At 50.9% G+C, this 280,623-nt stretch overlaps 8 protein-coding genes across 43 annotated transcripts in view; 4 read left to right on the top strand and 4 right to left on the bottom strand.

Moving 5' to 3' along the window:
• NSUN4 (NOP2/Sun RNA methyltransferase 4) overlaps positions 1-61,875 on the top strand; it is a 67,863-nt gene extending 5,988 nt beyond the window's left edge. For 3 of the 10 annotated variants that reach the window (XM_003308076.6, XM_016962300.3, XM_054666635.2), the window contains exons 3-6: positions 1,071-1,225; positions 9,700-9,860; positions 17,535-17,659; positions 18,401-19,024. In XM_003308076.6, the coding sequence (XP_003308124.1) occupies positions 1,071-1,225; positions 9,700-9,860; positions 17,535-17,659; positions 18,401-18,677 (718 nt within the window). In that variant the 3' untranslated portion in view covers positions 18,678-19,024. Of the gene's footprint in view, positions 1-1,070; positions 1,226-2,282; positions 2,584-9,699; positions 9,861-17,534; positions 17,660-18,400; positions 19,025-24,629; positions 26,060-40,653; positions 40,704-48,426; positions 48,469-50,495; positions 50,546-58,968; positions 59,083-61,855 lie in introns of those variants that run through there. The other 7 variants (XM_009456756.4, XM_063781158.1, XR_010146711.1 and 4 more) reach the window with 6 other exon arrangements.
• On the top strand, positions 51,179-70,661 carry FAAH (fatty acid amide hydrolase). The gene is made up of 15 exons (XM_001161208.4): positions 51,179-51,448; positions 58,969-59,082; positions 61,856-61,990; positions 62,214-62,347; positions 62,430-62,636; positions 62,880-62,920; positions 63,086-63,210; positions 65,273-65,398; positions 65,915-66,012; positions 67,213-67,312; positions 67,630-67,670; positions 68,428-68,467; positions 68,959-69,067; positions 69,891-70,036; positions 70,263-70,661. The coding sequence occupies exons 1-15, from the start codon at positions 51,254-51,256 to the stop codon at positions 70,389-70,391; spliced, it is 1,740 nt and encodes a 579-aa protein (XP_001161208.1). The 5' UTR covers positions 51,179-51,253; the 3' UTR covers positions 70,392-70,661.
• Positions 70,662-88,987: 18,326 nt separating this feature from the next.
• Positions 88,988-102,484, top strand: LOC738231 (fatty-acid amide hydrolase 1-like). The gene is made up of 11 exons (XM_009456777.5): positions 88,988-89,075; positions 89,310-89,459; positions 89,800-89,933; positions 90,569-90,774; positions 92,050-92,091; positions 92,756-92,880; positions 92,968-93,092; positions 97,511-97,550; positions 97,940-98,048; positions 99,729-99,874; positions 101,981-102,484. Exons 7-11 carry the CDS (start codon positions 93,016-93,018, stop codon positions 102,107-102,109), a joined length of 501 nt encoding a protein of 166 aa, XP_009455052.1. The 5' UTR covers positions 88,988-89,075; positions 89,310-89,459; positions 89,800-89,933; positions 90,569-90,774; positions 92,050-92,091; positions 92,756-92,880; positions 92,968-93,015; the 3' UTR covers positions 102,110-102,484.
• Positions 102,485-146,536: 44,052 nt separating this feature from the next.
• On the top strand, positions 146,537-172,933 carry DMBX1 (diencephalon/mesencephalon homeobox 1). 2 transcript variants are annotated; one of them, XM_524575.8, is made up of 5 exons: positions 146,537-146,636; positions 163,715-163,880; positions 167,186-167,364; positions 167,645-167,993; positions 168,753-172,933. In XM_524575.8, the coding sequence occupies exons 2-5, from the start codon at positions 163,727-163,729 to the stop codon at positions 169,202-169,204; spliced, it is 1,134 nt and encodes a 377-aa protein (XP_524575.3). In that variant the 5' UTR covers positions 146,537-146,636; positions 163,715-163,726; the 3' UTR covers positions 169,205-172,933. The 2 variants fall into 2 exon arrangements, with proteins under 2 accessions (XP_524575.3, XP_016817792.1); XM_016962303.4 differs by lacking the exon at positions 146,537-146,636 and adding an exon at positions 147,146-147,541.
• A 16,807-nt stretch (positions 172,934-189,740) lies between these two features.
• On the bottom strand, positions 189,741-201,159 carry TMEM275 (transmembrane protein 275). Its single transcript, NM_001357066.1, has 4 exons — positions 200,907-201,159; positions 200,386-200,630; positions 190,650-190,752; positions 189,741-190,361 (listed from the first exon to the last, which is right to left on the bottom strand). The coding sequence occupies exon 4, from the start codon at positions 190,272-190,274 to the stop codon at positions 189,741-189,743; it is 534 nt and encodes a 177-aa protein (NP_001343995.1). The 5' UTR covers positions 190,275-190,361; positions 190,650-190,752; positions 200,386-200,630; positions 200,907-201,159.
• A 2,196-nt stretch (positions 201,160-203,355) lies between these two features.
• Positions 203,356-208,212, bottom strand: KNCN (kinocilin). The gene is made up of 4 exons (XM_009456787.4): positions 207,629-208,212; positions 206,520-206,588; positions 205,781-205,855; positions 203,356-204,400 (listed from the first exon to the last, which is right to left on the bottom strand). Exons 1-4 carry the CDS (start codon positions 207,777-207,779, stop codon positions 204,321-204,323), a joined length of 375 nt encoding a protein of 124 aa, XP_009455062.1. The 5' UTR covers positions 207,780-208,212; the 3' UTR covers positions 203,356-204,320.
• A 5,733-nt stretch (positions 208,213-213,945) lies between these two features.
• On the bottom strand, positions 213,946-260,820 carry MKNK1 (MAPK interacting serine/threonine kinase 1). Of its 24 annotated transcripts, XM_063781052.1 has the most exons (17): positions 260,717-260,800; positions 250,596-250,763; positions 242,734-243,077; positions 242,374-242,474; positions 241,996-242,222; positions 240,994-241,339; positions 239,763-239,864; positions 237,022-237,119; positions 233,071-233,150; positions 231,443-231,516; positions 228,562-228,666; positions 224,945-225,000; positions 221,553-221,648; positions 219,172-219,366; positions 218,013-218,177; positions 216,769-216,812; positions 213,946-215,335 (listed from the first exon to the last, which is right to left on the bottom strand). In XM_063781052.1, the coding sequence occupies exons 7-17, from the start codon at positions 239,860-239,862 to the stop codon at positions 215,110-215,112; spliced, it is 1,239 nt and encodes a 412-aa protein (XP_063637122.1). In that variant the 5' UTR covers positions 239,863-239,864; positions 240,994-241,339; positions 241,996-242,222; positions 242,374-242,474; positions 242,734-243,077; positions 250,596-250,763; positions 260,717-260,800; the 3' UTR covers positions 213,946-215,109. The 24 variants fall into 24 exon arrangements, with proteins under 24 accessions (XP_063637122.1, XP_063637176.1, XP_009455151.1 ...); XM_063781106.1 differs by lacking the exons at positions 216,769-216,812; positions 241,996-242,222; positions 242,734-243,077 and having other exon boundaries at positions 240,994-241,226; XM_009456876.4 differs by lacking the exons at positions 240,994-241,339; positions 241,996-242,222; positions 242,734-243,077.
• Positions 260,821-264,241: 3,421 nt separating this feature from the next.
• On the bottom strand, positions 264,242-273,426 carry MOB3C (MOB kinase activator 3C). 3 transcript variants are annotated; one of them, XM_001162608.5, is made up of 4 exons: positions 273,235-273,426; positions 269,429-269,896; positions 266,525-266,727; positions 264,242-266,207 (listed from the first exon to the last, which is right to left on the bottom strand). In XM_001162608.5, exons 2-4 carry the CDS (start codon positions 269,844-269,846, stop codon positions 266,178-266,180), a joined length of 651 nt encoding a protein of 216 aa, XP_001162608.1. In that variant the 5' UTR covers positions 269,847-269,896; positions 273,235-273,426; the 3' UTR covers positions 264,242-266,177. The 3 variants fall into 3 exon arrangements, with proteins under 3 accessions (XP_001162608.1, XP_016817907.1, XP_016817891.1); XM_016962418.4 differs by lacking the exon at positions 273,235-273,426 and adding an exon at positions 271,496-273,016; XM_016962402.4 differs by lacking the exon at positions 273,235-273,426 and having other exon boundaries at positions 269,429-270,040.
• Between the last annotated feature and the right edge of the window lie 7,197 nt (positions 273,427-280,623).

Genomic DNA, 280,623 nt, shown 5'->3' with positions numbered 1-280,623 from the left:
AAAAAATATTGGCTGGGTGTGATGGCTCACGCCTTTAATCCTAGCACTTTGTGAGGCTGAGGCGGGCGGATTGCCTGAGCTCAGGAGTTTGAGACCAGCCTGGGCAACATGATGAAACCCTGTCTCTACTAAAATACAAAAAAATTAGCTGGGTGTGGTGGCGTGCGCCTGTAGTCCCAGCTACTTGGGAGGCTGAGGCAGGAGAATTGCTTGAACCCAGGAGGTGGAGGTTGCAGTGAGCTGAGATCGTGCCACCGTACTCCAGTCTGGGCGACAGAGCGAGACTCTGTCTCAAAAAAAAAAAAAAAAAAAAAAAAAAAAATTATCTACCAAATGCTAGGCATTTAAGTGCCTTGATGAACAAGCCCTCATAGAGCTTCCAGTTTAGTGAGGAAGACAGCTATTTAAAAACAATAATTGGCCAGGCACAGTGGTTCACACCTGTAATCCCAGCACTTTGGGAGGCCGAGGCGGGCAGATCATCTGAGGTTAGGAGTTCAAGACCAGCTTGGCCAAAATGGCGAAACCCCATCTCTACTAAAAAATACAAAAAATTAGCTGGGCATGGTGGCACAAGCCTGTAATCCCAGCTACTTGGGAGGCTGAGGCAGGAGAATCACTTGAATCTGGGAGGCAGAGGTTGCAGTGAGCCAAGATTGCGCCACCGAACTCCAGCCTGGGCAACACAGCGAGACTGCGTCTCAAAAAAAAAAAAAAAAAAAAATTAGCCAGGCATGGTGGCGGGCACCTGTAATCCCAGATATTCAGGAGGCTGAGACGGGAGAATCACTTGAACTTGGGAGGTGGAGGTTGCAGCGAGACGAGATTGTGCCACTGCGCTTCAGCCTGGGCAACAAAAGTGAAACTCCGTCAGTCAATCAATCAGTAAATAAATAATCATTCTGGCTCCTGTATAGATGAGTGAATAAGTGAATAAGTAAGTGTGGGTCTGAAAAATGAGTTTTTGGTGATTGGAGCTCAAGCCCCAGAGGGCATGGACTTGGTGGCCTAGACTCCCAGTGGGTGTCCTGACCTGGAATTTAACAATAAAGTGGTCTCCTCTTTTCCAGACCTGGCAGCCTGGGTGTCATGGAGTACTACCTGATGGATGCTGCCTCCTTGCTGCCTGTTCTGGCCCTCGGCCTGCAGCCTGGGGACATCGTGCTTGACCTATGTGCAGCTCCTGGGGGAAAGACACTAGCGTTGCTTCAGACTGGCTGTTGCCGTAAGTCAGGGTGCTGGTGTGTTGGGCAGAGAGAGCTCCCCACCTCACCTAGTCCCAGGTACATTTAATATGGTAGGTTCGGCCAGGCGCAGTGGCTCCCGCCTGTAATCCCAGCACTTTGGGAAGCCGAGGGAGGCGGATCACCTGATGTCAGGAGTTCCAGACCAGCCTGGTCAACATGGTGAAACACCATCTCTACTAAAAATACATAAATTAGCTGGGTGTGGTGGTGCACTCCTGTAATACCAGCTACTCAGGAGGCTGAGGCAGGAGAATTGCTTGAACCCGGGAAGTGGAGGTTACAATGAGCTGAGATCCTGCCACTGCACTCCAGCCTTGGCGACAGAGTGAAACCCTGTCTCACACACACACAAAAAAAGAATATGGTAGGTTCTCTAGTCCCAAAGTCAGAGTGGAGGGTAGTACTTACTTTCTAAGCTTGTGTATTTTTTCATTAGTTCCTCTCTTTCTCTGTCAATTGGTCAAGAAAGATTGCTGAGCAAGTTCTCTGAAGTCAGATTGAAGTAGGGCTCTGATCAGTTGATCACATGATACACACTCCTCTTCATCTGTTTACTTTTCCTCTAAGATTAAGCCCATTTCTTTAGCCTACCAACTAAAATGATAAGATCTGCCTGCAGCCACCATTTATATGCTTTATATGTCACTCTTCTAGGCTTTATGTGCTTTAACCTTACTCTGCTACTCTCTGTTGCCTTTGCTCTTGTTAAATTTTCTCCCTGGAATTCCCTCACCCTTGGCTGTCCAAATCCTTTTGACTTTCTTTTTTTTTTTTTTTCTTTTTTTTTCTCTTTTTTTCGAGATGGAGTCTCACTCTGTCGCCCAGGTTGGAGTGCAGTGGCACGACCTCGGCTCACTGCAAGCTCCGCCTCCTGGGTTCACGCCATTCTCCTGCCTCAGCCTCCCTACTAGCTAGGACTACAGGCGCCCACCACCACGCCCAGCTAATTTGTTTTTGTACTTTTAGTAGAGACAGGGTTTCACCCTGTTAGCCAGGATAGTCTCAATCTCCTGACCTTGTGATCTGCCCGCCTAGGCCTCCCAAATTGCTGGGATTACAGGCATGAGCCACCGCGCCCGGCCCCTTGTGTTAAGTACTCACTTCAGCCATCCACTGGCCGATATCCTGCCTGCCCAGTCATCCTTTTGACTTTCAAGCCTCAGCTCAAGTGTGCCACCTCCTGGACGTCTGTCCTTATGACCTCTGCTGGCCGGTTCAGAAATGATGCCTGTCTCCTATGCTCCCACAGCATGGGTATCGCCCTTGCAACATTAGCCTTGCCTTAGGGCTTTACTAGTTATATATCTTCTCCCTCTTAAAGATGATGGATTCTGGCACGGTGGCTCACGCCTATAATTCCAGCACTTTGGAAGGCTGAGGCGGGTGGATCACCTGAGGTCAGGAGTTCAAGACAAGCCTGGCTAACATGGTAAAACCCCGTTTCTATTAAAAATACAAAAAATTAGCCGGGCCTGGTGGTGGGCTAATCCCAACTACTCGGGAGGCTGAGGCAGGAAAATCGCTTGAACCTGGGAGATGGAGGTTGCAGTGAGCCGAGATCACGCCATTGCACTTCCGCTTGGGCAACAAGAGCAAAACTCTGTCTCAAAAAAAAAAAAAAAAAAAAAGTGGATTCCTTGGGGATAGGCCCACATCTTATTTGTCTCAGTAAAGGAGCCCAGCGAAGGCCTTGTGCACTGTTTTTTTTTTTTTTTTTTGAGAAGAAGTTTCGCTTTTCTACCCAAGCTGGAGTGCAGTGGCACGATCTTAGCTCAATACAACCTTCGCCTTCTGGTTCCAAGCGATTCTCTTGCCTCAGCCTCCTGAGTAGCTGGGATTACAGGCACCCACCACCACACCTGGATAATTTTTGTATTTTTAGTAGAGATGGGGTTTCACCATGTTGGCCAGGCTGGTCTTGAATTCCTGACCTTGCAATCCACCCACCTCGGCCTCCCAAAGTGCTGAGATTACAGGCGTGAACCACCGCGCCCAGTCTTGTGCACTGTTTTTTTTGGTTTTTTTTTTTTTTTTTTTTTTTTTTTTTTTTTGAGACGGAGTCTTGTTCTGTCACCCAGGCTGGAGTGCAGTGGCGTGATCTCGGCTCACTGCAAGCTCCGCCTCCCGGGTTCATGCCATTCTCCTGCCTCAGCCTCCCAAATAGCTGGGACCACGGGCGCCCGCCACCATGCCCGGCTAATTTTTTTGTATTTTTAGTAGAGATGGGGTTTCACCGTGTTAGCCAGGATGGTCTTGATCTCCTGACCTCGTGATCCGCCCATCTCGGCCTCCCAAAGTGCTGGGATTACAGGCGTGAGCCACCGCGCCTGGCGCCTTGTGCACTGTTAAGTACTCACTTTAGCCATCCACTGGCCGATATCCTGCCTTAAAATAGATAGTTTTTTTCCTTTGGCCCCTGACAAAGGGCCGTAATTTACACACCTAACCTGGAGCTGAGCCAGGCTTCTCTTGCCGTGTGCCCAAGCCCTTCTGTTGGACCTAGACCCTTCTTTTCCAGGTCTTGTCAGCCAGCTTGCACAGTTTGAGTCAGCATCCAGCCTTATGATAGGCATTGGTTGATTCAGAGAGATATCACATTTGGTCATAGCCTTCTGGAAGTCCAGAGGGAGAGAAGAAAAGGTGGGGTCATGGGCTTAATGAATCCAATGCAAGAGAGCCCAGCCTGTGTGCTGGACAATTCTTCTCTGACTGAATGCTGTGGGAATCCATTAGAAGGGAGATGAGTAAGGGTAGGGTTACTTGGAGGAGGAGGAACTTGAACTAGGAGGAGGAAGAAGGGCAAAGAAGAAGTAATTGAGAGTTGTTCTTCTAAGGCATGCTTAACTATCAGCACCTCACCTTCATCCCAGCTCCTCATCAAGCGACAACTCTTGATCCGAGGAAAACGGGATCACAGAATTTGTATAAGAAGGGAAATTAGTGTTTACTTAGTCTAGCCCTCATATTTTATGGAGGGAGAAATTGAGTTCTGTGGAGATTAAACAAATAATACAAGAATTGGAGGTAGAGCCAGAACTGGAACCCATCTTTCTTTTTCTCAGTTCATATCCTTCTGCAAATTCCTCTAGAGCAGAGAATACAATTTTTACTTCTTTGAGCGCCCTCAAAAATGGAGACATTGGCCGGGGGGCGGTGACTCATGCCTGTAATCCCAGCACAAGCTAGGAGGCCGAGGCAGGTGGAATACTTGAGTCCAGGAGTTCGAGACTAGCCTGGGCAACATAGACCTCATCTTCATTAAAATAAAAAAAAAGGAGACATTTATTTATGGGATTACTAAGCTGGTTCATAGTAGTGACCACTATTAGATAAGGTGGACACTTGCATCTCGCATTCTTTACCATTCCCACCCTACCTTGTTGTTCTTTGACTCAGAGGCCAGGTATCAAGTGTCATTTATCATCAAGCTTGCAATATTTTTCTCATAGTAGCACTAAGAGCAAAGTGAGATATTTCTTGAACTCATGTCTACCAATAAAGAGAAAATGAAAGGTAGATGGTAAATCAGAATTAGGTTTGGTTGCATTTGATAGAAAACCTAACTAATTGGCTTAAAGAGGAAACATTAATTTATCTCTTTTTTTTTTTTTTGTTTTGTTTTGTTTTATACTTCTTTGATTTTTTTTTTCTTTTTTCTTTTTTATTGATCATTCTTGGGTGTTTCTCGCAGAGGGGGATTTGGCAGGGTCACAGGACAATAGTGGAGGGAAGGTCAGCAGATAAACAAGTGAACAAAGTTCTCTGGTTTTCCTAGGCAGAGGATCCTGCGGCCTTCCGCAGTGTTTGTGTCCCTGGGTACTTGAGATTAAGGAGTGGTGATGACTCTTAACGAACATGCTGCCTTCAAGCATCTGTTTAACAAAGCACATCTTGCACCGCCCTTAATCCATTCAACCCTGAGTGGATACAGCACATGTTTCAGAGAGCACAGGGTTGGGGGTAAGGTCACAGATCAACAGGATCCCAAGGCAGAAGAATTTTTCTTAGTACAGAACAAAATGAAAAGTCTCCCATGTCTACCTCTTTCTACACAGACACAGCAACCATCCGATTTCTCAATCTTTTCCCCACCTTTCCCCCCTTTCTATTCCACAAAACCGCCATTGTCTTCACGGCCCGTTCTCAATGAGCTGTTGAGTACACCTCCCAGATGGGGTGGTGGCTGGGCAGAGGAGCTCCTCACTTCCCAGTAGGGGCGGCCGGGCAGAAGCGCCCCTCACCTCCCGGACGGGGCGGCTGGCCGGGCGGGGGGCTGACCCCCCCCACCTCCCTCCCGGACGGGGCGGCTGGCCGGGCGGGGGGCTGACCCCCCACCTCCCTCCCGGACAGGGCGGCTGGCCGGGCAGAGGGGCTCCTCACTTCCCAGTAGGGGCGGCCGGGCAGAGGTGCCCCTCACTTCCCCGACGGGGCGGCTGGCCCGGCGGGGGGCTGACCCCCCCACCTCCCTCCCGGAGGGGGCGGCTGGCCGGGCAGAGGGGCTCCTCACTTCCCGGTAGGGGCGGCCGGGCAGAGGCGCCCCTCACCTCCCGGACAGGGCGGCTGGCCGGGCGGGGGGCTGACCCCCCCACCTCCCTCCCGGACGGGGCGGCTGGCCTGGCGGGGGGCTGACCCCCCACCTCCCTCCCGGACGGGGCGGCTGGCCGGGCGGGGGGCTGACCCCCCCACCTCCCTCCCGGACGGGGCGGCTGGCCGGGCGGGGGGCTGACCCCCCCACCTCCCTCCCGGACGGGGCGGCTGGCCGGGTGGGGGGCTGACCCCCCCACCTCCCTCCCGGACGGGGCGGCTGGCCGGGCGGGGGGCTGACCCCCCCACCTCCCTCCCGGACGGGGCGGCTGGCCGGGCAGGGGGCTGACCCCCCCACCCCCCTCCCGGACGGGGCGGCTGGCCAGGCAGAGGGGCTCCTCACTTCCCAGAAGGGGCGGCCGGGCAGAGGCGCCCCTCACCTCCCGGATGGGGCGGCTGGCCAGGCGGGGGGCTAACCCCCCCACCTCCCTCCCGGACGGGGCGGCTGGCCGGGCCGGGGGCTGACCCCCCCCACCTCCCTCCCAGACAGAGCGGCTGGCCGGGCAGAGGGGCTCCTCACTTCCCAGTAGGGGCGGCCGGGCAGAGGCGCCCCCCCCACCTCCTGGACAGGGCGGCTGGCCGGGCAGGGGGCTGATCCCCCCACCTCCCTCCCGGACGGGGCGGCTGGCCAGGCGGGGGGCTGATCCCCCCACCTCCCTCCCGGATGGGGCGGCTGGCCGGGCGGGGGGCTGACCCCCCCACCTCCCTCCCGGACGAGGCGGCTGGCCGGGCAGAGGGGCTCCTCACTTCCCGGTAGGGGTGGCTGGGCAGAGGTGCCCCTCACCTCCCGGACGGGGTGGCTGGCCGGGCGGGGGGCTGACCCCCCCACCTCCCTCCCAGACGAGGAGGGAGGACGCTCCTCACTTCTCAGACGGGGTGGCTGCCGGGCGGAGGGGCTCCTCACTTCTCAGACGGGGCGGTTGCCAGGCAGAGGGTCTCCTCACTTCTCAGACAGGGCGGCCGGGCAGAGACACTCCTCACATCCCGGACAGGGCGGCAGGGCAGAGGTGCTCCCCACATCTCAGACGATGGGCGGCCGGGCAGAGACGCTCCTCACTTCCCAGATGTGATGGCGGCTGGGAAGAGGCGCTCCTCACTTCCTAGATGGGATGGCGGCCGGGCAGAGACGCTCCTCACTTCCTAGATGGGATGGCGGCCGGGCAGAGACGCTCCTCACTTTCCAGACTGGGCAGCCAGGCAGAGGGGCTCCTCACATCCCAGACGATGGGCAGTCAGGCGGAGACGCTCCTCACTTCCCAGACGGGGTGGCTGCCAGGCAGAGGCTGCAATCTCGGCACTTAGGGAGGCCAAGGCAGGCGGCTGGGAGGTGGTTGTAGCGAGCCGAGATCACGCCACTGCACTCCAGCCTGGGCGCCATTGAGCACTGAGTTAACGAGACTCCGTCTGCAATCCCGGCACCTCGGGAGGCCGAGGCTGGCGGATCACTCGCGGTTAGGAGCTGGAGACCAGCCCAGCCGACACATCGAAACCCAGTCTCCACCAAAAAAATACGAAAACCAGTCAGGCGTGGCGGCGCACGCCTGCAATCGCAGGCACTCGGCAGGCTGAGGCAGGAGAATCGGGCAGGGAGGTTGCAGTGAGCTGAGATGGCAGCAGTACCGTCCAGCTTCGGCTCGGCATCAGAGGGAGACCGTGGAAAGAGGGGAGAGGGGAGAGGGGAGAGGGGAGAGGGGGGAGGGGAGAGGGGAGAGGGGAGAGGGGCTAATTTATCTCTTACATAAGAGAAGCTGAGATATAGGCACTCCAGGTATGGAGGCTCCACAATCATCAGGGACTTAAGCTCCCTTTTTCCTTTTGCAACGTATTTTGTTGCTAGTGTCAGCCTTAGCCTCCCTCCCTTTAAGAGGGAGAAGATATGTAACTAGTAAAGCTCTAAGGCAAGGCCTCATGGTCCAGAATGACTGCTGGAAGTCCAGCCATCACATCCATATTTGAGTCAAGAGGAAAGGATTGGGCAAAAGAGACTCATTTCATCTCCCAATTATGTCAGCCTTTTAAAAATATCTTCCCAGAATTCCTATCCAATACTTATGCCTACAACTATGACCAAAAGTTAGTCATATAGTCATACTTAGTTGTAAAAGAAAGTCTTAGCCGGGTGTGGTGGCTCACACCTGTAATCCCAGCACTTTGGGAGGCCGAGGCAGGCAGATCACCTGAGGTCGGGAGTTCAAGACCAGCCTGACCAACATGGAGAAACCCCGTCTCTACTAAAAATACAAAATTTGCCGGCGTGGTGGCGCATGCCTGTAATCCCAGCTACTCGGGAGGCTGAGGCAGGAGAATCGCTTGAACCCGGAAGGCGGAAGTTATGGTAAGCCGAGATCGCGCCATTGCACTCTAGCCTGGGCAACAAGAGCGAAACTAAAGAAAGGTTGAGAAATGTAGTCTTTTGGGGCAATTTTCCCCTTCCAAAAAATTGGGGTTCTATTAATAAGGAGGAAGAGGAGAATGATTTTGGGTAAATAAACTGTAGTATCTACCAAAGATGAAGAGAGCCATAGGTTTCCAGAATAGTGGGAGAGCATATTTTTTTAGAAATAAATATTCTTGGCTGGGCATGGTGGCCCACACCCATCATCCCAGCACTTTGGGAGGCTGAGGTGGGAGAATTGCTTGAGGCCAGGAATTCAAGACCTACCTGGGCAACACAGTGAGACCCAGTCTCTCTTTTTTTTTTTTTTGAGATGGAGCCTTGCTCTGTCGCCCAGGCTGGAATGCAGTGGCGCCATCTCGGCTCACTGCAAGCTCTGCCTCCCGGGTTCACGCCTTTCCCCTGCCTCAGCCTCCCGAGTAGCTGGGACTACAGGCACCCACCCCCATGCCCGGCTAATTTTTTGTATTTTTAGTAGAGACGGGGTTTCACCATGTTAGCCAGGATGGTCTCGATCTCCTGACCTTGTGATCCGCCTGCCTTGTCCTCCCAAAGTGCTGGGATTACAGGTGTGAGCCACCGTGCCTGGCCTTCCGGTCTCTTTTTAAAAAATTATTTAAATATATTTTTATTTTTGTAGAAATGAGGTATCGCTATGTTGCCCAGGCTGGTCTTGAAGTCCTGGGCTGAAGCAATCCACCTACTTTGGCCTCCTCCCAAAGTGCTGGGATGAGAGGTGTGAGCCACTATGCCCAGACTCAGAGACCCTGTCTTTAAAAAAAAAAAAAAAAGAATGTGGCTGGGTGCAGTGGCTCACACCTGTAATCCTAGCACTTTGGGAGGCCAAGGCAGGCGGGATCACCTGAGGTCAGGAGTTCAAGACCAGCCTGGCCAACATGGTGAAACCCTGTCTCTACTAAAAATGCAAAAATTAGCCGGGTGTAGTGGTGCACACCCATAGTCGCAGCTACTCCGGAGGCTAAGGCATGATAATCACTTGAACCCAGGAGGTGGAGGTTGCAGTGAGCTGAGAGTGTGCCACTGAACTCCAGCCTGGGCGACAGAATGAGACTCTGTCTTAAAAAAAAACAAAAGGAAAGAGAGGGAGAGAAAGAAAAGGAAAGGGAGGAAAGGGGAGAGGGAAAGGAGAGAAGAAAGGGGAAAGGAATGGGGAAAGGAAAAGGGGAAAGGGGAAAGGGGAGAGAGGACAGGAAAGGAGAAAGGAAAGGAGTCTTACTTGGTCTGCTTTATTCATTGACTTAAATAACTTTGATACTTTCTGGCCCATTTAGGTGTTTGCCATTGTAACCCCACTCAGAATGACTGATGCTGTGCCATGCACATAATAAACGTTCCTGATGCTGGGGTTTGCATTGGCTAGGACTGCCTGAGAATTGGTCTGACTCCATCAGTGCCATTGCTGGTGGAATGTTTCATTGGGCCATGGCCTCTGAAGTATCTTTATTTCCATAGGCAATCTTGCTGCCAATGATCTCTCCCCGTCCCGAATAGCCAGACTACAGAAGATCCTTCACAGCTATGTGCCTGAAGAGATCAGGGATGGAAATCAAGTTCGAGTTACCTCATGGGATGGCAGGAAATGGGGAGAACTGGAGGGGGACACCTATGACCGGGTGAGTGATTCTTGATTTAGGACATGCATCCAGCTTAATGTGGCCTCCCCATCCTGGTTCTAGGGCCTGAGGGGTTAGGATCCAGCCCCTATGTTTGAGCATGTAGAGCTGTTTCTGGACTGGCCAGTTCTACATCGGTGATTTGACCAAAAGAAAAATCAGCTTAGATGACTGGTTATTATCTCTATTAAAGATAGTTGGCAGCAAAAAAGAATTTGAACCTATTTGAGTAGGGGAAAAATTTACTAGGCTTACTTTATTTCTCAAGTCACTTGGTTGCTCAGAAAGCCTCATGAAGGTAAGTAAGAATAAGCTCATTTATTTATTTTTGAATGTTAGTACAGCACATGGTACAAAATTCAGAAGGCACAAAAGAGTATCCAATGAAAAGTGAGTTTTTCTCATCTGGCCTGTAGCCCCCTACTTCCCCACCCTATAGATAACGATTGTTTCTTTTTTTTTTTGAGACGGAGTTTCGCTTTTGTTGCCCAGGCTGGAGTGCAATGGCGCGATCTCTGCTCACTGCAGCCTCCGCCTCCTGGGTTCAAGCAATTCTCTGCCTCAGCCTCCCGAGTAGCTGGGATTACAAGCGCCCACCACCACGCCCGGCTAGTTTTTGTATTTTTTTTAGTAGAGACGGGGCTTCACCATCTTGGCCAGGCTGGTCTTGACCTCCTGACCTCGTGATCCACCCGCCTCGGCCTCCCAAAGTGCTAGGATTACAGGCGTGAGCCACTGCGCCCAGCCGGTAGTATATTATATTATACTCACTATCCTGAACTTTGTATTTTTTTATTTAATAATGTGTCCTGGGGTTAAATCCTTTTTTAATTTTGTTGACATTGTGGAAGTATAGTTGTTGAATAACAGTTTACATCCATTTAAGATTTTGATAGCGATTGCTAAATTTCTCTGTGGAGGTTAAACCAGTTTCACTCCTACTGGTAATGAATGAGTACTGATTTCCCACATGCTGCCAATATTGGTGCTATCAAACTTAATTTTTTTGCCAAATGGATAGTATCTAATTTACAATCTCTTATTAATCATGTTGAAAATCTCCATATTAATTTTTTTAAAGTTTTTTTTTTTGAGTGGCATGTTTTCACTTTGTCACCCAGGCTGGAGTACAGTGGTGTGAACACAGCTCACTGCAGCCTCAACCTCCTGGGCTCAAGGGGTCCTCCTGCCTCAGTTTCCCGAGTAGCTGGGACTAGAGTGTGCCACCATGCCCAGCAAATGATTTTTTGTAGAGACGGGGTCTCACTATGTTGCCCAGGCTGGCCTCGAACTCCTGGGCTTGAGCAGTCCTCCCACCTTGTCCTCCCAAGGTGCTGGGATTATAGGTGTGAGCCACTGTGCTGGGCCAGTCTCTTCATGTTTTTAAGTTTTTTGTTTTATTTTAAATGGCATACTCTAAAAATATTTGTTTAGAACACATATTTCTAAAAATATATAAAATATATAGCTGTTGTCTCTGTGTTGTCACCTGATTTACCTAATCTGTCTAGTTCTCACCATTCTGCCTCAACCACTCTAAGAAACTGAAAGAAAGACCAAGGCTTATGGAATCTTAGATAGGCTTGAGACTTGCTTTCTGCCTGTGTAGGAATCCCCTACTCATTTTTTTCTTTTTTTTTTTGAGACAGTTTTGCTCTTGTTGCCCAGGCTGGAGTGCAGTGGCGCAATCTTGGCTCACTGCAGCCTCCGCCTCCCGGGTTCAAGCCTGGGTTCAAAGTTCGATTCTCTTGCCTCAGCCTCCCAGGCAGCTGGGATTACAGGTGTGTGCCACCACGCCTGACTAATTTTGTATTTTTTTAGTAGAGACGGGGTTTCACCATGTTGGTCAGACTGGTCTCGAACACCTGACCTCAAGTGATCCATTCGCCTCAGCCTCCCAAAGTGCTGGGATTATAGGCGTGAGCCACTGCACCCGGCCTATTCATTTTTCTTGATATGAGAGCAGTGGAACATGATGGAGAGAGCATGACCTCTCCTGTCAGCCTAACCAGTTTCTACATTACAGGTGTGCTACTTACTAACCTTAGGCAAACTGTTGATCTTGCTGAACTTCAACCTCTTCGTTTGTGAAACAGGGTAATCCTACCACTTAGGATTATTGTGAGGATTCAGTGAGAGTATCCAGGGAAAGCACTTAGTATAGTACCTGGCGGTGAAGATTAGGCAAGCAGGACCCATTATCATTATTCAGCCTATGCTTAAACACATCCGTTGATGAGTGCACACTGAGATTCTATTGTTGAACACTTATAATGTTAGGAAGTTCTGCCTCTTACTGCAATCTGTAGATAGCATGGTATATGGGTTAGGGCAAGGATTCTGAAGTCAGACTGCTTGGATTAGTCCTGGTTCCATTACTTATCAGCCAGAGAAGTTTTGGTGAGTTACTTAACTTTCAGTTAAGCTTCAGCTTCTTCATCTGTAAAATGAGGATAATAGTATAGTGCCTATCCCGTAGGTGAAAATTAAATAAGAATGCATTTGGCACAATGTCTGGAATATAGAAAACATTCAGTAGTATTATAATCATCACAATCCTTACCATTATTATTATTATTTCCATTCATTGATCCTAGCTACTTATTTTAGAACAATATAGAATGAGTGACCTGCTATTTCACTTGACAGCTTTAATGTTTGAAGATGTCTTTGTTAACTTGTTTGTTGAAAAACTAGTTGTGGCCGGGCACGGTGGCTAACGACTGTAATCCCAGCACTTTGGGAGGCCAAGGTGGGTGGATCACCTGAGGTCAGGAGTTTGAGACCAGCCTGGCCAACGTGGTGAAACCCCGTCTCTACTAAAAATACAAAATTAGCCGGGTGTGGTGGCAGGCACCTGTAATCCCAGCTACTTGGGAGGCTGAGGCAGGAGAATTGCTTGAACCCGGGAGGCAGAGGTTGCAGTGAGCTGAGATCGCGCCATTGCATTCCAGCCTGGGGAACAAGAGTGAGACTTTGTCTCAAAAAAAAAAAAAACTAGTTGTGTACAATATACTCTGTGGTAGGCAAGTGTTAAGCACTTTTATTTATTTATTTGAGACAAGGTCTTGCTCTGTTGCCCAGGCTGGAATGCAGTGGCGCAATCATGGCTCACTGCAGTCTTGACTTTCTGGGCTTAAGTGATCCTCCTACCTCAGCCTCCCAAGTAGTAGAGACTACAGGCATGTGCACCATGCCTGGCTAATTTTTTAACTTTTTGTAGAGATGAGGTCTCACTATGTTGTCCAAGCTGGTCTCAAATTCCTGAGCTCAAGTGATCCTCCTGCCTCAGCCCCCCAAAGCATTGGGATTACAGGTGTGAGCCACCGTGCCCAGCCGTGTTAAGCACTTTAGATGCAAAGAAGAATACTACTTCAAGGCTGGGCGCGGTGGCTCACGCCTGTATTCCCAGCACTTTGGGAGGCCAAGGCGGGCGGATCACGAGGTCAGGAGATCGAGACCATCCTGGCTAACACGGTGAAACCCCGTCTCTACTAAAAATACAAAAAATTAGCCGGGCGAGATGGCGGGCGCCTGGAATCCCAGCTACTCAGGAGGCTGAGGCAGGAGAATGGCGTAAACCCTGCGGGGCGGAGCCTGCAGTGAGCCGAGATCGCGCCACTGCACTCCAGCCTTGGAGACAGCGAGATTCCGTCTCAAAAAAAAAGAAGAAGAAGAAGAAGAAGAATACTACTTCAGGGTTCTACATACTCTTGGTAACTCCATCCTTCTCCCGCTCCACTTGTCCATCAGCTGGAGAAGGGACAGGATCTCAGAGCTCTGCATGTTCATGGAAGACACTAACCCCCCCATGTCACAACTTTCTTTTTTATGTGAGCTCAAGTTTATTTCAAATAATACAATATTTATTTGAACATGTTTCTATCTTCCCTTATAATACAATATTATACAAATTGATATTAATACAAATAATATTTGTTAGACACTTGCCCAGGGCTGAGATTCAGTGGGAGCACTATCCTGGCACGACTGGTTATTTATGACTGACATCCATGCCAGTGCCTGATGTGAAGATGCATGTGCCATATCTGATGTTGAGTGGTTTGACTACCCTCCCTAAATGTTTCCTAAGTGTAGTGCAACAGTACAACTTCCTTTTCTTTCTTCTGTGACTGAGTGAAATCAACATATTTTTTTATTTTTGAGACAGGGTTTCACTCCCATCGCCCAGGCTGGAGTGCAATGGCACAATCTCGGCTCACTGCAACCTCTGCTTCCTGGGCTCAAGCAATTCTCCCGCCTCATCCTCCCAAGTAGCTGGGAGTACAGGCACGTGCCAGCATGTCCAGCTAATTTTTTTGGTATTTTTTGTGGAGACGGGGTTTTGTCATGTTGCCCAGGCTGGTCTCGAAATCCTGGGCTAAAGCGATCCGCCCGCCTTGGCCTCTCAACATGAACATTTTCCACAGTTGACACTACTGAAACAATATTAGAAATATATTAGAACCAAGATATTCAGATATATTGCCATCGATTTATAGTCCCCTTGAAATTACATAGCTCTGCTGTTTCTCTGCATTAGGGGCTCAGGAGTCCAGCGGTCCTAAGTATACCTTGCAGCCATCTTCCTAAGAGTTCTGGCCATGACTGAGGACACTGAGAAGGAGTAAGGAAAGAGTCTGTAGACATTTCCTCCTTTTTGGGTTGGGGAAACTCCTACAGCTTTTTTTTTAAAGCATTGCAGTTATACCTTTGCTCATCCCTTTATATTTAGGTCATTTCCTTTTAGGTGTATCTCTTATATGCTGCATAGACAGGTTTTGCTTTGTGAGCCAATCTATAAATTTTATTCTTTTCATTGCTGACTTAAGCAATTGATGCCATTGATGATTTTGGTCTCAGCTCTGTCAAATTATTATCATTTTATTTATTTATTTTTTGAGACAGTCTCGCTCTGTTGTCCAAGTTGGAGTACAGTGGTGCCATCTTGGCTCACTGCAACCTCCACCTTCCGGGTTCAAGCAATTCTTGTGCCTCAGCCTCCCAAATAGCTGGGATTACAGGCGCCCGCCACCATGCCTGGCTAATTTTTGTATTTATTTATTTATTTATTTATTTTGAGACGGAGTCTCGCTCTGTCACCCAGGCTGGAGTGCGGTGGCGCGATCTTGGTTCACTGCAACCTCTGCCTCCTGGGTTCAAGCGATTCTCCTGCCTCAGCCTCCTGAGTAGCTGGGATTACAGGTGCCCGCCACTGTGCCCGGCTAATTTTTGTATTTTTAGTAGAGACAGGGTTTCGCCATGTTGGCCAGGCTGGTCTCGAACTCCTTACCTCAGGTGATCCGCCCGCCTCGGCCTCCCAAAGTGCTGGGATTATAGGCGTGAGCTACTGCTCCTGGCCTAATTTTTTTTTTTTTTTTTTTTTTGAGATGGAGTCTCACTCTGTTGCCAGGCTGGAGTGCAATGGTACGATCTCGGCTCACTGCAACCTGTGCCTCCTGGATTTAAGCGATTCTCCTGCCTCAGCCTCCCGAGTAGCTGGGACTACAGGTGCGTGCCACCACACCCAGCTAATTTTTGTCTTTTTAGTAGAGATGGGGTTTCACCATCTTGGCCAGGATGGTCTCGATCTCTTGACCTTGTGATCTGCCTGCCTCGGCCTCCCAAAGTGCTGGAATTACAGGTATGAGCCGCTGCGCCTGACCCCTGTCAAATTATTTTACTGTGTTTATTTACCATGTTTCTTTCACTGTGGGGTCTCTGTCCTTGCTGTTTTGTTTTTCTTTTAACTTCTTTTGTTATTTAGGAAGGTTTATATTAATATTTTAATTCTACATTGGATAATTCCTATATCAAAACTATTGTTGACAATCAGTTACAGATGGAACTTCATCTACTCTTTCTCCCCTTCTCACTCCTGCTCTTTCTCCCTTTCTCACTCCAGCAGTTGACTAGTCTCATTGAAAAAACAAATTGGGGCCGGCCAGGCATGATGGCTCATGCCTGTAATCCCAGCACTTTAGGAGGCTGAGGCGGGTAAATCACCTGAGGTCAAGATTTTGAGACCAACCTGGCCAATATGGCGAAACCCCGTCTGTACTAAAAAAATACAAAAATTAGCTGAGCGTGGTATTGTGCGCCTGTAGTCCCAGCTACTTAGGAGGCTGAGGTGGGAGAATCGCTTGAACCCAGGAGGTGGAGGTTGCAGTGAGCCGAGATCGTGCCATTGTGCTCCAGCCTGGGTGACAGAGCAAGACTCCATCCCAAAAACAAACAAACAAATAAACTGGGAATTTAGTTTTACTGGTTGCTGTTTCTGCTGACTTGCTCAAGGAGTCGTGTTTCCTTTTAAGTTTTGTGGTTATTTTTGTGTCCTGTAGTAAGCTTTTTTTTTTTTTTTCAAGGCGAAGTCTCACTTTGTTGCCAAAGGCTGGAGTGCAGTGGCGCGGTCTTGGCTTACTGCTACCTCCACCTCCCAGGTTCAAGCAATTCTCCCACCTCAGCCTCCTGAGTAGTAGCTGGGACTACAAGAGCGCTGCCACCACGCCCGGCTAATTTTTTTTTTTTTTTGAGATGGCGTCTTGCTCTGGCGCCCAGGCTGGAGTGCAATGGCGCGATCTTGGCTCACTGCAACCTCTGCCTCCCAAGTTCAAGCAATTCTCCTGCCTTAGCCTCCCGAGTAGCTGGGATTACAGGTGTGTGCCACCATGCCTGGCTAGTTTTTAAATTTTTTGTAGCTGGGACTACAGGTGCATGCCACCACGCCCGGCTAATTAAAAAATTTTTTTTGTGCAGGTGGGGTCTCACTATGTTGTCCAGACTGTAATAACTTTCCTATTGGAGTATAATACAGAAGTGACCAAATCATAAGTGTACTGTTTAAAGAATTATCTTATAGTTAGTCTGGGCAACATAGCAAAATGCTGTCCCTACAAAAATACAAAAATTAGGCCGGGCATGGTGGCTCATGCCTGTAATCCTAGCATTTCAGGAGGCCAAGGCGGGCGGATCATGAGGTCAGGAGATCCAGACCATCCTGGCTAGCACGGTGAAACCCCGGCTCTACTAAAAATACAAAAAATTAGCTGGGCATGGTGGCAGGCGCCTGTAGTCCCAGCTACTCGGGAGGCTGAGGCAGGAGAATGGCGTAAACCCAGGAGGCGGAGCTTGCAGTGAGCCGAGATTGCGCCACTGCACTCCAGCCTGGGCGACAGAGCAAGACTCCATCTCAAAAAAAAAAAAAAAAAAAAAAAAAAAAAATATATATATATATATATATATTTATATATAAAAATTAGTCTGGAGTGGTGGTTTGCATCTATGGCCCCAGCTACTCGGGAGGCTGAGGTGGGAGGATTGCTTGATCCCAGGGAGTTTGAGGCTGCAATGACCTATGATCACATCACTGTACTCCAGTCTGGGCAACAGAGCAAGATTTGTCTCTAAAAATTAAAAAAAAAAAATTATAGTTACTTGTGTGTTAGTTTTGGGTTTTTGACCAGCCATGAATATTCCCAAATATACTATTTTCCACTCATTATTTCACAATTGTCTACCAAGTTAAAATGAAGAACTTTGTCAGGTACTCTGCAAAGGAGGGATGGGCAGAGGGAATGTTTCACAAACTTAGGCCAGGGGCCTAAAACATCTCTGGCCTAAGGAAGAGAAGCCTATAAGGATCTTTAATACTTTACCCTTTAACACTCTGGGTAGGTGCTGGTGGATGTGCCCTGTACCACAGACCGCCACTCCCTTCATGAGGAGGAGAACAACATCTTTAAGCGGTCAAGGAAGAAGGAGCGACAGATATTGCCTGTGCTGCAAGTGCAGCTTCTTGCGTGAGTGACAGATTTTTAAACTCAGGACTTTGTGCCAGAGTGCTCTGGGAGACTGGGGGACTGGAAGCTCTTACCAAGACCATAACCCACACAAGAATCTTATGGCTGGAGATCTGCCTAGAGGAGACAGAAATGGTATCATCTCTGGAACATAAAAACCCTATTTGAATTAGCTGGGTGTGGAGATGCACACCTGTAGTCCCAGCTACTCAGGGGGCTGAGGGAGGAGAATCACTTGAACCTAGGAGGTGGAGGCTGCAGTGAGCTGAGATCGTGCTACTGCACTCCAGCCTGGGTAACAGAGCAAGACTCTGTCTCAAAAAACAAAAACAAAAACAAAAAAGCAACCCTATCTAGTAGGATATATATACTAGAGTGGGCTGCACAGATTGACTCATGCTATTTCATCCTCAGTACCAGTGAGTAGCACATGTTTGAAAAATAGCTGCTAGAGTAAGGACTCATTCTATAGCCAGCATAGCAATTTGGTCCATAAACAAGAGCTCAGGGGGTCATTGTAAGGAGACTTCCTAGTGAAGAGCTCATGGAGTAAGGTTGGGTTGCTATCTGCCTTGAGAATGACTTTTCAGACAGTGTCATTGTGGAAGGGACTTGAGAGGCAGTCTAACCAGCTACCCATCCTGTAGTAGCCTTCCCTTATCCATGTTTCCAGCTCCTTATGTTGCTCTTCTACTGCTGGGAAGCTCACTAGTCACTGCTTCTGTCTCTTTCTGGTTTCAGGGCTGGACTCCTTGCCACCAAACCAGGAGGCCATGTTGTCTATTCTACCTGCTCACTCTCACACTTACAGAACGAGTATGTGGTGCAAGGTGCCATTGAGCTCCTGGCCAATCAATACAGCATCCAGGTACAGGTGGAAGATCTGACTCACTTCCGAAGGGTTTTCATGGACACATTTTGTTTCTTCTCATCCTGTCAGGTTGGGGAGCTGGTAATACCAAACCTCATGGCCAATTTTGGCCCCATGTACTTCTGCAAAATGCGTAGGCTGACATAGTATCACCCAATCCCTGAAGCAAGAATACAAAGGGTATACTCTGTTGGATGCACCAGAAACTGGAAACTGGGACCAGTGGCAGAGATGCACTCTGGGTCCTGTCTCCATCCTGTTCGTGTCTTTCTGCAGTTTTTGGCAATAAGAAGTAGAAGATTTGCTGTCCTGCTGTCCAATTGTGGAGCATCAGCAGGTTTCTAACTCACTCATTACCCCCTACCCCATCTCCAGGCCGGTACTAAAGTTTGCTGCCCGCTTAGGGGCTTAGAAGGAGAAGCCAGTGAGCAGGCTCACACTAAGTTGTAAACATAGGAGAAGCATTTGGCCAATAAAGTTGTTGAAACTCTATAGACCTGGGGCTGCAGTTGGGGACTTCATGTCAGTGCAAATGCCATTAGTTCCATTTGTACCAGCCAGTTACTGAGCCCCTGTCACCCTTGAAGTGAGTTCCACCTGACCAGTCTTGAGCAGCCAACAGGCTCAATTAAGCCCGCCTGGTTTTTCCATATGGCTCATGATCTAATTTAAGGAACAAGTAACTAAAAATGTTAAGCCAGTGCAAAATAATCTGCTTATCTACTCACATTGGAAAAGCCTTCTGAGCTGAATAATTCTGGCCCTTCCTGCTGTCAACAATACTGCTGCCCAAATGTGGCTTAGGAGGCTGCTTCTGCCACAAAACCGTCATACTCTTGTGCGTGCCTTGTTCTTTGTTCATTCATCTAGCAGGTATTCCCAGACCTCGTGTATGACAGGTAGCTAGGGAGCTCTTGGAGATGTAGCAGTTGGGATTGTGGGAGATTACTGGGCTTCCTCATCCTTTAGAATGGTAACTCTCCTTTTGCTTTCTAAACACCTAGGAATTTCCTGATGTTTTGTTTTGTTGGATTCCAGACTTTTTGTTGTTTCTAGTCTGCAGCTGAGCTCTGGTGCCTGTTCTTTGGCCCACCCCCTAATCCCTAACTCTTCCCTCAGCATCACAGGGCTTCACTGCACACACTGTGTTCAGGGCAAGATTTCATCATTTACTGACTGCATACTCGATATGTTGTTTTTGTAACTTTAGCCAAAAGAAAGTAACCTTTAGTGGCAGGGATATAAAAAATTGCTCAGGGTCACTTGCAGATATTTTATTTTTAAACTTTTCTTTTTTTTCCTGGAAAACATCCTGTGCAGAAAAGGGTATATAATTTTAGAATACCCGAAGGCTTCTTGGCTCTTCCACTTTCCTTATTCCTCCTCTTCCTGCCACTCTTTTTGTCCCTTCTGTCTTTCCTGCTCATCCTTATTTGGGTATTAGAGGTGTCAGTTGAGGAGGGACTTTAGCTGAGGTTAAGCCTTCTTTTGGGATTTGCATTGTAATTGAGGGCCCTGGAAGATCTCTGAGACTCAAAATCAGGTGAAGCTAGGAAGATGGAGCTTTAAGGAGCATGGCTAGTGCTCTGAGTAGGACCGTAACCAGCCTCCATGCGTGGCATATGGTCCCTGCATGCTGTTCACTCTGTATAGTACTTAGTATTTGCTGAGGCTAAGAGGCCTCAGGTGCCTGGGCTTCTGCCCTTGGACTCCTGGATATCCAGCCTAGTGCTAATTGAATGCTAAGCAGTGGTAATTCAAAATGAGAGGGTCCCCTGCCTCTAGAGTCATCATCTAATTGGGGACAGGCAGACCTAGATAAGAAAAGCAGAGAACTACTTTGGAAAACAGTTTATCTGCTGTAATTGAACATTCAGCTACCCTATAACCCAGTTAATCCAATACTGGGGATAAATCCTAGAGAAACTCATACATGTACACCAGGAGACGTGTACAAGAATATTCATAGCAACCCTATTCACAAAAGCAAAAGCCTAGAAATAACCCAGATGCCCATGAGCAAGAGAGTGGACAAGTAAACTGGAATATTCACGTAATAGAACATTATACAATTGTCAAATGAACTATAATGATACCTAACCATATGGATGAATCTGAGCAATAAAATAATTAAGTGAAAAAAGTTTAATCCCAGAAGAGTAAATGTAGCATGATGCCCTTTCTAAATGAAAGGTTTTTTCTTTTCTATGGAGTTATTCTTTACATACAATATAGTTCATAAATTTTAAATATATTGTTTAATAAATTTTGATAATTGTATATAATAGTATAGTCACCATCACCATCAAGATGTAGAAAATAGAAAATAGGCTAGGCACAGTGGCTCACGCCTGTAATCTCAACACTTTGGGAGGCCAAGGTGGGAAGATCACTTGATCCCAGGAATTCTAGATCAGCTTGGACAATATAGTGAGACCTGGTCTTTACCAAAAAAAAAAAAAAAAAAAAAAAAAATTAGCTGGGTGCGCTGGCATGTGCCTGTGGTCCCAGCTACTCAGGAGGCTGAGGCAGGAGGATCACTTGAGCACAGGAGTTTGAGGCTGCAGTGAGCAGCCTGGGCAAGAGAGTGAGACTCCGTTTTGTGCCACTGCACTCCAGCCAGGGTGACAGAGTGAGACTCTGTCTCAAAAAAAAAAAAAAAAAAAAGGCATTGGGATTTATAATGTGCTGTTTAAAGTCTGAAGCTCGGCCAGGTGCGGTGGCTCACGCCTGTAACCTCAAAACTTTGGAAGGCTGAGGCAGGTGGATCACCTGAGGTCAGGAGGAGTTCAAGACCAGCCTGGCCAACGTGGTGAAACCCCATCTCTATAAAAGTACAAAAGGGCATGATGGCAGGTGCCTGTAATCTCAGCTACTCAGTAGGCTGGAGCGGGAGAATTGCTTGAACCTGGGAGGTGGAGGTTTCAGTGAGCCAAGATAGCGCCATTGCACTCCAGCGTGGGTGACAGCAAGAGACTTCATTTCGATAAATAAGTAAATAAATAAATAAAGTCTGAAGCTCCACTGGTCACTCCTTTTATTGATTATTTGCAGCTGGTCTAACCAGTTACATATGTCTGGCTTGATTACATGGCCAGAGCAACATAAAAGCCCTGCTGGGAACTTCTGATTTGAGCTCTTCCAAAACCAGGATGGATGCCTCACATAGATCATGATGATTCAATCCAAAGGCACTTTGCAGTGCAGTCCACATGTGCATAAGGACCATGGGGAGCTTGTATTTGGGAATTCTGAGATTCCTGATGTTTACCTACCTAGTCTTTCTCTTGCTGCCCTGTATCCTTTGCCTTTAAATAAAAAGCTTAAGTGATTATGCTCTGTGAAGCCTGGATAATCCTTTCAAATATTTGGTCTTGGAAAATTTTTGCATATATACATGGAATCATACAATATGTAGTCTTTGGTGTTTGACTTCTTTGACTTAGTGTAATGTTTTTGAGATTCAGTTTGTTGTGAGTATTAATGTTTTGTTCCTTTTTATTGCTGAATTGTATTCCATGGTGCAGACATACCACCATGTTGTTTATCTGTTCACCAGTTGATGGACATTTGAGTTGCTTCCAGTTTGGGACTATTATTAATAATGCTGCCAATACCTTTTGGGCATATAATTTTGTGAGTACGTGTTTTCTTTTCTTTTTTTATTTTTTGAGATGGAGTCTCACTCTTTTGCCCAGGCTGGAGTGCAATGGTGCAATCTCAGCTCACTGCAACCCCCGCCTCCCAGGTTCAAGCGATTCTTCTGCCGCAGCTTCCTGAGTAGCTGGGATTACAGGCACCCACCACCATGCCTGGCTAATTTCTTTGTATTTTTAGTAGAAACGGGGTTTCGCCATGTTGGCCAGGCTGGTCTCGAACTCCTGACCTCAGATGATCCACCTACCTCGGCCTCCCAAAGTGCTAGGATTACAGGTGTGAACCACTGTGCCCAGCCCATGTTTTCTTCTGAGTAAATACTTAGGGGTAGAATTGCTAGGTCATATGGTAAATGTATGTTTAACTTTATAAGGTACCACCATACTGTTTTCCAGAGTGGATCTACCATTTTGCACGGCCATCAGCAATGTATGAGAGGTCCATTTGCTCCACATCTTTACTAACACTTAGGATTATCAACCTTAAACTTTATTGTAGTGGGCCGGGCAAGGTGGCTTATGTCTGTAATCCCAGTACTTTGGGAGGCCAAGGCGGGCGGATCACTTAAGGTCAGGAGTTCAAGACCAGCCTGGCTAACATGGGAAAACCCCGTCTGTACTAAAAATGCAAAAATTAGCCGGGTGTGGTGGCACATACCTGTGATTCCAGCTACTTGGGAGACTAAGGCATGAGAATCACTTGCACCCAGGAGGTAGAGGTTGCAGTGAGCTGGGATTGCACCACTGTACTCCAGCCTGGGCAACAGAGGGAGACTCTGTCTCAAAAATAAATAATAAATAAAAACTTCATTCTAGTGGATGTATCTTGATACCTCGTTGTGGTCCTAATTTGCATTTCTCTAATGAGTAGTGATGCTATAAAATTAAATACAATTAAGAATTTAAAAACATGTAAAAAGAACATGTATGCAGTAAAACCATGTAAGAAGGAAAGAATGGTTCTCACTATGGAATTCAGTATAATGGTTCTTACAGATAGGGGGATAGGATGGGGCTGGAGGGAACATAAAGTTAGATTATTGTTAAGGCTCTAGCTTTTATGTTTGGTGCTTATTGAATTATTAAAAGCAGCTAAGTTAATAAAAAGTTATACATAAAAATTTGTTATTCATGACAAAAGTGATAAAAGTATGTTATAAACAAAGATTATGATTAATTCAATTTTGTACACCTGAGGTCTCCCTAAAAAAAGAGAAGGGGGTTGGCTGGGCATGGTGGCATGGTGGCTCATGCCTGTAATCCCAGTACTTTGGGAGGCCAAGGCAGGTGGATCACCTGAGGTCAGGAGTTCGAGACCAGGCTGGCCAACATGGTGAAACCCCATCTCTACTAAAAATACAAAAAAAAAAAAAAAAAAAAAAAAAAAAGCAGGTAGAGAACCAAGCCCACAGAGAATAATAATGCAAAATATGGCTTAATGTAGGAGGGATCATATTGAGAGACCTGGAAGCTTAGCAGTATTGCCTCAGTCTTGTTCATGAGCTCCTCTTTCCTTGTGACTTGCAACAGTTCAACCACAGCAGAGGGTCAGGTATTGGGGCAGTTATGGGTCAATATACATTGATAGCTTGGATCTATGGTTTTCACCTTTTAGGAGTCACAAATCTGTTTGAGAGACTGGTAAAAGCTTTGGCCGTTCTCAGAAAAATAAAGACAAAAAACACCATAGCATTTTACATATAATTTCAGGGGCTTTGGTACTTCCTAAGGCCTATCTCCCCCAAGTTAAGAACCTTTGGATTAGAAGATCTCAGATTTGAGGGTCTTTAGTGGAAGGCAAGGGGGTCAAGCAGAGACCCCAGTAACAACTCAAATCACCAGTCTCACCCCTGCCAATCTGCCCTTCTTCCCATCTGCATTCTTCATCTCCAAACTTAACACCACCCTTTACCCTGCTGCCCATGCCAGAAACTGCAGCTATCCTTGATGCAGTGACAGTAATCACTACTGTATATCGAACGTACCTGAGCCAGGCCCATGTGAAAAAAGCATTGTTTTACTTACATCATTGTTTCTTACTTTCACAGAAACCCTGGGATATGCTCTTTTTTGTTGTTGCCTATTTATTATAAAACTTTGAAAGAGTTATTTGTTAATTTGAACATTTTCATCCATTTTGTGGCTTTTCTTTGCACTATTTTTATGGTGTGTTTTTATTGCAGGGCAGGCAAGCCTCAAAACTGGGGCTTAGCCTGGGAGAAAGCCAGGAAAGAATTCAAGGGCAAGCTAGTGGTGTTAGACAGCAATCTTTTATTGAACAGTACTGCTCCTTGCAGAGTAAGGCTAACTCATAGGCAGCAAATCCAGAGTCAGCTGATATACTCTTTTTAGTCCCATTTTATAGAGAAGGAAACAAGCTTAGATTGCTTAAGTAACTCAAAAAGTTACAATCTGAAATTTCTTTTTTTTTTTTTTTCTTAAGACAGGGTCTGGCTCTCACCAGGGTGGAGTGCCGTGGTGTGATCTCGGCTCACTGCAACCTCCGCCTCCCAGGCTCAAGTGATCCTCCTGCCTCAGCCTACTGAGTAGCTGGGACTACAGGCACATGCCACCGCGCCTGGCTAATTTCTGTATTTTTAGTAGAGATGGGGTTTCGCCATGTTGCCCAGGCTGGTCTTGAACTCTTGAGCTCAAGTGATCAGCCTGCCTTGGCCTCCCAAAGTGCTAGGATTACAGGCATGAGCCACTGCGCCCAGCCACAATCTGAAATTCCTTTCTTGAAATGTCGCTTATATTTCTCTCCTTCCTAGCATTCCTACCTTCGGTAGGGCCTTATCATTTCTCACTGATCAAAGGCAGTAGCCTCAAAACTCATTTCTATTACTCTAATCAGCCCTAAATTCTTCCATTCTCCCCCATCCTCTCATGCCACCCCTTATCTGTTGTGTGATCGCCGATCACAATAATTCCTCCCATCCTGTCCCAGTACAATGTGACTTTGCTGCTTCTGTCATTAAGAGATGGAGTCTGTTTCCCCACCTCTTGAATCTGGGCTGATCTTATGATTTGTTTAGACCAGTAAAGTCTGGTGGAAGGGATGCTGTGCAACTTCTGCATGTAGGCCTCAAGAAGCCTCGCAACTTCCACGCTCATTTTGGAGCTCTTCTGCGGCTCTGTGAAGAAGCCTGGACCAACCTGCTGGAGACATGTGCTGGAAGCTGTCTTAGACCTCCCAAGCTCAGTTAAACAGTTAGGTGACCCAAACAGCATGAGTGACCCCAGCCAAGACCAACCTAAATCGCTGACCTCCAGAATCATGAACAAATAAAGTAGTGGTTGTTTTAAGCCAGTAAGTTTTGGAAATGGTTAAGTAAATTTAAATAAAATTTTAACATATGTCATTTGTGTTAGTAAGTAACACAAATCTGAGTGTCATTCATCTGCTTATAATTCTTTGTTCTTTAGGCTGGGCATGGTGGCTCATGCCTGTAATCCCGGCACTTTTGGAGGCCAAGGCAGGAGGGTCGCTTGAAGCCAGAAGTTTGAGACCAGCCTGAGCAACATAGTGAGAACCCATTTTTACAGAAAGATCCTTTGTTCTCTCTGCATTGCCAGCAGGATCAAGTCTAGACTTTTGCCCTGATCCCTGGTTGTTGATGCTGTTTTATCTGTGTCTGTCATGCCTTGCTGCTCCCCTTTTGCACAAATTCTTTGTCTATCCATGCATAGCATACCCCAGTGCTTCTGGGTCAGGACAAATTGTCTCCTCTGTCTAAATGCCTTTTCCCTTGTGCTTTCTTGCTAGCTCAAATGTCCACCCCTCTGGAAGCTTTCTCTAATCCTTCTAAAGCTGGATTGATCCTCTTCTGTGCTCCCCAACCTTCTCTATAATACAATGAATATAGCACTTTCCATGGCCACTTTTTCTTCTTTACCCATCTCCAAACTAGGAATTGTTAGGGACAGTAAGCTGGTATTTATTTTTGCATCCCTAACCCCCAAGTACCAACATGCTTAGTACCTATTTGGTAGTTAGTATATATTTGAGTACCTCCTATGTGCTAGGCTTAACTGTAGACGCTAGAGTGGTGAACAGAGCAGAAAAAAGTCCTTGTTCTCATGGGATGTACAATCTAGTGGGCAAGATAGACAAGTAATTACAAGTAAATTACAAGCAATTACAATTAGTTATAAGTAAATTATGAGTGAGCCAAGTACTGAGAGAAATGTAAAGTGCATATACCTGAGGGACCTAACCTCGCCTGGAGGAAGAGATGTTTAAACAGAGCTGAAGATAAAGAGGAGTTAAATTAGTGAGGCAGAGGAGGATGTTGGGAGTGCCCTAGCAGAGGGAACAGTTCGTGTGAATGTGAAGTCAGGAAAGAGGACATTCTAGATTCTGAAAGAGGTCCAGTATCTTGCAGTGTAAGGAGAAAGGAATGGTTGTGAAACACAAGGCTGCAGAAGCAGGCAGAAGCCAACCTACAACAGGGCTTTCTGGGCCACTTGAAGGAATAGGTATTCCATCCTGAGTAACTGGAAGCCATTGTCGGAGTTTTAAGGTGGAAAATGATCTGATCAGATTTCATGGGCCCCCCAGTGGGAATATGATTATCAGAATTTACTGAATGAGGAAGTTAAATAACTGTCTCTACAGAAATTGCTTCTGAAAGTCAGTCCTGTCCTTAAGTTTACTCAGCCTTATCTCTCTGAGTAAATGGGAACTCTTGAGCTCCAAGCTGTTCAGACCATATTTTGAGGTGACACTTTAGGAGGTGTACTGGCTGAAGAGGGTGACCAGGATGGAGAGGAAACCGAAAGTCTCATTCTGGGGAGAACTGGGGGAATTGGGAGTATTTTGCCAGGAGAAAGACAGACTTAGGGAAGAGAGATGTTGTCTCCAACTAGAACTGTTCTGAGGCAGGGGAAGCAGATGTGTTTTGAGTATCCCCAGGGGCAGAGCTGGGACCAGTAGAAGGAAGTTGTAGTGAGCCAGACTGTAGGTTAGCATACGAAACCTTTCAATGAGTGTTTTCTGAATTATCACTCACAACCATGAATCATTAGTGGTCATGAAGTCAATTTGTGGGTATGATAAGCCTTAGGACTTCTCACAAAGGAGTACTTAGTTACTCCTTCTCTTGGACATGTAGTAGGCTTGCCTTCCCCACTCCCTCTGCAGGTAGGCATAGCCACGTGACTTGCTTTAGCCAATGAAATGTACACAGAGGTGCTGTCATTTTTTTTTTTTTTTTTTCCAGATTCATTTCACTTTTGTTATGAACAAACACAATCTCAGATCAGTATAACTAACTTCAGAGTTGATATTAATAGAAATTATTCCAAAATTATTCTTAGGTCACAAATTACTAGTATGCCACATAAAAAGGGAAAAATCCCACCTCATCAAAGAAAAGGTGTCCTGTGTATGTTTCCATGGGAATGAGTTTAAGCATTCTCAAATTTTCTCCGGCTAGTTATCCACCACTTCTCCAATGGATTCATTCAGTCTCTTAGAGAACCATATAGACTAATGATAGCTTCCGGGACACACAGACAGATCAAGTTCATGGTGGACATTGTTATTATAAAAAATACTCAGGTCTTGAGAATTCCTTTGCTGAAGGATCCCAAAATGCTTTATAAAAAGCATTAGTCATGCCTCAAAACTGCCCTTTGAGGTAGCTCAGTATTACCCCCATTTTAACTGAAGAAAACTGAGGCATATTAGAGTTAAGTGACTTGCCCAGGGTCACATAGCAAGTCAGTGGCACTGTGGTAGGAGAGGCTCTGTCCTTAACCACCAGCATAACATTGCCACCTTGATTTTTTTTTTTTTTTTTGAGACAGAGTCTTGCTTTGTTGCCCAGGCTGGAGTGCAGTGGTCTGATCGTGGCTCACTGACTCCCAGGTTCAAGCAATTATCCTGCCTCAGCCTTTCGAGTAGCTGGGATTACAGGTGCCTGTCACCACGGCTGGCTAATTTTTCTTTTTTACTTTTTTTTTTTTTTGAGATGGAGTCTTGCTCTGTCGCCCAAGCTGGAGTGCAGTGGTGCGATCTTAGCTCACTGCAAGCTCCACCTCCTGGGTTCACGCCATTCTCCTGCCTCAGCCTCCCGAGTAGCTGGGACTACAGGTGCCCGCCTCCACGCCTGGCTAATTTTTTTGTATTTTTAGTAGAGACGGGGTTTTACCATGTTAGCCAGGATGGTCTTGATCTCCTGACCTCGTGATCCGCCCACCTCGGCCTCCCAAAGTTCTGTGATTATGGGCGTGAGCCACCGTGCTCAGCCTAATTTTTGTGTTTTTAGTAGAGATGGGGTTTCACCATGTTGGCCAGGCTTGTCTCAAACTCCTGACTTCGTGATCCGCCCGCCTCGGCCTCCCAACGTTCTGGGATTACAGGTGTGAGCCACCGCGCCTGACCAGGGAGCTTTCAATCATGATGAAAGTGAAGGGGGAACAGGCTTGTCACATGGCAAAAGCAGGAGCAAGCAAGTGGGGGTGGAGGTGGGCGGGGGGTGCCACACACTTTGAAATGACCAGATCTCATGTGAACTCAGAGAGCAAGGGTATGCTTATCATTGAGGAGATGGCCCAAACCATTCATGAGGGATCCGCCCCTATGATTCAAACACCTCCCACCAGGTCCCACCTCCAGTAGCGGGGTTTACATCTCAACATGAGATTTGGGTGGGGACAAATATCCAAACTCTATCAGAGTCCTTCTTTCCTTGTCTTGATAATCCCTTCTCTCTGTACTAATCTCTTTAGCAAACTGGTTGCTGGGCCATACCCTTGGTTTCCTCTCCCAAACATGCCTTTTTACTGTTTTTTTTTTTTTTGAGATGGAGTCTCGCTCTGTCACCCAGGCTGGAGTGCAGTGGCGCGATCTCGGCTCACTGTAAGTTCCGCCTCCCAGGTTCATGCCATTCTCCTGCCTCAGCCTCCCAAGTTGCTGGGACTACAGGTGCCCACCACCACGCCTGGCTGGTTTTTTTTTTGTATTTTTAGTAGAGACGGGGTTTCACTGTGTTAGCCAGGATGGTGTCGATCTCCTGACCTCGTGATCCACACGTCTTGGCCTCCCAAAATGCTGGGATTACAGGCATGAGCCACTGCACCTGGCCGCCTTTTTACTATTTACATGGCCAGGCTGAGTCTTCCAAATCTTTCCACTTTACTTCCCTTTTGATTATAAATTCCATCTTTAAGTCATTTTCCCCTTCTCACAGCTTAATATAGGTAGTTAAAAGTAGTCATGCAGCAACCTGAATGCTTTGCTGCTTAGATATTCCTAATTTCTCCCACCAGATGGCCTAACTCACTGCTCTTCAATTCTGCATTCCATAGAGCCCTGAGGCATGGACACAATCTATCAAGTTCTTTGACAGTTTTTTGTTTTGTTTTGTTTTGTTGTTGTTGTTTTGAGACAGAATCTCAATCTGTTGCCAGGCTGGAGTGCAATGACGTGATTTCAGTTCAATGCAACCTCTGCCTCCCAGGTTCAAGCAATTCTCCCACCTCAGCCTCCCAAGTAGCTGGGACTTCAGGCGCGTGCCACCACGCCCAGTTAATTTTTGTATTTTTAGTAGAGACAGGGTTTCGCCATGTTGGCCAGGTTGGTCTCGAACTCCTGACCTCAAGTGATCCGCCTGCCTCGGCCTCCCAAAGTGCTGGGATTACAGGTGTGAGCCACTGCATTCAGCCTCTTTGCCCATTTCTAACAAGGATGGCCTTTAGCTTCCATTACCTTGTTCTTCAGGTCCATCTGAGACCTCATTAGAATGGCCTTTACTGTCCATATTTCTGTCAGCATTCTGGTCACAACCACTTAAATAATCTCTGAGAAATTCCAGACTTTCCCTAATCTTTTTGTCTTCTGATCCTTCACCAGCACTGCCCTTAATGCTCCAGTCATGTCAATACAGACCATGCTCCTAGCCAACCTGCTCCTCCAAATTCTTCCAGCCTCTGCCCATTATCCAGTTTCAAAGCTGCTTCCACATTTTCAGGTGTTCATTTTTAGCAACAACCCCACTCCTCAACACCAATCTTGTGTCTTAGTCTGTTTTCTGTTGCTATGAGTGACTACCTGAAGCTGGTTAATTTATAAGGAAAAGAAATTTATTTCTTTCAGTTCTGGTGGCTGGGAAGTCCAAGGTTAAGGGGTCCCACCTAGTGAGGGCCTTCTTGCTGGTGGGGATTGTCTGCAGAGTCCCAAGGTGGTACAGGACATCAAATGGCAAGGGGGCTAGAGCATGAGCCAATCTGGCTTTTATAACACCCACTCTTGTGATAACTTGATAAAAGCTGGAGGCTGCCCTCAGATCAGGCCCAGGAGGCCATCACCAATAATCCATTACCATGATAACCCATGAATCCATTAACCAATTAATCCATGAATGAATTAATCCACTCATGAAGGCAGACTCCTTATGACCTAATCTCCTCTTCAAGGCCCCACCCCTTAATACTGTTACATTGGGGATAAAGTTTCAACATGAGTTTCAGAGGGAACAAACACGCAGGACACAGCAATGAGGAATCTGAAAAAGTGGAAGTGGAAGTAGAGAATAGAATGGTGGTTACCAGAGGTGTGGGGTAAGGCATTGGGGGATGGGGACGGATGGGGGTGGGGAGATGTTGGTCAAAGGATACAAAATTACCGTTAGAAATAATTTTAAGAGATCTAGCCAGGCGCAGTGGCTCACACCTGTAATCCCAGCACTTTGGGAGGCCGAGGCAGGTGGATTACCTGAGGTCAGGAGTTTGAGATCAGCTTGCGCAACACGGTGAAACCCCATCTCTACTAAAAATACAAAAATAGCTGGGCGTGGTGACACATGCCTGTAATCCCAGCTACTCGGGAGGCTGAGGCAGGAGAATCGCTTGAACCTGGGAGGCGGAGGATGTGGTGAGCTGAGATCGCGCCATTGCACTCCAATCTGGGCAACAAGAGTAAATCTCTGTCTCACCAAAAAAAAAAAAAAAAAAAAAAAAAAAAAAAATAGAGATCTATTGTGGCCAGGCACGGTGGCTCATGCCTGTAATCCCAGCATTTTGGGAGGCTGAGGCAGGCAGGTCATGAGGTCAGGAGTTCGAGATCAGCCTGGCCAACATGATGAAACCCCATCTCTACCAAAAACATAAAAAATTAGCTGGGCATGGTGGTGAGCTCCTGTAATCCCAGCTACTTAGGAGGCTGAGGCAGGAGAATTGCTTGAATCCAGGAGGCAGAGGTTGTAGTGAGCTGAGAGGGCGCCACTGCACTCCAGCCTGGACAACAGAGGGAGACTCCGTCTCAAAAAAAATTAAAAATAATAAAATAAAATAAAAGGGGATCTATTGTATAACATGGTGACTAGTTAATGACAATATTGTATTCTTGAAAATTACTAACAGAATAGATTTTAAGAGCCGGTGGGCTTGGGGCACTTAGTCCCAGCTACTTGGGAGGATGAGGTGGAAGGATTGCTTGAGCCCAGGAGGTCTAAGCTATAGTGAGCCATGATCATGCCACTATACTCCAGCCTGGGTGACAGCATGAGACCCCGTCTCTGGAAAAAAAAAAAAGAATAGATTTGAAGTGTTCCCACCATACACAAAAAATAAGTATATGAGTAATGCATATGTTATTAGCTCAATTTATTCGTATTTCAAAACAATATTTGCACACCATAAAGATATACAATTTTTATTTGTCAGTTAAAAATTAAATTTTTAAAAAGGGTAATAATAGTTTATTTGAACAATCAACATAATTGATAAACCCCTGACTAAACTGACCAAGAAAAGAGAAAACAAATTACCAATATCAAGAATGGGGCCAGGCGTGGTGGCTCATGCCCATAATCCCAACACTTTGGGTAGCAGAGGTGGGTGGATCACCTGAGGTTGGGAGTTTGAGACCAGCCTGACCAACATGGAGAAACTCATTCTCTACTAAAAATACAAAACTAGCCAGGCATGGTGGCGCATGCTTGTAATCCCAGCTACTCGGAAAGCTGAGGCAGGAGAATTGCTTGAACTCAGGAGGCGGAGGTTGCAATGAACCAAGATCACGCCATTGCACTCCAGCCTGGGCAATAAGAGCAAAACTCGTTCTCAAAAAAAAAAAAAACAAACAAAAAAGGGCCGAGTGCAATGGCTCACGTCTGTAATCCCAGCATTTGGGGAGGTGGAGGCGAGAGTCTTTTTTGAGCCTAGGAGTTCAAGACCAGCCTGGGCAACATAGTGAGTCCTTGTCTTCACAAAAAATAAAAACAAAATTAGCCAGGCGTGATGGTATGCACCTGTAGTCCCAGCTACTCTGAAGGCTGAGGTGGGAGGATGGCTTGAGCTCGGCAGGCAGAGGTTCTAGTGAGCTGAAATCATGCCACTGCACTCCAGCTTGGGCAACAGAATGAGACTCTGTCTCAAAAAAAAAAAAAAAAAAAAAAAAAAGGAAGAATGATATTCACAATAGGTCTGATTTATATTAAAAGAATAGTAGTAAATAGGCCAGTGCGTGGCTGGGCGCGGTGGCTCACGCCTGTAATCCCAGCACTTTGAGAGGCCAAAGCGGGTGGATCACCTGAGGTCGGGAGTTCAAGACCAACCTAACCAACATGGAGAAACCCTGTCTCTACTAAAAATACAAAATTAGCCGGGGGTGGTGGCACATGCCTGTAATCCCAGCTACTCGGGAGGCTGAGGCAGAATTACTTGAACCCAGGAGGTGGAGGTTGCAGTGAGCCGAGATCGCGCCATTGCACTCCAGCCTGGGCAACAAGAGCGAAACTAAAAAAAAAAAAAAAAAAAAGAGGCCAGGTGCGGTGGCTCATGCCTGTAATCCTAGCACTTCGGGAGGCCGAGTGGGTGGACCACCTGAGGTCAGGAGTTTGAGATCAGCCTGGTGAACATGGTGAAACTCCGTCTCTACTAAAAATACAAAAAAATAGACGGGTGTAGTGGTGGGGCACCTGTAATTCCAGCTACTCGGGAGGCTGAGGCAGGGGAATTGCTTGAACCTGGGAGTTGGAGGTTGCATAAGACAAGATCACACCACTGCACTCTAGTCTGGGTGACAGAGAAGGACCCTGCATCAAAAAAAAAAAGAATAGTAGTAAAGATGTATGATGAATAAGTTTTTGCCAGTGAATTTATAATTTAGATGAAATGGACAAATTACTTGAAAATTTTCACTGACTCAAGATGTAAGATAAAATTTAATAGCACCTCCTTAGATAATAGATTAGTCTGTCTCTCTAAAAAAAAATTAAAGGAACCACAACAAGCAAGTTAATAAATTAGATGGCCACCTTTAAATGAAAGGATAGAATAGAAAACACGTGCAACACACATAGTAAAGGTAAGTATTATATTATGAAGCATTTGCTTTAGAGAGCATGTGTGTGTGTGTGTGTGTGTATAGAAACACACTTACTAGGTTTTTTTTTTTTGAGATGGAGTCTTACTCTGTCACCCAGGCTGGAGTGCAGTGGCACGATCTTGGCTTGCTGCAACCTCCACCTCACAGATTCCAGCAATTCTTCTGCCTCAGCCTCCCGAGTAGCTGGGATTACAGGTGCGCACCACCATGCCTGGCTAATTTTTGTATTTTTAGTAGAGAAGGGGTTTCACCATGTTGGCTATGCTGATCTCAAACTCCTGATCTCAGGTGATCTACCCACCTCAGCCTCCCAAAGTGTTTGGGTTACAGGTGTGAGCCACTGCACCGGCCTTTTTTTTTTCAAGACAAAGTTTTGCTCTGTTGCCCAGGCTGGAGTGTAGTGGCGTGATCTCAGCTCACTGCAACTTCTGCCTCCCAGGTTCAAGCAATTCTCATGCCTCAGCCTCCAGAGTAGCTGGGATTACAGGTGTGTGCCACCACACCCGAGTAATTTTTGTATTTTTAGTAGAGACGGGGTTTCACCATGTTGGCCAGGCTGGTCTCAAACTCCTGACTTTAAGTGATCCACCCGCCTTGGCCTCCTGAAGTGTTGAGATTACAGGCGTGAGCCACCATGCCCAACCAGAGCTCTTTAAATAATAATAGACTTACCTTAGGATTTGATTTGCCTACAACCTACCAAGAATATATTCTCTGTGAAATATGACATAAATGTGGGATAATGACCCAAGAGTGCTTCTCAAGACGAGAGATGTGCTTTTCTGCATGTCTGATTTTCAAAAACTGGTTTGCCACCCACGAGATGTTTTCTCCTACACCAACTTGGATAGAAGAGCTTATGGCAGACAGCTGACTCAACACTCAGACTGATGTCAACAGATCAAAGTGAAAAATATGTAGCTCTCATGATCCAAATAAAAATGTTTTCGTAATAAAATTGCCATTGCTGTGGATCAGTTTTAGTCACACTTTTATTTTATCTAATGATATAGTCCTTGCTATATGTCAGGCACTGTTCTAAGCATTTCCTGAACATTAAGTCATTTAATTCCCACGGCAACCAATGGGGTAGTACAACATCCCCATTTTATAGATGAGGAAATTCAGGTACCGAGTAAAGAAACTAACCCCACAGTTTCAAACAAATTATAGGTGGGAGACAGCATGTATTTCATGTGTATCCAAAGAAGGCATGGGTGAAAACAGGTTGAGGAAAACAGATTTAAGGTGAGGTATGGCTGATGGGTTTCCAAGTTAATGATTGGGAACCTTTAATAACAATTCTACAGTCTAGTTGTAGGTGTCCATGTTACAGAGGTAGCAGGGCTTTTTAAAAATTTTTATTTTTTTAAATAGAGACAGGGTCTCCCTATGTTGCCCAGGCTGGTCTCGAACTCCTGGGCTCAGTAGATCCTCGGCCTCCCAAAGTGCTAGGATTACAGGTGTGAGCTACCATGCCTGGCCATAGCAGAGATTTTTTTTTTTTTTTTTTTTTTTTTTGAGATGGAGTTTCTCTCTGTTCAGGCTGGAGTTCAGTGGTGCAATCTTGGCTCACCACAACCTCTGCCTCCCTGGTTCAAGGGATCCTCCTGCCTCAGCCTCCTGAGTAGCTGGGACTACAGGTGTGTGTCACCACACCCCTTAATTTTTGCATTTTTAGTAGAGACGAGGTTTCATCATGCTGAACAGGCTGGTCTTGAACTCCAGACCTCAAGTGATCCTCCCGCCTTGGCCTCCCAAAATGTTGGGATTACAGGCCTGAGCCACTGTGCCTGGCCAAGGGATTTTGAGTCTTGAAGATCCAGGTGTGATTCACAGTTGGGCCCTCCACTGACTGTGTAGCACTGAGCAAGTGACTGGTTGTCTGTAAGGCCTCGGTTACTTATCTGGGCAATGAAGATCAGGAGATGTATCAGTTAGCTATTGCTTTGTAATGAACCAACCTTCAAAGTGGTGGTTTAAACAACCATTTATTATTCTCTGAGTCTATGGTTTGGCGGGTGGTTCCGCTGACCTTAGTTGGCTTGGCAAGACTCACTCATGTATCTGCAGTCAGGTGGCTCTGCTCATCTTGGCTGTCTCGCCTGTGTAAGGGCCTGACCAAGGGCAAATGGGCTGAGCAGGCTTTTCTCCACATGGTTTCTAGTCCTCCAGCAGGCTAGCTTGGGCTTTTTCTTATGGCAGTGGCAGGGTTCCAGGAGAGAGAGACAAAACAGTTCTCTTACAGCCTGGGCTAAGAAGTAGCACAAAATTCCTTCCACTACTTTCCATTAGTTAAAGCAAGTCACAAAGATTTACATGGGTAGGGAAATAGACTGTACTCCTGGGGAGAGGAGTTGCAAAATCACTTTGCAGAGAGCACAGATACAAGGGGTCCTGGATTATTGGGGTCATTTATGTAATCAACTTAGCAGAGGAGACAAACTCTCCCCAAACTCAGAGGAGGGTGTAGAGGTTGGTAGGGGGCCCAGATATCTGCATTCAAAGTCCTGACAGTGCTTTGTAAATTGTCAGCACCCTAGGCAGTGCTTCTGAGTGTGGAATCCTCCCTCCTATGTGGGGCTGTGAGTTCCTGTCTTAGTCCAGTCATGCAGCTATACCAAAATACTTGAGAAGGGCCAGGTGGGGCGGCTCACACCTATAATCCCAGCACTTTTGGAGGCCAAGGTGGGCAGATCACAAGGTCAAGAGATCTAGACCATCCTGGCCAACATGGTGAAACCCCGTCTCTACTAAAAATATGAAAATTAGCTGGGCGTGGTGGTGCACGCCCATAGTCCCAGCTACTTGGGTGGCTGAGGCAGGAGAATCGCTTGAACTTGGGAGGCAGAAGTTGCAGTGAGCTGAGATCGCACCACTGCACTCCAGCCTGGGCAACCAAGTGAGACTCTGTCTCAAAACCAACCAACAAACCAACCAAACAACAAACAAAAACAACTTGAGAATGGGTAATTTATAAAAGAGTGGAACATTTATTTCTTACAGTTCTAGAGGCTGGGAGGTCTAAGGTCAAGGCACTGGCAGATTTGGTGTCTGGGGAAGGCTTGCTCATTGCTTTATAGATGGTGTCTTATGGCTGAGTCCTCCCACGGCAGAAGAACAGAAGGGAAAAGGGGCTGTGAACAGCTACCCCATACCTCTTTTATAAGGTCTTTAATCCTATTTATGAGGCCAGGGACCTTTTGACTTAATCACCCCCCCCAAAAGCTCCACCTTCTAATACCATTACCTTGGTGATCAGGTTTCAGCATGAATTTTGAGGGACACATACACTCAAATCATAGCAGTTCCTTAGAGCTGGACTGCATCCTCCCCTTTAGTAGGCCCCTGGGAAAGGCTCACGGAAGAGAAAGGAAATGAAGAAGCAGAGCATTTACTGCTCCCATCCCTGGAACAAAGACAGACTTCACACCCTCTGGAATCTGAGAAGCTCCCTTCCCTTCTTCTCTCCCTTGGACAGCCCTGCCCCCACCTCAGAGGGTGCCAGGGAAGGTATTACCTGTCTTCCCACTCAACAGCTGAAGACACATAAGAATAACTTACCATCACCAGCTGACTGCGGATGCTGACAGGGAAACTTACCAGGGTCTGCTAGAGGGGCTGTGGGCAGGAGTAACTCTTGCATGAATGACCTGACAGCAGATTATGGCTCACAGAATGGTGTGGTGTTACCTTCTGGATAACACAAGTGGAGCCCTGGAAACCCACCCCCATTGGATCTTTGCATCCACCTGCTCTTCTAGTCCATGACCTTAGCTTCCAGCTTGCCTCTCCCAACCCTCCTCCATACTGCCTTCTCAAAATACTGGTTGGATTGCATACATCTCTGCTTAAAATAAAGTGAGCTAATATTTATTGAACACTTACAGTGGATGAGGTGCTGTTCCAAGCTCTGCTTGGATTAACTTGCTTAATGTTCACATCAATTCTGTGAGATAGTCACCAGTGTTATCCCCATTTTACAGATAAGGAAACTGAGGCACAAGAGGTTAAAGAGGCTTACTCCAGGTTACACAGTAAGTGGCAGAGTTAGGATTTGAACTCAGGCAGTCTGGTTCCTGAGCTTGGGATTCTCAGCCCATAAAACCCCTCTCTGTAGGCCTCTATTTTTCTAATAATAAGTAATAACAACAGCAATAATAATAATGATTAACATGCATGGATTTTTTACTATACATATGCTAGGCCCTGTTCTGGTTGTGTTACATGCATTAGCTCATTTGATTCATATAATAGTACCAGAGTATTTGCTGTGGGGGGGTACTATTATTACCATTATTTGACAGGTAAGGAAATGGGGACACAGAGAGTCACACAACAAGGATGGGTTACTAGCTAGTTCTACACTACAGCCAAGCTCTAAAACACTTGCTCTGAATCATGTGCCATCTTGCTTCCCCCAAAGACTCTCCCCAACACAGTCCAAGGGCCCAGAATCCAAGGCCCTCTGGGTTATGCAGCACGATCTCTGCATTTCCACCAAAGCCTGTCTTGGTCTATGCAATCTTTTTTCTTCCCATTCAGGCCAGATTTTTGGTCTACTATTCGTTTAAGTTTCCCTAGAGCACAGCATATAGTAGCAGGTGTCAGTGGATGTCTGTTGAATTGAATCACTGGATGTCAGAAGTGTTTCTGGATCCTCTCTCACAGGAACAAAGTGGCCACTCACTGTGACTTGAACATTAGAGTCAGTCCAGGACTTGCTGCACTGGCCTCCAAACCCACTCCTAACCCCTAGACCCTTTTTGTAAATTAGGTTATATTTAATATGCGCCCAGGGAGCTTTCTGTTTAGAGAAGCCATCATTTCAGCAAACACAAGTGAATGCTTTGCAACTGGAGTCCCTAAAGTAGCAAATCTTGGCCCTACTCACAACAGGTTACAAACTTGGTGATTAAGCCTCAGGAATGACCAGTGTTTCCCTAGGACTATATATTATTTTCCCTTTGAGAAGGAGAGAGGGTCTGGAAAAATGCTTCTCATTTTGCAAAAGGAAGAATTGAGTTACCCAAGGTCATCCAACAAATGAATGGAGAGTTGAGGGCTAGAATCCTATTCTTTTACTCAGGAAATGGGGTGAGGTGACCTCATAAGAACCACTTCAGATTGCTGTTTCTGTCATCAGCACCTGTCAGCTCCCTTTTTCTAGGGAAACTGAGGTCTAGGACTTGAAACTTGTAAAGGGTTATCAGTGCTGAGTAGGAACAGAGGCACTCAATCCTCACTGAAGACAGAAATGCGAGGATTTGGGACCTTGCTTAACATACTCAAGAGCCTGACTCAAGGCCCTCAGGCTGGGATTCTTCCATTACCAACCAAGTCTTTCCATAGGTGGGCCTTTCACTCCATTCATAATCATTTATGGAGGGCCTACTAAGTGCCAGGCAGTGTTGCTAACAATCTTGCAAAGTAGGCATCATAACCAGCCCCCTTAGAAAAGTAAAGGCACAGATTCAGAGACGTAAAAACAACCAGGATCTGGGACTGCACCTCCACCCGGGAGCCCCTCCCCATGTTTCAGGAGACAGTGTTTCCCGGCACAAAGCACTTACCTGTGCCCCATCATACTTTAAGTAAAAAAGTCGTTGGGACAAATAGGGCCACTATGCAATGAAAAAAGCTACACGTCAACCCAAAGATACACACATTCTAAACTTTTACGACCCATTCCCAGGGGCAGTAATGGTGGTGCTGACGGATAGGGAAGAGCTCTGGCTTCCGGCTTCCCAGTGGAATCCCCATCCACTCAGCCACCTGTGTGACCCACAAAAGTTACTTTTATTTTTTAAATACTTAATTTATAAACATCAGTTCTATGGGACACAAGTTATTTAATGCCATTTGTCTTCAGTTACTTCATCAGTAATATGAGCATAAAAATGCTTCTTTTTTTTTTTGAGACAGTCTCACTCTGTTGCCCAGGCTGGAGTGCAGTGGCATGATCTCGGCTCACTGCAACCTCCACCTCCCAGGTTTAAGTGATTCTCCTGCCTTAGCCTCCCAAGTAGCTGGGATTACAGGCACAAGCCAAAACGCCCAGCTAATTTTTGCATTTTTTGTAGAGACAGGGTTTCACCATGTTGGTCAGGCTGGTCTCGAACTCCTAACCTCAGGTGATCCACCTACCTCGGCCTCCAAAAGTAATGGAATTACAGGTTTGAGCCACTGCACTGGGCCAAAAATGCTTTTCTCATAAAGTTGTTGGGAGAACAACTGAGATAAAGCACGTAAAGTTCTGTGAGAGAGGCCAGGACAGCAGTAGGGAACCTGTGTGTGTGTGTCTGTATCCGTGTAATTCATCCCCCTCTGAAGCGGACCAGGTCCCCAGACTCCCCCTGGTCTGGCATTCCTTCTGCTTCTTGGATGTAAAATCCAGAAGTACCCAGGACTGGGACAGGGTGACCCTGGGGAGGCCAGTCTGCAGGAAGTGGCTGAGCCAAAGGACAAATAATGGGTGGATTGGGCCATGAAGAAGAGCCCAGGGTGAGAGACCCGGTGTCCCGGGTTTGGGAAAGAGGAGGGGCAGGGGGTGGACGCCCCAGAGACTCTTCCAGTGTTTGTCCTGGGCTGGCGCACCGGAAGCCCCATGCTGGGGAGAGGTGGGCACCCTGTAGTGCATGACCAGCCTCCTGGTTCTCCAGGAAAGATACTGCTACAGGGTTTGTGGAGGTTAAAGAGGTCTGTGAACCCAATCTGTCACTGCTCCTGATCTTGTTGGCTGGTGTTTTTTTTTGTTTTTTTTTTTTTTCGAGACGGAGTCTCGCTCTGTCGCCCAGGCTGGAGTGCAGTGGTGCAATCTCGGCTCACTGCAAGCTCTGTCTCCCGGGTTCATGCCATTCTCCTGCCTCAGCCTCCCGAGTAGCTGGGACTACAGGCGCCTGCCACCACGCCTGGCTAATTTTTTGTATTTTTAGTAGAGGCGGGGTTTCACTGTGTTAGCCAGGATGGTCTCGATCTCCTGACCTCATGATCCGCGTGCCTCTGCCTCCCAAAGTGCTGGGATTACAGGCGTGAGCCACCGTGCCCGGCCAGGCTGGTGTTATAAATAAAGTTTTGGTGCCACAAAAGAAATAGCACTCAAATATAAAATTTTCTTTTTTTTTCTTCTTAGCAAGGCAATTTACCTCTATAGAAGGGTGTGCCCTCACAGATGGAGCAATGGTGAGTGCATGGCTGGACAAGGGAGGGGAAGGGTTTCTTATTCCTGATGCATGTGGCCTCTGCTGCTGTGTGGTTCACCTATTGGCTAGGGTTAGACTGCACAGGCTAAACTAATTCCGATTGGCTAATTTAAAGAGAGTGATGGGGTGAGTGGTTTGGCGGGAAAAATGGTTATGGCAGAGCAGGAGATCGGAATGGGTCAGGGTGGAGAATGAGTCAGGGCAGAGCAGGTAATTGGAATGAGTCGGGGTGGAGTAGGTAATCAAAAAAGGTTGCTTTACAAGGAAGTTAAGTTTAAAAGTAGAAGGCAAAGAATTGAACATACTGACATAGTGATTCTTTGAAGAGAAATTTAGAACTCACATCTAGTAATCCGTCCTCTTGAATTTCCTTGCAGCTCTTTCTCTTCAAACTTCTTTAACATGTCTTGGCTTAGTTGTTCTGCTTGATTTTCCAAAAGAAGAAGCTTCTCTGGATAAGGTGGAGGATAGTTAAGGGAGGTTTTAGTAAGTGCTGTTTTTATGAGCCTCTGCACCAACCCACGGATGGATGTATGACACAGCACCCGATAAGAATAAGTACACCCATTACGGCTGTGAGGGAAGTTAGAATTGAGGCTATTATTCCTTTCTATTTACCAAACCACTTTTTAGCCATGCTGTAAAGGGATCATTTACCACTGAGTTGTTGGCTAACTATTGGACAGAGCAGTCAGACCTTGCAATGTCTTTGTTACAGATAGACAGACTAAACTTTTCTTAGCTTTAATTTGGTAGGGCTTGATCCAGGAACAATGGCCCATGATTCTGATGATAATGGCACTTGCTTGACTCAGGTGTGATGTGTCCATCCCTTTCCGCTGTATCAAAAGCAGTCTCGGTGGTTAGCAGCACAAAGTAGAGTCCTTCCCAGGCTGGCTTGAGTTTCCCTTCTTTCCACCCTTTGACGAGAACATGATCCCCAGGCCGATGCTGATGTCCTGGCAACTCCAAAGGTGGCCCCTGTGCTAAAAGACCTCTTGTTTTAAGGGAAGAGAAGGTGGAGGATAAACCAAGTGTATAATTCCTAAGAAATTGATCTTTTGGTTAAAATGTGGGGACATCAGCAGTGGACTTCATAGTCCTTGGTGCCTTCTTGCTGAGAAATTTTCTTTAGCACCTATTTTTATTAGTTTTTAGACCAAAGAAAGCCAAATACCATTTTATATTTAACAATGCTTCCTGTATCATTTTTATACCAGATAAACTAAATTTCACCTTTATATTAGTGTGTTATTAATGTTAAATTGAATTTTAATAAAATCTTGTAGACATATTTATCCAATTTTAATGTCTGACCATAAGGTAAGATTTTTATAGATTGTTTTCAATCTTTTATAATTTTTGTTAAAGAGCAGGTTAGTGCTTTAAGAAAAACCTGTTGTGTTTTATTTCAATGTCAAGTTCACAGAAAAACTGGATGATACCCATTTAACTTTAGCCAATGTTTACACACAGAATTTCCTTTATAATTGTTTTCAAAACTTGCTTAAACCTTTAAAACAATTTTTTAACCTTTTAATGTAGATAAAAATCCACATTCTTATGCTTCCTTATAACCTTTTACCAAGGTATAATTTACTTTCCTTACACACCTTGCACATAAACTGTTTCTTCAATAGTTTTACATTCAGGAGGCCTAATTACTTTTAAATTATACAACATTTCTTGCATAAATTCCCTTTTATAACTTTTTTCCATGACTTTTACAGACAATTCTTCGACATGCCTCAACTTTCTGACTTGTTGCAAACATCCCTTTATTTAAACAGCCAGTTACTTTATTTTAGGACACGAATTTACCATATAACATTCTTTTTACATAAATTCTACCCGCCCCCCCCCTACATTTTTTTTTTCAGTTGCAAGACTTAATAGAGTGAAAACAGAGCTCCCATACAAAGGGAGGGGACCCAAAGAGGGTAGACATTGCTGACTCGAATGCCTGGGTTTATATCCCAATCATTGTCCCTCCCGCTGTGCTCTCAGGCGATAGATTATTTGCTATTTCTTTACCTCCTGTTTTTGCCTAATTAGCATTTTAGTGAGCGCTCTTTACTACCTGATTGGTCGGGTGTGAGCTAAGTTGCAAACCCCGTGTTTAAAAGTGGATGTGATCACCTTCCCAGCTAGGCTTAGGGATTCTTAGTTGGCCTAGGAAATCCAGCTAGTTCTGTCTCTCAGTACCCCCCTCAACAGGAAAACCCAAGTGCTGTTGGGGAGGTTGGCCGACGACTGCTCTAACTGCTTCCTGCTGAATTGGGGCGAGTAGGGGTCGTGCAGATGAGATTTACTTGGGAGGGGTGCCTTTGATGTCATCAACATTGGAGCGTGGGCTAGCAGGCTGGTCCAGGGGTCCACAGTAGATCTTAGTCATGGGCTGCATCTGGGGCTCCATTTGAAGAACAATTTGTAGTTTTACAGCTTTGATTCTGGAAGAGACAAACTTAATGAGGAGGTTAAAGATACAGGGATTGAAATATATGGCCTGCAGTATAGGGGATTATTTCTTTGGCACACTTTACAGGCCCTGAATATCTGCTTGATAGTTTTAAAAAGGCCTGGTCCAGTAAATAATAATTTGGCCACCTGATGGGTGCTATCAATGCCTAAGTGAAAGGTTTGGTGAAGGGTTTTAAGTAGTTTTCATTGGTTAGCTGCAGGCAAAAGTATTTTTCCTTTGTTGGCTAGCCATCCTGAGGGGGGGAAACTATGTCCTTGTAAGGTTCCCTATTCTATTTCTCCTGTTGAGTACTGGGGCTTGGTTTCCCAGAGGGGATTACCCCATACTAGGGGTCCTTCTATAAGCATTTTTAATGGAGGGTCCTGCCTTGTGGCTCTTTTGGCTTCAATATTCGCTTGGCGGTTCCCTTCTATTTCCCTTTCCTTTCCTTTCTGATGACCCCAACAGTGTAAGACTGCCACCTCTTTAGGTTTCTGTACAGCCGATAATAATCTCCTGATGGCTTCCTGATGTTTGATAGATGTTCCCTCGGAAGTTAGGTATTCCCTTTCTCTCCATATTGCTGCATGGGCATGGAGGACTAGGTAAGCATACTTAGAGTTTGTATATATGTTTACCCTTTTTTCTTTTTCTAATTTTAGTGCCCGAGTAAGGGCTATTAGTTTTGCCAGCTGAGCGCTAGTTCCTGGAGTGAGGGGATTATTTTCAAGTATTCCATTATCACTGACCACTGCATACCCTACTTTTCGAAGTCCTTTTTCTACAAAGGAACTTCCATCAATATACAAGTTGAGGTCAGGATCAGTCAAGGGAACCTCTAGAAGGTTTCCTCGAGCGGCATAGGTTTGAGCAATCACCTGTTGACAGTTATGTTCTATCTTTTTTTCAATGTCTGGAAGAAATGTGGCTGGGTTAAGAGTTGCACAAGTGCACAGTTGCAGCACTGGCCCTTCAAGTAATAGACCCTGGTATTTAAGTAAATGGCTGTCTGACAGCCACAGGTCTCCTGTAGCAGTGAGTATGCTGTTCACATCATGAGATGTCCACACAGTAAGATCTCTTTCCTGTATTATTTTAACTGCTTCAGATACTAAGATTGCTACTGCCACCATTACCCATAAACAATGAGGCCAACCCTTTGCCACTACATCAGTTTCCTTACTCAGGTCTGCCACGGGTTGCAAGCTCATTCCTTGGACCTGTGTAAGGACTCCTAGAGTTATTCCTGTTTTTTTCTGTGACATATAAAGAAAAGTCTTGCCCCGTTGGCAAGCTTAATACTGGGGCTTGGGTTAGGGCCTTCTTTAGGGCCTGGAAAGCCACTTCTGCTTTAGGTGTCCATCTTACTAAATGGGTATTGGCTTTCTGAGTTTCCTTAATTAGCGTATATAATGGCCTGGCTATTTCGCCATACCTGGGAATCCATATTCGGCAGAAGCCTGTTATGCCAAGGAACCCTCTTAGTTGCTTTAGGGTTTTGGGATGAGGATAAGCCAGTATGGGCTGGATACATTCCTCACTGAGGGCCCTGGTGCCTTTGGATAATTTTAGCCCTAAGCATTTAACCTGTTGTGAGCAGAACTGAGCCTTTTGTTTGGAAACCTTGTAGCCACAGGTGGCGAGGAAATTTAAGAGCGCTTGGGTGGCTTGATGGCACAAGGTTTCTGAATGGGTGGCTAAAAGCAAATCATCCACATACTGAAGGACAAGAGTGTCAAGGTATGAGAACTGGCTCAAGTCTTGGGTTAACGCCTGGCCAAATAGATGGGGGCTATCCCGGAACCCTTGGGGTAAAACAGTCCAGGTGAGTTGAGACGTTGGGTTCGAAGGATCTTCAAAGGCAAACAAGAATTGAGAGTTAGGTTGTACAGAGATGCAGAAAAAGGCATCCTTAAGGTCCAGGACTGTAAACCACTCTGCTTCCTCTGGTATTTGGGAAAGCAGAGTATAAGGGTTAGGTACAGCTGAGTATAGAGGGACAATACCTCATTTATAATCCCGAGATCTTGCGCTAGCCTCCACTGCCCGTTGGGTTTCTGTACTCCTAAAATTGGAGTACTACAGGGGCTATTGCATGGTTTTACTAGGCCTTGGGCTTTTAGGTCCTTAACAATCTTTTGGAGTCCTTGTTGGGCCTCAGGTCTAAGGGGATACTGCCTTTGGTAGGGAAAGGAGGCGGAATCCTTTAATTTAACTTGAATGGGACGGGCATTCTTCGCTCATCCATATCGTCCTTCTGTTGCCCAGACTTCAGGATTAATTTCTTCCTTAAGCAGGGGACAACAAACGGGTGTTCCTTTTCCTATGTTCAGGTGTATAATGGCCCCTGCTTTTGCTAGAATATCTCTTCCTAACAAGGATGTGGGGCTTTCAGGCATAATTAGAAAAGCATGTGAAAAGAGTGAAGTTCCCCAGTCACAACTTAGTGGCTGGGAGAAGTATCTAGTGACTGGCTGTCCTAGGACCCCTTGGATAGTGATAGATCTGGAGGACAGTTGTCCGGGACAGGAGAGTATGACTGAGAAGGCCACGCCAGTGTCCAGGAGACAGTTAACCTCCTGGCCCTCAATGGTCAAGCATACCTGGGGCTCTGTGAGGGTGATGGCATGGGTTGGCACTTGCCCCGGGCACCCTCAGTCCTGCTGCTGGATCATCTGGTTAGTGGCTTCTGACTCAGAGGGCCTTCGTCCCCTGGGGCAGTGGGCCTTCCAGTGATTCCCTTGACATAAGGGGCATGGACGAAGGGGTGGCTTATTTCTACTTGGACAATCTTTTTTCTTTTTTTTTTTTTTTGAGATGGAGTCTTGCTCTGTCGCCCAGGCTGGATGGAGTGCAGTGGCACAATCTCAGCTCACTGCAAGCCCTGCCTCCCAGGTTCATGCCATTCTCCTGCCTCAGCCTCCCAAGTAGCTGGGACTACAGGTGCCTGCCACCATGCCTGGCTAATTTTTATATTTTTAGTAGAGATGGGGTTTCACTGTGTTAGCTAGGATGGTCTCGATCTCCTGACCTTGTGATCCATCTGCCTTGGCCTCCCAAAGTGCTGGGATTACAGGTGTGAGCCACCTCACCCAGCCTACTTTGACAATCTTTTTAAAAGTGTCCTTGTAGACTGCACTGGAAGCAAGCCCTATTAGGTATTCGATTTGCCCAGTTTTTCCCTTTTCCAGAGCCTCCAAAGTCCACTTGCCTGAGGGCCATGACTAAAGTGGTGGCCTCTTTTTTATCCTGTTTGTCCCATTCCGCCTGCTCCTCCTGATCTCTATTATAAAAAACCAAGGTTTCCAAGTTCAATAGGGTTTCTAAGTTTTGCTCCAGGCCTAAGGCGGACTTTTGAAGTTTTTTTCTAATGTCTGCAGCTGACTGAGTGATAAACTTATTCTTCAAGATTAGTTGGCCTTCAATAGAGTTAGGTGACAGAGAGGTATGCTTTCTCAATGCCTCCCTTAGTCTCTCCAGAAAGGCAGTAGGATTTTCTTCCTTTCCCTGTATTATAGTGGACATCATTGAATAATTCATAGGTTTCTTCCTAGTTTTCCTTAGTCCTTCTAGCACGCAAGTTAGCAAATGTCTGCTGCACCAATCTCCATGTTCTGATTCTGTGTCCCAGTGAGGGTCTACACTGGGAACTGCCTGCTGGCCTGTGGGGAATCGTTCTTTCCTCTGTTGTCATCTTGTCATTGACCTGACTGAGATACCAGAGATCACCAAACTCTCGGGCTGCAGTTATGGCAGCACTTCTCTCGTTTGGGTTTAGTGTCTGATTTAGCAATAACATTATATCTTTCCATGTCAGATCAAAGGATTGTCCTAACCCTTGGAAAACATCAATATAGTCATCAGGGTTATCTGAGAATTTACCTAGGCCTATTTTAATTTGCTTTAAGTCTGAGAGAGAAAAAGGTACATGCACTCTGGCTGGGCCGAATTCTCCTCCTCCCATTGCTTGGAGAGGGGCATAATTGGGGAATATTAGCACTCTTTGGTTCATTGTTTACCCCTTTGTCTATCTCCTTTTGGACGTTTGGGTTGAAGGGGGGGTCCTCATTAGTTGGGGAAGGAGTCGGGGGGACACCAGGGTAGGGAGGTAGACTCTGAGGGCTTCCTGTAGGACATAAATCACACTTTTTACATAATTGCGAGTTGTCTCTTAATGAAAGTTTGTACATATGGCACTTCATTCCATTTGCCTTCTTCTCTACAAAAGAGGTCTCACTGTAAGATGGTGTTATAATTTATATTTCCCTCAGGAGGCCAGGTTTCTCCCCCTTGAAGAGGATATCATGGCCAGGTGGTACTGCAGAAGAATATAAGTCATTTCTTTCTTAGCGTCTGAGGGTCAAATTGGTCCCAAATCTCCAGAATACATCTTAGGGGCGTTTTTGCCTTGTGGGGAACGTTTCCCATTGCTTTAGAGGTCCCTTCGTGGTCGCCAAATGTTACTGGGGGGTCCTTGCTCCCAGAGCTCCCAAGATGGTGGCGGGCCGCTTCCAAGATGGTGGCAAACCTGGTGTTCTCTGACCTGGGGTTCTTGGCCTCACGAATTCCAAGGAATGGAATCTTGGGCCATGCGGTGAGTTTTATAGCTCTATTAGAAGCCGTGGGTCATGGAAGAGAACCGTGGAACCCAGTGACTAGTGTTCAGCTTGATTAGGATGAACCTGGGCACTTAGCCGTGCAGGAACAATGGCAAACCTTTAGGCTGATTGGGAGCGGCAATGGGCGCCTCGCTGGATCAGGAGCACAGTAGACACCCTGCCGGATCCAGAGGGATGGAAGTCGGCGGCAGGTCTGCCATGGCAGCAAACAGTAGTGGATGTCGAGCGAAAGCTCAGCTCCAGCCATAGCAAACACGGACCAGAAGAGAGTGCAGTTGCAAGACTTCATAGAGTGAAAACAGAGCTCCCATACAAAGGGAGGGGACCCAAAGAGGGTAGCCATTTTTTCACTTTTTTTTTTTTAACTTTTGTTGAAAACATTTTAAGTTTGGAATTTCAACTATTCTTTGCTATTAATAAGACCTCATTCAGTCCATATTAACTTAGAATTGGTATAGATGGGTCCTTCCTGATTATGTAAGTGCTTTAAGGCTTGGCTGAGTGCAAACAGCTCTCACATTTGAACAGGCCAATTATTAGGCAATTTTCCTAACTCTGCTTCTATAAGAGTTTCCTTATCACTTACTGAATACCCATTGTGTCTTTTTCCCTCAATTACCCAGGAGGAACCATCTATCATCCTGTCCTGAAGGGAGTTCTTCCTAGGTCTGGTCGGACCTTTGTATGGTAATTAATTAAGATTTAGATCCCCTGTTAGGAAACCTGCTGGGTTAAGGGAATTTTCAGTGGTTAATGTAAATCATTTTTTTCTAACAGAACAGCCTCATACTTTAAGGTTCTTGAGTCAGTAAGCTACCTTTTTTTTTTTTTTTGACTTAGGATAGTTCTGATCTGATGAGGTGTGCTCACATGAGGTTTCCTCTAAAAGTTGTTTTTCTACTTTCTTCCGTTAGCAAAGCAGTTGCTGCTACAGATTGAATGCATTTGGGCCATCTGCCGATTACTGGGTTAAGGAGTTTTGATTAGGGAGGTTACAGGTTGTCAGTGGCCTCAGTGCTTTTGGGCTACATCCTTGTTTACACTGACAACAAGGTGGTATTGGAGTGTTAATAGGGTCATGGAGAAGACCTTCAATTATCAATTACAGGTTTTAAATTTTATCCTGGCTTTTAAAGGAATAGGGTACACTGTTTTCTCTTTACTACTTCTATCTCTCTTTCTCTCTCTCTCTCTTTGACTCTCTCTCTCTTTCCCTGTCTCTGACTCCCTCTCTCTCTCTCTTTTTCTTTTGAGACAGAGTCTAGCTCTATCACCCAGGCTGGAGTGCAGTGGCGCGATCTCGGCTCACTGCAAGCTCCGCCTCCCGGGTTCACACCATTCTCCTGCCTCAGCCTCCTGAGTAACTGGGACTACAGGCGCCCGCCACCACGCCTGGCTAATTTTTTTGTATTTTTAGTAGAGATGGGGTTTCACGGTGTTAGCCAGGATGGTCTTGATCTCCTGACCTTGTGATCCGCCGGCCTCGGCCTCCCAAAGTGCTGGGATTACAGGCATGAGCCACCACGCCTGGCTTCTTTCTGTCTCTTTCTCTCTCTGCCTCTCTTTCTCTCTCTTTGCCTCTCTCTTTCTCTCCAACTTCCTCTCCCAGTTTCTCTTTCCTCTCTGCTGGTCTTTCCCTGCCTCTGCCAGCTGCTTATGCTGCTGTTCTCCCCTCTCCTTCCCCTTCCCCTAGGGAAGGGACCGTCAGGAGTGCAGCTACTTTTTCTTCCCCAGAAGAAAGGAAAGGGGAATTCTGAATATTTTTCTTACTACCGGAGGTTTGTGTGAGGTTTTTGATCCCCTGAAATTTGTGGAAGGCTCAACGCCTCAAACCAGGGGGTATCTTGCCTTGCCTGACCTGGAAGGCTCAACCCCTCAAACCAGGGGGTGTTTTGCCTTGCTGCCCTGGAAGGCTCAACCCCTCAAACTAGGAGGTGTCTTGCCTTGCTGCCCTGGAAGGCTCAACCCCTCAAACCAGTGGGTGTCTTGCCTTGCTTTCCTGGAAGCCTCAACCCCTTAAACCAGGGGGTGTCTTGTCTTGCTGCCCTGGAAGGTTGACCTGTTTCCTCCCTTTCCCCCTCTGAAGGTCCTTTGCAGACTTCCCACTCGTGTTGTCCTCTCTGGCTGCTCCCCCGAGGGAGAATTAGGCCCCCCTCAGCATTGGCATTCCGGTAGAAATCCCACCGCAGGATCCTCCCTAAGCCATATGAGGTAGCTACGGAAACGTGGAGAGGACCCACTCACTCCGTCCAGCAGTAGGACTTGCCATCATCCACACGAACAACACCACAGGTAGGGTTGTTTGTGATCATTCACACACACACACACATTTAGCCCTCCAGAATTTGACCACCAAGGAAGTACCTTACCGGCTCCCTCGGCTTCTTCCTTTGTCTGTGCACAGAGTTGTCTCTGCAGTGTGTGAGGATGCTTTACCCTAGGTTGCCTGCTGGTTTCTTTTCGCATTGCTGAGAGCTCAGGTTATTTCTTGCACTGGGTGAGTCCTGATTTCTCACCCCTGAGGCCATCACAAGAGGGTGGGGCATACTTCCTCAGGAGAGAGAACCAGAGACTGCCCCTGAAGGGGAATGTAATCACGAGCAAGCCCCCAAATTGTTATAAATAAAGTTTCCCCCCAGTGACGCAAAAGAAATAGCATTCGAATATAAAATTTTCTTTTTTTTCTTCTCAGCAAGGCAATTTACTTCTATAGAAGGGTGCGCCCTCACAGACGGAGCAAAGGTGAGCGCACACCTGGACAAGGGAGGGGAAGGTGGTTCTTATGCCTGACCCACGTGATTCCTGATGCTGTGTCCTTCCCCTGTTGGCTAGGGTTAGACCTATAGGCTAAACTAATTCCGATTGGCTAATTTAAAGACAGTGAGGGGGTGAGTGGTTTGGCGGGAAAAATGGTTACCGCAGAGCAGGAAATCGGAATGAACCACGGTGAAGAATGAGTGAGGGAGGAGCAGGTAATCGAAAAATGTTGCTTTATGAGGAAGTTAAGTTTAAAAGTAGAAGGCAAAGAATTGAAGATACTGACATATTGATTCTTTTAAGATAAATTTAGAACTCATATCTAACAGCTGGCATGTCTGGCATGGGGCTCCGGCTGGGGCGCAGTCTTCAGCATTTGGGGCTCTGGGGTGCAGGGGGCAGAGGCCGGCCGGGGCTGTGGTGCCCAACCGGTGCTAAACTCAAGCTTGGGAGGTCGCCCACGCGAAACAGTCGCCCTTCCCCACCCGCCTGCTCGGCTTGGCGGGGAGCGGGATGTCGCTGGGGGCGATGCCAGGCGGGCCGCCTCTGATAGCCTCTAGGCTCTGGCGCGCTTCCCCGCGCCGGCGGGCGTGGGATCCCGGCTGATCCAGTCCGGGTTTTGCGGCGGAGCGGGCGGGCTGCGCGTGCGGCGGCTTCAAATGTCGCGGTAGGCAGCAGCAGGCTGAAGGGATCATGGTGCAGTACGAGCTGTGGGCCGCGCTGCCTGGGGCCTCCGGGGTCGCTCTGGCCTGCTGCTTCGTGGCGGCGGCCGTGGCCCTGCGCTGGTCCGGGCGCCGGACGGCGCGGGGCGCGGTGGTCCGGGCGCGACAGAGGCAGCAAGCGGGCCTGGAGAACATGGACAGGGCGGCGCAGCGCTTCCGGCTCCAGGTGACTGCCGGAGCGTAATGGGATGGGCGCGGCCTGAGGGTACTCGCAGCGGCACTTTCAGCCGCCGGACCCGCCGAGGGACAGGGGATGGGGCGGGCAGAGCAGATGTGTAACTCTCCAGAATCTCTCCTTGCCCTAAGATATTCCGCACTTTCTGAGCCAGGTAGAGCACGGGGGAAGAAAGGAAACGGTAGTGTCAAGGCAGGTGGTGGAAGGCCTTTCCCTCACTGGGTCAAAGAGGAGTTTTGCTTTGTGCCAAAGAATCTCAGGATTGCTGCCTATTGGAATGCGAAAACGCAAGCGTGACAACCAGTGGGATGCCAGGGGTTGAGGACTTTGGAATCGCAGAGTGTAATGGCCAAGGGGATCTGGAGAGCTTAGAGTTTTTGGGTTTTTTTGTTTTTTTTTTTTTTTGAGACGGAGTCTCGCTCTGACTCCCAGGCAAGAGTGCAGTGGTGCGATCTCGGCTCACTGCAACCTCCGCCTCCCGGGTGCAAGCGATTCTTGCTGCCTCAGCATCCCCAGTAGCTGGGATTACAGGGGCCCGCCACTACGCCTGGCTAATTTTTGCATTTTTAGTAGAGACTGGGTTTCACCATGTTGGCCAGGCTGATCTCAAACGCCTGACCTCAGTTGATACACCTGCCTCGGCCTCCCAAAGTGCTGGGCGTGAGCCACCGCGCCTGGCCGAGTTCAAGCTTCTTGATTTGTGCATTTGGATCCTAAGAGGGAGCCAGAAAGAAACCTGCCAAGTGCACAGGGAGATCTTGGCAAAGCCAGGCTAGAAGGGAAGTCTCTCTGGCTCCTGCTGTGGTGTCCAACCCCTGGCAAGCCCTTTCCATGAGCAGGTTTAGTTCCAGCCCTCCGTGGGTGGTCTGTCAACAAGCTTTTCTTCTCCCTGCGCTGCCTTTGGATCACCTCAGTATGTGGGTTTGGAGGCGTGGAAGGGCCTGGCTGAGGGTTTGGAAGACGTGGCTTGAAGAGGGGCTTTTCCTCTGGGTGTGTGAAACACTGACCCCAGTTAAAGCCTTCTTATGTGCTGAGAGAGGGAGGGCTTGCTGTATCTGTGGGACCTGACAGGTGGGAAGGCTTTCCAGGTTGGGAACCGCAGGATTCAAGAGGGTGTGCCTGGGTGGGAGACAGAAAGAGTCACAGAAAATTGTGTTCAGCAGATGTTCCGCAAGTGATTTTTGAGTTGGGGCAGAGCTGGAACTAGAACCTAGGTGCCCGCTGCACTCTTCAGCCACACTTTCATGGAGAGGAACAGGAGAGAGATATGAGGAAGGCACCTTGCATGCCAGCCCAGGGTGTAGCCTTGCATGTTGAAGGGGGCCAGCCCCTCCACACCTGTGGGTATTTCTCTCAGGTGGGACGAGAGACTGAGAAAAGAAATAAGACACAGAGACAAAGTATAGAGAAAGAACAGTGGGCCCAGGGGACCAGCGCTCAGTATAGGGAGGACCCGCGCCAGCACTGGTCTCTGAGTTCCGTCAGTATTTATTGATCACTATCTCTACCATCTCGGTGAGGGGGTTGTGGCAGGACTATAGGGTAATGGTGGGGAAAGGGTCAACAGGAAAACATGTGAGCAAAGGACTCTGTGTCATAAGTTTAAGGAAAGGTGCTGTGCCTTGATGTGTATGTAGGCCAGATTTATGTTTGACTTTATACAAGCATCTCAGTGCAGTAAACAGCAGTATTGTCACCAGCATGTCTCACCTCCAGCCATAAGGTGGTTTTCTCCTATCTCAGTAAATAGAACGTAGGATCGGGTTTTACACTGACACATTCCATTCCCAGGGATGAGCAGGAGACAGATGCCTTCCTCTTATCTCAACTGCAAAGAGGCCTTCCTCTTTCACTGATCCTCCTCAGCACAGACCCTTTATGGGTATCGGGCTGGGGTATGGTCAGGTCTTTCCCTTCCCACAAGGCCGTATCTCAGGCTGTCTCAGTGGGGAGAAACCTTGGAGAATACCCAGGCTTTCTTGGGCAGAGGTCCCTGCGGCCTTCCGCAGTGCATTGTGCCCCTGGGTACTCAAGACTGGAGAATGGCGATGACTTTTTACCAAGCATACTGCCTGCAAACACATTTTTAACAAAGCACATCCTGCACAGCCCTAATTAAACCTTGAGTCAACACAGCACATGTTTCTGCGAGCATAGGGTTGGGGCTAGGTTTACAGATTACCAGCATCTCAAGGCAGAAGAATTTCTCTTAGTACAGAACAAAATGGAATTTCTTATGTCTACTTCTTTTTACATAGACACAGTAACAGTCTGATCTCTCTTTTCCCCACACATGTGTTGCGGTTTTGGCTGGCTGTAATGTATGAATTTACTCCAAACCATCCCTGGGGCCAAGATATCTCATATTTATTTAGTAAGATAAAAAATATGTCTGGTTCCAGCCTCCACTCACCAAGCTGGCTGAAAAGTCCACCATCAGTCAGTTTTTAGGGTTTCTTCCTTCCAGAGTGGGAGGGCCCTGGTGGTCAACCCAAATTGGCCATCTCCCCTACACAAGCACAGGTTCTTCACTGTCTAGTTGCCCTCTCTGGCTGGGCGCTGGAGGTCCTCCTTAGAGATCCTCCTGTTTATCCCTGGCTCTGTGCAGCCAGCTGAGTTCTGCCAGCTCCAAGAGCAGCGTGGGCAGCACTAGCAGGGATCTGCTCACAGTTCTTGCCTGCAGAACTCCCCTCCTGGTTGCAAGGAATCCACCTGGCTGGCAGGGGTGTGGGATGGTAGCAGGATGGGTCTTCCTGCACTTCGGCTCCAAACAGCAGCATCTATATGGTTTTCCTCTGGAGCAACTGCTCTTCATTATTTTTACGAACAGATTATTCCAGGACAGAAGTTTTGGCTCTGAAAGCTTGGCTCTTTCAGGAGGAGAAGAGGGAAATTACCTTTCAGGTTTCCAGTGATTGTGGTTTTGAGTAATCAGCAAAGGGGTGGGGTCCTGATTGACAATAGCTTTGTAGGCTTTGGGGGGGAGTAGGATTTTTTTTTTGGTTTTTTTTATTTTTGTTTTTTGTTTTTGAGATGGGGTCTTGCTCTGTCGCCCAGGCTGGAGTGCAATGGTGCGATCTCGGCTTACTGCAAGCTCTGCCTCCCAGGTTCAAGCGATTCTCCTGCCTCAGCCTCCCGAGTAGCTGGGATTACAGGCGCCTGCCACCATGCCCGGCTAATTTTTGCATTTTTAGTAGAGACGGGGCTTCACCATGTTGGCCATGGCTGGCCTCGACCTCCTGACCTCAGGTGATCCGCCCGCCTCGGCCTCCCAAAGTGCTGGGATTATAGGCATGAGCCACCGCGCCTGTCCAATGCCTGGCTAATTTCTGTAGTTTTAGTACAAACGGTTTCATCATGTTGGCCAGGCTAGTCTTGAACTCTTTTTTTTTTTTTTTTTTTTTTGAGATGAAGTCTCACTTTGTTGCCCCAGCTGGAGTGCACTGGTGCAATCTCGGCTCACTGCAACCTCCACCTCCCGGGTTCAAGCAATTCTCCTGCCTCAGCCTCCCTAGTAGCTGGGGTTACAGGTGCCTGCCACCATGCCCGGCTAATTTTTGTATTTTTTAGTAGAGATGGGATTTCACCATGTTGGCCAGGCTGGTCTTGAACTCGTGACCTCAGGTGATCTCCCTGCCTTGGCTTCCCAAAGTGTTGGGATAACAGATGTGAGCCACCTCACCCGGCCAGGACGTGGGAGTTTTAGCTGAACCCAGCCCAGGCTTGGGAACAGCTCTTTCCCCCGCCTCTCCTCCCTTCTGCCTACAACTCCTAAGGCACCCTTCTGTTTGGCTCTGGAGTCCTTGAATGATGGGCAGGTAGGATCTGTGACTGTCTGGGCAACCTTTCTTCTGGGGCTCTTAGCCCAGCCCTGAATCACAAGGGGGCACCTGAGATAAGCAGGGCTCCAGCAGGCCCTGGGAGAACACAGCGATTTGTAGTAAAGCTCCTGTCTGATAGATTCTGGACAAAGCGATTTGGCAACCAAGATTCTTTTTTTTTTTTTTTTTTTGAGTCAGAGTCTTGCTCTGTTGCCCAGGCTGGAGTGTAGTGGCTCAATCTTGGCTCACTGCAACCTCCGCCTCCCGGGTTCAAGTGATTCTCCTGCCTCAGCCTCCTGGAGTAGCTAGGACTACAGGTGCCTGCCACCACATCCAGCTAATTTTTGCATTTTTGGTAGAGACAGGGTTTCGCCATGTTGGCCAGGCTGGTCTCGAACTCCTGACCTCAGGTGATCCGCCTGCCTCGGCCTCCCAAAGTGCTGGGATTACAGGTGTGAGCCACCACTCCCGGATTCTTAGCTGTGTCCAAGGAGGACACAGCTGGATGAAGGGGTACCTAAACACCTTCTGAATTTTCACAAAATAGTTCACCTCTCTCTAAACTCTTGAACAAATCTAGAGAAAAATGTGTTTCTGGTAATTCTGTTGACGCTTCACCCATTTTTTTCCCACCCTGCCCCCTGAATAAGTTTTGATATCTTTTCTAGACCGAAGAGAAGGACCACCATCAATAGAATAGTATAGCTGGGAGAGACATCACAGAACACCTATTTATGCCCTTATGCCTTTGTACATGCAGTTTTGTTTTACCCTGAATGGTTTTTCCTACATCTCTTACAACCCGCTTATCAATCCCACTGGCATTGTGGTTCAGAAGGAGAAAACAAAACAGATGGAGGAGGGGCAATGCCTCCTAAGTGATTGGTAGAGTATCCCTCTCTTGAAAAATTGTGCATGCAGGTGGCCACAGGTTTAGATGTTACCTGTATACTATACTTCCCTGCATTCTCCGCAAAATCAGGTTTCCGCATGTTCACTGATTGGTCTCCTGGAGGTGCAGACTTACTTTGGTGTCTAGGAGAAAATGTCTCAGCTGCCTGACACTAGTTGAAGATTTAAAAATAGCTGTTAGCAGCTGTGTCATTAACTGTCAACAGGCAAGAACATAGGAAAGAATGAAAATGTGTGCTGAGCGTGAAGGGGAGCACGTTGCTAGCTGCTAGCTGCCGTGCACAGGCACTCTGTGGGCACCTTGTAGCGAGGTCGGGGGAGTTGGTGACCGGACTGTCAGGTGGCAGTTATTCCAGGGTGGTGAATGCTCTGCTGATTTCGATGTCCTTCTCCATACTCTTAGGCATTTTTTAAAATACAATGAACCTGTATTTATATAATGAGAACAAAAATAAAGCAAAATTTGATTTTCATTGTGAGATGGGAAAGGCAAGATGCAGTACTGTGTGTATAGTATAATTCCTTTGTGCAAAAAAGAATATATATAGACAACTGTTGACATGGTGGGTTTTTCATAAATATTTTCTTTTCCTGTAAGAGTACACCAGAAACTGTTAATTATAGTTTTCCTTTATAGAGGAGGGACTGTGCAAGGGGAACCAGGGGTGGAGGGAATGCTCACTTTTCATTTTGTATACCTTTAAAGAATATATCAAGAGGATTATCTGGTGTGTTTGGGGAGAAGTCTTGAACCCATTTTTTTCTTCTTTGTAGCTCCTTGTGTTAGAAAAAAAATCCAAAGTAAGTACTATATCAGTTCAATGAATTCAGGGAAATGCTCCTGACACTGAGGACATCAGGGGGCAGAGGCTGTGGCATGTGCCCGGAGAGGGCAGGTGCCAGGCTCTGGGGTGTGGGGGGTGGGAGGGGGCAGTGGTGCCTGGGTGGGGAGAGGTGCACATGAGTCTGAGAGGACCACAGCTTGGAAGCACCTCCTGGAATATGCTCTGGAGCCTGTGGTGTGATGAGATGGGGATTTTAAGGGGAGAGGCAAGGCCAGGTTGGGTTTTGCACTGTCTGGCCCTAGCGGAAAGTGTGGGTTGGAGGGGCAGGACCTGGGCAGGGCAGCAGTTGGGTGGCCCCGTGTGACCCAGGAGACAAGGATGAGTCTGAGGCCCGGTGAGGGCCTTGGTAGAGGGGATGGAGAGGTGACCATTTTTCAGAGCTACTTAGCTTGGTGACTGGATGCAGGTGGTGGTGGGAAGGAGGAGCCAGAAAGACACCTGTTTCATTTCCTGAACACCTGGATGGATGGCGTGGCCTCCCCTGAGTACAGGGTACAGGATACACAAGGAGGAGCTGGTCGAAAGTCAGGCAGGTGATGAGCTTAGAGGAAGGACAGGGAAGGTGTACAGGTGACAGGAACAGCCCAGTGAGCTGGTTTGGGCTCCATTGCCTCGGGCTGGGTAGGGGATCTGGGGGATGTGGGATGAGTGGAGAGCCTGGAGTCAGAGGTGCTTAGGGGAGGAGTGGAAGCCAGGATAGGGGAGGAGGGTAAGAGGGGAGGGGAGGAGGGGAAGGGTAGAGGGGAGAAGGGAAAGCAAGGGGAGGTGAGGAAGGGAAGGGGAGAAGGGGAAGGAAGGGGAGGGGAGGAAGGGAAGGGAAGGGTAGAGGGGGAGGAGGGGAAGCCAGGGGAGGGGAGGAGGGAAAGGGTAGAGGGGAGGAGGGAAAACCAGGGGAGGGGAGGAGGGGAAATTGGGGAGGGAAGAGGGGGAAGTGGGGAGGGGAGGAGAGGGAAGCAGGCCAGGGGAGGAGGGGGAGTAGGGGGAGGGGAGTAGGGGGATTAGGGGGAGGGGAGGAGTAGAAGCAGGGTTGGAGGGGAAGCAGGAGGAATGGAAGCAGGAGGAGGGGAAGCCTTCTCCCAGAATCAGAGAGGGAAGAGAAGGTACCCAGAGCTCTGTCTCTCCCCACATCTGGCATCTTCTTATCCTTCAAATCACAGCTGAAATGTGGCTTCTTCAGATAGGCAGCCTTTAAGAACTGGAACACTCACTGTGAGGGTCCGCGGCTTCATTCTTGAAGTCAGTGAGACCAAGAACCCACCAATTCCGGACACAGAATGAATGTGTAAACCCTTCCTTTTGGGTGTGGCCTTCAGTCACAGACCCAGCCTCCCAAGATGGGGTCTTCTTGTTTTTGCCCTTCCCTACTAGAGGTTGGCAACCCCCTGAGTAGTGTTCAGAGCTGCTCTGTGGGTGTGGGGATGGCATGGGGTCAGGTGCAGGCAGATGGCTGGTGGGCAAGAAGGCACCTCTCTCTCAGCCTCAGTTTATCTGTGCAATGGGAATGGCAGTAAGACTTAATCAAAACATGGATGACATCAGCGTGGTGCTTGGCACACAGAAGGCAGCCACTGCTGGTGTATATTTGTAGTGGTTTAATCATCAGTCTGGAGCTAGGCACAGTAGCATGTGCCTGTAGTTCCAGCTACTCGGGAGGCTGAAGTGGGAGGATCGCTTGAGCCCAGGAGTTCAAGTCTAGCCTGGGCAACATGGCCAGACACTGTCTCTAAGGAAAAAAAAAAACCTACTTGGGCAGGTCGGCTCGCTGGGCACCCCTTCAACAAGCTTCTGGAGGAGACAGAGCTGCATTCTCTAGGGATGGCAAGGGCCTGCCCAGGCTGGGCCATGTCAGAGCTGCTGGGGCATGGGCCACTGGTGTCTGCTGGCCCATGAGACTTCGGCGAGTAGGGGACTGATCCGAGTTTGTCCCCCACAGAACCCAGACCTGGACTCAGAGGCGCTGCTAGCCCTGCCCCTGCCTCAGCTGGTGCAGAAGTTACACAGTAGAGAGCTGTCCCCTGAGGCCGTGCTCTTCACCTATGTGGGAAAGGTAAGGCCAGCCAAGGCCAGCCCCTCCCTTTCCCCTCCCTCTGTCCGCACAGGCTGTGGGGAAAACCTGGCCTGGAGTTAGTCCTGCTGGGGGCCATGGTGGGACCTACAGTGCCAGGGACTGCCAGGGAGGGAAGGAGCCAGAGCGTGTGCGTGTGTATATGTATGTGTGTATGAGACACTGAGCATGCTGTCTTAGCTAGTAACCTGGCTTTTAGCCCAGACTTCCCTCTCCCTCCCGCCTCCACCCCATCGGGCAACAAGTCTGGTCTGTTCCCTTCTTTTTTTTTTGAGATGGAGTTTTGCTCTTGTTGTTCAGGCTGGAGTGCAATGGCACAATCTTGGCGCACTGCAACCCCCACCTCCTGGGTTCAAGCAATTCTCCTGCCTCAGCCTCCCAAGTAGCTGGGATTACAGGCATGCACCACTACACCCGGCTAATGAAAAGAAAAAAAAAATTTTTTTTTTTTGAGATGGAGTCTCGCTCTGTTGCCCAGGCTGGAATGCAGTGGCACGATCTTGGCTCACTGCAGCCTCCACCTCCTGGGTTCAAGTGATTCTTCTGCCTCAGCCTCCTGAGTAGCTGGGAGTACAGGCACCTGCTAACACACCCAGCTAATTTTTGTATTTTTAGTAGAGATGGGATTTTACCATGTTGGTCAGGCTGGTCTGGAACTCCTGACCTCAAGTGATCCACCCGCCTCGGCCTCCCAAAGTGCTGGGGTTACAGCTGTGAGCCACTGCAGCTGGCCCCCAACTAATTTTTTGTATTTAGTAGAGACGGGGTTTCACCATGTTGATCAGGCTGGTCTCAAACTCCTGACCTCAGGTGATCCACCCGCCTCGGCCTTCCAAAGTGCTAGGATTACAGGCGTGAGCCACCATGCCCGACCCCTTCTTTTTTTTTGAGATGGGAGTCTCGCTCTGTCGCCCAGGCTGGAGTGCAGTGGCATGATCTTGGCTCACTACAACCTCCACCTCCCGGGTTCAAGTGATTCTCATACCTCAGCCTCCCGAGTAGCTGGGATTATAGACATGCACCCCCATGCTTGGCTAATTTTTGTATTTTTATTTGGCCGGGCTGGTCTGGAACTCCCAACCTCAGGTGATCCTCTGAAAGTGCTGGGATTACAGGCGTGAGCCACCGCGCCTGGCCTGTTCTCTTCTTTTACCCAGCCCTCTCCTGTCTCCATCCCCTTTGGCCACCCTGGCCCGCCACCACCATCTCCCGCCATGCCCAAGCACCAGCCTCCTGGTCAGGTGCCCTCTTGTGTCCCCAGCTCTTCAGGCCATCTCTTGTACTCCTCCTCTGTGTGTGGCATCACCTCTGGCCAAGGCCTTCTGGAGCTTGGGTGTCAGCAGCTCTGCACTGGCTTGGGTGGGGCTCCTTTACCTGGAAGGCTGTTTCCCTCTTCTTTGCCCCTGTCCGTGCCACGGGCTCCCCTGGCTGAGCCTTCGGGGCTCAGAGCAGGAGGCACCGTCTTCCATTCCCCACCTGAGGTAGGGTTTCCTCTTCCAGGCCTACTCTCATTCTAATAGCACATTTCTCATCACAGTGTCAGGCTTGTCTTCTCTATCTCTTTCCCATGGGGGGTCTTTGTGGACAGAGCTTGTCTCATTTGTCTTTGAACCTTAGTGCTCAACATGTTGCATTTCACGTAATAAATGCTCAAGAAATATGTTTGAAAAGAAAGGGAGGGAGGGAGGAAAGAAGGAGACAAATTGTGCTTTGAGTGTGGCCTGCATGATTTCTTGAAAGGGTGTGGGACAGTGAGTGTGACCCCTAGGCAGGTGAACTTATCTGGGTGCAGTGTATGTGACAACGCTGTGGGGGCTGCAGCTGAGGGAGCGAGCGCATGCTGGGCTGGTGTCACTGAGAGGGGGCACGTACATAGTCTCAGCAGATGGTCTTGCTTCTTCCCTGTCAATGTCCCTGAAAAGGCTCCTGCCCTTCCTAGTTAATCTAGTCTATCTGGTTAGATTAGCCTTCTCTGTTCCTGCCTCAGGTACCCCGGGGACAGATTTTGCACATGCCTGAATATGGCAACACAGCCCACCCTGTTTCCCCCAGATACTCCCCAGGAGCAGGAGTATTTACTGAAAGCTGCATCTCACTCTGCCCTCACCTTTCCTTCTGTAGGACCCTGTGTGGTGAGGTTTGAGCATTCTAGGCAGATTTCCACTATTAGCATGTTCTTCCCTTTTGTCAAGCTCCTACTCCACATGGCTTGATTATCAAATTCAAGATTTCCTGGGTAAGGGGAGGCTTGACTGGGCTACGTGTGGGGAAGGCGTGGGGTTGAGGAGAGACTGCTGGGCTCCGGGAGGCAGGAGTCTGGTCTAGTCCTGCTCTGTGGTTGCCCTTCAGTGTGACCAGTGACGGGGCGCTGCCCCTGTCTGGTTTCTGTCTGCCTCACTGGCAGAGATGTGGCTTGGGGGAGGTGAGGGAGTGGCCAGTGGTCATCTTCCTCCCAGCTCAGCCCCTACCTGGGGGGCACCTGAGGCCAGTATCTTGCTCCCTTGAGTGTCCCGGTTGTGCCCTGGTCCTGGTTGAAGGCCAGAGACAGCCAGGATGAGGCCTGGGCCAAATATCCCTAGTGAGGCAGATGCTGAGCCCTAGGTCATCCTCTGTGCCCCAGGCTCTGGGCCATGTTGCTGGTTACCCCTCTCCCTGGGTATACTTTAAAAGGCCAGTTCTACATGATGTATATTTCACCACAATTTCTTAAAAAGGCCAGCCTCCTTTTATCTTATGTCTACTTCCCCTTCCTCAGGCCTGGGAAGTGAACAAAGGGACCAACTGTGTGACCTCCTATCTGGCTGACTGTGAGACTCAGCTGTCTCAGGCCCCAAGGCAGGGCCTGCTCTATGGCGTCCCTGTGAGCCTCAAGGAGTGCTTCACCTACAAGGTATGCTCTGCCTCAGCGCCAGGCCTCCATCGTCCCCTCCATCCCTGCCAGCCTGCTCTGCATCTTGGGTCATTTTGGGCCCGTAGAGGAGGTATCAGGTCCAGAGGCCTTCCGAGGAGACACTGGTATACCTGTCTTGGCCTGTGTGACAGTTGTTGGAGTGGACCCTTGGCTGCCCACGGGCCCTGACTCACTCCCTTCTGGTGCCCATCCCTCCTCCCAGGGCCAGGACTCCACGCTGGGCTTGAGCCTGAATGAAGGGGTGCCGGCGGAGTGCGACAGCGTAGTGGTGCATGTGCTGAAGCTGCAGGGTGCCGTGCCCTTCGTGCACACCAATGTTCCACAGTCCATGTTCAGGTTGGGTCTTGGGGTGGGGCGGGGCGGGGCAGGGGCACCGGTCCCAGCATGGCACAGGCTGACCCATTCTTGCCTCCTCCAGCTATGACTGCAGTAACCCCCTCTTTGGCCAGACCGTGAACCCATGGAAGTCCTCCAAAAGCCCAGGGGGCTCCTCAGGGGGTGAAGGGGCCCTCATCGGGTCTGGAGGCTCCCCCCTGGGCTTAGGCACTGATATCGGAGGCAGCATCCGCTTCCCCTCCTCCTTCTGCGGCATCTGCGGCCTCAAGCCCACAGGGAACCGCCTCAGGTAAGGTGGGTGGAGGGCGCTTCTGGGCCCCTCGCTGTGTGACCTTGGCCTAGCTTCCAACCTCTCTGGGCTCCTGGCGGGGATTCGGTCTCCGGGGTTTTGCTGGGAGGAAGCATTACAGTACCACTGGCCGGGCGTGGGTCCTAGTTTCCAAAGCGGTGAGTGTTCAGAGCTGCTCTGTGGGTGTGGGGATGGCGGCGGGTGGCCATTTCCTGTTTCCAGCATCTTATGTTTCTTATCCAGCAAGAGTGGCCTGAAGGGCTGTGTCTATGGACAGGAGGCAGGTGAGGTCCGTGGTGCTCTCAGTGCCCCGAGGAGGGTGGGGGTCGGCCTGACCCGCTTCCGGCCGTGCTTCTCAGGTGGCAGGGCAGTGTCTGGCCCCCAGGCTGCTCTAGGTCTGGGTTCCTCCCTCCTTGTCTGCTTACCTCCCTCACCTCTCTGCCCCACAGTGCGTCTCTCCGTGGGCCCCATGGCCCGGGACGTGGAGAGCCTGGCACTGTGCCTGCGAGCCCTGCTGTGCGAGGACATGTTCCGCTTGGACCCCACTGTGCCTCCCTTGCCCTTCAGAGAAGAGGTGAGCAGGGCTGGGTGGGCATGAGTGTGGACCGCTGAACCCAGACAGCCACCCCAGGCCTTGTGGGCAGGCCTTGGAGCCCCTGTCTCCTGAGAACCGTCCCCCAGGCCTCTGAGGCCAGGGCGGGTTGCTCCTCCACAGACGGCCACCAGATGGAGCCCTTGCCTGCATTTGGAAATCCTCAGGCTTTTTTTTTTTCCTTTTCTTTCTTTCTTTCTTTCTTTTTTTTTTTTTTGAGACTGAGTCTCGCTCTGTCCCTCAGGCTGGAGTGCAGTGGCGCGATCTCGGCTCACCGCAAGCTCCGCCTCCCGGGTTCACGCCATTCTCCTGCCTCAGCCTCCCGAGTAGCTGGGACTACAGGCGCCCGCTACCACGCCTGGCTAATTTTTTTTGGTATTTTTTAGTAGAGACGGGGTTTCACCGTGTTAGCCAGGATGGTCTCGATCTCCTGACCTCGTGATCCACCCGCCTCGGCCTCCCAAAGTGCTGGGATTACAGGCTTGAGTCACCGCGCCGGCCGGAAATCCACAGGCTTTCAAAGGTGCCCAGCCTCTGCTGCTGGCACCAGGGATGCAGGAATCATTTCCCAGCCTGCTGACCTTCAGCAAACAGCAGCCTTTCTAACAGTATTCCTGTCCACATTTTGGGAGCAGCACGCCACGCTGCCTGCAGACCCCAGCTCATGTAGCCTGTTCCTGCCAGACTTGCTGCTACGTGAGCCAGGGTCTGCAAGCAGCGTGGTGTGCTGCTCCCCAAAATACCACTGCAGCAGCCTGTTGCTGAGACAGGCTGGGCTTGTTGCTTTCTGTGGCGAGGCAGCACTGTCTTGCAAAGCCTTAGGATCATCTCAGAGGGCAGGAAGGGTGGCTGAGATTTTGAAGTCTGGTTTAAGGTGGATCTTTCAACATGGGGGTTGGTTAAAATTGGTTTAAGTTGGTTAAGATTGGTTAAGATCCTTAATCCCCATGTTAAGGATTGGTGGGCACAGCAGGGTGTGGATTTTGAGGCGAGAGGTATCAACCGATGCTTCCTGTTGAAGAGTTGGAATGAATCGGAAGGTTATTTGTGTTATGTGTGTTATTTGGAGGAGGTGGGGGAGTGGCCAGCGGTCATCTTCCTCCCAGCTCATCCCCTACTGCGGGGCATCTGAGACCAGTATTTTGCTCTCTTGAGTGTTCTGGTTGTGCTCTGGTCCTGGTACTCTCTCTCTCTCTGTGTGTGTGCGTTGGGGTTGAAGGCCAGAAACAGCCAGGTTGAGGCTGGGGCCAGATGTCCCCAGTGAGGCAGGTGCTGGGCCCTAGGTCATCCTCTGTGCCCACTCCAACAGAGTGCAGGAGCTGTAAAGTTAGATTGGTGCAGACAGAGGAAGAGTGAAGTCACGTTAATGTAGACAGTAAGCTGTGTGACATAAGCCCCGTTTCTCAGCAGTCCAGCGATTGTCTATCTTGTACAGACCTCTTGCCCTCGCCCCAGCCAAGGTTGCCTTGGAAAGGCTGAGGGTTTGTGGACGGGAAGGAGAGTGGGCCTTGGTGTTTCTTGGGAGTGGGGCAGCAGGGCAGATCTGGGCTGGGTAGGGTGAACTCCCCCTCCCCAGGCAGAGGGAGATATTCTAACTGAACCCACGGGGATAGGCAGCCGTGAAGTCCTTCCTCGGAAGAGAGGAGGAGATGAGGTCCCTGTCTGGAAGTCTGGAACAGTTTATCATGAGAGCCAGGACAGGTGGTGGAGAGCCTCAGCTCAGAAGACAGGATGCCTGCATTCCAGACCTGTCTTGTCACTCTGCATTGGGTAGCTTTGGGCAAGTCCCAGTCCCACCTAATCTCCCTATTGAGACCTCAAGCCTCAGTTTCCTCATATGACCAGTAGGAATCCTTATCCTTGCTCTGCCCACCTGAATCACTGTGAAGGTGTTTTATGAAAGGGTCAGATGCAGAAGGGGCTGGCCTCGCTGACTGTAGCCTCGCAGCTGTGTCTGGGGCTGAGTAGTTTCTCTGATCTCTAGGGGTCCTGCCTAGGGCTGTCTTCTCCTGACCTGCCCCTGTCCCCTGTGTTTTCCCTCCAGGTCTACACCAGCTCTCAGCCCCTGCGTGTGGGGTACTATGAGACTGACAACTATACCATGCCCTCCCCGGCCATGAGGCGGGCCGTGCTGGAGACCAAACAGAGCCTTGAGGCTGCGGGGCACACGGTATGACTGCAGGGTCCTGGAAGTACTGGCATCTCCTCCCCTCACGGGAAGCCTTCCTGGTACCCATGGCTACTCCATCCCTGGCATCCTGGCACTCTGACGGTGTTGTCGTCGGGGTGAACTGTGGCCCTGTGGGACAAGTATATAGAGGGCTGATCAAGAGTATTGGAGTGAGTGATTGATGGAGAACTTTAGCCCTGTGCTGTGTGATGTGTGAGCACTGCATGTGGGGAGGCTCTTCAGCTCTAAACAGTGGTGCACAGCTGTCCAGAGGCTCCCAGGGCCAGTGGGTTTTGGTCTGGTCATTACACAACTTTATGTGTGGCTCCAGACTTCTCTCATGCTGTGCATTCCACAGTGAGTTTTCATGGGTCAGTAAGGCTGCCTTTGTAGCTCTAGTGAGAGCTATCTTGTGGGCAGGGTTGGTCCAATCCATCCTCAGGGCCGCCCAGACAGCATGGGGATCATGAAGCCAGTTGTTAGGTCAGGAGGCCTTACACCCCTCTATCCCTGCAGCTGGTTCCCTTCTTGCCAAGCAACATACCCCATGCTCTGGAGACCCTGTCAACAGGTGGGCTCTTCAGTGATGGTGGCCACACCTTCCTACAGAACTTGTGAGTGATAGTGGGCTTTGGGGTCTTGGTGGGATCAGACAAGTAGGCAGACCTGGGGGAGCAGCAGGGTGTGGTGATGCCTGGATGGGCCTTAGCTGAATCCAACAAAGGCCTGAGCACTCTGGGCAGGGACCTCGCTGTCCCTCCAGCTGGGCACATTGAGCCTGGAGATCCCTTGCCAGGGTGCCAGCCCGAGGGTAGGCTGGGTTGAGTATCTGTGGCCTACCCCTGATCTGAGCTTGTTGTGAGGTAGGAGGTGGGCAGGAGGTTGCCTCTCTGTTTGGGAAGGATTTGGGCCAAGGGCAGGATCCAGACAGGAGGGTGGGGGTTTGGACTTGATGCTGTGACTCCAGGCTCTGTCTGACTTGAGCCAAGTCTTCTTTTTGAGCAGGACCTCAGCTTTCTCTCCTGTAAAGTGGGTGGGTTGGACCAGACTCCCTTTAAGGGACTTTGCAGAGCTCAGTTTTAGAGAAGTTCGTTCCTCTGGGATGCTTTTAGTCATTAAAGGTTGTCAGGGGCAGAGAACAGGCCTGCAAAGGTGCCTCCTGGTGACATGCCTCTGCTGGATGGACTGGAACCCTTCAGAACACAGTCCCCCTTCCTCCGCTTCACTGATGGAGAACTTGGCCCTGCAGCCTGGAGCTTGGCCCTGCAGCTTCACTCAGTCAAGGGCCCAGCCTGTCATGTTCCTTTCCTTCCCCTAGCAGCCAAGTATGGTCCAGGCTTCAGTGGAAGGGGTCACTCCTCACTCTGGCCCTGGGAATGAGTCCCCAGGATCAGCTGCCTGAGACCTTTCCCTGAGATCTTGAGCCAGAGATAGCCTCAGAGCCCTGCTTCATGGGCAGCCTACCCTCGATTTCCCCACCTGTGCCTCCAGGCTGTACCTCCCTAAGGGGAGGTACCCTCAGGGAGGCCTCATCAGGGAGATGTTGCCCTCAGTTCTTAGAGCTCTGAGCTGGGTTTGCTGGAGAGGGATACCCTGAGTCCTGCCTTGGGGAGCTCCCGTGGATGTGGGTTGCAGCCCAGGCATCCCAAAGGATCAGCAGAAACAAACGGCATGTTTGGAAGGAGGGAGCTGAGTCTGGTGAGGAGGAGGTGGACAGGATCCCTGCATAGAGAATGGGATTGCTGTGGGCCGGGCGAGCAAGCCGGGAAGGATGTGGGGATGGGAGTGCCTGGACCGAGCATTTTGTTTCCCAGCAAAGGTGATTTCTTGGACCCCTGCCTGGGGGACCTGGTCTCAATTCTGAAGCTTCCCCAATGGCTTAAAGGACTGCTGGCCTTCCTGGTGAAGCCTCTGGTGAGGGCACAAGGAGTGGAGGGGCTAGGATGGCTGGGGGGGAACCTAGGGCCTCCTATCGCATGATCCCCCATGGCCTCCCTCAGCCTCTCTTGGTTTGGGCAGGCATGGCCTCCTCTTCTCTCCAGTCCCCACCCAGACTGCTCTCCTCCTCTGTCCCCTGCGATCTTCAGCCAACCCGCATGCTGAAAGGGGTGCCGACCTGGGCCCTGGGGGGAGGCATGGAGGGGAGGGGTCCCCAGTGGCTTGGCCTGAAGAAGGTTGACGTCTGCCGTGGCCCAGAGCTGAGTCACCGACCCTGCGTCTGTCCTGTGCAGCTCCCAAGGCTGTCAGCTTTCCTCAGCAACATGAAGTCTCGGTGAGGGTTCTTCTGTGTCTAGCTGCCGGCCCCTGCCTGTCCTGATCCGAGTCTGGGTCTGGGTAGTTTCTGACAGGAAAGGACTTGAGGGAAGTAGCCTCTGAGGCTGGAAGTGGCCCAGGCAGGGGGGCAACCTTTGTGGCCTTCAGATGGGACTTTGAAGTTGTCTTGGCAAGGTCCAGTTCTGGCTGGAGAGCAAAGGCCTGAGGGGGACAAGAGGATGGGGGAGTTGGAGGGGAGGAGGTTGACCTGGCTGGGGCATGAGTGGAAAGGACCAGGAAGTGGGGGTTGGCCTGGGCCGAGGGTGGGGCACCCAGGAGAGATGCTGCTGTTAGAGATCTGAGCTGACCTGAGCTGCGCCAGGCCCTACTTGCCCCTTAGTGGCTTGGGCTGGAAAAGCAGGGCATAAACCTCCCCGTTTCATGCCCTGACGTCCCATGGACTCACTCCTTCCCTCACCAGCAGGCTTCAGGACTGGCAGCAGCTATGGCCTCTCCCGTGTCCTGAGGGTAGCGTGGAATCGGGCCTGGGCTAGTCCTGGCTCTGCTGTGGAGTCACCAAGTGCCAGCCTGTGCCCCTCTGGGGCCTGATTTTCTCATCCAGACAGTAGGGGTTTGAACTTCCCTCTCAGAGCTCCCATGGGTTTGTGAAGGGTCCACGGAGGGGTGAGATCTAGAGGGTTGGCCGTAGGGGTCTGATGTTGCTGATCTCCGTGGCTGTGACCATCATGGCTGGTGACCACACTCCTTCTGCCCAGGTCGGCTGGAAAACTCTGGGAACTGCAGCACGAGATCGAGGTGAGGCCAGAGCCTCTGGATTGGAGCAGGGTGGTGGGGGGAGGGTGGAGTTGGACAGGGTACCCACTAGCAGTGTCTCGTGGCCACTGCCCCCATGGGGCTCCTAGACTGGCCTGTCATCCCCCTTCCACTCCCTGGACCACCACTTGGGCCCAGCTCTCTGACCCTTACTTGCCTAGATGCCCATCCTTTGAGGCTGGGTCAGCCCCAGGCTCCTGTCCTGGCCGCCTTTTTGCCCCTCTGGAGCTGCCTTTGTGTGGCTCTGCCTCAGCGGGAAGAGGCGTATCCACAATTCATTCTGGAGGCAGAACGAGTGATGCCCTCTGAGAGGCAGCACTGCCTGCCCGGAGGACCTGTGTCCCACTGTGGCTCTGTTCAGATCCAGGGGCAGGTGCTGGGGCCAGAGCCACCCCAGCCACAGTCCCTGAGTTAAAGAGCCTGGGGTGGGCTAGGTCTGAGTGCTTTCACCTGGTGTGCTGTGTCCTCCGCAGGTGTACCGCAAAACCGTGATTGCCCAGTGGAGGGCGCTGGACCTGGATGTGGTGCTGACCCCCATGCTGGGCCCTGCTCTGGACTTGAATGCCCCAGGCAGGGCCACAGGTGAGGCCCGACACCCTGCCTGTCCCTTCTGTGAATCTGGCCATGTGCCCTGCAGGGCTGCGAGGAAATGGAAGAAGAGCCCTCTGGGAGGACCCTGCCCTCTCGGGGCCCACAGTCTGGCTGACTGGAGACATGGGAGTCATGTGGGTTGCCCTGGCAGGGATTGATTTTCCTGTCATCAGCACTATTCAAGTTGGGGATCTTGAGTTACAGAATCTAGTTTGGGGAGGTGATGGTTTGAAGTCCAGGTGGGATTTAGATAAATCAAGAAAATAGGGGCCAGGGCGGTGGCTCACACCTATAATCCGAGCACTTTGGGAGGCTGAGGCTGGAGGATCACTTGAGCCCAGGAGCTCAAGAGCAGTCCAGGCAACATAGTGAGGCTCCTGTTGCTACAAAAAATAGAAAAATTAGCCGGGTGTGGTTGCATGTTCCTGTAGTCCTGGCTACTCGGGGGGCTGAGGCAGGAGGATTGCTTGAGCCCAGGAGGTCAAGGCTGCAGTGAGTTATGATCACACCACTGCACTCCAGCCTAGGTGACAGAGTGAGACTGTCTCAAAAAAAGGAAAAGGAAAAGAAAACAGGAACAGCATTCCCAGTGGAGAAAGTACATGGGCAAAGGCATGGGGCAAACATCAGTGGGTTGTCCAGCCTGGCCCTGAAATCTGAATTCCTGGGCTTTGTCACTCAGACCTCAGTCCTGGGAGAGAGGCTTTCTCTGGCTGTAGACACAGGGTGCCATTTCATATGAGGTTTGACTCAGGCCCGGAGTTGGCACTGAAGATTCTCAGGGCCTGCTGCAGCTGCCTGTAATGTGTTCCAGGGGCCGTCAGCTACACTATGCTGTACAACTGCCTAGACTTCCCTGCAGGGGTGGTGCCTGTCACCACGGTGACTGCTGAGGACGAGGCCCAGATGGAACATTACAGGGGCTACTTTGGGGATATCTGGGACAAGATGCTGCAGAAGGTGAGGACTGGCCTGCCCCTCAACTGGACTCACTCCCCACCCTGACTCTGGCCGCTGTGGAGGAAACAGTACCAGCACTGCGGGTTTGCCAGCCTTTCTTAAGCAAGACCTGAAGGACTATGGCCTGGCCCTACTTTGTGGCCTCTCTCTAGCTGGGTGCTTCCTGGGACTGGGGGTGGGGAGTCCTGCCTCGCTAACCCTATCCTGATGCCTGTATCCCCTATAGGGCATGAAGAAGAGTGTGGGGCTGCCAGTGGCCGTGCAGTGTGTGGCTCTGCCCTGGCAAGAAGAGTTGTGTCTGCGGTTCATGCGGGAGGTGGAGCGACTGATGACCCCTGAAAAGCAGTCATCCTGATGGCTCTGGCTCCGGAAGACCTGAGACTCACACTCTCTGCAGCCCAGCCTAGTCAGGGCACAGCTGCCCTGCTGCCACAGCAAGGAAATGTCCTGCATGGGGCAGAGGCTTCCGTGTCCTCTCCCCCAACCCCCTGCAAGAAGCGCCGACTCCCTGAGTCTGGACCTCCATCCCTGCTCTGGTCCCCTCTCTTCGTCCTGATCCCTCCACCCCCATGTGGCAGCCCATGGGTATGACATAGGCCAAGGCCCAACTAACAGTCAAGAAACAGCTCCTCGTCTGTGTGGTTTCTGGGCGTCATCGTGAGGGTGGGGGTTGGAGCCTGTTGAGAGCAGGGCTGGCTTGACCGTGCATACCCAGGCTCCAGCCATGCCAGTCTCCTGCTCCACAACCTCCCCTGGTGCCCATCACCCACAGGAGGGGTGCAGGCTTGTATCCCCCAGCACTTCGGCCGTGCCCCTCCTCTCTCACCTACACTAAGCCCTGCTCTGCTGGACACTGCCCTTGGTCTCCTTCCTTCCTCTGCTTCTTTCCCTGCCTAGAAAGCTCTTTCTGTTCCTCTGCTTTCTATCCTTTGAGACCTGACTCAGATCCTTCTCTCCTCCAGGAGGCCTTTCCTCCTCCCTCTGGGCCCTGGAGTATATGGGCTATTTCTTCCCAGTCTGCCCTGTGTGGTGGGCATTGGTGGGTGTGTCTGCCTGCCTTAGCACACTGGCTTTCCTTGACGGCAGGGAACCCATTGCCACATCTCTGTCTTCTGTGGCCAGCACAGGGCAGCAGGGGAAGCACTGAGTTGGGTTGCAGAGAGTCCGAAGTGCTGGCCCTGAGCTGCTGCTGTTTGGGAGAGGAGCCCATGGGCCTGGGGAGGCCGACATGAGACAAGGTGACCTGGTAGAGTGTGCTCTCAGGGCTGGCCAAGGCCTGGATTGCCCTGGGAAGGTTTCCTGAAGGAGGTGGACGTGTGTTGAATCTAGAAGTTTTCCAGAGACTGAGCTAGGGGTTGAGGACATCTCAGAGAGAAGGGACAGTATGCCCAAAGATCAGGGTGGGTTTGCTAAATGGCAGGCATGTTGAATGGGCACAGGGGAAGCAGAGATATAGGTGAGGACAGATCAAGGTGGACTTGGGCAGCCAGGTCAGGAACTTGAGTTCTGTCTCAAGGACAGTGGGACTCTGGAAAGATCATAGCTCGGCCTGAGGACTAGACTCGTGGGGCAAAACCTGTAGAAGGGTAAAGAAGCTGCTCCATGATCCCTAATTTGGGGAGAGGGGCATAAAGCCTGAACCTTGGCCCAGGGGTAAAGAGGGGCCCTTTGGGAATTGACAGGATGGAGGTGAGCTGTCTCAGCTTGTCTGCTATCCACCTCTTACTGGACTATGTCACCTGGCTGGTAGAAAGGTGGCATCTGTAGCCGACCCTAGGAGTTTCCTTCTTTTTTTTTTTTTCTAGCAGAGTTTCGCTCTTGTTGCTCAGGCTGGTGTGCAATGGTGTGATCTCGGCTCACTGCAACTCCGCCTCCTGGGTTCAAGCAATTTTCCACCTCTTGGGTTCAAGTGATTCTCCTGCCTCAGCCTCCTGAGCAGCTGGGATTACAGGCATGCGCCACCATGCCTGGCTAATTTTGTATTTTTAGTAGAGACGGAGTTTCTCCATGTTGGTCAGACTGGTCTTGAACTCCCAACCTCAGGTGATCCACCCACCTCGGCCTCCCAAAGTGCTGGGATTACAGGTGAAAGCCACCATGCCCGGCTGACCCTAGGAGTTTCTTAACCCCATTAGCCCAGTTGCTTTGCTCTTCCCTGGCCCCAGCCCTAATTCTCCTGCTGGCTGGAGATGTTTCAGAGCCTGAGCCCTCTAGGTAGGGCAGGTCCACGGCTCCTACCTGTCTGTCTCAGATTCTTTCTAGAAGAGTTGCCTTCCCAAGACTTCCTTCTCCACCCTGGTTTTCATACTCCTCCAGAAGTGCTTTGCCCTCCAGGTCGCCACACCCATTGGCGCCTGCACTATCTCCCAGTGCCATCCCTGCCTCTGTGGGGCCATTTTCAGGGCAGAAGTGAGGTCCCAACCTACATGGGGACACCCAGATTGGGACATCTAGGTAGATGCCGCACTTTGCCCTGATTTCTTGTAACCACTGCTGTAATTTTGCCTTTTTCATAAAACCACTACCATCTGCCCCAGCTTCCTCCTCCTGCCCCATTTCTCTCTTTCAGTTACCGATATCCTTTTGCCTTCAGACATGAGGCTGCAGAGTGGAGGTGCCTTCACTGGTTCATTGATTCAGCCCTTGGAGCCTCAGCATGGCCATGTCCAGACCTCAGCTGACCTGAGTCAAGCCTGGGCTTCTGGGGACGTGGACATTGACACAAACACATCTGTTCCTCCTGTGATTAGGGCTGGGGGACAGGATAGACAAGGGGTCAAATGCTGCCAAGGGGAGGGGGAAGTGGTCACTGAGGCTAGTACATGGCCACTGTGTTTCATCTCCACCACCACGCTCTAGTCCAAGCCACCTCCCTCATCTGGACGCTGCAGTGACTTCCCTTCTGGGCTCCCTGCTTTCAACCCTGGCTGCCCTCTAATCCATTCTCCACACAGAGCTGGAATGATCTTTTAAAAGTATAAATCAGGCTAGGCGCAGTGGCTCATGCCTGTAATCCTCGCACTTTGGGAGGCTGAGGCGGGTGGATCACCGAGGTCAGGAGCTCCAGACTAGCCTGGCCAACATGGCGAAACCCTGTCTCTACTAAAAGTACAAAAAGTCTTGACAGGCATGGTGGCGTGCATCTGTAGTCCCAGCTACTGAGGAGGCTTGGAACGTGGCTCCAATGTCACCTTCCCTGCTCACCCATTTATAAAACGGCCTCCTTTGTTTCTTTTTTTTTTTTTGAGACGGAGTCTAGTTCTGTTGCCAGGCTGGAGTGCAGTGGCGCGATCTCAGCTTACTGCAACCTCCACCTCCTGGGTTCAAGCGATTCTCCTGCCTCAGCCTCCTGAATAGCTGGGATTATAGGCAAGCGACACCACGCCCAGGTAGTTTTTTTTTTTTTTTTGAGATAGAGTCTTGCTCTGTTGCCCAGGCTGGAGTGCAGTGGCGCGATCTTGGCTCGCTGCAACCTCCCTCTGCCTCCCGGGTTCAAGCGATTCTATTGCCTCAGCCTCCTGAGTAGATTGAATTACAGGCACACGCCACCATGCCCAAGCTAATTTTTGTATTTTTAGTAGAGACAGGGTTTCACCATGTCAACCAGGATGGTCTTGATCTCCTTACCTCGTGATCCGCCCGCCTCGGCCTCTCAAAGTGCTGGGATTACAGGTATGAGCCACCACGCCCGGCCTTGGTTTCTTGATTATCTCAAGCTGGGCCCTGCTTCAGAGCTTTCATGTTAGCTCTTCTCTCTGCTTGGAACACGCAGCTCCAATGTCACCTTCCCTGCTCACCCATTTATAAAATGGCCTCCCTTGTTACTCTCTTTTCTTTTTTCTTTTTTTTTTTCTGAGACGGAGTCTTGCTCTGTTACCCAGGCTGGAGTGCAGTGGCGTGATTTTGGCTCACTGCAACCTCTGCCTCCCGGATTCAACCAATTCTCCTGCCCCAGCCTCCCAAGTAGCTGGGATTACAGGTGTCTGCCACCATACTCAGCGAATTTTTGTATTTTTAGTTGGGACGGGGTTTCAACATGTTGGCCGGGCTGGTCTTGAGCTTGTGATCTGCCTGCCTGGGCCTCCCAAAGTGCTGGGATTACAGGGGTAAGCCACTGCACCCGAGCCCTTGTTTCTTTCTTTTCTTTTCTTTTTTTTTTTTTTGTTTTTTTGACAGAGTCTCACTCTGTCACCCAGGCTGGAGTGCAGTGGCACAATTTCAGCTCACTGCAACTTCCGCCTCCTGGGTTCAAGCGATTCTCCTGCCTCAGCCTCCTGAGTAGCTGGTATTACAGGCGTGTGCCACCACGCCCAGCTAATTTTTATATTTTAGTAGAGATGGGGTTTCACCATGTTGGTCAGGCTGGCCTCGAACTCCTGACCTCATGATCTGCCTGCCTGGGCCTTACAGGCGTGAGCCACCACGCCCTGCCCCTTGTTACTTTCTAACAGGTTACCCTTTGTTCTTTTTTTTTTTTTTTTTTTGTTAAGACGGAGTTTTGCTCTTGTTGCCCAGGCTGGAGTGTAATGGCAGGATCTTGGCTCACTGCAAACTCTGCCTCCTGGGTTCAAGCAATTCTCCTGCCTCAGCCTCCCAAGTAGCTGGGATTACAGGCATGCGCCACCATGCCCAGCTAATTTTGTATTTTTAGTAGAGACGGGGTTTCTCCATGTTGGTCAGGCTGGTCTCGAACTCCCGACCTCAGGTGATCCACCCTCCTGGGCCTCCCAAAGTGCTGGGATTACAGGTGTGAGCCACCGTGCCTGGCCACCCTTTGTTCTTTGTAGCATTATCACTCTCTGAGCTCTTTTACGTTTTTTTGTCTCCTCCACTAAACCATAAGCTTCCTGAGAGCTGTGCTTTGTCTTGTTCATCACTTGTTCTTGGCTTGGAGGATGGTGCTCCACAAATTCTGGGATGATAAAGTGTGGCTGTGTGAGGGGCCAGGCACTGTGCTGGGTGCTGGCAGTGACAAATGAGGCAGCCCTGGCCCCTGTCCTCGTGGAGCTCACATTCTGGAGGGATTTGTTGAATGAACAGAAGGGGGACAGAGAGTTGTGCTAATGAAGACCTCTAAATATTTAATGTCTGGAGTGATAACATGACTTTTGATCCGGAAAAAAGGGGAAAGAGAATTCTAGACCACATTTACTGAGTACCTACTATGAGCCATCTACTTTCTGGGCACTTTACAGTCATGCCATTTAATCCTCTGTGAACCCTATGATAGGCATTTTTGCCCCCCTTTTACAGAAAGTTTACGTATCTTGCCCAGGGTCCCACAGCTAGAAGTTGGGGGCTTGGAACCAAAAGCTAGGCCAGTCTTTGTCAGCAACTGCATGAGGTCTTTCTGTTGATGCCAAGCCCCAGTGAGTACGATGGCCAGAAGAGTGAGAGCACAAATCAGCCTCCTCCTCATACCTCCCTGACCACCAGTGTGCTGGTGGCTACTGCCTGTTTTCATGGCCTTTCCCCTTCTCACCGGGTCCACTGCCACAGCTTCTTTTTTTTTTTTTTTTTTTTTTCGAGACGGAGTTTCGCTCTTGTTGCGCAGGCTGGAGTGCAATGGCGAGATCTCAGCTCACTGCAACCTCTGCCTACAGGATTCAAGTGATTCTCCTGCCTCAGCCTCCCGAGTATCTGGGATTACAGGTGTGTGCCACCATGCCCAGCTAATTTTGTATTTTTAGTAGAGATGGGATTTCTCCATGTTAGTCAGGCTGGTCTTGAACTCCTGACCTCAGGTGATCTGCCTGCTTTGGCCTCCCAAAGTGCTGGGATTACAGGCGTGAGCCACTGTGCCCGGCCTGCCACAGCTTTTTGCCTCGCTTCCCTGGGCTCCAGACTGGACATCTCCAACAGTCTTTCACATGGCAGTTAGGCAACCTCATGCTTAAAATCTTTGGACTCACTTGTGCCAAGTCCAGAAGCCTTGTTATGACCTGCAAGGCCATGCTTAACCTGACCCTGCAGCTGGCCCCTGCGGCCTCATCTCCTGCCCTTCCTCAGTGCTCACAGCCCGGCCACATGGCCTGCAGGTAATGTTCAGAACACCGAGTGATCTCCCGCCTCTGCGCCCTTTGCTCTTGGTGCTTGCTGTGCCTGGAGTATTGTTCCTGGGGTCTCCACCTAAAGACCACCTACTCGTCCAAGGTGAGGGCAATTGCTCTTCCAACTCTGTCAGGCTGTGTTGAAAGAGCTTCTTTGTGCTTCTGCACGTGGTCGAAAGCAAGGTCTGTGTATTAATAGAACCCAACATCTGTTAGGCTGTGGAGTTGAATACCCATTATCTCATTTGGAAAGTGGGCATTACTATTTCCATTTAAAAAATTTATTTATTTATTTATTTTTTGAGACAGAGTCTCTCTCTGTCGCCCAGGCTGGAGTTCAATGGCACGATCTTGGCTCACTGCAACCTCTGCCTCTGGGTTCAAGTGATTCTCCTGCCTCAGCCTCCCAAGTAGCTGGGATTACAGGCGCCTGCCACTGTGCCCGGCTATGTTTTGTATTTGTAGTAGAGATGGGGTTTCACCATGTTGGCCAGGCTGGTTTCGAACTCCCGACCTCAGGTGGTCCACCTGCCTTGGCCAAAGTGCTGGGATTACAGGCGTGAGCCACTGCACCTGGTCTTTTTTCTTTTCTTTTTCTTTGAGATGGCGTCTTCCTCTGCCACCCAGGCTGGAGCGCAGTGGTGCGATCTCAGCTCACTGCAGCCTCCGCCTCCTGGCTTCAAGCGATTTTCCTGCCTCAGACTCCCGAGTATAGCTGGGACTCCAGGCGCCTGCCACCATGCCTGGCTATGTTTTGTATTTGTGGTAGAGATGGGGTTTCACTATGTTGGCCAGGCTGGTCCTCAACTCCTGATCTCAAGTGATCCGCCCGCCTTGGCCTCCCAAAGTGCTGAGATTACAGGTGTGAGCTACCGTGTCTGGCCCTATTATTTCCATTTTATACTTAAGGAAACTGAAGTTCAGAGGGGATTGCTGACTTGTTGAAGGCTGATCATTATGGGTTACAGAGAAGACTTGAAACCCACATGCTCAACTCTAAACTTACTGTGCCTTCCTCATTTGTACAATCATCACAAGAACATGCATTCAACATTCTTCGGACACCAGCCTCTGTGCTAGGCGACCACAACACTTTGAAGACAGAAGCAATCCTGTGTACTGTGCACCTCTGCCAATATCTGTTTACAGGAGATAGCTGCCATGTCCCTGTCCACCCTCCCTTTTCTCTCCTGGCGATTGCGATATTGGAGTTTTAGGACACAGCCAGAGCACTTGTCATTTGTTCCTGTTGGACGCTATTTTTAGGATTATCCCAAGGGCTCTGGCTGTTTCTGCTCTTCCTCCCAACTTGTGCTTATCCACAAATCTGAGCACTGGACCTCTGCAACTTCATCCAAGTCACCCATAAACCTATGGATCAGAGCAGACCAAGGAAAGGGCGTGACCTACACCTTTAACAGACAGACACATAACCGAGTTTTGAGCTTCCCAGCCAGATGTATCTTTAGTTCACATTTCTCTGGCTGGGCTTAGCTGGGCCCTCCCAAGTTTCCTACACATAGATTTGGGGTGGCGGCCCTGGGCACCTCAGGAAGGTGAAGCCACTTGGGATCGGGGCTGTGTATGCTCAGCACCCAGCATGGTGCCTGGTACTCAGTGGGTACCCAGAGAAGGCTAGTTGAATGGAGCAATGGGTGACTTGTTATTAGGGAACCCATTTTGGTCCATTCTGATTACTTCCTCCTCTCACCTCCAATAGGGAATTTTCCAATCAGTCCCTGACCCTTTGCTCCTTTCACATTTATTGTATCTACCTCCATGATCTTTTTTTTTTTTTTGAGATGGAGTCTTGCACTGTTGCCCAGGCTGGAGTGCAATGGCAGGATCTCGGCTTACTGCAACCTCTGCCTCCTGGGTTCAAGCGATTTTCCTGCCTCAGCCTCCGGAGTAGCTGGGATTATAGGTGCCTGCCACCACGCCCAGCTAATTTTTTGTATTTATAGTAGAGACGGGGTTTCACTATGTTGGCTAGGCTGGTCTCGAACTCTTGACCTCAGGCAATCCACCTGCCTCAGCCTCCCAAAATGCTAGGAGCCATGATCTTGATTAGTGCCCATGAGGACAAATAATTCCCAGTCTACATTCAACCTATAGCTTTCTCCTGGTCTGTAGATCCTCATCTATCCACTTCTCTCATCCTCTTAACTCCTTCATCTCTCTCAGGCTGTTGAAAGAGCTTCTTTGTGCTTCTGCACTTGGTAGAAAGCAGGGACTGTGTCTTAATAGAATCCAACATCCGTTAGGCTGTGGAGTTGAACCCATTATCTCCTTTGTAAAATGGGCTTATTATTTCCATTTCATATATAAGGAAACTGAAATTCAGAGAGGGTTGCTCTCTGAACAACAATGGAGGGTTGCTCCCTCCATTCATCCTCCCATCCATGCAATAAAAATATTGAATTCTTCCCACAGTATGTTCAGGGTAACCAATCAGAAATAGTCCCTGCCTGAATGGAGCTTCCATTCTACCAGGAAACAGACATCAAATGTAGAATTACACAGAAACACTCATTAGAAGTGCAATCAAGCAGAAGCCCTGGGTATTATGAGAATAAACCATGTGGGACCTGATCCAGCCTGAGATGTGTGTATGTGTGTGTCAGGGAATGCTTCCTGGAGGAAGTAACATTGAAGCTGAAAACTGCATTGTCACCTGAGCCAAGGAATGAGTGTGTTTCAAGGAGGGTGAAGCTGACAACTCTAAATGCTGCTGATTTACTCTTGAGGAGATCACTGGGATGATATAGGCACAAGCCAGACTTTGTTGGGTGGGGGAGTGAGTGAAAGGTGAAGAAGTAAAGGCAGCCCGTGTAGAAAACTGGAAAAGTTCAGGAAGCGGACAAAAGACGTGGTAGTAGTTAGGGAGGGTGTAAATCTGAGGGAATCATCCCTCATCCCCCAAGATAGGAGAGACTTAGCATGTTAAATGCTGCTAGGAAAGAGCTAGCAGCAACGCACAGAGGGGGGAAGTCAAGTTAGGAATGGAGGGCTCAACCTGCCATCATTTCTTCACTGAAGAGATACCATTGAACACATACCATGTGCCAGGTGTTTTGAAAAAGGCTGACAAGGTCTATGCTCCCCCCACCCCCCAGCTAATTTTTTTGCATTTTCTGTAGAGATGGGGTCTTGCCGTGTTGTCCAGGTTGAGCTCAAACTCCTGAGCTCAATTGATCCGCCCAAAGTGCTGGGATTATAGGCGTGAGCCACTGTGCCTGGCCTCGTCTGTGCTTTTACGGAGCTTATTTTCTAGGGAGGGAGGCAGGAGGTGAGTAACAGATCAACAAGAAAACTTCAGCTAATGATAAGTGTAATGATGAGATAAAATGAGGTATGTGGTAACGGAAGGGTGTAACCCAGGAAAAGGTGAGGTCACGAGGCCTAGAGTGCTGTGCCGTGGGATGTGGTGCGGGTGACAAGTGGCCTGGGGGAGCTGAAGATATGGGGGAGAGCTGGAGTTCATGAAGGTGGAGTGGGGGCTGTGGAAGAAAATGGTCAGAAAAGAGGCAGAAGGACAGAGGAGGGCTGGTCTGGAGGCCCCAGGGAGATGACAGAGTGTTACAGAGTGGGCAACTTCAGGGTCACCCTTAGTCAACTGCTGACCTCGCATCTGTTCCTTTAGACCCTCGGGTACTCAGACTCAACATTACCAACCACGAATTCAGTTCCTTCCCACCCTAACCTGCTGCTGCCCTGGCTTCCTGGTCTGGAGGGCAAAGGCGCCATTCTCCTGGGTACAGTGACTTACAGCCTCAGTGATGACCATTGAGATGGAGACTGGATGGAGGCCCCTGAGGAGAGCAGAATGGTTCCCACATCAGGGCCCCTCTGCACCACTTTTTCAGTCTCCTCATGTCTTCTCTGTTCCTCCTCTGGGAAGTCATCTCCCTTACCCCCACAACTCCCCTCCACCAGCAGGGAGAGTCAATAGACTGGGGAGGCTGGAACCCCAGATCAGAGTCATGGCCTTGCTTTGGAGTCAAGGGGGAAGCCCAGCTGGGCGGGCTGGTCTCATGTCCTGGCATCATCTCCCCTGGGGTGGATGCCTGATGAGCCCTGCCCGCTCCTCCAGGTGTTCTTTCCTTTCCTCTCTTCCTGTCCCCCAGAACCTCCACTCTAGGCAAACATGGCCTGTTCAGTTCCACCTCCATGCATCTGCTTATGCGGAACAAAGGAGCTTTGGGAGAATCCTGAAGGCAATGGGAACCCCAGGAGCAACCTCATCCATAACTCCTGAGGGTTGGAGTAGGGAATCTGAGGGGTGGGATCTGAGAGGTAGGATGGGTGGGAGTAGGATGTGACAGAGGTGAGGTCAGCTGCCCAGCTGCAGGCTTGGGCCCTACTTCAGGCTCGCCTGCTAAAGCCTCTTCCTCTGCGTGGCCCGGGAGATAGGGGTTTTGTCCCCAGGAAGTCCAGATGGGGTAAGAACTAGGAGGAGGTTGATCACTGCCACACCCAGGGCCCGAGATGTGCGTGGGTGCCCTGGCAGCATCGCTGACAAATACTCCTGAGGAAACAGCAGCTGGATTCACACAGGTCGCGCAATACCTAAGGTGGCTTGGCTGTTTGACTCCCTGATGATGCTACTTCTGCTGGCCCTGCTGGGGGCTGGCCTACTGGGGGCTTCCCTGCTCACCTGGTGGCATGCTCCAGCCCGGAACAAGATCCCCAGGGCCCAGAAGTGGAGGGAGGTAGCACTGCAGAAGATGGAGGACCTGGCCCAGTGACTCCGGCAGCAGGTGAGTCAACACGGGTCCCGGAGGCCCCCAGCCACAGGGGGCCTTGGCCCTCAATCCCAACAGGAGGACTACACCTCAGGATGCCCCTCCCGTCCATGGCCCCAGCCCCCGCAGACACAGGGAGCAGGTGGGCACTTCCCCACCCCCAGTTCTCCCCCCATGCCAGCTCTGTGTGTGGTTGTCAGTTCTCCTCCATCCCCAGCCTTTGAGACCCTGGAGATTGGGGGCAGTGTATTCTTTCTCTGTTCTCCCAGCACTTGGCACATGGCTCAGTAACATGGGAGGTGCCCACTTAGGGTATTTGCGGAAGTAAGATAAACTGATGGAGGCAATTGGAGGAGGGAGGCCCGATCTCTTTTAGCCCCTGAGCACTCCAAAATCCCCCAAGACAGGAACCCTAGTCTACCTGTCCCCTCCTACCTCCACCCCATTCAGCTCTGAAAACACTTGCTGAGCCCTGATAAGTGCAGAGCATGGGGGGCTGGGGATGGGGTCTCCCAGGAAGCTGCAGGTCTTAAGAGGCAGCTTTGGCAACTCGGAGTGGGGGTATTTCACTGGGATAGCCTCTGTGGCTGGCTGGGCTGAGACTGGCAGGCGAAGTGGCTGAGCCATAGATGTATCAGCAAAGCCTGCCCCAGGTGGCAGAGAGAAGGGCGGGAAGGAGGGACATGGAGACAAACATAGACTGAGCTTGGGATTTGCTGTGTGGCCTGGAGGATGTGACAACCCGTCTCTGGGCCTTGGACTCCCCAGCTGTCCGAGGGGGGATGGGCTCATGGTCTCTCGGGGTCTCCAGCTTTGGTTGATGATGGTGGACTCAGTCTGGGAGCCCGGAGGTAGGGGCTGGGGCTAGTGCCTGAGGTGCTGTTCCCATGCTTTGGAGTTCCTGAGTGTCCTCTGCTGTCCCCTGGATGGTGATTGATGGCCCCAATGGGCAGCTTCTCTGTCTGAGTTGCTGCAGTTGCTGAGTATGTGTATTAATATTAATTAGGGCTAATTAGTTGGATAAATCAATCTGCCCCCAGAGAGCAGCTGCCCCTCCCTGGTTGATGAGGAGGAAGTCTGGGCTAATGGGTTGCAGTGGCAAATGGGCATGATGGAGGTGTCCTGTGTGCGTGTGGAGGCCCCATCTGTGTGCGGTGGTGGGTGTAGCTTCCTTTACTGCGGACGAGGGCCTGCTTTCTTGTGCCTCCTGCTGGCATTTCATTGTGTTGTGGTTGGTTGTGTGTCTGGTCTGGCTGTGTGGTTATGTGCCTGGCTGGGTGTGCATGTGTTGGGTTATTGGTTGGAGTGTGTACATCTAGCTATGTGTGGCTGGTGTGGGTCTGAATGTCTGGTAGAGAGTGTTTGTGTGTGGTTGTGTGTCTGATGTGTGGGGGCAGCTGGTTTGGTATGTGTCTGGGCATCTGGTTGGTGAACATGTGGATGTCTGGGCTGTTGGGCTGGGGACCTGGAGGGGGTATATGTCTGGATGGCTGGAGGAGTGGAAGAGGTTTTGGGGTGAGGTCACTCATGGTGTCTCCAGCCTCCCATTGTGGTTTCAGGCTTCTTGGCTCTCAGCACCTTGCTGTCTCCCCAACAAGCTATACAGGTCTGTCCTGGGCACCTTCTCAGTCATGTCACCCTCTCTCTGCCAGTGACAACCTCGAGACCTCAGGTGTCCACCTTTATGTCCCGGGGAGGTGCAAGGCTGGGACACAGGTCAAACCCTCACAGGCTCAGCAAACAAATCCAATTCTGCTGAGTTTAGTAAAATTTCCCAGGGAATTTCTCCAGGTCTTGCCCCGTGCTGAGCTCTGGGGACACATTCATTATAAAGATGAATCTGACCCCTGACTCACACTTGTGCTAAAAACGTTCCCAACCTGGGAGGGGCGTGGTGGAGATAGAGCTGTGCAGACTATGCAGGGCGGCAGCACGGCAGAGTGTGGTGAGGCCAGATGCCCACAGAACTGGTGACTTGGCAGGAGGGTGGCTGGTCTGTATGGAGAGGATCATGTTGGGAGGGCTCCCCAGACGGGTGGTGAGTGAGCTGAACCTCATGGCACCTGTAGGAGTTTTCTGAAAGGAGAAATGAGAAAGGCAGTACCAGGGAGGGAGAAGCCCCAGATGAGGCAGTGTTTCTGTAGAACGTATAGAAAATAATATTCCTAGGACCCATTGGGTAAATGGACCAGCTGCTCATGGCTGGAACTGCTCAAGCTACTCATGGCCAGGAAGCTCTGCTCACCTCAGGCAGAGCCTGGCCACCTTGAGAGTTGACGGTTTTTATGATACTAAACATTTAACCACCACATTGGAATTTTTTTTTTTTTGAGACGGAGTCTCACTTTGTTGCCCAGGCTGGAGTGCAGTGGCCTGATCTCAGCTCCCTGCAACCTCCACCTCCCGAGTTGAAGCAATTCTCTTGCCTCAGCCTCCAGAGTAGCTGGGATTACAGGCAAGTCCCACCAAGCCCAGCTAATTTTTGTATTTTTCGTAGACATGGGGTTTCACCATGTTGGCCAGGATGGTCTTGATTTCTTGACCTCGTGATCCTCCCACCTTGGCCTCCCAAAGTGCTGGGATTACAGGCGTGAGCCACCGTGCCCGGCTGTAAATATTAATAATACATTGATTCACTAAAAACTTTAAATTACATTTTTTTTTGTTTTTCAAACTAGGCTGGAGGCAGCACCCTGAGTACAGAGAAGGCCGGATGTCCATGGGGCTGTGGGATGGAGCTGGAGGGAAGGGTTAGCTCCAAACTAAATTATATATTAAAAAGTGATATAACTTGAGGCTCAATTTTTCATCAAATTATTCAAATAATTTGTTGATTTTTAGCTTTTTTTTTTTTTTTTTTTTTGGAGACGGAGTTTCGCTCTTGTTGCCCAGGCTGGAGTGCAATGGCATGATCTCGGCTCACTGCAACCTCCGCCTCCCAGATTCAAGCAATTCTCCTATCTCAGCCTCCCAAGTAGCTGGGATTACAGGCATGCACCACCACGCCCAGCTAATTTTGTATTTTTAGTAGAGATGGGGTTTCTCCATGTTGAGGCTGGTCTCGAACTCCTGACCTCAGGTGATCTGCCCACCTTGGCCTCCCAAAGTGCTGGGATTACAGGCGTAAGTCACCGCGCCCGGCCTTTTTTTTTTTCTTTTTTTTTTTTTGAGACAGAGTTTTGCTGTTGTTGCCCATGCTGGAGTGCAATGGCGCAATCTTGGCTCACTGCAATCTCCGCCTCCCGGGTTCAAGCGATTCTCCTGCCTCAGCCTCCTAGGTAGCTGGGATTACAGGCGCTCACCACCATGCCCAGCTAAATTTTTTTTTTTTTGGATTTTGAGTAGAAACGGGGTTTCACCATGTTAGTCTCGAACTCCTGACCACAGGTGATCCGCCCGCTTTGGCCTCCCAAAGTGCTGGGATTACAGATGCTCGCCACTGCGCCTGGCTAATTTGTTGATTTTTAGAATTTGTTGTGAGGATCCTGTGATGTGGCTATCATCTTTTGAAAGTTGTCCCTGTCTTTCAAAGCGCTCCTGATACATTGGAGTCATTAGGTCACTTGCAGTCTGATTAAGGAGAGTCTTTCTCTTAACGTTAGTGATATTGTTCCGTGGGTGGAGTCCTCTCTCAGCTTTTGCTGAACCAGTAGCAATTACACTCACAATTTTCTAGCTTTTCTAATACAGTGTTAGATTTCATGTAGTTAAGCATCTCTGTTGTCAATTAAGTAATAAACATTGTTATTAGAATGTCATTAACACTAATTAGAAGTTGTCTAGCATGGCAGCTAAGAGTGTGGCTTCTGTTGTTGGGCTGGCTGTTTGAATCCTGACTCTTGACACTTTTTATTTTGTTTGATTTTATCATTTTACATTGTCTTGAACTCCTGGCCTCAAGCAATCCTCCCACCTCAGACTCCCAAAGTGCTAGATTACAGGTGTGAGCCACCAAACCCAGCAAACACTTACACTTAAATGACTACTCTGTATCTTAACTCCTTCATCTCTACAATGGTATGATGATTGTAATGATAGCACTCAAACAAGTTAATAAATGTTTACAGTGGTGCCTGGTACACAGCAAACACCATACAGATGCTCCTCGACTTACCGTGGGGCTTCATCCTGATAAACTCATCCTAAATTGAAAATATTGTAAGTTGAAAATGCACTTAATACATACAACCCACCTAACATCATAGCTTAGCCTAGCCTTTTTGAAACGTGCTCAGAACACTTACGTTAGCCCACGGTTGGGCAAAATCACCTGGCAACACAGTACCCTGTAGAGGATTCACTGTTTCCCTTGTGATTTTGTGGCTGACTGGGAGCTAGTCTTGCTGGCACTGTCCAGTATCGAGAATCAAGAGAGTATCTTACTGCTTTTTTTTTTTTTTCTTTTTTTTGAGACGGAGTCTGGCTCTGTCTCCCAGGCTGGAGTGCAGTGGCGCAGTCTCAGCTCACTGCAACCTCTGCCTCCCAGGTTCAAGAGATTCTCCTGCCTCATCCTCCCGAGTAGCTGGGATTACAGGTGTGCGCCACCACGTCCGGCTAACTTTTGTATTTTTAGTAGAGACAGGGTTTTGCCATGTTGGCCAGGCTGGTCTTGAACTCCTGACCTCAGGTGATCCCCCCACCTTGGCCTCCCAAAGTGCTGGAATTACAGGCGTGAGCAAATGTGCCCGGCCTTTTACTGCTTTCCGATGAATGTATATCAATTGCTTTTGCACTACCGTAAAGTCAAAGATTGTAAGTTGAACCATGGTAAGTTGGGACTGTCTGTACAAGTGATAGTTCTCACTTTAGGAATGAAGCTACTGTTGTTGTCCATGGTGAGTGGGTATTTTGGGTGAGCAGAATATGTTCTATTAGATGGATGTGACATTCTGTCCTCCCAGGTCCCTGGAGCGCCTGCTGTGGTCTCAGCAGCCACCTGCAGAGGTCACATTAGCCACTCCCCAACCCCTGCCCTTGCCTGCTCTTCCCACCTCTCCCCAAGCTCCCTGAGAGTCAAAGTGCCCCAGAGGCTGCCATTCCCACAAATGGCCATGCAAGGACAGCTGCAGGGGAAGGCTAGCCTCAGGGGCCCAGAGGGACACATTGGGCACTTGCCCATGGGGGTGCCACCAGGGGTGTTGTCTCTCCAGGTAGAAATATAGAAATGGGGGCTGGTGTGCAGCTGCTGATGTCTCTGGGGTGCGTCTGGGGACCTGTGAGTGCAGGGAGGTCCCTGGCGGGGCCCGCTAGGGCTCCTTAGGGTTGGAGGGCGCAGGGCAAGGGATGAACCCAGGCTGGCCCTCCACAGTCCCTATGCCTAGAGGGTCCCTGCTGGGCTGAGCATTAACTTTACTTGCTGGACTGTGTAGAGAGGGTGGAGTCCTGGGGAGGGGCTAGGACAACTAGGGTGGTGGTGGGTGCCCAGCAGAGCAGCTTTTTGCCAAGTGACTCAGAAATGTTTCAGTAGTTTAGCCACTGGCATGGCTGTGGTGGTGCATCCTGGCTGAATGCTAGCCCTGTCCAAGGGATCTGTGTCTGGACCCTCCTGAGAGTACCTGTGGCACACCAGCTGGGGAGGTCTGAGCTGAGGCACAGCAAGGAAAGGGACTGGACAGTGTGGCTGGAGCAGCATGCATGGGAGAGGCTGAGAGAGACAGGCCCATTGGACCCAAGCAGGGAAAGACCCTGGTCCAGTGCCTGGCACCTTAAAAAGCCTCCCTTCCACAAGATGCCCCAAGAGCCAGGAGAGGGTAGTGGTTAAGGTATGGACGGCCTGGGTTTAAGCCCAGGCTCCCCTGTCCTCTGACCTTGGGCAAGAGAGTTAGTCTCTCCGGGTCTCAGTTGCCTTCACTGGGGAAATGGAAACAGTAATAACAGCACTTAGCCAAGGGTTTTCGTGAGGATTTAATGAAACGGTGCAGTAAAGGGCTTGAGAGGGTTCCCAGCCCCACAGTGATACTCTGAGTACTTGGTCAATGGGAATTGTGTACATCGAAGCAAGAACGCATGTTACACGTTTACAGTGAAGGCTTTGCAAGTGGTGCTGGTGAGAATGGTGCTGCAATGTTATCCTGAGGGCTACTGGGACCTATTTTCAGAGTGGGCCTTATAAGATCTTAAAAGGATTGCCCAGGCTGCAGTGAAGAGGCTGAGTTGGAGGAGTGGAGGCCAAGCCGTGGAGGCCAAGCCAAGGAGGCCAGTGAGGAGGCCAATGAGCCAACAGAGAGAGGTCCTTAGGCAGGCAGGAGGCCTGAGGGTCCGAGGTGGGAGATACGAAGGAGTAGAACCACCTGCAGGCAGTGTGTGCAGTTAAGAATGTGGTCACTGGTGTTGGACTGCCTGGGTCCAGCTCTGCCACTTACTGGCTGTGTATCCTCGGGCAAAGAGGAGGAGGTCTCTGTGCCTCAGTGTTGTGTTCTGCTGTGAAATGAGAAAACGATGTGACCTACCTCTTAGGGTTGTTACAATTAAAAATTGTAAATTTTTAATTTACAATTTTCTTGGAGACAGGGTCTCATGTCATCCAGGCTGGAATGCAGCGGTGAGATCATAGCTCACTGCAGCCTCAAACTCCTGGCTTCAAGAAATCCTCCCACCTCGGCCTTCCAAAATTCATTATAGGCAATGACTGATTATATGCAAAGTGTCTGGAATAGGGCCTGGCACTATTAAGTGTTAGAACACATCCTAGTGTGATTATGTTAGCTAGTGTAACTATTATCAGAACTTGGGTGTGAGGGAGGACCTAGGATGATTCTGAGGTTTGTTGCTTTGGTGACATGCATGTCATCGATTGGGAATTTCAAGAAGAACAGATTTGGCTGAAAGAAGGTGAGTCCTGGGGAGTCTGTGTATATGTGGGTAGGTAAAGGGGTCTGAGTCCTGGCGGAAGAGAGGCCTAGGTTAGAGAAACAGGTGGCCTGCTTATCCTTGGGGTGCACCTGGCTGCCGAGGTCACCCATGGAGAGTGGGCAGGCAGGGAGAGAAAAGGTCATGCCCTGAGGAACACCAACATTTCAGGCAACTGAGAAGGAGCCACCTGAGGGTGGGAGGAGGCCAGCAGAGTTGGGGGCATAGAGAGCTTCGGGAGGGAGAGTGTCAGACGCTGCTGAGGAGAGTGAGATGAAGACTAACCCGAATCCATAAGATTTAGTAACCGAGAAGTCTTGATGCCCTTGGTGAGAAGGGGCCCAGTGCAGAGGGGAGGACAGATGTCAGACTGGTTGCTTTGAGGAATGAAAGAAGAGAGACTGGAGCCAGGGGATCCTAACCTCCCAGGGAAATTTATTTGTCTCCACCTTCCCCCACCTCCAGGACCAAGAAAAGCCCACTTCTTGCCCAACCCATACTCCAGCTTGGAGGCATCGGGGTCTTAACCAGAGCTGAGGGGGGCAAGACGAAGAGAACTTTGCCTTCCTGAGTGCCTGCTGTGTGCTAGACCTTTGTCATGTCACACTTGCCCAGGGCGGCAGTCCTGAGGGCCTGGTATCAGACCTCCCCTCATATCCTGAAGGACGGGGCTCAGAGCAGTTGAGGGGCTGACTCAGGATTGACTCCTAGTCCTTCCCTCTCTGAGGAGACCTAGGCCATGGGAGGAGCAGAGAACCACCTCCAGTTACCTAGCTGACCAAGGGCGCGGCCAAGATGGTGCTAACTCTCTTGCCACCCATGCTGGACTCCTGCCTCCCTAAAGTCAGCTCAGCAGGGGGAGGACTGGGTAGGGAGGAGAGGTGGGATGCCTGGGATGCCCCTGAAGGCCAGCCACCCAGGGCTGAACTTCACTTCCATAACCTCCAGTCTCATGATGTCACGTGTGGAGTCACCCCCACTCCAGTTGTGACCCTTCTGAAGAGCAGCATTAAGGGGCAGGCCCTTCTCCACGCCAGGCCCTGGGCTGGCCACTGGGGGCAGAGGCAGAGGAGAACATCGTGCCCTTGGAGGGTTTTCATGACAACCTGGAGACACAACAGATGTATTTAGTGGTAAGCATGAGTGCCGGAACATGTACCGAGAGACATGGGCGTGTGTGCTGTTGTGCGTAGGGGAGTCTGGGGTGTGATGTGGAGTGTGTGGGAGTGGGCCTTAGCAGGTCCATCTTTGATATCTGCCTACTCCATCTCATTTCTGCAGGAGCCAGATCTGGACCCCAAGCCAATCCTGGAGCTGCCCCTGGCAGAGCTGGCCCAGCAGCTTCGGACTGAAGAGCTGAGTCTGGAGAGCATCCTCTGTAGCTACTTAAAGCAGGTGGTGGCCAGGGCACAGGATCCAAGCCCGGGGCTCTGGGCTGGAGTGGGGGATGTCACTTGTCATTGTTTTACTCAGAGGAGCTGAGGGGCAGGTGTAACTCTGCCACTGACTTGGGAGGTGGCACATGCCACAGTTACCTCAGGGTGGCAGGAGGGGCTGGGGCAACCGAGTGCCCTGCTTTGGTCCTGGCCTCACCTGGGGCTGTTGTCTGCTGTCTTCACTGTTGTTCAGGCACTGAAGGTGCACCAGGAGGTGAACTGCCTGATGGATTTCCTGGGGGAATGTGAGGAGGAACTGCAGGCATTAAAGAAGCTTAAGAAGAGTGAGAGAGGCCTTCTCTATGGGGTCCCCATGAGCCTCAAGGACACCTATGACAGCATGGTGAGCCTGGGGTGTACATGCACACGAATGTGCATATGCATGCTTGTGCCACCAGCCTGGAGCTTGGTGTGTGACACTGGGGGGCTCAGTGTGTGACAACGGGTGAGTCATTTAAAACTGCACAGCTACAAAGCGGCAAACTGAGGTTTAAACCCAGAATTTGGGTTCCAAACCCCAAATTCTCAGCCACCACACTCTTTTGCCATCCGTGAAATGCTGAGCTTGTGTCCCCAGGGGTGTGAGAGTGTGTGTGAGTGGGGGTGGAATGGGGCTGAAAATCAGCCAGCTGGCTGGTTCCACCCTGACCCCCATGGCTGGAGGTAATGTTCCTTCCCTGCAGGGCCATGACTGTACATGCCGCCTGGCCTAGTTCCTGGAGAAGCCTGCGACCAAGGACGGGGTCATTATGAAAGTGCTCAAGGCCCAAGGAGCCATCCCCTTTGTTAAGACGAACATCCCACTGACGCTGCTCAGGTCTCTGAAGCGGGCTAGCTGGGGTCTGGGGCTGGGCTAAGCCCAGGGCTGAAACAGCTCTTTGAAGTCCCGATTCAGGGCAGAGGGTGAGGAGGGGGCTAGTCATACAGACTTCAAAGACCAGGGTTCTTGGGCCAGCCCCTTCTGTCCCCGGGGCTGAGTTTCTTTATCATAGAACATGTGGATGGACTCCACAGTCTGTAAGGGCCCTTCGGGCTCCAAGGTTCTGTAAAGCTACACTCTTTTTCTATCCCAGTTTCTCTCTCAAATTGTTCTATTTCTACCCAGGCTTCTCTCTTTGATTGTTCTCCCCATCGCTTATTCTCTCCCTTCCCTACTCAGCCTGTAGTGCATCTGTGTTTCGTGAGGAACATGTTCTCAGTTCTGATGGCAGAGCTGTGGGCTCTTTGGTCCTGATATTAGGAGTCATGGCTGGTGTCTGATCTTGGTCTTTCTTGCAGCGGCAGCCCCTCACCCCAGCTGGAAGGGAGCCCAGGAAGCCTCAGCCTTAGGGAGGAGCTCATGGAGCCCAGGAAGCCCTGGGGTTGACTCTGGAGGGTGGTTGGCCCCCCTATGGGGAGAGGTCTGCCGAGTGAGGCTTTCACCCTCAGCTCATTTTCTTCTGCTTCCCTTAGCTTTGAATGCGGCAACTCCATCTATGGCCAGATGTTGAGCCCACTGAACTTAAAGAAGACATGTGGGGGCTCCTCAGGGGGTGAGGGGCTCTGCTGGCAGAAAGGGGGTCCATCCTAGGCATGGGTACTGACACAGGTGACAGCATCTGCATACCAGCCAGCTTCTGTGGTGTTTATGGCCTCTGGACCACAGGTTCCCGCCTCAGGTACTCATTGATGGTGGTGGTGGGGTGGGCTCGGACCTGCCTAAGGGAACTAGAGGGTGGGGAAGTAGAGGGGTCTGCTCCTCCCATCAACTTTCATCTACCCAACTCAGTACTAGGGGAAGTGGGTAGGAGGGCTTCAAATAACTCCTGCAGTAGCCATGCTAAACATACCATATTTTTCCAGGTGGCAGTAGAATAGACCTTCCACTCATTAACTCATCAGCTCATTAATTCATTAATCTATACAGCTATCCATCCACATACCCCTTCTCTTACTTACTCATCAATCTGTCCATTTATCTATCTGTCCTTCATCCATTCAATCACCCACGTGGTCATCATCTCAGTCTCTATCCATCAATCAATTTTACCATTCATCCACTATTTATTTAAAAGATTTCTATTGACTATTTACTGTGTCAGACACAACAGCTCCTTGGGTACTAGCTACTTGGGTTACTTCGGTGAACAAAAGAGACAAATATCTCAGCCCTTGAAAAACTTACACATACTCTTCCTTCCAACCATTTATTTATCCATCCATCTTTCCATCCATCCATTTGTGTATCCATCCATCAATCCACATTTGTATCTCTCCATCCATCCATCCATCCATCCATCCATCCATCCATCCATCCATCCATCCGTTCATCGTATATGCATGCATGCATCCACCCATCTCTCAACCCCTCTCTGTGTACCCACACCATGGCCCCTATTCTGGGGACATAGACCACTCTTGGACCCAGCCCCTGCCCCTGCTGTGCTCTTAGACACACAAATGAGTTAGTCAGAAAGTGATCAGGTCTCTAAGAGAGGGTCAAAGCTTGTGGGAATGCACAAGAGGAAGCTGACATTTTCTTTAACAGAGATTGATTAAAAGCTTATACTCTTGACTTTCAGAGGCAGGGCAAGGGAAGGGAAGGATTCCTGGAGGAGGCAGCATTTGAGCGTGGTTTTGAGGGCCAGACATGCCAAGATGATGTGGCGTCTAGAAGGCTGTAAGATTGTTTGTAAGCGGCTGACTTTGCCTGAAGCAATATGCACGTGTGGAAGGGCTAGAAGGGGAAGCCATGGAGAGTTAGAGTCTTGAAAAGCAGTCAAAGAGATCAGACTTTATGCTGTGGGCAGCAGAGGGTCAGGGAATGTTGAAGCAGCTCCTATTTTTGTGGGCTGAGCCCTGGGGGAGCACATCGCCTGGGTGCTCAAGCCTCCTGGCACCCAGGCCCCTCCCTTCACATGCTGAGCTGGGCTCTGGGTCGGAATGTTTTGCAGCTACACTGGAATTGCCTCTGCCATCAAGGGGAAAAAAATCGGGTAAGTCCTGGTCTGTGCCTGTGGCCACCCCATTTAAAGATGAAACTGCCAGTCTTTCTCCCAAGGACATTTTGCTCAGCTCATATCTCCAGACAGATCAGCCCCACAGATGATGACTGAGAGGGCGGACTGCATGGTTCCCACCTGGCCTCCCCTTGTCCAGTGACTCTTGGCCCTCTGAGAAGGGCTTTTGTCCTGCTATCTAGCTTTAATCTCTTCCTTCGTCCTGACCATGACCCTGGAACCCACCCTCTGAGGCCAGGCAGTTGGGATCCCCAGGGCACAACAAATGAGAGGTGCTTGCTGGGCGCAGTGGCTCATGCCTGTAATCCCAGCACTTTGGGAGGCTGAGGTGGGCAGATCACTTGAGGTCAGGAATTCGAGACCAGCCTGGCCAACATGGTGAAACCCCGTCTCTACTAGAAATACAAAAATTAGCCAGGTGTGGTGGCGGGCACCTGTAATTCCAGCTACTGGGGAGGCTGAGGCAGGAGAATCACTTGAACCTGGGAGGTGGAGGTTGTAGTGAGCAGAGATGGTGCCACTGCACTCCAGCCTGGGTGACAGAGAAAAACTTCGTCTCAAAAACAAACAAACAAAAAACAAAACACAACAAGCAAACAAAATGAGAGGTGCCTGCCTCTCTCCCCTCCTCTTTGTGCAGTGACCACGGTGGCTGGCCTCATGGCCCAGGACGTGGAGAGCCTGGCGCTGTGCCTGCAAGCCCTGCTGAGTGAAGACATGTACCGACTGGACCCCACTGTGCTCCAGATGCCCTTTAGGGAGGAGGTAAGCCAGGTGGGAGAGCAGACCTGGGGGTTTCCTTGCCCCCCACCATCATTCCTCCCTGACCTGTCTGCCATCTTACCTTCCCAGGTGAAGACCCCCTTTCCCACCCCAGGCTGCAGTGAGTGAGAAGCCCACATGCTCAGTCCAGTTTGTTTCCTTCCCCTGCTGGATGCCAGCTGCTTTGGCTTCTTGGCTATCTGGAGCCATAGCTTGTAAGTGCCCCCAAAGAGGGCCTCCAGTGCCATATACCCAACCCATGCAGGCAGAATACTCAGCAAGTGTGGTTGAGAGGGTGTGGCATCCAGTTAAGCTGTTTTTAACCCTCTAGGTAACCCTGGCCAAGTCATATCTCTTCTTTCAGCCTTAGCCTCCCCATCAGTACAATAAAGAGGTTAGGCTGGGAGATCACTCCACACCCTTCTGTCTACAGCAGCCTTCATTTATTCGTTAATTCATTCAACAACATTTGCTTGTACCAGCTGTGTGCCAGGCTCTGCGTGTCTCATCCTAACACTCTATAGAGTGAGCAGTGCTCCTCCCATTTACAGCTGGGGAGACTGAGGGAAAGTGAAATGACTTGCCTAAGATCATGTAGTTAGTAACTGGCAGAGCTGGCTTTGAACCCAGCCCTATCTAACTGCAGAACCCTCTCCATAGGGCAGTTTCTGTCTACGTCCCGGCAATGTCTGTTCCTCGGATTCCCTACACCCCTCTTAGCATTATCAACCTGAGATCGTTGTATATCATCCATGATTTGCCCCTACAAACATGTGTTGTGTGACGGGTGAGGGGCGGCTGCCTTTCTGGCAGCACCCCACTTCCCAGGACTAGGGGCCCTCCATCTCAGACCCTGGTCTGGGTATTTGTCCCTATAGATCTCCATCCTCATATTCTCCTAACATTTCTTTAGCTTAAAGATATTTGTGTCTATGCATGACTTACTCACCTGCTCACCCACTCAACTCCAACCATCCATTCACCCACTCACCCACATATGCATTCAACCCTCTGCCCACCCAACTACCCACCATCTCATACATACATCCACCCACCCACCCAGGAGTCTGTCTACCATCTATCTACTATCCACCCCATCTGCCCAACCAGCCATCTCATCCATTTCTCCTTCCTCCAGGGGTTTCCCCAGAGCACCTAGAGCCTGGAGAGTATATAGGGAGGCTCCCAGGGGGTCTTGGGGTGTCCACATGGATTCCCCCCTTTGTGAGGACAGCTGTAGACCAAGGCCCTGCCCTTAAAGTCTGGCTCCTGGATAGAGTGGGGCCACCTTGTCCCCAGCACAATCTCTCCTCCGAGCTCCATCCAGCCCCTTGTGCCCCTAGGTTTACACCAGTAACCGGCCCCTTCGAATTGGCTACTATGAATCAGATGGTTACATCCAGCCATCCCCTAGCATGGCCAGGGCTGTGCAGCTCACCTCCTGGCTGCTCCAGGATGCTTGACACCAGGTAGTCTCACCTGGTCCTGGGTGAGAGAGAGTCTGGGCCAGTGCGAGGATGCTGGGCGGGGCCATCCTTGGAGACAAAGGTGGCTACATCTGAGTTTGAGGTGCTGAGATAACTGTGTTCCCCCTATGCTTCCTGGAGAAGACTGATGGGATGGAGGTGGGGATAGGGTGAGCCCTACCCTATAAGGAAGGCATCAAGCTTTTGTGCTTCCTCCTTCGGTGGTGGAGATTCAGGGACTCACTCCTATAATTCCTTCAGCTTGGGTCTCTGTTGCCTCCATCAAGTGGCCGTAAGGAGCTTTCTGTCTCCAAAATCCCCACCTTAGCCCTACCCCAAACTCCCCTGCCCCCAGTGGCTTGTCCTGGCCTCACTTCCCCTTTGAGATTCTACCATGTGATCTTGGGCTAGCCTTTTAACCTCTCTGGGCTTGTTTTCTACCCAATGCGGTGGCTGTGAAGATTAAATGTGGTTCCATAGATAAAGCACTTGGCACGCTGGCTGGATCACAGTGAAGCATGAAGGAAATGAGGGCTGCTCTCGTTCTGTTCTGTCACATCTGTGTGTGAGGGTGAGGGAGTGGGGTGGCAGGAGAGCAACCAGTGACACAGGCCTCCCATGCCATGCTGAGGTGCTGAGGTGGACGGAGATGCACGAGATGATGTGGCATCCCTCTTGAAATCTTGGGGGATGCAGAGACAGAGAACCAGGCAGGGTCGGGGAAGCTCCAGACACTAACTCTGCCTCTGCCTCCCCAGGTTATCCCCTTCTCCATCCCCCAGGCAGAATACGCCATCAAAGACTTGTACACAGGGGGGATGTTTACTGATGGAGGGGCCACTCTTCTAGAGAAGCTGTACGTTATCTGCTGCGACTCAGGGGTGGGGCATGGTGGAAACAAGGTAGGGGAGTGGGCTGGAGCCAACCTGAGTCCCAGGAGGGAAACTGGGGGCCTGGGCTGGGGTGCCTCTGCCTAATAGTGTGACCTTATGCCGCAAACCACACACTGGGCCTGTCTTTAGGATGCACCTGTTCCGGGGGTGGGGCAGAAGTGCATCTTTGGGTTTGGCCTCCTTCTTGTCTACGGCGTGGAAGTTGGGTGGCTGTGGGGGCAGGCCATTGGCTAAGGGCTGTGACTTACCCATCTGCGACTGGTTCCTCAGAGAGGGGGACATTGTGGATCCCAGCATAAAGGGCATGGTCAACCAGCTCTGCCTGCCAGACCCCTTCACATGTTTCTTGGCCTGGATCCCGAAGTACATAGTAAGTGCAGGCCCTGGTCAGGGAGGGCTTTGGAAGGGCAGGGGGCACAGGGAGTAGGAGGGGCTCAGAAAGCAGAGGGAGCTCACAGAAGGAGTGGAAGTGGGGTCAGAGAGGAGGATGAGCCCCAGAGAATGGTGGTAGCTCAGAGAGGGGTTCAAAATGGGGAAGAAGAATGAAGGGCTGGGTGCGCAGTGGCTCATGTATGTAATCCCAGCACTTTGGGAGGCCAAGGTAGGAAGATCACTTGAGCCCAGGAGTCTGAGACCAGCCTGGGCAACATAGTGAGACTCCATTCTCTAAAAAGAATGGAACAAAAAAATAGCTGGGCATGGTGATGCATGCCTGTGGTCCCAGCTACTCAGGAGGCTGAGGTGGGAGTATCACTTGAGCCCAGAAGATCAAGGCTGCAGTGAGCTGAGATTACGCACTGCACTCCAGCTTGGGTGACAAGTAAGACTCTGACTCAAAAAAAATAAAAAAAAATTAATTAAAACAAATAATGAAAGAAGGGGATGGGGCTAAAAGAGTAGGGTGCTCACAGAGAGGGGAGGGGGTTTCAGAGAGGAGGCTCAGAAAGGGGGAAGGGCATTTGGAGGGCTACAGGGCCAGTGTGAGCTCAGGGCTTGGTGAAGTGGTGTAGGCTTGTTGAGGATCGGAGGGTTCCACGTCAGTGCGTTGAGCAATGCTACCCTTCTTGGACCCCCTCCTGGGCAGGCTGACTGTTTCCCTGTGGGTTCTGAAGTTGGACTCCCCCTCTCAGCCCCCCTCTAGGATCCCCAAACTAGCCAGCATCTTGAAGAGATTTGTGGAGTAGGGTGAGTCTCCCTAGGGCCAGCTCTTGCTCACAATGGTTGTCCATGGGATGGTGGGAATTGAGGAGGGGCATGAGGCTAGAGCTGGTATCCACTAAGGGGGGAACTATTTAGATTTCGGACTCTAATTAGGGTTTTAGGATCATGCCTGACATTAGCTTAGATTGAGACTTTTGATTGGTGTTGGGACTTTATTTGGAGTTAAGATCTGAATTAAGGCCGGGTGTGGTGGCTCATGCCTGTAATCCCAGCACTTTGGGAGGCTGAGCGGGGAGGATCACTTGAGGCCAGGGGTTCAAGACCAGCCAGGACAACATGATGAAACCCTGTCCCTACTAAAAATACAAAAATCAGCGGGTGTGGTGGTATGTGTCTTTATCCCAGCTACTCGGGAGGCTGAGGCACGAGAATCACTTGAACCCAGGAGGTGGAGCTTGCAGTGGGCCAAGATGGTGCCACTGCACTCTAGCCTGGGTGATAGAGACAGATTCTGTCTCAAGGGAAAAAAAAATCTGAATTAAGGCTAGGTTGAGGTAAAATTTGGGACTGAAGTTGAGATTAGGTTTTATTTGGGGATGGGCTTAAGACTGAGGCTGGGGTTGGAGTTGGTTTGAGTTGGGGTTGGTGGGGCGAAGATAGATTTGGAAGAGGGTTGGGACTGAGGCTGGAGTTGGGGTAGGGCTAGAGTTAGGGTTAGAGATGAGGTTGGGAGAGGCTGGTATGGGCTTGGGTTTGCTGTTGGGCTTGGCCTGGTGGGGCTGGCATTGAGATGCTGGGCAGAATTGGGCTGGAGTGGACTGAGGGCTAACTGGGTGCCTCACAGATTAGGGTAAGGAGCCTGTGGCCTTTGAGGCAGCCCATGAGTTCCTGTGACTGGTGGAATGGGGGGTAGATTGACCAGAGGATGTGTGCTCTTGGGGACCTTGAGCAGGCAAGATGTCTTGGCCAGGGGACAAGACACGGGGTCACTCCCAGCCCATCAGCTGATTTGCAGCGTGCACTGAGGCCTTGGTTGTCATGTCCCCATTTGTATAAAAGGGTTCCCTCCCATGCTGACCTTTGAACTTGTCAGAGTCTTCCTCATTCTTTCAGGACACCCAAGAAACTGTGGGAGCAGCACACAGCAGTGGAGGTAATGCATGCCTGGGAAGACCTTGAGGGGCTGCTGGAGCTGGGGCTGCAGACACCTGGGTAGTGCCCTGAGTGGTCAGAGTTATGAACTGGCCTGCAGAGAAGGCCCAGCTGGACCTGGGTGGGGGGGGCTTGGTGACCTCAGAAGTTATTCTAGTCCATCTCCCTAGAGCATTGTCCCCAAATCCTTGTGACCTGAAATTCAGCTTCCCATCCCTTCACCTCTGTCCCTGGGAAGATCCTGAACCTCCACAGGTATCTCAGGCTGAAGCTTATAGCCTGAGACTTCCTCCTGGTGTGCAACTCAGTGCTGCCTGGCAGCATCTGACCTTGTCTGGCAAACAGTAACCCCTGCCTTCCTACCCCTCCCATCCCTCACTGTCCCTGCAGGAATATGAGCAAGAGTTCATAGCCAAGTGGAGGTCCCTGGACCTGGATGTGCTGCTGGTGCCAGTTCTGGGCTCTGCCTTCTATATAGGCTCTTCCTCCCTAGCATCAGGTGAGAGCACACTGGGTCTTGGTGGGGTTGAGATTGGGAGTCCGGGACTCCTGAGTCCTGCCCCAGCTTCTGTGATCTTGCCCTCTATCTCCATTAACTTTTTAAAAATATTTCTTAAATTGAGATAAAAGTCAGATAACACAAACTCACCATTTTAAAGTGTACAATTAAGTGGTTTTTAATATTTCAAAATGTCGTGCAACCACCACCATTATCTAATGTCTGAACATTTCTGTCACCCTGAAAGGAAAACTCGTACCTGTTAGCAATTTCCATTCACTTTAAAAATGAACTTTATGGAAGTATAATTTACATGCAATAAAATTCACCGATTTTAAGTATAATTTGATGAATTTTGACAAATGTATACTGTTGTATAACCACCACTATAATCAGAAATACAGAACAGAATATATTTTTAGATTTTACAGATATATGTTCCATCACCCCCAAATTTCCCTCATGTCTCTGCAGTTCACTCTATCCCTAACCCCAGTAACCACTGATCTGCTTTCTGTCACCATAGTTTTGCCTTTTCTAGAATTTCATACAAATGGAATCAAAGGGTATGAAGCTTTTGTGTTTGGCTTCTTCCACCTAGCACATCCATTTACTGTTTTTTTTTTTTTGTTGTTGTTTTGTTTGAGACAGAGTCTTGCTCTGTCACCCAGGCTGGAGCGCAGTGGCATTATCTCAGTTCACTGCAACCTCCTCTGCCTCCTGATTTCAAGCAATTCTCCTGCCTCAGCCTCCCAAGTAGCTGGAATTACAGGTGTGTGCCACCATGTCCAGCTAATCTTTGCATTTTTAGTAGAGACGGGGTTGCGCCATGTTGGCTAGGCTGGTCTCGAACTCCTAACCTCAGGTGATCCACCCACCTCAGCCTCCCAAAGTCCTGGCATTACAGGCGTGAGCCACTGTGCCCAGTCCATCCATTTACTCTTAACATGCCCTCTGCTGCCCAACTTCAAAAGGGGTCTTCAGCCCAGCCTGCCCAAAACATGGGCTCAGGACAGGGTAATATCTGGGCCATCCCTGGGTCCCATGCACAGGTACTGGTCTCAAAGGTGCTACCCAAGGCAGGATAAAACTCAGTTCCAAACCTGAGCCTGGACTCCTCTCCCCTGACCTTAAGAACATGTCCTCCTGGGTCCCCCGACTGTGGCCAGCCAAAGGCTCATCCCACGCCAGACTCTCCCTGCACACATGTGGCTGCTGCAGAAGAGCTGTCCTTTCAACTCCAGGTGGCGCTGTACACCCTTACTATCTTGAAGTCCGGTGCACAAGAGGGCGTGGGCTGAATCCTCTGCCATCCACTAGCTGTGTAGCCTTAGAAAAGGCTAATCCTGCCCCTAATCCTGCCACCTCGATTTCCTCACTTGTACACAGTCAATAGTAATCTACACCTCACAGAGTGGAGAGGATTCAAGGGATCAGCAATGTGATGAGGCCAGCACAGTGCCTGGCACTGAGTGAGGCTTCTGCAATGCAGATTCCGCCCTTCCCTCCACCCTGGGGAGAGCATGAGGCCATTGTCAAGATGACCCCTGACACAAACTGGCTAGTCCGAGCCTAGAGCGCTGAAGTTCCCAGAAGGACCGGGAGGGGGCGCCCACCCACATTCTTCCCCACCTGAGTCTGCGCTGACGATTTCCTGGGCTTATCTGGATCTTCCTGCAGAAAGCCAGTCTTACGTGACCCTGTACAACCTCCTGGACTTTCCCGCGGGCGTGGTGCCTGTCACTATCGTGACACTACAGGACGAGGAGGAACTGGCCTTCTACAAGGGGTGCTACGGAGATAGTTCTGACAAAAATTTCTCGGAGGTCACTTTCCTTCTCCGAGCCTCTCCCGGAGCCGGGACAAACCAGGGCTGGTTCTATCCGGGTTGGGGCCCCTGACGGTAGTGGTGGAGAGAGTAGGGCGGGGCTCGTCATTCCTGGTGTTCACCCTTTGGCACTTATGCTAGTTTCACCCCAACCCTGAGGACACATCATTTGACCTTCTTGTCAGCCCCATCCATGTCAGGGGAGAAAACTTTGCAAAACCAGTGGTTTTCTTTGTATTTCTTCTGCCTCCTCCTCCTCCCCCTCCCCCTCCCCCTTCCTCCTTCTCCTCCTCCTCTTCCTCCTCCTCCTCCTTCTCCCCCTCCTTCTTCTTTTCTTCTTCTCCTCCTCCTCCTCCTTCTCCCCCTCCTTCTCCTTCTTCCTCCTTTTCCTTCTCCTTCTCCTTCTTTTTTGAGACAGAGTCTTGCTCTATCGCCCAGGCTGGAGTGCAGTGGCACGATCTCGGCTCACTGCAACCTCTGCCTCCTGGGTTCAAGTGATTCTCCTGCCTCAGCCTCCCAAGTAGCTGGGATTACAGGCACCTGCCACCACGCCCGGCTAATTTTTTTTTTTTTTTTTGAGATGGAATCTCACTCTTTTGCCCAGGCTGATGTGCAGTGGTGCGATCTCAGCTCACTGCAACCTCCACATCCTGAGTTTGAGCCATCCTCCTGCCTCTCAGCCTCCCAAGTAGCTGGGACTACAGGCATGCACCACCATGCTCGGCTAATTTTTGTAATTTTAGTAGAGACAGGGTTTCACCATGTTGGTCAGGCTGGTCTCAAACTCCTGGCCTCAAGTGATCCGCCTGCCTCGGCCTCCCAATGTGCTGGGATTACAGGTGTGAGCCATTGCGCCCGGCCTTCTTTGCATTGCTGTAGGTAAAAATGATCTCAGAGGCAGGGAGGGCAGAGCAGGGCAAAAGCCGCTGGTTATGAGCTTACTGTGTATCTGCTCTGGATATGACCTCTCTTGGGACCTCTGTTTCTTCACTAGGAAAATGGAAATAAAAACATCTACTTTGTACGGTTGTGCTAAAGGTTAATTAATTTGAAAAAGTGAATGAAGCAATTTGCATAAGGTCTTGTGTGTAGGAAGTGTTCAATAAATACTATGATTAGTAAGTCAGAGTGGTTTCATAAAAGAAAATATTACCAAATATTTAACTGCAGGGTCTAAAATAACACACCTGACTTTGGTGAGAGAGAGAAGGAGAGAGAGGAAGAGAAAGAGGCCGACTCTGAAACATATGCACGTATCTGAGTCAGACATTAAGTAACTTACTTTTTCTGGAAATTGATTTTAGTGCTAGAGTTACCCAGTGGAACTGCTGACCTGAATTCTGAGAAAATAACAATAATGACACTATCTCATGTGTCTTGAGCACTTACTCTGTTCCAAGAGCTGTTTAAAAGTGCTGTGTATAAATATTAAATCATTAAATTCAATAACTCTCCTGTGAGGTTTTTTAAATGAGGAAAATGGAGGCACAGACAGATTAAGGGACTGGGCCAAAGCCACACAGCCAATTGAAGTGGAGGAGCTAGGACTTGAAACAGGTGATCTGACTCCAGAGACAAAGGCAAATAAAGCCTCAAATGATATCATCATAAAGCAAAGAAAACAGGTTTGAATTCCTACAAGGATGTTTGGATTTCGTGGCAGGGACTCAGGCTTAGCCCCCATGTTCCTGGGCCTGTTTTGGGCCAAGGCAGTGCTTTCACTATGGAAGGGTAACCAGGCTCTGGATCAGGGATTAGCATGCTTTTCTTTCTCTTGCTTGAACATTGAGTGGATGCTCGGCTTTCTCTTTCGTCATTATAATCAGCATTCTGCACAGGGAGCAAGTTTTACATGTTAACCCTGAAGAACTATGGGCAATAAAATCAGAACAGTCTTTTCAGGTTTCACTGAGAGCTGAGGAAGCCTGGAATTCTGAGATCTAGGTCATTTTTACCTTAATATAGATTGGGAAAGGGATGTTTGGACTAAAGCATACCTAGACCAACCCTTGGTACAGAGGCCCAGAATAGCATGGGTGATGAACAGAGCCAGGCAAGGGGCCTGTGAAGCAGGCTCTGAGTTCCCGACCTTCTCTACTGGCAGGCGGTAAGAGGATCCGTCGGACTTCTGGTGACTGTGCAGTGCATTGCTTTGCCATGGGAAGAGGAGCTGTGTCTCCGGTTCATGAAGGAGGTGGACACCTTGGTCAAGAATCAGAGGGGGCCCAAGTGATAGGCTCCTGGAATGGAGTAACAGCTCATGAAACATGGGGCTGGTTGTGGTGGCTCATACCTGTAATCCCAACAGTTCAGGAGGCAGAGGCTGGCAGATCGCTTGACGCCACGAGTTTGAGACCAACCTGGGCAACATAGTGAGACCCTGTTTCTAAAGCATTTTCTTGGTGTTACTCCTGTAGATCCTCACCCAAGTGTGCTCCTGATGCCCCTTCCTTCTCATGAATACCATGTCCACCTTATGTCTCCTCCTTCTGGAACCCCACCAGGTTCCTTTTCTTTGTTGGTCCCTCTGTGTGGGTGCTCAATATTCCTCAGATGGGCCCAGGATGGGGAGCAGGGTGAGGAGCTCAATAAACATTTTCTGACTGGCCCCGGCCTCATCATCTCTGGTCTGGGTGAGGCTGTAATCTCCTGGTGGTCTTCTGCCTCTAGCTGCTTTCCTCCAATTCAGTCCCCCTGATGCTACCCCCAGACTGCAGTGGAGAAAGAGCCCCAAACAGAGAGGCTGGAGATCTGGGTCCAAGTCCTGACTCTGTCTGTGACTTGCTGTGTGATGCTGGGAAGTCCCTTCATCTCTCTGGACCTGAGTTTTGTCATCTGAGTTTCAGATTGAGGTGGTTAGATTTGATAAGGTCTATGGTGCCTACCAGCTTGACCATTCTGTGAGCTGTGATTTCTAGGCACTGTCCTGATTAAGAACTTGCCATGATTCCCACTGACGTCTGGAGAGGGCTCCAGAGAGCAAGGCTGAGACAGTGGAACCCAGTCAGAGTGGAGCTTGGGTTAGGACCTAGACCCCAGGCTCACAGTTCAGTGCTTTTGCCACAAAACACCAATTCCTTGGTCTGACATCAGCATGTCTCCAGGATCCTCCATAGCCTCCTCTCCCATGGCTCCACCACAGCACTGCCTCCTTCCGTTCCCTCAAACTGGAGCCTTCTCACCAGCACAAGCCCACCTTATGCTAATGGCTCCATGTCGCTATTCAGATTGTTCCCTCCACCTGAACACCATTGCTGCCTTCTGTGTCCTTCAAACCCTGTGTCAAATACCACTTCCTCCAGAAAGCCTTTCTTGATCCCTCCAACATACCCCCCCCCATTATTTTCCCTTCATCTGAACTCTCTTGAGATCCTCCTCCCATCAAATCTCTCCCTTCCCCCATCCCATTCCTCTTTGTAGCCCTACTTCCGCCAACTATGCAAATTAACGAACTCACTTTTCCCTGTGCTTCATAGAACAGATCTTCTGAAGACAATGCAAAGGGATGGAATTCATCCATGCATGCTACATTTTTTGAGTACTCCCACTGAACACAAATGTGAAATTTCAGCCAGAAAAATCCTGACTTAAAATAATTTAACTCAGATGAAGACCCCAGGAATTGCACAGCAGAGGGGGCAGCCCTGCCTCTGCCTCCCATAGAAGGAACCACTCGGGGTGTCCAGGTGCTGGATGGACAGGGCTATTGCTGACGTCACGTGTCCCCCCACACCAATTCTACCACAGAGTCTGAGATCTCTGCAGGAGAGGGAGCCTCAGAGTTTCCCCTCAGACTGGGTTAGTAGGGCTGGTGCCCTGTGTTCCCTGCCCTGTAAGAGGGAGGTCTGAGTAGCTTGGAAAAGGTGAGAGACCTCAGGTGTCTCCTGCCTCTTCTTCCTGCATCCCATTGCTGGCGCGGCATTCTGGGCACCAGGGGGCAGAATTGAGCTTCACAAGGCTCAGACAGCCCTTGCCCTCTGCTCTTAGATCCACTGTCGCTGCGACTTCTCCAGTGAGATCCTTTGCTCAAACTCCATTGCGCTGATGGGGAAACTAACGAGTGGAAGGACAGAGATAGAGGGATGCAGGAATTAGCAGGCACTTTGGCTTTAGGTTAAATATTTGCAGATTTTAAGATGGAGGTAGAATTCTATTTTGGCTGGAATTAGCCTGGGGAAAAGTGGTGGCAGATACCAGCTCGAAGGACTGAATAAATGGGAAGCCCTATGCTAGGCGCAGACTTCTTTTCGGCTTGGGCTTTCTCTAGTATCTCCTGAGCTGATGTTTGGAGTCATCAACCTCCCCACCTCCAGCGCCAGCTCCAGTGCTGACCCCTAACCTCTGACTCGTGACAACTACCTGCCAGCACCATCTTCATCTGAAATCACTCCGTGATCTGTGACTGTGGATGTCATTTGCTGTCTTGCTGTGGGGGCCTCTTTGAGGTCCATGTGTGGGTACATATGGAACCTCCTGGACCATATGTCTCCTCCTCCCCTTCCCACTCCTATTCCTTCCACCATGGAGGGTTTGGTCGGGGTACACACGGGTCCAGGTTCTGGCTCTCTTTCCTCTGAGACATTGTGCAAGTCTCCAGCTTCTCTAAGCGTCTGTAACTTGAGGCTGAAGATCACGTCTGTCCAGCTGCAGGATGAGACAGACCCTCAGAAACCGAGGGAGCAGGTGGGAGAGACTCGGGCTCCCGCTCCCCAGTCGCTGTGGGGTGAGGGGCCTGCTCAGGTCTGGGTGTCTGTGCCCAGAATTCACGGGGAGGAGCCAGCCCCTCATGCGGGTGCCTGTGAGAGAGCAACAGGTTGGGTCACTCCAGCGGAGGAATTTAGCTGAGAAACAGGAGCATTTCCAGGGTGAGGGGCTCTAGAAAAGCTGGGACTAAGGGCCCTGACTAGGACGTTACGGGAAGGGGGTCTTGAATTCTGATCTCGTTTCTGCCTAAGACCTATCGACTTTTTGAACCTCAGTTTCCCCTTTGGCTGCATAGGGAAGGGGTGCCCACATGCCCCCGCCCGCATTCAGTTCGAAGGACCAGCCAGTAGGCCCTGCGCCGCCCAGGGACCGCCCGGCCTTTGCGTCCGGCCCAGCGCAAGCCCCTTCCGCCGCGCGCGGCCTCGGGAGCGCTGGGCAGGCAGCCCGGGTGGGAGCGCCCACGTCTCCCGCGGACACGGACGGACGGACGGGCGGCCGCGCAGGCCCGCGCCCCGCTCCCGCCCCGCCTGCCGCGCCTCCCGGGGCGCCCGCATTAAAGCGCATATGCAAGCCATGAATTATCAACTGAAAGGAGTCAATTACCGGCTCTAAAAACGAGTGTCTGCGCCCGCAGCGCCCCGGGCCATCCGCCTATTTACGGAGCGATCTACCCCGCCCGGCTGGGGAGGGGGCCTCGGGAGGGAGAGAGACTGAGAAACGGAGCCCGAGACCGGGAGAGAGCCGGAGAGGCAGGGACTGGAGAGTCTGGGACACGAAGGAGAGGCGGGGAGAGACCGAGATTCAGCGAGACGCGCGGAGGGCCGGACGGGAGCCAAGGCGGCTCAGTTCCTCTTCTCCCCCGAGCAGGCGAGGAGAGGTGGGGTCTCAGGACCTCCAAGGCCCTGTTCCCCTTCCATTGGCATTTGTGTAAGGACGCAGGCCCTCCGCACTGCTGACTATGGCACTGGGCAGGGAGGCCCCTAGACTGGGGGTTTGGGGTTAGATCTGGGGCTCAGGCAGCGCTGGGCTGGGCGTAGTTTGCTGAGGGACCGGCCGTCCTGGCAGGAAACTGGGGAGGAGGCCGCGGCTTTGTCCAGGGTGGAGGTAAGAACGATGGTTGGACAGCATGACCACGAGTAAAGGGAGGAGGGCTTGAGGATAGGGACAAAGTGATGTGGAGCTTATGTAGGGGATGATGCGCAGCCTTTCAGCATTGAGAGAGAAACCGGGAGACCAGCCAGCCTCAGTGGGCCCAGGAAGTGCTGCTTCCTCCCCACCCGCTCAAGCTGTTCCCTCCTCTGGAAATGCTTTTCCTGCCTTCCCTCTACTCATTCTGTGATTCCTGGCCTCCCCAGCCTCTGTGCTACCTTAGCCTCAACACAATACACTCATTATTATTATTATTATTAGTGACAGGGCCTCACTCTGTCACCCAGGCTGGAGTGCAGTAGTGCAATCATAGCTCACTGCTGCCCTAACCTCCTGGGCTAAAGTGATCCTCCCACCTCTGTCTCCCAAGTAGCTGGGACTGTAGGCACATGCCACCATGCCCTCCTAATTTTTTAAATTTTTTGTAGACATGGGTCTTGCTGTGTTGTCCAGCCTGGTCTGGAACTCCTGGCCTCAAGCAATCCTCCCACCTCAACCTCCCAGTGTTGGGATTACAGGCATGATTCCACGATACCTGGCAACACACCCCATTCAATTCCATGATCCAGACCTGACTTTACCATAGGGCCAGACCTTGTCCATGTTGCTCAGTATTGTGCCCTTGGAAGAAGGTCCTTGAATGTTTCCTGAAAAAATGAATGAAGGAGTAAGCTGAGCTGGAGGACACATTGGCCTGGACAGAGGCTGTGACAAAGATGGCAGGGCTGGTGAGCCCAGATATGGGCCTCCCATACAGATCAGATGGAAGGCTTTAGGCAACCACAGTACTGGGGTGAGGTCACAGAAGCTGAGTCCAGCCCTTGCTTGGGGAGACGGGGACAGGAAGTAGCAGGGGCAGGGAGGGAAGGGGTAGTTGGAGAGCTGTCATCAGCACCAGCAAGTCACCGCAAGAGCCCCGGGGCTTTGATTTGAATGCTTCACGGCCCCTGAAATCCTAGGTCTCTTCTGGGGGAAGAGGTTCAGGGAACCCCCAGTGACTTTGAGGAAGGAATGGGGCCTACACTGGGGCAGTGAGAAGATTCTCATCTTGGGAATCAAACAGAGCCTTTCTCTTCTAGCTGTGGGATCCCAGGCAAGCCTCAACTTCTGAGCCTCAGGTTCCTCATCTATGAAATGTTGCTGGCCAGGGGAGGTGCCTCACGCCTGTAATCCTGGCACTTTTGAGCTCAGGAGCAACAGACTTTGTCTCTATAAAAAAAAACTAGCTGGGCGTGGTGGTTCATGCCTGTGGTCCCAGCTACTCAGGAGGCTGAGGTGCCATTTTTGAGGCTACAAAATACCAAGCACTATGATAATGGATTATCTCTCTACTCTTCACAACAGCTTCTTTCTAAGATTGCTAAGTCATTTTGCAAACAAGGAAATTCTAAGACAGGCAGGGATTGGGAAATGGCAGATAAAGTTTTGAAGCCAGTTCTTACTCCAGAGTCTCTTTAACCTGTGTACCATGAAGCCTCCTAGACCTGGTCCATATACCCCCTGCCCTGTTCCCTCAGCCCTTCCAGCCTGGCTGAGTCCAGACTGGGGGAAGTGGGGGCTGCACAGCAGGCAGGGCAGCTCAGGTCCAGCAGAGGTGGCCCCTGGGGTCTTGTTCCTGCCATGGCGTGGGCTGGGCGTCTGTCCAGCTTGATGAGTCTCCAGCCCCGCCATGCCATTAGCGGGCAGCCAGAGGGGGTGTCTGCAATCGCCAACACTGGGGTTCCCACTGTTGCTTGCCTATTAGTGGCTGGTGGCTTCATGGTGATTTATTGGGGCTTCTTCATTTCCCCTTGGTCCGCTATAAACATATTTATACCACCAGAGTGACCGATAAATTTCCCTTATGAATCCTGTTATCTCCCCTATTAACCATCCGTCACCTTTTATGTGGCCACAATGGGCCAGGCCAGGGCACCAGGGCTGGGTGGGAGGCCTGCAGCCCACAGCCCCGGAGCCCGGTGAACTCTTCACCTCCCCCACTGCTCCCCAGACAGGGCAGCTGCTGCCTCCTCAGAGCTGCCTCTAGGATGAGGATACGGTCCTGGGAACAGACTGGACTTACACAGGGCCTTTGAAATGTGGCTTCCTCCAGGGTCTCAGTATGGGAAGTCCCTCTCAGGGTTAACCTGAGTCTCTCCTACTGTAGCTCAGCCTTCATCTCTTCTAAGTGATCAGGAGCCTCCTGAAGCTGCTACTGCTGCTGCTCTTCCTTCTCTCCCCACCCTCAGCTCTCATCCTTATCCTCTAAGTGCAGCAGAAAACTGAGACACAGTTAGATGTAGCATGGGGTTGGGGGGAGATGGCAGCTGGCATTTGCTGAGCATCTCCTCTGTGCCAGTCACTTTGCATTCATGACTTCATGTGATCGTCACACAATCCTAGACCCAGGCATTTATGGCTTCATTTGCCAGATGAGGATGAGGAAATAAGGCTCAGAGACATTAAATGAAGAGCCCAAGATCACCCAGCCAAAGGGCAGAGCTGTGATTTGGGGCTTTTCTGGCCCCAAAGCTGGTGCTTTCAACCACTGCACTATACAGCCTCTTTGAATGCTCTTGGCTGGGAGAGGTTAATCAAAGAAAGTTTTCCAGAGTGCTATGGAGCAGGAGAGGGAAGTAAAGAGAGGGGAGGAGAGGGGGGCCCCTGTGGAAGGCTGATCGGGAGAAGTGGGCAGGGATGTGGAGTAGGGAGTAACCTCTTTTGCTTTCCAGTCAGGGAAACTTGGACAACTGTTCAGTCAGGCCCCATGTTGCTGGGAGTAGGGGGTAAGGTCTCTAAGAGCTGGAAGCCACCTGTATTGCCAGAGCCTGGGCTAGAGGACTAGGGCCTGGCTCAGACCTCCTCAGCTGTACGCCTGGGACAGAGCACCCCTCATATTTAGGACTCAACCTTCTCCTGCACCTGGGCATGGAGGATTCTACCTCTTGACTACTTGATATACCAGCTTCCTTGGGAGATGGCTGAGTGCGTATATATATTGGGATGCCTGGGAGTCTTGTTTCCTCCAACATCACCCATAAAATCGGCCACAACTACTGACAACTCCTCTGGAGTTAAGATGACCCCCATGCTCCAATGAAGAATTCTGAGACTTGAGGAGACTGAGGTCTACCCTCTGAGTCCTGGCATTGCTTCTCCAGCTCCAGGATGATGGGCATAGAAAGGCATTGTTATTCCCATTTTACAGATGAGGCAACTGAGGCCCAGAAAGGGAGGAGATCTTAACAAAGAATGGAGTCCCAGGGCAAGGGATGGTGACTGGGGTGGGGTGGGGACTCAGCAGCATGAGAGACAAGAGGAAGCAGAGTGGGGCTGGGGGTGGAGTATCGTCTGTGGGCCTGGGTGGCCATGGGTGGAGGTGAGGGGCTCAGCATTCTGGAGGATGTCTAATTATTCATGTCCTCAGCAACAGAGTCCCAGGTGGTCTGATGGTGGCTATGGAAGAGAGGATTATGGGCTTAGCACCCCAAGGAAACAGATTCTCTTCTGACTACCAGAGGATATGGAGAGGTCATTCTGGCCATTCCCCTGCCTCCCATGGTCCAGAGGGAAGAGCTGTTGGAGGGGCAGATGGCTACAAGATCTAGCTCCTTTACCTCCTGGCTCCCCATACCCCAGCACCTGTGGGACACGGAGCCTAAGCTGGGAGGAAGTTCTAGGTTCAGGCCCCATGTGGTCACTGACCTGCTATGCAACCTGGAGCATGCCTGGCCTCCTCTGGGCCTCCCGCTTTAGAAAATCTCCAGCTCAGACTCTAGCTTCCATGCTACCATATGCCACAGGGACATCCTCCCCTCAGAGCAGAGCTCCTGAGAGGGGGGCCAGGGCAGGGAAAAGCCAGACACTCTGGGTGTCTCTCCACAGTGGTTCTCAGCCTTGCTCTGTGTCCTGGGCTCACCTGCTCCTCTCCCTCCCCGCCTTCCACCTGCCATCCCTGTCCTACCATCTGTCATCTGTCTGTCTGTCTGTCTGCCTTTGTCTCTGATCTGGCTGCTTCCTCCCACTCCCCCATGTCCTCTCCTCTCTACAAGGTTGGTCTCCCTTGGAGGGAGGAGTAGGGCCGTGAGTGTGGTGAGAGCACACGCGAGCTCCCTCCCTCTCCCTTCCCGCCCCTCCTGCCCTCTCCTCCTCCCATACTCACATACACGCTCTCTCTCAGTCATTTTCAATGTCATAAATTTCCACGTCTCTCTCCTCCACTCGGCTATTACCTGCGCCTCCGTCACCGGGCCGCGCTCTCGCTCCCAGATGGGCTAGGCCATCTCCGCTCTGCAAATGACTCAGGGAGAGAGAGGCAGGGAAGGAGGGAGAGAAAGGAGCAGAGACAAGAGAGATTGAGAGAGATTGAGAGAGAAAGCAAGCGAGCAGAAAGAGACAGAAGCAGAGAGGGAGAGAGGCAGCCCGGGGTAGGGCTCAGCCCCTCATCCTCCTCCAAATGCAGAGGTCACTGCCAACAGGGAGCCTGCCTGCCCTGGGCTGCAGGCAACAGGGTAGGATTGGGAGCTGGTGCTGAGCCTGGGGTGGAGTCAGGTCGCCCAGGTCTGCCTGCACCCATTATGGGACTCTGTCCTTCCCCTCCACTCACATTTCCTGTGCACCACCCTTGTGCCAGCCCTGTGCTGGTATTTTCTCATTTCAGGAGGCCGGCCCTCTGCTCTGCAGTGCAATAGGACCCCGTGGGGACACTGCTGTGCAGTACAATAGGACCCCTTGGGGACACTGCTGTTCAGTGCAATAGGACCCCGAGGCGACACTGCTGTGCAGTGCAATAGGACCCTGTGGGGACACTGTCAGGTGTGTTCAGAGTTCCTACAGCTGGGGGTGGGGCTGCCCTGGGAGCTGTGCCTCTTTCTCCAGAAAAGGACTCTGGGCACAAGGGACTCTGCTCAGACCAGGGCTTCTCACCACCAGTTTGAAGCTCCCTTCTTCTCTCCTATCTTCATAGGAACTCCTAGCTTTTGCAGGACTAGTTCTTTGGATGAGAGCAGAGCAGAGCAGAGCTGGGAAGATCCAGGTGGTCTGGGGAGAGAGCATTTCCAGGTAACCCCATGCGACAGGGAGTGGAGCTGAGGAAGGGTCACTCTCCCAGGCAGGAGTAAAGTAGCAGGACTGGGAGAAAGTGGACAGGGAACCCCAGGCCTCCGAGATGCGTCTGGGAAGCACCAGCTGGTGGTATTAGTGATGGCTGTGATATATGCACACTGCTGCTATTGCTGGGAGGGTATGAACCCTAGGCCTGGTGTGGATACCAGAACTTCCAGAAAGGTTTACCAGCTTCTGCTATCCATACCTCCAAGTGTTCCTCCACCTAACAGAGTGATCTTCCTGAGGTAGGAAGATCGGCTTGAGCCCAGGAGTTCCAGGCTGCGGTGAACTATGATCGCACCTGTGAATAGCCACTGCACTCCAGCCTGGGTGACAGAGCAAGACCCCATCTCTAAATAAATAAATGAAAACAAAACAATGCAAATATGATCATGACACTCTCCTGCTTAACCCCTCCAGTGGCTCTACCTCCCATGGTGAACAAAACCGAAGCCCCTGCTGGCCCCAGCCTCTCCTCCTGTTTCTCCATGGACCTCTGTCTCCTGACAAGACCAAGAATACGTCCAGTGTCTCCGCTATTTCTGTTCCCCTTTTTCCACAGAGCTGGCTCCTCATTCCTCAGCTCAAATGTCACTGCACAGAGGAGCCGACCCTGATCAAATGCCAGGTCATTCCATGAATCTCTATCATGGTCTTCTGAACACCTGTTTTGTGGCCCTTTTTGCACACTGTCATTGTGTTTCCTCATCTGTGTACTTGCTCAGTGTCAGACTCCTCTGATGGGCTGTACCTCCATGAGGTCAGGAGCTGTGTTTGTTCTGCTCACCAGAGATGGCACCTGCCATGTTATGAGCCTTCAAGGAGTGTTTGTTGACTGAATGATGATGTTGATGTAGGTGCATCCTCTGACCTTGGTTTGGATGGGGACTGATGTTGGGATGGATGTTGAGGTTGGACTGGTGGTCTCAGGGTTGCTGTCCATCTGGGAAATTTGATAAAATTCCAGTGTGATAGGATCTATTCCAACAGGGAAAGGCATCTTGCCCTGATGTTGGGAATTTAGCCTATGACCAGGGTCAGGCCTCATAAAAGAGAGTTTTTCTTAACTAATGGCCACACTCTGGAGTCCCTTCATCTGTGGGTAAACATACAGACACACACTCACACACACAGACACACATGTGTGCTCACCACAGGCATCTCCATGCACAGAGTGGCCTCAGGCAAGCCACACTCACACACATACAGTCCTCAGAGATGCTGTACACACACCTAGGCACACAAAGTGACAAACCCAGTTATGTACATTCCTGCACATGCCAGACACAACCCCACAGGTGTATTTGTGAGCAGATGTACACATACATGTACACATACCTGCAAGCATGTACGTATGTGTGCAGACACAGTCAAAAACCCAACATAAACACTTAGAATGGCATCAATGGAGAAGACACCTGTTCACCTGCTTGTTTGCTGGGGCGTCCACACCATGGAGTAACAGACTGGGCTTGGACCTCCCCTCTGGCAGTGGGGTGCATTACACTGAGGGGTCCATGTTCTCCAGCCTCCCCTCTACAGCCACCCACCCCCACCCCTGACCCCCCTCCTCTACCCGTGCCCTCGTGGTCTTGTAAGAGACTCAAGCTTCTGCAGACTCACTCTGTGGCCAGAGGCAGGGCTCGGCTGGAACTGGGGTCAGGGCTTGGTCTGTGGACAAGGCCAACGTTCACTGGGTGGCTGGGGTCAGGCTCATCTGGGACCAAGGTCAAAGGTGAGTTGGGGGTGAGGTTTTCTTGCTTTCTGTGTCTCTGCTTACAGGTGTACCCACCCCAGTGTGTGCCACCCTCAGGAGCCCCTTGCAGGACCAAGACTCAGGGTCCTCATTGTGGGCCTCTGCAGCTTGTGGAAGGTGAAGGGGGGCAGGTGGGGGGCCAGGCCTGGGCAGATAGCTGTGAGGTACGTTTCCATCTCTGCGGGTCGGGCGGGCGAAGCCATTTCCAATCTGCTCTCTATCATTTTCAATATCATTAATCCCAGACACTCTATTTTCCATGCCTGCGCAGCCAGGCCCCCGAGTGTGCGCCGTGTAAAGTGACACATATTCATCACCGGCTCGTGGCGCCGGCGCCGACGCTGATACAATATTAGTGTTGCCCCCCCTTTCGGAGCCCGCTCCGCCCGGCTCCCCGATGGCACGAATCCATCACCTGGAGCCCGTGTCACTTTCCCCAGCAGCCACATTTGTTTGGGCACTTAGGAGGTAATTGTGGCACATTAGCCGGGGCGGGGAAGGGCGCTGGGCCCCCGGGAGGAGGGGGAGGCCAAGGCATCTTCTTCTATAGCCACAACCCATCCTGGCCTGGTCCAGCCCCTGGGTTCTGGATTCTTGCTCATTCTTGAGGGAGAGGATCTTGGGAAGGAACCCATGTGGAAGAGGTCAACTCGGGCCTCATCAGGAAGTCTCAGGTGGTTCCCCAGCTCTCCTGTAAGCCCCAACATTGGGAGTTGCTCCACAAAGACGCTGGCTTGGAGGTGATGGATTTAAAACCTTTTCTTGCCAACCAGTCCGCATCCCAGCACTGAAACTCAGGATGTGGCAACACCAGCTCTGCTGGCCCCCTTCTAAGTTCCATATGGGAGCAAGGAGTAGAGGGAAGCAGGAGGGAAGACACTCCAGCCCTTGGGAGCCCAACTCTGAGGGAAAATCTGGCCCTGCCCTAGAAGCCTGGGCTGAGACGGGAGGCCCCTCCTCTGAGAGGGGGTGACATGGCCCACCCCTCAGGAATCCTATCTGCATTCAGGTGGAGGGGACATCACCCAGCCTGACTAATTGAGGTGGCCCAGGTCAGGGTGCTTTTGGGAAGGCTGCCTGGAGGTGGTGAGCTAGACACAGGGACAACCTCTGGATACACAGAGGCCCAGAGTGGCTGCAGAGTAGAGAGGAGCAGCAGCCGGGGTCATTGATCTGAGCAGAGGCCAGGCTGTGCAGGGGCATGGGTTCTCCCTCCCTAGTCCGCAGGGCTAACACCCATTAACCTCGTCAGCAGACAAATTGCCCGTCTTGTCAAATTCCCATTTAAAATGCAAACTCGATTTGACAGAGTAAACGGAGCAAAGGTGGGAGCGGATAATCCAGTGGAGGCTCATTAGCGAGGCCCAATGAGAGGGCTCTGCTGGTATGGCCTAACGGACCTGTCATGATGAACCTCTCAGCCTCTTAGCATCCCACCACCCGCTCAATACCCTGACTCATCTGCCCTACTGCCCAACCCCTCACGGAGTCTGGGGACCCCAGCTGCCTACCACCACCTCTGGGAAGGTGCATCTGAGGGCTTTGGAAGCAGACAGAGCTGGGAACCAGGCCCTGCTTCTCTGCCTGTCCACTCAGTGGCCTTGGGCAGTGACAACAGCAACCATTCCCCCAGAGATCCCACTGGATCACAGTGTTTCTATTCTCCTAGAAGGCCCACGCTGTAGGGGTCCTGTGAGTTGGCATGATTAACTCACGAATGAGAAACTTGGGGCTCAGGGAGGTTGCCTGGCTAGAAAGAGGCAGGTGGAGTGCGGAATTGAACCCCAATCCATCAGACTCCAACAGTCACACTTGTAACCACTGTACTACTCTGCCTTCCTAGATTGTAAATGATTGTCCTTCCTTTCTGCCTCCCTGGTTTCAGTGCTGTCACCAGCTGTGTGGGTCTAGAAAAAGTGACTTCCCTTTGAACTTTGTTTATTTCATCTGTAAAAAATGGGTGAACAACAGTTGCCCAGGGCAAGGGTTAGGGTAAGGAGAATTTTAGTAAGTATTTGGCTTAATGAATACTCATAACCACCCCTGCAATATCTGCAGACAACTTAGCCTGGGGGGTGGGGGTAGGAAGGGATGGGGCTGAAGGGGAGAGAAAGATGCCAGATTTTCTCAGGAAGCAGCTCATGAACAGACCACAGGCCCTTCCTGGTGCTTGGGACCTGGACACCTCTAGACTGGCACCTTCCCCTGCCTTCTCAGCTCCATGCCTGGACACCTCTAATAGGAAAGAAGCTCATGGCCACTCTCAGGGCCTGGAGTGGGGCTGATGGGTCTCCCAACTCTGGGAAGGGGTGTCTTGGGCAGGTGAGGGTCCCGCTCCCAGGCCACTCCTTCCCGTCCCGTACTGCAGCCAGGCTCTTGCTGCCTGTTCTTAGTAGTTGGAATAATAGATGATTATGAGGCTCTGGAGGGCAGCTGCTGAGAGGTAATGGGCTGTTGCCCTACCTTACCTTTCCCTAGGTGCCCCCAGCTCTGCTCCCTCACAGGTGCATGTTGATGCCCCCATCCCCCAGGCTCAGGCTGCACCTGTCCCTGCTGCCACACAGGGTGTTGTGCTGCTTGGCTGCCTGGGAGCTGGTGCTGGGTGTTCTCTCTGGGTCCCACTGCCGTTGCTGACATCACAGCAAGAGCCTCACCCCAGCCTCTGCCTGCCTCAGAGGACGGCTTGCCAGACAACCAGAGGGAGCTGGAGAGTGCCACCCACTCCTTTGCCCTTCCTCCTTTGCAGCCCACCCCAGCCAGGCTTCACAGGCACCAGACCAACTGCTCTGAATCCCACCATGACTCCTCAGCATCCCCAGGGGAGAGCCAAATCCCTCAGCTGGCATTCAAGGCCCTACACAATCTGGCCTCAGTTTGCCTTCTGGTTTCTCTCCTGGCACACTCTCCTGAGCTCCACTCTGTCTGCCTTTGCCAAGCTGTGGGTTACCCTTGTATCCTTGCCTAGCACCCCCTCTAGATTCAGCATCGGCCTGAGAGGTGGGGAGCCTCTTCCTCTTCAGCCCCCTCTGCCCCGTCCTCACCTGGTCCTAGCAGGGAGCTGGTAGGGATCCTTCTGGGACCCTGGTCCCTGGCTGGGGGTGGGGGTGAGCCACAGAGGAGGAAAGGCTGAAGGGTGGGTGGTGCTCTCAGCCTTCCTCCAGTTGTCTGGCAAGCCATCCTCTGAAGCTGGCCTAATTCCCTTCAGAGCCCGGCTCCCATCTTCAGGGTGGGGCTTAGGGAGCTGAGAGCCCAGCGCTAATGCCTAAGAAAGTCGTGGGTGGATTAGAAATCGAGGGGGATTAGGGCCAGAGCTGGTGGCTGATGCAGGAGCGGAGCCCCTCCCTCTGAGGAAGAGGAGGCTAATCCTGCTTAGCGACTGAGGAGCTGTCATGCTGACGGGGGCTTCTTCCCATCCACTTGGGCTGCCCAGGCCCAACAGGAGCAGCATGAACACCCATCCACTCCCTCTGTCCTCCAAACTTTTTGTCTCATGTCCCTCCAAGCCATCCTGCTCTGCCTTGTCCTCCACAGAGCCCCAGCCCTCCACATAACCTCAAAACTTCTCATGCTGCTCTGCCCACCAAAACTGCCCCATCTAGCCATGTCCACCAACATTCATTACCACCTACATCTCCATGAACCGAGCCATCGCTAGGGCCCATTCATCCCTCTGCCCAGAAAGTCTGCAGTGGATGCTGTGGTGCTGCCCAGATTGCCCTTGAGGGCCGAGACATTCCTGCAGTGCTGGGAGTGTTGGCCGCTGTGGCCTCACGGTTGAGTTCCTTCCTGGGGAAGTGTCCTCAGCTGCCTCTCCCAAGGTTATGTCCCCTTGTTGGGGGCAGTCCACAGGCGACTGGTCAATGCGGGAGTCTGGCCTCCCCACTTCAATCTGGGACATCTCTGAAAGGCCATCCCAGCAGCAGAATGGGATGTGAGACTGGCCAAGGCCACTGTTGCAAGGGCAGCCCAGTTCAACCTCTCCCTCTGGCTGTTGCGGTGTCCCTACTGCCTCACCAGGCCATTGTTCCCCAGAGCATTCCAAAGACCCCACTGCACACTCCCTTCCTGATCTCTGCAAGAAATCTCACCTTTCACTTTCTTAAGTCCCAGGTTCGAGGATGGAAGATTAGATTGATCAGGGAAGGGCCTGGATTAGGAACTTCTGACCTGGATATTGAGTGAGGACCAGCAGTCCCTTCCCTGGGGATTAATCCTCCTCAGGGCTCCTTTAGTTTTAGTGGTGTAGGTAGCAGCCCCATGGGCTGAGAAGGGAGAGAGGTGCTGCCCTGGAAAGCCAGTCTGGGATCCTGGCCTCAAGGGGGTGGCAGATTCTGTCTGGGGAGCTGATTAAGGAATGAGAGCTTCATCTGAGAGTGGAAACAAATCGTGCCTCCCTTCAACTCCCCATGAGTCTGGCCTGAGAGGAGAGGCAGAAGTCTGACTTGGGACCCTGCTCTGAGCAGGGAGGAAGGACTCTATACTGAGAGCTGAGTCTGAGGGTGCAGGCTGGCCTCTAGACCACGAGAAGAGGCCGGTGCCAACCCAAACTGCCTGCTCTACTGGGTCCCTGGCCCCACCATCAGCTGGGTCTTCGCTTGCCAGCCTTGGCTGGCTCTTCAAGCAGGCAGCCAGTGTGATGCCTGCATTGGGGGAGTGGGTCTATGTGTTAATAATGGGAGGGCATTGGAGAATAACTAGAGAGGGCGTTGGAGAATAGCTGGCTCCTTGGTGCCATCAGGGTTGAAGCTCTGTGGGGATGGAGACCTTCCTGCATGCAGGGCCTCTGAAAAATGCTGGTCCCAGGGTAACTTGAGAGCAGGGGCAGGGAAGGGGATGGATTGACCTTTGAGAGTCAGTTTGGGATGTGGGGTCAGTGGAGGGGGACCACTCCCACTCTGTTCCCTACCTTTGATGGACAAATGCTAATGACATTACCAGCGATTGACTAGAAACGAATAAATAATTCAGTCTGGCCTGAAAATGGGAGAAAAGTACTTAAATGCTATTGACAAGCCAGTCCCTGGTCTCATTACCCATGCAGACTCAGGCCTCCACATCGACCATGTCCCCCGATTCCTCCAAACCCCACTGTGGGCAGCCTCAGGCTTCCCTCCCACCAGCCTGGCCCAAGTAGCGTGTGCGGAGGGTTACCTGAGGAGACCAGGTGGAGGGCTGAGGCTTGTGGCTCAGACCACAGGGACCCCACTGCCCAAAGGACAGCAGTCCCCCAAGTTCTTCCTTTTCCCAGATACTGGCAGCAGCGTCTCTTCACAGGCAGGGCGGTCCTGGGAAGTCCCTCTGTAGCCCCGTTCCAGGTGCACATGCACAGGGGTACAGGCGGGCACTCACAGGGACACACAGAGCCCGCCCCACAGCTGCGGCATCCTCTTCCAGGACACAAGAAGAACAGTGACCCCCAGGGCGGCTGTCAGTCACTGTGCTCTCTGGGAATACAAACTCATTAAACGTTTCCCTGCCTTGTCCCAGGGGCCCTAGTCCCCGAGTCAAGCCTGAGGAGAAGGAGGAGGAGGAGGAAACAAATGTGCAGCTGATCCTTTCAAAGCACATCCTGTATTTCTGACCCTGGAGAAGAGATGAGGGGATTACTGAGGGTGAGGATTACCCCTGGAAGGCCCTCTCTGTGGGTTCCTAGGGAGCTAGCATTTCTAGCCCCTATAACACACCCACAACTCCTCCAAACAACAACTCTACAAAACAAAACCTTCCATTTTCTTTAAGAGTCTCCCTCTGTCTCTTCCTTAGCTGCCTGGGCTTGACACCCCTTCAGGGTGCCTCCTCTGGTATTAACAATCGGAAGCCAACAACACCTGCTGGTCAGAGATGGGGGAGCCTCAGAGACCCTTTAGCCCAAGGGATGGGTCACAAACAAGGACTCAGTGGAGGGGAATTTGAGAGAGCAGGCTGTGGCCTTGGACCCGGGCACTGCATGATGCTCCAGTGGATATGAAGGGGTCTATTCCAGCCCAGCCCAGGAAATCATTCTAAAAGGGACCCTATCTCTTTGCAAACCAAATAACCTTCTCTCTTGGTGTGGGCAGAGGCCCTGGCAGCCCCCCAGTGCCTATCACTGGTAGACCTATCTCCTCCCTCCCTTTGGAGACCAGACCCTTCACCTTGCAGTCGGTAGGGTTTGGGCTGGGGTTGCCAGTCCCTGCCTCCCTCCTGGTCTCCTCCCTACTGCCTGCCAGAACTCTGCACCAACTAGGCTTGGCCTCAGAATATACCTGGACCAGCCCCTCCCTTTCATTGCCCCTGCCCCACAGAAGTCCAAGGGCTCCTCAGCTCTCCATGCACAGCACCCCCCACCTCTGGAGTGGGCTGAAAAACTCTGCTGTCCTGCTCATCATCCAGAAGGCCCTTCTTGTTCTGCATTTCCTCCCACCGTTGTGTCCCACGGGGAGTCATTTATCTGATCGACTGGCTCTCCTCAGTGCAAACATTCACAGGAGCATTAACAAGCCTAAAACCCAATTAGCCTTCAATTACTCAGGCCTTAGTCAGATTTTCTGTGGTGGGGACAGGGTTGAGGAATGTATTTGGACACTGCCTGGGTGGTACTCCTGCCCTTTGGCCAACGCCCCCACCCATGCACTAGCACTCCTGTTGCAGCCAGCCTGCTGTCCCCTGCGCTCCCTCCTGCCCTATACCACCTTCTTTCCTTCTTATTCTTCTCTCCTGACCCCTTTCCTACACCTCTCTAAAAACAATCATTGTTTTAAAAGGTACATACCCAATACATGGGTTTGCAAAAACTCATAAAAACATAATGCAAAAGAAAAGAAAATGAAAAGCTAAATCCCACTCTACCTCCCATCCTGTAAATCCTGCTGTCAGTAATTGGGGGTTCTCATTCCTTCCCTATGTTGGATTCTATACATTTACAACCCCCCTCAACATAGTTTTAAGTGTTCTTTAAACATCTTCAAATTGGGATTACACTATATATGAATAGTCATATAACTATTCATACCTACTCCTTTTTCTTTCTTTCTCTCTTTTCTTTTCTTTTCTTTTTTTTTTTTTTTTGAGACAGAGTCTTGCTCCATCACCCAGGCTGGAGGTGCAGTGGTGCGATCTTGGCTCACTGCAGCCTTTGCCTCCGGGGTTCAAGCGATTCTCCTCCCCAGTAGCTGGAATCCTAGGCATGCCCACCATACCTGGCTAATTTTTGTATTTTTTAGTAGAGACGGGGTTTCACCATGTTGGCCAGGCTGGTCTCAAACTCCTGACCTCAAATGATCCGCCTGCCTCGGCCTCTCAAAGTACTCGGATTACAGGCATGAGCCACCATGCCCGGTCCATACTTATTCTTTTCACCAACCAATGACATCTTATTTAGTTCGTACTTCTCTTTTCCTTCATCTACTTTCCCTCTGTACCTCTCCTGCATCTTTCTATACCTCCTCCTTCTCCTTGGACACATAGTATTCCATGGTTTGGACACCCTCTAATATATTTAATCAGCCCCTTCTTGATGGACATTTAGTTGTTTCTAATGTTTGGCAATGACAAGCATCATTGCAGGGACCAGCTCTGTACTTACATTATGTGCAGAAGTCAGAGTTTCTGTGGGACAGATTCCTAGAGTTGGAATTATTTGGCTACAGGGGATGCATATTTAAAATTTTGATAATTATTGCCAAATAATTAATCAATAATTGCCCTTTATCTCCAGAACCTCCAAGGTTGTACCAATTTGTACTCCCAAGAGTCTCCATTTCACCCTACTTTCATCAGTATTTGGTATTATCTTTTTAAAAATAATATTGGCCAGGTGCAGTTTCTCATACCTGCCATCCCAGCACTTTGGGAGGCCGCAGTGGGTGGATCACTTGAACTCAGGAGTTCAAGACCAGCCTGGGCAACATGGTGAAACCCCCGTCTCTACAAAAAATACAAAAATTAGTTGGGCATGATGGCTTACGCCTGTAGTACCACCTACTTGGGAGGCTGAGGTGGGAGGCTGGGAGGATTGCTTCAGCCAAAGATTGAGGTTGCAGTGAGCCATGATTTTGTCACTGCACTCCAGCCTGGACAATGAAGTGAGATGCTATCTCAAAAAAAAAAAAAAAAAAAAAAAAAAAAAGATTACTATTTTTATTTTAATCTCATTTGATTTGTACTTCTTTTTCCTCATCTCCTTTCCCTCTTCACCTCTCCTTTACTTTTGTGCCTCACCACTTCCTCAATTCCCTCCCTCCTACCTTGCTCCTGTCTCTCCTTCAGCCCCCTCTTTCCTCACCTCCTTTGTCCCTTCCACACGTTCTTCCCCATATCTTCTCATTCTTTCTTTCCCCTCCTCTTCTCCCTCCTCCCTTGGGTACTGCAGTCCCCGGGGGAGGGCAGCCAGAGAAGCTATTAGCTCTGCCCCCCTAATACTCTGAGTCCCACTCGCCTCTTAACACCTCCCTGAGCCTGGGCCTCTAAGCCCCATCTCACTCTCGTCTCCCTCTAATCACTAAGGCTTATTTCTGATTTTCTGAAGTGACAAGGAGCTGGGTTTGGGGGGAGGGAGGGCTGTCAGCCAGCATCTCCCAGGATTGAGGGAGGGAAGGATGCAGGGAGGGAGGCCTGGCTGGTGGGATGGGGTGGTGGAGACTCTGGCTAGGCCCTCCTCACTCTGAACAGGGAGGCCAAGTTCTCCAGCCCCTTCTGCCTTGGCTGATAGTGCATATGCTTCCAACCTTAGGATGTTCTTTTAGGCTAGATTCTATTTTCTCTGGTTTCCTCTGTAAAAAGGAAAGTGACTTCCTCCCCTCCCTTCACTCAGGGGAGCCTCTGTGGACAGGGCCTCTAATGCCCTTCTCCCTCCCTTGCCACCACCCTGCTAGGAGAATCCTGCCCTCATCTCTCCCTGCCTCACCCCTTTGATCCAGTAAGTGGGAAAAGCCTCCAGGCTGCAAAGCCTATGTCTTCTGCTTCCCACCTTATAGAAATCCCGGTCTCCCCTCCCCTGTCCCAAATCCATCCCTCCAAAAGCTCAGTGAATTGGCATAAATTTAATTAAGGACAGCAGCAAATCTCTCGTCGTTTTAAAGACATTTAAGGTTTAAAATACATGCTGAGAGTGGAGGTCTCAAGAGAGGTGGGATGAGGGGGCCAGAACTAATTCCGGGGAGGAACAGTTGGGCCTCTGTTCTAGCCCTAGTGAGTGACCCTGGGTGCTCCCCTTGGTGTCTCTGAGCCTTGATTTCCTCATCAGCCCCCTAAAAGTTCCGCAAGGCCCAGCAGGACTACCTTGCTCTCGCCTGGAAGTGTTCTTGCTGTGCTAATTTAATTACATGGCCTAACTGGGCCCAGGCTGAGGAGACAGTTAATGGCAGCTGCAGAGACAGTGAGTAATCAAGAATTAATTAAGCGTTTCTGGGGATTCCCAAGTCTAGGCTAGGGATTCCTGGGAGCCTGGCTATGGCTGGGCAGGAGTGGGGCCCCTCTAGCTACCCCCTACCCTTTCCTGGCTCCTCAGGAGTTGGGGAAACAGCAGGCCCTAGGTGCAGGAAGGTTCTGAGTAAAGGGCTGTCCATCCACTAAGGCAACCTCAGATCAATGGGATATGGAACCACACAGTGGGGGCCAGGCACAGTGGCTCCTGCCTGTAATCCTACCACTTTGGGGGGTTGAGGCAGGAGGATTGCTTGAGCTCAGTAGTTAAGACCGGCCTGAGCAACATGTTGAGGCCTCATTTCTACAAAAAATCAAAAGCAAAAAATTACCTGGGCATGGTGGCAGCTGCCTGTACTCCCAGTTACTCAGGAGGCTGAGGTGGGAGGACTGCTTCATCCTGGGAGGTTGAGGCTGCAGCGAGCCATGATTACACCACTACTGCACTCCAGCCTGGGTGACAGAATGAGATCCTGTCTCAAAATAAATAAATAAATAAATAAATAAAATAAACCCTCACAAGGGCCAGCAGTGGGGTGGGCTGTGTGGAACTGAACAGGTGCCTGTGCCTGTGGGTCTGGGACATTTTTGTGAAGGGCTTAGCCTGTGTCGAGGCTGGGATCAGTCCACGCTGGGTGAGTGAAAAAAAAATGTGGCATTTCAGCCTCTGGGCTTTGGAGTCAGGCAGCCCTGAGTTTCAGTCTCTGCATTACTATTTGCTAATAGTGTGCCCTTGGCTGAGGGCTCCCCCCAAAATGCTTTACCCTCTGCCCCAATGCTTGTCCTCTAGACATTCCCAGAGCAGGTTCCTTCATGCCATGCAGATTTCAGCCAAAACGCACCTCCTTAAGAAGCCATCTTTGACCACTCAGTCTCATTTACCTCCCCTTCCCCTACAGTCACTGCCACATCACCTTGCTTTATTTTCCGTTCATTTATTTCTTGTTTCCTGTGTGTCGCCTGCCTCCTTCACTAGAGTCAAGTTCCACGGAGGCAGAGACGGGGTCGGTGTGGCTCACAGGGGTATCTGCCGAACCCCAAACAGCGCTGGGCACACAGAAGGCGCTGGGAGAAGGAAGAGGCCTCTCTCAACCTGTTCCCTCACCTGGAAAGTGGGGCTAATCACATACCCTGCAGGCTCTGAGGTGGTTGTGAGGGGGATTCAGAGAGGGGACCCGGGGAGCTCTGAGCGCAGTGCCAGGCCCGGACGTGGTCACCGCTTCGTCACTTGCGCATTTCATGCTCTGGCCTCCCAGGCCGGGCGATGCGGCCGCGGGGCTGCAGCTCCCGGCCAGGCCCGCCAGGCCCCCGCCCCGCCCTCCTCGGGCCCCGCTCCTTCCCAGGCGCCCCCGCGCCGGCGGCGCTTTGAAGTCCCAATCCGGCAAATAGAGTCAATCAATTATGAAGGGAACAATCTGGCGGCCCCTCGGGGAGCGGCGGCCGAGCGATCCCGGGGGATTAGGCCGCAAATCGCGCTGAGCCTCCCTAAGTGACAGCGAGAGAATCGCGCGCGGCGGCGACGGCGGCGGCGGGAGCGGGAGGGAGCGCGGCCGCTAACCCGATTATGCAGATCCGCGGGGGGCGCGGATTAGGCCTCGGGGGCGGCTTCGCCCTAAGCGGCTCTCGGATTTGGGAAAAGTTTACTCGGGCGGAGGGGGCGGAGACTCCCCCGGGCGGGCGGCCGGGACTTCTCCCAGCCGGGTGAATGGAGGACCCGCCTGCAGGAGCAGCCGCGAAAGAGTGGAGCGGGCGCGCCTGCTGAGCCACAGCCACAGCAACACTTTGCAGGCGCGCACACTCACACGCACACCCAGGCCACAACAGCCGTGTCTGCACCAGCCCACGGGCGCACGCGCGCTGCCCACGATCACCCTCCCAAGCCACAAAACACTCGCCAACGTGCGAGGCCGCACCAGCCCACATAGCCAGACCCACGCCGGCTCACACGCGCACGCAGCACTGCCTCGTGCTCACACAAGCATGCACGTACTCACAGACACGCAATTTGATGTTCGGATACCTGCCTCCTGTGGTTCCAGCAGAATCCCTCAGTGACATAAGGTGTCCCTGCCAGCCTATGTAGACGTAGGACTGGTGCACGGCCCTGCACCTGTGCTCTCCCACGGACCTCCCTGCAGCTCCTCTCCTCTGAAGGACCTTGAGGACAAGTGTGTGTTAGTGTCTGTGAGTGTGTGTGTGTGTTTGAGTGTGGCCTGTCTCTGGAGTCTGGGCCCAGTTTTGGCTTCTGCAACTGGGGCCTTCTCAGGGTAGGTGGAAAAGACTGAGGCAGGACGCTGGGATGGAAACAGGCCGAGTCCTCTTGGTGACTCTGGCTAAGGGGTCCTCTCCGCAGGGCTGGGGATCCAAGACATTCCTCACCAGGCCCCTCAGGGCCAGCCCCTTCTCTGAGGTGCTATCAGGGAGGAGGCGGGGGAGAGGGAGAGTGGCTTCCTTTTACCCATCTAGGAAAAGGACACAGAACCCAGCTCCAAGCCTACCCAATGCAGGATGTGGGAAAGGCTCAGTCAGACTCGTTTCATTTGTAAAACGCCCATTGTGTGTGATCAGTGTGTGTCCATGGTCCATACATGTGTTCATGCTCAGTGTGTGTCCACAGTCTTCGTGTATGTCCATGGTAATATATATGTTTTTATACAGCATGTGTTTGTGGTCAGTGGAATGTGTATCTCTAGCCTCACACCCCTTGCACAAACATCACATCACACACAATGACTGTGGACACACACTGACCACAGACAGGCACTCATCATGGACACATACAATGGCGATGGACACACTGTTCTCTCTCTGACACACACACACACGCACACACACACACACACACACACACACACAAAACTCCTGATAGAGACCAATCCTTTGAATGGACAGATGGTGGACATTGAATTGTTGCCATAGTGGCACAGGGCCTTGGGTGTGGTGGCTTACACCTATAATCCCAGCATTTTGGGAGGCTGATCAGGTGGATCACTTGAGGCTAGGAATTCGAGACCAGCCTGGGCAACATAGTGTGACCCTGTCTCTATAAAAAAAAAAAAAAATTTAAAAATAAAAAACCCAGAGTGGCAGAGGGTAATTGCTGTGGCATGGAGGGCACCCCACCCCATGCCCTAGGCAGTGATGGAGTGACCCTGTGGCTGACTGGATCAATGAGGAAAGAGGGGTCAGGGTCAATAAGTCTTTAGCAAGCAGGGCACCGGCTGTTGCCTCCAGCCCCCATGCTGCGTGCATGTGTATGCCTGTGTGTCCATCACACCCACCACTCTTGTCACACACACAGAGGGTGTGTGTGTGAGTGTGTGTGTGTGTGAGTTATCTCCAGAATCTGGGATCCACCTCGAGGTGGCCTGGGCTGGCCCCTGGGATCCCAGTCATGGTGGGATGGGGTGCTCTATGGCAGGGTGAAGATGTGCGCTGGGTAGTTTAGTCTACTGGGGTCAGTGAGAGTGATGGGGGAGACAGGCATGTGCCCCTCCCTGTGTAGCCATAGCTAAGCCCTGGCCTTGTCTGGGCCTGGTTCTCTCACTGGCTTTTCCTCCTCTAGCCTTTCTGGTTCGGAGTCCCTGGGAGGAGAAGCCAGAAGAGTCAGACCCTTGAGAAGAAATCCCATCAAACCCTCTTCTCTGGGGCATCCCTGACCCACTGGACAGGACCCACCAGGCAGCCTCACCCCCCCATTAAGGTGTCTAGCCCCCTATGGGGCAATCAGGCCCAATTTCACGCTTAGGAAGGCTTCCTCTGGCCACCAATGGGGCAGATCTGATTAGGCGGCTGCAGAGAGTGCTTGGTCACAATTAATCAGCAGCCAGGGGTGGGCAGAGGCCCACCCACGCAGGAGCCCCATCCCAGGGGTGCACAAGTCAGGCCTATGGAGCTAGAGGGAGTGAGGATGGGAAAAAGCAGGCCCCCACACACCCAGGGAACCTCCAGGTGGGGGCTGGGCCATGACCTCCTTCCCCAGAGCCCTGCCCTGGTCCAGATCCTGCTGCACCCCTTAGTGGATGTATATCCTTGGGCAAGGTACTTAGCCTCTCTATGCCTCAGGCCTCATCTTTAAAATAAGGATGAAAACAATACCTTCCTCATAGGACCTATAAAAGAAAATGTAAAGCAGGTAGCAGAGTGGCTGGCACCTAGTAGGTGCTCAAGCTGTAGGAACTTCTATTATTGTTACTATAGTTTTTAGTTCAGAATAGGCAGACAGGCAGACTGCAGAAAGAATCTAACAGCCAATGAGCTCTTGAAACCCCCTCCCGCAAAGGAGGATGGCTGGGGAAAAGGGAGACTTTTGGGAACCACTGCAATTTTCCCCACCCCATTCAGGCTCATCACTTAGGAGAGCACAGAGGGGATGGGGAGCCAGTCTGGGGCAGCCTGCCCTGTGGGGAGGGGAGCCTGAACTCCTTCCTCTCCCTCCAGTCTCCAAGTGTGTGTGTAGGGGTGGGTGAGAAGAGGAGAGGCTGAATCTGAAGTGGCTCAGTGGCTCAGTTGTTTCAGGCCAGAAGCCATTACCTTCCCGGAGAGAGAAGCCCACAGCCCATCTGAGGCTGGGGCAGGGGCAAGCGGGGGTACAGATCGGAGTGAGACTCCGGGCCCGCCCTGGGGCCTCCTTGCCTTCCCCGTTCCCCTTGTCTGCCCAGGTGAAGAGGCAAAGTCCCTGCTCTTCTCCAGTTTGGGTCTGCTTGGCACTGGCCCAGGGGGTGGGGTGAGAAGGGGACCAGGAGGAGAGAGGGGTCCCTGCCTGCAGTGCCTTCTGTGATTGTCATTGATTGTGCCTACTGTGTGCTAGGGGCCAGGCATCTCCTGTTTACTTTGTACCCTTGACACAGCTGGAAACCAGCAGGGACCTTTTCAAGAAAGTCATCCGATTATCTAGCCTGGGGGCGTGACTGGACGGTGGGAATGGGAAGATTTCCATATGAGGGACGTTGGAGTGTGGACTGGAGGGATGGGGGCTCGAGACTCTGCCTGCTGGCTTTGCATAGCAAACGTGCTGTCTTATGAAGATTGCCTGCCTATTTAGGACTGCTCAGGACTGCTGGTAATTGAGGGAAGGGCTAGTGCCGCCTAAATCACCCGGACACCACTGGGGTTAAGCTCAGGGAAAGCACTGGCCTACAAAAGTCCAGGCCCAGAAGTCATTTGAGCTCAAGATGGCAGTCTGTTGGGTCATCCCAAAGGTGGGTAAAGGGCGTCAGGGATGGGCTGAACCCCCAGGCGTGGGCTGTGTGCATGTTCTTACCCAGGAGTGGGACTGTAGGTTTGCGTGCAGCCCACATGCAGGGCATCCTGGAAAGGGCTTATTTTGCCTCTTCAGCAAGCACCTCCCCCATCTCTGCTGGGTGCTTGGACCCTCTGAGTGCGACGGATGCCACTGGGTCCTCTTCTGCCTCATGCCCTCCTGGCTTCTATCCTCTTGGCCTCTCTACTTTTGGCTGCTCCATGTCCCTGTTTCTACCTCTTAGTGTCTTGTCAAAGGCCTGTGAATCTGTGTCCCTGTCTCTGTCTGGCTGTATCTCTCTCTGTCTCTGTGATGATCTCCGGCTCTTCCTTGTCTGTCTCTAAATCTTGGTGTCTCTCCATCTGTACCTCTCTGCTTCACGGCTCATCTTGCCCTCGGCAAGCCTCTGTGTGGCTCAATGTGGTCTCTGTGCTCAGGTTTTGTTTTTTGTTTTTTGTTTTTTTTGAGACAGAGTCTTGCTCTGTCACCCAGGCTGGAGTGCAGCGACATGATCTTGGCTCACTGCAACCTCTGCCTCCCAGGTTCAAGCAATTCTCGTGCCTCAGCCTCCCGAGTAGCTGGGATTACAAGCATGTGCCACCACACCTGACTGATTTTTGTATTTTTAGTAGAGATGGGGTTACACCATGTTGGCCAGGCTGGTTTTGAACTCCTGGCCTCAAGCAATCCATCCGCCTCTGCCTCTCAAAGTGCTGTGATTACAGGCATGAGCCACTGAGCCTGGCCTATGCTCAAGTTCTAAGGATGCTGTAGGTCAGGAGCTGAATGGAGAGAAGAGGCTGGGAGACAGGGTGTCCTGGATGCCTAGTGTCCCCTCTGAGGGGATTTATTCTTCAGAATCTGCACTTGGACTCAGTCTAGGTCAGTCCAGGAACACTCTGAAGGCTCCAAAGACTTAGCTTCCCACTTTATACTGTGTTTCAAGGGAAGAGCCTTGCCTCCATTCAGACAGGCAGCCAATTTCTCTGCAATTTCCTCCTTTCTCCATTTTTTTTTCCCCAAAATGAGAAGGAATAGAGAAATGATTTTTGGAGTCAAACAAACTCAAGTTCAAGTTCTGGACTTGCTAGTAGTAAGCTCTGTGATAAGGAGTACGGTATTTGATCTCTCTCAGCCAGGGACACCTCATCATCTATAAAATGGCGATAGGAACAGTCCCTATCTCTCTGGATTGTGGTGAAGTAAAATGTGTAAAGCACTTAACACAGAGCCTGACTCAAGAACTGGAAGCCATTTTTATTGCATTTCCTTGATTTTTTGTTTACAGAGCCCAACACATGCGCAGACCCATAGGAATCTTATTGAATGAATGCAGAGTTCTCTGTTGTTCGTTTCCTTATTTTCCTTCTGGCTCCCTTTCCTTCTATGGATGAATGGGCCAGGAGAACCTTTTGAGCATCCCGTATGCACCCAGCCTTGAGCCTGGTTCTGCAAATGGTGACAGGCTCTGTAAACAATAATGAGATCTATATGTGGGGTTTGGCTCTGCAAATAGGGTCTTTGTAAAGTCTAGGGTTCTGAAAATGGTAACATGTTCTGCAAATTATCATTGGATCTGTGACAGTGACAGATTCAGAAATCAGTGATGGGATGTGCTCTGCAGATGGTAGTAGGCTCTGCAAATACTGATGAGCTTTGCGTATGATTTCAGGCTCTGCAAACAATGGCAGGCTGCAAACTTTAAGGCTCTGCAAACAATGATGAGCCTTATAAATAGGGAGAGACTCTGTGAAGGGTAATGGGCTTTGCAAATAGTGATGGCAAGCCGCGATAGGCTCTGCAAAAACTGAATAATCATTCTTAAAGGACAAGAGATCCCTCCTGTGGGTCCCTAAAGAATAAAGCTCTGTCTCAGTACCATGGACAGCAAGCACCCCCCCCGCCCCCGCCCCGGCCCGCCTGCCCCCCCGCCAACACACACACACATCCCATTCCCTTCCAGGCCTAACTAGAGCGCCTCTGTCCACTTATTCACTGATGTTGGGTATGTGTTGTGGGGTGGAGGATGTAAGTGAGAAGTAGGACAAGGAGAAGAACAAGGCCATGTTCCCACTCTCAAGGCTTTCAGTTGGTCGAGAAGACAGACTTCTAAGTAGCCAAATAGAAGGATTGTGTCTGTGTTGACAAATCTGTTCTCAGCGTAGCTATTTGTGAGGTAGAAGGTATCTTATCACATCAGAGGCTCTCAGAATGCTAAAAGGGTGTTTAAACCACATTGGGCCTCCTAGGGGCACTGAGAAGTCAGCTTTGCAAAGCATGTCTTGCAGGCTCCAGCCGACCTTAAATTCTAGCTGGCACCTGAATAGCTTTGTAGCAATTTAAATTTCTTTGCCTGTCCTTTCCAGATCTGGCCACATTAACAGCTCTGTATCACAGGGCACATGCATACCTCTCAGAGTACAGGGCCTAGGGAGGGTAAAACAAGAATCTGTTTTAGATGGGCTGTGAGTAAGGAGCAACGGTGCTGAGGGTCTGATGGTTGTTGAGAGTGGGATGGAGATGATGACATCATCGAGGTGGAGATAGTTGGATAGCCATGGAGGTGGTGGTGGTGCTAACAGGCTGATGGAGGTCGGGGAAGAGCTGGAATGTTGACAATGATGAAGGTGACAGGGAAGTGATGGATATAGTCAAAGTACTGTGGGCAAAGTAGGCCCTAATGGGAGATAGGTTGACTTCTGGTTCTGACATTAGCCGTGTGACCCCAGGCAACTTATTTAACTTTTCTCTGCCTCAGTTTCCTCTCCCATAAAATAGGGATGCTAATAATGCCTACCTCATAGAGTTCTTGTGAGGATTAAATGAGTTAATAAAATCTACACAATACTTAGACTAGTGCCTGGCCCATAATAAATACTATGTAAGTGATAGCTGCTATTACTTGTTTTTTTTTGTTTGTTTGTTTGTTTTTGTTTTTTTTGTTTTTTTTAGATGGAGTCTCAGTTTGTCGCCCAGGCTGGCATGCAGTGGCGAGATCTCGGCTCACTGCAACCTCACCTCCTAAGTTCAAGTGATTCTCTTGCCTCAGCCTCCCTTAGTAGCTGGGATTACAGGCGCATGCCACCACACCCAGCTAATTTTTGTATTTTTAGTAGAGACAGGGTTTCATCATGTTGGCCAGGCTGGTCTCGAACTCCTGACCTCAGGTTATCCACCCACTTCCTGATCTCAGGTGATCTGCCCACCTCAGCCTCCCAAAGTGCTGGGATTACAGGCATGAGCCACTGCGCCTGGCCTGCTATTTCTGTTAAGGAGGGCAGTGGAGGTGGTGATGATGAAGGTGGGAGTGGTGGCAATGAAGTTGATAATGGTGAGAATAGGGATAATAATAATGAGGATAAGATTTATTGGGTACTAACTATGTACCCTGCACTATTCTAAGTACTTTATATGTAATAACTTGTTTAATCATGACAGCCCTCTGAGGTGGCTAATATTACCCTCATTTAAAGACTATGAAACTTAGACACCGAGGGGTTAAAATATGTGATCCAAGGCGACACAGCTAGTAAATGGAGGTGCTCCAGAGCCTGTGCTCATAACCATTGCTAAGTGGGGATGAGGATGGAGTTGGTGATAGCAGTAGTGATTATGGTGTCCTTGTGGAAGCAGGGTTGGGGGTGGAGACCCTGGTCGAGGTGGCCTGGGCAGCAGTGGCTGTGGTGATGACAGGAGGAGGCGGCAGTGAAGTGCTGATGGAGGAGGTGAAGGTGATGGGGTCTGCGGGGGCAGTGAAGGCCGGCTACAAGAACACCCACTGCCCAGCTCCCAGCAGGGCTTTGCAGCTGCTGCTATGAGGCTGTGCTCTGAGAGCAGGGAGGACAGCAAGGAGCTCACTTTCTGTTCAGCAGCTGGGGGTTGTAGGTCCCAGACAGTGAAGTGGAATGGAAACAGGCAGACTCAGGGTAGAGGGGTAGAGGGGTAGAGGGATGTGCAGGGTTTTCCATTGGCTCTCCACCCTTTCCCTGCGATTTGGCATTCTCTGACCCCATAACTACCAAGTCTGCACGCTCCATGCCAGGGCCTGATCTGCACTAATGGAGCAGACAGCAGCAGAGGTAAGCTGCCCACCCCATCTGAGAACCTCCCTGCCTCGCGCCCGCCCAGTGCCGACTCTGGCCTGCTTCTCGCTTGCTGCTGCGCTGAGGGGAAGCCTTAATAGAGAATCCGCCTCTGTGCCGCCGCCCCCCACCCACCAGCCCATCCCTATTATCAACACCATCAACGGCAGCAAATGACACTCTCAGAATCTTGACTCCAATCTGATGCCTGGTCCCCGGAGCCGCAGAGAGGCGCAGGCCAGCCAGGCTGGGGGGGCTGGGGAGGGTATGTGCAGTAATAGGATGTGGCCGAGGATGGTCTATTAGCAGCAGCGCAACTGCTGATGAGCCCCCTCCCTAGCCCCTTGGCGTCCCCATCCCCGCTCAGCCAGGCACAGCAAGAGGCCTGGGGGCTGCTGGGGTGGGGAGCAGGAAGGAAGGCAGCTGCGGGGGTGGGGCTAGGCTAAGCCATCCTCAAGTCCAGACATCAGGCTCTCTTGGGGGGACATGGGGATAGGAGGGGGAATCTGAAGAAATGAGGCCACTCAGACACTTCCTTCTGACCATGTGTCTGGGGAGGAAGAGGAGTAGGGGAGCAAGTGGTCTGTCTGAAGGTGGGTGATTTTTCCTGTTGCTCCCTGGGAGCAGCCTGGGGTTTCAGGTCTAAGGAGCCTCAAGGAACATGCCATCCAGCCTTCCTTCTCTGGCCTCACCTGGAACTCTCTCTGGCATGGGAAGCTCAGCACCTCCCTGGGCTGCCTCTCTCATTGCTAAGTGCCTCCTCATTTGGAGTACTGATTGGTCTTTCAGGACTTACTTTAGATCAAGATTTACCTTAGACCAAGACCCCTCCGAGGCCCTCACCCCACAACCAAGACAACCTTCCAGGGTTTTGGAGCCAGAAGGTAGGTCTCATTTGCTCACCTGGGCCCTCATCCCTCCTCCTGGCCACAGATCTTCTGATTGATGTAATAGTATGTGTGTGGAAATGTTATAAGAGTCTGGGGGTGGATGGCTGGACCCACTACAGGGCCCTAGAGAGGCAGGGGAGATAGTGGAAGGAGCCCTGGGTGAGTGCAGGACACCCGGGTTCCAACCCAGATCATCTGCTGGTGACCATGGGTGAGTTACCCACATGGCTCACCCTAGTCTGCCTCCCCACAACAACCCCTCAACAAAGGCCTGCCAGGCATGGTGGCTCACGCCTGTAATCCTAGCACTTTGGGAGGCCGAGGTGGGTGGATCCCTTGAGGACAGGAGATCGAGATTAGCCTGGACAACACAGTGAAACCCCATCTCTACTAAAAATACAAAAATTAGGTGGGTGTGGTGGTGGATGTCTGTAATCTCAGCCACTCAGGAGGCTGAGGCAGGAGAGTTGCTTGAACTTGGGAGGCAGAGGTTGGCCACTGCACTTCAGCCTGGGCAACAGAGCGAGACTCCATCTCAAAAAAACAAAACAACAATGCAAAAAAAAAAAAAAAAAAAAAAAAAAAGGCCATGGCTGAGAAAAGGGGATGATGAAGTCAGCTTCTCTCCCTCAGGGGACTGGGTAGATCAATGCTTTAGGGGGTAAAAGTTATGAATTTGGGGCTGGACAGTCTATAAGCATAGTCTAATTAATACTCCTTCCACCCATGCATACACAGCACCACGTGGATAGAAGAAAATGAGGCAGAGTAGAAAGTGGGATTGGAGCCGGGCACAGTGGCTCATACCTGGAATCCCAACACTTTGGGAGGCCAAGGCGGGAAGATTGCTTTAGCCTAGGAGTTCGAGACCAGCCTGGGCAACATGGTGAAACCCTGTCTCTACTAAAAATACAAAAAATTAGCCAGTAGCTGGGACTATAGATGGTACACACTTACAGTCCCAGCTACTTGGGAGGCTGAGGTGGGAGAATCACTTGAGCCGGAAAAGGGTAGGTAGGTGGGGTTTGAGGCTGCCAGTGAGCTGTGGCTGATTGCACCACTGCACACCAGCCTGGGCAATAGAGGGACATCCTGTCTTAAAAAAAAAAAAAAAAAAGAAAGAAAGAAAGAAAAGAAAAAGAAAAAAAGAAAGAGGGCTCTTGGGCCTGACTGTGTGTGCTGGGGTACACCATGGAGGGGCTGGAAGGCAGGGTTCTGTCCTGTCCTGAAGGGTGCCTGGTAGGCTAGGAGCCTCAGCACTTGGGCCAGCTGGACAAAGCTCCCTTCTGGGCTTCACAACAGGAGAGAAAGGCTGGGCCTGCCTTAGAGAGGACCTTTGGGACAGGCCAGAGAGGGAGGGAGAGGAGCCAAGCCTGGCTCACAAACCTCCCCTGACCCCTGCCAGGTCTGGGCCTCAGACCACGGCACTGAACTCAATCTGTTCTGCCCACTGCCCCCACCATGTCTCATAGTCCAGAGGCTACAGATGTCCAAGCTGTTTGCCTCTGCTGAGTGGCCACCCTCAGTGCCCCCAGCAGGGGCCTAGCCATCAGTCACAAGGCTGCCAGTCCTCAGGGCTGGACATGCAGAGCTGGATGTGGACCAGTGGATGGCAGGCAGCAGGGGGCACTGACTGCTACGCATGGGCTGCCTTGGAGGCCTCCCTATGCCTTCCCTGCCCCCTTTTCTCTCCCCCAGCCCACCTGTGCCCTCACCTGTGCCCATATCTCCATTCCCCTGTCACCTGGGTCTACTTTACCTGCCATGTCTCTGGGCCCTTCTCACCTGTGCCCCTCTGATTTGTCCCCTCTCTCTTCCTTCATCAGATCCCTCTCCCTTGCCCCTCCTCTCCAGTCTCAGGGCCACTTCACCCCAGACTGACTTCTCCTGTTTCCTGTGTCGGTCTCTCCCTCCCGCTCCGTAGCTTAGGGGTGGAAAAGTCAAGATTCAGCCTTTGAAACTCCATCTTTCCAACCTTGCTGCCCTTACCTCAGCCTGGCCCTCTCCTTTTCGAGGCAGCTGCCAGTGGGGGAATTGGAACATCAAGGCAGAATGGGTTTTTTGACCCAACCACAGGCATGTGGAGGTGAGAGGTGAAGGCCTTGTGTGATTACGGGACTACATAAAGAGCCTGGGAGGGGCACCCAGGGGAGAGGGTGCAGTTCTGAGAGTCAGACAGCAGGGGGCGGCCGATCCTTGGTGACGTCTGGTTTGTTCCTGTTCTTCAACCCCCTGGCTGGAATTACCCAAAGGGGTAAGTGTTGAGTACATTGTGGGTGGAACCCTAGGGCCCTCAGAAGGGGCAAGCTTTCTCCCAGTCTGAAGTTGGTCCTGGATTGTTAGCTTTTTAAAGAAACCCTTATCTGTTACCCCAAAAACCCCTCTCTATTTGAAATCCTGCAAGGGATGAGTGAGCTTGGGGTTTAGACCCTTGGAGGAAAGGGAGGGGAAAAACGCATTTTGGTTTTCCTGGGGAGCGCTATCTCCTCTGTCCTCAATCCTCAGGGAGGCTGCCATCTTGCCTCTTAAATGGTCCTATTTTGGGTTACAGAAGGAGTAAGAGTCTCCCTCCCAGCCCCCAAAGAATCCCCCTCTCTCATCTACAGGCAGCGTCCTCGCTCCACGGAACTCTCATACCTACACCAGCTCTGGAAGGGAGCAAGCCCAGGGCGTTCCCTATAGACCTCCTGTCCTGTGCTAATTGGCACAGAGGAGGGAGAAGGGTCTGGGAGGAGTGGGCCCTCCGTATGTGACAGTGTGACAGCAGGTGCATTCACCGTGTGTGCACAGGTGTGTGTGTATGAGAGAACCACAGTCCGGTCTGTTCTGTCGGTGAGTCCTGACATGAGTGTTTCAGTGCTCCCTTACCCCACTTTTGAGGAAGGAGCTGAGCCTGAGTGTGAGGTCACAGCAACTGTGTGTGACACTGATGCCAATTAGGTGGAGTAGCCCTCTGGGGCCTGCGTCACCACCCTCTTTGTCCTCAGTGCCTGCAAACTCACTATTAAAGTTTTTATCCTCGGGAAGGAAGGCACTGCCTCAGATTTTGAATAATATAATTATTATATTACATTAATAATGTGATGGGACAGCATGAGAACCCAATGTACTGGAGGGGACCCAGGAAACTGGACACAGAGGGTGGCAAGGGAGACTTCCTGAAGAAGGCTAGACTTGATGGGGAGGGGTCTTTCAGATATCCCTGTGACTGCAGACAGGAGGAACGGCCTGGTGCAGTCATTTTAGGTCCCATAAACACCTTTCTGGGCCTCCCATGATGCTGGGAACTGGAACTGAGATCCTCAGCGTAACACGCCACCCCTCCCAAGCAAGCCATGGGAGGTTGGTAAATATTGTAATCAGATTAGTGGAGTGGAGACAGCAGAAACTATGGTGGGAAAATGCTCTGGGCTGGCCTGGCCCCCACCTCTCTCCTGGGAATCCACCCTCTTGCCCTGCCCACCTCCTCCCCTGTGGGCCCCAAGGCCATCCTGGCTCCTCAGTGACCCCTGCCAGCCTGGGTGACCCACCTGGCACCTGGCCCTCTCTGAGCCTAGTGGAGGTTTCTGCACCCTGGGTCTCCTCAGCTTAGGAGAGCGATGGGGCAGCAGAATGCCCAGCCCTGTTAACACCCTCTTCCCTAAGAAACTAGCCCTTTGGGCTGCTTTTCTCAAGCCATGGAGCCCAGGAGAGACCCCTGCCCCTTCCTCTGGCCATGATGCTGCTCACCTGTGAGACCGGCATGAAGCATCAGGAGTTCAAAGTGGTCATGGGTGGAGAGAGTGTCTGGTACACGACACAGGTTTAATCAGGGTCGAGTCAGAATCACTTCCCTCTTCCGTCTTCTCATGGCCAAACTGAGCACAGGTCTGAGTCCCTGGGGTACCGGGAAGCCTGGTCAGGTGGAATGGCATAGGGCAGAGTGAGGCAGATGCATCCCACGGAAAGGTAGGGGTGTCTGCCCAGCTCAGGAGGGGAAGGGCTGGGAGAACAGGGCTGGCATTCTGTGGAGCCTGGGGTGGGGAACTGGGGGAGAAAAGCTGAAAGGTTGTGAGATGGAGAGTTAAGGATTGTGGGCTGAGAATCAGGAGAGGTGGATATTGGGTGGCTGAGGGGCTGGGAGTCTGGGGTACTAAGGAATGGGATGATATTGGGAGGGGCTGAGGATTTTGGATATTGGGAAACTTAGGGGCTGAGAATTAAGAACTGGGGTCCTGGTGGGGGCTAGGGTGGTAGGGCCTGAGGAGACCAGGTTAAGGTGTTTGGAGGCTGAGGAACTAGCAGGCCAGTGTAGCTGACACGGGGGGAAAGGAAGTGGAGAAACATGCTCATGGACAGAGAAGGGTGTCCATGGGTGGATGGCAGGATGTGCCCAACAGTCCTAGGCCAGGCCTCCCTCAGCCCCTGTGGCCGTGCTGGGGCCATGGGGGCGGGCAGCGGGCCTCTCCTTGTCGGGCTGTCAGAGCGGGTTAGGCTCGGGGAATTGGTTCTCTGGATCATCTCCCGGGAGCCAGCCCCTCCTGGCAGCTTTGTTTGGCAAAAGCGCAGGGATTAGCAGGACTGCCCCCACACCACCTCCCGGCTGCTAGCTCCTGGCGCTTTCATCCCTGAAGGTCGCTAAAGCCGAAGTGCTTTGAGATTAGGCCCCACAAAGGGGCCCCTTGTGCTCCAGCCAAGCCTTAGGGGCAGGGAGGGGAGGGGGTCCCGAGAGCTCAGTGCAGGCCAAGCCCCTGAGATAAATCCTTTTCTCTGTCCCTGTCGCATCCCAAAGGGTCCCCCAGGCCAAAGGCCAAAGACCCCTCTGACCCCCCTAGCCCCAGCTCAGAGACTGTGTGCCCAGTCAAACCTGGTAAGGGAGCATCCCAGGCCCAGCCAGCCTGGCCCAGAATATCAGCATCCACCTGTGGTCATTTCAGGGTGGAGGTGGATGAGGGAGTAGAGCAAGAAGGGCTGCAGGGCTCAGGGTAGCAGTTGGAGTGGGTCTAGATCACAGAGTGAGAAGGAACATCAGTCTGCACTGCTCACTGAGCAGATGGGGAGACCAACCAGGGCTCAGGATAAGAAGGGGCTTGCCTCAGGTCACACCAAGTTGCTGGCCAAGCTGAGGCAGGAATGTAGTGAGCTCCCCCTTTTCACCAGGTGTTTGAACCCAGGCTAGAGGTCAGCAGGTGTTCTTGATGGGGAAGGGGCAGTTTTGTGCTTTCTATGTAGAAGAGAATGGTGTTTCACATGTTTGCATTTCATGGGCCAGCAAAAAATGTTTTAAATATGAGTTCCAGAATAAAATTGCCAGCTATTAATTTTGCCATATAAGGGCACAGATGGAAAACTACTAACTGCTGTCAGCATCATTTTATAAAAAAGAGGATATTTTAGAATCAAAAAAGTAAAAAAGACATAATCCCGGAATAGAGAGGATAGATCTTCAAATTGAATAGATGTAGCTTTATGAAAATTTTCCTATAAAAACCTTATTTTTCTTATTTATTGGTATTTGGATGAAAATGTTTTGGGGATCCTAGACCGAGCAATCTTGGAGAGGTTCCCTGCCCCAGAGGGCTAAGGCTCCTAGGCCCTATGCACTCAGGTCTCCTAGATTAGAGCTCTGCCTACTCCTCTGTGTCAGGGGTGGAGTTGGGGAGGGGGTAGTTGTTTCAGGTCTAGTGCTGGGAAGACTGGGCTGCTGCTTTGGGGGCTCTGCTGAGAGGACAGCCTTGGCCTTGGCCCTCTCATTGGCAAGGAGACTTATGGAGAGGAGGGGGAGGGAGCAACCCTGACTGTGGGTCGATAGAGGAAAATTTCTCCCTGTCCTCTTGCTCGTAAAATGTTTGTGGCCAACATATTGCACAACATTCCCAGAGAGGCCACAAAAGGCAGTGCTGGGCTGGCAGGGTCAAATGGTGCTCACGGAGCCCAGCCCCTCTTCTTGGCCCCCTGGCTGGGTCAAACTGTGGGGCTGGTCATAGGGAGGGGTCCACAGTAATTGGGGAGGTGGTGGTGGGTATATGGGATTAGCCTGAGGAACATCAAAGGTGCTCAAGAAATCCCTTGTGAGAAAGTGTTCACAGGGAGGGGGTTGCCAATGACAGTGAAGAACTGATAGTATTAGCTGATACTTATGTGGCATTTCCCACATACCAGGCATGGTGCTAAGTGGTAACTCATTTAGCACAATCTTTATAACAAACTGAGGGGGTAAACATGATTATTTCCCCCATTTTCCAAATAAGAAAACTGAGGCACAGAGGTTGACTTGCCCAAGGTCACAGCTAGTAAGTAGCAGAGCCTGGTGAGGAAGCATCCCTCCCTCATCCCCCTGAATTTGAACCCAGGCAGTCTGGCTCCAGAGTCCATGCATTTAATTACCATGCACGCTGTAATGCTGTATTGTGGTTCTAAGCAAGGGATACTTCAGAGTTCCCACCATCCCTTGGCCCTACCCTTCCAACTTCAAGATAGCTCCACGGTTTTCCTGGGATTTGGAGACATCAAGAGGTGCTCATCATCTTGCAGACACTGGGTAAAATGGTAATGTCTCCTTGCCTAGTTGTGGCAGTTTAAATAAAACACGCCCACAAATTCTTTGATAACTTCTTCCTTTGAGAGGTGGAGCTTAATTCTCTTCTCCTTGAATATGGGATGGACTTGGTGACTTGCTTATAATGAATAGAATATGACAAAGTGGCAGGATGTCACTTTTGAGATTAGCCTATAAAAGACTACAGCTTCTGTCCCCCCCGCCTCTGTCCCTCTCTCTCTCTCTCACTCTCTCTCTGTCTCTTTCTCTCTGATCCATCTCAGCCACCATATAAAGAAGTCCAGGCTATACTCCTAGAGGCCACATGCAAGAGAACTGAGGCATCCCAGCTGACAGCCAGCACCAACTGCCAGGCATGTGAGTGGACTTTCCTAGAATACGACCCTCCAGCTCCCGTCAATCAAGACTGAAGATGATATAGCCCTGGACAGCGCGGCTTGACTGCAGCCTCATGAGACACCCAGAGTCAGACCACCCAGCTAAGCTGCTCCTGGATTTCTGACCCTCAGAAACTATGATACAATAAATATTTGTTGCAAGCCACTAAGTTTGGGGGTAATTTGTTATGCAGCAATGGATAACTGATAAACCTCACCAGTCTCACTATTGGGAATCTCATCATTAGAGTTTCACCCTGTGAGTGGGTTAAGTCACAATCTCCCCCATGACTCTCCCAACCCTGAGGTAAATAACAACTGGGCTAATGCAGATTATCTGAATCAGATAATGGCTAGAGGACACCTCCAATCCAGTTAGGAGATGCCATGCTGAGGATGGCATGTTGCTGCTTAATCATTCTTAATTCTTAATCTTGATCATTCTCAACTCACCCAGGGCTGGGCCAGGTGTCACAAGCAGGTGTACAAGCAGCTTTGATAGAGTCACACTTCATAGCTTTCCTATATGGCTGGTTCCTTCCAGGAAAAACCATCCCTTGCTTTAGTTGACAGTGAGAGGGGCAGGGCTGTCTTGGGGATGAGGAATTGAGGAGCACTGGGCTTTGGCCATAGTAGGGCCTAGGCTCCACAGATCCCATCTTTTGGGCTCTCTCCATTCTCTGCTTGTAGTGGCCACAGCTGCATTTGTGGGACTCCTCAGCATCTTCCAACCTCCTTTCAGAGTCCCAACCCCTGGTTGCTCAGTGACCCAGTGTTGGAAGTTAGCACAGTGTGACCTTGCACATCTCAGTGTCCCAGTGTGTATGTGTGAGTGTGTGCAGACATGGAATGGGAGGTATCTGTGTGTAGTGTGTGCTGGGGGCCTTCAAGTAGCATGCATTTGTGTGCGGGTGCATCTGATTTGTGGGTTTCTGGGTTGGAAGGAGTATGTGTGCAGCTATATTTCTATGTGTATCTGGAAGAGCGTGTACATGTATGAAATATGTGTATCTGCATGATGGCTTTATCAGGGTGGGGGCCCCATGCACTTTGTGTTTGCGTCTGTGTTTGCTGCGTTTGGGATGTGTATCTGTGTGTCCGTGTTTCCATGGCCAGGCACCAGCCTGAGGTGTGCCTGAGCTGTGGTCCTCAAAGGGTTAAGGGAAACCAGCGCCACCATAACTCTTAATCATAGCTTTGCAAGCTTAGCCAGTGCCCCTGTTGAAAAATGTTTCAAAAAGCAAAATAAATGATCTTTTAGTTACAGAAGTATTGATTTTGCCCACATCTAGTAATAAAGAGCAAGTCACCTGTAGCTAAAACTCTTGTAAAATATATTTTATACTCTAATAGTCTGCAGATAGAGTCACCCGCTGAGCACAGATGACAAATCTCCCCAGCGCGGCCTGCGCCCCCATATTTCACGTCAGGGACGTGGTGGTGGCGCAGGCAGCGATAGAGCTGGGCCTCGCCTCAGGTGAAGACGTGGCCTGGTTGGCTGGAAGAAAAGAAAAAAGCCAGACTCCTGGCACATGGTACACCCCCCTGCCTCTACCCTGGGCCCACAGCACCAACCTGGGTGGAGATTTAAGACCAGCCGCCCTGAAGATAGAGTGGGCCTCCTCTGTCTGGACCCCTCAGGAGCTCCCCCCAGGTTCTCAGAGGGCCATGCCTCTCCCCAGCACTCTGTGGAGGCTGACAGTTTGGGAATGCTGAGGCTGGATTTGAGAGAAGAGTGAACAAGGAGGTGGGGGCTCTTTCCTGGTTTGAAGGCCAGTTACCCCAGGTGTACACAGGCATGTTCACACATGTGCCACACTCAGGCCTTTCCCAGGCCTCCTTGTACACACAAGGGGCACACTTAGTCCTCAGTGCACACAAACATAAGGCAATCTCTCGGCACATGTATGTAGGGGGACACACTTGACCCCCCTACCATGTGTGAATGTACACAAACGTATGACACTTGGCTTTATGCAGTCAGACACACACTTGGGTGTTCCCCAAGTGAAGGGGTGCACATCCAGTCCCTTCACACAGACCTGTGTAGTACATCTAAAGCACCAGGCCACATCCTCTCTACCCAGAGAATTCCTTCAAAAAATTGACTTCTGTCTGAGACCATCAAATAGTCACTCTGCCTTTGGGGATGAGAATGTGTACCATACTCATATTACATATACAGATTCAGGCCGGGCACGGTGGCTCATGCCTGTAATCCCAGCACTTTGGGAGGCTGAGGCGGGTGGATCACTTGAGGTCATGAGTTCAAGACCAGCTTGGCCAATATGGTGAAACCCCATCTCTACTAAAAATACAAAAATAAATTAGCTGGGCGTGGTGGCAGACACCTGTAATCCCAGCTACTCAGGAGGCTGAGGAGGGAGAATCACTTGATCCCGGGAGGTGGAGGTTGCAGTGAGCCAAGATCGTGCCATTGCGCTCCAGCCTGGGTGACAGAGTGAGACTCCATCTCAAAAAAAGAGAGAGAGAGACAGAGATCCAGATCCAGCCAAAAGCCCTCTTACACATCTGCCTCTCCAGGTGGGAGGAGCATTGCTTAGTGGGAACTCCTTATCTCTTGGTCTCCTTTACTTCCCAGAGCAAGTGCAACCGGAGAGGAAGCCCAGGCCTTGGCCTTCCTGCAGTCAGCCTGCCTAGACGTGGGTTGGGGGGCTGGAACTATGCTCAGGAGCGCCTGAGCCATTGCCCCCTAGCTGGCACGGGGTGAGTGGGGTTGAAGGCCACCTTACCTGCCCTTCACAGTACAGTTACTTGTGGGCAAGAGTGGTCAGAAGAAACTCAGCATGCTCAAAGGCACTACAGGAGACCCCCCACTCCAAAGCTGCGAATAAATAGGGTTTTCCAATCTCTGCTGGGGGTGGCTGGCGGGAGGAGGGTGGAGAGGGCAGAAATGAGGAGGTCCTCTGGGTGTCAGCAAGTTCTCGAGGTGAGAAGGAGATGGGTCAGGTAGCATTGGGGGAAAGGCTGGGAGTATTGGGGGAAAGGCTGGGAGCACGTGGGGTATTTGAAGAACCGGGGTTGGAGGGTGGGAGTGGAGCAGGTAGCGGCTGGAGTAAGGGAAGGAAGGAACGTGCATGCAACTAACAGGGTGTGTGTGTGTGGTGGGGGCGGGGGTGACTTTTGGGTGGTCGGAGAGGGTCAGGAACAAGCGGGGGTATCTCTGAGCGGTGAGGGGGAGTAGCCGTCGGAGGGCGGGGACAGAGCGGTAGCTGCCTTGCGCTGGGATTGGGGGTGGGGGTGGGAGTGGGGAGGGCTCTTTAAGCGGCGGCCGCGCTAATAACCTGTCCAGGAGATGGCTCGTGGCAAATTGCTTTGTTAGTCTTGTCAGCGCGGCCGGGGCCGCCGTCAGCGCGCGCCATGGATCAAGATGATGAATCGCTGCGGACGGCGCAGATGCGGGCGGCCCGCGGCCGGGCCCCCGGGTAGGGGTGGGAGGTGGAGGGGGCCGCGGGGGGCCCGGCCGCCGCCATTAACTCCGGAATTAGGTCTAAGCCGCCCACCACCCAGCCACTGCCCCGGGGAGCGCCAGCCGTTGGGGCGGGAGCGGGCCCAGGATGGGGACTGAGACCCGCGTCCCCCACCCGAACCTGGACCTAGCCTCCTCTGAACGCAGAGGTCAGTGGGCCGCCCGGAAGGGGCGGGGAGGGGCCCCGGCCCTCAAGCCGCACAGCCCGGTGTTCCCGCTCTTCGAGGACATCCCCTGCCCGCCTGGAGGTTGAGAGGGCGGCCGCATGGGGCATTCGCCAACCCCTCTCACCCGCCCCAAACCCTCGCTGTGAGCTGCTAGGGAGCCTCCGTGGGGGTGGAGGGGGAAGCTAAGGAGAAACAGAGAGAGAGGGACAGACAGACAGACAGACAGAGTTGGGGTGTGAATAGGGTGGTTGGGTTTGACATTGCTACTCTAAACTGAGCTCAGAGACCAGCGATGGTGGGGCTGGGGCCTGCCCTGGGACTTCAAGGGGACCTAGGCCCCTAAAGTGGTTCCGGGCAGACAGCTGGGACCCTGTGTTCTTTGCATTTCCAGACCAGTTGGAAACGGTGAGCACCTAGTTTTCCCAAGTTCCTAAATTAACTCACCCCTTACCCACTTCCCCCTTGGTCCAACTTAGAAACATCTCCCCCAAAACACACACACACCACACGCACACCTAGGAATTTACAAACTCACACAATCCACATAAGCACAGTCTACATTCACATGTAAACGTGTATACGCATATATTACACACAAATATAGGAGTATATACTTAAATGTATTCATATACTCATAGCACAGGAAAATGAATTCGAACAAATATAAAACCACATCCAGAAATGCACCACTGCCTGCACTCCTAGTCCCAGCAGCCCAGGAAAGTCTATTGGGGACAGGTCCCCAGTTCCTCAGGGGATGCCTTTCTTTTAAGCCCTTTGAAGGCGTCAGCAACAGCCCTGGGCAGGCAGGCGGGGAGACTCCAGGAGGAAGGCCCTGAACTATTTCCACTTCTTAATTCCTGTCTAGACGGTGGCACTTTCAAAATGGTTTTGTGAAATCACTAAAACCCACCCACATTGTGGCACATCAAGCTTCCCATCACTCAGGCCTCCCTAAAGGACGTGTTCCCTTTCCCTGTTCAGTCCTGTTTCCCTCCGGACTTTCCATCTCAGCAAGAGAGCTTGCTAGGGATTTTTGTTCTTCCCTCAAACTTTGTCCCCACACCCAGAAATCTACAACCAGCCCTGAATGCAGCCCTTGGGCTGCAATGTCTGTGAAAGTGTGTGGGGGTAGGAAGTGAGTGAGTGACCGCAGCTCTTTCTGTCCATGGTGTCCCCCTATATGGAGGTCTGTGTGTCTCTGTGAAGGTGGGTCTGGCCTGGTAGTGTGGGCTTCTCCAGGTATCTGGGGATCTGAGTCTGTGGAGGCCTGGTTGTATCATGAGGCTCAGGGCATACCGCCCACCCAGCCACACACCACCTCCAGACCTTGGGGACGGGGACAGCTGGCACAGGTGGGGGCCTTGGTAGCCTGGGATAGGAGGCAAGCAAGGATTCCCCCAGCTGGACTCAGAATCTGTGTGGCAGACAAGTTCCTTCCAAGAGTGGGTGCCTGGTTGAGCCTGATGCCCTGCTGCCTCAGTAGTCCTCAGCCAACGAACAGAACTTGTGCTGTTCTCAAGCCCCCTTCCCCCAGCCCGGGCAGGTCTGGCCCACTCAGGCCCGGGCTGAGTTGAGGTCATCATTCCTCCAGCCTGCCCAGCAGCTCCTGCGCTATCTGAGGTGGGGACCTAGGGAGGAGGTAAGTTGGAGTTGAGTCCCTGGGCAAAGAAACATGATGCCCCCTCCTACTGGAAGGGGAGCCCCAGTTGGGGATGGGGGGCAGAGAGGATAAGGCCTACCTGAGCAAGCCTTCTCCATTCTACCAGTCGGGATGGCAGGGAGGGACTTTGGTGCCCCCTCATTTGTTTCTCCGTATGTGACCCTTCCACATGTGCACCTGGCCCCATGTCTGTGTGTGTGACTGAATGATGCTATGTGTGTGCAGGGGGTTATAGCTTTCTCCGGAATCATCTGTGTGCCTGTTTGTGTGTGGAGGGCAGCCAGATGGGGGCGCATTGTCCTTCCCACCATCTCCTCAGCTTGTGTGGAGCTCTAGCAGCAGTCTCAATTATCTAAGCCAAAGAAACAGCCTTGGCTCCCCTTCCCTCCCCTCCTCTCCACTCCCCTCCCGCACAGGGCCAGGATCCCTGAAGAGAAATTAAAAGGTTATTTAAAGCCCCCGCCTCTGCCTTTCTTGTCCCTTTAAATCGAGCCTAAACGGTTTTGCTTTGGCAGAAGAAATCTTTTCTGGAGCTTTGGGGTGGGGGTGGGGGATCCTGGTGGGAGAGAAGGGTCTAAGCGGCCTAATCCTCTTACCGCCCCCTCCTCTCCTCTCCTCTCCCTTCTGAGGCCCACTGCTCCCCCCAACCCCCCGAGGCACCCAGCCCCTAACTCTGACTGAAGATCGACCCGGACCCTCAACTCTGCCTGTGGCCCCTTCTGCCCCACCCAGCACAAAATTCCTGACGCCCTCAACCCAGGCTGGGGCTCTAAAATCTACTGGCAGTATTGGCCAGCCAGCACCAGCTCCTCCCGGTGCCTGAGCCCCTAAGCAAGCAGCCCAGCTCCCAGGAGGTAGACCTGAGAGCTTCGCTTATAGATCAGAGGGACTGCCAGAAGCAGGGTCCTGCTGCTCTGGTCCCAAGACTCTGTGCCCATCCTGTGCGCAGCCACCTGGATTTGCAGCTACGTTTGAGCTGAAAATTGCACAAGGGCTCGCTACACACACACAAAGGAGTCACCACCATATGAAACCCCACAGCTGCACATGGATTCGTGGTCACGGGAGCACCAGTCACAAGGGCACACTCAACATGTGAGTCACAGTTGCAGCCACTGAGGCCAAAGGCTGGTTGCACAGTGTCCCCTCCCCACCTACCCCACACCCCCCGCACACACTTGGTCAAGGCCTCTCCAGCCACCTCCACACAGCCACATCCACAGAGCCTCCCAGAATCTCTATAGAGCAACTTGCCACCCCTGCATCCACTGGCAGTGTGGGCGTACACCTGCCCCCTGGCACACAGCTCAGACACACACCTTTTGGGAAGCCGAGCCTCTGCCTGATTGAGAGCCGGCCCCAGAACGTCCTCTTCCTATGAGCCGGTTCCCGCCTGGAGGGAGCAGAGCGCTGGTAAGAGCAGGACCATCTCAGGCCCAGGATTTTCCCAAAGTGGACCGGTCGCCGAGTGTGTTTGTTCCCCCAGTCCCGGCGACAGGTGCCTGTGCTGTGTGTGAAGCCGCGAGTTCCAGCCCGCGGCCTCCCGGCCCAGAGGCCAACATCCAGGTGCTAGACAGGTGAGCGGCTGCTAGGAGCGCCAACCAGCGCATCCGCGGGGTGTGTGGGCGGCGAGTTCAGAGTACTGGCTGTGGCGCTGCATGGTGGCGCGGGGGTGGCAGTGTTGTTGCAGGTGGTGTGGAACTGATGGGAAGAGGTATGTGTGCGCGCGTGTGTGTGCGCGCAGCTCGAGACCAACCTTGAAGGGACAGTGGGGACGGGAGTCCGTCGGGGCTCCCCCAGGTCACCTCTACGGACTCCAGGTGCCAAGCGTCGGGGTGGGACCGGCGAGGGGGAGGTTTCTCAAGACCTTTCAACACCCCAGGGATCGGCCTGCGGCTTCCGCGGACCCGAGAGAGGCAGAGATCCCTGGACCGGGAGCCAGAGCTCGAGGAGCAGAGATTCGGGAGAGGTGACGGACGCGAGCCCGGCGCACAGACCCACCGACTGTCGGGCCACCTTGGTCGGGAGCTGGGCTGCGGCACCGGCGGGGCGGGGCAGGGCGGGGCGGGAGCGAGGCGTGATTGGCAGCCACCAGGGCCATTAGGAAGCGCCTGGGCCCGCGCCGGGCGCCCGGGAAACGCAGTTTAAAACTCCAGCCCAGGCCCCGTCGCGCGTAGATGGCAGCGGAGGCGGCGGCGCGGGCCGGGGTGACCAGGTACGAGCGGGCGGGGCTGGCGGGCCGAGCCGGGAGTGGTGCGGGACAGTCGCTGCAGGGAGGACGCGGGCCGTGAGAACCCGGGGACAGCCTCCCCTCTTGCGGTCCTGCAGTCCCGGACCCACTGGGCGGATCAGAAAGTTTGCAGGGAGCCAGGGACTAGGAGACAGACAGACAGCGCAGGGACAGAGAAAGCGGAGGGATGCCAGAAAGACCGAGTCGGGGACAGACAGAGAGACCCAGGGTGAGACAGAGGAAGAGATACCCGGGGCTGAAAACGGTGGCAGAAAGTGAGCAACTTAGGGAGACAGAAAGAGCGCAGAACTCGAAATTCCGAGGCAGAGAGAGCGGAGGGCAAGCCGTGGGTAGAAACGCGCCGAGGCGAGGAAGAAGGCCTTGGCCCGCGGAGACGCAGGCACCCGCGGAGAACGCTTCGGATCCGTCACGGTTTTGCCTCATTTGGAAGATATTACTTCGCCCCTGAAAAAAAAATACAAAAAAGGTTTGGATATTAAGCGGAGACAAATCCTTCTCAGTTTGGAAGGGGGCGGCGCGGGGAGGGAGGTGGCCGGCGTAATGCGGACCAGATGCGGCCTGGGGAGTTGCGGAGCCCTGGGCGGGGGCTGGGGAGGGGGCGCGGCCGGCAGCCCAGTTCCCAGCCTGCGGAGCGCAGAGGCCGCCCACACCCTCCCAGCTTCCTGGTCCACGCGAACCCCGCAGTGCTCCGGGCATTGCCTGGGTCTGGCTTTGGTCTCGCCCGCGCAGATCCCGTTCAAACTCAGCTGCCACCAAGTGCGCCTTTTCTCTCTGGATTGCGATTCTGCACGAATTTTCCGGTTGAGGGTGGTTCGGCGCTCAGCCAGCCTCTGCCCTCGAAGACGCGGCCTTGGGCTAGGAACCTCCAGGTGGGTGTTTGGGGCGCAGTGGCCCTAGTTCCCTGGAATTCGTTTTGCCTCCCGCGGCCTCAGCCGGCGTGGGTCAGGCGAGCTCCGGCGAGGAACGGCAGGCTGGGGCCAGTCCCCGGAGCGGCTCTCGGGGCGCTTCTAGGGGAGCAGCCAAAGGGTTGCGAGGACTGCCAGGGTCTTTCCTCCCCAGGCTTCCCACACTGGATGGCCGTAACTCAGTCGTTGACGGCGACAGGCCAGGGGCCCTGATGGACTGTGCAGGGTCCCGGGCACCACCGGCTGAACTTTCTGGCGGTCACAAATTCCCGGAACCTGCGCAGGGGCTTCGTTGGCACTGGTGGTGCACTTAAGGAGCTTGAGGGAAACCTCCTCTTCCCCAAATTCGCACCAAATCTGGGGCCCCGACTTTTCCTGGATTCCAGCCACACTCGGTTTGGGAGGCAGTGGGCTCCTCAGGCTTGTGATTTGCGGCAGGAAGGAGTCCCGGAATGGAAGAACGGGGAGGACGAGATCCGAGGCCTTTTCACCCTCTTTGCAAGCGTGCAGTTCACCAAAGCCGAGAACCCACCGGGCCTGGAGCGCAGCCTCAGCGCTGGTTCCGACCCGGGCCCCAGAAGGTCTTTTTCGTTTGAGAAAAGTCCTCGGAGGCCGGGGCAGGGTGCGCCGATATTGGTTTACTAAGGGCGCCTCCAGTTTGAGGGCGTTGGGGAAAGAGGAGGGCTTTATTGACTTGATGGACCTTGGAGGAAAGGGGCTGTCTGTACCGCAAGGGTTGTGTGCTTCACAGCCGAGGAAATTGTGCAAGTTCCTACCTGGCTGTGGCGATGGCAGGGCGACCAGAGTCCTTTCCCCTCTCTAGTGCTAGGGATTCTGTGCGCTGCAGGCGGGTCAGCTCTGTCCAACCCCTTTCTAGAAAGTTCTATGGTCTGTTAGTTTTAGGTGGGTGTAGTGGGGGTTGTTTTCAATTTTTCGGGGATTTGTGTTTCACTTACCCACATCCCTGGTTCTCCCCTCGAATGGAAAGGCACTCTGGCCTAAGGACCAATCAATTTAGTTCCTACCTCCCCTTTCTGCAAACCAGCTGTGTTTATGTGTGTCTAGGTGTTCAGAAAAAAATCGAATTTGCTGCCTAGTGAGAGCAAATTCTCTGGATAATTGGCTCAAATCTCTCTCCTGTATGGCTGGGGTAGACACACTCTTGGGAAAAGAAGCAGGGCATTGCTACTCAGGAGGGGGGTAAACACCTTACCCCACCCCTGCAGTCTTTGGGGGCGCCTACTCCTGCAAGGAGGCGGGAATCTGTCAGCCCAGACCCCGAATGGAATGCAGAACAGAAAGGCAGAGGTGCAGAGGAGTGGAAACCCGCCCCAGGCGAAGGCCACGGCGAAGGACAAGCACTCGGGCCTCGGGATGGGCTCTGCCAGATAGTGGGCTTACGGGTCAGCTTCACGGGCATCGGGTGAGTGTCTGGAGGATCCCTGCACCCCTGTCCTAGCCACTTTCACATGCACAACCCCAAGTGGTCAGGAAATTTGAGCTGTTTCTCTGTTCTCAAACATAACTTGCACTTGACACCCTGTGGGCACACACCCACGCACACACTGTGGATTTTGAGCAGGAAATAAAGTTTCCACCCTCTCCTGGGCGTCAGTGCTCTGGGAGTGTACAGCCTAAAATGATGAGTCCACCATAGCCCTTAGTGCCAGCCTCTTGGAAGCCAGGGTTCTTCTGAGGAGCAACCAATCTGGTTTGACGATTGGAGCAAGGGGACATTGTCGGTGGTTTTTGAGGGAAAGGGAGAAGCAGACCCAGAGGCGCAGTCCCCTATGTCTGAACGAGTTCTGTGTGCGCACACATATTTGCCAGCTGTCTAGATTGACGGTCACACACAGACACACATACAGAGGCCGACAGGCACACAGAGTGGGACTCCTGGGTTAGAGTCACCTGGGCTATGGGTATCACACTCAGACACACTTTGAGAAGTCACACAAGAGGCATGGGCAGATCCACTAATCACGTAAAACCCCTCTGATCGACACAGTTCCATACTCACAGGTTAAACTCACGCAGACACTCATGCTTAACACATGCAGACACCCCGTAGGACAACAGTCCCAAGTGTCACAGCCCCACCTTGCGCAGAAGCCCCAGGCAGCCCTAGGGAGGGTGCGTCTACATTTTTGCTTGGCCTCTGCGCTCCCTATTCCCGCCACTCTCTCCAGGCCTCGAAGTTACTCCTCCTCCTCCGGCCAGTCCTAGGTCCTCAAGGAGCCAGTCTTCACCTCCCCCACCCCTGCCTTCCCATTTCGCCCCCCACCCCACCCCTTCCTCACAGTCCCGCTCGGCCGCCCCGCAGTGCCCATGTAAATGACAGCAATAAATATCTAATCAAGGCCCCGGGCGACGCCACTGCTGCCCGCCAAAGCCCATTACCGAATGAGTAGGGAGGGGCGCTGGGGTGGGTTGGTGAGCTTTCGGCGGGGTGTGTGTTCTGGTCTCCACATTCATCCTGCACTGAGTGCCTCTCCTGTCTGACCTTGAGCGAGTCTCAGTTTCCCTTTCTGTAAGAAGGGCACCGAGCTGGGCTCTCCATTGTCCAGCCCTCCCGCCGTTCAGTGGCCTCTCTTTCTATTTAGTCACCTGTCCGTTCTTCCAAGCTTATTTGACTCTGCCCCAGTGTTGCCTGATGGGTGGACATCCCAGATTGGACAGACCACAGATCCCAGCTCTGGTGGCTCTGGCCCCAACTGTTCTTCGGACTTTAGCCAGGTTTTTGCTGGCAAAGGGGAGTTCCCTGGATATGACAGCGGCAGGAGGGAGCACATTTCCCAGATGGGGTCACTCCTTCCCTCTGGTCTACAGCCACTGTGGGCGCTGCTTCCATGAGCCCCGAGGCTACTGGAGCCCACTGGGTTTCCCGGCCTGTTCCAGCCTCCACAGCTCTATCTCCAGGGTTGCTTGTGCCCCGGATGAGTTGTACATCTGTCAGTGTGCAGAGCAGAAACCGCAACCGCGCTTTCTGCGCCCGCAGGACAGACCCTCCTCCGAGTTCCTCCAGCCGTTTGGAGGCCCTAACTTGGGCCTAGAGCAGCTCTGCTCCTCAGGGGACTCTGTAGTCCCTGTTTCCCAGCCCCGGCCTGGATCTGGATGGCCAAAAGTGGACCAGGTCGTCCCTGACAGACTTTGGGCCAAGGCTAACTGAGCAGGCAGGGCCACCACTTCTGTACCCTGGAGAGGCCAGGAACATCCTGCGGTCTTAACCTATGCCCTGCTCCATCTCGGCTCCACCCAAGTCTCCTCGATCTCCAGTGTGCTAGCTGTATCTCTGCCAGAAAGGAAGCAGAGAATCAAGCAATTACCCAGACAATTCTACTCTCAAGACTTGCAGTCAGGTCCCTTGGCTTACCCCGCCACCTGCCTGCTCTCAAAAGCTGATGGATGCTGGGCCAGATTCGAGAAAAAGCAACAAAAAAGTGGCCTCTCCCATCTTCTTTCCCTTTCCTGGCTGCATTTTGCTGCCTTAAAAGAACAAAAAATTAACTCCAGCCGCCTGATTTCTCTGCACCCCCAACATTAAGGACCTCGGAAAACTGGAGGACTGTAGGCGGAGGGGCCTCCCTCAGTCTCGGCCCATTAGCCTGCGGGGGGCTAATTACCCCAATTAGTGGCTGATTTATAATTAATGGCTCGGACCAAGGGATAATTGGATGTTAATGGATAACAGTTTGTATAGGGAACTAAGAGCCCCGACTCCTTCAAAGGGCCGCTGGCCGGTGGTTGGCCCTGAGACCCACCGGGACCCTGGAACTCTCCCAGTGGGTTCTTCTCCTATCCACTGGGCCCCCATCCCTGAGCCAAGAGGGGAGGTGAGAATCTCCTTTGAGAAATTTATGAGCTCTGTGTGCCCGTTATGAAGTCCAGCACCTCTTCCAATCTGACCCTTGCAAAGCCACATACTTCCAAGCCCACCTGCCTGCCACGCATAGCTCCAACTCCAGGTTCACTTTGGGGGCCCTCAGTGGAGATGAAAGGAGGATGAGCAGATTCTTTGACCCCCACAGCTTGTCCCCTTCCCATATGGATCAGGCAATGCGGGGTTAATGGTGGCGATGTGGGGGTCATGATACCTATGCCACTGGCTGGGGGAGGGAACATGGCCAAGGTGAGGGCAGTGACCAGGGCTCATGTAGGATGAGGTTAGAGCTTAGTCTGTGACAAGGTCAGGGTCACAGCTGTGGCCAGAAGGTGGCTTGGCTTCTGGTGAGGACATTGGATTTTCCCTGCTGGGGCAGGGCAGAGCAGGCAGGGTGAAGAGGAAACTTTGGACATTGGCCCACTCTCATCTCCCAGAGCTGGTTTCCTCTGCCCTAGGGCATGTGACCATCTGCAATTCCCCTAGAATCTGAGCCCTTCAAGCTGGAATTCATGACACTACCCCCAAAGTCTATCGCTCAACAGGCAGTGGCTCCATCTTTATTTGTGGAATGAATGTCTGATGTCCCTTGCTCTGGGCACTGGGTCCTGAGTACTAGCTGGGGAAGCAGACCCCGCCCTGGATCAAGGTTAAGAGCTCTAGTGGGCACTGATTTCACAATTTGGAGTTAGACTCCCTCGATTCCATCCCGGCTAAGCTGCTTAGCTGTGTAGCTTTGGACAAGTGATTTTACTTCTCTGGGTCTCAGCTTCCTTATCAGTCAAATGGGGATTATGAGGTTGTGAAGATTAAATGAGATGCTGCCAGTCAGGTCTCTATGAGGATAGCTGGTAATAATAGTTATTTATTATAAAACTCTGGCAAAAGGTAGGCAAATGGGCAACTACAATTTGGTAAGGATAGGAATTTAAAGAAGTCACCGGACCCAACTGGTGACTTCTGGACCGAACCACTGCTAAAATTGGATGATTTTAGAAAATTATCCAATCTTTCTCACCTTCCATTTCTGAATCTGTAAGATGGGGATGGCAGGAGAGGCTTCCTGGAGAAAGGCGTGTGCAAGCTTAATGCAAGTCAGGAGTTCTCCAGGTCATGCTGGTGGAGGGACAACATTCCCGGAGTGGGAGGCAGCCACATAGTAGCTTTGGAGAGCCATGGCTCAGTGGTGGGTGGGAGTGTACAGGAGGGAAGGAAGGGGAGATGACAGATTTGGATATGGCTCTTAAGAAATATGGCTTTGAAGGTATCAGAGAGAACTGGTCTGAGAGATGGGTTCATTTGTTTCAAATGAGGCCTGGCCCACCCCACCCTCTGGTGGACAGCCCTTGTTGGGAAGAATCTGGCCCCTGGCAGGGGGAGGAAGAGGCTGATCCCTGGGCTTTCTGCACCTTTGAGTGCCTGATACTGACAGGAGATTTGGGGAGCATGGAGGGTTCAGCGTAACCCAGGAATGGATCTGGGGCTCTTGGAGGAGCCCCTGTAAAATAAGCAGCATCTGAGAGGTAGTAGCTGGGGATGTCCTCATGTCAAGCTTGCTCTCAAACTGTGTGCCTGCAGGGTCCTTGGTCAGGGTAGGATCGGGATCTCCACAGCCCTCACATCCTATCCTCCCACTGCAGATTCCTGGCAACTCAGAACTAAGAACAGATGTGGGAACAGGGTACTTACTGGGATGGGGGCTTAGCCTTCCCCATTCCCAAGCAGGCCAGCCAAAGGGACTCACCTTCCTTGAGCCTCAACTCCTCATCTGCAATGTGGAGAGCGCCTCCCTCATAGACTTGGGGTAAGAAATTAATGAGGTGCTGAAGTTGAGGATCTGGCATGTGCCAGGGACAAAGCTTCTTTTAAAATCTTGGACCCAAAAGCTCAGAGTTGGAAGGCTTCTAGGTCATCTTGTTCAGCCAGCCCCACAACACCCACTCACTCATGCACACACACATGCATACACATGAACGAATCCCTCCTTTTCGGCCTCCTTCACACGTGGCTGGCCAGCCCTGGGTTACACACTTCTCATGACAAGGTCTCTTTCCCTCCTGGTTAGTGTCATATCAGAAGAGGTCAGAGATGGTAGGATGCTAGCCAAGGTCACAAAGCAGCCTGGAGTTGGGGCAGGAGCCCTGGCTTGCTGCTCCCGGGTTCGTGTATTCATGATCTTCTACCTGCATGAGTAAAAGTCCTTTGGGACTTCAAACTGCAAAGCAGGATGGACGGTTGCAGTGGCCTCTCCCCTCAGAGTGTCACTGGAGAACCTCCAGAGATAAAGGGGCAGCAGCCTTTCTCAGGGAAGAGAGTCCATGGCAACAGGCTACTCTCGATCTCTCCCTCTGCCATTGACACCCAGGGTTAGTCCTCACCAGGGCCTATCTCTTGGTCACACTGTGAAAATAAATACCAGATAGCTCTTCAGAGACTCAGAGACCTGGATTCCCATCCTGCCTCCACCACTTAGTAGCTGTGGGACCTTGGGCAGGAGACTTTATCTCCCTGAGTCTTAGTTTTCTCATCCATATAATGGGGATAATTATACCTATCTGGAAGGGTTGTGTTGAAGTTTATTAGGTGATATACCTAGAATGAGTGAAACAAGACTTGGCACGTGATAGATATTCAAAGACAGGTAGCTGTTGTTATTGTTGTTGATGAGATGATGTGTCTCACCGTGCCTCACCGTGCCATTCTCTCAGAGAATGTTTGTTTCCTCTGCTTCTCCTTCTCTTTCCTTTCCTCTAAGTAAAGTTTTTCTGCCTTGTTTCCATTGTGAATGGGAATGAGAAGAAACAGAGGGAAAATTAAAAGTTCAGAGAAGGAAAGGGAGAGGCAAAGAGTGGTGGGGTAGGCCTGTGGGGTGGCTGAGCAGGGTGTGACCCAAGGAAAGGTCCACTTTCTTTTTAATCAAAGACGTCTTGCATGCATTTTCATGGCACTGCTGCTGTTAATTTATAAAAAATGCCCCCTAATAAAATTCTGCTTGATTCTTCGATTGGCTAGGCATTAGGCCGCAGCCAGCAGCGACGCGGGGACATAACGGATGCATTTGCAGATTTGGAAAATTAAAGCCATCTATATGGCGCCTGTGGCGGGAGATCCGCCGATCTGCTTGCTTAATGAAATATAAAGATTCTTTTAACCAATGTAAGCACAATTCGACAGCTTGTGAAACGCGGCCGCGCCGTGATGGATGGCTCTCCTGGCTCGCCAGGAATTGCGGGGCGACACCTTTTAAATATATAATTGATTCTGTTTGGAGTGTGCAGTGGACTGAGCCCATGCAGGGCCCGGCCTGGGGCCAGGAGTGCAGGGCCTCTGTTTAGAGGCTCCTGCAGGCCTTGTAGGGTTCCAGCCTGGGGGGGCCTCCCTATAGGGGCCACCAGGACTCAGAACTGGATGTGGAAGGGGTTCCTGCAGCTGGGCCTGGCTGAAGACCTCAGTAGTGCAGGTCCTGGCTGCCCCTATTGCTGGGAAAGGGCCCACTGGGCAGGGGTCACCCTCTTGAGGCCTACGTCCTGGGACAGAGGAGGTAGTGGGCTAGGACTCTGGGTCTCCATTTCCTCCCGTGGACCATCCTGGGCTGTGGTGGTCCTGCCTCCCTCACAATCTCTTGGTCTAAAATTCCTTCCCATTCATTCAACACTTACTATTTACTAAGCACCAACTGTATGCCAGGCTCTGTGCTAAATGTTGCAGAAACTAAAATGGCTAAGACAAATTATTTATTTTCTGTGTTGATCTCTCTCCTTGCTTTTTTTTTCTTTCTCTGTATTTTTCTCTTGTTCTCTCTCACACCTTGTTCAGGGGTGGAAGAGCCACAATACACTGACCTAGCAGCAGGGGACAGGGCCACATGACTTTCTAGGGTACCATTTAGTGTACCGTCCCCTGGTCACACACTTACAGACACATCATTTGCACACATGGGCTCACAGGCATGTACACCCACCAAGACACATAAAATAGCCAGATACACACATAAACAGAGACAGATGCACATGCAATCATGTGGCCGATCCCAGTTGGGTTGTGTACACACATGGCCGCACATGGACACTGAGGTGAGCTTCAGACCTATGGCTGTGTGGTACCACATGTGTACAGCTCAGATGGTAAGTAGCATCCACTGACAAGGGTCCCTCTATGGCCTCAGAGGAGAGCAGGGGCCTTGATGTCCAGCTGTAGTGAGGAAGAGGAGTATGAGCTGGAGGGAGAGGAGCTTAGCAGGGAAGATTTAGGCTTCCACACAGCTTCATCTCACAGCACACATACATGCACACAGTGTGCACACGAACATGCATACCAGAGGGAATGTGTTTTTTCTTTTCTTTCTTTTTTCTTTTCTTTTTTTTTTTTTTTTTGAGACCGAGTCTCACTCTGTCACCCAGGCTGCAGTGGCGTGATCTCTGCTCACTGCAACCTCTGCCTCCCCGCCCGGTTCAAGCGATTCTCCTGCCTCAGCCTCCCGAGTAACTGGGATTACAGGTGCCTGCCACCACGCCTGGCTAATTTTTGTATTTTTAACAGAGTTGGGGTTTCACCATGTTGGCCAGGCTGGTCTCAAACTCTTGATCTCAGGTGATCTGCCCACTTTGGCCTCCCAAAGTGCTGGGATTACAGGCGTAAGCCCCGCGCCCAGCAGAATGTGCTTTTTCTTGCTGTCCTCCTATTGCCTTGGACCAAATCAGAGAAGATAGAAATCAGGGAATGGAATATGCTGGGGAAAGATCCTGTGCGACTGGGGTTGGGAAATACTAGCTAGTGGGAAGAACTTCACCTGTTGACACCTGTTTCACCACTCTCTACCTCCATGGCCTTTAGCAAATTATCCAATCTTTCTTGCCTTCCATTTCTGAATCTGTAAGATGGGGATAACATTTTCTACCTCCTACGGTGTTGGGAGAATTGATGGAGATGTCTGATATATCAGAGGCATTTAATAAATAGTTGTGATTATTAATTCATCATCTGATCCTTATTTCCTAATCCTGCTTCTGTGCTAGACCCTGTGATCTGGGCTGGGGGTGGGGTGGGTGTCCAGAAATGCATGATACAGTTTCTGCCCTCAAGGAGCTCAGTCTAGTCTAGTTGGGGAGATAGAAGTGTCATCACAGCACTCTGCTGCAGGCACTAGAATTAAGAAAATACATGGAAGGTGCTGAGTGTGGTGTCTGGCACAGAGTGTGTTCAGTACATTATAGCTAGTATTGTTGTTGTTGTCATCATTGTGATCATCCTCATTTCTATGATCTGAGCATACTTATCACAGCCTGGAGTGGGGAGAGATGCCTTGTCAGAGGCGAGTTGGGGAAGGCCCCATTTCTGAAGAGGGCTCAGTTGAGCTAGGCCTTATGGAGAGGGAAGAATTTGTTAGGGGAAGGGAAAGAAGAGGAATGGTGTTTCAGATAGAGGGCCCAGCAAGAGTAAAGGCGTGGAGATGAGAAGGAGTGGTAGGTAGTCTGGTAGTGCTTGGTGCTGGGGAGGGGGAGGGCATCAGGCCATACTGGGAAGATCTCAGAGACCTTCCGAGGGCCAGGGGGTTGGGGCAATTGTGGGGCCCAGAGAGGGATCTCTCTGGCTTCAGTTAATAAAGCTGCATTGTGCATCAAAAACTGAGATCAGCGATAATTAAGTCAATTAAAATGTCACTTACCACATCAATAGCAGTGAGTTCTAAAGCAACAAAGCCCCTGAGTTTGGTGGGGGAGGGGCATTCCAAAAGCGGGAGTTGGGATGGATGAAATTGCTTCTAAACTCTGTTCCCCCTTCCCCACCTGGAGCTTGTGACACTCCAGAGCCTGGTTTCATCCTCATATCCAGCGAAAGACGTGGATACCTCCCCCCAGCCCCTACCCCCCTCCCCCCCAAAAAGAAAGAAAGAAATAATATAAATGTGAAAATAACGTGTAATCCCATTTGCTATCTCCCAGAGATAACCTCTGTTAACATTTCAGGGTATAACCTTCCAGACTTTTTTCAATGCATATTTATACATACATTACAAAAATGGATCATATCATGCATACTGCTTTGTTACCTATTTCCCCCACTCAACAGTATATTGTGAACATCAGCACATACAGATACACATCATTGTTTTAAATTGCGGTGCTGTAGTCCACTGGGAATACCTGTCCCCTCATTTGCTAAACTAATCCTCTCTCGATGGACAGTTAGGTTTTCAATTGTTTGCCATCACAGGCAGTCCTGTGATAAATATTCGCATACACATATCTCTGCATACTTGAAGGGTACATTTCTAGAAATGGAATCATTGGGTCAAAGACGATGTACTCTCTAAAGGCTTTTGATGTAAGGAATAAATAGCTCTTCTGCCATCAAGGTAGGAGAATGACCATCTCCCACTCCCCTAGATAACCCTGTGTAATAATTTTTCTTTATATTTGCTAATCTGATTGGTAAACAATGACGTTTCTTTTCTTTTCCCTCCCCCTTCCCTCTCTCTCTCTGTCTCTTTCTTTCTGTTTCTTTCTTTCTTTTCTTTCTTTCCTTCTCTCTTTTTTCTTTCTTTCTTTCCTTCTCTCTTTTTTTCTTTCTTTCTCTCTGTTGCCAAGGCTGGAGTGCAGTAACATGATCTCAGGTCACTGCAACCTCCACCTTCCGGGTTCAAGTGATTCTCTTGCCCCAGCCTCCCGAGTAGCTGGGATTACAGGTGTGGGTCACCACACCCAGCTAATTTTTTGTATTTATTAGTAGAGGTGGGGTTTCACCATGTTGGCCAGGCTGGTCTCGAACACTGACCTTAAGTGATCCCAAAGTGCTGGGATTACAAGCGTGAGCCACCCATGCCTAGCCTTTTTCTTTCTTTGGTTATAAGTAAGGCTGAGCTTTTTGTCATGTCAGTTGGCTATTTGTATTTCTTCTTTAATGAGTTGTTTCTTCATTTACTTAGCCTATCTTTTACTAAGGTGACTATCTTTTTATTTATTTAGAGATGGGGTCTTGCTATGTTGCCCAGGCTGAATTCAAACTTCTGGGCTCAAGTGATCCCCTCACTTTAGCCTCCTGAGTAGCTGGGACTACAGGTATGTGCCACCGCACCCAGCTTTATTTTTTTATTCCTAAGTAAGAGTTCTTTGTATATCATGGATATTCCCTTTTATTTGATTTGTGCTATTTATTTTTTATGAATTCCTCTATGTCATATACAGTATATAACAGATATTTTTCCAAATTTATTGTTTGCCTTTTAGCTTTGTTTATGGTATATTCTGTTATACTGAGGTGTAAATTCTTCATCTCACCATGTCTATCACTCTTTTCTCTTAGCTTTCTGCCTTGAGGTTATGGTTATGGTGTATGGAGTGGGCTTCTGCAAGTGAATGTTGTTGGAGGAAGTTAATGTGTGAATGCTGACTCCGAAATCTGTAAATCTAGCCCTCAGCTCCAGACTTCTATATCCAACAGCCAATTCAACATATGCTTACTTGGAAGTTGGATTCACATGTCAGTCATTCTTGCCATGTCCCCCAAAACCTTGGTTTCCATTCTCTCCCTCCTCAGATCTGCTTCTCCAACTCAATGCTCTTCATTCAGGAAAAGACCCATCTTCACTCAGCTGTTCAGGATGGAAACCTGAGTTATCCTTTTTTTTTTTTTCCCTCTTTTCCTCACATCTTATAACTAAGCTATCAGCAATCATGCTGATTCTACCTTCAAACTACCAGAATCTGACCATTTTCGGCACTCTAGTGAAGGCAGCATGGTCACTAGCCTGGACTTCTGCAGTGTCCTAGTGGCCTGGTCTCTCCACTTTTCTTCTTGCATCTCTGCAGTTTGTTCTCTGTATAGCAGCCAAAATGAGCTTTTAAAAACAAATCATAGGCCAGGTGTGGTGGTTCACGCCTGTAATTCCAGCACTTTGGGAGGCCAAGGCAGGAGGACTGCTTGAGCCCAGGAGTTTGAGACCAGCCTGGACAACATAGTGAGACCCTATCTCTACAAAAAAAATAAATAAATTATCCCAGCATGATGGTAGTCCCAGCACACCCAGGAGGCTGAGGTGGGAGGACTGCCTGAGCCCTAGGGATTGAGGCTGCGGTGAGTCAAGATTGCACCACTGCACTTCAGCCTGGGAGACACAGCGAGACCCTGTCTCAGAAATAAACAAAACAAAACAAAACAAAAAAACCCAGATCATATTATGTTACTTCCCTCAAGACCCTCCAGGGGCTTCCCATCACATTCGGGATAAAATCCAGCTGGGATTTCCATTGCCGTGGGATTAGTGGGATTACAATGGGCCGTGGAGCCCTCTGGCTAGCGGCCCCTCTCCCTCTAACCTTACCTGCTTCACCTGCTCCCTCCATCTGTGCTCCAGCCACCCTGGTTTTCTTGCTGTTCTACACACACAAGCTTGTCTATGCCTCAGGGCCTTTGTCCTTGCTGTTACTTCTGCCTGGAAAGCCTTTCCTGAGAGCTCCACATGGCTGACTTCAAGTTTCTGCTCAAATGTCGGAGAGCCCTTTCCTGACCACATGTTCTAAAACAATCTCTCCTTTCCCTCTTGTCATTCTCCTCCTCTGCCTTATTTTTCTTCAGAGCCCGTATTCCAGTCCGACATTAGTACATGTATTTTTATTCATTGTTATACATCCCTCTATCCAGGAATGTAAATTCCATGAAGTTAGGGACTTTGCTATTTAGTAAGTGGGTGCTTAATAAATATGTGTTGGATGAATATGTATAATATACAAATGGATGTGTGTGAGTGTAATGTTTGTGTGTAGATGTCTCTGCTGCATGAGTAGATATCTGTGAGCATGTCTGTGTGTGAACTGTGGGAAATGACATTCAGTTTGTGTCTGTGATTAAGGAGGCTTCTGTGAATGCCTTGCCAAGAATGTCTGCGTACGTGTATTTTTGCACGAAACGTTCATGTGCTTGCCTGCAACTGTGTGTGTTTGTGTGTAAGCTGTGGTTGTTTGATTATATATAGCCTGTGTCTGTTTCATTGAGGAGCTGAGATACCTGCATATGTCTTCCTTTTATCAAATGGACCTGCCATTGCCCCAGCCTTCCCTTTTCACCTCCCACACTTGGGAAATAGGAAACACCTTTGTGTTTTGGGGAGACTCCAGATGCGGAGTCAATTCCAAAAATGACATTTCACACTGCTGCAGACTGGGTGAGGGTCCGGATGGGACCTTGGCAGCCTCTTGTTGAGGCTGGAGCCGTCTCAGTAGGATGGATGTCTTCTCTGATGAATGGAATATTTCCTTGGAACAATTGGCCGTGAAAGAATAAGGCCCATGTCCTTCGCCCACTTTTTGATGGGGTTGTTTGTTTTTTTCTTGTAAATTTGTTTGAGTTCGTTGTAGATTCTGGATATTAGCCCTTTGTCAGATGAGTAGGTTGCAAAAATTTTCTCCCATTTTGTAGGTTGCCTGTTCACTCTGATGGTAGTTTCTTTTGCTGTGCAGAAGCTCTTTAGTTTAATTAGATCCCATTTGTCAATTTTGGCTTTTGTTGCCATTGCTTTTGGTGTTTTAGATATGAAGTCCTTTCCCATGCCTATGTCCTGAATGGTAATGCCTAGGTTTCCTTCTAGGGTTTTTATGGTTTTAGGTCTAACGTTTAAGTCTTTAATCCATCTTGAATTGATTTTTGTATAAGGTGTAAGGAAGGGATCCAGTTTCAGCTTTCTACGTATGGCTAGCCAGTTTTCCCAGCACCATTTATTAAATAGAGATCCTTTCCCCATTTCTTGTTTTTCTCAGGTTTGTCAAAGATCAGATAGTTGTAGATATGCAGCATTATTTCTGAGGGCTCTGTTCTGTTCCATTGATCTATATCTCTGTTTTGGTACCAGTACCATGCTGTTTTGGTTACTGTAGCCTTGTAGTATAGTTTGAAGTCAGGTAGTGTGATGCCTCCAGCATTGTTCTTTTGGCTTAGGATTGACTTGGCGATGCGGGCTCTTTTTTGGTTCCATATGAACTTTAAAATAGTTTTTTCCAATTCTGTGAAGAAAGTCATCGGTAGCTTGATGGGGATGGCATTGAATCTGTAAATTACCTTGGGCAGTATGGCCATTTTCACGATATTGATTCTTCCTACCCATGAGCATGGAATGTTCTTCCATTTGTTTGTATCCTCTTTTATTTCCTTGAGCAGTGGTTTGTAGTTCTCCTTGAAGAGGTCCTTCACATCCCTTGTAAGTTGAACAGACACTTCTCAAAAGAAGACATTTATGCAGCCAAAAAACACATGAAGAAATGCTCATCATCACTGGCCATCAGAGAAATGCAAATCAAAACCACAATGAGATACCATCTCACACCAGTTAGAATGGCAATCATTAAAAAGTCAGGAAACAACAGGTGCTGGAGAGGATGTGGAGAAATAGGAACACTTTTACACTGTTGGTGGGACTGTAAACTAGTTCAACCATTGTGGAAGTCAGTGTGGCGATTCCTCAGGGATCTAGAACTAGAAATACCATTTGACCCAGCCATCCCATTACTGGGTATATACCCAAAGGACTATAAATCGTGCTGCTATAAAGACACATGCACACGTATGTTTATTGCGGCATTATTCACAATAGCAAAGACTTGGAACCAACCCAAATGTCCAACAGTGATAGACTGGATTAAGAAAATGTGGCACATATACACCATGGAATACTATGCAGCCATAAAAAATGATGAATTCATGTCCTTTGTAGGGACATGGATGAAATTGGAAATCATCATTCTCAGTAAACTATCGCAAGAACAAAAAACCAAACACTGCATATTCTCACTCATAGGTCGGAATTGAACAATGAGATCACATGGACACAGGAAGGGGAATATCACACTCTGGGGACTGTTGTGGGGTGGGGGGAGGGGGGAGGGATAGCATTGGGAGATATACCTAATGCTAGATGACGAGTTAGTGGGTGCAGCACACCAGCATGGCACATGTATACATATGTAACTAACCTGCACAATGTGCACATGTACCCTAAAACTTAAAGTATAATAATAATAAAAAAAATAAAACATTAACTTCTATTAAAAAAAAAAAAAAAAAGAAAGAATAAGCCTGCAGGAATGTGGAGTGGGGCAGGCCCTGGACTGGCTGTGTGGCCTCAACTTGTCACTCTTCTTTCTCTGAGCCTCAGTAGACTCAACTGCAAGTGGGGCTTGTCATTCTTGGCCTGCTTGCTTCTTGGAGATATGGTGAGAATAAAGGGAGGTAATGGCGGTGAATGTATGACAGTCATAACAACAGTATTCTTATCAGTATTCTTATGTTTGTGCAGGACCTTAGGGTTTATCTCATTTCTTTTTTTTTTTTTAATTTTTATTTTTGGAGACAGGGTCTCGCTCTGTCGCCCAGGCTGGAGTGCAGTGGTGCAATCTCGGCTCACTGCAACCTCCGCCTCCCAGGTTCAAGCAATTCTCCTGCCTCAGCCTCCCAAGTAGCTGGAATTACAGGCATGCGCCACCATGCCCAGCTAATTTTTGTATTTTTAGTAGAAACGAGGTTTCACTATGTTGGCCAGGCTGGTCTCAAACTCCTGACCTCAGGTGATCCGCCTGCCTTGGCCTCCCAAAGTGCTGGGATTACAGGCATGAGCCACCGCGCCCAGCCCTGGGTTTATCTCATTTCAAAGCAAATGCCTCAGTGGGCAGTCTAGCTCTGGTCTTGGCTCCAAGTGGGCCTCAATGGATATTGGTTGAATAAGTAATAAGTGTGTGAGTGAATCAATGAAGGTAAAAATGAGTAAGTGCCTGAGTAATTGAACGAAGAGATGATTGCATAAAGCAGCAAATGAATTTGTAAATCACAATGACTAACACTTTTGAGCACATACTATGATCTAGTCCTCTGTAAAGGTTTCTCTTAATCCTTGCAGCAACCCTATGAGATAGGTACTATCATGAACCCCATGTTGCAGATAGAGAAACTATGGGTCAGATAAGTTAAAGCCACAAAGCTCCTGAGTGGTGGACTTGAGGTTTCAGCCTGCCCTGGGCAGTCTGACTCTAGAGCCCAGAGCCCTAAACCCACACTGGCCCTGCTGAGTGAATCGATGAATGAGTGGGTGAATGAAGGAGTGAATGCAGGAACCCCCACATGGTAAGCCACGGGCAAGACAGGCTCCCTTCCGATGGAGGGAGCTTCTGACCCATCAGAAGGTGGGCATCCAGGGTCTGGACTGGGGGTGGGTCTCCCTGAGGGCAGAGTCTGATAGGCCTGCCTCACAGCCCCTCTCCCTTTTCCGTCTGTAGGCGGATGCCGCCATGCAGCACTACGGGGTGAACGGCTACTCACTGCACGCCATGAACTCACTCAACGCCATGTACAACCTGCACCAGCAGGCAGCCCAGCAGGCCCAGCATGCCCCCGACTACCGGCCTTCAGTGCATGCGCTTACATTGGCTGAGCGCCTGGCTGGTAAGGGCCCTGGGGATGGGACCATGGGGACAGGACTGTGGGGGTTGGGGGAGAAGGCTCTGGAAGGCAAAGAGGAGAGGGAGCACTGGCCAAGCTTGTTCTAGGCAGCTCAAAAAGACTCAGGTCACTTAGCAACACAGAGAGATGTCAATTCAAAACTATGCATGTATATCCAGAGTGCCTTTTGTTTGCCAGCACTGTCCAGGGCGCTGGAGCTGCTCTATGCTTTCAAATTCTCGTAACAAGCCTGTGAGGGAGGCATTCATTAGCCCTATCTCACAGATGAAGAAATGAGGTAGGAGGGTAAGGGACTAGTCCAGAGTATTATGGCTGGGAAGTAGCTGGAGGAGCGTGGAATGCCCAGGCAAGGAGAGTTCAGGCACAGGGAATTGTAAATAACAGCTTCTATGTTCTGACACCAACTGTGAGTTAGGCACTGTGGGAGTCTCTCTCTTTCTGTGTGCCTCAAATCATCCAATCCCCATGTGGAGAGGTTATTATTTCCATTTTATGGACAAGGAAACGGAGGCTCAGAGAGGCTAAATCTGGGCCAAGTGGGGTTGGAACGTAACATGGCTAAAAATATGAGCTTTGGAGTCCTAGACTTGAAATCAGCATGGGCTTTCCCACTCAGCTCTCTTCTCTGAGCCTCAGTTTCTCCTTTTATAAAAAGGAGACAATAGCCATGCCCATCCCCTAGGGTGGTTGGGAGGTGATTTGTGATGACATATGCAAAGCATTCAGCAGAGCCTGGTAGGTGCTCAGAGGTCATTATTACCCAAAGCCCAAGGTAAGTACCCATATATGCCTATGAGGGACCGGCAGTCTGGTGCCCCACACCTGGTTCTACTGACTGTTGCCCTGCCCTGCCAGCCTCTCGGTGGGTGAGAAAAGGATTCAGTGGCATGGATGGGGAGTTTGATGTCCTGGGAGGTGGTGCCACCCACCCCATCCTGTCCCAGGTCCAGCCTTGAGCAGCTGGTAAACCCACATGGGCTCAGCCCTGTGCCAGGCAGGCCTCAGAAAACTTCAGGGAACTCCTAGGGAGAACAGGTGCCCATGACCCATGAGAGGGCACAACAGGAGGGTGTCCAAGGTCAAATGCTGGGGCAGCTCAGAGCAGCAGGATCAGCTGGGGTAGTCAGGAAGAGCTTTCTGAAATCCACAGGGGCAGGAACCAGGCCTCAAAAAGGCCAACATGAGCAAAGGCACAGAAATGGGATGGGATCTCCACCTGGGTAGCAGCACTGGCCTGGCAGGGAGGGCATGGCCAGTCTCACTCCTTTAGACCCTGCCAGGCCTCTGGGCAGAACTCAGTGGATAAAGGTTCTCTGGACCAGTGTGGAGGCATTAGTTTCTAGTGTGGGGATGTTGGATACAGTCCTATGCACAACCTGGTGGTGACATCAGCTCCTGACAGTATTCCAGGACCCAAGGACCAGAGCACAGAGAGGAGTTAGGGACAGGGGCTCATGTCCACTGGTGGGGGCAGAGGAACTGGGGTGTTCAGCCCACCCCCAACTCTCTAATTCTTAGGAAGGAAGGACATGAACTCCAAGTGAGCCTTTGTATGGAGGCCTTGCCTTCCAGCAGAGGCTCTGCCGGCGGTTTAGAGAGCCTGGCTTCCCTGTGACACCTACACGCCCCCCAACCCCCACCACCCCTGCAGTCCCTGGAGCCAGCAGTAGGATGCTGAGCTGTTGCTCCTTCCCCAACCAGAGTGGGGCTGACAGAGCGGTCCCCACTCCTTCCCCTGCCCCAGGATGACTCAGCTCAGGGCTGAGTCAGGCCTAGGATTAAGGTCAGTCTGTGACGGGTTCAGGACTCTCTTTTTAAACTGAAGAAGAAGTATCTCAAAGTCTGGGGCTTCCTGGATACCCAGTTGCCTCTTCCTATTCTTTTTTTTTTTTTGCGGAGGGGGGATGGAGTTTTGCTCTTGTTGCCCAGGCTGGAGTGCAATGGTGCCATCTTGGCTCACTGCAACCTCCGCCTCCTGGGTTCAAGCGGTTCTCCTGCTTCAGCCTCCCGAGTAGCTGGGATTACAGGGGCCCACCACCACGCTCAGCTAATTTTTTGTATTTTTAGTAGTGACAGTGTTTCATAATGTTGGCCAGGCTCGTCTCGAACTCCTGACCTCAGGTAATCCACCCACCCAAAGTGCTGGGATTACAGGCGTGAGCCACTGTGCCAGGCCTCCTCTTCCTATTTAGGGTGCTGTGGATGACTTCCCATTCTCTGGAGGGTGGGGGAAGGACTCTGGCACCCCTTTGCAGAGGCTGAGATGACTCAAGTTCCCTTCAGCACAAACAGGGCAGGATCCACTTATGACATGATGGGAGGCAGTGAGGAGAGCGGTTACTGTCTATCCTTCAGGGGCTAGTCAAGTGAAAGGGCTGAAGGCTATACCCCAGGATGGAGGCTAGACCTCGGCCCTAGGTAGACACCTATCCTGGGTGGTTATCATGTTACCAGACATGTGGACAGGACTGTGGAATCAATGGTCCATAGTCCTGTCTCCCCTACAAACCCACAGTGGTTGGAACCAGGTCTCTTTGTCCTTCTGTTCTTGGGGAGGCAGCCACAAGGGTCAAGACTGAGTGCAACAAGCCTTACCTGAGACGTGAGCCCTGCCACCCCCACCCTCCCCACTCCACTCTTACCCCTTAGCCAGGCTCTCTGTTCAGGAAACAGAAGAGTAGGAGCCTGAGGCCCTGCCATCAGAGACTCTAGGCCAGCTGGGATGAGGGGGTTTACATGCAGAGGACAGAGAATCAAGTGCTGGTGAATTCTGTCTGCTTAGTCAGTCCTCCCTTGACTAGACCTTGAGATGGGTACCAGCCCAGCCTGGCTTCTCATGGGCAGGGACCAGTACTCTGATGCTAAAGAAGTCTTAGTATTCAGAATCTAAGGGCTATAGGGTCTTAGAACTCTTGTGATATGGACTTACAGATTATTAGCATCATGGAGTCTCAAAGTATACTCATAGTATCCATCTTAGGGTAATACCCACCTACCCAATCCCAATGCCAAATAACGAAGACCCCCCTCAATCATATGCCTGACAGTCATTTTTGGAGTTGAGTTAGACCTCTGTGGTCCTGATAGTGCATAATGGGGTGGAGAGACCTTGAAAGCCCACAGCCACATGGAGAGGGGATGGCTGATTTCTAAGGGTAAGGGACCAGGGCCAGCTCTGGCAGCAGCCTGGGTGTCCACAGTGGGTCAGAGCAGGATAAGATTCAAAGCTATTTCCCATAATTAAATGGGCCCCCTCTCCTTGCCCTCCAACGGCTGTACATTTCAAGACATCATCTTGGAGGCCCGTTATGGTTCCCAGCACCGCAAACAACGTCGCAGCCGCACGGCGTTCACGGCTCAGCAGCTCGAGGCCCTGGAAAAGACCTTCCAGAAGACTCACTACCCAGATGTGGTGATGCGTGAGAGGCTGGCCATGTGCACCAACCTGCCTGAGGCCCGGGTGCAGGTAGGGCCCAACTCTCCTAACTAGGCCTTGCAGACAAACACCAGCCCATCAGTCTGCCCGCTTGTCCAGGAGCCAGCATGTCATCCCTGTGCCAAGGTGCAACTGATCTCTCCATCAAAGCCTTCAGTGATAGGAGGGGAGTTTGGGAAGGGACAGAGGGTGTGCATTCCCTAGAGGGGTGGGGGGATGTTATCACATACATCCTCTCCCAGAGCACCCTGCTCCACACCAACCCCACTTCTTTCTTGCCCACCTCGGACTGCTCCTTTCCTGTCCCCAGGTGTGGTTCAAGAACCGCCGGGCCAAGTTCCGGAAGAAGCAGCGTAGCCTGCAGAAGGAACAGCTCCAGAAGCAGAAGGAGGCTGAGGGCTCCCATGGGGAAGGCAAGGCCGAGGCCCCCACTCCAGATACCCAGCTGGACACTGACCAGCCCCCACGTCTGCCTGGCAGCGACCCCCCTGCTGAGCTTCACCTGAGTCTGTCTGAGCAGTCAGCCAGTGAGTCAGCCCCCGAGGATCAGCCGGACCGTGAGGAGGACCCCAGGGCAGGGGCTGAGGACCCCAAAGCTGAGAAGAGCCCTGGGGCTGACAGCAAGGGGCTGGGCTGCAAGAGGGGCAGCCCCAAGGCAGGTGAGGTCTGCGGGGTACCATGGGAGGGCTGGGGTCTGGGGGCCCTGAGCGTGTGAAGCAAGTCAGAGGTGAGTAATCAACTGCCCCTCAGGGGCATGGCGCATCAGAAAGGACTGACCACAGCAGGCCTGGGCCAGGTTTTCACCCTTTAGTTGCAGAGCCGTGGGAAGGTCCAGGGGGTCCTGAGGGACGGGCTGGGTAGCAGGGGTGGGATACTGCAGGAGCTCGGGGCAAAAATTATTTATCAACCACTTGGAAGTATTCCAATATTTTAACAACCAGTTGGATGTCCCAGTGCATACTGGGCGAATACTGCATTAGTACCAGAGATTCCCACGTGCAGCAGAGACTCCGAGCACATTTCTGAAGGAACAGAGCTCTGGCATGAGGCATATCTCAGATACAAACCCTAAGCCCAGCAGGGAGGGGACAGGGGCTGTGAGCTGAAGGTTGGAGTGAAGGAATGGGAGCTCTGGGCAGGGTGGGGGAGGGGAAAGTTTACAGCCCTTGAAAAGAAAAAGAGACAGACGTGGGGGCCTTGGCAGGGTCCCTGGAGCTTTCCCAAGAAGCCTGGGTCCCTTTCTCCTAGGATTCTGAGCCTTGCTTCAGGGGATGCTCTGGCTGAGATGGGATGGATGTGGTTTCAGCCGAAGCCTGTCTTGTCTATAGTGCCAAGGAGGTGAGAAGGCTGAGTGCACCTCTCCCGGCAGACCAATGCCCTTGTCCTGAGGGCTTTGTTCTTGGGTTCTCTGCTTGCAGATTCCCCAGGCAGCCTGACCATCACTCCTGTGGCCCCAGGGGGTGGCCTCCTGGGCCCCTCCCACTCCTATTCCTCGTCCCCGCTGAGCCTCTTCCGTCTGCAGGAGCAATTCCGCCAGCACATGGCGGCCACCAACAACCTGGTGCACTACTCGTCCTTCGAAGTAGGGGGTCCGGCCCCTGCTGCTGCAGCGGCGGCTGCTGCTGTGCCCTACCTGGGCGTCAACATGGCCCCGCTGGGCTCACTGCACTGCCAGTCCTACTACCAGTCCCTGTCAGCAGCCGCTGCTGCCCACCAGGGTGTGTGGGGGTCTCCTCTGCTGCCTGCACCCCCAGCAGGCCTGGCTCCTGCATCAGCTACCCTGAACAGTAAAACCACAAGCATCGAGAACCTGCGGCTCCGGGCCAAGCAGCACGCGGCCTCCCTGGGACTCGATACGCTGCCCAACTGACTGTCTGGCTTCCAACCCAGCCAGGGGTCTTAGGTGTCCCCTCCTAGCCCTGTGGTTATCCCTAGGTGGCTCTCAAGGAGTTAACTCCATGAGCCCAGGGATCCTAGGGCCTGGGGTCCTGTTCCCTGCTCCGCTTCCCCATACCCCAGCCCGAGGTGAAGCCCACACCTACACACCCTCTGCATGGCCCTGCCTGGACCCCATGGAGGCCGAATAGGGAGGAGGTGAGAGGCTGGGGTGCCCCAAGCTTCCCTCGGGGAAGTGAGAGGCTCTCCCTGGCTAGATCCTCATCTCAATAGCACCTCCTCCCTTTTCTCCCTATCCTTCTGCCCCCTAGTAAGTCTACGTGTGGAATGTGAGATATAAATATAAATATATAAAGCTATATTTTCAGGCTCCTGCCTGCCCCAGGCCCCCTGCCCCACTCCCATCTCTTCTTCCCTGCCACCCCTCCCTGCAGCCTCCGCGGCTCACTCCAGCCATCCCTTCTGTTTCTCCTTCTCTCTCCTTCCTTCTTCCCTTGATCTCCCTCTTCCTGTCTCTGTCCTGGTCCCTGCCCCCGTCTCGGCCCAGCCTCTGTATTCTCCACCCTTGATCTTTCTCCCTGTCTCTCCCGCTGCCCCTGGTTTCTTCCTTTGGTGTTGGCTGTGTTGGTATCATCAGTTCTTGAGCTATATTTTGTTTGGGGTTGTGGCTGGTTTTGGTTTTAGTAATTTTGCGACTCCCCGTTGCTCTCCTTCTATTCCCTTCCTTCTGCCCTGCCTGCCTCCCTGCACCTGCGGCCTCTCTAGGAAGCTGTTCCTTTCTATGCCCAATAGAAGCAACAAGGCCCTAGCTGGAGACTCTGGGGATCTGGAGCTGCAGGCAGGAGGTGGCACTGGCTCCCACTCCCACCCCTGCCCAGGCTGGCATCTAGAAGGCGTCATGAATTACTTTCTCTTCTCTCTTCTCAATTTTGAGGTCCTCATTCCCAAGATTGAGGAGGCAGTAGTTAAGCTGGGAAGGCAGTAGAATGGCCAGCATTTCTGCCTGTAAGTCTTCCCAAGACAGAGGCCTGGTGACACAGTTCAGCCAGGACTGACCACAGGGCTCTAGAGCTCTCTTTGGTGAGACTTCCCTGGATGGAGAGCAGCAGCAGGGGAAGAGGTGCTCTCAGAGACAGCAGGGCTGGTGCTCCTCTCCCACAAGCTGAGCCTCCACATTCAGCAGATACTGTCCAAGGCAGGGGTACGGCTGACCAGGAATGAAGGTTGAACTCTGCTCCTGAGCACGGTGCATGCAAAGCATATAGCAGCACATAGGCTCAGGCTTCTGTAGGCTTCCTGTCCCAGAGCCAATTATGGAAGTAAGGGCTTCCCTCCAGCTAGTCACTGGAATGGAAAAGTGTGTTCCTGTTCATAGCCAGGAAACCCAGCTCAGCAAACTCCCTTTCAAAGCTGTGTGACCAGCTGGGCATGGTGGCTCACACCTGTAATCCCAGCACTTTGGGAGGCCAAGGCAGGCAATCACCTGAGGTCAGGAGTTCAAGACCAGCCTGGCTAACATGTGAAACTAATAATAATACAAAAATTAGCCGGGCTTGGTGGCACATGCCTGTAATCCCAGCTACTTGGGAGGCTGAGTTGGGAGGATTGCTGCAATCTGGGAGGTGGAAGTTGCAGTGAGCCGAGATCATGCCACTGCACTCCAGCCTGGGCGACGGAGTGAGACTCCATCTCAAAAAAAAAAAAAAAAAAAAAAAAAAAGCTGTGTGACCTTGGGCAAGCCTGTAGCCTCTCTGGGTCTGTTTCCCTGTCTGGGTTAGATGGCCTGTAAGGTCCTAGCCAGCTCTACATTCTGCATTTTTGCTTGCAACCTTGTAACACAGAAGTTTTTAGTTAAATTGACAACAACAGAAGGTTCTCAAAAGCACAATATATGAAGTAGGAAATTACTATTGCCTTTCTGTGGAGCAAGGGGTGTTGTACACACAAGCCTCACTGTAGACACTGCCTCAGTTTCCCCATAAGCATAATGGGTCCCTTCTAGTTCAGGCAATCTGGATTTGATCTTGAGTTCCAGTGCCAGCCTCTGGGGTCACTCCATTTTCATACCTTTTCATGATCTCAGGGGCTCTGGGCAGTGGGAGGTGATGGCTTGGACAGATTCTTGGTCATGCTCCCCAACTGTTGGTGGCTTACCACTGAACACTCCAAACCCTGCTTAAAGAAGTTGATCTATCTGAAAGCCAGGGTAAAGATTGCTAAGGCTTGTCTCCTCTCCCAGTGGGAAGAGAGAGGTTCTGTTGGTGTCCTGGTTGAATTGCTTTGCAGAGAAGTCAATGCCCATCACCCTTGATGGGGGTCAGCCTAGGCTGGGGCAGATGGAGAAGGCTTTGGACAGGAAAAAAGTGAGCGGGATGGTAGTCTAGGCCAGGAGGAGTGTTTGAACAAAGCAGCAGAGATGAGACTCAGTAGACCATGGGAAGGGGGTGGCTGGCTTCACGAGAGGTGGGGCTAAGGGGCCTGGAATCCAGGCTAAAGACCGCACCTACATGTGGCAAGCACCAAGACAGGCATTTGAGGGTTTCCAAATCCTCAGGTCTCTTGCTGGGGTCTGGAATTTGGAAGGGGAATCCACCAGCCATGGGGGCATCAGAGGAGAGACTTAGGCAGCGCTGTGGGAGGTTGGCAGATTCCAGGAGTGACAGAGGAGGTTTTTGGTTTGGGAGGGATTTTGTGGCCAATAGCCCATCAACTGTCCTCTGGGATTAGCCCCAGGAAGTTCTGTTTCTAAAACAAAAAATAATCATCTGGATAGGTATGGGAAGCTTCCTAGCTGCTTTTAGGCTGAAGCTTTTTGTCAGTTCCTGGGTACAAGTGACTGTCACTAGGCCTTGGAATCCAACAGCCTTAGATATCACTACCTCCTCCAGGAAGCCTCCCCTGAACTCCTAAGGGGCAATGTTCTGTCATGGCTGGAGGCAGGCCCACCTTAGGAGCAGCCCAACTTCCCTCAGATGTTTGTTAACACTTGTCCCATTCAATTGACCCAAATCTGCCAGAGAAGGCAGGGAAGGTACATGTGGTCCCTGCCCTCGGAGGGCTCTCAAGTTTAGGGCACCAGCCTTGGGTACTGAAAGCAGCTGGAGAGCAAGAGGAGAGCACACCTGTGTCTCCTCCAAGCACACTGGTAAGCGGCACCGTGCATCTCCTCTGAGCACGCTTGTAAGCAGCACCGCACTTCCCTTCTTGTGGGCAGAGGGTACAGGCCCACCACACCTGATGCTGGAGCCCCTCCCAGGCCTGCTGGGCCAACCTGGGCCTGAAAGCCAGAGGCTCAAGCTCTGACTGTCCCTTCCAGGAATGCCTCATGCCTGGCCTCTCCCTGCTGTCTGAGTCTCCATTTCTCTGTTTCCTCACTCCCTCAGAGCATGGTCCAGGGGCCCGGATCCCCACCCCAACTCCAAGGCTGGTGGGCTCTACAGACTGCTTTCCAAACCAGCTGTTTTGTGACCATTTGTGCTTAGAGGTCGTGCCAGCCCATGGCAAAGACACTGTGTACTGTATTTATTTATTCTGTTAGTGGAAAAAAACAAGACTTAATTCACCCCTGCCTGTCCCCTCGCCTGCCCCCTGTGTAGTGCAGCATGACACTCTGTGTATCTGTCCTTCTGTCAGTCTCATTCCCTGTGATGTTGTGACCTGTTCTTTGTCTTACTTGGCGAATAAAAGAGAACCCAGCAGCCCAGACCTCAGTCCATGTTCATTCCCAGAGATGCCCGCAGTGGCCTGAGCAGGCAGTGTCTCCAGGTCTGTTCACTGCCCCTCTGATGCCGTGGCCAGTGGGGAGGGAGGCGGACCTACTGCACTATTGGCCATTGTCACACTGACTGTGTAGCTCTGTCTGTGGCCCTTACTAATCTGCAGCCGAGATGCCACTCTGGAGTGGCTGCAGGGGAGCAGATAATGGGAGACAGTTCCATCTTCTCTAGGCTGTTTGGACCTCACCCAAACACAAGTGGCAGAGTAGCCTGGGACATGGGACGCCTGAGACAAGCAATGCCTGGGAGTATTCAGTGTAGCTTGGGAGACGGATGGGTCTGCAGGACAGAGAGAGGCAGGGGACTCTGTGGAAAACTGCAAGTAAGCCAGGGCCAAAGGGGAGTGGTAAGAAGAGACATTTGGATCTACAGCCAGAGCTATTTTCCAGTGGAAAGGGAGGCCTTCAGAGGCTGTGAGCTCTGTCCTCAGAGGTGAGCAAGCAGAGGATGAAGGAGGGCTTTCTGCCATGGTGCGCTGTGGTATGTCTGTGTTATTATAAGTCTATCTGCAGGTCTGAGAACCTGTGCTATGAATTCCTAAGTGTCTGCTTGCATCTCTGTGTGTACGAGCACATTCACGATGAGCAGGAGAGACAGCGCGAGATAGACGGCAAGACCGTACATACAGGCAATAAGTGCAGCAAAAATGCACAGCCAGGAAGTTCTTGCTGTGAAACCCTGGTCCCTCCAGCTGCATTTCAAGAAAAAGAAGACAAGAGATCTCTGCTCAGTCCTGGCTGCTTTGGCTCCACCTTCTTCCCCGGTGCTCCAGAGTGCCGGCGCAGGGCCAAGAGCCAGAAGAGGTGGTGCATGCACCTGGCTGAGGTTTGGGGGAGGTGACAGTCTCCTCTGTCTGCGGATTTCCTGGTAGGAGAACCCAGCAGACCTGAATGTATGCAGGGAGCTGTCTGCTAGGCTTCCCAGGGGCGGGCCCTGACCTCCCCACTTCCCAGGTCCACCCCAGGAGACGCATTCCTCTCTCCCCAGCGGGCTGAGGATTAGGGCGGGGAGCGTCTCCCTTTCACCTTGTCCCCTGCCTCCCTGGGAGGGGCTGAGAGATCAAATATCTGCCTCAAATCTCCCACTGCTCCCTCCCCTGGCCTGAGCCATTGACTGCCTCCTACGTACTTCAGCCCCAAGGGACACACCTTCCCTGGCATAAAGGGTACCCTGGTAACACTGCAGTTCAAATCACTCATGCACTCAGCATATACAGAGCACCTGCTGTATGCCTATGCCTGTGCTGGGAGCCGGCTACATAGAAACAAGTAAGGAAAACAATACAACACAGGGTGATATGGTGTTCAAAAAATGGAGACCTTGGGATGGGCACAGTGGCTCACGCCTGTAATCCCAGCATTTTGGGAGGCCAAGGTGGGCAGATCACCTGAGGTCAGGAGTTCGAGACCAGCCTGGCCAACATGGCAAAACCCTGTCTTTACTAAAAATAACAAACATTAGCCAGGTGTGGTGGCGTGTGCCTGTAATCCCAGCTATTCAGCTACTTGGGAGGCTGAGGCACAAGAACTGCTTGAACCTGGGAGGCGGAGGTTGCAATGAGCCGCGGCACTACTGCACTCCAGCCTGGGCGACAGAGCGAGCCTCTGTCTCAAAACAAAACAAAACAAAACAAAACAAAACAAAACAAAAAAAAGGATACCTGTGGGAGCACAGAAGAGGACCCCTAGCTCAGTCTAGGGAGATCAGAAAGGCCCCTTGGGAGGGAGACTTTTGACCTGAGTCTCATGGGTCCAGTGTTCACCAGGAAGTCAAAGAGAAGGGTGCCCTGGGAGAGGCATAGCTCATAGAAAGCTGCAGGATTGAGCCAGCTTGCCAAAGCCCTGAGCCCTGAAAGAACAAGGGACTTGTTTGGGTGGGGCTTGAGGATGGTGGGGGTGGTGCCAGCCAGTGAGGATGAGGAGGGAAACAAGGACCTTGGACTGAAGCCCAAGGGCCAAGGGTGTGGGAGGCACTGGAAGCTATTCCCAGTGAGGGAGTGGGGTGATCTATGCATATTTTAGTAACCCCCACTTCCGCTGCATGGTGGCTCATGAGAAGGAGCTGGGGGCAGGAGATCAGAGAGGGGGCCAGTATCTGTCACGTCCTGGTGAGAGGAGGGTGGCATCCATCTGGACTGGGGGAGGGAGTGCAGAGCAGGGGTCTGATTGATGAGAGATTTCGGAAGGAAAATTGTTGTGGTGATTTTAAGCAGGATGGGGAGGGTCAAGGGTACTTTCAAGCCTCTGGCCAGGCAATAGGGTAGATGGAGACCCCTACTCTGTTGGAGTGGAGTGAGTGTCCGAAAATGATCCTGAGCTCAGGGTAGTCTTGTTTGCTGCATTTGAGGAGACTTCTATTTATTCAAGGGAAGATGTAGGGTCTGTCTCTGCTGCTGACACAGACTTTCTCTGTGCCTGGCACCTTACACATAAGAAGTCACTTGGCTGGGCATGGTGGCCCACTCCTGTAATCCCAGCACTTTGGGAGGCCAAGGTGGGCAGATCATGAGGTCAGGAGTTCGAGATCAGCCTGGCCAATATGGTGAAACCCTGACTGTACTAAAAATACAAAAATGAGCCGGGCATGGTGGTAGGCACCTGTATTCACAGCTACTCAGGAGGCTGAGGCAGAAGAATTGCTTGAACCCGGGAGGCAGAGATTGCAGTGAGCCGAGATTGCAGCACTGCACTCCAGCCTGGGCAACAGAGTGAGACTCTGTCTCAAAAAATAATTAATAATAATAATAATAAATAAAAGAAGTCACTTAATCCTTACACAACTCTATGAGGTAGGTACTATTACTATCCTCATTTACAGATGGGAAAACTGAGGTACAGAGTGGTTAAATAACTTGCCGAGGGGCCACATAGCTAGTCATGGGCCAACCAAGGGATGAACCTGGCTGGCCTCAGAATCCATGCTCTTAGCCTTGATCGTTGTCACAGGGAGATGGTGAATGAAGCCACGTTGCTAAATGAGATTACAGAGGGAGAAGCAGAGGATGGGACCTCAGGGAAACGCTGACCACGAAGAGAAGAGGAAGCTACTGGCGGAGCCAGGATGAGCTAAGCCTGGCTTGCTGTTTACTGAGGGCAAATAACTACCGCTCTCTGGTCTGCAGTTTCCTCTTCTGTTGAATAGGAATCTTTAACCAGGTCCAGCCTGCTTCCTGGGTGACTCAGAGGAGGTAAAAAGGAGAAGGCACTGGGGAGGCTGAGAAGCTGAGCAGTTCTGGGCCCAGCGTGCCGTTGGTGCTCAGATAGCCCATGGTGGGGGAAATGGGAAAGGTAGGGGGCTCCCCGAAGCTTCTCTCCAAATTCCCCATGTTCTCTCTTTCTTTTTTTTGAGATGGAGTTTTGCTCTTGTTGCCCAGGCTGGAGTGCAATGGTGCGGTCTTGGCTCACTGCAACCTCCACCTCCCGGGTTCAAGGGATTCTCCTGCCTCAGCCTCCCCAGTTGCTGGGACTACAGGCGCTGACCACCACTCCTGGCTAATTTTTTGTATTTTTAGTAGAGACGGGTTTTACCATGTTGGCCAGGCTGGTCTCAGACTCTTGACCTCAGGTGATCCACCTGCCTTTGCTTCCCAAAGTGCTGGGATTACAGGCGTGAGCCACCGCCTGGCTGAGCCATGGCGCCCGGTAGTTCCCCCTTCTCTTAGGCCTTGGCCAGTGTTCTTACAGCTCAGGGGTCTGGTTCCTTAGGGGCCCTCAGGGAAGGGGCCCCTGCTGAGAGGGTCTGGGGAATGGACCCCTTTAGGGCTGGGCGCTTCCCTCATCTCTTTCCCACAGAGCTGCTCTGGGCTGGAGCCCTCCACCCCCATCACTCATTCTCCTTTAGCTTCTGGGAAAGCCGATTAGGAGGTGGCCTTCTGCCCGCCCCCCTGACAAGTGTGTCTGAACTTCCAACAAAGGCCCTCAGAGGGTTGCAGAGGGAGGGCTCAGCACTGGGAACCTGACACCACTGGCCTGGGATCACCCCAGCAGCCTAGGAGGCAGCTCTGTGGGGCTGCCCACCCCACGGCAGGCAGGAATGTCGCTCTGAGAGGGGACCTGGTCCCACAAAGGCCTGGGGGCTGGGCTGGGGCAGGCTGGAGAGGTCTTCACCTGGGAGGCCTCACAATAAGGAAGACAGCAAGGGCCAGCACCCAGGAAGGCACGTGGGAATAGGCATACACGCCCCCACACACTGACAGCCTCTCACACACATTCCCCATACATTCACAGCACACACGCACACACACATCCTCTCACACCCCTGGGACATGTTGACTTCTGCACTGGACCACACAATCCCAGGGTGTCTGTCTCCCTGTCTCTCATGCCTGTGTACACAGCCCCACTGCAAACCGGCAGACACACAGCCACACTCTGTCGCCTGATGCTCCACACACCCGCTCCACCCCTAGACATGCATTCTTCCCAGCTTGCTCACACTCCAGACAGCCCCTGAATGCTCAGTGGCACCAGCTCCCCTGTACAGATGGCATCTCGAGCCAAACTGCTGGCCTGGTGCCCACAGAGACTTGGTGGCGGCTGCCCTGTGATTGTGGAAGATGCCACCCAAATGCCCACATAAGAGTCAGACACTGGTCCCAGCTGCCATGTGAACACCCATGTGCACCAACCCATACATCCACCCCAAGGAGCTGCCTTGAGCCCACCTCTTCACAGCATGCTCCCTCCTGCAGCGGCCTCATGGGCGTGTGACCCATGCAGTCACACAGGGCCCTGGGCTCAGAGGGCCCGCAATGTCCTGAAGTCACCATCTTGAAATCTTTACATTTTAAGCAAGGGGCCCTGCATTTTCATTTTGCCCTGGACCCCATAAAATATATAGCTGGTCTCACTCCCACCCCATTTCTATTTATTTATGTATGTATGTATTTATTTATTTATTTATTTGAGACAGAGTTTTGCATTTGTTGCCCAGGCTGGAATGAAATGGTGTGATCTTAGCTCACTGCAACCTCCGCCTCCTAGGTTCAAGCAATTCTCCTGCCTCAGCCTCCCAAGTAGCTGGGATTACAGGCGCCTGCCACCACACCTGGCTAATTTTTTTGTATTTTTAGTGGAGACAGGGGGTTTCACTATGTTGGCCAGGCTGGTCTCGAACTCCTGACCTCAGGTGATCCGCCTGCCTCAGCCTCCCCAAGTGCTGGGATTACAGGTGTAAGCCACAGTGCCCAGCCCACCCCATCAGTTTCAGCTAAGTCACTGGCCCTTCTGTGGCTTCAGAAACCCAAGGCCTCCAGAAAGCCCTCTGCTTCTCCCACCTGCCCAAGGGCCACCACTTCCTCTTCCAGCCACGGTTTCCTTCTCCACCCCATTCCTCATCAGGCAACTGAGTGTGAGGGGTGGAGGGAACTACCAAGAGCATCCTATACATGCCTCCTCCTAGTGTCACCTTGGGGCTCATTATTCTCCTTGGTAAAGTGGGGCGAATGATAATGCCTACTTCAGGGTTCTTTGTTAGGAATAAAAGATAACATCTGTAAAACACTTAGCACAATTTTGGCATTTAGTAAATGCTCAATACTCGCTTGTTTTTTTTTAAAAAATTTGTTTTTATTTTTATTATTTGAGATGAGGTCTCACTGTTATGCCCAAGCTGGTCTCTAGCTCCTGAGCTCAAGTGATCCACCCACCTTGGCCTCCCAAAGTGCTGCGATTACAGGCATGAGCCACGACGCCCGGCCAATACTTGCTTGTTATTATTGCACTTATTACATTATGATAAGTGCCACTAAACAAAAGTAGACTCAGTTCCCGGCCCTATATATAGTCTAGTGGATAAAATGGAGATTACTCAAATAATCACACATATATCCACGTAAAGGAGCAGGGGTGAATGAGAAGTGCACACATCTCTGACCTCGAAGGGCTTACGGCTAACAGGAGGGGCAATCTGAGGCTAGATTCAGGATCAATCTAGGGCAAGACACAGCTCGATTAGAGGTCAGAGTTGGAGCTCAGAATGGGCCATGGCAGGACTCAGTTTGGGGCAGGGCCGGCTCAGCCTGTGACTGGTGCCAAGTCAGTCACAGTTTCATTTCTAGCACTGACTCACTGTGGACTATTTAATAAGCTGCTAGGTTTCTGGGAACCTCTGTTTCATCATCTGTAAGATGGGGAGGTCTCTGTCTACCCCCAGGCTTGTGGGAATTGAGTCGGTAATAATGGAAGTGAAGGATTAAGCTTCTGTTGCCACCACTAATGACTCCAAGCCCGGCCCCCTGGGTCTCTCCTCCCCCAACTCCTTCCAGGCCAGGGAGGCTGCGTGGCCCTCACCCATGTCTCCCGCTGTGGGAAACTGCCACCTCAGCCTGGGATCCTTTCCAAGAAGAGTCTGGAGATTTCACAAAGCCCTCTGAACAACAAAAGTTGCAGAAGCGATATTTCCTCCTGGGGTTGACCGCCCCGTGGCTCCTTTATCTTGGCAGCCAGGCTTGAAGAGCTGTTCTTGGAAAGAGCCTGTGTGGGCGTGTGTGGGTGCACGTGGGTGTGAGTGTGTGTACAAGCTGCTCTTTGTTGTTGGTCTCATCTAAGCGGGACGATAGACCCGCAGGCCTGGGTCCTTCCCAGGTCACCCTGCCCATCTCCTGGCCTCTGCACAGCATGTGCTGGGCAGCCAGGAGGGAGGGAACACATTCTTTTTTACCTTAGGATTCTCCTGAAGAGAACTCCAGAACACAGGAGCCCCAGTGCTTCAGGAAGAATCCAGGTTACCTGAGGCAGAAGCTTCACGACAGGGGGCTGAGGCGGAAACTTGACGACATGACACGGGAGATTAAGGGGAAGTAAAGGCAGGTGCTCATCGGCCCGCCCCTCGCTGTCTCCTTAGCATGCACAGCCCCTGTGGAGGCAGGGCCCGCGAGACGTCTGAAAGGTTCACCTCCTTCAGGTTTACCTTCAGTCTGCCCTCGGTAAGCTGCCTAGAAAGGACCACGCAGCCTGCAAGCCCCAACCTGCCTCTCGGACTGTGGGCTATTGGAAAAGCCCTTCTCTGGGCCTCAGTCCCTATTCGTTTTTTTAAAGACAGGGTCTCACTCTGTCACCCAGGCTGAAATGCAGTGGTATGATCACAGCTCACTGCAGCCTCACCTTCCTGGGCTCAAGCCATCCTTCCACTTCAGCCTCCCAAGCAGCTGGGACTACAGGTACACATCACCATGCCCAGCTAATTTTTGTATTTTTTGACAGAGGTGGGGTTTCACCATGTTGCCCAGGCTGGCCTTGAACTCCTGAGCTCAAGTGATCAGCCAGCCTTGGTCTCCCAAAGTGCTGGGATTACAGGTGTGAGCCACCATGCCCAGCCCTCTGTCCCTATTTTTTTTTTAAGTGGGGCTTTGGACAACTTCTGAGCCTGATTTAAGCGCCCCACCCTGCTGGGTTGGGTGGAAGCCATAGATACATAGAAGAATAACTGAAAAAGCAGTCATTCTTCTGTCTGCCTTGTTACCTCCCTCTCCCACACTCCAGCCACCAGGGGCCTGCAGAGCCCAGGAGGATGGACAAGGTGTGGGGGCAGAGGTCGCCTACTAAAGAGCCAGGCCTGTTGAAGTCTGGCCATTTCTGCTTCAGGTTCTCAGAATAGACATTCTCACGGGTCTCTAGTTCGGCTTCCATCCGGGGAGGAATCACTGATACCCAGCTCCTATCCACAAGCCTGAAGGGGTGGGCAGCTCACTACCTTCCAGGGCAGCCTACGCCAGGGCTGTTGGAAAGTTCTTCTTCATGTTGTCTGAAATCTGCCACCCAGTAGCCTCCTTATCAGGCCTGGCTTGGCCTGGGAGCCACACAGAACATGTCTATTCACGCTGTTGTGGAGTGTGTCACCCAGCTGGCGTGGCACCTCACACACTCACTGTGCCCTCTCCCCGGATACCTCTGCTCTGCCGGTCCCTCCTCCTGGGGACAGGCTTCACTCTTCAGAGCCCAGCCACATGCCACCTGCTCCAGGAAGACTTGCCAGATTATCACAGGGGAGGGAGATGCCCCTCCTCCTCTTGATGCCTCTGACCACTATATACAGTTCTCAACCACTGCCAGATGGAGCTCCCTGGGCAGAAGCTGGCATGGCATACAGCCTGGAATGGAGTTTGTGTTCAACCAATACTGAACTTGTTAAATTAACTGGGAAGAGCATGTGAGGGACAAGCTCTGCTGAGGACCTCAGGGAACCAGGCTTCTGTCTGGGCCCTGCCATGGCTTTGCAGTACACTTGGGCAAGCCCTGGCTTTTTCTGGGCCTCTGTCTCCTGTGTAGAGGTTGGTCAGGGTGGTCCATACAGGTGCCTTTCTCAGGCAGCCTTGGTTTCCAAGAGTCTTGCTGGGTTTTGTCTTCCATGTGATATCATCCTGTGTCCTCAATTGTTCCATTCAGAGCTTCTTCCCATGCTGGGTCCTCCTGGCTGGGGGTGCAGATGGGGCTTAGAGGTCATCAGAGGGCAAAGGCACAGCAGCCTGGGGCAGTGGAGTGAGTGGATCTCCTGGGACAGCACCCAAGGACAGGTGGACCCTCTGTCCTTGCAGGCCCTCGCACTTTTCCTGCCTGCCTCCCTCATGCCATCTTTAAGAGATGAGGCTAGGTCCAAGGCAGCGGCCATGCCACAGCCTCCTCTCTCTTCCAGAGGACATGGCTCTGTCCTGGCACAGTCTCCTAGTTCTCGGCATCAACATCCAGAGTTTAGGGACCACGTCCCAGTCTTTGTGAGGTGGATGGGAAGTCAACATTAGTTGACTGAGCACCACCTGCGTGGAAGATGCAGCCCCCCCCCCCCCCATCACTGGGAATACAGTGCTGAGCAGGACAGCACCTGATGTGCGAGGGGGAAGACAGACAACAAATACATAAGCAATGGAATGTACCTTTGGCGGCCGATTAAAGGTTATGAAGACACTGTGACCAGGAGTGAGGTGGGGGCTCAATGCATGGCTGGAGGAGACAGATGGAATGACTAGACCAAGAGTGAGGCCAAGATGACCAGGCAGTGCAACTGCCAGGTGGACAGATGTGAGGAAAGAGGCTGGCCCATGCCCGGAGGCAGGACTGAAGGCTCCTGGGGGAAGGGATGGGGTGGGGAGGTGCGATCTATTACGCTGATGACTCTGGGCCCTAATCCTGTGCCAGGCCCTGCGGGTAATGTGTGTGTAGGGGGAGGGGAGCACCCCCGCTGGGGTGTAATTTCACGCTGAAGGGCCTGATGGGGCGTCCCAGGGACTGATCCTTTCTGGATCAGAAAACCCACGTCCCTTTGTCGCATGCATGGCGATTAGCACCTTAACCCTTTGTGGGCTGGCCCTGCCCCATCTCACCTCCAGCCCCTTGGGATCTTAGCCCAGAGCCCTTTGCCTTCAATCCAGCCAACTCCCCAACCTGGTCTTGTCTGCAGGGTGCAGGGAGGGAGAAGCTGTTGACTGAGGAAAGCCAGGGGCTGGATTCTCAACTCCTGTCTGTGTCCCTGTTCCCTGGCACCTAGCACCCTGAGGCCCTTGTGCCTCCAGAGAAGTGAGCTCACCATGCCATCTTTTCAGGTTCCTGTTACAGCTTGGATCAAGTCCAGTTGCCTTCAGCAAGCCTGGGATCTAGTCTAATCCACTGCCTTGTTTGGGGATACCCCAACTCACAGCCTTCCCACATCCGCTGTGATGGGGAGCTCACTACCTGCTGGCAACACAGCCAGTACCTTCCATTCCCACTGACCTCTCATGGGGAATGAACATTGACCCCAGGAGGCCAGGACCATGCTTCCAGCAACATCTCAGAGACATCCCTGGCCACTTTGTCCGACAGCAGCATTCCAGGACTGGGTAGGTCGTCACAGTCCCCTGCATCCATCCCCTCTTTTGCTCACATACACTGATTCTTTTCAAAGATTCACCAGGAAGTTGTCTCAGCTTCTTTGGCTCCAATGATGTTGTCCCCTTCCCTTGGGGAAGTCCCCTTGGTCCTCCCAAGGCTAACTGCAATGCATCCCTGGGGCGGCTCCGGCAAGTTCTCCCCTCGGGAGCTCCCCTAGGGTGGGGGAGAAGGCAGGGACCAGGCTGGGCCTCCCCTAAGCTCCCTGGGTCTCTAAAACCCTAGCCCGATTAAAAGAAAGCCCCTAAATGTTATTTACACTTTGGAGTCTTAAAAACCATTAACAAAAGCCACTTAATTCAATTATCTTCCCGGCTGGCTCAGTTCTCAGCTCTGAGCGCCAGCCTCCCCTTGTTGCACCCCCACCCTGCCTGTCCCCCCACCACTGTCATTGTGTCGGGCTAATGAGGTAAACTGAAGCGAGCCCTGTCCCCCCTGACAGGTTTATGAGAATTTAATAAAGCGTGGCCGGGACCAAATGAGTTGCCTCAGCCTCGGAGAGCTCATTGTCTTTGGCGTCAGCGTTTTTTGACTCGAGCTGCCCCCCTCCTCCGCCCCAGCTCCTCCCTGGCTCGGCCCCCACCCCCGCCCTTGGTGCCTCCCTAGGTGAGCCTGGAGGCCAGTGGGCCCTGCAGCGGGAGGGCACCCAGGCTGAACCCTGGGGATGGCAGAAATTAAGTTGGTCAGTGTGCCCTGGGGAGGGACTATGCTGTCCTTTGCCCTCACCTACCACACCTTCACACGCTGCAGACTCCAGGAACATACTGGGGCCTCGGGGACTTCCCACACAACTGCCTCATGCTCCTATGTCTTGGCCGCTGTCAACCTGAGGCCCTGCTGGAGCCGCCTTGAGCCTGATTCACCTTTTCTCGCCTGTTTGGAGCAAGCAGCCAAAGTGAGCTCCCAGAGGGAGGGGCTTCTCTTCCGGCCAGGGCACAGGTTGGGGGCATGGGGCCTTCAGTCTGGCCTGGTTCCACCCCTTGCATGGAATGTCCCTCCTTATTTTCCTGGAAAGCTAGCAAGGGATGGAGCACAGACCGTGGAGCAGAAGGGAGTCGGAAGTGCAGATGAAGAGGCTGCCAGTCGGGAGGCTCCCCAGATGGACAGGCAGGAAGAAGAGGCCCCGCCCCCACGGCTGTGGGGATACCTTGAGAAGGTACCCAGCTGCCCTTCTTCCCTCATGTCCTGGGCAGCCTAGAACCGGCCTTTCTCTGCCTGGCCTCTCAGGGGTCCAAGGCCGAGGAGTTTCTGGACCATTTGGAGACCCAGAATTCCTTCTCTCCCCAACAAAAGTGTTTCCAGGAATTACTTCCTTCTGAGACTAAAGCTTGGCCTGACACAAGAGCCTCTTCTGGAAGGTCCTTAACTCATTGGGGTGTTGGAAGGCAAGTCTTAGGGATCAAGGCCAGTTTGTGACCATGATAAAAGCTCGGTTGTTGTCCAGGGTCAGGATTCAATGCATATGGATCAGGGTCAGAGTTCAGGTTGGCACCAGATTCAGGGTCAGGCTCAGCGATCAGAGTTAGAGTTCAGTGTATGGACCAGGGTCAGCGCTATCTGTTCCCAGGGTCAGGGCTCAGTCTATGGCCTGAATAAGGGCTAATGTGTGTCCATGATCAGTCTGCATGCAAGTCAGGTTCACTATATGGTAATGGTCAGGGTTTAGTCTATGGACTGGGGTCAGAGCTCAGTCTGGGATCAAGGTCAGTGTTTGATGAATGGACAGGCAGGGTCAGAGCTCAGAGTGTGACTAGGGTCAAGTTCAGTCTATGATTAAGGTCAGGACACAGTATGGACTGGGGTGAGGGCTCAGTCTAACATCAAGGTCAGGGTTTAGTCTATAAGCAGTCTCAGGACTTATCTGTGACCTTGATAAAGGCTAAGTTTCTGTCCAGGATCCAGGCTCTCTCTGTAATAAGGTCAGGTTCCAGGGTTGGATGAGTCACTTGTAAATCTGAGTGACCTAACTCCCCCTCTTCCCCCATTTCTTAGGGCCTTGGACCTCAGAAGAGGAAAAGGCAAAATTGTGCAGTCTGGTTGGGCTGAGTGGTGTCTATCTTCTGCCATGTGCCCGGGGTGCCCTCTGGTGGCCGTCCCCAACAGTGCCGATTTCCTCAGGCTTGGTCCCTCCATCTGGCCATCTCCTGCTTTGGGGAGCCTGGCCCTCAGGCTGGTCCTTTGGCGCTGATCTAGTCAACCCTTCCTTCCCGTGCCATCCCACCTCCCCACAGAGAAACAGAAAACTGTGCAATTGGTTAGGGGAACTCTCAGACATATGAAATCTTCTCCCTTCCTGCCCAGAGTTAGGCATCTTGACAAACCCGTATTACTCGGGACCTGGAATCTCAGCTGTGCGATGAGATCCACACCTTTTCCTTCCTCCTTCAGTCCACAGGTGCTTATTGAGCACCTACCTTGTGCCAGGTGGGCATCGAAGGTACAGCTGTGAACAAGTCAGAATCTGGCCTCTTCGTGCTCACATTCCACTTCTCCCTAATCCCCCACTCCTAGTCCACAGTTCTCATCGGAAGGCTCCTGGCATCGCAGAAGGCCGAGTGGGATTCAGAAGTCAGCAGCATGGGCTCCCTGCTCCCCCTGGAGTCTGCAGTTAGACTATTCTATCTTCCGGGTTCTCTGTCTTCCTGTCTCCTTGGAGTTTCACCACCACCCACATGCCAACAGCTTCTACGTCTCCATCCCAGCGCCTCCTCTTCCAGAACTCAGAGCTGTGGCTCCAGTTTCTGTGGGACAGTCCCTCTGGGCTAACAGGTCTTTTGCCTTACCAGGATGTCCCTTTTTTCCCAAATCCAGATCCTCCACCATACACCCTGGTGCTCAAACCAAAATTTTAGAACTTCCTCAGGATTCTTCTCTTTCATGCCCCCAAAACTCCCCCAAGAGGTGCAGAATCTGTCCACTCCAAGCAACCACCCTAGTCCCAGTGCCCATATGTCTCACTGCTGTGACCTCCTAGCCTGCCCCTCCTAGCCTTGCTTTCCCTCTTGCCCCTCACCACTCTATTACTTCCACACAGCAGGTGGAGCAGTCTTTACCATCATAAATCAGATCATGTCACTTCCCTGCTTAAAACCCTCCAGTGGGTCCCATCTCACCAAGAATCAAATCCCAACTCCTCACCTGGGCTTACTAAGCCCTCCATGAGCTAAGCAATACCCCCTCCCCGCCTCTCCAGCTTCATCTTCCATCTGTGTCTCAACAGCCTTTCTTTCTTGTTCTGACACACAGAGGCCAGTTCATTCTCACCTTAGGGCTTTGCACTGGCTGTTTCCTGAGCTTGAAATGTTCCTGCTCTAGACCTTTGCATGGCTGACTCACCATTCGGAGCCCAGCTTAAATGCCACCTCTCAGAGAAGAACCCCCAACCATCCGACAAGTGCCTCTATCTATCACAACATCCTATTGTAATTTTCTGTGTAGTGCTGTTCACTAGCTAAGCTTTTTTGGTCTCATTTGCTCACTTATTTAATTCTTTATTGTCTGTCTCCTCCAAATAGAATGTGAGCTCCCTGAGAGCTTGTTCATCATTATATTCCCTCATAGCAGGGAACATAGCAGGGCTCAGGAATTCTTAAATTAATTAGCAAAAAAACGATTCTAAGGCTGGGCACAGTGGCTCACACTTATAATCCCAGCACTTTGGGAGGCCCAGGTGAGAGGACTGCTTGAGCCCAGGGGTTCAATATCAGCCTGGGCAACATAGTGAGACCCTGTCTCTACAAAAAATACAAAAAATTAGCCGGGCATGGTGGGGTGTGCCGGTAGTCCCAGCTACTTGGGAGGCTGAGGTGGGAAGATCACTTGAGCCTGGGAGGTTGAGGCTGCAGTGAGCTGTGATTGTGCCACTGCACACCAGCCTCGGCAACAGAGAGAGATCCTATCTCAAGATAATAATAAAAAGAGGTTCTAAGTGGCTGCCCTCATTTCTCCTAGAGGGAGAAGCATGGGGGAAACCTCATTTCCCTTAATGAGCTGCCTTGTCCGGGCCAGCAGTAGTTTCCTTGGGGAGGCAGGGGCCACTCACCACGTGTAGCACCCTAGAGCCCCCCCCGCCTGCAGGCCCTGGGGAGTACCCCTCTTTAGAAGGACCAGCTCTGTGTCCTCTACCACAGTCCCTGTGCCTCTGAGGATAGGCCCTACTGCCTCAATTCTGAGGCTTTCAGGGCCTAGGGTGGGAGTGGAAGGTTTCACCCTCCTTCCAGGGCCGGTCTGCAGCATCCCTGCAGGAACTACTGGTCCCTGCTCAAATTTCCCCAAGGTCAGGGAGCTTGATGCTTCTGTGCTGTCAGAATCATGTCCTCTCCTCAACAGAAACCTGCCTCCCAGAGGCCCTTTCAGGGCCTGAAGCCTGCCTGGGAGGGGCCTGCAGAGGTGTGAGACAGAGCACACCCTCCAGCCTCACCATGTGTAGGAGAGTGGGGCTTCCCTAGGGCCTCGCTGGCCATATTGCCCTAGAGGGGCCTGTCCCTGGGTGTCACCCAGGGAAGGGGTGTGAAGTGAGGAGTCCCCACGGTGGCAGACTGGAGCTGTTGGGAAGGTGAGCCCTGGGGCACTGGATGTGGAAAATCTCTTCTGGTGTGCCCGTGGAGGAAGCGGGGCAGAGAAAAGACAAATGATGACCTTCAGCTGGGGGTGTAAGTGGAAGGGACTCCAGGGAGCCAATGTCCCACCTTCCCTGATCCATTCTACCCACACCATTGATCCATGTCCCACTGCCCTGAGTTTTTATCGTAGGCTCACTCTTCCTCTGCAGCAGCCAGGCTTGCAGAACAGGATCTGGAAGTCTTGTGGGGGAACAGGAAAGAGAATGTAATTCCAGGCATCTAACAGCAGGTGGGAGAGGGGTTCGGCTGAGCCTAGCATTGCAGGGCTAGAATCCTAAGGTGGTAGGAGAAGGGTGGTTCTGACCACACCCCAAGGCTGCATCAGCGGTGGCCCCTCTCACCTACTGCTCTACCACAGCAGCAGGTGGCATCTAAAGCTGCAGACCAATGCACCAGAAGAGACAGGACTGGAGCCTGGGGAAGTGGCCTTCCTTACACACATACAGGGTGGGGTTGGGGAGCTCAGAGAATAGGTCATCAGCTGTAGGTACTGGGAGCTTCAAAGGTTAAGGCCCATTGACATGTGCAAATTAATAGAGATGGCCTGCTCAGCACCTGCTCAGGCAGACTTGCTCTTCTCTAGGTCAGTGGGAGAGGGAGACAGCAGGAGAGACAGAGATGGAGATGGTGCCAGAGGAAGGAAGAGCCCAGGGCTGGTGGGAAGTGTCTGGGTCATGGCAGAGTAGTAGCAAAGCCTGTCTTGGAAAGAGAAAGGGAGGCTGGTGATGAAGCCAGGAGTGGATGGGCAGGGAGTCATAGCCAGCCGGGGGCAGTGGGTCAGCATGTGCCCCAGTCACTGCTTGCCTAGGTACCTGCATGGAGACGAAGGGCTGGCCCAGAGTTGCAGTGTCTCCTCCTCAGTCCCCTGACCCCTTTTCTTTTTTGCAAGGCAGCCCCTATTCCTCTACTTGGCCCCCTCACCTACCCCCTCACCTGGACGAACCACAGGCTGGGCCCAAACTCGGCAAGTCCAGCTAGCTTGGGCAGTGTCTGCGCTTTGCACAGCCCCGTGGAGCACTTCTCCCCTCACCCTGCTCAGTGACCATGCCCTCAACCACTACTGCTGCCCTCACCCCTCCACATGCATGTGTGATGTCAGACTGTTACCCAAACGCTGCCACTCCCCACCTCTTACAGGAGCCAGGCAATCACACCCACAGTCACACTCCTGTGTTCATCCAGTCCCCCAATCTGACCCATCTATTCCCACATTCATGGGCACACAGTCTTACATACAGTCTTTTACTCATAGTCACACACTCCTCTCCCTTGAAGCCACCTTCTAGGTCTCCAGGAGGGGCTGGTACCAGGATGCTCAGGCACTCAGCCACAGGCTGGGAGGGCCCCAGAACCCAGGGTGCTTAGCCAGAGGCCCCACAGCCACCCCTCCCTCCCGGCCTGCACTGTAACAGAGGACTGACCCCAAAGGTGCTTTATTGAGGAGTAAGGCACTGCAGGAATGCATGGTGTGGCACAGTCAGGGTGGGTGGGGGCCAGCATTGCTGGCAGTGAAAGTCACACTAGGACTTTCAGGGCTGCAGAAGCTCCCTCACCACTCACCTCTGTCAGGGCCCCAGTCTCAGCTACTCCTGCTCCTAGTCAGACAGAAAGGGTGGGGAGTGCTCACCCCGGCCCTAATTCTAGGGACCATCCTGGCTCAAGTCAGAGCCACGGCTTCTCAGCCAAATGAATCCCAAAGGTCATGTTGGGGTAGAAACAAGGAAGGTGGGGAGGGGCAGAAGAGGGGGCTGGAAGCCTTTCACGGTGTGTGCAAGGACAGAGACAGCCCAGGCTGACATTCAACCCTTCTCCCTCTCTTCCTCCCACCTCACTGGGGGGACTGGCACTGCTGGTGGTTAGCCCCTTCAGGGTGGGTGCTCCTTGGTTCACAGTGCCCAAATGCCAGGGGGAGGTGGCAGTGTCAGGGTTCCAGGGTCCAGGGGCCTACTTTCAGCAAGCTGGATGGGTAAGGTTTACTAGAGACCAGAGACCCCATCTAAGGGGCCAAGGCTCTGCTGCTCCCTTCTTTGGGGTGTGACCCCTGACACCATCACCACATTCTACCCAGGAGTTTGGGAGATGGAAAAGATGAGGCCACCTGCGCCCAGCACCAGACCCTTGTAAAAAAGAAAGGAAGGAAGGAAGAAAAGGTTTTCTTTTTTCTTTTTCTTTTCTTTCTTTTCCCCCCTTAAATGGCACTGAAGGAAGGGGAATGAACCCGGACAGCGGAGTCACGGCGGGGCCCTGGTCCGCTAGGGGGCGACCCGCTCCCGGGGTGGGTTGAGCTGGACTCCTTCCGAGCGTAGCGCGCAGACGGCCGCGGGCGCCGGGGCCTCCAGGGCGAGGGGGCTGGGGCCGGGGCTGGAGCAGCCGGAGGACGCGGCGGAGACGGCAGGGCTGAGCTGCACGGCCGTGGTGTCCTGTGCCGTGGGCTCGCTGCTCTCCATCTCCAGCGCCACGGGCCCGGCGCGGCCGCCACCCTGGCCCGGGCCCGCCGCGGCCGCCGAGCGCCCACGGGGCGCGAGGCCCCGGCGGCTACACACGCAGCAGGCCGCGAAGAAGCCGAGCGCCAGCACCAGCAGCGCCGGCCCCACGACGAGCAGCGCATTGTGCTCAGGCAAGAAGGAGGCGAAGGCGCCTGCCAGCGTCACGTTCACGCCCGCCAGCAGCGCGCACAGACCGCAGGCGCAGCACAGCGCCGGCGACGGCAGGCCGGGCACCCGGCCCCGGGCGCGTTCCGCGGGCGCCGGGACCGGTGGCCCCTCGCTCTTTTCTGCCGGCGGCATCGGCCTGCGCACGCCAGGCACGCATCAAGCTCCCTCCTGCCGCCGGCCCGGAACAGCCCAACTGCCAGGAGCCTCCTCACGCTGGTCCTGTGGGCACACAGCAAGAGGGCGGCGTCAGCAGGGTATCTTGACCTCCAATCCTAGGCTCCGTCTGTAGCTACACTGAGTGCCTGGGTGGGCAGAGGTCATCTTGGCCAGCCCCCTGCCTCTGCCTCTGGGAAGCAACAAACCATCCCATATGTGAATAATCGACTTGTTTCCCCACCTAGTTCCGGGGGTCCCTCGTGGCCAATCTTGCCATCCTCCCTCTCTCCTCACTTTTTTGTCCTCCAAACAGACGCTGCCCCTCCAACCCCTCTCCTCCAGGAAGCCTACCTGAACTCATTTGAGTGAGATAGTGGCTGGAAAGTGCTCAGCACAGTGTCCAGTTCAGCTTAGGTGCTCATCACATGATAATCATCGTCTTCAGTAGTCCTAACTAGTAAGGCAAATGGCAGCTCTTGGGATTTAGGCAACTCACTCCCTCAAGTGGAAGAGGACTTGGAAATCATCTGACCTTGCCCCCCACCCCCACCCCCTTATTCAGATGAAGAAACCGAGGCTCCCAGAGGTCTAGCAGTTTATCCAAGATCCAGAACCAGGACCCAAATGACCATGCCACTTGGCCTCAGCATCCCCACCCTAGACTCCGGTAGGCATAGCAATGACACTGACTCTCCTGAACATCAGATGAGGCCCTGGAGTGAGTGGCCACGTGAGAGTGAGGAGCTCCTGATGGTTCAGACGGTCAGTGAGAGGGCACAGTCCCCACATTGGCTGGCTTGGGCTGGAGCAGATCTAAAGCACCAGGGCCCTTTCTAGACTGGGCATTCTATTAAATTCCAATCCTACCTCCATTCCACTCCCCATTGTTCTACTGTTGAACCTGGATTCAAAAGCCTAATTGCTGGATGCTAGAATTCCTTTCTAGGATTCTCTAGATGTCTCTGGTTCTGGGATCTATCACTGGATTCTAGAATTCTGGAAATGCATGCAGAAACAAGAGTAATAAAATTAGAGTCTAGGGATTTATGATTTCTATTTGAGAATTCTGTTCTATAACGCATAAGATCATAGTTGGTACAAAGGCCCTCAAAGGACGAGATCTTAGCTAGTGAGCTGTGTTAGAATTGTGGGGGAAAAATGCCAGAAAAGGGTCCTGGATGGGGATGAAAGGGAAGTAATCAGATGGTACCGCGGGTCTGAGGGGAGCATGCAGGGTGAGGAGCAGTGAGTGAGTGCGACCTTCACAGGGGGGCTGACTCTCCTGCTTCCGTCTTCTCTCCTGTAACGTGGGGCTAATCATAGAACCCACCTCATAGGGTACAGTGATAATTAAATACTTTAAGCTAAATAAAGCGCTTAGAACAGTGAGTATTTAATAAATGTTAACCATGCCCTTGTGGTGCTGATTGACAGAGAAGGGAGTCATGAAGTCTCAAATCTGGGAGGTTGGTCATGTTGGTTCTGGAAACAGAAAAGTTGGGCTGTCTCCCAGGTGGAGGTACCTTTCTGAGTGTCCAAACCCTATACCCAGTGGAGTTGGAGAAAGCTTGATGACTGAGTGAAAATGAAGGCTAGTGTCAGATCCTTCACTTGCGACACACAGGATGCGCAGGTCAGAGGACTTGAAAGGCCACCTCCAGGCCTGTCCAGAGCTGATGACTCCAGGGCTCCCTCTCCTGGCACCATGCTGAGAGGTGGCAGCCCTACTGAGACTCCAGCCAGAATCACCTTGTTGCCGTACCAAGCTGGCAGGAAGTCAGAAATCCCCAAATCTTAGCAAAGAAAGCACATGTTGACCCTTGAGGGCATCTACAGACCACAGATTCCTGAGGAAGCTCCTCATCTGCATGAACATTTGCTCTCTAACCTGCTGCTGATGGTCCTGCCAGGCAGGGATAGCAACCACTAAAAGGGTACAGCAGTTTACAGTTTGCAAAGCACTTTTACATCTATGATATCACAATCTACTACTGCTTGATGCCTATTAATAGCCATATTTTGGCTGGGCGTGGTGGCTCACACCTGTAATCCCAGCACTTTGGGAGGCTGAGGCAGGCAGATCGCTTGAGCTTGGGAGTTTGTGACCAGCCTGGGCAACATGGCAAAACCCTGCATCTATTTTTTTTTTAATGAATAAAAAGAATTAAAAAAATTTTTTTTAATAGCCACATTTTGCAACTGAGGAGACTGAGGCTCAGAGAGGGAAGTGGATTGGGGCTCTGGTGACTGGACTAAAAGGAAGAATAGACATTCTGAGACCAGAGTCAGAAAACAGATGAGCTGGCTCACACCCCACACAATCTTGCTTAATTTTAAAGAGAAGGATTTGATCCTCGGAGGGGCTGTGAGATTCCCAAATCTTCCCCTTTCAAGCCTCTACCCAACCTCATTCATCAACATCTGACATAATCTGAAAAAGGCAGGGGTTCCCTTCCTGTGGGGAGGGCTCAGTATGAGGGTGCCCCGATGGAGAGGAGGGAGTCTGGTTCACCTCACTTCACATCAGCCTCCTGGAAGCTGACACTGGATGAGGGTCAGGAAGGCCCTGCGGGCTGTAGAGTCCAGGGATCTTGCTTCTCCTTTTTTTTTTTTTTTTTGAGATAGAGTCTTGCACTGTCACTTGGGCTGGAGTGCAGTGGCGCAGTCACAGCTTACTGCAACCTCCGACTCCTGGGTTCAAGTGATTCTCTTGCCTCAGCCTACTGAGTAGCTGGGATTACAGGCACCCAACACCATGCCCAGATAATTTTTTTTTTTTTTTTAGTAGAGACGGGGTTTCACCATGTTAGCCAGGCTGATCTCGAACTCCTGACCTCGTGATCTGCCACCTACCTCAGCCTCCCAAAGTGCTGGGATGACAGGTGTGAGCCACTGCGCCTGGCCAAGATCTTGCTTCTTTTACCATACGGGGAAGACTCTCCTTTGCCTTTAGGTTTTAGCAGTTTTACTGTGATGTGCCTAAGTGAGTTTTTCTTTGTATTTATCCTTCTTTGTAGATATTTGCTTTGTATGTATCCTTCCTTGTGCTTCTACAATCTGTGGCTGCATCATATCACCCCACAGTTCAGGAAACATGTCAGCTCTTATCTTTTCCCCGTTCTCTTTCTCCTCTCCTTCTGGGACCTTCATTGCTTGTATGTTCAGCCATTTGCTATTGCCCCACATGTCTCTTTTACACTTTATTCTATATTTTCTAGGCTTTTCCTTCCTTCCTTCTGTTTCAGTCTGGATATTTTTCTACTGAAATATTTTTCTACTATCTAGTTTACTAATCCTATTTTCACATGTGTCTTTTCTGCTGCTAAATCCATCAACGGAGTTATTGATTTCATTTGTTATAACTTCTCAGTTCTGGAATTTCCACTAGATCCTTTTTCATAGATTCCAGTTTTCTATTGAAAGATTCCCTTGTTGTTAATTTTCTTGAACATATTAAACCTTCTAGAGTCCATATCTGAAAACTCCAACATCTGGATCTCCAGTGGGCTTGTTTCTATTGTCTGTTTTATTGCTCTTGTCTGTTTTATTGCTTTTGTTCATTTGGTCTTATCTCCTGAAATGCCAGATAATTTTTTATTGAATGTCCAACATTGTGTATAAAAAATTATAGAGCTAGCATGAGGCTCTGAATGATACCATCTTTCTACAGAGGGGATTTGCTTTTGCTTCTGACAGGCACTTAAAGGAGGACAGGCCACTTTAACCCAATCGAGGATTATACTGATTGGAAACTTTGTTCCAGTCTTTCTGAGTCTAGTCTATATCTGGTTAGCCATTATTCCTAGAGTGTTTCTTTGGTCTTCCCAATAAAAACTGTTCCCTTTTTAGTCCCCAAATTCAAATTTGACTCCCCAGTCTCATGACCACTGCCTCCTACAAACTGGAAAATGCCTTTAGGGAAAAATCAAAATCTAGTATTACTTCTCTCCACAATCTTGGCCCCCTCAAGTCCTCACTGCCTTCATAGCTCTCCCATGCCTTTAAACAGATTTCTTAAATGCTTAATCCAGCTTTTAAAGTTATCCTCAGCCGGTAAATTGGTCTGATAGAAGCTAGTCTACTTTAGCCAGAAACAGAAGTCTAGATGATAATCTGAAATTAGCACAATTAGATCTACAACTAAGTTATGCTATGCTAAGCACTTATAATAATATCCAATTTAATTTTTACAACATAAGATTAAGTATTACTTTTACATCTCCATTTTACAGATGAGGAAACTGAGACAGAAAAAGATTAAGTAAACTCACCCCAAACCACTCAATTGCAGTGTGGTGCCAGGATTTGAAATCTGGTGTACTGATCCAAAGCCTGAGCTCTCAACCTAGCACAGTGCTAGATTTGCTAAATGTTTGTTGAATGACTGAGGCACAGGGCACAGGCTCTTCTGAGGCCCTGTAGATAAGCTCCTGTAATTAGAACTTACACTGCTCAAACGTCAACCACAGAGGAAGACAGGTTTTCTCTGGTTCAAGGAAGGTAAAAATCACTTTGCTTCTTCCTTGGTTTAGCAAACTAGATTCAACAGAAAATAATTCCAGCCCAGGGGCTGAGCTTCTAAGTGCTAATTGCTAATGAATGATTGATTCTTATCTGCTCCTGGGAGGCAGAGCAGATTCAATTTGCACCACCATTTCATCTGGTGGACTGTGGCCTCCCGCGGCTGCTGTTGCAGTGTTGGCTCTGTTTTGTTGTGGGTGTTCTGGCTAGCTCTGTTGTGGGGTGTCCTTGGCACTGTTCACTAAATCTTTCTGGTTTTCCACTCCACTGAGCACAGGTTAAGATTGTACTTTCTGGCTGATTTGTGATTAGGTGGCACCGTGTGATGTTCCGGCCAGGGAATTGTGACACGTGCCACTTCCAGGCTGGCCTATTGGATTATGGAAGCAGGACTCTGAGTTGATGCTATTGCTCTCCCCAGTCCTCTAAGCCCCTTCTATTTCATTCCAAGTCCAGCCTTCAACCCCAGTGCCTGAGCAGGAGGGAGGGACATTGCTCTGACTCTTGAGTTGCGAGGACTGGAAGACCTTCACTTTAGTGAGTACTCCAAGCTGCTGAGCCCATGGAGATCGTCTAGTTCAATCCCTAAATATTCAGAAGCAGGAAACTGAAGCTTGGAGTAGAGGAGGTCTGCGGCCAAGCCAGACCAGAACCAGGCCCTTTCCCAACCAGCCAGGGCTCTGAACGCTGCCATTCAGCTGCCCATGGCCCTGGCCAAGCAATTCACCCTCCCTGCTGCCCTGCCTCTGGCTAGGGAGGCCTCATGGTCTCTACATGGGGAGTCCAGTCCACAAGCAGTTTGGGGGAGGAGCAGACACTGGTTGGGCAGCCTGGGAGAGCTGGGGTCCCTCTCTGGGCCTTTGTTGTCTGAATGTGAAGGGAGGGGTATAATGAGGTTATTGTCCCCAAACTGAGGTCCCTCATCAATCAACCTGCTGCCCCACCCTCAACTACTTGAGGTTTGTAAAGGTGGAAATGAGGACCTGTTTAGAAATTACTGTCAGTGTATCAAAAGGTCTCATAAAATGGCACATTTACATATATGTATACATATATGTATATATGGCACATTTATGTATAGGTATACATATAAATGTATATGGCTGTACCTGCTCATTGTACCAGATTATTTGCTTTAGGCTGGGATTCCGTTATTTCCCTGGGAAATCAGCTGCTGCACAGTGGTTCTGGTTGAGGGGGAGGGGCACTCATATTGAGCAGCAACTCTCTGCTAGGCACCTTCCCTACATTAGCACATTTAACCTTCACTACAACCCTGTGAGCTGTTGCAGTCCTGTCCCCAGTTCACAGTGAGGACACCGAGGCTAAAGAGGTGAAGGGACTTACTCTGGTTTACTTAGCTGCAATAGGGAAAGCTGGGATTCAAACCCAGTTTTGTCAGATTGAAAAGCTCATGTTTTTGGCTCATTAGAATTGCTGTTTACTGAAAGGTACAGAGATGTTTGCTTATTTAAAAAATTTGGGCTCAAGGGGGTGGTCCTCAGTAGGTGAAGGCAAGAGCTCCTGGAGAGGGAGTCTCTGTCTGAAGTCCCTTCAGGTCAGCAGGTCAGCCTGCGCCCCCCTCTGCCCCCAACCCATGGTTCTGGGATGTTTGTGTTGCACAAGAGCAGTTGCTTGACTAGAGGTAGCTGCCAGGCCTCTTGGCTCCAGATTCCTGGTCCAAAGGCCCAAGAACCTCTGGGCATGGGGGCTTCAGTCCAGACATCAGCCAGGGGCCCCAGCCCCCTGTCCTCCATGGGAGGCTGAGCCCCTCACTTGCTCAGTCTGAGCTCTTTACCGCTCACTATGAACTCCTCTGTTCCTTTTAGTCTTAGCCCTTCTGTTCCCTCTCAGTCCCTGGAAATCTGGGCCAGCCCTCTTCCCAGCACCCGCATCCTCAGGAACCTCCCACATCACTCTTACTCATCGCCGGCTGGGGCTTGTTCACTACCTTGGGAGCTCTCAGCTTCTGCCAACTGAATTCTGCATACCCAGAGCCCAAAGAGCTACCATCACCCTCACCCTAGCCAATCCATGGGCCTGTCCTCACCATAGACACAGGCATATATACATGCATACTCACACATGTGTCCATGTGCGTGTGCACGCATGCACGCACACACACACACACACACACGCGCACACACACACACACACACACACACACACACACAGTCTCCAAGCTGGAAACAAGGTTTGAAGATGAAGCCTGAAGGCGTGGCTTTCCAGCTCCTGTGTCTGATTCCTGGGATCTATCATCTTCCTCTCTGAGCCCATGTGCATGCACGAACACACACACACAGACACACACGCAGTGACCGGACATATCCAGAAATACAAACACAGATGCATAGATGCATTACACACAGACAGTTGCAGACACAGGCCAACATATCACACACTGTCAGTTGCCTGCCTATCTGGTGGAGATGAGTTGCTGCCCTGGAGACTTCTCCTTGCCTGGAATTGTGATGGTGGAGGGAAGGTGCTTGAGAGCAGGAGCCCGTGGGAGAGGTGATGGGTGAACAGGAATTCCATTCTGGCTGCTCTGATGGTGCCTCCCCATTCACAATCGGTCTCCATGCTGGCAAAAGGCAAGCACTCACCATTCCCGTCACTGGGGCTCAGCTTTGCCATTGGTAAAGTGTGAGATTGATCTAGATGGTCTTTGCAGGCCCTGCAAGCTCTGGCTTCCAGCACAGCTGAGAGGCCCCAGTGGCACAAGACTCCGAAGGCTTCTTTGAGCGATCACAGGTCTGTGTTGGTTAGACCAAGCCTTTGTAACAATCCAGGCAAAGATGCTTCCTTCCAGTCCTTCCTGGTGCTCTCGCACTTCCCCAACAGAATTCTCAGGCCACAGTCCCCAGCAGGGGTTATATAGGTGGCCAGACTGGGATCTCTAACCTCAATCTGGGCCTCTGCCTCTACCCTAAGCAACTCAGCTGCCTGGATCCAGCCGGAGGGGTGGAGAGAGAGGACTTCAGACTGGCAGGAGTGGAACTGCCCTTCCTGTCTGTCTCCTTCCCTCCAAGGCTCTGGAACTAGCTCCACTTTCCTCTCCAGCCTGAGGAACTTCAGCATCTTTTGCCCAACGACCCAACCCCTCTGCCCTCTTAGTTTCTTGACTTCTCATCTCCAATGCTCAATTCCTTCATTCCACCTCAGCTACACTTCCTCATACCTCATCACCTTCAGGACTTTACCACCCTTGTCATCACCCTGAGCCATTCCACCTCTGAGAAACCCTGACACCCTACTCTCGACTGTAACTCCACTGCTACCTCTATACAAACACGGGTACAGCACAAACACTGTTCTAAGCCATATATGTATACTTTTTTTTTTTTTGAGATGGAGTCTTGCTCTGTTGCCAAGACTGGAGTGCAGTGGTGCAATCGGCCCACTGCAACCTCCACCTCCGGGTTCAAGCGATTCTCCTGCCTCAGCCTCCTGAGTACCTGGGACTACAGGTGCACACCTGGCTAATTTTTGTATTTTTAATAGAGACGGGGTTTCACCATGTTGGCCAGGATGGTCTCAATCTCCTGACCTCATGATCCACTGGCCTCAGCCTCCCAAAGTGCTGGGATTACAAGCATGAGCCACTGCGCCCGGCCGCCTTTTATACATATTAACGCATTTAAGTGCCATGACAACCCTTAGGTAGCACTACTGCTGTTGCTAATTTATGGATTGGAAAACAGAGGACTGAGAGGTTAGAAGAATTGCCTAAGGTCACAGACATCATGGTAATACAGGGCAGAGCTGTGATTCAAACCTAGGCTGTGTGTCTCCTAAATCTGTGCCCTTCATAACTCCACACTGCCTCTGGCTGTAACTGTTCTTTGATCTCATGCAAACCCTGAAACTCTACAGTTTTCTCCACGATACTCTTGCTTCCACTTCTGTCTGCATCTATCCAAGAACCCAAACTGCCTTATTTCCATTACTCTCTTGTAACTTCACTTGTCCCTTTGTCCTTCTGCCAAAGCTGCCAGCAAAGCCTCAATTGCAACAGTCTGGCTTTCTGCCACCTCAAGTCTATGCCTAAACTGCTAAGCCTTGTAGGTGAAAAAACCACAGTGGGGCGGCACGGGCCCTTTGTACATCCACATCCCTGGCATCACTGTGGTCCTTAAGGATCCCGGGAAACCTCCCACTTCCTAGTCTGAGCTCACCAACCCGTCACTGGACTGTACCTCCCACTGGATGCACCTAAGAAGGCCTCTCCCATCTTGAAACAAAACCCTTCTTCAACCCCACATCTGCCTCCAGCTAACACTCTGTCCCTTTCTTGAAAGCACTGTCTGCAGTATATATCTCATCTCCTTGTCAAGAGCCAATCCACTCCAGTCTGGTTTCTGCCCCATCACACCACAGACTCTGCTTTCACCAAGGCCACCAGCTGACTCCTTTTTGCTGAATTCCATGAACACTGTTCAACCCTTAGCTAACTTGACCTCTCCAGAGCTTGGGACCTACTGAAGCCTCCCTCCTGGAAACATACTCTTCCCCTGGGATACAGTTTCCTCAATTTCATCTTCGCCCACAGAGCCCACAGACCCAGCCAGAAAATCTGGGCTTCATCCTCAGCTCCTGTCTCCCGAGGCATCCCTCCACACATTTGCCATCTATCACAAAGCCCTGCAGACTCTCCCTGCCAAGCATCCCAGAATCCATCCCTTCCTCTCTAGTCTCACCACTGCACCATCTCTCCTCCTAGGATCCTCATGGCTGCTGCCCAGCCCTGCCCCGCTCCCCACCCCCGCCTTGATTTTGCTCTTGCAGGGCTGACCTCACCAGGTGTGTGAGCTCCCTGTGCCTGAGCCCTGAGCCTACTTTCTCTTCCCCTGGCTGACCCCAGCTCTACCTTCAGAGTGCAGCTGGGATGCTGCTTCCTTCCTTCCTTCTTTCAGATTTCCAAAACTCTACAAATCAGGGCTCTTAAACTCCCGATACCCTCATGGTGCCATGACTCCTGTGTCCAGGTCTGCAGGCCCCAGCCATCTTCCTTGAGGGCCAAGATTATGTCCACCTTGTTTGTTGCAGTATCCCCAGCGGGGGACGGGGGGAGGAGCGGTGCCTGCCACTCCCCAGGTGAATATTGGTTAAATAAATGGCCCAGTGAATACTGGTTAAATAAATGGTGGGGGAGGCATTGGTCAGAGAGGTGTTTTCTGCCCTCCTGGCTTCCCCTGTCTCTTGGATTTGAAGTTGCTCTGTGCTCTCTTCTCTCCCATCCCCTCCTCACTTTGGGCCTTGGGGAGGATGTGGAGGGGGCAGGTGAGATTCTAGGGCAGAGTCCTACCCAGCTCAGAGCAGGGCGGGGTCAGAGTGGAGCAGAGGAACCCCCGAGCCAGCGGCCAGTGCCTGCGGAGTGTCTCCCCTTCTCCTGCTCCCTCTCTATCTTTCTCACCCCTGTCCTCTCACGGCTACAGGTTCTTGACCACTTGTCTGGGCACTGCTCCTGTCTCCTGGAGCTCAGGCTGGATGGAGTCTCTCCCCCAGTTCAGGTAAGCGTCCCCTCAGCCCCCTCCCGCCAGCGTCCCCCAGCTCCTTCACTTGCCTGAGCCCGTCCGTGGACACTCCCCTGCGGGTCCGACCCGGCTGACCCTTGAGCACCTTGGGTCAGCAGGAAGGAAGGACCCCGAGAGCGCAGGACCACCAAGAGAGAGGCCGGGCCACCTCCTCCGCCGTCCGCTGACTTCTAGGGGCTGGGCCGGCGCACAGCAAGGGGGTTGGAGGTGGGGTCGCCCTCTCCCACGCGGCTGGGTTTCCAGGCGGTGTCCTGGGCCGAGCCGCTTGGAGATCCTAGATCAGCAGGTGGGTGGGAAAGGGTGCCCCGTCCTGGGCCCCCCGTCCTGGGCCCCCCCGCCCCTGCGCGCAGGGCAGAGACGCGCAGACCCGCTCCCACTCCGCTTGGCTCCCTTGGAGCAGCCCCGGCGGCGGCAGCGATGGGTTGGGAGGGGCCGGCGCGCTGGCCTGCGCGGGTCCCCAGCCGCCTCCCGCCACCCGGAACCCCTCTCCTTCAAGCGTTGACCGCCGACCCACAGCTCCCCTTCAACCCGGGGCGAGCGGGGTTCTTACCATACATCTCCCCTCTCCGCTCGGTTCCGTCCTTCTCCCGTTCTCCTCTAGGCTTCGCGGTTTGCAAGCACCCTTGCAAATAACTCCTAGCCCACCCACACCGTCTCGTCCGCACTTTCCGAGAGCCAGGCACGGATATATTGCAACTCACTCTAGGGCAGGGGGCAGGGGTACAAGTCGAACTGGCTCTGCCTTCAACTTCAAATGGATTCTTCTTTCTGGAGCGGGGCTGGAGCTGTGGGGCGGGGGAGGGGGGATTTTTCCAGGGATGGACTTGTTTTCAGCACCCCTTTCCCAATCAACCACCAATCCTGCACCCTAGAAAGGGGTGTGGACATGAGCCTGTCTAGGGAGTGACTCTATCTCCTGGTGGTGTGTGTAGGAACTTTTTGGGATGAGGGCTGGGGAGGAAGTGCTGGGCAGTAGGCCCACCTCAAGGCTGGGCTGTGTGGGAGGGAGGACAGAGGTGTGCTGACTTTTCAGACCCTGGAAGAGTTCAGCTGAAAGAGCATCTCTCCAACCTCTGCCTTCATTCGTTTACTCATCCATTCATAAACCCTACCCGATGTGACTGTGTGCCAGGCAGCCTTCATGCTGACAGTGGCCCTGTGGGGGAGGGCTACCATATCCTCCCTTTGCATCTGGGGAAAGCCAGGCTCAAGGCCCCACGGCCTCTTGCCCCAGCCCCTGGGAACCAGGATGTGAGTTTTATCTCCAGACTCCAGCCCCAGCCTGTGCAGTCCTCCTCCAGGTTGGCCCAGCAGGCATGTGACTTCAAGGAATCTGCTTGGACCAAGTACTCCCCACCTTTAGATCACTTGTGTGTTCTCAGCACCCAGCCTAGGGCCGGGCACAGTCGCAGTCACAGTCCTGGTGTGAGAATGGCTATTGGAAAGAACCAATTTCATTTCTTGAACAGACCACCGGAAGAGCTTGGTTCAAGGACCTGTCCCTGTCTACGCCCCTGTCCCATGCTGAAATATTGGAGGGTTCTACTCCCTAACGCTACCTACCATACCACCCATGCCAGCTAGGCCTGACCTCACCTTTTCTCGAAGTGTGAGGGGGAGAAGCCACATGTCTCCACATTGACTACTCCTGTGACCACGGGGAGGGAGTGGGGAGGTTGAGGTTGGGGATGTACTTGAGCAAGATGTATTGGGATATTCACCTGGGCTGGAGGGAAGATGTTTCAGGAAGCCCACTGCAGGGAAAAAGAGGAACTAGAGTCCCAGGCTCAAGAATTTCCACTCAGTTTAAGGGTCTTTTGAAGCCTTACCCAGTTCTTCCCCAGTGGACATGGCTCTTGCCGTTGTATGCTTTCATTCCTTGATTTATTCCACCTGGTCCCCAGCATCTGTCTCTGCCTGGCCCCGCCAGGCATGGGGGATTCCATAGCCCCACCCTGGGGAGAGCATGGCTGAGAGGGGTTGATGGGCAGGGGGGAGGGAACCACACTCTCCACAGCTCAGTCTCCACATCCCCCATTCCCACCCCCTCCACCCTGGGGTATCTCTGGGGCACTGAGGTGAGGATCGAAAATGGATAGGAGGAAGGGTCTCCTCATTGATTGAGGAGGGACCAGCAGCCTGAGATATTGTTGATGATAATGAAGGAAAGGAGAAGGGGCAGGGAATAGGCAGCAGCTGGGTGGAGAGGAGGGCAATTCAAAGAGAGGAAGTTGCTTCTCTCAGCTGAAGGAACCGAAGTCTCTACACCTGGCCAGCATTTGTGGAAGGCAGCCCCTTCATGGAGGTCTGTCGCGCTGTTGTCAGAGAACTGATCCCTGCCACTTGTGCAGAGGACAGCAGAAGATAGGGCCTTGGATAGGGAGAGATAGGAGACCTGGCTGCAGGCCTGGCCCCGTGATCTTTCACCATGGGACTCGATGAGTCCTTTTTCCAGTGGGGCCTCAGCTTTCCCATCTGAGATGGACTCTGCTGCTTCAGAAAACTTTGGTTTTTCCAACATCCACTGGGGTGTCATCTGAGTGCCTGGCCCTCTGCTCCCACTCTCAAGAGGGGAAATAGACAAAGGCCACTCAGATTGGTCTGTGAAGGAGGGAAACCCTGGGGCTGGGAAGCACAGTGAAGTCAGGGGAGGCTTCTAAGAGGAAGTGCCATCTCCATTGATCCTGGAAGAAGGAAGTGATTTCTAGCTTGTCTTCTGCTCACTAAACCAGGCCAGAGGCCGTATGGAGAGGGTATCTCTGTAGAGGTCAAACAACTCTGCCTGGAGGGTGCAGGTGTGGAGGGAGGAGCAATGTTTTCTGTGAGGCCACACCTGGGCCTCCTTGCTCCAAACTTGCTCTACCCACGGTAGATGGGACTTTGAAGTGGCTTCCCAGAGAAAGCCTAGGGAATTGTTTTTACATTAAATTGTAATCCATTAACATTTATTAAGCACCTACTGGTCTGGTGCTAGACACTAGAGCAGGGGCAACGTTCAGTAGACTTAAGATGGTTTAATAATTGTTTTGTGAAAAGGAAGACTTCAGCCCTGCCTGAAAGGTGGCAAGACAGAGGTTGGCGGAAGAGAATGAGGAGACCACGTGGGTAGATTTTTTGAACGGGGACTTTAAAAGTGGGGTGTTTGATAGGCAGACAGAAGCAGGGAGGGTGCTGGAGAACACAGGGCAAAGCTTGGAGACAGGAATGTGTTTTGCTTGTTCAGGGAGCAGTGAGAAGATAGGGGGAAGAGAGAAGTCAGATCACAAAAAGCCTTGAGTGGTGGAGTTAAGACACCAAGGGTCTCAGGACTGGGCTCGGCTGAGAAATTGCCTCCTCTGACCCCCAGGCAAGGTTGTTTGTACCTGTCCCTTTGTGAGCCCCCCAAATTCCCCCATCTGATTCACTGCTGCTCAGAGCCTGTCCCTGAGGAACTGCCAGGAGTTTTGATATTTGGAAAAGAATCTTGTCTAGCCCCTCTATTGGGCTAGTGAGCTCTAGAGCCCCTGGGCTAGACCGTGGGGGTGGAGGGTCCCTGTCTGTGGTTCTTGTGGGCCTGTGGTTCACTTCTGTACCCGGGTTAGAGCAAGGGACTGGGGCATCCTGGTCATAGTCAGGGCCTTGGACCCCAAATTCCAGAGAAACAAATCAGTAGATTGAACAGGCAACAAAGCTGAGCTGCAGTCCAGAAAGAAAGGCCAGGGCAGGAGCCTGAAACATAGGAACCCTGTGGGGGCGTCCGGCGACACCTTGCTCCAGGCCCCAGCCCACACCAGTGGAATCCATTTTGGAGAGGCTTGGCCGGGCGCGTGCAAAAGGCCCCATTCCAGACACTGTTCCCAGCCGCTCTGGGGTCTGCAGGGCCTGGCTTGTCTCCGGTCCGGGTCTTCTAACCCAGGAGGGCACTGAGATAGGGGCAGCAGGCAGGACGGGAGGGCAGGGCATGGGCAGCCACTCAGACTTTGCCTCAGCATTCCTCAGCCCCCCGGGTCCCCGGCTTCAGCTTCTCCAGGGTTCTGCTCACGGTGGACAGGCTGCTGCGGGCTCCTGGGGGAGAGAACAGGGACGAGGACTGCCTCAGTAGACAGGTCCCCATGGAGTTGTCAGGGTCAGAGGAACTCAAAGGGACCCAAGGCCGGGGTGCCTGGTTGACCCCGGGGCAGAGCTGGGATAGAATGGGGAGAGGGGAGCATCCCAGGGGACAGTTTCAGCCCAGTTTAAAGAGGTACCTCCAGTCAGGATGGCTTTCAAGAGGGCAGCAGCATAGGCTGGGGGTAGAGGCGGGACCCCGGAGCCCACTGCCTGGTTTGAGCTTTGACTGCCGCACCTCTTGGCTGTGTGGTCTTGGGCATGTCACTAAATCTCCCTGTGCCTCGGTTGCCCCTTATGTAAAATGAAACTAATGATAGTGCTGCCCTCATGTGGTTGTTGTGAGACTTAAAAGAGTGAATAATAGATGAACAGGGCTCGGAACAGTGTCTGGAATGGGGCCTTTCACTGAGTATTAGGCATCCAACCCCTGGTGGCAGAGACTGGGCTGGGACCATCTTGGAGAAACTCCTGCCCTGGAATTTTCCAGGTGTGGGGTGGAAGAACAAGGAGATGCCCAGTTTGGGGTATGAACTTTAAACTGGGGTGGTTAAAGCTAGTACCCAAAGCTGGTACCCATGGGTGCCTCTTTAAACTGGGCTGAAACTGTTCCCTGGCATGTCCCCCCCCCTCCCCATTCTATCCCAGCTCTGCCCTGGGCACTGGGAACCCCAGCCTTGGGTCCCTTTGAGTTCCTCTGACCCTGGGGGAGATGGGAGAGGGGAGTGGGAAAATAAACTGAGGCATAGGACCTGGGGGAGGGGAAGGGGCAGGGAGGTGCCCTCATTCCAGTGTCCATGCTGGGCAAGACAGAAGCCCTCAGAATAAGCAAGAGGAGATCAGTTCAGCTTGGAGCAGCAAGGGTCTGACTGTGCACATGGGGGAACTGCCAGCAGTACCATCTCCCTGCACTGGGGAAGCCCCTTCGGCATGCCGCTCAAGGCTCCCGGGCCCCATGGAGCTGCTCAGTCAGGGAGGGGAGATGAAAGATGGATTCAGGCTGGGCACGGTGGCTTATGCCTATAATCCCAGCACTTTGGGAGGCCGAGGCGGGTGGATCACCTGAGGTTGGGAGTTTGAGACCAGCCTGACCAACATGAAGAAACCCCGTCTCTACTAAAAATACAAAAATTAGCCAGGTGTGGTGGCACATGTCTGTAATCCCAGCTGCTCGGGAGGCTGAGGCAGGAGAATTGCTTGAACCCGGGAGGTGGAGGTTGCAGTGAGCCGAGATCATGCCATTGCACTCCAGCCTGGGCAACACGAGCAAAACTCTGTCTCAAAAAAAAAAAAAAAAGAAAGAAAAGAAAGATGGACTCGGGAATTTCTGGAACTTACCTTCCTTGTTGCCATTGGTGCTGGATCTTCCTTCCCCGTGGTCTGGCCCTGGATGGGGATGGATTCTTAGGCTCCCTGCAGGATGAGACCACCCCAAGCCCCCTGATTACTGAGCCATTCCCCAAATCAAGCCCAGGTTGGGAAGGGAAGTCCTTCTTGCTGTCTAGTCTCCATCCCTGATGCTGTCTTTGCTCCGCTGCATTCCTTTAGGTCTCACATGATCTGGGCTGATTTGGGCAGGAGAAAAAGAACTGGGCCCTTGAAGGAGAAAATGGCAGATCTTTTAGGGAGGTGAGGTCCCGGGGAGAACTGGGGCCATGGGAAGCCCCATAGGATTGGTGGAGATGGCAGCCTGTATGTGGGGAGCTGAGATGAGGTGGGAGCTGTGCAGAGGCCGTGGGGTCTTAGGGGAAATAGAGGGTCTTTCATGGGGGCTCAGGGATGGCGAGGGAGTTATTTAGAGATGTTCGAGGCTTTGGGGAGTCATAAAATCTCTCAAGGGAGATGAACTTCCCAGCTCTGAGCTGGTTCAGGCACCTTTGCTGCAGGCTGGATTCTGCCGTTCTGTAGTCATGGCAACGCCTGCACAACACACACACACAGCAGCTCTAACACAGACAGCTAGCGCGGTCTCACACATGGGCTCATCCCAGCCACACAGTGGGTCGCAGACGAGCACACAAAGGGTCTGGAACCGTCCTTGGCAGAGGGGTCTGCTGGGGTCAGGGAGAGGCCTCACCTATGGTAGGCAGGATGTGGTCCAGGTTGAACCGAGCCTTCAGGAAGGGGTAGGCCAAGATGAGGAACCCTGAGAAGAGACACAGGGGGTTCTGTGATGGGGAGGAGCCTGGTGAGTGTTGAGGCTGTGGGTGGGCTGGGAGCCTGAGGGGTGGTTTGTGAGATATGGGTGTGCATGGGAGGAGCACAGTGTGCAGACTTGGGACTGTGAGTGTGTAAATGTGAGCCTGTGGGTGTGTGCATCTGGGTTGGTGGGGGCAGTGCCTGTTTGGGGAAGAGGCTACAGACTGTGAAGGCCCCAGCTGCCTGGCTCCACCGTTCCTAAGTGAAGAGCAGGTTGCTGGAATGAGCCTGGCTGACACCACTGCTGCGTCTCTGCTGTCCCCACGCTTCCCCAGGGCCAGACTGGGCGCTTGTCCTCAGCATGTTCCTCCCCATCCAGACCTGGGGAGCAGGAGCAGCGGAGCCAGTCCTGCCTTGCCCGCCCCCGCTCCATCCCCCGATGAGCATCTGTGCCAGAACCCGCAGGTGTAGATACCTAAAGCCCCCTAGCCTGATGCTTCTGGTCCTGCCTTTGGCCCGGGCGGGGGCGGGGGGTGGGGTGAGGTGAGGGATGGCATTCAGCGTCACTGCGGGGCAATCAGTGGGCCTGGCCCACACAGATAGATGGACACAGCTGCTGTGGAGGCAAACAGGGAAAGAAGACGAAACCCTTTTTTCTGAGCTGGAGCCTGTCTTGGCTCAGAGAGTCCTCAGGAGCTCTGTCCTTTTACCTGCCACCATCAACCCCCTGTTCCGCCCAGATAGGCTGATGAATCCCACCACAAATCCAAGAGCCTAGAGCTTGGGGCTGGAGAGCCAGTGGGAGTAGCCAGAAAAGAGTGTGACAGCCAGCTCCCCTTCTTTTCTCCTCCCCGTGGCTGGAAGGAGCCCCAGCGCATCACTCCTCTCCCGCCTGTGCCCCTGATGGCGGCCTTGCTCACACCTCTAGCTTCCATTCTCCCCTGATTCCTGCTGACCCAGCCCTTCCCTGTTCCTTGTTCACCTGACCATGCCCCTGCCCCCACCTCCAGAATCTCCCTTCCCTATCCCAGCCCAGCCCCTGCTCACCCAGAACAGCAGCGCCAATAAAGACACCGCCCATGGCAGCTGCAGCCTTGGATACGGAGATGCCGATAATGATGCTGCCAGCCACCAGCCCGAGAGCCACGCAGGCCAGCTGCAGGCAGCGGAAGTCTCTGCTGCTGATGGGGATGTCCATGCAGGCCCACCCGGGGCACTGCCTCCAGCCGGTGCAGTCTGGCCCCAGAAAAGTCCTGGAAGTTTCTGGGCTCTTGGATGTCTCCTTGTTGGCGCTCCAACTTCAGGGTAGGAGTTTCTGGGCAGTAAGATTATAGGTGGGGAACCCTGGGATTTATCTGCAGTCCTATTCCACTGCTCCACTAGGGGCCCCCTAGTCCCACCTTGACCAGGGATCTGTACGAGGTCACCCAGCTTACTCTTCCTCTCTCAAAGCCCTCTGAAGCTGAAGCCCACCCTTGGGACTCCTGTCTGGCTACATTTCTGCTTTGGCTGCCAGAGTTCTAGGGAGCTAGGCCTGTTCCATAGGATCCTTCCCTGCCAGCCTCCACCCAGGAGAGTTCAAGCTCCCCCTGCCCAGGACATCCTGCCCCAGCTTCCTAGAGCCACTTACTTGCCACTGAACCTCAGCCTATGAAAATTTGAAGCAATGAGAGGCAGGGTGAGGGGGGAGTTGGTCCAGCGGCCACAGGCTCCTCAGAGATGTAGGCAGCAGGGAGGTGCTGAGTTATTCATGAGGTTGCAATGTGAGTGGCTGTCTGGGTCCCGGGGCCCAGCGGGCAGTCAGCCCAGGTTCCACTGCTGGTTCCTGAGGAGGAAGAATGAGCTGGTGGCTTTGCATGTCGTTCAGAAGCCAGGGATGTGAGGAGACTCCTGATCACATGCTCAGGGCCCGCTGTGCTATGCTCTGCCCTTTGGCCTGGAGGTGCACCTGGGGTCTCTGCTTGGAGTCTGAGATAGACACACGGCAGGAGGCTCAAGAGAGGAACTGCACCTGGGATGGAAAGCGGACAGGGAGAGGCATCCCTCCAAGTCTGCTCCCTACCCATCCCATCCCCATCCTGTCCACCTCTGGGCTCCCAGGTAGGGCTGAGGGCATCCTAGTTTGAGGCTTGATCTCAGGGGACTCCCTTGTCCTCAGGTGGGCTTGGTACCCACCCCCCTTTTAGTGGCCAGTGGAATGGAGAGTGAACCCTTCTAGCCACCTTGGGGATCCCGACTGGGAGTGACAGGGAAGAGCAGTGGTGGTGCTGGTGTGGGCAGGAGGAAAACACCTAAGGGGTAGGGTAGGGAAGAGGACTTGCTAGGGGCTGGGTGCCGGGAGTGGGAGGCTGGGTCATGGTTGGTGCCTTCCCATCCGCTGAACTGAGCACCTGCACCCAGCCTGTCTGAGTTACTTGCAGGATGCCCCACCCCAAGGCTGGGCAGTGGTCACCAATGCAGCCTAGCCCTGAGCCCTGTCCCGGCCCCCAGTTCCAGCCTTTATCATTCATTGCATTATTTGGCCCTTTATGGATTGGGGACCCCCCAGTCCCAGAATATGGCCCCGGCCTTGTCCTGCACCTGGGCACAATTCCTAGGGTCCCATAATCCTGCTCGGAGTCCCGTCGCCAGCCTCCCTGGCCTCTCTTTGGATGCCCCCTCTCTGCACCGCATCTGCAGTCTCATATTGCCAGGCTCAACTTCTTGTTCCTCCACCTGCCTCCATGGCTGCCCTGTTCTTGTTCTATCTCTTCTGTAGACTGAGAGCCCCTTGAGGGCAGGTTCCAGGAGTGAGCTCCCCAGAATGCTGTGGCTGGGAGGGACCTGAGCTAGGCTTCTGGACATGAGGACAGAGTTCAGGGAGAGGGCTTGGACTGCACAACCACCTCCAGTCATCAAAGAGGAGGGGTGTGGACAAAAGGGAACCTCTGTCTCTAACAAGAGGCATTCCTTGTGTGTGGAGAAGGGGGCCTGAGAAGGCCCAGGGTCACCTGAGTGCAGCTTCGGCTCATGATGAGTCTGTAGAGAGGGGTGACTGCAGCACACAGATGGGCCCTGGACTGTGTTCCTGTTCCCCACAGAGGGAACACCCCCGGAGCTGGGCATTCCCCAGCCACGGTGCTGCTGCCAGCATCCGCTGTGCCTCCTGCCTGGATGAGATCTGATTATTCCTCTAATTAGGCATCAAATCATAGCCCATGTCTCTGTCACACATAATTGATCCCCCACTGACTTAGTTTTAGAAGGAGCCACCAAAATAATTGTCCATGAAACGTGTTCCTTGCTCCTCTCAAAGTCTAAGGCTGAGGGCGACTCTCTCACACCCTCACCAAGATAGAAGCTCTTGGGGCCGCGTTTTCCACCTCGCACTATGGGGCTCGGGCCAGCCATTCCACCTCCCTGAGCCCACTGCCTTGTCTGGTGATGGGGATGGGGGTGGCAGAGGCACCTGTGCACTGCTTCAGATCTCAGAAAACACTGTGATCTCAAAGGAGAGGCACGTTAAGCCTTTTTCAGTTCCAAGATCACGGAACCAGGGCTGTCCCAGCTCTTCATACAGGTGGGGAATCCAAGACATGGGGAGACAGAGGAATTGCCCCAGAGTCCTCATGGATTCTGCCCCTCTGGGAAGTACTCTGGCCTATCTGCCCCTGAATTTCAACACTGTCTTAGTTGAGGTGGGAGGAACTGGCAGCCCCACCTTCAGAGGGAGACACTGAGTTAAAAAATTAGTCAAGGGACCAGGCACTGTGGGATTACAATCCCAGCACTTTGGGAGGCTGAGGCGGGAGAATTGCTTGAGGCCAGGAGTTCAAGACCAGCCTGGGAAACATGGTGAAACCCTGTCTCTACAAAAACAAAAATTATCCAGGCACAGTGGTGTGTGCTTGTAGTCCCAGCTACTTGGGAGGCTGAGGTGGGAGGATCGCTTGAGGAGGAGGTTGCAGTGAGCTGAGATCACACCACTGCACTCCAGCCTGGGTGATGGGTGTGGAATCCTGGCTCAAAAAAACAAACAAAACAAAACAATGAAAATCAGTCAAGGCCTGCCTCTTTCCCTCAGGACCAGGAGTGCATCATTAAAGGTTCCCAAAACAGTTGTGATGTAGAGAGGGAGGCCTGCCAATTCTTTCCTCAGTTTGGGCTATATCATCTCTGAAAAAGAAAATGTATGTGTGTCCTTGAGTGACGTGCTCAGAGCAATAGGTAAATGAGTTCAGGAACCTCTCTGTGAGCCATGCTGAGAGGGAGGCCCAAGGCACTAGGGCTCCATCGCCCCACCAACCCTCCACCCCTCCCAAGGATTGGAGCCTCCCCGCTGAACCTGGGTGCTCTTGGAGGCCACAGTTCTCAGGCATGGCAAGGCCACGGGCACATTGCTGGATTCCATCACCCAGTCTCTCCTCTCTGTCTCCTGCTGAGGCAAGGGCTGTAGAGCGTCTGCCCATGCTCCTTCCTTCTCAGTGCACCAAGTCCAAGTGTGGCGTGGGGGTGGGGAGGAACAGTGGGCGAAAAGGCCCCAGTTTGGTTTGGTTCTGTTTATTTTCCTTGAGGGGTGAGAACCCTGGAAAAGAGCGTGATTAATTCACCAATCCACCGGGGGACGGGTAGCTTTCTTGGACCATTTGGAAGCTGAAGTCAGGGAAGTGGCTTCCAAGGCAACTGCTACCATGGCAACAAGAGTGCCAGCCTTTGGGGGACCTTGCTCCTCGGCCCCCTCCAGACCTGAAGCGGCTGGAGTGCTGGCATGGGACCAAGGCACCACTATTCATGGGGCTGGGTGTGGGAGGGCTGTCGGCCAGGAGGGAGGAGGCGCCCCCAGAGCCCAGGCAGGTAGACACACAGAGGGACAAAAACTGGACAGTCCCTGTGCCCAGAGGCCGTCAGACTGGAGTCCTCAGGATCCAGCTGAATCAGGGCTGGGGCTGGGGCCAAGGCCTGATCACTAGGTTTGAGAAGAGAGACCTGAGGTTTGAGACACTCCAACCGGCTGGGACCAGTGCTCTCCTTCTAGGCCCCGCCGACGCATGAGCTCTGGAGCTGGGGAGCTGCCTTCCATTATCGCAGATCCTATGTCTGGAAGGGGCTCTGTGGTCTCAGAGCCTCCTCAGTGCGTCTGCTGGATCTGCCTCTGTCCAGCAGAGCCAGGACTTCCAAGGTCACCAGTGAATAGTGGCAGAGGCAGTACTGGAGCCCAGGGCTCCGGTCCCAACTTCAGGCTCTTCCTGTTGTGCCACAGCTGCCCCTCTGGGCCAGGGACTGCATCCTGGAGGGGCGGAGCAGCCTGTCCGCCGGAGGATCCCACAGAGGGACAGAGGCCTGGCTCATCTTAAGAGGCCCAGACCTATCTCCACAGCACACAGTGCTTCTGTAGAGTGCTCCCAGAGCCAAGGACCAGGGAGGGCTCGTCTCTAGCACTGGGACTGTGAGTTGTGTAATTCTGCCCTGGTAGATAACAGTAAATACAGGAGTCCCCCATTATCCCTCGCGGACACATTCTAAGGCCCTTGGTGGATGTCTCAAACCGTGGACAGTACCAAACTCTATATATACTATGATTTTTCCTATACATACATATCTGTGATAAAGTTTAATTTATAAATTAGGTATAGTAAGAGATAAAATAGAACAATTGTAACAATACATTGTAATAAAAATTATATGGATGTGGTCTCTCAAAATATCCTATTGTGTTGTACTCACCTATTTTGACCACAGGTAACTGAAATTATGGAATTAAGCGAAACTGTGGATCAACGGGGACTACTCGATTAGCTAAAACTATAATAGCTAACATTTATGGAGCACTTACTATGTGGGCCTGGAACTGCTCTCAACACTTTGCATTTATTAATTTGTAACTTTCACAACAGTACCATGAGGTAAGCACTATCATCCCCATTTAGAGTTGAAGAAACTGACTCTCAGAGATTAAGTAACTGGCCCAAGCCCCAGAGCTAGTAAGTGGCAGAGCTGGGATTTGAATGCAGGCAGCACAGCGCGGGGTCCCAAGCCTTCCTGGAGGGAATTCCAGTTCCACCATTCCTAGCTGTATAGCCCTGGGCAAGCTATTTTTCCTTTCTCTACTTGGTTTTTCATGTCAAGTGGGATAAAATAATAGTACCTACCTCAGAGGACTGCTGAGAATTAAATGCTAATGCCCTTAAACTTCTTAGAAAGTACCTGTTACTTAGTGCATGACAATGCTGGCAAAACCAAGGTCAGCCAAAATCAAGGTCATGGCGTTTAAGCAGAGCCATGCAGGATGAGAGGGACCTTGCCAGGTGGGCCAGGCTGGGGAGGTGGGCTGAGAAAGGGCACAGCTTGAGCCAAGGCACAGATGGGGAGTTGCAGCTGGGCAGGGTGTGGGCCAGGGGTGGAGAGTGCCTGACCCAGGAAGCCCCCTTGAAGACACGTTCCTGTTGGGCCTCCCACTAGGCCGGGCTGGAGTTCAGGAATAGAACTCACATCCTGGTTCTGGGTCTCCAGGGGCTGGGAGTCTGTGGGCCAAAAGGATCAGATTTTGCAGGTCTGTTTTCCTCACCAAGCCCACTCCAGGTAGATGAAAAAGGGATGTGAGGGTGTCAGGGTTACTGTCAAGGGAAGACTGTCAACAAACAGTATGTATCATCAACGGGGAGGCATTCATGGCGTAGGACAGCTGGGGGCCTGGCCCGTCACCTGTCCCAAGTGAAGAGCCCCTAATCCCATCTCCCCTCTCTGCCATCCCGAGGGAGGGCAGCTGTCATCAGCACCCAGTCCACTGCCCACTCAGACCTCCCTTGCCACCTCCTTGGGAACTTATAAAGGTCCTTTCCACCCCAGTCCTCTCCTGTCTGGCTCTGATGATCGCCTAGGACAATGAGCACTAAAGTCCTTTGCATGATGTACATGAGGGCTGTGGATAGGAGGTGCCATTTTTCTTTGTTGCATAGTCCCGGGCACATGACACACCCTTGATAAAGGCTTAGTAATGCTTTAGACAGAGGAGAAATTTGTTTCCTGCTTGTGGGCTGCTGGGCACAGAGGACATCTATTAAAGTACATTCTGGTCTCCTGTGTCATGGTTGCTGACACCACCTCTACCACTTGATGGGGAGATCCTAGAAAGCAGAGGTTGTTTCTTACTCATTTCTGGGTCCTGGCTCAGAAGAAGCAATTGATAAAAGTTTGATGAATTTCATTTCCTCACCTAGGAAAAAAAAAAAAGCAATTTCTCCTTCACTTTGTTTTTTTGGGTCAAATATGGTTTTTATTCAGGGGTCCCAATAAGAGATACCTTCTGCCCACCTGGCTGGACTTAGCCCCAGTTTAGAAGGCCAGTCTCCTCCTCAGGTCTGCAGGTAAAAAAAAGGACCACCAAATAGGCCACACATAGCATTTCAGTTTTATTAAAATAAGCACAATGTATAAAAGCACCGTGGTGTTGTATAAACGTCTGCCTGACAAATGCAAATCTATTTTCTTTATGTAACTCAATAGTTCCACTTATCTGAATGGCTGTACCTTCATGCACACGGGCAGCAGGCACTGCATTGCTCAAACAGGGAAGTGAGGCTTCACCCTAGTGTGGCTTCACCTTAGGCACAGAGCTCTATCTAACTGCCCAGATCTGTGCCACCCACACAAGACCTGGGGACACAGCAGCAGACACCGATGCTGTCTCTAAGTTCATCACAGGAACAGCTTAAAATCAGAATAATAGAGAACTGCTGATTAAAACACAAGTGCATGGACATTCCAGAAAGGAGAGCAAGCCGTTCCACTCTGGGAAGTTCATGGGCTTGCAGTGGAAGTTTAAGGTATCATCTTTGCTGGAACAGCATGGTTAAAAACACCAAACTTTTTTTTTAAAAAAACGATACTACTGACTTTAGCAGCAATCACAAACAAAGGGGATGATAAACGAGGGATACATTTCGGTCACAGCAAAGAAAGATTATGTGCTTTTCCGTGCTGCAGACCGGAAGACTGATTTGATTTCCTGAATGAGGAAGGCTCCTTGCCCTTCCCTGAATTGAGGGGATGGCTTCGCTCAGCCAAGGGAGAAGACGGGCAAAGAGGACATCCGGAGGACAGAGGAAGGTGGAAGGACCGCCAGAGGAGGGTGACAGAGCAGAGAGGGAAGAGGCACGTGTCGGCAGCCTCTGTCAACTGATGCTTCTTGCTTCTCCCTGCAGGCTGCAATCCCAGCCGCCACAGCTACAGCGGTGAGAGCAGGCCGGATCCCAGATCTGCAGGCGGGTGAGCAGGTGGAGCCCAGCGAAGAGATGTTCCTGCTGCAGGCAATTATGCAAAGTGAGAAGTGATTGCTTTCCTTTTCAAAGACAACCCCTTTGGAAAAAGCTTTTTCCTCCAGGACCCTAGGGAAATGGGGGTTGATGGGAACTTCAGGGCCTTCGTAGATGAAAAAGCCTGAATGGAGCCACAGAGCAGAGGCTGCTGCCTGCTCAGCAGACTTTAGCCACACAGGTTTCCAGAGGACAATGCCTGGCCAGGCCTAGGGCCTATAAGGTGTGACAAGCATTTCAGAGTGCTGTGGGCGGGCTCCTGTCTTCACCACGGCCTGCCTGGGCCAGGGCCCGTCTCCGGGCCAGGCGTGACTTGCAGGGAGGGGAAAGCTTCATGGAGCAGAGGCCATCAGCTAGTGCCTCTGGCTCCTCTGCTAGTTCGTTCTCTTCGTGCTGAGATAGCTGGCGGTTAAGGGCGATGGCCTCAGCTGCGAAGAGTGTCAGGTCCATTGTGCTGCTGTTCCTGCAGGGCCAGGGGAAAGCACAGAAAAGAGGGTCAGGACTCTAGGGTCAGCCAGGCCAGCTCCAGGACACTCCCACTTGCTGCTGTGGCTCTACGCTCCCACCAGATTTCCCAGAGTCGGGACGGGCTGCTCTCTCCAAAGTAGTTCTTGCCTAGGTTTGGAATCTTTCTTGACTGAGGGATTTTAATTTGAGCCCCAAGTACCATCCCTGGACTTGATGGTAGGGGCAAGCTCCCCCTTCTCCTCAGAGCACCCTCCTCTGAGCTCCCACAACTCTACATACAGGTCTACCAGAGGCAGAGACTGGGCACATGAAACATACCTGTCCCTCCCTCTCCCAGCCCGCGTGGGGAAAAAGCTCCCAGAGCAAGGCCTGCGCCGCTTATGCCACGTCCCCAGCACCTAGCTCAGGGCTAGCGTGGACAGGCACTTTGGGTTTGCAGAATAAATCTTCTAAGGCGGATCTGAGGTTTGGCATCTAAAGGCATCTGGAGGCTGCTCTAGAGAGTCAGGTAGGAACCCAAATTGGGCAATAGCAACTGGGTCACACGAATTGCGATTATGGAGGTGTAAGACTTCCTTGTGTAGCTCCTAAAAGCTGGCCATGAGGCTGGTGCCAAAAAGGTTTCCCACACTGCTTAGCCCTGGCTTTTTGGGAACAGGGCAGTCCAGCTGTAAAAGGGCTCCAGAGTCAAACAGCCCAGGGCTGCTGTGTGGCCTTAAGCAAGTTAACTTGATTGCCACTCCTCACCTCTCTCATCTAGAACACCTCTCTTAAATTCATCGTGAAGATTATGGATATAATTATATCCAGCCCTTAGCACCACGTCTGACATGTGGTAAGGACTTACTATTTTTTTTGAGACAGATGCTTGCTCTGTTGCCCAGGATGGAGTGCAGTGGCGCGATCGCAGCTCACTGCAACCTCCGCCTCCTGGATTCAAGCGATTCTCCTGCCTCAGCCTCCCAAGTAGCTGGCATTACAGCACCTGCCACCATGCCTGGCCATGGTAAGGACTTAATCCTGGTGGCCACTATTATCACTGTCCGTCTAGTACCGTACGTGCTCCTCACTTCTGCTCCTTTCATTAAATACAAGGGTAGAGGGAAGCCTTGTGTGAATAACCCATGGGTAAGGTCTGTCTTTGGGCTGTAAGTTACAGTTCAATGGGCAAAACAGGTTTTTTTTCCTGCCAACAGTGCTAGGAGGGGCCTTAAGGTGCCGGAGGGCAGAGGAACCAATCTAGGTGAAGGAAGGGAAGGGTGGGAGATAGATCCAGAGTAGAGGAAAAGAGAGTGAGGAGGGGAAATGGGCAGGGAGCCCCTTTGGAGAAAGCTACCTGAGCCTAGAGATGGGCTCTCCCGGCCCCCACCCCCATGGTGGCTGAGAGCTTGAGGAAGAGCATGGCGTGGGGGTGGTCAGAGCATTTACCTCTGGAGGACTTGCGGCGTGGGGAGTCCCTTTTCTGGAGCTTGCTAGAATGGGAAGGACAGATGTGTAGGTAAAGCACTGCTCCCTCCTTTCAAGAACTGCCCCACCCAAGCCAGCAGTGGGTAGGTTACTATAGGCTGCTGGCGCAGCACAGGGAAATGGCTATGCTTGCTTGCAGGGTCAGGCCTCCCAAGCAGAGAGCAAGAAAGGTACAATCTGCAGCCGCAGCCCCCAACATAGCTGCTTCTGCATGGAGAGCCCCTCTTTCCCTTTGCCTGGCAAAGTCCTAATCATCCCCCAGGACCCAGCTCAAGGGTCACTTCCCCTGTGACACACATTTCCCCTTCCTTGCCACTTTCCTGCCTCAGTCTCAGGCCCAGGGTGGGGAGTGGGGTCCTGATCCCTTTGTGCCCCTAGCACTTTTCAGAAGCCTTTATCATGCTGTAACTTATCCCCTTGTCTACTTCTCTCCACTAGAGCACAGAGACAGGGACTGGGTCTCACTTGTCCCTCTGGCATGTGGCAGGTGCTCACTTATGGGTCTGGGAATGAGCCAGTTAGACACTCAAACTGGGTCCCCATCTGTAACATAGGATGGCAATGCTTGCCTCCTTCCACTGGTAGGGTCACTGAGGCTGGCCAGGGCCTGGCACACCAAGGAGACCAGTAAGTCATGGGAGCATCTGGCAGACCCCTTGGAGGGCAGAGGTCAGGTATTGTGAGTAGCCAAGGAGGATTTTTAAAAATGTTTTCTAGTGAAGACATGAATTCTAAGCTTAGGGAAAAAATACGATCATTTGCCTTTCAGGCCAGCTGTACCCAGACTCCCAGACCATGAGGAGAACCTATGTGCCCCAACTCGGCCACACAACAATCAGCGCAGCACGGCCTTGCTCACTTCTGGGTGCTCTCAGCGAATGATGCTTCTATATAAGAGGAGGATGCTACAGACTTCAAATGACAATAGGATGCTTGCGGGGCTGGGTGCATGTACCAAATCCCCAGAGGACTCTGTTGGGGCTTAGTCTGTGGCCAAGTTTACAGCCAACTCTATGGCCTATAAGGGGCTCAGTCTGGGGTAACAGGAGTCGTCGATTCACTCTACACACTCAGGGATAGACGCTGTCCTCTTCAGCTGCACCAGCCACAAGGCTGGTGCTCAGCACTCACTGGCATGACAGCTTCCTTGTGGCCATGCCACAGGCCTGAAGTGGTGGAAAACACCCCTCCCTGGAGTCACTCACCCCCTGCACCCATGGGTGCTGCAGAACTTGGGCGGCGCTAAGTCTCTGCTTTGCATCTCGCACCAGGAGCTTGGAGATGAGGTCTTTGGCCTCACTGGAGATGTGTGCCCAGTCCTTGTCAGGAAACTCATACTTGCCTTCCTGGATGCTTTCAAACAGCTTGTTCTAGGTACAAAAGATTCCTCCTGAGGCCACACTGCCAGGGATGGGCAGGATGTGCCTGTCATTGTTTTGATCAACCGGCTTCAATTGATCTCAGCTGTAGTTGCAGCTCATGGCTTGGGGATGCCACAGACTGGGGCCTCTTCCCAGACTCACCCCGCACTGTCCCCTAGATGATCAAACTATATAGAATGCCCTTGGCAGGCCAGGATGGCTATGCCCTTGGTGGGCTGGATGGGTGATGAGTGGAGATCGCCCATAGAACAAAGCCCAAATTCCTTGGCTCTTCCTAGAGGACTCTCTGTGAACCTCTCAGGCCTTATCTCCCACTACCACCAACCTACTACTCCACTCTTCCTTCCTAGACACTCCAGCTATTTCATGTGCCCACATCTATGCCCGTGCTGTTCCTTCTACTTGTGATTCTTGTCCCTCTTCCCCAGGGCAGGATGCACCCTTTAAGAGTCAGTTCAGGGCTGGGCGTGGTGGGTCACGCCTGTAATCCCAGCACTTTGGGAGGCCGAGGCGGGAGGATCACAAGGTCAGGAGATGGAGACCATCCTGGCTAACATGATGAAACCCCGTCTCTACTGAAAATATAAAAAATTAGCCAGACGTGGTGGCCGGCGCCTGTAGTCCCAGCTACTCGGGAGGCCTAAGGCAGGAGAATCGCTTGAACCCAGGAGGCAGAGATTGCAGTGAGTCGAGATCGTGCCATTGCACTCCAGCCTGGGCGACAGAGCGAGACTCCATCTCAAAAAAAAAAAAAGAGTCAGTTCAGGCATGATCTTCTAACAATCCTGCCCTGAACTCCCAGCTGGGCGGAGTGTCTGATTATCTCTATTTTACCTTGTGGCCACCGTGACAGGAGGGGGAGAGGGCACTACGAGCCCCCATCCCGATCAGGAACGCTCTCCCAGCCCAGTCCTGCTTGGCATCCCCCAACCACACTGACCCCTAGCAGGGTCTACGCAGTGCTCCCTGGGGCCGCACTCACCTGGCACACCCTGCAGACCTCGCCCCGGTCCCAGCCACAGTCAGCCCCGCAGTGACCCACGAAGGGCGGGTAGCCACTCAGCATGATGTAGAGGACCACGCCCAGGCTCCACAGGTCACAGCGCTTGTCGTAGAATGTGGCCTGGTCCGTGAAGACCTCCACTACCTCAGGGGCCATGTATTCTGCAGAGCCACACTGTGGGGGCCAGGGTTGGGGGAGGGGGAGATGGCAGAGAACAGAGAGGCTTAGTTACAGCAGAGGGGATGGCAGAGAGCAGACTGTGATGGGACTGGAGCAGGAGGCTGGAAGGATGGGATACAGATCAGGAAGGCCAGCCAGTGAGCCGCCTGATGCCACCAAGGCATCTGCAGACTGAGCTCCATCATTCTCCATCATCCAGAGGAGCAGCTCAGGTCACCTTATCCTTCCAGTTCCTCCTCCAGTAGGCAAAGACCCTTGGCCAAGAAGTTCCAGGAATCTCCCCCTGCTTCAGCTTCCTATAAACAGATATTTCATGTACAGGTACTTAAATGCACCAAGAATATGGCTCTGGGAAGGAGATCCAGTTCCACACAGCAAGATTTCTTAAAGTGAATCCTGTCATGCTCCCCTGCTAGCTCAGAGCAGGAAGTGTAACAATTAAGAGACCATCAAAACTACAAAGCTCTTAGAACAAATCCAACCTTCCCACCCCTCCCATTTATAGATGGCAAGGGCAAGGCCAAGAACGGGACAGGGATCTGTTTGAGCACATCAATGGCAGCCCTAGGACCAGAATCCAATATTCCTTTCTCTCACCGTTGTGTAGAAAGCGGCTGATAGGAATAAAACACGTTCTTTTTGCTCCACTCTTCATTATTTCAGGCTCACCAAGAAACAACCACCTCCCGCCTCCACACACCCTGCAAAACTAATTTGACTGAAAGATGGTAAGTGTTCTCAAGAGAGGATATTTTCTTTGTTATTGTCAATTAGAATTAATGACTTTGAAAACAAGGTAGTCCAGTGTGTTAGAAGCTAAGAAAGAAACATTCCTGATAATGTTGTTTAGAATAAGATACAACACAGGCATATTAAATATGCCCTTAAAGGGCATGTCTTAAAAGGGTTATTAGGGGCCGGGCGTGGTGGCTCACGCCTGTAATCCCAGCACTTTGGGAGGCCGAGGCGGGTGGATCACAAGGTCAGGAGATCGAGACCATCCTGGCTAACATGGTGAAAACCCGTCTCTACTAAAAATACAAAAAATTAGCCAGGCATGGTGGCGGGCACCTGTAGTCCCAGCTACTCGGGAGGCTGAGGCAGGAGGATGGCATGAACCCAGGAGGCAGAGCTTGCAGTGAGCCGAGATCACGCCACTGCATTCCAGCCTGGGCAACAGAGCAAGACTCTGTCTCAAAAAAAAAAAAAAAAAAAAAGGGTTATTAGGAAAATTTACTTGTGAAGCATACAAATCTCAAAAGAATCATAATTATACTCTATTAGTTATACAAGAGATGTTTTAGGAAGAAGTAGCTCCAAGCAGCACCATCTGGTCATGAAATGTGAAATCAGAGAAGCAAACAGGCTAACTTGGCCAAGCGATCCCATGTGCATATAGCCTGAGACCTCACAGTTCCCACCACAGAGAGACTATCCTGTCCAGTCAGGGAGAACAGCTCTCCATCCCCCATCACAAGGGGGCTGCGCTGTGCCTTCAGCAGTGGGAATAGGACTTACAGAACTACCCAAATGCTCATATGCAAAAGGGCTGGCCTGGGAGTAGGGTCCATTTTCACCTGGGTCAGGAGTCAGGGTTCAGCCTGTGTTTTTTGTTTTTTGTTTTTTTTTTTTTGAGACAGAGTTTCGCTCTTGTTGCCCAGGCTGGAGTGCAATGGTGCTATCTCGGCTCACCGCAACCTCCGCCCCTCGGGTTCAAGCGATTCTCCTGCCTCAGCCTCCCAAGTAGCTGGGATTACAGGTGTGCGCCACCATGCCTGGCTAATTTTATATTTTCAGTACAATGGGGTTTCTCCATGTTGGTCAGGCTGGTCTCAAACTCCTGACCTCAGGTGATCTGCCTGCCTCAGCCTCCTAAAGTGCTAGGATTACAGGCATGAGCCACTGCAAACGGCCAGCCTGTGCTTATAGATATAATTTGTCTCTTCATCAGCAGAGAGGACCCACCCCAAACTAACAGTCCAATTGTCAGTTTCGTTAGCAACTAAGGGGTCGGGGAGGCTTGAGAGCCACGAACACAGAGCAGCAAGCAAAATGATCACTCAGGCAGCAGGAAGATAGGTCCACTTGGTTTTCCATCCTTAACCCTCTGTTCTGGACCTCCCAGCTCTGGATCAGGGAAACACTCCAAATACTTAGGAGCCCAGAGGAAGCATACGTACTGGGGTGGTCAGCTCTGGTGTGGTTATGGGGGTACAGGAGTTGTTCAGTTTCATCCCACTGCCCAAGTCAAAGTCACAGATTTTCACTGGAGACACCTGAAAAGGAAAACAGAAGACAGGGTCACAGATATAAGAAACTACGGGGCAAGAGGAGCCAGGCATGGCTGTACGGGTGCATGGCTCCATGGCTGTCACACTGCAGCTGGTTTTATCAGGTCATGTTTGCTCTCCGGAGGTTAACAAGAAGTCCCCTGAGGATTTCTTCCCAAGTGTCTTATTCCCTGAGCTCTCTTATTTCCCAACTAAGGGAAAAATGGGTGGACTATTTGGTGTCAGATTATTGTGAACTCAGACTAAAGGAAGTATGGAACTCTTGCTGGCAAATGATGGTACAGGTTGCAGCACAGCAGCTAGGGAAGTTACTGTGTACTCCTGAGAAGACAGACTTCTTGCAGCCCATTCAGTGGAGTGTAAAGGAGCTTTCAGTAAAACCTCTGACCGCCTCAGGTGGCTTAGGGTGACCAACTTGTCTTGGGTGGCTTGCTTGGGACTTGATCAGTTTAAACACGGAAACTCCTGCGTTCCAGGAAACCCCTCAAGCCTGGGAAAACTGGGATGGTTGGTCACCGTAGGTGGCATCAACACAGTAACCAAGTCCACCAGAACTGGATGCTGTGCCTGAGACCACAGAGAGGTGCCTCATCTCTGGAGCCAACCAGGAGGGCAGTTTGGGTGCACACATGAGAATGGATGAGAATGGCCTACATGGCATGTAAGCAGCACAGCGAGTGAACTAAATGCTGGTTCTCTGAGACCCATGTCCTCGCCGGGAAGCCTGGGCAAGTCCCTCGACTTCTTTCTCTCCTTCCTTCCTCCCTCCCCTTTTCTCTATTTTTTCTTCTTTTCTTTTTCATTTAGCCTCTTATTAGTGGTAAAATATAAAGCATAAAATATGAGATTTTAGCCATTTTTAAGTAGACAGTTTAGTGGCATTAATTAAGTACATTCACAGGGTTGTGCAACCATCACCACGATCTGTTTCTAAAACTTTTCCATCACTCCAAACAGAAACTCTATACGCATTAAGCAGTAACTCCCATTCTTTCTTCCCCTAGCCCTGGGTAACTTCCAATCTGACTTTATTAATTAAGACTTTCTGTCTTTATTAATTTGCCCATTCCAGATATTTCATATAAGTAGATTTACACAATATTTGTCCTGTTATGTTTGGCTTATTTCACTTAGCATAATGTTTTCAAGGTTCATTCATGTTGCAGAATGTATCAAAACCTCATTCCATTTTATGGCTGACTAGTATTCCACTGAATGTATGTACCACATTTTGTTTATCTGTTCAGCTGCTGATGACCACTTGAGTTGTCTCTACCTTTTTGGCTGTTGTGAACAATGCTGTAATGAATACTGCTATACAAGTATCTGTTTTCAATTGTTTTGGGTAATACCTAGGAGTGGAATTGCTGGGTCATATGGTAATTCTGTGTTTAGCCTTTGAGGAACCGCCAAACTTTTCCACAGAAGCTGCACCATTATATAATCTTACCAGCAATGTATGAGGGTTACGATTTCTCCATAACCGTAACAACACTATTTTCCATTTTTTAAATTACAGCCTACCTAGTAGTATGTGGTGGTATCTCATTGTGGTTTTGACTTGCATTTCCCTAATGACTAAGGATGTTGAGCATCTTTTCATGTACTTGTTGGACATTTGTGTACCTTATTTGGAGAAATGTCTGTTCAAGTCCCGTGTCCATTTTTAAATTGGTTTGTCTTTTTGTTGTAGAGTTTTAGGAATCCTTTATATATTTTGGAAATTAAACCTTGACCAGATACATGATCTGCAAATATTTTCTCACATTCTGTAGATTGTCTTTTCACTTTCTTGATAGATAATGTCCTTTGAAACTTAACCTCTCTTTTTCTTAAGAGACGGGGTCTCACTATATCATCCAGGCTGGCCTCAAACTCCAGGCTCAAGCAATTCTCCTACCTCAGCCTCCTGAGTAGCTGGGACTACAGGCATGCAACTGCTGTGACCAGCTAATTTTTAAATTTTTTGTGGAGATGGGGTCTCACTTTGTTGCCCAGGCTGTTCTTAAGCTCCTGGCCTCAAGGGATCCCCCCGCCTCAGCCTCCCAAAGTGTCGGGATTATAGGCGTGAGCCACTGCCTGGTCCCAATTATTCCTCTCTTTCACCTTGCCTTTCCTCACGTTCTTGTTTTGAGACAGAGTCTCTGCTGCCCAGGCTGGAGTGCAGTGGTGCGATCATGACTCACTGGCTATACATGTTTCCTGACTTGAGTTTCAGTTTCCTCGTCCATAAAATGAAGGTAATAATAGTATCTACCTCATGATATTTCATAAACATGAAATAAATACAAGTGCCTGGCACAATGTAAGCACTCAAGAAGTGTTCACTGTAATTATTAGTAGTAATCATCATAATAATGATAAATTATAAAGGTCTACGACAGAACCAGTGACAGAAGTCACAAGATCTTATTTGAGCGAATCCATTATTATTCCCCATAAAAGAGTTGTGAGTAGCAGACTGACTCATTCATTCAAGGCCGCCCCTTATTTATGAGCCACGGCTTCATCCAGACCACAATATATATGCTCTTGAATACACACATGTATATACACGCAGAGCTGTGAACGTGGGCCCCAACACCACCAGGGCCTAAATCTCTCCTAATAAACACAGAATTTGTCAAATTCATACACTTCCGTTTAAAGAGATCTGCTTCACATAAGATTAAGTTGTTTGGCTGGGCGTGGTGGCTCACGTTTGTAATCCCAGTACTTTGGAAAGCCAAGGCAGGTGGATTGCTTGAGCTCAGGAGTTCGAGACCAGCCTGGCCAACATGGTGAAACCCTTGTCTCTACTAAAAATACAAAAATTAGCCAGGTGTGGTGGCACATGCCTGTTGTCTCAGCTACTTGGGGAGCTGAGGTGGGAGGACCACTTGAGCCTGGGAAGTCGAGGCTGCAGTGAGCTGTGATCATGCCACTGCATTCCAGCTTGGGTGGCAAAGTGAGACCCCGTCTCAAAAAAAAAAAAAGTATTTACGACTTCCATCAACTGATATAAAGATAGGTGCATTAGACTAGAAAATATTAATTTTGTGCAGGTCTCATATATTTTCCAAACTCTCAGGCTTATATCAATCACACTGATGATCAAGAGCGAAGAAAGGACGAGGATGGGCAGAAACATCACACAGTAAGTGTAACATTCTCACATGTCCAAGACGATCAGTTCAAGTTGGTGTCTGAGGCCAACGGAACTGCTAACAATCCATCCTGAAAGCAAGGGTGGCTTCCTCGGTAAGTATAAACTATAACATTCCAAATCAGGCCCAAAGTACCTTTTCTGGAGATTCACACAATATATTTTCTGGTTTCAGATCACGATGAGCAATGCCTGACATGACAAAGAGCAAAAAAATGGTTAACATATGCACATAATTATCAAACATTCCACACACAATTAATTTTTTCCAAATGCTGTAGTTCGCAGATTAATTCCCAATTATGGTACATTAAAAAATCAACGAGCTGCAGGAGGCAGAAGTAACCAGCGACACAAACCAAAAGCACAGTTGATTCTGCGGGTTCTTTTGAAGAGGAGGCTTTAGAAGTCTGGCAGGGATAAGAAGGGCTAAATGAATCCCAGCCAGCCTACCCCTCAGTACCACAGTGACCACCAAGAAGAAGGCCTAATGCAGAGCAGAGCAGAGAGCTCTGCAAACGGCAATGCTTGGAACAGCAATGCAGAAATAATTAGTGCCTTGTTTAAGAGCATCTCAGGGGGCTTAACTGCTCTACCTCATTTCTTCTTGTATGGCCGATTAAAAAAAAAAATTCCTTCAGTGCAACTGTCTGAATGTTCAGAGGAGCAAGTGTTAGTTACCAAATCTCCCAAAGTGACCTATTCCCTTCTCACCTGCTTTGCATGTCCAAGGCAGCCCTGCCAGCAGCAGAGCAAAGACTGCTTTGGCACCAGGATGCTGTTATTTTTGTTTTTTAAAATAGAGATGGAGTCTCGCTATAGCCAGGCTGTTCTTGAAATCCTGGCCTTAAGCAATCCTCCTCCCTTGGCCTCCCTAAGCATGGGGATTACAGGTGTGAGCCACCTCGCTAGGCCCACCGAGGGTTGCTGTTTTTAAGAGAAAACCTCTGCACTTTGGCCAGGCCTCCTGAAGGCGACTGGAGATAGCAGCTTAGCCCATGAGGGGTTAACCTGCTGACCTGGCCAAGAAGGCACCTCGGGGAGAGCCCTCTTCTAACCAAAGAAAGGGACAAAGAACTAACTCAGGGTCATGGTGTTTTGGTGGAGGACACAGAAACCTCCCTTTCGTCTTTCCTTCCACAGCATATGCAGCACAGAGACAGGGCTGGAAGGCTGAGCAAGAGTCAGAGCTACAGTTGGAAGTATTGGAAAGCGGCAGCGGATTCTCGCGGTGATGGGAAAAGCAAAATCTGCTTCACTAAAACTCCCTCGGTGATCAACTTTTTCAGCAGTCCTCCGATTCCCGACTAGAAGGCAAAAGCCTGGCCCAGGCCACGGGAGGCACTTCACTAAAGAAGAAAAGCCTGAGCTCCAGCAAGCTCAGTAACTTCATCAGTCACCTAATTGAACGAGAACCCAGAGCAACTCAGTCCAGGCTGCACAAATTGAGTAGCACTGCTCTGCAGCTCGCTGCACTAAAAGTGAAAGATATTTTCCATTACAGCAAGTGCTCCCACAGAAGGATCATGAGCCACACATGGAGCCTTACTCTCCAAATAGGCGCCCATGGCCCAGTCGTCCCTTAGCCTAAGAACTCAGAGAGCCAGGCTGTAATAATGGGGCTGCCGTGTGAGCACAGCAGCCATCGAGCTGCTCCGGTTCATTTCCCAGAGGTTGAGCTGCAGTGTGTCCAGTATTTAAAAGTATGGAACTTGTTTCAGGGCTGACCCATTCTTGCCCAATTCATCTTCCCCGTGTGAAGTTATTTAGCAAACAGCCAAGTTCAGCTGGAAATCGTTTTTCATCCCCTCCAACTTCTAGTCACACGGGCAGCTGGCCAGCTACATGTTAACAAGCGCCTCAGAACTCCTAAGACACCACCGGCCTCTGTTCCCTTCGGTGCATTCTTGTAAATAAATAAATAATAAAACCTGCCTTTACCACCCCCTCCAAGGTGTGGATCTTGTAAAAAGCGTGACCCAGTTTTGCAATCTACAGAGGCAGCTTGGGGAGCAGTTGTAAATCTTTGTCAGGCAGGTGTTACCTCTATGCATCCCAGCTTTCAGAAACAGAGCTGATGCTATTCATCATGCTGCGGAAGGTACAGACACCCCCTTCTAGTTTTCATCCTAGGTGCAAGTCAGGGCCCCAACGTGGGCACTGTCAGTATGCAGACCTCTTTCAGCCACTGGAGGAGGGAGGTGGGGTCAATGAACCTGAACCTCCTGGATACGCGCCACACTGGTCTGCACCGGATTGTGGGCACCAGGTGGGATGTGTGAGGGGCATGCCTACCACTGGTCCCGGGCACCCACAACCAACATGGCTGGCCAACATCTGCAACAGCAGAGGGGGCAGACCTAAGTCACAAGTTATTCATTTCACTCCCACCCCCACCAGGCAGAATGCTTTAAGGGAATTAATATTAGGAATAAAAATGCTTTCTTCCTGGTGGGAGGTGAGGATGGAGGAAATCGTTATTTATTGAAGAACTATGACATACCAGGAACTATGCTCCATCTATGCTGCACATATACAATACAAACACAAGATACACATTTTTCATCTATAAAAAGCTTAGAATAGTGCCTAGCACATACCAAGTGCTATACAGTGTTAACTACAGTCGATGATGTTATTATCTCAAATTCTCACCATAGGGTAGGCGTTATTACTGAGAGAACACATAGCTAGAAGAAAAGTGAAACCAGAATTCATTTTTTCCAGGGTACTGCTGTCAGGCAAATTAAAAAAAAAGTATGTAATAGTCAAACAGATTTATGGAAATGTAAAAACAATTTGTGGAAAGATTCAATTCACTACAAAAGTTCCTGAATAATCAGTCATAGGAAAGGGGCTGTAACCTGAAGCGTAAATCAAATACTAGTAACCTGTGAGTTACCAATGTGCTTTTCAACAGATACCTCAAATGTACATGTTAATAGAAAAGTATAAGCTGGGCACAGTGACTCACACCTGTAATCCCAGCACTTTGGGAGGTTGAGGCAGGAGGATCGCTTGAGCCCAGGAGTTTGAGACCAGCCTGGGCAATAGAGGGAGACCCCATCTCTACAAAAAAATACAAAAATTTCCAGGTGGTGGCACACACCTGTAGTCCCAGCTACTTGGGAGGCTGAGGTGGGAGGATCACTGGAGCCCAGGGAGGTTGGGGCTGCAGTGAGTCCTGATGGCGCCATAGCACTCCAGCCTAGGTGACAGAGACAGACTTTGTCTAAAAAGGAAAAAAAAGGAAAAAGAAAAATAGATTTTTCATTTACTGTGAACAAGATATATTAAACTACATATATCCTATCATGCCAATTTTGAAAAGAGACAGAGGTGGTGTATTTTAAGACTAGAAGGAATAACATCAAGATATTCACACTAAGAATGTTGTATTGTGTATGAGCTTTATATTCCTTACACGATAAGAATCTAAGAAAAGAAACATCATCCACACACAGTCACACATACCCTGTTCAATGTGAAATTTATTCTTTCTCCTCCCTGCTCTTTCTCCTGTATCCCTGTGCTGCTCAACAGCTTCACCACCCACCCACCATCCGCAGCATAAGCCTAGGAGCCATCCTGGACTGTTTCTCCCCCAGCTCCCATGGGTGAGCATGTTCACACCTCAAGCTGCCTTCCAGCCACACCATCTCCTGCACCAGCCCTCTGCCTGGCCTACCACCTCCCTTGGTACCCAGAGGCTGGCCAGCCCAACCCACCCACCAAGGCAAAGGCTGGGTTCACCTTTGGTATGCAGGAAGTCAAGGGCAGCAGCAACGTCCCGCACCACTCGGCTGGCTTCTCGCTCATTGAAGTGCTTTTGCTTCTGGATGTGGGCTAAGATGGAACCTGGGGAGCAGAGGGGACATAGAAGAATGCCTTTTTGGGCTCTAGTAAGTATAAGTTTTTTTTTTAGATGAAGTCTCACTCTGTTACCCAGGCTGGAGAGTAGTGGCACGATCGCGGCTCACTGCAACCTCCGCCTCCGGGTTCAAGCAATTCTCCTGTCTCAGCCTCCTGAGTAGCTGGGATTACAGGCAGGCACCACCATGTCCAGCTAATTTTTGTATTTTTTTTTTTTTAGTAGAGATGGGGTTTCACCATGTTGGTCAGGCTGGTCTCGAACTCCCGACCAAGTGATCCGCCTGCCTCAGCCTCCCAAACTGTTGGGATTACAGGCGTGAGCCACTGCGCCTGGCCGTATAACTTCTTAGAGGCCAAGTTTTCCCAAGTTTGGAAAACTTGGGGTGGGGACATAGGGATTCATCGCTGACTCATCACTACCTGTCCAGCTCCAAGTGTGGGGCCTGGCACGGAGGAGGTACCAGCTTGTATGTCTGTTAAACAAAACTGGACTGCTCTCTTCTGTACCTGTCTATGAGGAGCTCAGAAGCGAGAGAGAACAACTATAAATAGGGCCAAAAAACACTAATGACGCTGAGGCTGATTTGGCTTCTGCAATCAAAAGGAATAAAACTGAAGGCACTTGGAGCTGAGGGGGCCTTTCTGCAGCAACATTTTCTCCCCTGCATCTGATCTCTGATCCAAACAAGAGCACAAACTTTCAAATGGAAACGCCACACCCTTGCCAGACATGTAAAGGCCTGGGAAAAGAGGGGAAAAATGGGTTTTCCTCCTGAGCTTTCCCATTCATTGTTTTGTTGGCAATGGCTAACATTTACTGAGTAGTTACTAGTGCCATGTGCTATGGAATACTCTTGAAATAAACTGTCTTATTCTCACCACAATTGGACAAAATGGGTAGTACACTTATTCTCGTTTTACAGAGGGAGATCCTGAAGCCAAAAAGAAAAATGGTTGAGCAACTTGCCCAAGATTACGCACCAGTAAGGGGTGAGGCCAGGACTTAGGCCCAGGGCAGTTAGGCCTCCGAGTCTGTGCAGACATCCCCCAGCAGGACTTGTGGTCTGACTGCTGCAGGGATGGACTCTCTTGAGCCAACCACACTGGGTCTGGCCTCAATAAGCTACATTAAGTTTACTGATATGGCGACAGAGGAGCTCATCTGCATGTAGCATTTCAAACATGTAATTAACAGTCAGTCATGTGTTATTGGATGGTGCAGGGGCAGACACAGGCAGGAACATGTGGCTTGGCTTCATGTGGTTTATGTTTACTACTAGAAGCCAGCGTTTCTGGGCTGAAGGTATTATCTCTCTGTCCTAAAAATGGCACATGTCTACTGTTTTTTAGGGGGGATTGGGAGGGCATGAGAGAAGGGGAAGAACTGCCAAAGATTGTTCGCTTGCCAGATTAAACAACGGATCCCAATGTGCTAGGGAACATTCCCAGAAAACCGGCTCATGACTAGGTCCTAGCTTGCTCTGCTGTAGTGAGCCTCGTTTCCAAATCTGTTAAAAGGAAAAGCAGAGAATAATGCTTTACATACTTTTTTTTTTTTTTTTTTTTGAGACAGAGTCTCACTCAGTTGCCCAGGCTAGAGTGCAGTGGTGTGATCTCGGCTCACTGCAACCTCTGCCTCCCAGGTTCAAGCGATTCTTCTGCCTCAGCCTCCTGAGTAGCTGGGTTTACAGGCATGTGCCAGCACGCCCAGCTAATTTTTGTATTTTTAGTAGAGCCGGGTTTCACCATGTTGGCCAGGCTGGTCTTGAACTCCTGACCTCAAGTGATCTGCCCACCTTGGCATCCCAAAGTGCTGGGATTATAGGCGTGAGCCACTGTACCTGGTCTACTCTACATACTTCTAAGACATCCCCCAGCATACCAAATTGTTTTAATAATATTAGCAGCCAACATTTATTGGGCCCTTAGTGCCTACCAGACATTGTCCTAAGCATTTCACATGAATTATCTCATTTAATCTTCACAGCAACCCAGTGAGGTAGGTGCTATCAATATCTCTATTTTATAGAAGGGAATATTGTTTAGAAAAGGTTAAGTGACTTGCCCAAGATCACATGGCTAGTAAGTGATGGAGCTAGACATAACATAAGCTTTAGCTGTGTTGGTTTCTAAAGCACGCTCCCTCAACCACCAAGCCCCTCCGTGTGGCCCTCCATGCAGCTCCAGACATCCCTGCAAGTGTGTCCTAAGATTGGGGGAGTGATGGGAAGGGAAAGGGTTTCTCTACCCTACCTCATTATGTCAGAAAAGCAACTTAAGTATACACCCCAGTGATTATGTGTGTGGGTGATGGCATCTTTCCATCTGAAGGATGGCACGTTCTCAGGCTTCCCCTTTATCCTGGGTCTGTGTCCCAAACAATAGGACCCTCCTCTCCACTGTTTTAGCCTTTCTAGACTTCACAATGTATTTGAGAGCTTCCACCCCATAATTAATGTAGTTAAACAGTGAACATGTCAAAACGGGATTGATAAATCGATGACTAAATGTATCTATATATGACTCCTATTATAATGAAAAGGCATTTATAAAATACCCACACAGGTGACATTCTAAGCTCTGCAAAATGCTAATTATCATCCTTCCCTCCGGCCTCCCTTCTCCCAAATCAAGGGCAGTTTTTAAGTCCTTCATCCTTTTTATTAGCTTGACTCGTTTTGGAAGTCTCTGGGATTCATGATGGATGATCACCACCCTGGGTCTTAATCAGAAGTCCACACACATACTCAACGGTAAGTACCTCCTTGCAATTTCTCAAAGACCAAGTAAAACCTTGTGTCATCTTCAAAGAACTCAATCAGCTCCAAAATGTTCCTTAAATAGGGAAAATAGGAGGAGAGGGAAAAGGGGGGAAATGGTATTATATATTAAAGTCTACTTACAAATATACAATGAAAAAAATATACAACACCTGGTAGTGGGGCAGAAACCAACTTGAAATCAGAATGCTTATTAAAGACCCGCGTATGGAAGCAGCCAATGGTGTTAGCAAGATTCAGGTCACCTTATCTTTCCATAATGTTTAGTCTCTGGTGTTTTCACCAAGTCTGTGCTGTCAAACCCCAGCCCTAAAACCCACTAGGTAGAGTTATAAAAAAGTCCCGGTCACATTAAACTGAATAAAATCTGCAGCCGACTGGAAGCAATTGCGGCTAATAACACTGAATAGTAGGTGTGTGTCCTGGAGGCAAGCAGCAAATAATTACTTGCCCTCCCTCTTGCCCATAAATCACGGGGCAGTATTTACATTGCCTGGAGAAAATGGAAACATCTGTCAAATAGACTTGGGGCCTAACGTGGGCACCGCTAGACCCTAACTGCTAAGCGCTGCTTAATGAAACGGCCGTGTTCCTGGCCACTGTAGCACTTGTGGCCTTCCCCGGTGAGCACTCTCTGTCTGCCCGAGTATTTCAGTGCTCCGCCAACAAGGTCGTCTTGTAACTCAGTAGGGAAGCCACCAGCCTGGATATTGGAGGTGTTGTGGGCTTTTTTTCTTTTACAGAATAAAATAAACCAAGTAGAGTCTCTAATGCTGAACTAAGAAGCTGCAGGGCTGAAAATAAAAATCTGTCCCTCATAAAAAAAATGCTGACTACTTTGGGAGATATGAGGCTTTTACTAGTGTGAAGGCATCCAAATAAGATGGGCAAAATGGCCTAATTTGAAAGAAGATTGTGGAGGCAGTGCCTGGAGTTAAATCAACAGCAGCCCCCGTCCTCCAATCCTCCAAGCTTAATGACAAAGCCATCAATACCAGGCCACTGGCTCCCCGCTGACCCTGCCGTGGAGGGAGAGAGGGGGAAGTGGAGTCTTACAGGTGCCCCTGATTTAAAGCCACAGTGGGAGAGCTGCTCATTTGGAGCTGGTGGTGGGCAGAATGAACTGGGGCTAGAGATGACCTGGACCCAGCTATCTAGAAGGTTCCAGGATCTTAGTGGTATCTGCACATATGTAAATATTCTAGGAGCAGAAACAGCAGCAAATATTCTTAACAGTTCTCCTCATCTTGGTATTAAGGCAAGTCCTTAAAGATTTCTACCAGGCAACACTCAGTCAACCTAGTTTCCACAGGTACTGAAAGAAATAAAACTCCATTTCCCCCCAACAACCACTGATTCAGATAGTTCATTCTTCTAACTTGCTTGAATTGATGATATTTACAGTATTTCAGAAGAGATAATAGCTCCTTTGCTGTTACTGCTGCTTTTCCTTTCTCTCCCTAACACTGAAAGGGGCGGAAGGAGGTACCTGCCTTGTGGGGACAGGAGTGAGAGCTAAATGCTGGAGTCAGGAGATGGTAAGAAATAGCCTCCTCTTCTGTGGCCAAGCGTCCCCCCAGAGAAGCAGCGAGAATCACATGATACTCACTTGTTTCCCTGACACTGATACAGTGTCTCCACCTCTCGAAACACCCTACTCCGACTGTGCCCTGCTTGTTTCTCGATGATCTGTGGGAAGAATAAAATCTGTCATGTACACCCACCTGACTTCCAAACAGCCCCTTGGCAGGAGTCCTCTGGGAGAATGCAAGGCCACACTCAGTCCAAATCCAGTGTCCAGCAGAAGTCTGGCCTAGGCCTTGGTGACACCGGCACTGTGGCTCTGTTGGCAAAGCAGCAGACTGGCCTCAGGGCTTTCCAGCCCAGCTGAGCCCATTCCACTCTGGCCAAGCACAACACCAAGGAAGTGAATGAGGCTGCTGCCCCCAGCTGCCCAGGGGAGACTGAGGCAGCCGGCAAGACAAAGAGCTACCTTACTCAGCTCCTCCTCCCGTGGGCACCTCTTTCTGCCTTAAGGGTAAGCATTTACTGCATCTACTGAAGGATCTTCTCATGCTGGAGGGAGAGGCTGATGCAGGACACCGTGGCGAGGAGCTAAAGCTTTGACACCCAGCTCAGAGGCTGCCTCCATGACCCCCTGGCAGAAGTAGGCTCTTCCTCTTCTGAGAACTTACTCTCTGGCAGATACTGTGTTAAATGATTTATTTACGGCCGGGTGTGGTGGCTCACACCTGTAATCCCAGCACTTCCGGAGGCTGAGGTGGGTGGATCACCTGAGGTCAGGAGTTCTAGACCAGCCTGGCCAACACGGCGAAACCCCGTCTCTACTGAAAATACAAAAAAATTAGCCAGGTGTGGTAGTGGGTGCTTGTAATCCCAGCTACTCAGGAGGCTGAGGCAGGATAGTCACTTGAACTGGGGAGGCGGAGGTTGCACTGAGCCGAGACTGTGCCATTGCACTCCAGCCTGAGTAACAGAGAGAGACTCCATCTCAAAAAATAAATAAATAAATAAACAATAATAATTTATTTACATAATCTCAGTTGACCTTTATGACAACATCAAAAGATAGGGAGGTATGAAACATTTGCCTGCAGTCCAGAGCTGACTCCTAAGCCCTTGCTATCCCACACCTGCTTAGATGCTCTAACTTCTTCGAGGACCTGGAGGCTTTGTCTCTCCTGTGATACGGTGGGCTGCTCCCCCTCCACACTTTTACCTGAGATGCTTGTCAAATGCTGACTGAAGGAACAGATAAGCCAACAGATGGGAGGGTGGTTTCCAAAGGGACTAGCTGCCTCTGCAAAGCTCTCTGGACCCATCTGGAGCCTCAAACCACTGCACACCGAGCCTGTGAGCAAATCTGCAGAGCCTAGCTCTGCCTTACAGCTCCAACGTGCACAGTGGGCAGCACAATGACATCCTCTTCCTTCATTGAGACTTCAGACTTCTCTGATATGATGTGGCACAGACATCTGTGACCAACTGTAATTTTCTAAATAAGTCTGTGTCTGTTTGTAAACCACGGTGGGCCCATTATCTGAATGGAGAGGTGTAGTGCTGGGGAACAGAAGTGATTCAACTTCATTCCCCAAGCATTTCAGATCAAAGTCATGAAGAACTTTCTAGCAGGCAAGATTTCCACAGCACAGTCTTCTCTGAGGAAGTAACGGGCTCTTGCTAATAGAGATGGGGGAGCAGAACATGGACAACTATCTGGGGAGTCATAGAGGAAATTCAGGGTTATCTTGAAATTCCATCCCAACCTTGAGAGTCTAGGATCAGCTGGGTGCCTATAGGAAAAGCTGTAATAAGCTAAGTATTGTGGGGCCATGTTGGGAGAAGTAGCCCATCTCTAGGGAGCTTTGAAAGAGTAGGGGAGAGAAGAAACATGGGCAGAACTGCTGAAACCAAGGAATTGCCAAGCCAGAGTCCAGTGTTTGCCTCAAAGATGCCAGGGGGGATGTGGAGGAAGGGCCAGGTTTTCCTCCCATTATCCAACCTTGAAGAAATATACCTCTCATCCATAAATGTATTGAAACCTTTGAAAATCAGTTTATGTTTGTGGTTTTTACCACATTTAGACAGATACATCAATTTTTTTTTTTTTTTTGGAGACAGAGTCTCCCTCTGTTGTCCAGGGTGGAGTGCAGTGGCACGATCCTGGCTCATTGCAACCTTTGCCTCCTGGGCTCAAGTGATCCTTCCACTTCAGCCTCCCAGGTAGCTGGAATTAGACGCACATGCCACCACACCAGGCTAACATTTTTTTTTTCTTTTTGTGACGGAGTCTTGCTCTGTCGCCCAGGCTGGAGTGCAGTGGTGTGATCTCGGCTCACTGTGCAACCTCTACCTCCCGGGTTCATGGGATTCTCCTGCCTCAGCCTCCCAGGTAGCTGGGATTACAGGAATGCACCACGCCCGGCTAATTTTTTTGTATTTTTAGTAGAGATGGGTTTCACCATGTTGGCCAGGCTGGTCTTGAATTCCTGACCTCAGGTGATCAGCCCGCCTCAGCCTCCCAAAGTGCTGGGATTACAGGTGTGAGCCACCATGCCTGGCCTAATTTTTCTATTTACACTTAGGCGTATGTTTTAAAAATCACTTGTAATTTATACTGAGCTGTTTCCCAAAAGAAATTGAGACAGTGCTCTTGTTACCATGTGAAGCAATACTCCAGCTGAAAGGAACGTGGCTTAGCAGACTTGCTCAACCTTCTAACCTGCAGCTGGGACTGTGGAAAGTTGGTTCAAAGAAGAGAAAACATTTCCTTCAGGAGCCCATTGGGCTGGGATTGCCAATGTGAGGTGACATTTGACCTGGTGGCTCAGGTGGGTGATTTGAAATCAGCTTGGATTTAAAAAGACCCTTTCTCTAGGTCAGTAGTCCTCAAACTTTGGTGGCTATGAGACTCAAGTGGGGAATCTGGTCAAGCCACAGAGATCCAGACCCTATCCTACATCTGGAAACCTGCATCTGTGTGTGCTTTGTTAGAGCTCTAAGGGCTTCTAACACATAGTAGCATTCACAACTGCCCTTCCTACAACAGTAGTCCTCAAGGACTAGTGAGTGTCAGAGTCACCAGGAGAGTTTGTTAACATTTGTATTGCTGGGCCCACCCCTGTTTCTGAGTTGGTACTTCTCAGGTAGGGCCAGATAGCTTCTATTTCTAACAAGTTCCCAAGTGATGCTGAGGCTGGTCCAGGGCACACATTTTGAGAACCACTGCTCAAGATCCAGCTCTTCTTCCATGTGGAGAGGGCAAGTGGAGGCACAGAGGGGTGACATGAGCCACTCCAAGGCCTTACAGCTAATTAAAGGCAGCAATGAGGCCAGAAGCCACTTCTCCTGCCCCAAAACTGAGTGCTCAGTCACTTTAGTTTTGTTTTTTTCTTTTAATTTTTTTTTTCTGAGACATCATTCAGATGTTACCAAATCAGTCACCTTAGTTTTTAATCCTCACTATCATGCTAACATCTAACACTTGGATAGCATTTTGTGACGTGTAAAGTGTTTCCACCTCTCCCAGGATATTTTAATTTTCGTCTTCATAACTGCCTCAGGAGACTGAAGGGCAGGTATCATCATTTAGAGATGTAGGAACTGAGGCTTACGGACATTTGATGACTTGCCCAAAGTCAAACAGTTATAGTTTGTCAAAATAGATATTCAGGTAGGCCTTCTAATTCCAAATCTGGTTGTCCACTCCCTGAAGCTGACTTCATTTGTCAGAATAATGAGAAACTTACTATGAGCCAGGCATTGTGCTAAGCACTTTACCTATATTAACTTATTTAATCCTCACAACAATTCTACATAGGTTCTAGTATTATACCCATTTTACAGATGAGAAAACTGAAGGACAGAGAAGTTAAGTAACTTGCCCGAGGTACACAGTAAGTAGAGAAACCAAGATTTGAATCCAGTGAATACAGCTTCAGAGTCCCCATTCTTATGGAATATAACATTTATTTGGTTCAAGATGAGCTAGGAATGACTATTTGCAAAGTAAAGCCTGGCATTCAGCTGAGACACTCACTTTGACGGCATACTCTTTGCCATTCTGTAGGCTCACGGCACCTTGAACTTTGGCATAGGCTCCCTCTCCAAGCAATTCAGAGGTCAGCTTGTACATATCTAGAGGTGAAATGGATGAGAGGAATAACAAGATGAGTCACCCTACTGCAAGCTCAGATGGGAAGAACTTTTGTGGCTCAGCTTCCCTGATCAGACGACACAGGCACCCGATGACTCTAGCACTCAGTGACAAGGAAGACAAGTAGCTTTCCCAGCCACCTGAGGACCCAGTTTCTCAACAAGACCACATACAAGGCATCCTGTTCCTCATTTTAGCGATGAGGTTAGCAAAAAGGTCTCAATTCGGCACATACTTCCTGAACATCTACTATGTGCCAGACAGCATAACAGAGTAAGGAATAAAATAAAGGCCAGGTGCAGGGGCTTACACCTGTAATCCTAGCACTTTGGGAGGCCAAGCCAGGAGGACTGCTTGAGGCCAGGAGTTCAGAACCAATCTGGCCAACATAGCAAGACCCCATGTCTAAAATATATATACGCATGATCCCTCTCCTCTAAGGGTCGCAGTCCAGTGGGGAAGACAGACACATACACAGGTGACCCCAGAATAAACCAGGCACTGGTAAATACTATCACAGAGGGACAAGGTACAGTTAAAAAAAAAAAAAGTTGGGGGAAGAAAGGGTTAAATCTGTTCAGAGAGGCTGGGCATGGTGGCTCACACCTGTAATCCCAGCACTTTGGGAGGCTGAGGTGGGCAGATCAAGAGGTGAAGAAATCAAGACCATCCTGGCCAATGTGGGAAACCCCGTCTCTACTAAAAATACAAAAATTAGCTGGGTGTGGTGGCACGTGCCTAAAGTCCCAGCTATTTTGGGGGCTGAGGCAGAAGAATCGCTTGAACCCGAGAGGCGGAGGTTGTAGTGAGCCAAGATCGTGCCACTGCACTCCAGCCTGGTGACAGAGTGAGACCCCATCTCAAAAAAAAAAAATAAAAATAAAAAATAAAATTGGTCAGAGAATCTGGAGGATCATCGGAGGAGAAGTGGTATGATTTGAATGAATATTCATTTACTCATTTACTGAGCACCTATGATGTGCCAAGTTCTGTGTAAGCACTGGCTATACAAAGGAGAATAAAACACTGTTCTATTTTATACCCCATACATGGAAGTCATTGGAGGCTTCTGAGAAGTCTCCAGAAGTCACCCACAGGAAATAGAAGTAGGATGCAAAGGACGCCTTGAGGTTTTTAGGGTACTGAGTCATAGTTGTTCTAACAGAGTAATAGACCTGGGTTAAAGGAACATCTAGATGACCTGCCCAAGCTCACAAAGAGCACAGCTCTTTGAGCCCCTTCCAAAGGGGCTACATCTTTGGAATCCAGAGATGTACATCCAAAGAGGCTACATCTCCATCACAGCACTAGCTGCCTGACCTCATCCCCACTCGGCCTCCATTCTTCAGCCTTTTCCTCTTGAGGCACCTAGCATTGAAACCCACAGCCTGAACAGAAGACATTTCAACCATGAATTAGATTTTATCACTCTCAGTCAGGAGAAGTCCTGTCATTGCACAAGCTGTCCTTAAAAACAGGAAGTACTCTCTTGTGTTAACTGAAAGAGCAAAAGAGCTGTTGATTAGGAAACTATTTGAATACCTTGGGATCTTTGTCTCTCCCCCATCCCCATACCCTGACACACACACACACACACACACACACACAGACACACACCCTTGCTGTTTGAGTTAAAGGCAAACAAAAAAACCCTGCTGAAAGTACCTTCTTGGTTCCATCACGGTTTGGTCTTTCAGTTGTTTATAAGAGCAGATGGCACACTGTTATTCGTAAGTGTTTTAAATGACATGCTTCTCACAATGGACACATTGGCATTAGCCCTTTACACATATCAGGATAGGTGGGTGGCTGGAGGTCCCATATTCCCAACCTATAAAGTGCTTGTTATTGGAACCACTTTACAGAACAGCCAATTCACTAGTGTGTCTGGAAGGCTGGAAGGAGGGACCAAGAGGCGAAGCTACTTCAGACCTCACAACGAAAGAAAACAAAACAGATGAAGTGGGGCACGTTACTCCTAGGAGTAGCTACTGATCCTCTTGGTGCTTTGCACAAGTGTCCAATCACCCCATCACATGCCCAGTGATAACAGGACCCACACTGAGCCTAGTGCCTCGCACACAGAGAGTGTCAAAAAATGTCTGATGACCCAACATCGTTTCTACTGAACACAACACGTACTCTTTAAAATGTAGTCAAACACATACAGCATAAGTAGCTACAATCTGAGAGACAAATTCTCTGCTTACAGGAGACTGAAGTTTCATTTGCGGCCATGGCCTTTGGTGTTTCTCTCTTCCTCTTATATAGTTCTATCTCTCAGCAGCCCCTCCAGGAATAGCTGAGGGAAGAATCACATCTTAAAAAAGGAAGACCCCGGGCAATGCCACTGATAGATGGGTCTTCCTGCTCCCTGAAAAGGAAGCAGTACCTGAGCCATTCACAGGAGGCCAGTGCATCATCTGAGAGCTTTTTCCATCCCCGCTGTCTTTCTGTAATGCCCTGTGTAAACTCCCTCATCCCCATCTTATCTCCCTACCACACAGATAACCACCATCTGGCTCTAACTTGACGCATTCTGTGATCGGACCTGTGGCTCCCAGGATGCTCCTCCCATGCTTGGGAAGCTGCAGGCCCAGATATAGGGAAGTTGTGTGACCAACCTTCAAATTTTCCTGGCAAGGAGTCAGTGGCCCGGGCCCTCCGCTTCTTCTTCCTCCTCCTGACACCATCTGCGATGGGAAGGGGTTCGCTACTGCCCATCTCTAGGAGATAAGAGGAGATGTAAGGGAAACACCACTGTACTGATCAAGCTGTAAATTTACCCAGAAGGAAAAAAAAAAAGGTAGTGGGGGAGGACCCAGGAGGTTTACACTGATGGTTTTTAAATATCTGTGAAGACTATTGATTTGTTTTGACCTAGGAGGAAAAACTAAAGGCAAAGCCATTATGGGAGATCATTAACTGTGGAAAGGAGCTCAGACGGGCAGGCTAGATTAAAAGAGGCCAGCGGAAGCCTGCTTTAACCAAGCTCATTAGCGCATGGATTTAGATCTGCCACTGGTCAAACCATATTCCCCAAACAGAACAATGACTCCATAGGCAGAACCCCACCTGTGACATCCTCCAGCCTCAGCATCAGAAAGGCAAAACTGAGAGAGCTAGGCAAGAAGGGGGTTGGGAGTGGGGGACCATGCAGATGAGTCATAGGCTCAGCAACATCGCTATGGATGCACACAGGGCACAAATGGCCTGGAGTGGAGACAGCCTCTGTGAAGGTAGCAATAGGGCTGGGGTTCAAAATAGCCCCAAATTACTTCATGTCCAAGAGCACGGACTTGAGTGCCTATGGAGCCTACGGCATCCTTTCCTCCCACAGCTCCTCCATCGGAAGGGCTGCAGGTAGTGCCCATTCAGAAGTCGGCAGTTGACAGGTCTGTGCCAGGCTGCTGGATGAGGTCACTTATTGCAAAAAACCTTATTATCTTTCATTGGCAAGCACCTGGCTCCCCATCTTAAAAGGAGGATTTGTGAGGCAGGCATTCAGACACTGCACAGATTGGGCAGAAAAAGGCCGGATGGAAAGAATAGGCAGGACACTGAGATAGGAAAGAGAAAAGGAGGAACAGTGAACCAGTGCCCAATCACAGTCCTGTTTCTAAGACACTCTAGTATGGGCCTTTCCCTGTTAAAGATAAATTACTTATAGAACATGTCATGCCCCTGATCCAGAGTGGAGCTTTAATACTCTTTGCCTGCAGTTAGAAATAATAAGATTTCTCTGAAGTCTCTGGGTCTAAATCCCCACCAGGGTGATTAAACCTTTACATCCTTCTAAAATAGAGGCACTCGAGTGCTGATGGGGCATACGATGTGAGAGACTTTTAGACCAACCTTCAATAAACACAGGCTCTTGGTTGTTGGTGTTTTTTTTTTTTTTTCTTTCTTTTTTTTCTGAGAGCTTTTAAAATGGAAGCTGGTTCTTTGCCCATTGAGGGGAAAGGCCCACTCTCTTCTCAGAGGATCTGGCGGCATACGACCAGAGAAAGAGCAAGTCTGCTAGGAAGACTGATTAGTGCTCATGCAGGTCCATACACTGTTCTCAGACGCAAGTACATGACAGCCATCTGGAGAGAGCACACAGGATGGCACTTTCAACACCACAATCCAGAAAGCATGGTTACGCAGCCAAGTGCCTGACAGCTCAATTTAGGCGCATTCTTCCATCCATTTTGGGGATCTGATGACAGCACATTTTAAATTATAGTTTAGAATGGGGAACAGATAAACACAAGGATAAAAGAAATCCACAGAGCATCTCAAAATATAACTCTAGCCAAGAGCTTCAAACACAAGATATATCTGGGGACTGCAACACCCTATGAATTGAAAGAATTAAACATCTGGCTAGGCACCATGGCTCACGCCTGTAATCCCAGCGCTTTGCGATGCCGAGGTAGGCAGATCACTTGAGGTCAGAAGTTCGAGACCATCGTGGCCAACATGGTGAAACCTGTCTCTACTAAAAATACAAAAATTAGCTGGGTGTGGTGGCGGGTGCCTGTAGTGCCAGCTACTCGGGAGGCTGAGGCAGGAGAATCGCTTGAACCTGGGAGGCAGAGGTTGCAGTGAGCCGAGATCACGCCATTGCACTCCAGCCTGGGTGACAGAGCAAGATTCTGTCTCAAAAAAAAAAAAAAAAAATCAGCACCTCAACACCCACCCTCACCAAGGTAAATTAAAAGGAAAAAAGCTGCCCAAATGTATAACATGGTGAGAAATTCAGCAGAAATAAAACACAGGGTCACTCATCTTCAGGAGCTCAGGGAGGGGGTGCTGGCCATCGGGGCAGCAGGCTGAGAAGGAGGAACCATTGTCGCTCTCTCTTGCGCTGACCTTGAATGCAGTCCAGTGGCAACCCGTGTCTGCATCTATTTTCTCATCGGCACCGCAGGCCCAGTGCAGAGGAAACAGATTTGGGTTTCAGCTCTTTCTCCTTCCCCTGTCCACACTTTGATGGAGGGCCCCAGGACAAGCAAAACAGCCAAAAGACAGGCAGAGCAGAGGAGCAGCAAGAGGGCTGGAGGCATTATAATTCACAGGGGACACTCAGGCGCACGACTCTAATGAGAAAACCCTGTTAGCGACAATTTATACTTGGTCTTTACCACAGCAGGGCTGAGGGAGCCGCTTGCACGAGAAGCGTACCTCAGAGCACCACCGCACACGTAATATCAGATTTTATGGCTTCACACACACACAAAGACAGAGTACCTGGTATATTCTGCATGGATTTCAATGAAAGAGGGTACGCCAGAAGGGACAAATGGTTAAGACTTTCCTTGGAAATGGAACTTGGAGAGTTGTTTCTGAAACTAGGAAGGAAAAAATGTAGGAAGATGGGTGAAGTGAAAGAAACATGCTTAGCTTCCCTGGTTACACAGGGGGAGGCGAGAGGTGTCATAATCTCACCAAGGGGTCGCTAGTTGCCCATGTGGAGCCTGGCCACACACTATTTTCATCACAGAGTCCACAAGCAGGTCTGTGGGGCCTTAATTCATCATGCAAACACTCATGGGATAATTGCTGCCTCAGGGAGTGGGACCCCCGCAGTAAAGCTGCACCTTGGCTCACCTGCTTCCCTTGGCCTAGGAATTCTTCTTGGTCATCAAAAGCCGGCTCGATAGTCCCAACCCTTTTGCAGCTCCCTGATAACTCCAGATGAGTTAAGGTTTCTACAGAGACTCTGGAAGTCAGTTAGGTGCTATGCAAATGGAGGGTGTTACTGAGCATAACTAGTAGTTGGTGCTCCATCCTCTGCTCCCAAACACCCTGCAAGAAGCTTCATGAGGGCACTGATTTTATTTGGCCTTGAGTGCTCCCCTGTGTTCCTAAAGGCTGAGATTGTCCCCTGTTCACTTGTTTCTCCTACAGATCATGGCACAGTGTCAGACACATAGCAGCCATCAGAAATTGCACTGAAATAGAAATGATATGAAATGACATGCATTAGGTGTGGGGTATGTCACACTGGCCTTTTAGGTACCCAGTGCACATCCTGAAAGAAACATGGGTACAACTTTGCCCTGCAGACAATGCAGAGTAAGGCTACTTAGTTTTATGAATCCAGTTCAGGAATTCTACTAATTCCTGGATAAACTCCCTTTCGAAAAAGGGTCTAGGACACAAAACGTCCTTCACTTTCTTATCTTTTCTTTTCTTTTTGAGATGGAGTCTTGCTTTGTCACCCAAGCTGGAGTGCAGTGGAGTGCAGCTCAGTACAACCTCCGCCTCCCGGTTTCAAGCGATTCTCCTGCCTCAGCCTCCGGAGTAGCTGGGACTACAGGCACATGCCACCATGTCCGGCTAATTTTTTGTACTTTTTAGTAGAGACGGGATTTCGCCATGTTGGCCAGGCTGGTCTCAAACTCCTGACCTCAGGTGATCTGCCTGCCTTGGCCTCCCAAAGTGCTGGGATTACAGACGTGAGCCACTGCGCCCAGCCAGGTCCTTCACTTTCTAAACAGAAGCCTGGTTCTTGCTATAGGATTGGGCAATGTGTCTGTTATTACAGAGGAAGAAGTGAGCACTTCTTTTCAGTTTCAGGCAGATCCCAGCTGGTCTGGAGGCTCCCAGCACTTCCGCTGCCTCCAGCCCTTGCCTTCCTCTTGGGAACGGCTCGGCGGTCCACCACATGTGTCTATTAGTGGAGGTGGAAGTGGAACTGAAGAAGCAGCATGCTGCTTGCTGACAGGGAAGGCACACAGGCTTGGCATCAGGCGAGCAAGGCAGAAGCCCTGGTTCAGATATTATAACAGAACCAAGGCCAAGTTACTGTGCCTCTTAGAGTCTCAGTTTCCTCATCTATCAAATAGGTTTAAAAACACACCCGCCCTGTCTACCTCACAGGTTGTTGTAAAGACCCAATGATGGCCAGGTGTGGTGGCTCACACCTGTAATCCCAGCACTTTGGGAGGCCGAGGCAGGCAGATCACCTGAGGTTGGGAGTTTGAGACCAGCCTGACCAACATGGAGAAACCTCGTCTCTACTAAAAGTACAAAATTAGCCAGGCATGGTGGTGCATGCCTGTAATCCCAGCTACTCGGGAGGCTGAGGCAGGAGAATTGCTTGAACCCTGGAGGCGGAGGTTGCGGTGAACTGAGATCGCACCATTGCACTCCAGCCTGCGCAACAAGAGTGAAACTCCGTCTCAAAAAAAAAAAAAAAAATACCCAATGATATACTTCACATAAATATGTTTCCAAAAACATATGCATATGCATAGGTATGTATGCACATATATGAACCCAACAGAGTAGAAAGACTAGACAGAAATACATAAAACTGCTAATACGCTACAATTTTAAAAAGTGCCAACTACATGGATATTCTGTACACATTATCTCTAATTCTTATCATAATCTCAAAAGGTAAATATTTTTGCCATATTTCAGGTGAGGAAAGAAGCTCAGAGCAGGCAGCCAGTAGATTAAATAACCTACCCAATGCCAAACATCTAGTTAGTGGTTTAACTGGGATTCAAACTCAATGCTGCTCTTTCAAGTCCAGACCATTTCTAATCCATAAGAGTTTTCTCTATGTGATGGGGTGATTTTTATTTTCTTTTTTATATTTGCAGTATTCTCTAAATTGTATACAATGAAATTTATTTTTCCTGCTATTATTGTTTAACTCACGTTTTATTTTTAAATAAAGTACACCATAATCTTTCTCTAATACACATTGGAATTTGGTATCTGATTTTAGTTTTTAAAAATGTTTCTAGATTTCTCTGTATTAAAATTCAACATTCAGTGATGAAAGAAACATTTTAGGAATATTGGTGCCATGAAGATACTAATTTCGCAATCATTCAAAACAACCAATGTTATTTTTATTTTTTAAAAAATGCTACTTCTTGGCCGGGCGTGGTGGCTCACGCCTGTAATCCCAGCACTTTGGGAGGCCCAGGCGGGCGGATCACGAGGTCAGGAGATTGAGACCATCTTGGCTAACACGGTGAAACCCCGTCTCCACTAAAAATACAAAAAATTAGCCGGGCGAGGTGGCGGGCGCCTGTAGTCCCAGCTATTCGGGAGGCTGAGGCAGGAGAATGGCGTAAACCCCGGGGGGCGGAGCCTGCAGTGAGCCGAGATCGCGCCACTGCACTCCAGCCTGGGCGACAGAGCAAGACTCCATCTCAAAAAAAAAAAAAAATGCTACTTCTTAAAAGTAAATATTTTATAAAAACAAATGAAAAAATGTGCTGAACATTGGAGCCTGAGAGCTATGGCTCTCCTCCACTGCACGAACTGCAGCAAGCTGCTTAGCTTCTCTGAGGATCAGTTTCCTTGTATATGAAATGAGGTAAGCAGAAGGCCTGGGCTGCCCATGCCACAAGGCTGCTGTGAGGATCAAATAAGAGACTAGAAGTGAAAGCACCACTGACTTACTCTTCAATAATGCTATATTTATTGGGCACCTACTGATCGTCTGGTGCTAGACAGTGAGAGTATAAGAGAAGACACAGTCTCTTCCCTGATGGCGTTTAAATCTGCTGCTGACGCTTAAAACAATTTCAACATAGTAGGACAAGTACTGGGACAGGGAGGTACCACGTGCTGTGGAGCAGGAGAGAGGAAGCTAACCCAGTTGGGTAACTAGAGGAAGAGACAGCTAAGCCTCAATACCTGAGGGATGAGTGGACAGGGCTGAGGCCTGGAAGAGAGTGTCCCAGACCAAGGAAGGGCACAGGCTGAGGCCTGGAGGAGGGACACAGGGCCGGTGGGGGCCACTGGTGATCACTCAGGCTGGCAGGGGCACAGAGCACATGGGAGGAGGGATGACATTAGCTCACAAGCAGTCTCATCGTCATCGATGATAATAAATGTCTCCATTCCTAGGCATACGTTTATCTTGTTTTCTCCATTAAAATAGGAATGCATGTTTCGTCTCTTTGTAAAACCTGTGAGTGAACGAGCACTGATGGTACTGAAGGTATATTAAGTGTTAAGGATACAGATCCAGGAATCATCCTGGTTCCTGCAGGGGAGATTTACAGAGAACTCATAGAGCAGATGAGGAAGGGTTAGGGAGGCTCCCTAGAAGGACTACTGCAGCACAGAGATTCCTGACATGCAAGCATCCATCCACCATTCTGCTCCAGAAAGTGACCTCGAGGCCCACCCTCTGGAAGAACTGTGTTACTTCTCCATAGTCTTATGAGCCACATTGTCCCCAAAGGAACCAGATCTGTACTCCAAATTTTGAAGAGCCTGCAGAGAACTCATCAGCTTTCATATCTGTGCATGAAACCAGAGATGATCCTCTCCCCACTAAGAACCCGACTTTGCTGGCTAGCTCAGCTCTGCAAACTTAGCTCACACTCCTCTCCCAACCACTTCAGAATTCTTTTCAAGGTCTCCCCAACCTTTAAGAGCGATTTCCCTCAGCCACAAGAGCTTTCTTGAGAAGAAATAGTGGTGAGAGCAAGCAGAGAAGTGTAATTACCAACCCAGCTGCCTTCTCGGGCATCAGCTAGCTGAGCATTCCAAAACAAATGGAGAACGGAGAAAATGATCAGGAACTGAGGGACTGAAAGGAAGTGTCATGGGCACTCTTAAGGAAGTGGCCAAGACTAAGAAATGTGAGACAGAGGAGGCAATGAGGGGGTGCCTGGGGAGAATGACCCCAGAACATTTACATCTTTGAAGTAGTAGCCGGAGCAGTATTAGTTAGAGTCCACATGACTACTCCTAGTAGTGACATTACTCACACACACACATGCTGCTTACTGTAGGCCAGGCAGCATTCTAAGCACTTTACCAACGCTACACTTTACATATACTAACTTATTTAATCATCACTACTTTATGAGCTAAGTATCCAGATTTTACAGATGAAGAAACTGAAGTACAAAGAGATTAAATGATTTGCTCAAGGTCGCATAGCTCGTAAGTGGCAGAGCTGAGATCTACATCTAGATGGTCTGGCTCAGAATTCAAGCTTTTAACCATTACACTGTATTTAAACCTTAATGCTGAAAGGCAGAAGGGGTAGCTAGTAAAAGTAGCCAGGCACCAATGAGAACGCTTTTGTTTATAAACCTTAGCACAGAGCTTCCCTGCTGATGTGCTGTGAATGAGGTATTGATCCCCTCATCAGGCCTCCAGTCACTCACTGTTACTTAGGTGTGCAGAACAGTATCATTTTCAGCGTGTGCTATGATGTGAAAAGGTTGGGCAGCACTGCCCTAGCTTCTGGAAATATGAAGGCATTATTACCACATTATCATCGTCCTATTAATCAAAAGCTTCATTTATCAGAAGTTTCTTCTTCTTGCTCTGAGCTTGCCTTGTATTTTGTGTTTTGTCATCTTATGAAAGATGAGCTACCAACCAAAGTCCACCTACATTATTTCATGGCAGTTCTGGTGTCAGGGACAGGCTACGTTCTTCTGCCTGACCCATTAGTGGGAAGATTTGGTTTTGTGGCATCATGATTATGCTGGGACAAGGAAAGGGTACACTCAAACAGACACTAGTCAGATTTAACACATGATGGATGAAAGGAGCCACTTGTAAAGTCAGCTCAATCAAAGGACCATCTGTCCATAGCGATACTGCAAGGGGCTAAGGTATTCTTTCCCCAAGAGTCTGGTGTGAGGGGAGGCTGGGCTGCAGCATGCAGGTGGCAGCATCTCACTCCGCTGCAATGAAACTGGCAGGTGAGGCCTGCTAGGGTGCCAGCAAAGGATCCCCCACAGGCCTCAGACAGGACTGGGGGCCTGAGAGTCCTAGAGACAAAAGGTCACAACTCCAGTCCATCTTCTCCCTCTGTTCTGATTCTGGTATCACAGGCAGCCTTCAGAGCTGTCACTGCATCTCCTGGTGGAAGGAACAAGAGGAAGGACATGGAAAGGGAGAATGAAGTGTGTGCTGAAGAAAGAGCAAGCAGGAGGAAAGGGCTGGATGGGAGTGGGGAGCAGCGTGTAGAAAGCTGACAAAGGTGGGCTGCGCTCAAGGCCACCAAGCACAAACGCAGCCCACGAGGCTCTCCAACCCCAAGCCCCTGTCTACCTTCCAGCCTCAGCACCCAACACAGCCATTGTTTCATGTAAAAATGAAACTAGTGGCTAGTTTCACTTGCCATTCAAGGGATCCCACACGTGCTTTTCCTTGAGTCAAGTGCTATACTTTGGTTTGCCGCAGAAGTACTTTATGAGCATTTCTATTTTGTTACACAGAATATTAAAGAGATCCGTACTCAGGGTTGGAATTCAATAAAACTGACAATTTTTGCTACTTCATCAAAGACATTCTTGTGTGAAAATGGCATTAAAAAAAAGCCGGGTGTGATGGCTCATGCCTGTAATCCCAGCACTTTGCGAGGCTGAGGTGGGCAGACCACCTGAGTTCAGGAGTTCGAGACCAGCCTGGCCAACATGGCAAAACTCTGTCTCTATTAAAAATACAAAAATTAGCTGGTTGTGGTGGCAGGTGTCTCTAATCTCAGTTACTCAGGAGACTGAAGCAGGAGAATCACTTGAACCCGGGAGGCGGAGGTTGCAGTGAGCCGAGGTCATGCTGTTGTAGTCCAGCCTGGGTGACAAAGTGAGACTCCATCTCAAAATAAAAACAAAAACAAAAACCTGGGAGTACATAGCAGTGGAGAATATAGTGGCTACTGGCACAGTTCAGCATCACCACCTTGACCAAGGCACCAACAGTCTTACTCATTGTTGCTTTCCAGCAACAGACAGCATCTTAGTACGATTACAAAAATCATTTTGACTGTGCAGATTCCTAAAGGAGTTTTGGGGACCCCCATGGTCTGCAGTGTATGCTGCGAACCACTGGCCTAGGTGATGGGGAGGGACTGGGTGTGACTGGAGCTGTGCCTGGGGGCCACGGAACTGACTGTGATGTGAAGAACAAACTGGAGGCTAGAGCAAGAGGGCTGAAAGAGGCTGCTGGAACAGCCCGGGGCAGGGCGAGAAAGGCCTACAACAGAGACAGGGAGAGCAGGGAGAGCAAGGAAGAGGAGGGAGGTGTGTAACAGAGTGAGGGAATGAAGTCATCGAGGCAGAACTGGTTCTAGTCCTACCAAATGACTGAAGAAGGTGGGGGCAAAGACCACAGCCCTCCTTGAAGGAAGGGACAGTGTTTAATTCCTCTGTATCCCCACTGCCTAGCATGCAGCCAGGAAGAGGCGGGCCTCATATACTTATGATTACATGTTTATTAACCAAAGTCAGGTCACCATAAGAACAGTAGGACCATCAAAGAGGAGGAGAATTCAGGAAGTGGAGCTGGCTGGGGATGGGGAGCAGGGAAAGACAATGGCACCACCGGGGACCTTCAGATGAAGAAGGGTGACACACAGCCACCAGGGACTATGAAAACTCACCGATCAGGCTAAAACCACTCTCACTCAGCCCTCATCTGACCCAAATCTGCAAATGAGGCATTATTCATAATCTCCCAGGCATGACAAAACCTCTGGTGACAGTGTAACACAGAACACTTCAAAATGTCATCATATATATCATATATACGTTAAAAAAAACCTGAAAAGAACATCTCAAATTATTATTATGTTTTGAGCTAGGGTCTTGCTCTGTCATCCAGGCTGGAGTGCAGTGGCACAATCTCGGCTCACTGCAGCCTCCGCCTCCCGGGTTCAAGCAATCCTCTTGCCTCAGCCTCCCAAGTAGCTGGCACTATAGGCGTGTACCACCATGCTTGGCCAGTTTTTAAATTCTTTGTAGAGACAGTCTTGCTATGTTGCCCAGGCTGGCCAAATTATTAGCAATGGTTATTTGGGGAGGGACAGTGTCTAATTCCTCTCTATCCCCACTGCCTAGTATGGAGCCAGGCAAAGAGGGGCTTCATATACTTCTGCTGTATTTTATCTTGTTTTGTTATGAAGTAGTTGTTTTAATTTCATAATTAAATAGATCTGGCCAGGCGCAGTGGCTCATGCCTGTAATCCCAGCACTTTGAGAGGCCAAGGCAGGCAGATCACTTGAGGTCAGGAGTTTGAGGCCAGCCTGGCTAACATGGTGAAACCCGTCTCTACTAAAAACAAAAATTAGCTGGGTGTGGTGGTGCACGCCTGTAATCCCAGCTACTCAGGAAGCTGAGGCAGGAGAATGGCTTGAACCTGGGAGGCAGAGGTTGCCGTGAGCCGAGATTGCACCACTGCACTCCAGCCTGGGCGACAGAGGGAGACTCTATCTGAAAAAAAAAAAAAAAAAGTAAATAAATATGTTTTAGTTACATGTTTTCCTTATGACCCTGCCATGTCATTCTGTAGAAATGTGTTCCTCCTACTAAGCGTTATCTGAGTCGTACCAGGGCAGCTCCGCTATTCCTAGCTAACTAACTAAGTGCTGAAAACAACGGTCTCTTACCCGCCCCTTCCTCTGGATGTGTCAGATCATTTCAATTTGAAGTAATCTAAAAGGATAACTAAAATGTACACCCAATCTTACCTATAGGTTTTTCCAACTTTTGAGAAGATACCGTGTGTAAACTTGAAATCCCAAATGAAATAAAGCTCCTGTCAGGAAGTTGGTGTCTTCCAGCTACACGAAGTGTCTCAATGGCCTTTGTGCGTAGCTGGCAATCTTCAGTTCTCCATCAGCCTCTGACATGGAAACCTTGAAAAAGCAGAAATAGAAAGGAAATCAAAATGCTGACTTCTTTAAAAGGACCAGAAAAGAGAAAGATCAATCTGAACGTGCCCCAGACCTATGAGTTACCCCACTAAGTAGATACACACACAGCAATCACAGGTTTCCCATCTTTAAAATCAGACATTTGAATTAAATTTTTTGTAGAGATAGAGTCTTGTTATGTTGCCCAGGCTGGCCAAATTATTAGCAATGATTATTTGGGAAGGGGTGGCTTCTAATTCCTCTCTATCCCCACTGCCATTAAGCACTGGAAGATTTAACAAAGGTCTGAGTGAAATTTTTCAGATTCTGTTTCCATTATGGGATTCCAGATCCAAAAAGATGTAACTGGACCTGGATGATAGAGATAAGACACCTCTGCTCTGAGGAGTCTCAGGCAAAAGATAAAAGTTGACAGGCCAGGTGTGGTGGCTCGTGCCTGTAATCTCAGCACTTTGGGAGGCTGAGGCAGGTGGATTGACTGAGCTCAGAAGTTCAAGACCAGCCTGGGCAACATGGTGAAACCCATCCCTACCAAAATACTAAAATTAGCCAGGCATGGTGGCACACACCTGTAGCTGCTTGGGAGGCTGAGGCGGGAGGATTGCTTGAGCCCAGGAGGTCGAGGCTGCAATGACCCAAGATCATGCCACTGCACTCCAACCTGGGTGACAGAGCGAGGCACTCCTCTGCTATCCACATTTTTAGAGAAATGAGCTGGGCTCTCTCTCTTAGTGGCCAAGTCCAAGTCTCACAGGCAAGAGGAAACAGAGCCCGAAAGATAAAGTAGATGCTGAGAGCAGGAGGTGGCATGAATGGGAACAAGGTTTTGTGTCGAATACATAATTATTGCTAGTTTTCAATCTGATGACTTCATTTTCTCTATGTTCACTGTTATTTTAATACCATGGCTCTAGCTATACAAGTCAAAGTTGCTTTGTCAACTTCCCTATGAAATAAATATGCATTTCCCCTTTTCTCGGTGGAAAAGCTCTGAAAATGCAGTTTAACTCTGAATTCTGAGCCAAAATTTCTAAAAAGGCTTTCTAACTGGAAGTTGGGTGTGTTTCACCATGACCTCAAACCACATGCCCCAAGTGGGACTTGTGCCCAACCCCCACCCACTGCCTCCTTCCTCTGACTTCTCTTCTTCCCTATCAGATCACGTCATCCTGCCAGTTATTCCTCAAAGGCAAGCACTTATCTTTTTCATCTTTGCATTACCAGCATCTAACATAGTATCTGGCAAAAATGGGCTCTAGTGAATCTGAATGAATTACTTAATACACGAAATATCTCTTTAACATCCAATAAAGATGTTAGCACATTGGACAGTCCTTCCTACTATGCTCTTTATTCCCAAACAAATCTGAAACCCAGTGAAACTGTTTCCAGGGCCTAAGGAAACTCAGGGTATGCTCTCTTTCTTCACTTCTACTACCACACTTCCAGGGACAGCCTTGAACACCATCCAACGACAGGATCTGGCTCCATTAGCCAGGCTGGAGTGCAGTGGCATGATCTTGGCTCACTGCAGCCTCCACCTGCCAGGCTCAAGTGATCCTCCCACCTCAGCCTCCCAAGTAGCTGAAACTACAGGCACGAGCCACCACGCCTAATTTTTGTATTTTTTGTAGACACAGGGTCTCACCATGTTGCCCAGGCTGGTATTGAGCTCCTGAGCTCAAGTGATTTGCCTGTCTCAGCCTCCCAAAGTGCTGGGATTATGGGCGTGAGCCACCACGCCTGGCCTTGAGCTTCCATTCTGTCTTTAGTCTTGTCATAGGTTTAGACCCCCACCTGGTCCCTTCTTGTTACCTATGGTAGGAGTTGGCAATTTTTTTTCTGTAAAGTACCAGATGGTAAATATTTTAAGCTTTGTGTGTCACATGATCTTTGTTATGACTCAATTTTGCATTTGTAGAGAGAAAGCAGTAGACAATATGTAAATCAATGATTGTAGCTATATGTCAATAAAACTTTATTTTTGGACACTGAAATTTAAATTTCATATGATTTTCACGTGTCATAAAATATTGATCTTTTCTTGATTTCTCCCCAACCACATAAAAATGTAAAAAGTACATTAGTTTGCATCCACACAAAAACAGGCGGTGAGTCAAATATGGCCTGTGGGCCATAGTTTGCCAACCCTTGGCCTACAGTAGAAAAAAAACCCCTCAGAATTCCTTATGGGCTTTGTGTTATTTTGCCACGTGGAGCCACCTTAGGCTGGGGAAGTAGAAAGCACAGGGCTTTTGGGCATTAGGTCCTAGGTTCCAGTTCTGGCCCTACCATCTACCAGCCGGGTAGCCTTGGACATAAAATTCAAACTCTCTGAGCTTTACTACCATCATCTATAAAATGGGGCAATAACACCTAGATCACAGAGTTGTCATGGCAATTAAGTGAGCTAATGTATATAGAGCTCATGGCACCAGTATCTGGCATACAGTAGGTACTCAATAGTAACTCTTATTCCAGCTTCTGACATGGCTTCTCCAGATCAACTGCAGCTCTGGAAAGCAACCCAGCCAATCTGTGAACCACAGTTGGCCACAGGAGGGAATAAACTGACAGCAAATACAAAGACAGAGAGAGAATGTGGAGGTTTTCAGATACATGCCACAGGATTCTAAGTGCCTGGTTAGCCCTAATTCCTTCTGGCACCATTTAAAATTCCTCTGGTCCCTTTTTCCTCCTCAAAAATTACTTCTGACTCTCACAGTTCTTAAAGATTCTTAGCATTCTTTACCAACTACCCAGATGGACCCTGGAGCCCTCTCCTCATTCCTGTACCTGCTGCTGGTATAGGGCTGGGGTGGGGAAGGGTGACCATGGCCAGACCAAACCTACACAGATCTATCGGCCTGCAGCTGGGGCTTAAGTAGACTGGGCCTGGCGAGGCACCCAATTCTCTCTCAATTGTTCATGAATTTCTTGCTGTACTGGGAATTAAATTTCTTCAGTGCTTAGGAACTAGACCTTCTACAGACGTTTTAGAGCAAAAAAAAAAAAAAAAAAAAATCACCATGTATACAAACAAAAGATCCATCACATTACTTTCAAGACAGAAAACATCAGTGAGGCACAGGTAAGGCTAAGGTTTATGGCATCTCTACCCTTGGTCCAAAAAGCCAGATCTCGACCTGTCACCTCCTTGCTCTAAAACTTCTAATGGGTATCCACTGCCTCTGGAGTAACCAAGCTTCTGTGCTGTCACTCAGGGCCTCCATCAACTTGTCCCAGATCAACCCTCTATGGGAGTCTTAACCTGCAGTCTAGTCAAAAGGGACTGTATTTCCACCTGATTGCTCTAACCAATTCCCAGCTTCCCACACTTGTGCATAATTAAATTACCTGTAACATTTTATTACACATCTTCCCCTAGACTGTGAGCCAGGGACAGGGTAGAGACTATGTCTCCTTCATCTCTGGGTCCCCTACACCTAGCAGAGGCTCTGGCATGGGGCAACCACTTCATAATTGTTAATGAATGGATGGAAACAGCTGAAGTTATTTTTCCCTTAAGCTGTTTTAGCTGGACTCTTATTAGAAGACCGAGTACAGTCTGGGTCACTGCCACAAAGCAGAAAAACCGAAGAGAAAGAAAAGAGGCATGACCAATGTGATCCAAGCAATGGAAAATAGGTTTTAAGAGTGAGGTTAAAGAGACCAAGGCTGTTTAGCCGGGAGAAGAGAAGATGAGGTTTAACTGGATTCTGGCTTTAAGTACAGAAAAGGTTCTCATGAGAAAATCTTGATCTCATCCTCCCTTTAAAATCAGAAGAAACTTTTCCATATTCATGGAAAATGGAACAAGAAGAAATGGCTTAAGTTAAGGCCTGAAGGGTTTAAGCTGGACAGAAAGAAGAACCAAATTAGGCACCACTTTTCCAGAGATACTGTTATTGTACTTTTGGCAAGTGAATTGGAGGAGTCTTGCTTGGCACTCTTGTTGAAGGCTGTGAAAAAAGTAATACATGTGCTGCTCTGTTCCTGTTTACTGTGGAGAGAGGTGAAAACACAAGTCAGGTAAGATTTTCTAACGAGCCACTGATTTCTATTGACCCATTTCCTACAGGCACTTTCTGCCATGTTATGCATTGCAACCAGGTGCTGGAACAATCTAGTATCTCAAAGGTTCCTGACAGGGCAATGGAAAGAAAGAGAAGGTAACAATGCGGGGGAAGGGAAAATGGCCCTAATAAATATACTTTCTATAAAAACAGTACCAAACTGGGCATTCATATATTTATTAATATTATTACTATTAAAGCTCACATTCATTGAGCACCTACTGTGTGCCAGGCACTGTGCTGTTGTATCTCAATTCTCATAACAACCCCATGAGGTAAGTAATATTTGTATTCTCATTTTACAGATGAAGGAATAGAAACTCAGGAAGATTAAATAACTTGCCCAAGTCACACAGGTAGCAAGTGACAGAGCCAGGACTCAAACCCAGGTAGCCTGACTCTAGAGTCCATATACCTAACCACTGTCTCTCTGTAAGGATGAGAGGCTGGAATATAAACTCTAGTCTCTCTGAATCCTGTTTATATTCTCATTTCTTCCTCATACAGTCCCAAGCCAGGACATTAGCAAGAGTTGAGGCCTCAGAAGTGAACCAAAATACTCCTCTGATTATCAGCATCTATAAAATCGGGGCAATTACACCCACATCACAGAGTTGTCATGAGAATTAAGTGAGCTAATGTATATGGAGCTCATGGCATCAGTGCCTGGCATACAGTAGGCACCCAATAACTAGTAACTGTTATTCCCGCTTCTGATATGGCTTCCCCAGATCAGCTGTGGCTCTGGAAAGCAACCCAACGACTCTGTGAACCATAACTGGCTGCAGGAGGGAATAATCTGACAGCAAATACAAAGGAAAGAAACAGACTGAGGACTCTCAGATGATAATGCGCAGATGCAGGACTTGAATGCCAGCCTCTGCACTCCAAGTTAGTGCTCTGTCCTACTTACAGACTCTTGTTGAATTTGAGGGTGAGAAAATGAAGAGACAGGATGTGCCAAATGGGCTGCCTCCCCCGACAGACCCTTTTGTAACGTCAATCTCCCATCAGAACCCATGCCTGAAATACCAGGGTCCTGCGGCTTCTGTAAACTGGTTCTAAGATTCTACTAGCTAAGGATGGCAATGCACTGATTTATGGCACTGTGGGTGCTGCCAAAATGATCACCTATTAAACCTATCAAGCAGACCTAGTCCATGCAGCTTCCAAACTAGGCCAGTGATTCACCGTTTAAGCCTCTTCACTGATGTCCCCATTCTAGGACCATCTTTGCTCCAGTCTAACCTCCGTCCTGCTGCCAGAGAAAACAGAGCGCCAGTCAGGGCATTTGGAGCCTCGTACCATAAGGAAGATAACATGGGCCCTTGAACTCAGCACTGCTAGTTTTGAACCAAGCCGTGCCCTTACTATCTATCTAACCTTGGGGAAGTCACTTTAATCTTTCTGAGGTCTGGTTTCCTCATCTTTAGATTGGAGATAAATAGGCCTATATTACAGGATTAAATATAGTATGTAAAGCAACCAGCATACTGCAAGCCACAAAGCAAAGGAGACACTTGATAAATGCTAGTGTTCTGCTCCCTACTCCACTCTCTACATTTTAGCCAAAATCTGCCAATTCGGCTTATTTCTTCTCCTCACCAACTCCTCTCCCCTCCCACAACACACACACACACACACCCCTACACCTGAGCATTTCTGCCTCTCAACCGTTGCTCAAGCTGTTCCTTCTCCCAGGAATAAACTCCCTCCAAGGCCCAGCATAAATTCTCCACCTTCAGGAATCCTCTGGTCATGCTGGGATTGATTTCTCCTTCTCCCAAACTCCCACTTTGTTTACATTCCTTACTACATTTACCATAGTCAGTCTGATTTCAGTTATTTATGTACTTATCTATCTTCCCAACTACACTGGAGGGAGAAGGTTCTGAGAAGACAATTATTTATAGGAGGGCAGGAAATGTGTTGTTTTCCTCTGTGTATATTTCTCAATACCAGGGTCTTGTACATAGCAAGAGCTCAATATGTGCTTACGGAATTGAATCTTTCCATCCTATACTGGGAATCTTTACAGAAAGATCCCGGACTGAGTTCATTCTAAAGCTGCATTTACTGCCTAACTTGATAAATAGGCAATTTTTGAAGTACATGAATATTCCTAAACTAAGATCCGCTAATACTCATGAGGGCTTGTTTCATTCCTTCATCCATTCTTCCAATACACTCTGGACTCTTCTTGGGATCTCTCTCCAACATATAAGGAGACAGTGCTGGGACAACACTTCTCACTCACGGAGATCTGGGAGCAAGCTCTTTGGAGAACTGTTCCACCCCACTAGGTAGGAGGTGACTGCCATTAAAACCACACTAAAACCCAGAGTTGTGGAATTGGAAAATAGATCTGAATGATCTGCCTTAGTTTCCAAGCTATAACATAGAGTTAAAAACACTAAAAACAGTGTCTGGAACACAGCAAGTGTGCAATAAATGTTCGATGTTGTATTAACAACGTAGTAGACTGGAAAAAACAGAGTCATGACATTTCACTTCTAGAACTATCTCCACTACTGACTGATTCCTTGTGTAATCTTTTTTTTTTTTTTGAGACAAGAGTCTCACTCTGTCGCCCAGGCTGGAGCGCAATGGCACAATTTCAGCTCACTGCAACCTCTGCCTTCTGGGTTCAAGCGATTCTCCTGCCTCAGCCTCCCAAATAGTTGGGATTACAGGCACCCACCACCATGCACAGCTAATTTTTGTATTTTTAGTACAGACGGGGTTTCACCATGTTGGTCAGGCTGGTCTCGAACTTCTGACCTCAGGTGATCCACCTGCCTCGGCCTCCCAAAGTGCTGGGATTACAGGCGTGAGCCACACACCGGCCTCCTTGTGTAATCTCAATCAAGTCCTTTCCCCATCTATAAAATGAAAGTGGCAGAACCAGATGGTTGGTTTCCAAGCTCCTTCTACCTTCAACCATGTAAATTTTTCTATGATCAAGAAATAACTTTCTCTTCCACATGCTGAGGCTGTTGGCAAGGGAAAATGTGCATTTATAGCTGCTGGTCCCCAGATGGGAGGAACCACTGTTTCCCAAGGCCAAGGGCAGAGTAAACTGATTAGAAAACCACCTGTGAGCTTTCCCCTGTTTGAACTGTACTATTAATACACCCAGTGCAGGTCTCTGAACAGAGCATTACCTACCTTCCAACAAAACTCACGGTCAAGGCAAGACAAGAGCCTGAAAACAATGGCTGCAATGAAGAATCCTTGCTTGTGCAGAATTCTTGTACTTTCTTGTTTTTGATGCCTGTAATTAGGGCATCAGTCTAAACTGGGGCCCTCCTTAGGCACAAAGAGGAGGAAAAACACAAAGGCCCATTCTGAACCTGACAGCTCATAAAACAAGGGCCAAACCCAGTAAATAAAAAATGTCACTGACTCACTTAACCACAAACACTGAAGAGGCCTACTATGTGCTGGCCCTATGCTGGACAGAGGAGGAAGGAAAGAGACATGGTCCCTTGCCACCCACGTACTCAGAGTACATATGGAGTGTACATATCCCTATGCAGACTATGATGAGAGCTATATTAGAGGGTCAGCCTTTGCTACAGAAGACGGAAAGGGGAACAACGAATCCAGCAGAAGGCTCAGAAAAGCTTCACCATGGAGGCCACATGAGATGTAAGAGATGTAAGCCTTGAAAGATGAGGAGGAGGAGGGAAATCCAGGAAGAGAGAATATAAGCAAAGGCTCGAGCAGGAACATGCAGGGAGTGTTTGAGAAACAGAGATTTGGCCGGGCACGTTGGCTCACACCTGTAATACCAGCACTTTGGGAGGCCCAGGCAGGCGGATCACCTGAGGTCAGAAGTTTGAATTCAGCCTGGCCAACATGGCGAAACCCCGTCTCTACTAAAAATACAAAAATTAGCCGGGTGTGGTGGCTCATGCCTGTAATTCCAGCTACTCAGGAGGCTGAGGCAGGAGAATCACTTGAACCTGGGAAGTGGAGGTTGCAGTGAGCCGAGATTGCGCCACTGCACTCCAGCCTGGGTGACAAAGTGAGACTCCATCTCAAAAAAAAGGAGAAACAGAGACAACTAGTTTATTTTGACTGAAGCACAGGTTGCAGGTTTGGGAAAACAAGGCAAACAGGGAGGGGAGAGGTGTGGGAACAAATTGTGCAGGAACTTGTCTGAGGCTGGAGTCCAAACTCTACATCCAGCTTGTCCAACCCGCGACCCTGGATGGCTCTGAATGTGGTCCAACACAAATTCATAAACGTTCTTAAAACACTGAGATTTTTTTGCAATTTTTTTTAAAGCTCATCAGCTATTGTTAGTGTTAGTGTATTTTATGTGTGGCCCAAGATGGTTCTTCTTCTTCCAATGTGGCCCAGGGAAGCCAAAAGATTGGACACCACTGCTCTATATAGTAGGCAATGATGCCCACCAAGGTTTCCGAGCAGTGTCTCAGGAAGAGCACAGGGGCACCCATGAAGAGGATGCAAAAGGAACCAAGTAATTCAATTACTCTGGGACCACATTACAGGAGACCACATGCACTTTCTAAGCATGTGCTGGGCTCTGACAGCTCCTGTTCACAGAGCTTCCCTCTCCCATGGCTTCGCTTCATGCAATCTGAGTTGCCATCCCCCACAACTGTCAATATCTGCAAAATACCAGAGTAACAGGACTCCTAACCAACTCTCTGGACTACAGAGAGAGAAGTGTTGAGGTGGGAGCAGATGGGCAGAGGGGGCACCAAAGCCTCTAGCTGGCTCAGTTCCATATAAAACCCAACCCTGGATTTCCTCTTCACATCACTTCCAGCCCAGCCCTCTAATGAAGGGCTGAAGCTAAGGAGAGTGGGCTGAAAGCACCTGGCTGATGGGTGGTGATCCAGTGAGACATTACACCTACTGTCCAGCATGTGCCTGGCGCATGGGCAGTGGTGCCCTTCCCATTCTGCAGGGTCAGTTCCATCTGTAAATCCCACTGAGGCTTCAAGGCCCAGGTCACATCAACTCTTCTCTCAGAGCCTTTCTAAAGTACCCCAATCCAAAATGACCAAGCTCCTAGAAATCACAGCTACCATGTATTCAGCACCCATTACATGACAGGCGCCATACTAGGTGACTTCCATATAATTCTATTCACCCTTCACAATGACCCTATTACGGCCATTTCCTAGGGAAGAAAGTGAAGCTCTGGGAGGGGAAGCAGACTTGCCCCAAGACACACAGCTAAGAGGTGGAAGAGATGAGATCTAAACCCAGGACTCCCTGACCCTGAAGTTGAGCGCTTCTAACAACACTTCATTCCTGTGAGCCTGCCTGCCTCTGATCTGCCACTGTCAGGGAGCTTGGAGCTCTCTAGAAGACAGGGTGCACCTGACACTCTTATTACCTTTCCCTGTGGACAGCCACTCACACAGTCAGGAGCCTTTAAATACTGAAAATAAATGAAAACAATTAACTTAAAAATAACGCAGTACACAGATTTCACAAATTCCTCACGTGAAAAACTATTCACGATACTGGACTGCCTGAGCCCTGCGCCCAGCCACAGCCTCGGTCCTGATCCCTGGGAGAGACTGAGTCTCAAACGGGCCACAGAGTAAGCGCCATCTCGGACACCGGCCGCGCCCCGACCCCAGGCACAGAGGTCGCAGACAGCTCGGGACAGTCCTGAAAAGCGTCCCCTTAGGCTGTCCCTCCGCAGCTGAATCGGGTCGTGACCTCGGGCAGCCGTGAAGGCCCTGACTGCCCCCTTCCGGGCACACGAGCTCACTCACAGACCCCGGCCCCATTTAGCTCGGAGGAATACCTCGCAGGTCTCGCTTTTACCTTCGCTGGCTCCCGCCGGGGAGCGGTCGCGCGCACCCCTACCTGCAGATCGCTCCTCCGAGAACGCGGAAGAGGCGGTGCTAGATCCAGGGGGTGGGCCCGAACAGAGAGGAGGGTGGGGGGCGGAGCTGCGCCTGCGCCCTGATGGCTACCCAGGGCCGGCTGAGGGCGGGAGGGGAGGGGCTCGAGCTGAGCGAACTGCGCAGGCGTGACAGGGAAGAGGCGGGGAGAGGGGAGATTGCTGGCAAGCGGGTGGGGCTTAGCTCCTCCGGCGCTTTCTTTTCCGAATGGAGGGTGGAGAAGCCCGGGAAGGTAGGAGGCCGGGCGCGACAGGTGTAATTAACATGTACTGAGAGCTTCTGCAGGCCAGGAAGGAATTTTAAAATGCCTTTTATATGTGGAGAAATGCTGCTAGTCTTTTCTAAAACGGGGGCCAATTCTGTACAATTTCTTTAAAAGTCTGAGTGCCTAGAATTTCACCATAAGAGTTTCTCCTTGAGTACAACATTATCCCCAGTATTTCAAAATTTTTAAAACTTTTAAAAGTTCATTTCTTGGGGAAAAACAATTGTAAATAGGTTAATGCCTCAACCAGTCTCCCCACATCCCCTTCCCAAGTCTGCAGCTGCGATGAGAAAGGATGAGAGTGTGGACTGGGATTTAATTCAGGTGCTGACTCTGAGTGATGGAGGTAAACATCCCTTCCCTGCCTGTCTCAGGATTATCGTGAGGATTTGGTAAGCAAAGCTAGTTAAAGAGCCCCAGGGACTTGCTTCCCATCATCCACCTGACAAACATTTGTTCCCTGTCTTGTCGGGGCTGTCTTTTCATCTGTATGATGGAAGGAGATTGGGAATATTAGTGAACATTCAGGACTTTGCTAGATTTCCCAATCTGGGTGAAGGCTGGAGAGGCGGAAGATCAAGCTTCTGTGTTCATTCCCTTCTGGAATCCTGCGGTCCAACCTGAGGGCCCCGATGTATCCTAACTTCTCCCACTCATTACCTTCCGTGGAGGCCGATCCAAGCTTCAAGTCTTCAGAGGCCCTGCTGGCCTGTTCCCTTCCCTGTTCCCTGTGGCAATAGCCCAAGAGATTCAGGACCTATGTTCCAGGTTCTCAAAGTTGCTATGTCCCTCACATGGCAATCAAATTCAGTTAACATCTTTGAGGGCACTGGGGGTGCTCAGAGGAAGGAGGGCTCCCCCAAAGCAGGTGGAGCTCTAGTCATGACTGTGGCTTATTTCACCACATATTCCACAGCTTGCTGTGGGGTAGGGAGGAGAGGCAACAGGAAACCTCAGAGGCTGCAGTGTTTATGGGAGCCGAGGGTGATGCGGCATCCTTTACTCAATAGGTGGATGCTCTGCCCCAGGCTGGAGAGGATGGCTTAGTACCTAGGTCCCTGCTCCAAATATTGTTTTGGAATTTTTTTTCTTTTCTTTTTTTTTTTTTCTGAGACAAGGTCTCACTGTGTTCCCCAGGCTGGAGTGCAGTGGCACCAGCTTTGCTCACTGCAACCTCTGCTTGGGCTCAAGTGATCCTCCTGCTTCAGCCTCCTGAGTAGCTGGGATTACAGGCATGCACTACCATGACTGGCTAATTTTTGAATTTTTTTAGAGGCAGGGTTTTGCCATGTTGCCCAGGCTGGTCTCGAACTCCGGAGCTCAATGATTCTCCCACCTTGGCCTCCCAAAGTGCTGGGATGACAGGGAAGAGCCACTATGCCCAGCTTTGTTATGGACCTTGAGCCAACAGGAAAATAAAGCCCAGCCTGACTTCTCAACCAAGCTGCCACTCTACCTCCCAGGATCCTTTGTTACTAGGTTTTGCTCCATGGGAGTGTGCTCTTTTATCTGCATCATTGAGGCCCTATCTCTTTCTTTTCCCCTTCTCTTCCTTTCTGTCTATTCTTCTTTAAGCATTCCTCTGTGAGTCTCTCAAAGCAATTTTGTGTCAGCTTCCTAATGTATTTACAGATATTCTCATGTAAGGTGCAGGTCTTGGGTCACACAGTTCTAAGATAAATCTACTCTCACTGCCATGGTCATATTTCAAAATGACCATGAACCCAAAGCATGGGACTTGTAACAGTCTGAGCTGTCCAATGACAGAGGAGGTAGTGAGCGATCTGTTATAGGAGGTGTGCAAATGGCACCCTTTTAGAATGCTGGGATTGGGCCTCCTGTGGTGAGCCAGAGGAAGAGGCAGCAGAATGGAGGGCCTTCCAGGTTCTAGAGGAGTGACTAAAGGCAGGGATATTGGGGGCTGGAAGGGAAGCAAGGCAGCTGGCCAAAGACACACTTGATTCAACAAGCTATTATATGTCAAGCACTTAGAAATGTACCTGACACATAATGAACATTAGCTGTTATGATGACTGTGAATGATTCATAGACTATATAATGAAGGAGCTGAGATCAATCAGTCCTTCACTCCCATCACTGATAACAAAATAGATGAAGGATTGGGGTCTAGAGGGGGAATGGGCTTGCAATGGAACTTCAGGAGCTGGGCTGGGGCTACAACCTATGCCTCTGCCTCCCAGGAGAGCCTCTGCACAAAGCCAGGCTGGCTCCTTTGCAGGAAGAGGGAAGAGCTCTAGATGGGCCTTTGTTGACTCTTAAGAACCAAGCTGCTTTTTAATTCCTGTCCAGGCAGCTTGTGAGTTGGGGCAGTGGAATGACAGCAAGACCTGAGTCAATAGATGCAGATGTCTACTGGGGAGTGAGCTCAGGAGTCAGGCCCATGTCCTGCCACCCCCACTGTAGCTCCAGCCAGCAACAAATATCTTCCTCTTCAGGATGGCCTCCTGTCCTGTAATTAGTGTTGGAATTGTATTTCCACTCTGTCCTTTTATCTACTACCTCAAAAAAAACCCACCCAGATTAAGGGGCTGGAGTGAGAATAGCCAATGCCAGGCCAGGCGTGGTGGCTCACGCCTGTAATCCCAGCACTTTGGGAGGCCAAGGCGGGCGGATCACGAGGTCAGGAGATCGAGACCATCCTGACTAACGCGGTGAAACCCCGTTTCTACTAAAAATACAAAAAAATTAGCTGGGCGTGGTGGTGGGTGCCTGTAGTCCCAGCTACTCCGGAGGCTGAGGCAGGAGAATGGCGTGAACCCAGGAGGCGGAGCTTGCAGTGAGCCAAGATCGCGCCACTGCACTCCAGCCTGGGCGACAGAGCAAGACTCCATCTCAAAAAAAAAAAAAAAAAAAGAAAAAGAAAAAGAAAAAGAAAAAGAAAAAAAAGAATAGCCAATGCCAGGCAACCTGAGATGAAACAAGGAACGATTCCTATCAGACTGAGTTCCCGGAAGGCAAAGAAAAGCCAGGCTTCTCCACCCCAAGCGTCCTAGCCTAGCCCGGTCTAGAATTTCCAGAGCCCCAGGAGAATCTTTGTGTCCCCACCCTAGAGAGCTGAGCCAGACATGACCACACCAGCCAGCCCTCCACATGGTCCAGTATCTCAGGACAAAAAGCCTTCCCAGCCCCATTCTGGCTCAGTTCCTTCCATGGTCTGCCAAGAGCCATGTGGCACCCAGATCACCGCTTCCCACCAGTGGCTGCTTTAGTTTGCCTTTTATTTTACCAAAAATAACAACAATAAAGTCTTCCCTCTGTTTCATAAAAATAAATTTTCTGACCCTCCCCCTATCCCAGAAATCAGCCCTTGCCACAGCCTAGAATCCATCATGCAAGTCACAGCACTCTGGGGAAAGCTCCTACTACCCTCGCTCCACAGCCTCTGGCAAAGCTGCCAGGCCACTCTGGTGGCGGCAGAGGCAGAAGTCCCAGGCCCAGCTGGCTGGGCCCAAGAGCTCCATCTGTTTCCCCAAAGTGCAGGCAGCTTCTAGGCCATTGAGTGGGGCATGATATTGGATGCTTGGCTCAGGAAACAACCCCAGCCAACCCAAGGAGCAGTGGGACATTTTGGCCTCAGGTTAGAAATTATTGCTCAAAGCAGAAACAGTTGTGTCCTAGAGAGGGTCTGTTAAACCCTCTTTCCATGTGTATCTCTATGTAGCAATTGATGGGCCCTGCGGTCAGGATCCCTGGTTTCTCCAGCTCCATGAATGCCTCCCTGTGAGGCCCTGGACAGTTTCTCTCTCTTCTTCTCCTGGCTTCAGTTTCCTTGTATGTACATTGAGACAGTGAGACTGGATGATTCTCAGGTTCCCTCTGGCTTTCCATTCTGGCATCCCAGAGTGGAGGCTCTGGGAGGGTAGAACCCTGTTCCTGCCTCAGTTTCCCCACCTGTGGGTCTGCGTATAGGGCTGGGTATGGAGGTACTGAGTAATGGAGTGCTGCGTGAACATCCCAGTCTCCCTGTGGATAGCTGTGCTGTGAGATCCAACTGGCTGGAATGTGTCAGGGATGGCTGGGAAGGAGGCAGGTACTTTTAGGATGAAGGATCTCCATGCCTGGAAGAGTTCCATTCACCAACTACATCCTCAATGTGCTGGGATGGGAGACAAGACTCCAACGTTCCCAATTCAAGTTCCACAAGCTCCTTGGACTGGGGGATTATTTTGTGCTGGGCTTCAGATCCTAGGAGCCAGGTCTGTAGATTCTGGGAGCTAGAGTGGAGTATATGATTCCCAGATGAAGGGCCAGGGGACCTTTGTGTACTTGAGGGATCATCTCCAACCCCCAGGAGGACACCTATAATACAGGCCTTCTTGGAGGCAGAGGGATGAGTAAAATGTCAGCTCACGGGCATCTCTGGGTAAGAGAATCAGAGCCTGTGTCTGCAGTGGGTCGGTTTAGGAACTCAAGGCAAGGCTCCTCTTCCTACCTTCCCCCAGCTCTCCAGGACTCGTGCTGATGGAAGAGTGTAGCCTGGAAGGTTTGAATGTAGAGCAACATCTACAACCACATTTTGTGTACTTACACACATGGTCAGATACACTGAGTGGGGACGCTGAGCTGTCATCACTCCTACAGTGGTCATGGTCTGATGGTCCCATGGTCTGATGGTCCCAATCTATTTATCCATCCATCCAACATTTATGGAAGGCCTACTATGTGCCAAGGAGGGGTAAGGCAGCTAGCTCTCACAGACACACCCCACAGTGAAAATCACACACACACACACACACCCCGGCATCTGTGCTCACTCACAGGCAGACTGCTCACTTTCTTGCACCTTTCTCGCCATCACCTCGGCCACACCCACATTCCTCCAATAGGCTTGGGAACCAGCATGGAAGGGTCAAGTGTCATAGAAGAAACCCCCTAGCCTACCCTACTCCCAGACTTCATGCCAGAGGTTTAACTCCAGTTCCCTTCTGTTTGCCTGCCTAGATGCTCTCCCCTTCTCCATCCACAAGCGGTCAGGGCGACAGGTAGGCAGACTCCTGAGAAGCAGAAGTCCAGAGGCTTTGGGTGTGTGGAGTGATTCCAGTGCCTTCAGATTCCTTCAGGCTCCTGGGGGTCCCCTCTGCCAGCCACCCTATGTTCAGATCGTCCATCTGATGGCCAAAAAAGTCCAGACCTGGGCTCAGTGGCAGATCCGCTCTGTCATCTCCCTCTGTAGAGACACAAGGTAGGGAGGGGTCAATTAGAGCTCAGCCTACTAGGCAATCCCTTCCCAAACCATAGGGCCTAGCTGCTCTTCTGTCTGAGCCTGGCCTTCCCCCAGCAACCCCAACTCTTAGGCTGCAGATCTGGGTTTGTAAACCAACACTTGAATGAATTCTCTATTGAAGTACAGAATTCACTGTTAAATGAATTGCCTTCCCCTAATTCATCTACTTGGGCATTGGAGTTACTTAAAGCAGGCAGCTTTTGGACGTGAAAACTCAGAGGCTAGCCTTGGTAGGGGAGGGTGGTAGGGCTTGGCCTCACCAGTGGCTCCAGCTCCCGCTGGTCCACCAGACTGAACTCGCGGATGAAGTAGTAGAAGTGCTTGTAGCAGGTGTTGACGTGCGCCTCTGCCCCCATGCTGAGGATGCTATCGAAGTGGTGGATGTAGACATGGACAAAGACTCGGAAGAGGCGGGTCAGGATCTTGGTGCAGACCTGCTGGAAGTTCTTAGGGAAGGGAACTCCTAGAGGGCAGGGGAGGGCAGAAGAAGGGGATCAGTATCCTGGTGCCAAAGCTCTGCTCAACTTTTCCCTCCCGCACACAGGCAACCAGGATGGCTTTTTCCCCAGCACACTTTTTAGTACACTTCCCTTTGGAAAACAGAGAGTGGTTTGACTTTCTCCCATACTTTTCTTTCTTTCTTCCTTTCTTTTTTTCTTTCTTTTTTGAGACGGAGTTTCACTCTTGCCCAGGCTGAAGTGCAATGGCATGATCTCGGTTCACAGCAACCTCCACCTCCTAGGTTCAAGCTATTCTCCTGCCTCAGCCTCCCAAGTAGCTGGGATTACAGACATGTGCCATCATGCCCAGCTAATTTTGTATTTTTAGTAGAGACAGGGTTTCTCCATGTTGGTCAGGCTGGTCTTGAACTCCTGACCTCAGGTGATCCACCTGCCTCGTCCTCCTAAATGCTGGGATTACAGGCATGAGCCACTGTGCCTGGCCATACTTTTCTTTTTAATGAAGCACAAATCTGACTGTGGCTCTCCCCTGCTGGAATATACATCATCTTCCACATTTTCCCATCACCTAAAGCAGGGCTTTGCAAACTTGTGGGGGTCACTGACCAACCCTTTTTAGACTATGATAAAAGTTACGACCTAAACTCTCCCCAGAAATGTGTGCAATTGCAGAGATGCTCACATCACACTCTTGTATACAACTCCAAGGAGAGTTCAACAACTGGGTCCATTTAAAAAATCCCTGGGCCTTCAGGATTAAGTCCTAACTTTCCAGCAGGACGCTGCTCAAGGCCTTTCATGATCTTATCCTGACCTCCCTCTCTAGCCCCACCCCGTGTCCCTCCTCTTTTCAACATTCACACAGAAGTCCTCAGACCCCCAATCCTGGAAATTATGAATTCTGCAAGAGTTAGTTCAGACAGCCCTCATTCCTTCAAATATTCAACAACACGAAGAACCTTCCATTTATGAGCAAGGCCCTGTGCTGGGCCCTTCACACCTTTTGCCTCTAATCCTTAGAACAATTTGCCTGATGTGTCTGATTGTCACTTTAGATATGATAAAACAGAAGTGCTTATAAAGGTGAAGCTGGTAGCCCAAGGCCACATAACTATTAATCAGTGCAGAATGGAGACTGGATTCAAACCCTCTTTGCAGTGCACTGCAGCGACCCTCACAGATATTGGGACCCATGAAAAAGGCCCCGCTTCTGCATAGTCCCCCATGCTCAAGGCAGAGATCTTGGTGGCTTATGCCCTCTTCTCTGTGTGGCAGTCACCCAGGGTTTTAGGCATCGATACCTGGAGTCCCATAGGCCCAGGGAGGTATGGCCAGCAGGGACTATGAATCTACATTCAGGTCCACAGCTGGCCCACCCGGCTCTGTAGACCCCTTCCTCTTCCTCACCATTCCCAGGTGGGGTCGAGCCTTCCCTCCCTCTGAGCCCCTCCAGCCCAGCCCAGATTCCTCAGACATATCCTGCCCATCTAGACTTGGGGTCCTGGGCTCCCACAGATCTGAGCCCCAGTTCGGAATTCCTCCCAGTTCAGTGCACTTTCCCTCAGTAGCCTCAGTTTCCTCCTATGTAAAATGAAGGTGCTCCTTGTCGGGCATGACAGTGCAAGAAACAGCAGGCCACTGGCTGGGGAGGAGCCGTGGGCATTGAACTGTGACTCAGTGCCCAGCTTCCTTCAGCATTCAGACTTCTCCCCTCAGGGCTTGACCACCCCGCCCCACCCACCGCTGATCCACACAGCCTCTGCAGAGATGAGCTCCAGGCCAGGTGGGGGCTGGGCCCAGCTACAGGTGCGGCTGGTGTGATGAACACAGTGTCATGCCTGCTCAGCTCCTGGACCAACAACCCCCTCCTGCTGCCCTCGGGTGGGTAAGCAGTGCCTGGGTGACATCACTCATCTCCCCTCCTTACCCTCACCCGCCCAGGCTGCCCAGCTGAGATAAGAAAAGGCCCCACAGCCTGTGCCTGGCAAGGGAAAATTCTGCCCTCAGAGCCCCAGTCTGAGGTGATGATACCACCAGGGCCCACCCAACCACCAACTCCCTCCTTTTCCTGAGGCCAGGAGTCAGAGGGAACCGCGGGAGGCTGGAGGTCAAATCAGCTATGAACACCTCGGGGCAACTGTTCTGGAAGGTTCTGAGAATCACAGCATCTGTGGTCTTGCCAGAGTGGTCCTTGGTAGGACCACTTATGCTTTAGAAAAGAAAAGCCCTCTGAGGTGGGTGGATCACCTGAGGTCAGGTGTTCGAGATCAGCCTGGCCAATGTGGTGAAACCCTGTCTCTACTAAAAATACAAAAATTAGCCAGGCGTGGTGGTGGGTGCCTATAATCCCAGCTACTCAGAAGGCTGAGGCAGGAGAATCGCTTGAACCCGGGGGGCAGAGGTTGCAGTAAGCGGAGATCTCACTACTGGGTGAAAGAGCAAAACTCCGTCTCAGAAAAGAAAAAAAAAAAAAAAAAGAAAGAAAGAAAAAGAAAAGAAAGAAAAGCCCCAAATTGGGAGTCAGGAAGTCCTAGCAAATGCTTGACCTTGAGCAAGGCACTTAACCTGTTTCAACCTCGCTTTCCTCTTCGACAAAATGGGGATGAAAATCAACCCCCAACCCTGCAGAGTGTCTATATCAAACTAAATCCTCATCTGTGGAATGGGCTCCCAGTGGCTCCCTCCCCGCCAGGTGACACTCACCAACACGCGTGGGAAAGACCTCTTCGTCGTTGATGAGGCCTTCGATCCAGTCCATGAGCAACGCCATATAGCGCGGCGCAGAGAGCTTGGCGGGCCGCCGGTACTGGCGCTCGTCCTGCCAGCGGTACTCGTAGCGGGGCCCGCCGGCCATGACCGGGCAGCTGGTCTCACTGCAGCGCTCGGCCATAGTGCCGTAGATGAGGTTGATGCGGTTGAAGAAGTCCACCACGTGCACGGCGATCCAGTCGTCGATGTTCTCCCCGGGTGGTAGCCTCACCACACTGCGCAGGTCCAGGCCCGACTTGAGAGAGGCCTGTGCCTTCTTGTACAGCTCAAAGCGCTGTGTGCCTGGCTCAAAGCGCTTCCGCGGCCGGAACGTCTTGTCCTTGGCGAACACCTGCTTCAGGCACAGGGCCATGGCCAGCTGGGCCTGGGGCTGCTGTCCAGGGGCTCGGACCTGAGGATACTCTGCCAGGGACAAGGGCATAGGGGAGCTGGCGGTCAAGGCCTTATCATCTGGGCTCTGACTTCCCAATTCATCATTTCCCTGTCACCTCTCAGACTTTGCTCAACCTCTGCATCCTCTGCCTGGAATCTAAGTCCTCAGCCCCTAGGTTCAGTGCCCCGCCCTCTTTCCAGGCTATGTTAGTCCCCCTTGCTAAGCCCCCACAGTCCTCCCATCTTGCTTTGTCTCTTTTCTGCTTTCATTGCAGAGCTGGGCCTGGGCTCTAAACAGGTGCCCCTCAGACTTGCTGTTGGTCACGAGAGAGGTCGCAGAGGCTCCCTGCAGGCCCACCAGCAGACAGGGGCTTGGACGAGATGACCTCTGGGAGCCCCCTTGGCCAGCTGGTGCAGCGTGGGAGAGCCTTGCAGCATTGTGCTGGGGGCAGGGTGGAGGGGGGTCGGGGGTGGCTTTCGGCTTCCTCTGGGATATCCCGTAGTCCATCCGGCCACCGGGGATTCCCAGGGAGCAGCAGGGAACTTTTCTACCAAAAATGTCCTTTCCTTTTTTTTCACCCTGGAAGAGGAAAGGGCCCTCCCGCTGCCAGCTGGGCGGCTTCTGAGTGTGGCTGCAAGCACTGGAGGAGGGGGAGGGCGGCAGGCCAATGAGGGCGTCGCTTCCTCTGACAACAGCTGGAGATCCTTCCCCTCAAGCCAGCCTCCTCCAGCCTCAAATCTGAACAAGCCACTGGCTCCTCCCGTTGCACCTGACACTCAGTAGACATTCCTCTAGCAACTACTATGTGCCTGGCACTGGGAGGTAGAAGAGTATAGTCAGATGCACCCAGGAGGGCCCATCTAGAGCTCAGGCAAATTTACTTTGCCTCCTAGAATTTAAGGATCCCAGATTCAGAACAGATTTTGGGAGACAGTGATCAGGGCCCTAGGCTCAGAGGCAGGAGTCCTGGGTTCTAGTCCCAGCTCTACCACTGGCTTACTGGGTGACCCTTGTATCACCGTGGATTTAGCCCATCCAGGTCCTGGGTCACTCTGCTATAGCTAGGTTTCTAAGACCTGAGTCATCTCATCTCAACTGTGAGTGTGTGAGCTACTGGGAAATGCAGACCCATGTACCTACCAAAACTAGAATTTAGCCACACACTAAGCACACTGCCCCTGCCCCTAGACTGAGCACTAAGGCTGAGTATAAGCTAAGAATTGCATTCTGGTTCCAGGCTGACCTCTGACCTGGGCTCTGGCAAGTGTGAGCCCTGACTGTAGCCTTTAGCCCTACCCTGAGGCTTGCTTATGGCCAAAGCCTGGGCTTGACCTCTGACGCTGGAGCACTGTCCTTTCTCACATCTCTGGTAACCCTGGGACAGGATTGGGGAAGGGAGGGTGGGAACCAGGTGACAACTGGGTAAAAGCAAAGGGATGGCACATATTTCGGGGAGGGGTATTAGTTCTGGCAAGAAGTCAAACTAGCTGGGGAGCTGTTTGAGACAAAGGTCCTTCCTTGAACCCACAAAGGCAGGCCAGGATGGGGGCAGTCTGGTAAAATGAGAGCAGCTTGGAGAGTAGAAACAGGCCATTCAGCAGGAACTTGTTCTCTTGAAAAAAACTCACAGATGTGAAAGGTCATCTCATCCATCCCGACTCTTCAACTTCTCACCCAAAGAAGTCCCCAGGGTGGGACCCCAGTTTCCAGAGCAAAGAGGAGATTTCTGCGCTTCATTTGCCATCTCCATTTTAAACTCTGCTTGGGGCAAGTGCTTCCAAAATCCCTCACACTGCAATTAGGTGGGGCTCCTGGGCTCCCCACATTGCATGGCCCCCTTTATGACAGTTAGAAATAGGCCCCCACCCTGGCATTCAGCACCTTGTCCTACCTTTCCTGCCCCACTTCCCACCTCCCCACACCAACCACCCTGGGCTTCTTCCTGATTCCTGAACACGCCCCCACTCTTTTGCCTCTGCATGTTTTCTTATCCCTGCACCTGCCTGACCACACATCCTCAGATTGACTGCTACCTCCTCCCACAGCCTCCTCTCCTGAACTCAGATCTCCTTCTCCTTGGGTAGAGGCTGCTTTTGGTCATTGCAGTCTCCACTCCATCCCCAACCCACCCCCAGCTTAGGACAAGGCCTGGCACAAAGTCAGTGTTCAGGCTTTAAGGAAAGCTTAGACTAGAATCTTAGAGTTAAAATAGCCCTGAAAGATCAGCTGGCCCAACTCACTTGTACAGATGGGGAAACTGAGGCCCAGATGAGGAAACTGAGGCCTAAAAAGAGGACTTGAGGAGCCTGTGTCCACATAGCAAGTTACAAGCAGAACTGGGAACTGGGATAAGGTGGGGCTCAGCTCATGACCAAGAGTAAAAGACCATTTTCCTGCACTGGCTCATCAATGGTCTGGTGGAGACAGAGAAGAGGAGGGGAGTGGAGGGACAGTGGAAGCATCTTCTCCACCAAACAGCCCAACCTGCTTCCTGTCCCCAACACACTGACTCCGCACAGCAACTGGGGTGTCCTGACCAGTGAGCTAGAGTTCCACCTTACTCCTGTGGAACTTCAAGGCCTGGGTCTCTTTCCAGGAAAATGTAAGCTCAGGGGGTGGGTGCAGGGCAGGTGCTCTTCTAGCCACAGGGTTAACTCCCTTCACTCCCCACCCCCATGCCCTCACTGAGTTTCTATCTGTCACAGAACCTCTGTCTCTCACTGAACCACTGCCGTTCCCCGTCCTAGCCCCCACTTCCCAGTGATGGCTATCCTTTCACTCCTGGAGTGGCAGTGCCTTGCTCATTCCCTGGGTGCGGATCTGGGCTTCTCAAATGAAGACAGCAGGCTGACCCTACCTGTTTCTGATATTTAGCCCCCTGCTAGGCTACATCTACCACTCCTTGGGCCTGGCCCAGGATCTGGGCCAGAGGATGGCCCCAGTTTGAACCCAGAATCCATCCTGGGACGCTCTGCAGGACAGAGGTCGAAGAGAAAAAGTAGAGGCGAAGACACGCTCTCCTCGCGGCGCGCAGCCACCCACGCCCACCCCCGGCTTCCTGCACCCTCAAACCAGCTCCCAGGGCCAGGAAGGTCGTAGGACCCAGAGGAGCCCGCCTGACATTTCCGCTCCCCGAAAACACGCCCCCCAACCCCTCCCCTCTGCCCCGTACTTCCCCCGCGCCACAATCCCCCCCGCAACTTTCGAAGCTCTGAGCCTCGGACGCCAGCCCCAGGACAGCGGCCAGCCTGCCTTCGGGCGGGACTCTCCTCCGGACAGTGCCACGCCAGGACGGCCGAAGAAATGAAAGTGGAAGCCAGGCGGGCGGGGTGCGCGGCGAGGCCGCAGGGGCACGGCGCACACTCACGGGTCCTCTTCTGGTCGTGGGGTCACATTCCCAGCCACAGGATCGCCTTTCTCCTGCAGGTCCCGCAGTGCCTGTTCTCTCTCCTGTCAGCCTGTCCGTCTGCCTGTCCTGCCGGCCGCTGCCGCCCTCCTGCCCGGGGCGACGCCAGCTCCGCCCCGGCCCCGCCACGCCGCGGCCACGGGGCGGGGAGGGGCGGAGAAAGGGGACTCCCCTCCACTCCAGTACACAGACGCACTCGCCCCCACCTTCCCGGAAAGTCCATATGGGGCTCCCAGCTTCCCCTTGGACAAAGGACTAACTGAGCTGCCCGCCCTCTCGGTGCTTCCTTGGACCTCCACCAAGGAGGCAACCTCAAGTTCCCAGGCAGTAAAATGGGAAAACGCTCGGCTTCTTCTGGAGCAGAAACAAGAGCTGCTAGATAAGGGTGGTTTCTTTGCCTTCCTAGAATCGTCTGCGTCACACTTGTCCCGGGACCCAATAAGGGATCGGGACTGTCCTATCCACTCCCGTATCCTCAGCTCCTGGCACATAGCAGGAACTCAAAACCCACTTGATGAATGAATGAATGGGTGAGTGAAGGAATAAATGAACGCCTTGGGAATCATGAGCTGAGTCCTTCACCCCTGAGGGACAAGCCCAGAAGAGCGCTCAAATCACAAACTTCATCTCCTCACCAGGGAGGGGGCCTGGCTCAGGTTGGGCTGATTCTCCTTGCTCCTTACCCAGAGTCACCCCATTTCTTATCTCCAGACCCTTATCCCAGCTGTTCCATTTTAGAATACCTTCTCTCCCTCCTTCCTTCCGACAAATCCAAACCACTCAAGATCTGATCTGCTCTCCCTACCACCTGGGTTCCTTCAGGGACAGACAGATATCCCACCAGCATTCAATGCACACCGTGGCCCCCAGGCCCAGGGACCAGTTGGCTGCTCTGTCTGGGATGGGAGGGAAGATTGGAGGCCTTCTAGGGTAGGAAGCCCAAAGCAGAGAGCTTAGCCATAGAAGCCACTCTGGAGGGGTGGGAGGTGAGTAGATGCGGGTAGGGGAGAGCTGGAGGCCAGAGGTGGGCATTTACCATGGCACACTGGACCTCCCTTGTGTCTGGACCTTCTGTTTGCTGGATGACATGAGAACACGCTAGATCCTTAACCCAGATCATATCCTTTGCAGCAACATGGGCTGGAGCTGGAGGCCATTATCCTAAGCAGACTAACACAGGAATAGAAAACCAAATACTGCATATTCTCACTTACAAGTAGGAGCTAAACAATGAGAATACATAGATACTAGGAGGGGAACAGCAGACACTGGGGCCTGCTTGGGGGTGGAGGGCGGGAGGAGGGAGGATGAGACAAAAATACCCATCACGTACTATGCTGCTTACCTCGGTGATGAAATTATCTGTACACCAAATCCCCATGACCAAGAGTTTACTTATATAACAAACCTACACATGTACCCTTGAACCTAAAATAAAAGTAAAGAAAGAATCCCAGCTCATAGAACTGTGGATGTTCTTTTGTTGAGCACCAATTTTTGCCCCAGTCTAAAGTTCTCTGTATTTTTATGTCTGACTCTTAACTCTCTGCCCTGAATCCCCTATAAACAAACACTTGCTTATGGAGCAAATTAAACTATGCTTCTTTATTTATTTGATATCCTAATCAATATCTTTTATTGAGTATAACTCTCCACTCATATCAGATCAGGGGACTGGGTGATAAAGCTGACCTGGTTGCCGACCTCAGGTGCTGACAGGTCAGTAAAGGGGACAACACACAGAGATACAGAAGGTCAGAGCTCAGTCACCCAGAAGTGAGAATGTGGTTGTGGACTGACGGACTTTGTAAGAGTCGGGGTATTTGCAGGAAGCACATGGAACACCCAGAATGGGTATGTTTAATGAAGACATTATTTACAGGTATGGTCAAGGTGTAGGGAAACCACACAGTGTATCACCAAAGGGCTCACAAGAGCAGAGGCTGTCAACCCTAGGCTGCAGGAGTGTGGGGAAGGAATGGTGAAAGTGTGAGCTATGAGGAGGGGGCTGCTGTGGCCTAAGGTGGAGGGGCATACCCAGCTCACAGCAATCATACAGGGAAGGACAGGGGGCAAGTTAAGAGGCCTCACTCTCCTCCCTCTCTCCCTCCCTCTGATCTCTGGCCAGGTTTCCCCCACTAGCTGAATCCTCCCAGAAGCTAAGAACAAGGGAACCTGTTGCTGCAGCCCATAGACGTCAGCCTCCTAGGGCGTAGAAATGGGTGGAGGGTGGAGAGCCATCTGAGGAGCCATGTGGGGTCAGGGCTGACTTCATAGGGGAAATGATTTGGAAACTGCTTGTGTTTTCCTTATCATTCAGTTCTAAATAGTTCATAAATTTCAGTGTAATTTCCTCTTTAACTCTTGAATGATTTCAAAGTATGTTTTTCAGTTTCTCAGCCTATGGGAGGTTTATGTTTTTCTTGTTGAGTTCTAATTATATTGCATTGTGGTCAGAGATCATGGTCTGGAAGATTGTTCGGAATTTGATGTGACTTCCTCTGCGGCTTTGTGCAGGGTCATTTTCTGGACCTCTGAGCTGGGTTTTATAGGATAGGCAGGAGTTTTTCAGGTGAAGAGTGAACAGCACAGAACCTTACACTGTGGGAAATAGAGATGATCCATTTTGAAGGAACATCAGAAATTCCCAGCTCATCCTCAGAGTCCCTGGGTGTCTGTGGGATGGGAGGCAGGTGGAAGGGTTGGGGGAAGCGAGAGAGCCCAGATCTCTCAACTACCTGTACCCTCTTCCTGCCCTTCTCAGTCTTGGTTAGAGAGACTAGTTCTTCTAGGAGGCTCTGCTGGGGCTGAAAAGACCCAGACCTTGGAGAACAGTGTCCTGGCTTTACCGTAATTTAGCTGTGTGGCCTTGGGATGGTTCTGCCCTCTCTGATGAGACACTGTAACCCTCCAGCACTGGAGACCTACACAAGATGGGCTCTGTTCCCTGCCACTGTGTCTTGAGTATGATAAATGGCTCCAGAAGACTTCAAACAAGGCTCATCTCTGAAGCTTGGCGTGAGCCAGTGAGGACCTAGGAGAGGACGTGCCCTTTTCCACTACTCAGCCTGGGCACATGCCCCCCTCGCAGTGGGAACTCTGAGTGGCAGCAGGGTGGTGTCTACCTGCTGTGTGCCTTTGGGAAAGCCCTTGCCCCTCTCTGGGCCTTAGTTTCTACACCTCTACCATGAAAGCATCTTCTAGCCATACGAAGTACCACTCCAAGTACCTTATCAGAACCAGCTTCCTGTGCCTTCCCGCTGTAGGCCTGTATCCAGTGACTCTACTGATACAGAGTGGCCACTTCCTGGGGACTCCCCAGCCCTTCCTATGCCAAGAAAGTTCCCCCCTCCCTCCCTGCCCCCCAGAATAAGATACTGCACCCTCAGTTCACCTTACCAGATGTCTGGCAGCTACTATAGCCTGATAGGGCCCACCCTCTACTCACTCTCTCCCAAGAAAGAGTTTCCATTTCAGCTTCTGCCCCTCCCTGCCCAGGAGGCAGGATCATCTGTCCTGGATTTTCCATCCTGGCCCATTGAGGAGAATGCCATGGGCACCCTTATGGCAGTCAGAGGAATTGAGGTTAAACTTCCTTTCACTTGAAGAAGACAAGGTTCAAGGGAAGATGGCAGGGGAAGACAAGGTTGACAAGGATATGCACTAAAATTCTGTGTGACCATGGACAAGGCACTTGTTCTCTGAGCCTATTTCACCTTCTCTAAAGTAAAGACAACAACAACAACATCTGCCCCACAGAAGAGCTGAGAGAATCCAGTGTGATAGCACTTGTAAACAGTAGAAGGCTGTGGTCAGTCTGTTTCAGGGGTGCTGCCTTCAAACACCCAGCAGGTGTTTGTGTGGAAGAGGGACTGAGCTTGTTCCAGGGTCCTGGAGAACAGTGAGCAGACACCCAGGACAATATGAAGGGGCGCTTGGCACATCAGAGCTGTCCAACCATGCAGCCGGGATGGCTGTGCTGTTCTCTCAGGAGGGAGTGGGGCAAGCAGAAGTTACCAGCCCTGGGTGACATGGACTTCAGAGGGTTTCAGTCCCTCCAGAGACGGGGAGGGCCCTCTTGCCTCTAAGAACCTCAGGCTCCAGTGTTCTCTGCTCCAAGCTCCTCCTCCTTCCCAGCCATCTCCCCTTAAGGTAGAGGCATTCCTCTCATCTCTTCCATCTTGGGAAGGAGACCTCTGGAGGCTGGGTGGAAGCCTGGTGTGTATAAGTGCCTGAAGACAATTTCACAGCCCTCAGACCTCACCTTCAACATGGCCCCAGTAGGCATTGTCACCTCCAACCACTTGGGTTAGTTCCTAGCCTGGGGTGCCCCACGAATGGAGGTGATAGTTGTGGGGGAGGGGTGGTTTCACCAGTGTTCCAGGCTCAGCTTTCCATGGAACCCACTATGAAGGCTGCCCAGGAAATTCTGTCCAACCCTAGCCCCTTCTCTGCTGCTGGGGTGCCTCCATTTCAGCCTCTGGGGCTGCCTGCCTGGAGCAACCCCCACTTAGTTCAAAGCTTTTCTATAGAAAGCCCTCAGATTGCCCCAGTCTGGATGCACCCTTCTCCTTCTTCCACAGCACAGCATCCTTTCTCCAAGTGTGTTCAGTAACACCTGCCTCCCTGCCTCAGAGTTGCCAGCAGGGATGGGGGTTTCTTATGGTCCCCAGAGAGCTGGGTGTTATCTTTTAGCAATAATGGTAGTAAATTATGGCTGGGCGCAGTGACTCATGCCTGTAATCCCAGCACTTTGGGAGGCCAAGGCAGGCGAATCATAAGAGGTCAGGAGTTTGAGACCAGCTTGGCCAACATGGCAAAACCCTGCCTCTACTAAAAACACAAAAATTAGCCGGGCATGGTGGCTTGCACCTGTAATCCCAGCTACTCAGGAGGCTGAGGCAGGAGAATCGCTTGAACCCAGGAGGCAGATGTTGCAGTGAGCCGTGATCCAGCTTGAGTGATACAGCGAGACTCTGTCTCAAAAAGAAAAAAAATAAAATGATGGTAGTAAATTATGATTTCAACTATTATGGTGGTGTGAAAACACATCAATTTCTTCTATTTGTTCATTCATTCTTACATTCCACAAGTATTTACTGAGGGCCCGTTAGATGTCAGGCACTGTATGTTGGCCAGTTGCAGACCTTCCCCTTGCTTTGTGGGTGGTGACAAAGGCCTCGGTCTTCTAAGGAACTTCCACTGGGCCCACGAGTCCCACTGGCTACAGAGGAATATTATTGAACAACAGGTCAGGGAGGAGTGGCTTGTAAAAGGGAAAGGTTCTTGGATATCATTTAGTCTAATCTCCTCGAAGTATGTGGAAAACTCAGACATAGGGAGAGAAAGAGATCAGCCCAATGATGAATCATGACAATAAAAACCATTCAGTGAACCTTACGTATGCCTCTCCCTGAGAGGCATATTCTCATTTCTTCTTCTCAGCAACCCTGGGAGAGAGGGAGGTTTATCTTTCTAGAGCTTTTAAGTTGTTCTTCCCTTCAGAGAGGGACGGAGGGGCTGGAAAGAAAGTTCCACTAAGTAGGGAGAAGGGATTGGCCATGTTTAGATGACGTTCCAAACTCTACACTGCAGCTCTCTTTGGGTCCCATCTTGGCTTCATGTCCAGGAGATGGGAGAGCTGTGTCTGCTGCAGCGGGAAGCAGCAATTCAGTGGGTGGAGTCCACTTCTTGTTGGAGACTCATGCTGCACCCCGTAGAGTCTGGATTCCACACAAGTACAGCTTGTGACTTCCTGCAGAATGTCATCAAATTGCATTTGGGGCCTTTTCAAGAAGTAGCTGTAGGAGCTCCGCTTTGCCTAAGGCTAAGCAGACTAAGGGTATGCTCTTGGCTTTCCCAGGAAGTTTTCCTAAATTACACCAGCTGCCTGGAACCAACCCTCCTCAGGGGGGAGCCCTTGACACAAAAAGTTCTCAGTGGTTTGCAGATGCGCTCCTTGGTTAAGCCCATGGAGGTTGTGTCTTCCCTTTTGGACTACAAGCCCTTAGAATTGGGTTTTTATTTATTTTGCCTCCTCCCATGTTACCTTGTAGCAGCAACTGACAGTTGTAAGGAATGTTCTGGTTTACAAAGTGCTTTTACTACTCTTTTTTTTTTTTTTTGAGATGGAGTCTCACTCTGTCACCTAGGCTGGAGTACAATGGCGTGATCTCGGCTTACTGCAACCTCCGCCTCCCAGGTTCAAGTGATTCTCCTTCCTCAGCCTCCTGAGTAGCTGGGATTACAGGCACACACCATCATGCCCAGCTAATTTTTGTAGAGACAGGGTTTCGCCATTGTTGGCCAGGCTGGTCTTGAACTCCTGACCTCAGGTGATCTTTCCGCCTCAGCCTCCCAAAGTGCTGGGATTACATGCGTGAGCCACCGTGCCCGGCCTACTCTGGTCATTTTTGAGTCCTGTAACAACCTTGGAATGTGAGTATTGGCTCCAAAAGGTGAAATGACTTGGCCAAGAAGCACAGCTTGAAATGGCAGAGCAGGGCCGGGTGGGGTGGCTCATGCCTGTAATCCTAGCACTTTGGGAGGCTGAGGTGGCAGATTGCTTGAGCTCAGGAGTTAGAGACCAGCCTGGGCAACATGGCGAAACCCCATCTCTACTAAGAAAATACAAAAATTAGCCAGGTGCGGTGGTGCGTGCCCATGGTCTCAGCTATTCAGGAGGCTGAGGCAGGAGGATTGTTTGAGCCTGGGAGGCGGAGGTTGCAGTGAGCCAAGACTGCTCCAAAGCACTCTAGCCTAGGTGACAGAACAAGACTTTTGTCTTTAAAAAGCAAGCAAGCAAGCAAGCAAGCAAGCAAGCAAGCAAGCAGAGCTGAGACTCAAAAACAGGTCTCCCAGCTCCAGTCACAGGGTCTATCCTTCTGCCTGACACTGCCTGAGCACTTAGCAAATATACTGTTAGTAAGTTAGGCAAAGAACAAGTCAGTTTGAATTGGGGCTAGACACTTTCTAAAAAATGCTCTCCTGGGAAAGTAGATGATAATGAAGACATCTGTGCCTGGATCCATGTTAAAGCAATTGGCAGCATTAAGTACATCGACCATCCTCAGTAACCTTGACACCACCTTAGACTTCTCACTCACTCTTTTGATACCCTTGCAAAATCTGCTGGGGCAGGTCATATTCCACACATTCTACAGATAGCACCCAAGGGAGGAAGTCACTTAGTGTGAGCTGAGGGTTAAAAAATAGATAAGAAGGAGGCCAAGTACAGACAGAAGAAAGGGGTTTAGGAAACAGAAGGCTGTCTGAAGGTCACTTGGCTTCTAGAGTGCAGAGTTGCCTGCCTCTGGGAAGAGGGCATGAGGTAGACCATCACTGAGAGAC

This window comes from Pan troglodytes, chromosome 1 (assembly GCF_028858775.2).
Source record: "Pan troglodytes isolate AG18354 chromosome 1, NHGRI_mPanTro3-v2.0_pri, whole genome shotgun sequence".
NCBI lineage: Eukaryota > Metazoa > Chordata > Mammalia > Primates > Hominidae > Pan > Pan troglodytes.
This window is presented reverse-complemented; position numbering and strand designations above follow the sequence as displayed.

Coding starts and splice junctions, on each gene's coding strand:
- DMBX1 (XM_016962303.4), top strand. CDS start 147,224: ATGCGGCCTGGGGAGTTGCGGAGCCCTGGGCGGGGGCTGGGGAGGGGG. Junction 167,365..167,644: donor TGCCTGAGGCCCGGGTGCAG/GTAGGGCCCAAC, acceptor TCCTGTCCCCAG/GTGTGGTTCAAGAACCGCCG. Junction 167,994..168,752: donor GAGGGGCAGCCCCAAGGCAG/GTGAGGTCTGCG, acceptor CTCTGCTTGCAG/ATTCCCCAGGCAGCCTGACC.
- KNCN (XM_009456787.4), bottom strand. CDS start 207,779: ATGGACATCCCCATCAGCAGCAGAGACTTCCGCTGCCTGCAGCTGGCC. Junction 206,589..207,628: donor TATTGGCGCTGCTGTTCTGG/GTGAGCAGGGGC, acceptor GTCTCTTCTCAG/GGTTCCTCATCTTGGCCTAC. Junction 204,401..205,780: donor CACCAATGGCAACAAGGAAG/GTAAGTTCCAGA, acceptor TCTCTCCCCCAG/GAGCCCGCAGCAGCCTGTCC.
- FAAH (XM_001161208.4), top strand. CDS start 51,254: ATGGTGCAGTACGAGCTGTGGGCCGCGCTGCCTGGGGCCTCCGGGGTC. Junction 62,921..63,085: donor TGTCTATGGACAGGAGGCAG/GTGAGGTCCGTG, acceptor TCTGCCCCACAG/TGCGTCTCTCCGTGGGCCCC. Junction 63,211..65,272: donor CCTTGCCCTTCAGAGAAGAG/GTGAGCAGGGCT, acceptor TTTTCCCTCCAG/GTCTACACCAGCTCTCAGCC.
- MKNK1 (XM_016962354.4), bottom strand. CDS start 241,134: ATGCCGCCAGATCCTCTGAGAAGAGAGTGGGCCTTTCCCCTCAATGGG. Junction 233,151..239,762: donor CTTGCCAGGAAAATTTGAAG/GTTGGTCACACA, acceptor TTCTTCCCACAG/ATCATCGAGAAACAAGCAGG. Junction 218,178..219,171: donor AGGTCTGCAGGGTGTGCCAG/GTGAGTGCGGCC, acceptor TTTTGTACCTAG/AACAAGCTGTTTGAAAGCAT.
- TMEM275 (NM_001357066.1), bottom strand. CDS start 190,274: ATGCCGCCGGCAGAAAAGAGCGAGGGGCCACCGGTCCCGGCGCCCGCG.
- LOC738231 (XM_009456777.5), top strand. CDS start 93,016: ATGCTCAGTCCAGTTTGTTTCCTTCCCCTGCTGGATGCCAGCTGCTTT. Junction 98,049..99,728: donor CTCTTCCTCCCTAGCATCAG/GTGAGAGCACAC, acceptor ATCTTCCTGCAG/AAAGCCAGTCTTACGTGACC. Junction 99,875..101,980: donor CTGACAAAAATTTCTCGGAG/GTCACTTTCCTT, acceptor CTCTACTGGCAG/GCGGTAAGAGGATCCGTCGG.
- MOB3C (XM_016962402.4), bottom strand. CDS start 269,915: ATGCCCTTGTCCCTGGCAGAGTATCCTCAGGTCCGAGCCCCTGGACAG. Junction 266,728..269,428: donor GGTCTTTCCCACGCGTGTTG/GTGAGTGTCACC, acceptor CCTGCCCTCTAG/GAGTTCCCTTCCCTAAGAAC. Junction 266,208..266,524: donor AGCGGGAGCTGGAGCCACTG/GTGAGGCCAAGC, acceptor GTGTCTCTACAG/AGGGAGATGACAGAGCGGAT.